The 288,358-nt window shown below is 37.3% G+C and overlaps 1 protein-coding gene across 1 annotated transcript; it reads right to left on the reverse strand.

Annotated features, from left to right (window-relative positions):
- Positions 1-6,024: 6,024 nt before the first annotated feature.
- eag (ether a go-go) lies at positions 6,025-173,998 on the reverse strand. Its single transcript, XM_069832133.1, has 10 exons — positions 173,933-173,998; positions 160,300-160,471; positions 143,477-143,598; positions 138,723-139,118; positions 107,015-107,438; positions 81,268-81,467; positions 48,727-48,979; positions 40,076-40,272; positions 35,037-35,223; positions 6,025-7,765 (listed from the first exon to the last, which is right to left on the reverse strand). The coding sequence occupies exons 1-10, from the start codon at positions 173,996-173,998 to the stop codon at positions 6,549-6,551; spliced, it is 3,234 nt and encodes a 1,077-aa protein (XP_069688234.1). The 3' UTR covers positions 6,025-6,548.
- Between the last annotated feature and the right edge of the window lie 114,360 nt (positions 173,999-288,358).

Consider the following 288,358-nt stretch of genomic DNA (forward strand, 5'->3'; position numbering starts at 1 on the left):
GAAACTAAATTTTTTTATTCATCAAACAAAACAACTTTAACGGCATTCATGATAATGAAACATGTTTATTTTCCTCAGTCTTCAATTTTATTCTAAAATAAATGCAATATAACTTAGACGTTTGGAAATGATCATTATACTATTATTTCAAAATGGAATGTTTTAAAACACTTATGATGAACAATAAATGAAGGAAGGATCGCGAACTTTTATATAACAGTAGAACTTCAAATAAATCTACTGACATTTTTATTCAGTTTATACCGGTATGTAGCCTAATTAAGAACAATGCAACCTGTCAGGCAAACGAGTTAATTTAATTTTTCCTAATACCTATACCATAGATATGTCTTTATCTTTTATACAGTAAAGAATGTCGTAGACATAAGATTAATTAATATGGCCATCGATTCACTGTTGCATTAAGAAAAATATAGTTAAATTCCTTATATAGCCTACATTGTTATGTCATGTACGAAGAGAGCTTCGGAAAAAAATTACAGTTTTTACTATGAAAACATAGTTTTCCTAGTAAAAAAAAAAACTCATAATTTGTTTTCACAAATTCAAATGAAGTTTTTGGAAATCAACATATACTATCAAAACATTGATTCGTTTTAATCTAATCTAAATGTATTCGTATCTTATCTTCATGGAAAGTGGGAATCCTAATATTGACCTCATTTCTTCCTCTCGTATTAGGATAATCGAAGTCTTATTTCTCCACCTCGTTATGTTCATAACGATAAATCCGCATAGCCAGAAAAATGATGATTCTGAATTAAGTTCTTCACAACACATTTACCGCAGCAAAATGGATCCTATTTGAAACATGAAGCAAGCCACGATTACATCAGAACACAGGGTCAAAAGAGTTTTGGAGTTTCGTTGTTCCATGTTTCTGTTAATAGGGAGAGTGTTACAGTAATTATTATCATTATTATTATTATTCTAAGTATTCCATCTCTGCTGACTATTTTATCGTAGACTCTTATCACATAACTTATTGTTTTGTTGTCTTACACATACCTGTAGAGCCTTGATTTAACGCCAGTTTATTGACATACGAATTTTTTTACTTTAATATCTTTCATTGTGGCGAATTTTTGTGTACATGAGAATATTAGGAAGCCTTTAAGAAAATAATCACGAACCTATATTATCTTGAGATGATAATCCAGTGATTAGGCCAGCAATTCACAAAACTGGAGGAATATATTTCTTACTAGCGGGGTGGTTCAAGATCATGAAACTTTTCATTGTCCACATTAATAAAAAAACACTACACAAATACTTCCAAAATTAATCAATCTAAATGTACTTCCAACTCCACTTCAATAAGCAATAATTATGTTACGATTTTAACCTCAAGAGGCAACAGATTTGAAATTAATTACGATGAAAATATTTCACTTAAGTTAAATGTTCCAAGAAAACATACCGTACATGAAATGCGAGGAAGTTATTTACAGCCATGGGACTGAAGCCGGATGGTCTATGGCGAATCCTTGGCATCAACTCCTTTGATTAGATTACCCCCCTTTGATTTAATTACCTGGTTGGGTTTTTCCGAGGTTTTCCCCAAACCAAAAGCCAAAGGCCGGGTAATATTTTGGCGAATACTCGGACCTCACCTCATCTCACTACATCTCGCCAAAATATTGTAAAAAATTGCACGAAATTGTAAAAATTGTAGAAAATTACTAAATTGTAAAACTATAAAAATTTGTAAAAATTTTAATTGTAATATTGTAAAATTTTGACTTGTTCCACATCTTAAAGCTTTATTGCTCATGTAAGATCTATGGAATAAAATAAATGAATGAATGAATGAATAATGTTTTTGGAGCATTATTTCGCTGATAAAATAATGATTTGTACTTGATAAATGACTGTACTTTTATTTAAGCCATTTTATATGCATAAGTAAATAAATGAAAATAATTGTGGACAAATTATAATTAAATGAGAGAATAAACAAATAAATAGGCCTAATTATATATCGTCGCCTGAATGCAAGAACTAGGTAACTCGAAATTTGCGTTTTTTAGTTATATCTTTTATAGCATAGCAAAAATCGCACAAAATGTAATGCAAGCACTTGGTAACTGATCAAACGATACCAGCGACATCTATTTTCCAATATAACAAATAGGTACAAGAAAACGAGGCATTTTCCTTAGCGCAATAAATAAGTAAATAGGCAATGTCACAAAATATGAAAAATCAAGTTACCAAGTTCTTGCATTCAGGTGACGATATGTACTGGTATATATATTACCAGTATATATAATCCACAGAAACTACTGCATAACCTGAAGATTTTTTTTTTCAATTGTGTATTATAATTCAGAACTACTTAACAGGTTACATATTCAATACAGTACCTATTATTCAAGAACTAAAAGGTAGTATAATCTGTGTTGATTGTTGAATTTTGCTAGCCCAAATAACTGGATCCTGAGAATTGAGATTGTAAGTACGAGGCGTGTTCTTAAAGTAAGTTCCGTTTTCAATTATAGCCGTCACATCGCTGCAATCGTTATTTTGCGCATGCATATTTTCTTCTTCAATCTTCAGACAAGCTGTGCATGCAGTTTCAGAGCTTCAGTCCGTGTGTGGGGTTAGTTATGATCAGTTGAAATGTTTAAAGTGATTGAGCACCCCACCGACTGTGAGATGCGCTCTGTTATCCATTTCTTGAATGCGAGAAACATCAAACCAGCTGACATTCATCGTCAACTTTGTGACGTGTATGGTGATGATGCCATTAGTGATGGAATGGTCAGGAGATGGGTTAGGAAGTTCAAAGAGGGCCGCGTCTCTGTGCATGACGAGCAGCATACCGGTCGGCCATCTTTGGTCAATGATAATTTGGTGCGTGCTGTCGATGAAAAAAATCATGAAGACAGGAACAAATTGACCATCCCTCCTACAGTCCGGATTTGGTTCCGAGTGACTTTCATCTCTTCCAGCACCTCAAGAAGTTCCTCGGTGGTCAACATTTTGATGGTGATGACACCCAAAATCTCATCTCGAAATTTGGCTGGGAACAAATTAACCACCCCCCCTACAGCCCGGATTTGGTTCCGAGTGACTTTTATCTCTTCCTGCACCTCAAGAAGTTCCTCGGTGGTCAATGTTTTGATGGCGACGACACCCAAAATCTCATCTCGAAATTTGGCTGGGAACAAATTGACCATCCCCCCTACAGCCCGGATTTGGCTCCGAGTGACTTTCATCTCTTCCTGCACCTCAAGAAGTTCCTCGGTGGTCAACGTTTTGATGGCGACGACACCCAAAATCTCATCTCGAAATTTGGCTGGGAACAAATTGACCATCCCCCCTACAGCCCGGATTTGGCTCTGAGTGACTTTCATCTCTTCCTGCACCTCAAGAAGTTCCTCGGTGGTCAACGTTTTGATGGCGACGACACCCAAAATCTCATCTCGAAATTTGGCTGGGAACAAATTGACCATCCCCCCTACAGCCCGGATTTGGCTCCGAGTGACTTTCATCTCTTCCTGCACCTCAAGAAGTTCTTCTGTGGTCAACGTTTTGATGGCGACGAAGTGAAAACAGCAGTGCGGGAGTGGTTCGCATTGCAGGTGGGCGAATTCTACAATGAGGGGATAGAAAGACTTGTGCCACGACTCGATAAATGCCTCAATAATGGTGGAGATTATGTTGAGAAGTAATTGAAGTGTGGGGAATACAATGCAACAAAAATAATTTGTAAATATCTCCCCGTTTACTTACTACACCCTTTTGGAACTTACTTTAAGAACACGCCTCGTATTAGTACCAGTATTTTCGAAACTTGTAAGTATTAGTACCAGTATTTCCGAAACGACAGAGAAATTAAATCTGAAGGTACAGTTAAAAGACTCAAAATCTTCTTCACAATGCAATCATTGTGAAAGCTCGAAATCTCAAATGGTCTCGAACAATTTCCTTGTGTAGAATGAAGACTAATTAACAAGTTATGAGATTTAATTTTCAGTTGTATAATTTTTCTGCAAGGGAATTTGAAAGTCTTCGGAGTTAACAGAGCTGCCGTAATCATTAGTCTTCAAATATGAAGCAGAATTACATTTTCAGTCAGAGGAAGATGCACAAAAAATTAAATAAATGAATCACTTTTGGAAAAGTGACACAGTCAGATTGTGCAGTAAAATTTTTAATTTTAATGGACGCATTGTTAATATATTTGCCTAAGGGATTACTCTCAAACTTTGATTACAATGATCTCATGGAAGTGACAATAAGTTCGATATCTCGACATTGATATTCTTGCAAATGATAGAAATTACATTTTAATTTTACTTCAAGATTCTCACTGAGCTATGTTGAATCATACTTAATACATTCATTAGTGTATGGAACAATATTCTAGACTGGTTATATCTGCAGCTGCTAAACAGCGACAAACTTTAACTCAAAGGAAAATCAGAACAAACTACAGAACTTTTGTTTAAAGGAATGCACCCAAGACGTGTTGGGGTATATAATTTTCTCTATTCTCCCCAGTGGCATATCATAACCAACGGAATTTATAGAAACCCTTAGACGTCTTATATATTTTTATCCCACTCTTCTATAAGTGTAATAACATTCTTTACTAATAATTCATTATATTTATAATGTTCTGGAAGCAGTTGTATCTGCCTACAATGCCACTAGAAAGAAATTTCATTTTCATGTCATTATCTAAAGCAGTTTCCAGAAATGTTTCTCTGTCATTGGAATGCATTACATACATTTTTATATTTCTCTTCTTTCATATTATTTTCTTTTCGAAAATTTGAAGTAAATTAATTTTCGATACTCAGTATACACATCAGTCCATTCTTCTTTTCTTTCCATAATACCTTCGACCAATTAAAGAATGTGGTACAGGTTTTATAAACTTCTAAGTTTCTTCATTTTTAAATCTAATAGTTTTCTTTTTCTTTTTTTGCACCACTTACATATTATCATTTTTTTATTCTGAAAGAAACATGGAACATCATCATCTTCTTCTTCTTCTTCTTCTTCCGCCCCGTTTTGCCGTTAGGCATTGGGTTCGCCTCGCTCCAGCCAGACTCTCCAGGATTCCTGGTCCCTGCTCATTTTCTTCATTTCTGATCATGTCTTGCCTTTCGTTCTTTCTATTCTTACCACTGTATCTTCCCAGTTTATCCTTGGCCGTCCCCTACCTCTTCTTCCCTCCACTCTCATTTCCATTACTTGCTTAACCTTCCTTTCTTCCGTCATTCTGTTTGAATGTCCAAACCATTTTAGTTGTTTTTAACATGGAACACCATAAGAAAAAATCCCAACAATCACAATGCTACTGAGCACTTAGTGATGTGTTGCTGTAAAAGATACCTCATGTGAAATGAAGCTGTACAAGATACCTCATATAAAGATCTTTTTAACAAATATATAGTTTTCTAAACCCATTTTTTTAAATAATAGGTACTGGTATTTAAAGTATGTTTTCAGCCACAATAAAGCCTAAACATTTGGCATTTCTTCGCACGCATGATTACAAAGACAGACACACGACTTGATACTGTATGGATGTAGATGTGAATTAAGTGAATTTCTTTCTTAGCATCCTTAGTTTCTTCCTTAGACGTGACAGGACGTCTAATTTTCCTCAATTTTGGTTATAGGTATGTAATTCTTGGTTTATTGAAATTACTTACTTCATTACCCTACTATTCTAAATCCCTTACGCTCAATGTTATAATTACAGCGAGGTTGAGGGTGAATTTTGACATCAGTGAGAAATATCAATAAATTCTAACTACCAATTGTTCTCTCAGTTTTTTAACAAGTCATAAATATACGAAAACGGGCCTTCAACTTTACTTTTCCAAATGAGGTAAAAATAGAATTTGTATTCCTTTAAAATGAGTCTGAATACGCGAACATGAGATAAACTGTTTTTTTAATCTACTTTGTTGAAATATGCAATTTATGATATCTTGCTAATGAATTTTGCAAAAAATAAACATATTTAAACTATGGTAGTTTTAAAATAATTTTAAAATAGTATTTATGTTTTGAAACTCTTCCTCTGTTGGAATTATTATGTGTGATATAGACACAGCATGATAAGAAGAGGAGCTGCTAGTTTTATTTTACATTCCTGTCTAAATGAATATTGAAAGAGTGTTGGTCTGGAAAGTTACACGATGTGAACCACCAATTATTAGTAAATGAAATCATAATGCACCATGTGCTGTGAGAAAACACAATGAATGAATTGCACAGATTTCAGTATCGTACAGACACTCGGCTACACAACTGCCAATCCCTGCCAGTCATCATCATGATACTCTGATCCTATCATCACCAAAATATAAAATAAAAACATATGTAGGCATCCCTTCCAGTCTTCGAAGAAGAGCCTTTTCTGGTGTTTTGAGAGTTTGTTACAGATTGGATAATGGTGACCCTTTGTGTATATCACAAGCTCTAAAATCAGTGGCAGGCACAGAACAGTCACTTCCATTGCTGCGCTAGTACCTTTGCCTTTACTATTAAAACAAGAAACGCTAGAGGAACTCCCGGGACCTGCGGAACTGTCTTTTCTCATCGTCGCCTTTTGATGTGGATGGAAGCGGAGATGCTGCAGTGGCGGGGGCGGCGCTTTGGTCCTGGTCGTCCAACATTCTCGTCGTTTCCGTGGGGGACGTCCTTGGGGAGGTACCGCTTGTGGTGGACGTGGTGGTGGGGACGCCTGGTGCTGCTGCCTTCGTCCTCGACTTGCTACGACGCTTTCTTAGGATGATACTTCCCACTCCAGTACCTGGGGCGCTCGCCCCTTCGCTTGTCCCTGCCACAGTCGAACTCGACGCCGAGGGGAGGGCCGGTGTCGTCATTGAAGCGATCCGTAATTTCTTCTGGTCATCAGCGGCAGCAGTGGCGGAATCTTGGGGTGGGGACTGGGAGGTGGCCGAAGACGTAGAGGAGGCTGGCCCTAACCGCGATACCAGTTCCGCCAGCAACTCCTCCATGCGCCCCACCTTCTGGTTGAGCCGCTGTACCTCCAACTTCACGTCCACCTTGAAGTCCATAATGTTGGAGATGATCTCCTTGTATTCGGCGGCGGCAATGCTGGACGCCGGAGCTGCTGCTGGCGTGGGAGCGGGCGCGGGTGAGGGCTGCTGGTACGCCTCATTGAGGCGCTGGTCGCAGCTGCGCAGGATGCCGCTGTCGTACGACTCCACCTTGCGTAGATTACGACGGTCCTCCAGCTCCACGATCTCCTCGATGGTGTCCTGGCGCGTGATTTGGGGCGGAGCTACGGCGGGCGGCGTGGTGGCCGAAGTCGTGGTCGTTGTCACCTTGGGCAGCTTCGGGAACACCTTGTTGCCTGTCCCGTTTGTGGACGTCGATCCCGACGACGACGATGTCGCCTTGTCCTTGCCATTGCCTCCGGCATGGTCACGTGCTGACATGGAGCGCTGGATGCCGATGCCTGTTGCTGCCACGCCACTGTTGTTGGCAGACTCGCTTCCCGAGTCCAGACTACTGCTACCCAGCAGACGTCCCCACTTGCTGGTGCGGATTGTGGTGGGACGCTGCCCTCGTGTCGTCACTGCCACCAAAGCCCCCGCACCACTGCCTCCGCCAGTGTGGTCAGTCTCTGCCACACTCGACAGCTTCGTAGTGGACAGCACCCGAACCACAGACTTCCCCGCACCTGCTGCACCATCCCCTGCTGTCTCACTGGCTGTTGAATCACCTCGTTCCAGGTCCGGCTGTTGGCCTGCAGTATGACACAGTATTATTGATTACCAGTGTTTTTTAAAACCTATTTCTTGATTTTTAAGGAACGCATACTCATAGGCAAGTAACTTGCAAATACGAGGGGGATCCAGGAAATAAAGACCGTTTTGTTGTAATAATTAAAAAATATATATTTATTTGAAAAAACAAAATCTGTTACATAACTGAAGCTTCCTTTACTTCTCTACATAATCACCACCTACATTTAAACATTTGTCGTATCTGTTCACTAGCTTTAGAATTCCCGTGTTATACTCCTCTGCCGCCAGTTCATTAAGCCAGGTGCTCACTGTCTTCTTCAACTCTTCATCACTTCCAAAACGCGTACCACCCAGAAAAGGTGAAAATTGCTAGGAGCAAGGTCTGGACTATAGGGCGCATGATCAAAGATTTCCCAACCGAATTGATCCAGCAATTCTCGAGTTGAAGCAGCAGTGTGCGGGCGGGCGTTGTCGTGAAGAAGCACAACTTCTCTCGAAAGCATTCCTCGCCTCTTGTTTTGGATGGCTCACCGTAGTTTTTGTAAAGTCTCACAATAACGATTTGCATTGATCGTAGTGCCTTTTGGCATGAAATCCAGCAAAAGAACACCTTTGCGATCCCAAAAGACAGTAGCCATGACTTTTTGTGTTGAGAGAGTCTGTTTGAATTTTCTCGGTTTCTTGGGTGATGAGGGATGATGCCACTGACGTGATTGGCGCTTGGTCTCTGGGGTGTTGTGAGACACCCAGGTCTCATCACCAGTCACAATTTGATCAAGAAAGGCGTCTCCATCTGTGTGATATCGCATCAAGAATGTCAATGCTGAGGCCATTCTCTGAGTTTTGTGTTGGTCACTCAGTTGCCGTGGAACCCATCGTGCACAAATTTTGTGGTAGCCAAGATGTTGCGACACAGTTTCACCAAGCAAAGAACGAGAAATGTCAGGAAAGGCAATATGCAATTCGTCGAGTGATGTGCGCCTGTCTTGCAAGATTCTGTCGTTCACTTTAGTCTTCAGGTCTTCTGTGATGAGTGATGGGCGTCCTGGTCGAGTTTCATCGTGGACATTTGTTCTTCCATTGTTGAACATTTCGCACCATTTTCTCACATTTCTTTCATTCATTACAGTATCACCATACACTTCTTTCAATTGCCGGTAAATTTCTGCAGGTTTCAAATGTCGAGCATTCAAAAATCGAATCACACTCCTCACCTCACAGTTGGCGGGATTATCAATCACGTCGTTCATTTTGAAGTAACACAAAATGCACAATGGCGACCAGTTGCAACCAGTACTCACAACATTATGAGAACACATGTTAAGGAAGCCAGTTGACCTTCAAACAAGGAAGGGGAGTCAGCTGCGCGGCGGGTATGCGCGAACGGTCGTTATTTCCTGGATCCCCCTCGTATGTTACAAATATTAGTTACCGATTGCGAAGTATGACATATAAACATAATACGATGAAAGAGTAATGGAACGGAGAAAAATTCTCTCTGGCGCCGGAATTTGAACCCAGGTTTTCAGCTCTACGTGCTGATGCTTTATCCACTAAGTCACACCGGATACCACTCCGGCGTCGGACAGAATTGTCTCTGATTAAGTTCCAATTCTGTCCGACGCTGGGGTGGTATCCGGTGTGGCTTAGTGGATAAAGCATCAGCACATAGAGCTGAAAATCCGGGTTGAAATCCCGGCGCCGGAGAGAATTTTTCTCCGTTCCATTACTCTTTCATCGTATGATAACGCAGAATATCTGCATGGAAATATCATATGTACTTCGGTACATTAAAATAATATATATATATATATATATATATATATATAAACCAAGGTAGGGAGAGAGAAAGAAAGAGAGATGGAGGGGACAGGGAGAGAGTGGAGGGAGAAAGTAAAGAGAGCGGGGATAGAGAGACGAGGAAGGGGGAAGGGGAAAGGAGGGGGGGAGAGAGAGAGATGTAGGAAGATTGAAGAAATGTTGGATCAACCAAGATACAGTATGTGAAAATGGAACAAATCTATTTCACTTACATCTTCCATCATGATGATGATGATGATGACGAAGACGACGATATATATGTTCACAAAGTGAATGTTTTAGTCCTTCTAGAGCTTTATTCTTGAGAAAGTTATGTCTAGTAGTCTCTTCAGACTGTGCACATAGGGGACAAATTTAGTTTTCCCAAAAATGTTCGATAATTTGTAGATATTTCCTGAACGGTTCACGATCATTACAGTGCAATCCACTCTGAGCTACGGATGCACTTGTGCAGTAACTGAAATTCTCCAGTGCATACTGAATAGTTGCTGCAAAGCTGCAATTTTGTTTTGAAAACACAGCCAGTACCAATTTTATATTGCCACCCAACCGAAAGGTTTTGTAAAAACATTCTCTTCAGAGATGTATTGGGTTCATTCGGCTGTTAAAAACAGAAGAAACATCAGGAAATTGGCTCTTAACATTTTTGTGAGAAATAACCAAGAAACATTAGTAAGTACCATGTGTGACGGTAGAAAGTTGCATACTGCCTAGTCTTATTTCTAAGACGCAGTTAAACGAACTAGACTGCACTATGTTATATGATAGGCTTACTTAGTGCATCATAATCAGGGTGCGAATTAACGGGGGGGGGGGATTCCCTCCCCCCTGTTGGAAAGTTATCCCCTCTCATAAATTCGTATTAACATCCCTGCCAGGGATAACTTCTAACCCCATCACAAAATATAATTCTTTTAATACGAGTATATGTAGGGTACTTTATAAAGTATAAAGTATACAAAGAAAATAACATTGATGTAGTATCATCACAGGCAGGCTGACAACAATCAATGGGTTATTTTACGACGCTTTATCAACAGCTTAGGTTATTTAGCGTCTGAATGAGATGAAGGTGATAATGCCGGTGAAATGAGTCCGGGGTCCAGCACCGAAAATTACCCAGCATTTGCTCATATTGGGTTGAGGGAAAACCCCGGAAAAAAACCTCAACCAGGTAACTTGCCCTGACCGGGAATTGAACCCGAGCCACTTGGTTTCGCGGCCAGACGTGCTAACCATTACTCCACAGGTGTGGACACAACAATCAATAACTTAGGAATTACACATCTTATCTTAAACCTGCTCATGGATATAATTATTATTATGATCAAGATGCAAGACAAGCAACTCAGTGCGACCAAACATTGAGTCGTATCGAATGAGGATAATAATAATAATTTAATAATTTGTATGGTATTCTCTATCTAGGATTCTGCGCCCCCCCCAACCAGAAATCTTAATTCACCCTGATCATAATGGTCTATCACACAGCTCTGTCTGATATCATCTAAGCACAAACACCATACTGTACCATATTTTTTTTAATGAACTGAAGTGGTACGAATTGAGTGGAATAATTTTTTTTTGAATTAAGGGAAATGCGAAAAACTCGGAAACAACTCCCAATCTCCGATTTTGCCCATCACAAGTAAAATTAATTCCAGTCAATGCCAAGGGCCGAAACCATTTGCAAACATTGCGTTCTAGCTACTGAAGCAATAAGATTGTAAGCTTAATATAAATCTAAATCTGTGTAGATAAATGTGGAACTCTATATCTAGATATCATTTATGACTGTCCCCAATCCTAATAGCTTGTATTTAGATAACTCAGAAACTATGTAGGATAGTGAAACAAGGCCTATATTCATGAATTTCCTGAACATTTTTAACGCAGAATGTTTAAGTGGACCAGGGGTGTATTTCAGGCCTGGTGGGGCATGTGGTGCCAAAGTACCTATTTTTCGATGTCGGGTGGCGCCAGGGCACTTTTCTGATATTCGTATTGTCGTCAAATTTTGCAATTATGATAAAAAGTCATATTTTATTTAGGCTATATTTGAAGAATTTCATAGCTAAGTCTACTAAGTCTTCATCTAGATTCGAACCCATGTATTTTTGTCTGGCATTCTACGAGTATTCCTGTGGAAATGGTGGTAGTAGTGGTGGTGATGGTGATGATGGTGGTGGTGATGATGAAGACGACGACGACGACAATGAAGACAATTACTGCCAGTACTGCCGAAATCCTAGACTACTGCACGACATAAATTCGAGCCATTTTGGAGAAAGAACTGCGGGGAATTGCTGTACTGTACAGTGGCGTAGCATGAAATTTTGAGCAGGGGAAGCTAACTCAAGTTGTCTTTCATGCAATATGAGAAAACGTATTACAAAAATACAGTCTTAAAATAAATAGTCAATTTCAAGTCAGCAGGCGAAGATTGGTTGGAACATCATAACACCAATAAGGCATGACCTCAAATGATACGTAGTAAAATATGATTTCGCGGTTTATAGATATCTCTTAACAAATAGACACGTATAGGTATAACATTAGCTCACTCCCTGTCATACTTAGAGAAATCACAATATTAACGGTCAATAGATACAGTATTAGTATCATTACGTAAGTACCGGTATGCGTCTGTCTTTTGGTTGTGTCCTTCATTGACAGCAAGGGAGTCGGTCATTTGTTTTTTAAATCACACTTTTGTTAGTAAGTCAGTCTTGATAATACAATTGTCCTAAAAAAATTCAAGTAAATTAGTGTCAGGAACTGTTATTTCGCTCATTATTTATTATATCAGCCACAATGCACACTAACACTTCAACTGAGCACAACTGACGAAAAGGGATAACTCAGAAACTACTTATTTCAAACGTTAAAGCTAGCTTCTTGCGAGCCTTGCGATTAGGGTAGTTTAGTTAGAAAGGGATGGAAAATCTGCGGGGTGGATTACACAGAAGAAACCAGTCTGCTTGGAAGCTGGTGTGTGCAGGCTTCTTGTTTACTGCTGCATCACAAATCATTCTGAGCTGCCGCATCACAATATTTAACGCGTAAATATAAATTCTATTAAAATTAATATACAATTTTCTCCATAAACTGCAGGTTTCTTATGAAATTATTATTAACTGGGGAAGCTAAGCTTTTTAGCTTACATTGACGCTATGCCACTGGTTCTGTACATGTCTTCAGGAGATGTGGAGCCTGCCATATATCACAAAGACATCATTCCGAACATGAATTGTGAATTCAGTAAGTATATCATTATGCAATACTAATAGCAAAAGCATGGAACGAATCCGCCGCATATGGTAGCATTGTTATGTATGAATCAGCCGCCGTTAGTTTCGGTTAGGAGTCTAATCCTGGCTGGTACACCCTGTATTATGTATTGGTCTACAGTGGCTTGAGCAGCGAATGTTGAATTTATTTTCTTGCAATGGTTACGATATTCATTATAAGTTCAAGTTCTTTGTTTTCTGACCTTTATGATCATAGTAAGATGATAGAGCCTACTCGTCAAGATTATTTTAAAACACACAATCACCAATCACTTAAGGGGAGATGTAGATCAAAATGGAAGATTTCAGAAAGTCATTAATATCTTCTAAAGTTCTGCACATAGAACTATTAAATTTTGCATATTAATTTGTTAATTTGTGTTAATGGTCTGTGATTTTTTCATATTTTTTTTACGCATCCAGTTTTTAATTAAAAAAAAATCATGCATTACTATGCATATGTACCTTTTTTATATAAACTGGTTAATGAAACAACCTGAAAAAAATCTTGCATTCTAAGCATATCTTTTCTATAGAAACTAGTTAATGAAACAACTTGATTTTTTTTTTCTACTTAATAAGAGAACACAAATATAAAATATTATGTAGAGACATTTCCATATTCTTCTCTTTTATAAAATTTTAAATTTTGATTTAAAAAATTGGATTACAAATCAATTTTCATTGTAATGTAAAAAATAAAAGAGAGCATATTTCACATTTCTTTTGCAAGATAAAGTGAATCTACTCAATGAAAGCTTGCATGCAAAGTTTTATCCAATTACCTCAAATGGCTCCTGAGAAAACAATACATGAAGACTGAAAAATGTAAGTTACAGTATGGAAAAATGAGGACGAAGTTAAACATTGTCTTCAGTAGGTACCTTGCATGTATGCTTCTTGTATGTCTTAAAATTGTCCAGATCCATAATCAGGGCCATAATTTTGAGGAAAGGATCTTGAATCAATGTATTATTAAATGTGACAATAAAATTTGTGATTTTTTACCATTTTGACCGATGTCTCTCCTTAAGCATTTCATGAAATTATATCCTTTTATCTTGAAGCAAGTCTGGTACTCTACTGTTCTCCCATTTTAAGAAATGCACATCCTACACACAGGAATATGCCTCTTACACATCAAGCACTATATAATATTAATATGCAGAGCACACTAAGAGGGACGTGTTACCTACATTTTACTTTAAAAGTTTCTTCAAGGTTCTAAGAAATGTTAAATGTAAACATAAAATACATAAAAAAATTATTTCGGTTTCTATATGAGCCATTCAGAGCAGATGTGGTGTAAGTCAAAAATCGGTAATGAAGGTTAAAGTAAACATTCTGTAAAATACAGCGCAAAGTAGCAATTCATATTCAATTCATTTAAACTATTAGTAGTCAGTGGATAGCACGAAGGGCATATTAATTGCTACTTTGTGCTGTATTTTACAGAATTTTTACTTTAAACCTCTTTACCCAATTCTGACTTACACCACTTCTGGCCTGAACGGCTCATATCAGTTTCTACAATTCGTAGTGCTGGTATTAAAACATATGTTTCTAATTAGAAGCGATGTGCATGATTTTGACATTCTAACAATATGAAAAAAAAATGTTGTCAGTGCCTGAAATTTTCCATTTTCATAATAGGATTATCAGAAGCAATTTCTATTGTTTAAGTTTTTAAAATAATGTAAGCTGTCATGGCTAGTCTTGAGATACATAAATAAAATAATGATAATGGTTGCTGTCTTATACAGTGCGTTCCACTCGCTACCAAACCCGGAATTTATATTAATAATTCCAATACTAATGAAGATATTGCAATGAATTTTGATTATTTATGTATCCTAACATTCTGCGAGAAATTTGGTGACATCATAACAGATGCTGGAAGTGCCCGTCATTTGCATCTAGGTAAGACTGAATTCGCCGAACCATTTTATTAGATGTCTTTGCTAGGATGTCCGCATTTATGGCCTGGATCTCTGTGATGAAGTTTTCTTTCAAAGCACCTATGGTTCGTGGTTTATTCTTATGAACTGTCCCTTTCAGATGTCTCCACAAAAAAAAAAAAAATCAGGCAATGTCAGGTTGGGCGAGTGTGGCAGCCAAAGCCCTTTCGAAATGATGCAGTCGCCAAAAAAGGATTGATTTTCGGCCATGCTGGCGATTGATATGTGGCATGTCGCACTGTTTTGTTGGAAATGTCCCATAGTGAGTTCCTGGTCGACCAGTTGATTTGCAAACCTATTGAATATTTCAAGGCATTCATTTGTTGTGATGGTTGTATTGAAGAAGATGGAACCAATTATTCGCTGCCAAGATATTGCACATCAAACACCAATCTTTTCTGAATGAAGGGGCTCTTCGTGTATCATATGAGGGTTTTCAGTTGCCCAAATACGGGAATTTTGATTACCGTATTTATGTTTTCCGACAGGTGAAACCACACCTCAACCGTGAACCAAGTGTAGGCCAGAATTATTATGACGTACCGAAGTACCGGTACATATAATATTTCCGTGCAGGAATTCTGCATTACCATATGGTGAAGAATGGATAGAACGGAGAAAAATTCTCTCTGGCAAAGGGACCCGAACCCGGGTTTTCAGCTCTACGTGCTGACGTTTTATCCTCTAAGTCACACCAGATTCTAGTTCCGATACCGGATTGAATCCTTCTCAGTTTAAGTTCTACCTCTCTGGTCTCCATTTAGCGGCCCATCCTCATGTACTGTGTCACAGAATATGTGGCAGTGGCACAATGTTCAACATTGTGTACAGAGGTGCACTCATTACAAGTGACTATCAGTGGCTGGGGTCCGACGGAACAGGTGCTGTCATGACCCGGGTTCAGGTCCCAGTGTCAGAGAGAATTTTTCTCCGTTCTACCCATTCTTCACCATGTAGTCCAGAATGGTCAGATTATTTTGAAGAAATGTTTGAAACATTTGACAGTAATGTACTCGTTTCACTTTGTCAGTTTCTTTTAATTCGTGCAGCACAGTGGAACAGTAAATGTGAAGCTTCGTTTTTTTGCAGCATGCTGACAAGTGCTTTTGGACCTTTCTGTTTCTCGCGAAAGTCGGCGGAATGATTTAGAAGGAGATGCCAGTAGCTTATCCTTCACATTCTCGATTGTGGATGCAAAAGGATATCTGTCGGATACAGGGGGGAAAGCCATTAATCCTTCCCATTGAAGGCTTTAAGGAACGAACTGGTTCCTAATGTCCCATCCCTACCTTCCCGTGGTGCAGCTGTTAGTAAGCATAATTTTACAAGCTGAACTAAAGGGAGGGGTTACTCATCAACTAGCACTGGTCAGCTTGATGAGTTAATGACTGAATTTGGTATAATTTTCCTCTATTCAATACCTAATTCCCTCTTTACCCTTTCCTATCCAGTCCTCTGACTAAACTCTTACTTTCTTCGACCCCGACAGCATTAGAGCATTCGAGGCCTTTCCTTCCTCCTCTTTCTACTTTTCTGTTCCTAGTGCTGACCTGCTATGGCACTAAAATCGTCCTCCAGTGGCTTAAGGAGGGAATGCTGGTGATCAACAAGATCTCCCAGCTAGGTCCAATGGACCCGTCGACTAACAGCAGGTGTGGTCCTCCAGACATTCTGGGGGTTGTGTGTGAATGAAGTAGCCACCAAAACGTTAAAATATGGTGTTCACTTAAATCGGCTACAACTTGCCATTTTCTCAAACCAAGAAATGGATTCGGAACACCTCAAAATCTGTGCTTCAGTGGCTGACCATGATAATATCTTTGAAAAATATTGGAGTGCAAGAGGTCAAATGACTTTATTATCAAACACCTGGCATTAGAAAACAACAACAACATTCTCGATCGTTTCCTGTGTCAACTGTTCTCTACTTCCTGCATGTCTGTCCAATTAAGTTCCACGTGTTTCAAGTTTCTTCGATAAGGCCCAAATGGTGGACTTACTTGGTGGATGTCGGTTGTCTTCAAATCTCTGTACGAACCGCTCTTGACATGCCTGTATTGAGTCTGTCTTCCAATACACTTCAATAATAAACACATGCTCTTCTAGAGTATAATGATTCATTTCAACTGCACTACTTGTCTTTCTACGAACTGAACTGTATTGAGTCTGTCTCCCAATACACTCGAATTACAAATAACCACAATCAACAATCAATGATTACACACGCAACGCAACAATCACAAATAAGCCAGCAGACAACAATCAATGATTACACACGCAACAAACACAAATAAGCCAGCGGACAAGCGCATTGTTGCTACTCCAAGTTGCACGACACAACAGTGATCAATATCTTCATTAGTATTGGAATTATTAAAATAAATTCCAGGTTTGACAGCGAGTGGGACACACTGTAGAAAGTGCATGCTGTTTTCTGCTGAAGTTAGAATTGTGAAAATTTTTCATTTGACTCCATGTCATGAGGTTGGAATTAGTCTATCCTTATAAATATTTAAGGCAATACACGTATACCGGTACATAACTCGCACTATGCTATCAATCTGCAACATATGCATGCCACTAATAATTTTCTTGGTTATTACCATTTTATTATTCCTTTTTGTAATATCACTATGTTACTCGTAATTGTCTCCGTGTTATGCGCAGGTGTCAGTGCCCAGGATTACATGTTTCATGGTATTACTGTAGTGTAAATGTAAAAAGAAGTACCGGTAGTGATTATTATGGATTCTACACAATTAATGGAAAGATGACGGGAAAAGGAAGTACTTCGGGAAAGCCTGCCACAATAGTATCTTTTCTATAACATAATCCAGTTGGACTTACTACGATTTGAATCTTGATTTCTGGCATGGATTTTTTTTTATTGGGTTATTTTACGACGCTGTTTCAACATCTAGGTTATTTAGCGTCTGAATGATATGAAAGTGATAATGCCGGTGAAATGAGTCCGGGGTCCAGCACCGAAAGTTACCCAGCATTTGCTCGTATTGGGTTGAGGGAAAACCCCGGAAAAAACCTCAACCAGGTAACTTGCCCCGACCAGGATTCGAACCCGGGCCACCTGGTTTCGCAGCCAGACGCGCTGACCGTTACTCCACAGGTGTGGACTCTGGCATGGAAGGCCAATGCTTTAGTTATTTAACTAATGGAGTTAGAGTACTCAGTTGTCCAAAAGTCTGAATCCATTTTCATGAAAAGAAACAGTATTGTTGATTTGATTAATAACCGAGAAAGAATTGTATAGTGTGTAGAAGAAATGGTAGCTATTCTTGTAAAGAAATAACTAAATCACAAACTTTTCCAACATGTTAATGTTATTCTGATTTGACACCTCTAGATTTCTTTCTTCGAGTTCATGAATTCTAGGAAGTATAAAAGAAATAAGTGTCAACCCATTAATGCCCAGAATATTTTTTGTGGATTTTAGAATTTATATTCATATTCTACCATCACAATGATATGAAATGAACATCTGAATATTTTTCCAGAAAATTCGGACATTATTGGGCTTTTATAGGCCTATTATTGAAGTGGCAGGAAATCCTACCACTGGGAAATAAAGATATCAAAAATATATATTTATTAAGTTATCATATTCAAAACCTCGAAATATGTTTGCAAATCATACATGTTATGAACTTTTCACTTCTTTCACATAATTTATACATCGCACAAAGGCTACAGATGTTGAAGTAATTGTTTACATAGGAAAAATATATTTAAAAAACAATACATTTTACAATGTGCTGCTCAATTTTCAGTCTGATAGATTTTCTGGCATTCTGGATGCAGTGGTTCACTACATTTTTCACATACGAATGTTGTGCGACGTCCACACTGCTTGCATCGTGCATTAGAATGTTCACTACAGATGATCCAGTGATCAATCCTGTCGAAACGAACATTATTATGAGCTACTTCTCGAATTTGAAGTGCTGAGCGAGGAGAATTTCTAGGTTTCCCGTACTGGACTAGGAGTTGCGGATTGCATTGCTGTTAGAAAGTTAGTAGTAATGTCCCAGGGTGCGATAAAGCCTCCACGCATTTAGACCCCATGCAAACAGGGTCCACCACCATTTCTGTAGGTTGCTACATATTGATCATTGGAATGCACATCACCCATATATCTATTATACAGTGCAACTGAAGTTATTGACTTATTTGAATCGTCCTCTTTGTCTCGGAACTCCAACGTTTAGCTTCTCAAATCCAAGTCGTTTTACCAACATTTCTGGCGACTGTAACTACACTATTGTCATTCCATTGCACTAAAATTACATCATCTCCAACAACATTCTCCATAGCTCCTCTCTCTTTCTTTGGAATTTTCAATTTATTTGTAGGAGGAGCCTTATGCACCCTGTTGCGAATTGTTCCTGTAGCTCCAATGCCCTTAGCAGAAAGGACATGCATAAGATCAATGGACGTGAAATAGTTACCAAAAAATACATGACTGCCCTTTTGGATATCAGTCTTTTTTAGAAGTCCAAAAACAACATCAAACCCCAGTCCTTTCCCTGAAGTTCGTAGGTTCGTACTATTGTCATATGCTCTGCATGCAGCATATAGCCATCTGCAGTACAAAGAGACCAGAGCTTGAAACCAAACCTTATTGGTTTCGCTCAAATGAACTGTCTGGTTCCATGTCTGCCATAATACGGGACAATTGTTTCATCACAATTGTTTCATCAGTATTCAGGTGTTCTGGAATGTCACAGACTTTGAATGACTTATTTAGTACCGGTATATCGAAAATTGGTCCAACTTAGCGATCATTTGAAATTGCCATATTATCCGCAACATGCAGTCGTCTCATATCGTCAAAAGTATTCCACATCATTCAATCAGAAATCAAAACGCTTTGTAAATCTGGTAATGTACTCCAATAAAGTCGCCTGTGTGGAAGTTTATTATAGCCAGAAATCAAAAGAATGCCAAGAAAAACTAAAATATTATCTTTTGTTGTAGAGTCAGTAGAATGAGTAGATAGCTTTTCTGAATACAGTAGAACCTACTTTGATCCAAGATCAAGTCTATGATCTCGGTGGTGGTGGTGGTGACGGTGGCGGCGGCGGCGGCGGTGGTGGTGATGGTGGCGGCGGCGGTGGTGGTGGTGATGGTGGCGGCGGCGGTGGTGGTGGTGATGGTGGAGGCGGCGGTGGTGGCGGTGATGGTGGCGACGGCGGCGGTGGTGGTGGTGATGGTGGCAGCGGTGGTGGTGGTGGTGATGGTGGCGGCGGCGGTGGTGGTGATGGTGGCGGCGGCGGCGGTGGTGGTGGTGGTGGTGGCGGCGGTGGTGGTGATGGTAGCGGCGGTGGTGGTGGTGGCGGCGGCGGTGGTGGTGATGGTGGCGGCGGCGGCGGTGGTGGTGATGGTGGCGGCGGTGGTGGTGATGGTAGCGGCGGTGGTGGTGGTGATGGTGGCGGTGGTGGTGGTGATGGTGGCGGCGGAGGTGGTGGTGGCGGCGGTGGTGCTGGGGGTGGTGGTGGTGATGGTGGCGGCGGCGGTGGTGATGGTGACGGCGGCGACGGTGGTGGTGGTGGTGGGGTGGTGGTGATGGTGGCGGCGGTGGTGGTGGTGGCGGCGACGGTGGTGGTGGTGATGGTGGCGGCGGCGGTGGTGGTGGTGGTGGTGGCGGCGTTGGTGGTGGTGGTGGTGATGGTGGCGGCGGCGGTGGTGGTGGTGATGGTGGCGGCGGCGGTGGTGGTAATGGTGGCGGCGGCGGTGGTGGTGATGGTGGCGGCGGAGTTGGTGGTGATGGTGGCGGCGGCGGTGGTGGTGGTGATGGTGGCGGCGTTGGTGGTGGTGGTGGTGATGGTGGCGGCGGCGGTGGTGGTGGTGATGGTGGCGGCGGCGGTGGTGGTAATGGTGGCGGCGGTGGTGGTGATGGTGGCGGCGGCGGTGGTGGTGATGGTGGCGGCGGAGTTGGTGGTGATGGTGGCGGCGGCGGTGGTGGTGGTGGTGGCGGCGGTGGTGATGGTGGCGGCGGCGGTGGTGGTGGGGTGGTGGTGGTGGTGGCGATGGTGGCGGGGTGGTGGTGATGGTGGCGGCGGCGGTGGTGGTGGTGGTGATGGTGGCGGCGGAGGTGGTGGTGGTGGGTTGGTGGTGATGGTGGCGGCGGCGGTGGTGGTGGTGCGGTGGTGGTGATGGTGGCGGCGGTGATGGTGGTGGGGTGGTGGTGATGGTGGCGGCGGCGGTGGTGGTGATGGTGACGGCGGTGGTGGAGGTGGTGATGGTGGGGGCGGCGGTGGTGGTGGTGGCGGCGGTGGTGATGATGGTGGCGGTGGTGGTGATGGTAGCGGCGGTGGTGGTGGTGATGGTGGCGGTGGTGATGGTGGCGGCAGCGCTGGTGGTGGTGGCGGCGGCGGTGGTGGTGGTGATTGTGGCGGCGGCGGTGGTGGTGGTGTGGTGGTGGTGATAGTGGCGGCGGCGGTGGTGGTGGGGGTGGTGATGGTGGCGGCGGCGGTGGTGGTGGTGATCGTGGCGGCGGCGGTGGTGGTGATGGTGGCGGCGGCGGCAGTGGTGGTGGTGATGGTGGCGGCGGTAGTGGTGATGGTAGCGGCGGTGGTGATGGTGATGGTGGTGGTGATGGTGGTGGTGGTGATGGTGGTGGCGGCGGTGGTGGTGGTGGCGGCGGCGGTGGTGGTGGTGATGGTGGCGGCGGCAGTGGTGGTGGTGGGGTGGTGATGGTGGCGGTGGTGGTGGGGGTGGTGATGGTGGCGGCGGCGGTGGTGGTGGTGATGGTGGCGGCGGTGGTGGTGGTGGTGGGGTGGTTGTGATGGTGGCGGCGGCGGTGATGGTGGTGGTGATGGTGGCGGCGGCGGTGGTGGTGGTGGCGGCGGTGGTAGTGGTGCGGCGGCCGTGGTGTTGGTGATGGTAGCGGCGGCGGTGGTGGTGATGGTGGCGACGGTGGTGGTGGTGGTGGTGATGGTGGCGGCGGCGGTGGTGGTGGTGATGGTGGCGGCGGCGGTGGTGGTAATGGTGGCGGCGGTGGTGGTGATGGTGGCGGCGGCGGTGATGGTGATGGTGGCGGCGGAGTTGGTGGTGATGGTGGCGGCGGCGGTGGTGGTGGTGGTGGCGGCGGTGGTGCTGATGGTGGCGGCGGCGGTGGTGGTGTTGGTGGGATGGTGGCGGCGGCGGTGGTGGTGGTGGGGTGGTGGTGATGGTTGCGGCGGCGGTGGTGGTGGTGATGGTGGCGGCGGTGGTGGTGGTGATGGTGGCGGCGGCGGTGGTGGTGATGGTGGCGGCGGTGGTGGTGATGGTGGCGGCGGCGGTGGTGGTGGTTATGGTGGCGGCGGTGGTGGTGATAGTGGCGGCGGCGGTGGTGGTGGTGATGGTGGCGGCGGCGGCTGTGGTGGTGATGGTGGCGGCGGCGGTGGTGGTGGTGGGGTGGTGGTGATGGTGGCGGCGGCGGTGGTGGTGATGGTGGCGGCGGTGGTGGGGTGGATGTGATGGTGGCGGCGGTGGTGGTTGTGGTGGTGATGGTGGCGGCGGCGGTGGTGGTGTGGTCGTGATGGTGGCGACGGCGGCGGTGGTGATGGTGGCGGCGGCGGTGGTGATGGTGGCGGTGGTGGTTGTGGCGGCGGCGGTGGTGGTGGTGGTGGTGAGTTGGTGGTGATGGTGGTGGTGGCGGCGGTGGTGGCGGCGGTGGTGGTGATGGTAGCGGCGGTGGTGGTGGTGATGGTGGCGGTGGTGGTGGTGATGGTGGCAGCGGTGGTGGTGGTGGTGATGGTGGCGGCGGCGGTGGTGGTGGTGATGGTGGAGGCGGCGGTGGTGGTGGTGATGGTGGCGAAGGCGGCGGTGGTGGTGGTGATGGTGGCGGCGGCGGTGGTGGTGATGGTGGCGGCGGCGGTGGTGGTGGTGGTGGTGGTGGCGGCGGTGGTGGTGATGGTAGCGGCGGTGGTGGTGGTGGCGGCGGCGGTGGTGGTGATGGTGGCGGCGGCGGTGGTGGTGGTGATGGTGGCGGCGGTGGTGGTGATGGTAGCGGCGGTGGTGGTGGTGATGGTGGCGGTGGTGGTGGTGATGGTGGCGGCGGAGGTGGTGGTGGCGGCGGTGGTGCTGGGGGTGGTGGTGGTGATGGTGGCGGCGGCGGTGGTGATGGTGGCGGCGGCGACGGTGGTGGTGGTGGTGGGGTGGTGGTGATGGTGGCAGCGGTGGTGGTGGTGGTGATGGTGGCGAAGGCGGCGGTGGTGGTGGTGATGGTGGCGGCGGCGGTGGTGGTGATGGTGGCGGCGGCGGTGGTGGTGGTGGTGGTGGTGGCGGCGGTGGTGGTGATGGTAGCGGCGGTGGTGGTGGTGGCGGCGGCGGTGGTGGTGATGGTGGCGGCGGCGGTGGTGGTGGTGATGGTGGCGGCGGTGGTGGTGATGGTAGCGGCGGTGGTGGTGGTGATGGTGGCGGTGGTGGTGGTGATGGTGGCGGCGGAGGTGGTGGTGGCGGCGGTGGTGCTGGGGGTGGTGGTGGTGATGGTGGCGGCGGCGGTGGTGATGGTGGCGGCGGCGACGGTGGTGGTGGTGGTGGGGTGGTGGTGATGGTGGCGGCGGTGGTGGTGGTGGCGGCGACGGTGGTGGTGGTGATGGTGGCGGCGGCGGTGGTGGTGGTGATGGTGGCGGCGTTGGTGGTGGTGGTGGTGATGGTGGCGGCGGTGGTGGTGGTGTGGGCGACGGTGGTGGTGGTGATGGTGGCGGCGGCGGTGGTGGTGGTGATGGTGGCGAAGTTGGTGGTGGTGGTGGTGATGGTGGCGGCGGCGGTGGTGGTGGTGATGGTGGCGGCGGCGGTGGTGGTAATGGTGGCGGCGGTGGTGGTGATGGTGGCGGCGGCGGTGGTGGTGATGGTGGCGGCGGCGGTGGTGGTGATGGTGGCGGCGGAGTTGGTGGTGATGGTGGCGGCGGCGGTGGTGATGGTGGCGGCGTTGGTGGTGGTGGTGGTGATGGTGGCGGCGGAGGTGGTGGTGGTGGGTTGGTGGTGATGGTGGCGGCGGCGGTGGTGGTGGTGCGGAGGTGGTGATGGTGGCGGCGGCGGTGTTGGTGGTGGTGGGGTGGTGGTGGTGGCGATGGAGGCGGGGTGGTGGTGATGGTGGCGGCGGCGGTGGTGGTGGTGGTGATGGTGGCGGCGGAGGTGGTGGTGGTGGGTTGGTGGTGATGGTGGCTGCGGCGGTGGTGGTGGTGCGGTGGTGGTGATGGTGGCGGCGGTGATGGTGGTGGGGTGGTGGTGATGGTGGCGGCGGCGGTGGTGGTGATGGTGGGGGCGGCGGTGGTGGTGGTGGCGGCGGTGGTGATGATGGTGGCGGTGGTGGTGATGGTGGCGGCGGTGGTGGTGATGGTAGCGGCGGTGGTGGTGGTGATGGTGGCGGTGGTGGTGGTGGTGATGGTGGCGGCAGCGGTGGTGGTGGTGGCGGCGGCGGCGGTGGTGGTGGTGATTGTGGCGGCGGCGGTGGTGGTGGTGGTGGTGTGGTGGTGGTGATGGTGGCGGCGGCGGTGGTGGTGGGGGTGGTGATGGTGGCGGCGGCGGTGGTGGTGGTGATCGTGGCGGCGGCGGTGGTGGTGATGGTGGCGGCGGCGGCAGTGGTGGTGGTGATGGTGGCGGCGGTGGTGGTGATGGTAGCGGCGGTGGTGATGGTGATGGTGGTGGTGGTGATGGTGGTGGCGGCGGTGGTGGTGGTGGCGGCGGCGGTGGTGGTGGTGATGGTGGCGGCGGCAGTGGTGGTGGTGGTGGGGTGGTTTTGATGGTGGCGGCGGCGGTGATGGTGGTGGTGATGGTGGCGGCGGCGGTGGTGGTGGTGGCGGCGGCGGTGGTAGTGGTGCGGCGTCCGTGGTGTTGGTGATGGTAGCGGCGGCGGTGGTGGTGATGGTGGCGGCGGTGGTGGTGGTGGTGGTGATGGTGGCGGCGGCGGTGGTGGTGGTGATGGTGGCGGCGGCGGTGGTGGTAATGGTGGCGGCGGTGGTGGTGATGGTGGCGGTGATGGTGATGGTGGCGGCGGAGTTGGTGGTGATGGTGGCGGCGGCGGTGGTGGTGATGGTGGCGGCGGCGGTAGTGGTGGTGGTGGTGGTGGCGGCGGTGGTGGTGATGGTAGCGGCGGTGGTGGTGGTGGCGGCGGCGGTGGTGGTGATGGTGGCGGCGGCGGTGGTGGTGGTGATGGTGGCGGCTGTGGTGGTGATGGTAGCGGCGGTGGTGGTGGTGATGGTGGCGGTGGTGGTGGTGATGGTGGCGGCGGAGGTGGTGGTGGCGGCGGTGGTGCTGGGGGTGGTGGTGGTGATGGTGGCGGCGGCGGTGGTGATGGTGGCGGCGGCGACGGTGGTGGTGTAGGTGGGGTGGTGGTGTTGGTGGCGGCGGTGGTGGTGGTGGCGGCGACGGTGGTGGTGGTGATGGTGGCGGCGGCGGTGGTGGTGGTGATGGTGGCGGTGTTGGTGGTGGTGGTGGTGATGGTGTCGGCGGTGGTGGTGGTGGCGGCGACGGTGGTGGTGATGGTGGCGGCGGCGGTGATGGTCGTGATGGTGGCGGCGTTGGTGGTGGTGGTGGTGATGGTGGCGGCGGCGGTGGTGGTGGTGATGGTGGCGGCGGCGGTGGTAATGGTGGCGGCGGTGGTGGTGATGGTGGCGGCGGCGGTGGTGGTGATGGTGGCGGCGGAGTTGGTGGTGATGGTGGCGGCGGCGGTGGTGGTGGTGATGGTGGCGGCGTTGGTGGTGGTGGTGGTGATGGTGGCGGCGGCGGTGGTGGTGGTGATGGTGGCGGCGGCGGTGGTAATGGTGGCGGCGGTGGTGGTGATGGTGGCGGCGGCGGTGGTGGTGATGGTGGCGGCGGCGGTGGTGGTGATGGTGGCGGCGGCGGTGGTGGTGATGGTGGCGGCGGCGGTGGTGGTGGTGGTGATGGTGGCGGCGGCGGTGGTGGTGGTGGTGGGGTGGTGGTGGTGGTGGCGATGGTGGCGGGGTGGTGGTGGTGATTGTGGCGGCGGCGGTGGTGGTGGTGGTGGTGTGGTGGTGGTGATGGTGGCGGCGGCGGTGGTGGTGGGGGTGGTGATGGTGGCGGCGGCGGTGGTGGTGGTGATCGTGGCGGCGGCGGTGGTGGTGATGTTGGCGGCGGCGGCAGTGGTGGTGGTGGTGGTGATGGTGGCGGTGATTGTGGCGGCGGCGGTGGTGGTGGTGATGGTGGCGGTGGTGGTGGGGTGGTGGTGATGGTGGTGGCGGCGGTGGTTGTGGTGGTGGTGGTGATGGTGGCGGCGGCGGTGGTGGTGGTGGCGGCGGTGGTGGCGGCGGGGGTGGTGATGGTGGCGGCGGCGGCGGTGGTGGTGGTGGTGGTGGTTTGGTGGTGATGGTGGCGGCGGCGGTGGTGGTGATGGTGACGGCGGTGGTGGTGGTGGTGATGGTGGGGGCGGCGGTGGTGGTGGTGGCGGCGGTGGTGATGATGGTGGTGGTGGTGATGGTGGCGGCGGTGGTGGTGATGGTAGCGGCGGTGGTGGTGGTGATGGTGGCGGTGGTGGTGGTGGCGGCAGCGGTGGTGGTGGTGGCGGCGGCGGCGGTGGTGGTGGTGATTGTGGCGGCGGCGGTGGTGGTGGTGGTGTGGTGGTGGTGATGGTGGCGGCGGCGGTGGCGGTGGGGATGGTGATGGTGGCGGCGGCGGTGGTGGTGTTGATCGTGGCGGCGGCGGTGGTGGTGATGGTGGCGGCGGCGGCAGTGGTGGTGGTGATGGTGGCGGCGGTGGTGGTGATGGTAGCGGCGGTGGTGATGGTGATGGTGGTGGTGGTGATGGTGGTGGCGGCGGTGGTGGTGGTGGCGGCGGCGGTGGTGGTGGTGATGGTGGCGGCGGCAGTGGTGATGGTGGCGGTGGTGGTGGGGGTGGTGATGGTGGCGGCGGCGGTGGTGGTGGTGATGGTGGCGGCGGCGGTGGTGGTGGTGGTGGGGTGGTTGTGATGGTGGCGGCGGTGGTGATGGTGGTGGTGATGGTGGCGGCGGCGGTGGTGGTGGTGGCGGCGGCGGTGGTAGTGGTGCGGCTGCCGTGGTGTTGGTGATGGTAGCGGCGGCGGTGGTGGTGATGGTGGCGGCGGTGGTGGTGGTGGTGATGGTGGCGGCGGCGGTGGTGGTGGTGATGGTGGCGGCGGCGGTGGTGGTAATGGTGGCGGCGGTGGTGGTGATGGTGGCGGCGGCGGTGATGGTGATGGTGGCGGCGGAGTTGGTGGTGATGGTGGCGGCGGCGGTGGTGGTGGTGGTGGCGGCGGTGGTGCTGATGGTGGCGGCGGCGGTGGTGGTGTTGGTGGGATGGTGGAGGCGGCGGTGGTGGTGGTGGGGTGGTGGTGATGGTTGCGGCGGCGGTGGTGGTGGTGATGGTGGCGGCGGTGGTGGTGGTGATGGTGGCGGCGGTGGTGGTGGTGATGGTGGCGGCGGTGGTGGTGATGGTGGCGGCGGCGGTGGTGGTGGTGATGGTGGCGGCGGTGGTGGTGATAGTGGCGGCGGCGGTGGTCGTGGTGATGGTGGCGGCGGCTGTGGTGGTGGTGGTGGGGTGGTGGTGATGGTGGCGGCGGCGGTGGTGGTGGTGGGGTGGTGGTGATGGTGGCGGCGGCGGTGGTGGTGATGGTGGCGGCGGTGGTGGGGTGGATGTGATGGTGGCAGCGGTGGTGGGGTGGATGTGATGGTGGCGGCGGTGGTGGTTGTGGTGGTGATGGTGGCGGCGGCGGTGGTGGTGTGGTCGTGATGGTGGCGACGGCGGCGGTGGTGATGGTGGCGGCGGCGGTGGTGGTGATGGTGGCGGCGGCGGTGGTGGTGGTGGCGGCGGCGGTGGTGGTGGTGGTGGCGGTGGTGGTGAGTTGGTGGTGATGGTGGTGGTGGCGGCGGTGGTGGTGATGGTGGTGATGGTGGCGGCGGTGGTGGAGATGGTAGCGGCGGTGGTGGTGGTGATGGTGGCGGTGGTGATGGTGGCAGCGGTGGTGGTGGTGGTGATGGTGGCGGCGGCGGTGGTGGTGGTGATGGTGGAGGCGGCGGTGGTGGTGGTGATGGTGGCAGCGGTGGTGGTGGTGGTGATGGTGGCGGCGGCGGTAGTGGTGGTGGTGGTGGTGGCGGCGGTGGTGGTGATGGTAGCGGCGGTGGTGGTGGTGGCGGCGGCGGTGGTGATGGTGGCGGCGGCGGTGGTGGTGGTGATGGTGGCGGCGGTGGTGGTGATGGTAGCGGCGGTGGTGGTGGTGATGGTGGCGGTGGTGGTGGTGATGGTGGCGGCGGAGGTGGTGGTGGCGGCGGTGGTGCTGGGGGTGGTGGTGGTGATGGTGGCGGCGGCGGTGGTGATGGTGGCGGCGGCGACGGTGGTGGTGGTGGTGGGGTGGTGGTGATGGTGGCGGCGGAGGTGGTGGTGGCGGCGACGGTGGTGGTGGTGATGGTGGCGGCGGCGGTGGTGGTGATGGTGGCGGCGTTGGTGGTGGTGGTGGTGATGGTGGCGGCGGTGGTGGTGGTGGCGGCGACGGTGGTGGTGGTGATGGTGGCGGCGGCGGTGGTGGTCGTGATGGTGGCGGCGTTGGTGGTGGTGGTGGTGATGGTGGCGGCGGCGGTGGTGGTGGTGATGGTGGCGGCGGCGGTGGTAATGGTGGCGGCGGTGGTGGTGATGGTGGCGGCGGCGGAGGTGGTGATGGTGGCGGCGGCGGTGGTGGTGATGGTGGCGGCGGAGTTGGTGGTGATGGTGGCGGCGGCGGTGGTGGTGGTGATGGTGGCGGCGTTGGTGGTGGTGGTGGTGATGGTGGCGGCGGCGGTGGTGGTGGCGATGGTGGCGGCGGCGGTGGTGGTAATGGTGGCGGCGGTGGTGGTGATGGTGGCGGCGGCGGTGGTGGTGATGGTGGCGGCGGCGGTGGTGGTGGTGGTGATGGTGGCGGCGGCGGTGGTGGTGGTGGTGGGGTGGTGGTGGTGGGGTGGTGGTGGTGGTGGCGATGGTGGCGGCGGCGGTGGTGGTGGTGGCGGCGGTGGTAGTGGTGATGGTGTCGGCGGCTGTGGTGGTGGTGGTGGTGGGGTGGTGGTGATGGTGGCGGCGGCGGTGGTGGTGGTGGGGTGGTGGTGATGGTGGCGGCGGCGGTGGTGGTGATGGTGGCGGCGGTGGTGGGGTGGATGTGATGGTGGCGGCGGTGGTGGGGTGGATGTGATGGTGGCGGCGGTGGTGGTTGTGGTGGTGATGGTGGCGGCGGCGGTGGTGGTGTGGTCGTGATGGTGGCGACGGCGGCGGTGGTGATGGTGGCGGCGGCGGTGGTGGTGATGGTGGCGGCGGCGGTGGTGGTGTTGGTGGGATGGTGGAGGCGGCGGTGGTGGTGGTGGGGTGGTGGTGATGGTTGCGGCGGCGGTGGTGGTGGTGATGGTGGCGGCGGTGGTGGTGGTGATGGTGGCGGCGGTGGTGGTGGTGATGGTGGCGGCGGTGGTGGTGATGGTGGCGGCGGCGGTGGTGGTGGTGATGGTGGCGGCGGTGGTGGTGATAGTGGCGGCGGCGGTGGTCGTGGTGATGGTGGCGGCGGCTGTGGTGGTGGTGGTGGTGGGGTGGTGGTGATGGTGGCGGCGGCGGTGGTGGTGGTGGGGTGGTGGTGATGGTGGCGGCGGCGGTGGTGGTGGCGGCGGTGGTGGGGTGGATGTGATGGTGGCGGCGGTGGTGGGGTGGATGTGATGGTGGCGGCGGTGGTGGTTGTGGTGGTGATGGTGGCGGCGGCGGTGGTGGTGTGGTCGTGATGGTGGCGACGGCGGCGGTGGTGATGGTGGCGGCGGCGGTGGTGGTGATGGTGGCGGCGGCGGTGGTGGTGGTGGCGGCGGCGGTGGTGGTGGTGGTGGCGGTGGTGGTGAGTTGGTGGTGATGGTGGTGGTGGCGGCGGTGGTGGTGATGGTGGTGATGGTGGCGGCGGTGGTGGAGATGGTAGCGGCGGTGGTGGTGGTGATGGTGGCGGTGGTGATGGTGGCAGCGGTGGTGGTGGTGGTGATGGTGGCGGCGGCGGTGGTGGTGGTGATGGTGGAGGCGGCGGTGGTGGTGGTGATGGTGGCGAAGGCGGCGGTGGTGGTGGTGATGGTGGCAGCGGTGGTGTAGGTGGTGATGGTGGCGGCGGCGGTGGTGGTGATGGTGGCGGCGGCGGTAGTGGTGGTGGTGGTGGTGGCGGCGGTGGTGGTGATGGTAGCGGCGGTGGTGGTGGTGGCGGCGGCGGTGGTGATGGTGGCGGCGGCGGTGGTGGTGGTGATGGTGGCGGCGGTGGTGGTGATGGTAGCGGCGGTGGTGGTGGTGATGGTGGCGGTGGTGGTGGTGATGGTGGCGGCGGAGGTGGTGGTGGCGGCGGTGGTGCTGGGGGTGGTGGTGGTGATGGTGGCGGCGGCGGTGGTGATGGTGGCGGCGGCGACGGTGGTGGTGGTGGTGGGGTGGTGGTGATGGTGGCGGCGGAGGTGGTGGTGGCGGCGACGGTGGTGGTGGTGATGGTGGCGGCGGCGGTGGTGGTGGTGATGGTGGCGGCGTTGGTGGTGGTGGTGGTGATGGTGGCGGCGGTGGTGGTGGTGGCGGCGACGGTGGTGGTGGTGATGGTGGCGGCGGCGGTGGTGGTCGTGATGGTGGCGGCGTTGGTGGTGGTGGTGGTGATGGTGGCGGCGGCGGTGGTGGTGGTGATGGTGGCGGCGGCGGTGGTAATGGTGGCGGCGGTGGTGGTGATGGTGGCGGCGGCGGAGGTGGTGATGGTGGCGGCGGCGGTGGTGGTGATGGTGGCGGCGGAGTTGGTGGTGATGGTGGCGGCGGCGGTGGTGGTGGTGATGGTGGCGGCGTTGGTGGTGGTGGTGGTGATGGTGGCGGCGGCGGTGGTGGTGGCGATGGTGGCGGCGGCGGTGGTGGTAATGGTGGCGGCGGTGGTGGTGATGGTGGCGGCGGCGGTGGTGGTGATGGTGGCGGCGGCGGTGGTGGTGGTGGTGATGGTGGCGGCGGCGGTGGTGGTGGTGGTGGGGTGGTGGTGGTGGGGTGGTGGTGGTGGTGGCGATGGTGGCGGCGGCGGTGGTGGTGGTGGCGGCGGTGGTAGTGGTGCGGCGGCCGTGGTGTTGGTGATGGTAGCGGCGGCGGTGGTGGTGATGGTGGCGGCGGTGGTGGTGGTGGTGGTGATGGTGGCGGCGGCGGTGGTGGTGGTGATGGTGGCGGCGGCGGTGGTGGTAATGGTGGCGGCGGTGGTGGTGATGGTGGCGGCGGCGGTGATGGTGATGGTGGCGGCGGAGTTGGTGGTGATGGTGGCGGCGGCGGTGGTGGTGGTGGTGGCGGCGGTGGTGCTGATGGTGGCGGCGGCGGTGGTGGTGTTGGTGGATGGTGGCGGCGGCGGTGGTGGTGGTGGGGTGGTGGTGATGGTTGCGGCGGCGGTGGTGGTGGTGATGGTGGCGGCGGTGGTGGTGGTGATGGTGGCGGCGGCGGTGGTGGTGATGGTGGCGGCGGTGGTGGTGATGGTGGCGGCGGCGGTGGTGGTGGTGATGGTGGCGGCGGTGGTGGTGATAGTGGCGGCGGCGGTGGTGGTGGTGATGGTGGCGGCGGCGGCTGTGGTGGTGATGGTGGTGGGGTGGTGGTGATGGTGGCGGCGGCGGTGGTGGTGGTGGGGTGGTGGTGATGGTGGCGGCGGCGGTGGTGGTGATGGTGGCGGCGGTGGTGGGGTGGATGTGATGGTGGCGGCGGTGGTGGTTGTGGTGGTGATGGTGGCGGCGGCGGTGGTGGTGTGGTCGTGATGGTGGCGACGGCGGCGGTGGTGATGGTGGCGGCGGCGGTGGTGGTGATGGTGGCGGTGGTGGTTGTGGCGGCGGCGGTGGTGGTGGTGGTGGTGAGTTGGTGGTGATGGTGGTGGTGGCGGCGGTGGTGGCGGCGGTGGTGGTGATGGTAGCGGCGGTGGTGGTGGTGATGGTGGCGGTGGTGGTGGTGATGGTGGCAGCGGTGGTGGTGGTGGTGATGGTGGCGGCGGCGGTGGTGGTGGTGATGGTGGAGGCGGCGGTGGTGGTGGTGATGGTGGCGAAGGCGGCGGTGGTGGTGGTGATGGTGGCGGCGGCGGTGGTGGTGATGGTGGCGGCGGCGGTGGTGGTGGTGGTGGTGGTGGCGGCGGTGGTGGTGATGGTAGCGGCGGTGGTGGTGGTGGCGGCGGCGGTGGTGGTGATGGTGGCGGCGGCGGTGGTGGTGGTGATGGTGGCGGCGGTGGTGGTGATGGTAGCGGCGGTGGTGGTGGTGATGGTGGCGGTGGTGGTGGTGATGGTGGCGGCGGAGGTGGTGGTGGCGGCGGTGGTGCTGGGGGTGGTGGTGGTGATGGTGGCGGCGGCGGTGGTGATGGTGGCGGCGGCGACGGTGGTGGTGGTGGTGGGGTGGTGGTGATGGTGGCGGCGGTGGTGATGATGGTGGTGGTGGTGGTGATGGTGGCGGCGGTGGTGGTGATGGTAGCGGCGGTGGTGGTGGTGATGGTGGCGGTGGTGGTGGTGGCGGCAGCGGTGGTGGTGGTGGCGGCGGCGGCGGTGGTGGTGATTGTGGCGGCGGCGGTGGTGGTGGTGGTGGTGGTGGTGATGGTGGCGGCGGCGGTGGTGGTGGGGATGGTGATGGTGGCGGCGGCGGTGGTGGTGTTGATCGTGGCGGCGGCGGTGGTGGTGATGGTGGCGGCGGCGGCATTGGTGGTGGTGATGGTGGCGGCGGTGGTGGTGATGGTAGCGGCGGTGGTGATGGTGATGGTGGTGGTGGTGATGGTGGTGGCGGCGGTGGTGGTGGTGGCGGCGGCGGTGGTGGTGGTGATGGTGGCGGCGGCAGTGGTGATGGTGGTGGTGGTGGTGGGGGTGGTGATGGTGGCGGCGGCGGTGGTGGTGGTGATGGTGGCGGCGGCGGTGGTGGTGGTGGTGGGGTGGTTGTGATGGTGGCGGCGGTGGTGATGGTGGTGGTGATGGTGGCGGCGGCGGTGGTGGTGGCGGCGGCGGTGGTAGTGGTGCGGCGGCCGTGGTGTTGGTGATGGTAGCGGCGGCGGTGGTGGTGATGGTGGCGGCGGTGGTGGTGGTGGTGGTGATGGTGGCGGCGGCGGTGGTGGTGGTGATGGTGGCGGCGGCGGTGGTGGTAATGGTGGCGGCGGTGGTGGTGATCGTGGCGGCGGCGGTGATGGTGATGGTGGCGGCGGAGTTGGTGGTGATGGTGGCGGCGGCGGTGGTGGTGGTGGTGGCGGCGGTGGTGCTGATGGTGGCGGCGGCGGTGGTGGTGTTGGTGGGATGGTGGAGGCGGCGGTGGTGGTGGTGGGGTGGTGGTGATGGTTGCGGCGGCGGTGGTGGTGGTGATGGTGGCGGCGGTGGTGGTGGTGATGGTGGCGGCGGTGGTGGTGGTGATGGTGGCGGCGGTGGTGGTGATGGTGGCGGCGGCGGTGGTGGTGGTGATGGTGGCGGCGGTGGTGGTGATAGTGGCGGCGGCGGTGGTCGTGGTGATGGTGGCGGCGGCGGCTGTGGTGGTGGTGGTGGTGGGGTGGTGGTGATGGTGGCGGCGGCGGTGGTGGTGGTGGGGTGGTGGTGATGGTGGCGGTGGTGGTGATGATGGTGGCGGCGGTCGTGGTGGTGATGGTGGCGGCGGCAGTAGTGGTGGTGGTGGTGGTGGTGGTGGCGGCGGCGGTGGTGGTGGCGGTAGTGATTGTGGTTGTGGCGGCGGTGGTGATGGTGGCGGCGGCGGCGGTGGTGGTGGCGGCGGCGGTGGTGGTGATGGTGGCGGCGGCGGTGGTGGTGTTGGTGGTGGCGGCGGCGGCGGTGGTGGTGGTGATGGTGGCGTCGGCGGCGGTGGTGGTGGTGGCGGTGGTGGTGATGGTGGCGGCGGCGGTGGTGGTGGTGGCCAAGGTAAATGACAGTCCTCATTTGTTTCGATCTCAGGTTGCTCCCGTGGAGGAAGAATTGCTACATTCAGTCGTCTGCGATTCTCATTACTCCATATTTGCATCATATAACATATTTCATTGACAGTGTACAGCGTGAACTGCAAAAATATTCGAATCAGTATAGGTACAATATAAATGACTAAGTTATATGCCAGTGGTAGGAAAACCTGCCATCAATGTTTAGGCTACAATAAAGTACGTTACAAATTATGAATTGATGTCAGTCACAAATTATTCAAGTGGTATGGTTTAATGTATTTTCATAATCAAGTGTCATTTGTTACTTTAAAAATGTGTACTACTTACAAACTTTCTCCCTCATTGCAAGCCATCTTTTGAAGAGAAGTTGAATCGTGACATCGAACCAATGTACCGATGGAGTCAATTAACTAATGTTGTTAAAATTCGAGAATACCATGCGGAGTATATCTTAGAATCCATTGTTGCAGTACTCATAACAAAATAATTTATTTATACATTGTTAAAAATTTAAAACTTGATTGGTAGGAAAACCTGCCATGGGCATTAATGGGTAATCAACATTGACAGAATTGTGACCATTACAGTATATGTACTTAGTGCAACATTGTAGAAACTGGTAACTATGAAACTCTGAGAACAGTGTTCTGTCATGGAAGGTCGTCAACACTGAAATGAACTCAAAATAATAACAGATAAAACATTAAAAGAAGAAGAAAAAGACTGGGAGGATAGAAAAGAATGGCGGAAAAGAATTTGGGCTTGAGCATTTGAAAACATGTCCTTATATTATGAAATTAACATATGTGTTAGTCATTAAATTATTATACTTCTTTCTTCAAAACATATGAGAAGAGTGCTCTTGCCCACTCTACATATCTTTTTTAAAATTAAGGATATTCTGCAGAAATAAGCTTCTTATAACTTGAATTTGATTATCGTGTTACTTATCATTTTAATTGTAATATCTATGTGTGCATGCATGCGAACATGTAACAGGGAACCGTGTGACATGGTGTAGTACGAGAAAACATAATAATGGCGATAAGTTTCCTAGTAATATTAAGGTTGTAAACATAAAAAATTGTATAACGTATATTTCATTTCCTAGTACTCTGGCGTTACAATTACGAAAACTAGAAGATAACACTGACAATGGACTGACGTGTCCCAGATAGGTTTTGATTTCAGGACTATGATTTACACGCAAAACTAGAGATGTGCACCTTAGCAATTGTGTCCCCTGCAGTGGAATATACAATTATGTAAATACTTTAAACCTAATTAACAACGAAAACATGTATATCCATGCAGAATAATTATTCTTTGAGACAAATGTTACAAGCCCCATTTAATTTGTAAGCTTTCCTCCAACCTGCAGGTGATTGTGCAGGCTGGGCTGGTGGCTGCTGCTGCTGCTGCGATTGAGCACGGTCCCGACGGAATTTCGAGAAGATTTTTCGCACCAGGTGGTCCTGTGTCTGATCCAGTTGGGGCTCGTTCTTCCTCCTCTCTGCCAACTCTTTCTCACGGCGTACGTCGGCTACTTTCCGGAATATTAGCTGTAATATGCGTTGCAATAACTCATTATAACACTCTCATTACAAAAGAAAGAAATGTAATCACTGATTAGATTTTCTCTCCCCTACAGTGAAAATAAAGTTGTTCTGAAGATAATGTAAATAATCAATATGGAATATGCATTTTTACGCCGAAAAATGATGTATTATTATTTACATGTATCAACAATCACTATATGATTCAATTACAGCGTATTCCGAATCTCACCGGACCGGTGGGCAACAATGACGTCACGCTGCAGTGGAATAGGAACAAAATTGCTGGAAGGATCGATGGCTGTCATGGCGACTGTGTAAGTTGTTATCTGTGCTATGCTAGCAAAATTTTACGAAATTTCCGTACTGCCATCTCGTTCAAAGAAAAGAGATCATAAACAACTTATTTCTTGAACCAGTAGTAATAACTGGTCCTTTGACATGTTCGCTCATAAGCCATTAACATATTAATATCATATAAATTAGTTTTTTATTTTTCAGTCAATCACTTATCATGTCAAAATGGCAGAAATGGATTCTGTTACATCAAGATACAATGTTAATATACGTCACGAATATTTTCGACTTACTTTCACGTCATCTTCAGGTGATAGTTTTCTAACAAACATGTTCAGACTATTTACTATTTACTAGTGTTTTATAAATATGTTAAATAATATTTTAACCTAGTTCAAATGTTTGTTTGTTAGAAAACTATCACCTGAAGATGACTTGAAAGTAAGTCGAAAATATTTGTGACGTATATTAACATTGTATCTTGATGTAACAGAATCCATTTCTGCCATCTTAACATGATAAGTGATTGACTGAAAAATAAAAAAACCAATTTATATGATATTATTTCACAAACTTATCTGAACTCAACATGACTTTTAAATTCATTAACATATTGTTTTTACGTTGTGCTCATTACAAACAATACACCAGAACTAAAGCAGAACACACTGCCATGACACAACAGTGCACGATGTCATTCGTCTGCTAATTCCCGCCCTATACAAGAACCAATCAAATTCACTGATGGATACTGCCACCACCTCTGCAAGCTGATGGCACCGGTGCGACACCAGTGGAGCATCAATGACGTCATCGGTGGAATTCGGAACACTGTGATGCCATTGGATTGCTCACCGGTGAGATTCGGAATACGCTCATAGTAAACTGCAATGGTGGGGTGTGATTTGAAAATCTGTGATTTTGTCACTGTGACAGGTTTGTCGCTAGTTTCGACTGTGACCACAGTTCCAAAATCACATTTAATAAATAACCCTACTGCAGGATGTTATTAATGAGTTTTTTTATTCTTTCATAATGCAATAGGGAGCAGCAGGGCCTGATTAGCCGAGGGGTGGCAAAGAGGTAAATCCGGCCCCGGTTGCTGGACTTTAATAAATTTGCTTCCCTTATATATCTGTAACCTAAATTTTGCAGCTAAGTTCCTCCTTTTTTTAAAATTAAATTGTGTTTTAATCCTACAACCAACTGACAATAACAAAAATTCAGGTTGCCAAATGACGATAGAAAATAAAAGTTTTTTTTTTAAGTCATTCCATCTCTATCAATATTAATCCATTTTTAAGGGTGCTGCTGTTTTCTTAGTTTGTTTGGAGAGTGTAGTTACTCTTGTTGGTTAGCCATACTGTTTCCATCACATATACCGTGCGTTTTTTTTCAAGCGCTCCATGCCTTTGCTGTAGCAAAATGAGGGTCGAAAAAAAAAACGTAAGTAGGTCAACTGACTGCAAAATGGTGGACAATTAATATTGGCTTCTATTACTGCAGTAATAAATTTAACCTTAAAAGAACCGAACATGTTAAATAGTTTCAACTTCCATGATAATGACATAGAATTATTATTACTAGACGATTTTAACAATAATAAACATTGCAAAAGACCAAAACATGCATTCCGCCATGATGGATCGTGCAGCAAGCTCGTAAAGAGAAGTTTTGATTTGCTGCACGCTTGCTGCAGCGACGGTGAAGAAAATGTAATAAAAGTACAGTCTTGCTGCAGCGCTTTACGTCTTGCTTAAAAAAAAAACGCACGAGATCTCTCTTCTAACTCGTTGCATATATCAGTCTAAATCAGTGGTGCCAACTTTTGGAAAACATTGGGTGGACTCAAACACTCGAGTTATAAGTTAAAATAAATAAATCTCATAAATAATAATAATAATAATAATAATAATAATAATAATAATAACAACAATAACACGACAAAGTTTAAATAATGAAGTTATTGGATGAATTAATGTAGATTTTTGGATACCGAACAGAGATTGATTAGACATCATTTCAACAATAATAAATTGACAATAAATTTAAGGAACTGTTTTTAAACAATCAAATCCCTACATTTATTCTATAAACAGTTACAGCCCCTTCAGATGAGGCCACTTTTAGAAGCGCTGCTGCTTGTGAATAGTGGATTTTAATGGAGGCCTTCAGACACAGCCACAGCCACAGAATAGTGGCGCTGCAGACGCTCTGAGTGGAAGTTCTTAATTTTAGCATTCATCTTTATAATAAAAGTGGCGCTTCCCGTCGCGATACATACTAGAATTAAGTCGTAGGTTTCAGACGGGGCCACAGCCTGACCACTATTTGAGTGGCGCATCTGTGGTGCTGCTAACGGACGACTGTTGGGCCACCAATTCCTTACACTACCATGACAGTATACGGACTAACTATTGTGCGACAGTGACTTTTTTCGAATTTCATTGGTAATTCCTGCTAGAAGCTCTTGAAATGATTTCTTAAACATGCCAAGAAAAAAAAAACTTTTTATCACCCTGATGTAAATCATCAAAGTATGAAATATTCCTTGATTCTGTCTTTCCAAAACCAATTGGTGGACCCACTCTCTTTTTCTATTTTTACGTCTATTCTTTACCCATATGAGCAAACTTTCCAAAAGTATATCTCCTTCTATGTCCATATTCACTGGAAGACTGTAAAATGATCTACAAAAATTTAGTGTATTGAGCAGTGCCACTAAATCGCCAGTCCTCGTCTGAAGGGCCCTTAGTGTCCGAATTTTCGAGACTGCATAAACTTGGATACCATATTATGAGAACTTCAAGTGATATTTTTCTTTTGAAAATCCTTACTTTTTCATATTTTGTAATAAAAATGTACCATTAAAACAGCGTTATTTAGGATTTGTCAGTGGATTATCAGTAATAAATATGGAATCACGTGAAGTAATGCTCTAGAACAGCGTTTCTCAAACTATGGTCTGCAGACCACCTGTGGTCCTCGACGTCTGCCCTTGTGGTCCTTTAAAAAGTCAGAAGAAAAAATAAAATTCAGACGAAATGCATATCACATTATAGCTGAAAACCTCAGAGTTTGGAATTAACACATGGCAATCGCCTTTCGCTTTTCTTCCCAGTACTGACATTTAATGAAATTTATTACCCTACCTGTCTACCGACTTCCCACTCTACTCTAAACAACAAAAGAGGGATTTGAAGCACTATGAACGTGTTGTTTCTCGCCATCTTTTCCCTGCACGTTTGGACCACCCGAATTTATAACAGAGGACCAAAGTACCGAATATTTTCATGTATTTATGACTTTCTTAATAGTTTTGCCGACACCCAGTCTGCACATTGAAATGGTCACGTACTGTACGTCGTACACCAATAATACAACTCTGAGGTCACAATTTGAAACTTATTTGCCAAGTAAATGTGACGAATTTTCATGGGTTCGTGATCACTTTCATTGCGATATTGAAAATAAACTTTCATAGTGTGAAAGAGAACAGTTAATTGAACTCTTGAATGAGACCGGACTTAAAATGAAATTCCAAGCGAAAGGTATGGTTAATTTCTGGATCTCATTACAAGTGAAAAGAGAATATAGTGAACTCTACAATGGTGCTTCAGAGATTATAAATCAGTTTGCTTCTACGTATGTGTGTGAGAAAGGGTTTTCATCAGTAACTCTAATAAAAACAAAGTACCGAAATCGACTTGATGTATGTGACGATCTCCGACTTAAGCTTACTAGCATACATCCAAATAAAGAACAACTGTGCAAGAATGTCATTAATGCGAGTACCAACATTTATTTATTTTTTTTAGTTAATTAGTTAAAGATTATCTAAACTCTAATACCTTGAATTATTAAAAAAAAAAAATGAATTTTCTTCTATTAATATTAGCTTAATTAGTTAATACTAATATAAAATTAATTGACTTAAATGAATTTTAATTAATTCATTCTATTTTAAAATATAAGTATACTGATATTAAAATATGCCACAAAAATTATGAATTTGCTTTCGAAGGGAACAAGAGTAAGGTGGTCCGCGGAACTGTTCTGACTTAAAAAATTGGTCCCCACTTCAAAAACGTTTGAGAAACGCTGCTCTAGAAGCACTGATCCATATCTTCATTAAGATTACAGAAAGGACACATAGGATATTCTGCCATACCAATTCTGTGTAAATGTTTATTGAGGAAATTATGGTCTATAAGTACTAATCTGAATGTGGCCACTGCATATCGATGGCTAAGAGCACAGAAAATTGGAAAAAAAAAAAGAGTTATTGGTACTGGTTGATTTGTCTTGGTGTAATCTTCATTGTGGACAGAGATAGAATGTCATTCTGGGAAGGAAATGCCATAAAAATGATTGCAACAACAAGGTAAAATCTCATGATTAACTACTCCCAAAAACTTATTTTGTCATTTCCCACTAAGTGTATTTTATGGACATATACAACCTTTGTATTCTTACCCATCGATATTTTCTTGGAAGTTCTTAATTTTAACATCCATCTTTATAGGCACTGTTTCAAATTTTTAATACTCTTTACACTTACCCGGTGACGCAAATTGTATGTTAGGATGAGGTTACGTGCAAATGAGTTGGCAAAAGCCTGGTAGAAATCGAGAACCTCTAGAAGTTTATCACGCTTGATTGTGTGAAGGTCACAGTACGTCAGTGCACGCACATTTGCAGCTGACTGCCCAATTGCGTTGTCCTTCCAGAATGAATCTCCAAACACATCTCCTTTCCCTGAAATCAAAGAAGACACAACACAATGATAAATTATGTACAAATAAATTATGTGCCGTACTAAGTTCTACATCAAATATTTCGTATCACTTCAACTAACATAATTACTTCGCTACATTTTTATGGGATAAAATTCAAGTAGCGGCATTTTTCCTATAACTAAAGCATTCGGTGCCATGCTCAGTGCCACTGCCGAAAAGCAAGGCATGGTCTGCAATAAACTCAACAGGTGTCTTTACGATAAATTAGAGAGTATCTTAGGATTTTTCCTCTATTTATAAAATGTCGTTCAAACATAGATTTAGATTAATGGGTGAATATTCTGAAATGGGCAAATATGAATAACAAAACTGGAAAAAATATATTACATTAAATTGTGTACTTTTTTCCTCACATTGGTTACATTTGCTCCTATTATTGAAGATTCTGGTATCAGTTGAGCTTAAAAAAATTTTTATGTGAGATTTTCTAATTAAAAAAGAACCAAGGGATTGTTGTTATGTTTCCCTTACAACCCATTGTTTAAGGTATTTTCTAATCTTTTGTACTTCAGATTTCACTTGTCTTCGAATATTTCTTTTTTTACGATCAGTCATATCTGCTATTATCTTTCTTTTTTTTAACATTCTTTGCCATAGTCCCTTTTTTTCTGCAACTCCTCTTCAGTCATATTTGCCCTCTGCCTACGTATCTTCTCCCTTTCATATTTTCTACTTCCATCATCAGACTTTTTTTCTTTCCTATAAACAATCACATGAAATAATATTCGAAGTTACTTTATCCACCAGTATTTTAATAATTGCATGTTAAATGAAACCTCGGTTCCACAATAAAGGGACTGAGGTTACAGGGACCGTTGTTACAAATTAGTATAATTTCCGCAATAGCTCTGACAAAATAAATCGTTAAAAATATCATGGAGGTTAGATTTTTTAGTCGACAAACATTGTAATGTTTTGCATATACTACGAAAGTTTAATATATACAAACTGTATTTAACGCCACCTGGGACCCGTGTTACCAATAGAAAACATAACATTCAGTCATCAGTGATGATTTTTGTATTTTTCAATAAAATAAATTACGACAATGGACGAAAATGTTGACCTCTCATCACTACAAATCGTTAAAATTTACCACATGAAGCAAAATTGTCTTTTGTGTAGCTCTTTTATTTCGAGGGACCGGTGTTACGAAATTTTTGGGGGCAAACTTTACGTTAAAGTTGTGTCCTTTTAGAATTAAACAAACAACAATTCCTGTCTTTCATAAGTATTTTAACTATTTATTTTTATAATCGTGGCCGAGGAAATCAAATCAAATCGAAACATTCCGAGAAAAACTTAGTAAAACAGAGTAAAATGTAGTTGGGGACATAGGGACCATAGTCACATTTTGACGTTTGGACGTTATTTTTTAATTATAAATTTTAAAATTAATCCTTTTATGCTTTGGTTAGTTAATTAAACGCAAAAGTAATCAGTTAACATTTTAAAGAAACTCCTTAAATCAGCCGGGACATACATTTACCCATTTCAGAATATTCACCCTAATATCGTACAGTGACAAAGCTATGGTGTAAATACTGGGTAGGCTGAAAAAATCTACTTACCTTGTACCTTTTTATAAAGCAGATGTTTATCGGCTTTTCTATCAAAATTTTTGTTTCACAGACCCCACAAGAAGATGATGACCACTCATTTTCATCCCCAAACAGAATATAGGTAAAACAATGTAACTTATTGTCTCAGAGCAACCTGCTAGGAAAGGATATTTCTTATACCATGAAAATTGAAAATTTCTATTTTGGCTTCCTCCAACCGCTATTTTAATACATAAAAGTGGTGTTGATCTCCTATTTCAGTAAGCACATTTTGTTTCATACATCCAACTTGAAAACGGTTTATCTGTTTTTATTTGGTTATTTAATGACGCTGTATCAACTACTGGGTCATTTATCGTTGATAGCGAGATGGAAGATGGTATTTGGTGAAATGAGGCCAAGAATGTCAAAGATTACCTGACATTCGCCTTATGATTGAGGAAAACCTCGGAAAAAACCAAACCAAGTAATCAGCCCAAGCACAACTCCGGATTAGCAGGCAAATGCGCTACTGCCTGAGCTATGTCTGTGTTTCTCTTTTAATTTTGCAAATAATGACCTCAATGTTCTCTCAGTATGAGCCATTTTACACAAAATTAATATGTAACATACACACGCATGCACTTCTGATTAAACTAAACTCAACAAAGCAGCACTTTCAGAGAACACCAATATAGCGCAATGTAATATTGTGATGGAAAGCTAGCCTCGTTTTATTTGGAGATGAATCAAGGTCGTAGCCATGTCTTTAGAGTTTACAATTCATGTTGGAAAATATTCAGCTAAGCCTCGTGTTAATAGCAAATATCAAAATATGATTAATTATTATTCAGTCAATATGGCTTAAGCATTGCATTACATATGAAATAAAAACATATGAGAAAATATATTGATGTGTTACATCCTATTTAATCTTGATACAAACGTTTTCGCCTCTAATGGGGCATCTTCAGGTGCAAATATAAGTATCATCTAAAATCAATTACAATACAAGCTTACATTTAAAACTACCTTGACTAGACTAAAGTATGACATGGTGACTATGTTATCTAATCAACATGTTTTAAAATGAATTCGTTTTTAATTTTGACAGGACAATTAATGTTGATTAGATAACCTAGCCACCATGTCATACTTTAGTCTAGTCAAGGTAGTTTTAAATATAAGCTTGTATTGTAATTGATTTTAGATGATACTTATATCTGTACCTGAAGATGCCCCATTAGAGGCGAAAACGTTTGTATCAAGATTAAATAGGATGTAACACATCAATATATTTTCTCATATGTTTTTATTTCATATGTAATGCAATGCTTAAGCCATATTGACTGAATAATAATTAATCATATTTTGATATTTGTTATGCCTTTAGAAGCTTTTGCCACAAGCCTCGCACTGCTCCCTCCATACTGTAATGACTGCCAACAGTGAACTTAATAATGTTTACACTTTTTGAACCTTAATAACAGAGAAAGTATTCAAGATAACTTGATCAAACTGTTAGTATTTGGTGCTGTCATGACTAGTGTATGTAGCCATTAATTTTTTTTTTTTATTTTTTATTTTCAATTTGGTTCCCAGTAGCGACAGGTAATTAACAAGATGGCTCAGAGATTTTCTTTTGAGCAACGTAAATGGATTTGAAAGTCTTTTTGGAAATGTGAGAACATGACTGAGATGCAGAGACGATGGCAAACAGAATTTGATATTGTGCCAACGTCACATGTAACAGTTACGAAATTACACGACAAGTCTGAGAGGGAAGAAACTGTGAGTGATCTGAAGAAGGGACGGTGTGGCAGGAAGAAAACAGTAACGGACGAAATTGGGATGGAAGCAGTGTTAGAAACTTTCACAAGATCCTCTAAGAACTCCATACAGCAAGCTTTGCGTGAGTCAGGTGTAAGCAAATCAAGCGTTCATTGCATTTTAAAGCAAGCAAAGTGGAAACCCTACATTCCCAGGTTGCTTCAATGAATGAGGACGATCCAGATAGGCGCCTCCAATTTTGTGAATGGATTTGTGATAATGAACAGTTTACTGATTTGATTTTGTGGTCTGATGAGGCGACTTTTAAATTGAATGGAACCATCAATCTCTACAACTGTGTGTATTGGGCAAGAGATAATTCCCATGTTATGGAAGAACGAGCTGTTAATTTTCCTGGGTTATCAGTGTGGTGTGGTATGTCTGTTAGAGGACTTGCAGAACCATTCTTTTTTGAAGGAACACTGACGGGTGAAAGATACCTTAACATGTTGCGGGAAACAATTGTGCCAGCTGTTCACCAACTCTAACCAGATGAAGATTGTTTGTTTTTTTTTTCAACAAGACAGCTCACCGTCACGTTACCATCGAAACGTGAGGGAATTCCTGGATGAAACATTTATTGAGAGGTGGATAGGCAGACGAAGTGCCGAGTATCCACTCAGATCTTCCGACTTAATGCCCTTAGATTTCTACTTGTGCGGGAAATCTGAAGGACAGTATCTATGCCACAAAACCACGTACGCTGGTTGCCATGAGAGAGGCTGTTGTGACTGCGTGTGAAACCATTCATATTGAAACCATATAATATGTTTGTCGATTTGTTCCAGAGTGCTGCAGACGATGTATTGCTGCCAATGGAGGTCATTTTGAACATCTTCAATATTAAAGTTTAGTGACATAAAAACTCATAGTTCCTATTATTTTTGTTCTAGTTATTAACGTTCAAAAAGTGTAAACATTATTGTGGGACACTCTGTATATGGAAGAATCGGAGTGCAACCAAGTGTTACAACACATCGTTATTACGAACTTATACGCCTACTGTTACTAGGAATCAGGGGCGATTTCTCAGGGCATGCTATGCTTGCTGCGCAAGCCCAATATTTTCGTAGAATGTGTATTTCTCAAAATGGCGTTACGTACATTAAAATTTATTTTGATTTTTGGAATACTGTATAGGCGTAATACCATCTGCAGGTTGCACACCACAAGTATCGCAACGCTTGCTCTTTTCTTGGAGCTACAGGAAAGACGTAGAAATAGCGAGAATATGATGTGCGCGCAAGTGCCTTCTTCCTTGGTCCGTCCTAGGCGCACATGCTTCTGTTATGTGTTGTTTGAAGCTCTGGTCCGAGAGCTACACCAACGACTATTTAACGTTACACAGAGCAGTATTGACAGCGGGAATGTGCTGTGATTTTCGAGTGCAATGTAATTGTATGAGCGGAATGCATGTGTTAGCTGCTGCATGCATTATTAATTCTTAAACATTAATTTGAAATATTGCAATGAGTTCGGAATTGTGTGTCATTGAAACCTTATTATTTAATCCATTTTCCCGAAGGACTATTCAAGAGAAGACAGACATTATAGATAATACGTGTGCTCGTTCAGTGCAGCTCAATACAACAATGTGCATTGGTTGGCAGGGTCGAAAAAACTAAACTGTTTTGTTGGTCATTACTTTTCCACATGCCTTTTACTGTCAATGAGTATCTTAGTTTAGCACTCCAAATTTAACTTACAGGAGTTAGTATCTCCTTTTTGTGTTTACTGCTCTTCTTTTCTATCTGATTCATGTCTGGGGTGAGACTGCCCAAGAAGATAAGGAAACCAAGAACTTTGTACAAATAAACTTGAAGAAAACTGTGGAGAATTGACTTCATTACAGAATGTGTTGATTGTATATTATTTGTATATTATTGTAGACATCTTGTATGTCGGAATAACATGTATGTAACCGCATATTTATTATGTATTCACTCTGACGATGCCATGAAATCATTGTATTTCCTAAGGCTAATATCTATCTATCTATCTATCTATCTATCTATCTATCTATCTATCTATCTATCTATCTATCTATCTATCTATCTATCTATCTATCTATCTATCTATCTATCTATCTATCTATCTATCTATCTATCTATCTATCTATCTATCTATCTATCTATCTATCTATCTATCTATCTATCTATCTATCTATCTATCTATCTATCTATCTATCTATCTATCTATCTATCTATCTATCTATCTATCTATCTATCTATCTATCTATCTATCTATCTATCTATCTATCTATCTATCTATCTATCTATCTATCTATCTATCTATCTATCTATCTATCTATCTATCTATCTATCTATCTATCTATCTATCTATCTATCTATCTATCTATCTATCTATCTATCTATCTATCTATCTATCTATCTATCTATCTATCTATCTATCTATCTATCTATCTATCTATCTATCTATCTATCTATCTATCTATCTATCTATCTATCTATCTATCTATCTATCTATCTATCTATCTATCTATCTATCTATCTATCTATCTATCTATCTATCTATCTATCTATCTATCTATCTATCTATCTATCTATCTATCTATCTATCTATCTATCTATCTATCTATCTATCTATCTATCTATCTATCTATCTATCTATCTATCTATCTATCTATCTATCTATCTATCTATCTATCTATCTATCTATCTATCTATCTATCTATCTATCTATCTATCTATCTATCTATCTATCTATCTATCTATCTATCTATCTATCTATCTATCTATCTATCTATCTATCTATCTATCTATCTATCTATCTATCTATCTATCTATCTATCTATCTATCTATCTATCTATCTATCTATCTATCTATCTATCTATCTATCTATCTATCTATCTATCTATCTATCTATCTATCTATCTATCTATCTATCTATCTATCTATCTATCTATCTATCTATCTATCTATCTATCTATCTATCTATCTATCTATCTATCTATCTATCTATCTATCTATCTATCTATCTATCTATCTATCTATCTATCTATCTATCTATCTATCTATCTATCTATCTATCTATCTATCTATCTATCTATCTATCTATCTATCTATCTATCTATCTATCTATCTATCTATCTATCTATCTATCTATCTATCTATCTATCTATCTATCTATCTATCTATCTATCTATCTATCTATCTATCTATCTATCTATCTATCTATCTATCTATCTATCTATCTATCTATCTATCTATCTATCTATCTATCTATCTATCTATCTATCTATCTATCTATCTATCTATCTATCTATCTATCTATCTATCTATCTATCTATCTATCTATCTATCTATCTATCTATCTATCTATCTATCTATCTATCTATCTATCTATCTATCTATCTATCTATCTATCTATCTATCTATCTATCTATCTATCTATCTATCTATCTATCTATCTATCTATCTATCTATCTATCTATCTATCTATCTATCTATCTATCTATCTATCTATCTATCTATCTATCTATCTATCTATCTATCTATCTATCTATCTATCTATCTATCTATCTATCTATCTATCTATCTATCTATCTATCTATCTATCTATCTATCTATCTATCTATCTATCTATCTATCTATCTATCTATCTATCTATCTATCTATCTATCTATCTATCTATCTATCTATCTATCTATCTATCTATCTATCTATCTATCTATCTATCTATCTATCTATCTATCTATCTATCTATCTATCTATCTATCTATCTATCTATCTATCTATCTATCTATCTATCTATCTATCTATCTATCTATCTATCTATCTATCTATCTATCTATCTATCTATCTATCTATCTATCTATCTATCTATCTATCTATCTATCTATCTATCTATCTATCTATCTATCTATCTATCTATCTATCTATCTATCTATCTATCTATCTATCTATCTATCTATCTATCTATCTATCTATCTATCTATCTATCTATCTATCTATCTATCTATCTATCTATCTATCTATCTATCTATCTATCTATCTATCTATCTATCTATCTATCTATCTATCTATCTATCTATCTATCTATCTATCTATCTATCTATCTATCTATCTATCTATCTATCTATCTATCTATCTATCTATCTATCTATCTATCTATCTATCTATCTATCTATCTATCTATCTATCTATCTATCTATCTATCTATCTATCTATCTATCTATCTATCTATCTATCTATCTATCTATCTATCTATCTATCTATCTATCTATCTATCTACATACCTACCTACATAGCTATTTATCTATCCATCTATCCACCCATCCATCCATCCATCCATCCATCCGACTGACTGACTGACTGTCTGTCTGTCTGTCTATCATGTTTGTAATATTATATCGAACTTCTCCATCTGATAAGCGAATATGATCCATGACTCATAATGATTTCATAATTATAAAATAAATTATTTATGTGGGTCTGATTATTTTTATTAATTATGAATTATTATATCCTCCCATCTTCCCCTATGAATAAAAGAGCAAGCCTAACTTTCGTGACTAGCATTCGCCCCTGCTAGGAATAACTCAATTTTTTTGGGTAGACTAAGCCTCAAAAGCTCTTAAGAGCTCCGTCATACCAAGATGTTCCTTAATTACGGTAAGTTGCTGTTCTTCTTGCTATTCAACTTTGTTTCCACTACTAGAACTGTTAGATAGAATGTCAATTGTTGAAGATTCAGCGTTAATATCACTAATACTAGGAGGAGAGGAAACACTCGTTTGTTTCTTCTTCAGATTTCACAAAAAATGTATCCATCTGCCTAGTTTTCAGACACTTCTTGTATCATTCCTGGAAGAAAACAATTCTAGTGGATTTAGTAAGATAGCAAAAATGTTTTTGGAGAAAAGTTGAACAAGTAGTCGGACACAAAGTCGAATTGCAGAAGTTACCAGAAGATGGTATAGAAACGAAAGAAGAGCAAAATACAATATTTAATTTCTAGTGATTTATGTGCGACGATCAGCAGTTCACATATCAGCCATTTTATAATATTAATTTCTCACCTAAAATGGCCACTACTTCATCATCTTGGATGACCTCCAATGAACCGGTGACGATGAAGCACAGACTGTCGATGGATTCCCCTGTGTGGTACAGCAGATCCCCAGGTGCTGAGTGACTCATGGTAAAGTGCATGGCCAGTGCTCGTAGGCAGCCATCGCTAGCAAGACGGAATGCCGGGTGTTCATTGAATACTTTTCGGTTCAAGTGCACACAGATGTCTGCCTTCATGTCCTTTGGACAGTAGTTGAGAACCTGTAAGAAGTTTCACAATGACAGGTCACGCCCACACCTCAAGTGAGTACTGGTACTGTACATTCTGGATATGTGCAGCTGCATTCAGTCACTGATTTACAGGTAAACCTGAAACAGTTAAATGTTTAAATATTACCTTCATTAAATTTAATCATAGCCAATTGGTTCCATTTAATATGTACTGTTATGCTCTAAAATCTTACTGATATAAAAGTAAATTAGGAAAGGGAGTTTTAATTTGATAATAACATTCGCAGCCGCATTCCATACAAATTATTACAGTAAAGTCTTTATCATTTAACAAACCCGATTATCCATGCCAGTTTTTATCTTTGTTTCTCTTCTTTGAAAAAGTGATACGCTAATTGAGTGACACGGTATCAGTATAACTCACAACTTTCATTCAGGAATGCTAGAGTCGACGGCAATTCGGAAGACGGTAGTCTGCTAGCGTTTGCGTCGAGAGAGACAGATAGAGAGGGCAAGGCAGCGTACAATATTGCCACATCGTACTTCACACGCATGTGCGATGCAAATAGCGCAGGAGAGAATTTCAATTATCAAAAGACAATAATGACCTTAGCCGTTGATTACTGTAAGCATGACCCTCTTTCCTTCACTAAAAATATTCTTTGCACGGTTCTCAATCCCACACCACATGCTTCTGCAGTCGTTTCTTGCATGTTGGCAACGTTGCAGCCAGCATCAAGACGGCCGGCAGCGTTGTACTCGTCAACATTTTAAAAATAATTATACACCTTAAACAATATTTTCCGCACCTGCCTATGCAATACTTGTCTTTTTACAGTCTCTTCTTCCATTTATTTATCTTACACACACAGAGTAAATGAATCCTCTAGATTCAAAACCCCCTAAAGACCATTTTGTTCATAATTTAGTTATGCCCACATATTACTTGCTAAGAATGAATTCTAATTATTTATATAGTTTTAATTCGAAAAGTAACTAAATTTAAAGAAAAGGGTTCGTTAAAAGTCACTGTTAAGTTGAAAATTCTCTCTATTTGGAACCAATTACTGTCAAAATTCTTCAATTTGTGAAAGTGGATATAGGGGATTTTTGAATCTATAGGATTCAAATGTTAGTTTTACTTATTCAGTGTATTGAAACACTCACACGTGAAGAAACGAACTTGGGAAGTTCTAATTGGTTCTGCTGTATAAACTTGTGACGTCACATGCCAGAAATGCTACGGTGCATATAGGAGCCGACCACCTTCCGAACTGCCGTCTAGTCTAGCAGATTTTTATGTCAACAGGGACAAAACACTTCCTAGATATCTATAGAATTAAGTTGTATTTATAACATTCTGTGCTGATTATGTGTCCCTCAATGTGTGTCTATACTTTAAATAAATCAAGGCACTTGGAAAATATATCTAGTAGTCAACACAATTTATTAAAAAAAAAAAAAAAAAACTGACTTCTGCCTCCCCTGTGGATGCTTCTCCTTCCACTTAAGGCAACACAGAATATTACACTGATTGGAAAAGCAGTCATAATCTAGGCGGAATTCAAGTTGAAACTGCGCACTACCTATGTATGTGTCAGTGGCGGTTCCTCGGGGGAGGGAAGGGAGGAACGTCCTCCTCACATTTTTCTTCTTTTGAAAATAAATACCAAATGAAATATATGCCTTGAAATTCGAGGAAGATTTGTTAATTTTTAAGTTCACAACTATAAGAAAACCTCGGTTGATCGAGTTTTAAACCACGCGCACTCATGTGCTGCTAGAAAACTGTGAGAAGAATGCGAGATTGTTTGTGTGGAGAAAAGTCAATCCATTCCTCCTTTACTGCAGTTAACACACATAGACAACAGCGTGCTAGCGGCCAGATAAAGAAGCAGAGTTTTAAAGCAAGTAAATGAATGGATAGGGAGGAGATCCTCCTCTGAATCAGAGCATGGGCGGAAAATAGAAACCGACTGGTCGTGCAGCAAGCTTGCTACCGCTGCCATCTAACGATGCTGGATTCAACCAGACTATAACACGTCATCTAGGAGGAGACACAATAAAAACAGTTTTAACGCAAAGCTATGAAAGACACCATATAAACTTTTTTTTTAAAATTATAAATCAAAATATATTCATTGCACTTTATATAAGCTATATTCATGGTTTGAAACTTTCGAGGATATCTGAAAGTTGAAGTTGCATTTATATAAAACAAAGAGGAAGTAGTTCTAAGTTAGTATCGCAGACCTTTTTGGCCTCTGAAATTCACTTCCATTCATTGTCTACTAGACAGGACAACAACCAAGTTGTCAGTTTTGTACAAATATATTCGAAATTGAAGGTACTGCAAACTACATTATTTTTAACATAAAAAAATTAATCGGCCACCTGCAGTTTTGAACAATAATGGTAGTATGACTTTACAAGAACTGATATTCTTCAAAAGCATGTGATACTGAACTTGTAAAATGTACATGTGGCAACACAGACCACGTGGGTGGGTGCAGTGTTCTCGCTTTCCTAACAGATTATTTCTTTCCTCCTCTTAAGAAATATGCAGGAGCCGCCACTGGTATGTGTTCTATCTAGCATGGTAGGCAGTGAATTTCCTCTTTCTGATATTACTCTTCTTTCTCCGCCATTTTCTTTATATCTTACTACACATTATTCAGTCCTATTTCCCTGCATATTCCCGTGTTATCTTACTCTCAAGCTTATACAAAAAGTCATATCTAGTTGGTTAGAGTATTCTAATGACTGATACCGGCATTCTTTCAATATGGCCAATAGTAGAAATTAAGCTCAGTTTCTACTTCGGAGTATGTATTATATGTCTTTCTCGTGTTAAATTTTACTGTACCTGGTTAACATGTTTCGGCCTGCTATTGGCCTTCTTCAGGCCAAAACATGTTAACCAGGTACAGTAAAATTTAACACGAGAAAGACATATAATACCGGTACATATTCCGAAGTGACATAGTGTTAAAAGTTGTGTAATCAAGATGTATATACTCAGTTTTTAATTTATCTAATCTAGTTGGTATGGTACTAGTAGGCCTACTGCTAACCCCATGTACTTCGTCAATTGTTTTCTCATCCTCATATTCCACATATTCGCCACTGTTAGGAGTTATAATTATTCTTATTAAATGTTCCAAGCTGTGATAAATAAGGTTTCTATAGCTCAGGAATTGCGTAGGCCCAGTGCTTTTCTTCTAGAGAAAAAGGTGATGGAACTCGATGTAGATTGAGTAGAATTTATAATAACAGAAGGGGAGATGACTATTGTCCAGTGCACGGGAATTTTGTCGTTTTTAATCTCCTTTTCGTCAACTACAAGACTTTCAAGGCCTAAGCGGAATTCAAAGAAAAATTATGTTAAAAACATAATTATTAACACATTTCTCGGTTCCACGAAAACCCCAACAAAAAGGTGCCGAAACACTGTTCCAGTGCGTTCCGCCAGAAAAAAAAAAAGTACTGCATAGGCCTAACTATAAATGTAGGCTAGGTACATATAGATAGCTGCCATTCAGATTTCAATAGCTGAAAATAAAAGTATACATGGTGTTTCAGGTGTATCAATGAATTAATATTGTAATTATTGTAGAATATACAGAGATTCCACAACGTCCCTATACATTATTTCACAGAAAGAATAAGTGTGGATCATTTCTGTTGTAGGTCCAGTGAAGACACGTCCAAATGTTTACCGTTGCTGAATGAAACACGGTAGTGGAATGCTGTTTAGGTGGCAAAAGCTATGCTGAACTCCAGAAGGTATTTCAGAAAAAGTACAAAAAAGAAGCACCTACGAAACTTGCTGACCAGGAGATTGTGAACAAATTCAGGTGTACAGGGTCTGTAGGCAATAAGCAGCACAGTGAATGATCTGTGGTCGGCCCACAACGAATACAGAGGATAAGGGACAGCATAGCCAGAAGTCCAAAGGCAGGCTGAGTTGGGGGCTGAACATTCCTCCAAAGTCCACACGATGAGAACTATGCGACACGCCAAGCCATGCATTATGACCTGCGTCAAGCTGCAGACCAGTGGTGTATGCTGAACCTGGAGTTTGGATGTTCTGTTAAAAATATATAGTTGATCTATCTCGCACAATTATTATAGGCCTAAGTGAAATATCGGGTCAATATTAACTGCCATTTTAATATATAATTTAGTATTATTTATAAATAATAACTATGGGGCGGATGTTGATGACCTAAAAATCTACTTAAAATTATCATTAAAATGCCCTTAAACTAAAGGAAAAATGACTTAAAATTAAAAGAAAATGACATTTAAATATTATTCAAAGTACTCGCACCACAACTTCTTAAAAATTAATCACCTTGTTTCAATGACTGTCCTGCAAACGCCGGAGAAAGGAGGCAACTACAAATAACGTTATTCAAAATTGCATTATTTATGATCAAACACTAAGCATGGCCAGCAAAATAACCTGTTTGAAGTTCCACAACTCGCTAACTATTCTACAATTTCATATTGTGAAATAGAAAAATGTCTAGTGTATTGTTCGCTTTTTGTTTTATATTGTTGCACTAAATTCGGAAGTGGCGGGGTAGGTCTACCCTTATTCACTATACTGGGTGTTCAGTTCAAAATGTGTCATGGCTCGCTGTATGCCGTCATGTGGCTAGCTGATGAGCCTAGAGAATTCAATCTTCCTACACTTCCGCAGAGGTGTATAACCTAAGAGGCAGAGAAGTTGCCTAGCAAGTACAGCGTTCATTCTGAAGAGTACGTACCGATATGTACGGTAATGCCGGTAGTGGCAGGAATGTGAACTGTTTGGAAATACGTACTGTCGGGATATGGGGAGAGGGTTAAGAAGATTACTTACGTATTTGTTGACATTAACTTCGATGGTCAACATGGACACGGAGCATTTGATTTGTGGAATGTTACCGTACGCAACCGATGATAACAAATACCCTGCGTACGGCTTGCCGGCACAAAACACAGTTCGAAAGAGGTTATGGTAGCACACAGAGCGTACAGACCGCCATCTGTTGCTACGACGTTCAAGTTATACCGTACACGTTCTCAAGTTCAGATTGAAGAACGCCTTAAATAATAGGCAACTTCTCTAACATATAAGCTGAAACTCGCTTCAAATCGGTGACCCAACAACAATGACGTCATGACACACTTTGAAATGAACACCCAGTATGTAATTTCTCTCCTAGTGGGCGAGAAGAGAATGGCTCTTGCAAAAGATCTTTTACAGTGTACATTTGCAAATGCTATTATCATTAAATAAGTAATTTAAATTGTTCACCTGCGCTGGCACACAACTATGAACCCTAGTAAAACCTAAACACAGTAAATTCACGTAAACACACACGTCAAACACAATATTTTGTAACACTATTGACAAGTTGAGCTGCCTGTATACAGGACGCCATGCGAGCTTGAGAGAAGTGAGTATCCCCACCATGCCACCTTGCGCGCACAGAGAATTATAGCAGTAACTCTTAGCAGGGGATGTTCTTTTGTACGGACAGGACAACCAGACCAGAACTCATCCCACTTCGTCAGGCAGAGCGTACGATATAAAACGAAAGCCGTTCTGGGGATGGTGTGCACATTCAACCAGCAGGCATTTAAAATATTTAAATGGTAATAAATTAAAATTAGTCTTGAACTATATACGTCAACTTCCAATGAGATTACCACGCATTTAAATTGTGATAAATTAAAATTATTGTTGCATTATATGAAAAAATTTAAAATAAAAAATGAGATTACCGAATTTACAGGGTGTCCAGCGCACACCTTGAACACCCGCAATATACGCCCCTGCTGTAGACGAGAAAGGACCTGAAGGATCATGTCCTGTTCAGTGATGAAGGATATTTCAGCTGTGTTGTGTCGTTAACTGACACAATTGCTGAATCTGGGCAGATGAGCAACCCCAATGAAGTCACCGAGTGTCAAAGGAACTCTCCTAAAATCAATGTTTGGATTTGATCTCATGAAGGACAGAATTTTTGGCGAACATATTTGTCGAACAGACAATAACCGGGGGAAGCTGCCTGGATATGCTAACACAGTTCTTGGAGCCACAGTTGCAGCAGGATGGTATTCTCTGCTCAGTGGTTTTCCAACAAGATGGGGCACTACCCCACTTTGCAATATTGTGCGAGAGTACCTGAATGAGATCTTTCCTGGCGGGTGGATTGAAAGAGGTTCGAATCACATGTGGGCTCCCCACTCCCCCAAACTGACACCCCTCGATTTTTTTGCATGGGGCTTTATCAAGAGCGAAGTTTACAAAACCAGGGTGCCTGATATGAATGAGCTACAGTGGCGCATTAGAGAGGTATGCCTGCTGATAACACCAGCTATGTTATGACGTATGTTTCATGCAACCATAAGATGATGGGAGTGGTGTGTTGAGAAGGAAGGACATGTGGAACTCCACTAGCCTGGATTCTTGTTAGGTTCTACTCTATTCAAATATCATATTTATTATGCTGCTGTAGGTCAGTAGGCCTATCATGGAAATATATAGGGATTTTATGGCCACTCTGTATATTCCACATTACAATTTTATCTGTATTTTATATAAATAAACTTGCATAATATTCTCTTTTCTGTTACGTAACTCTCTAATCAACTTACTTTCATTCTTGGATTGGTGAACTCTCTTCAAGGTGAAGATAATTCTGGCAACTATCCTCTGTATTTTAATAAAAATGTATCGACTAATTGTTCTATATCATGTAATTTAAATGAGATAAATAGCAAGAGAAAATTAATAAACTATAAAGAATTATTTTATTATAACAATAATCTTTTGTTCTTCATATAGGCATAAAATACAATAAATACTTAACACAAAGACATTATGAAAAACAATGGAATCTCACAGATTAATTTTTAACTCAATATTAAGTTTTTAACCAACTCCCCAAAAAGAGAAGAAACGTTTACATGAAAGGAAATTCAACAAGTCATGCACAGAGTTCCATTTCAGCGGAATAGGTACCGGTATTAAATCAGATAACATACACAAGTGAAATTGCATTTAATATTGATTCTCAAACGAAATTTAACAATACAATAAACATAATAAATACTGCTGCAACAATATTCTGAAAATAGAATACAATACATATTATAAGTTTGTGTACTGATGATTTGTTAATTGTGACGACTTACAGGATGAAAACTTCTGTTTGTTTTCAGCCTATTTACCGTATTTAAAATATGTTTTGCTACCTTCTGTTCTGAGCATTCCTCCGCTTTAACCCTAATCAAAAGAAAGCCCTGATTGACCATTACTCCAACTGCGGGTATATGGAGTACGATAATTTCTTGCTTTAGTTAGGTATATTTCAACAACAATAAGTAAGAACTTATTATTAAATGAAAGTTTCTAATTAAACATATTCAACAATGACTCAATTTCTTTCTTCTTCCACCATGTCCTCTTGCAATCAGCTGTAAAAATGTTTGCGTGACGTCATTGAGCCGATAGTCCAGGTCTGTCATTATTGCTTGTATAGCATATGCACATGCACCAGTGTAGTAAATTCAGAATTTTTTGTTACTATGAGTTTAATTTCATTCAGTTGGAATTATTATCGATTTAAAATGTCTTCTTGTGTGCTTTTGGTTGTTCTAATAATATCAACAACCCTTATAACAAAAAGCTGGGAATATTTCTTCATAGATTTGCTAACCGTAATTCCTCACTAACATGGTTTAGAAAATGGAGGGAATACTGAAAAAGGAAAATTTTTAAACCTGGATCGGGAGTTAGATTATGTTCGTTACATTTCACTGAAAACGTTTGATCAGTCCCAATGATTAAACATGAAATTCATGAAAGACAAAACCGTACAGTCCTAGTCTAAAGCTCGGGTCTTTACCTAATGTGAAATTTGAAAATCATAATTTCAAATCAAGTATTAATGACAGTATTTCAAATCACTGTTATGGACTGTCACCGACAAAACAAATGCGATCTGAGAAATATAAAATAAAGCAGAGAATGGAGTTAGTCCAACATATTTTAGATAACAAAGAAGAAACTATAGAAGACAGATGCATGTGTCGAACCTTCCCAACATCATGAAGGAATACAGTGTGAAATGGGTTCCGAAATGTTTTGCTATTATGCAGAATTTCCATCCTCAGTGACTGACAGTGATTCAGATACAAACGAGACGAATTTAGATGACGATTTATATATGCCAAATAATAATGAGTGATTGTGTGTTTATTAGTACCAATAACGATGTGAGAAATAAAACTGTGAGGGATTATATGATTATTTTATCGTGGCTTGGAGTAGTCTGATACTACTGTTCCAGATTTGTGTTGTACTGCAGCACTATAGAGGGGTACAATGCTGCATGTTAAAACTTTATGTGAATATGGTAATATGTACGTTTTGACATCTCACAAGCAAACCTTCTGATGGGGGGCAGATAAAAAAGTTAAATTTGTTTCTTCCACCATGTTAATAATGTCAAAAGAAGTGGTTATACAAATTTTGGCCACTCGACCGCAATTATGAGGGCTCTAAAAAAAATAAGTTTGCCAGGCGCCGTTAACAGAAAAAAAAACACAATTTAATTGGACAAATTTATTGAAACAAACACAGCAATTGTTGAGCTATTTTTTAACATATTTTCCATCGGAATTGAGACATTTCTCGTATCATGGGATCGACAGAGAGAGGTGCAGACGGCTGTCAAACGCTGGTTTCGATCTGAGGTGGCTGACTTCTATGACACAAAAAATGATCCTATGGTATGACAAATGTCTTAATTCCAGTGGGGGGGGGGTATGTTGACAAATAGCACAACAATTGCTGTATCGGTTTCAATAAATAATTCCAAGCAACTGTGCTTTTTTCTATAAACGGCCCCAGGGAAAATCACTTTCTGGATGGCCTCGTAATTGCGGTCGAGTGGCCAAAATTTGTATAAGCACTTCTTTTGACATTATTAACATGGCGAAAGAAAAAAATTTAACTTTTTTATCTGCCCGCATCAGAACGTTTGCTTGTCAGCCCATGAAGGACAAACGACTGGAAGGAAATGTACTGATTGCATCTGCATTGCTGCTGCTTTCTAGTATTCCTTTTGCACCATTTCTATCTTTCTGTAGATTTATTCTAGAACAGTATTTGATCAGATTTGTAAATAAGTTCACTGACAGTTTAATGTTTACAACAGAACTCTGGAGATAGCAGTCTCGTGTGCACAACTCGCTGACACAGTATAAAGGCTATTGGCCTGAGGAAGAAGCGAAGATGAAACAGTGGGTACAGAAAGAGACTTCAGGAAAGGATAAAGTAAGTGAATTAAGTAGTCAGGAAAGAAATCATAATGAAGGATTGAATCAAAAAGAAATAGAAATGAAGAATCAGGCTTTAGAAAATTAAGACTAAAGGTAGAAAACAACAGTGAGAAGATAGAAGAGTTGATAGCAGATAATAACAAATTAAAGAAGAAAATTAGTGACTGCGATCTCAAGATGAGAAAAAAAAACTTAATAATTTTCGGGGTCGAAGAAATGGACCGGGAAAAAGAAATGGATACCTTTGAGAAAGTGAGAGACATATGTGAAGTGATCTTTAATATAGAGTTGAGAGAAGAACATGTCGACCATATGTACAGGTTAGGGAGAGGGACTAAAAGGCCTATCTTCTTGAGCTTTAAGTAAGGGAAGGTATTCTGAATAATCTAGGACACCTCTGTGGTTCAGGAGTGAGAGTGGAAACAGATATGCCATTTGAAGTAAGAAATAGAAGAAAACGGCTACTAGGTACCTTATATGAAAGCAGCGAGGTCAAAAGGTAACTTTACTAAAATGTATAAGGATAAACTGAAAGTGAACGGAAAATGGTATGAAACAAGGAGAAGAAAACAGTAACGTGATCATGCATCATAAGCGGAATTCAAGTCTACATACGATGGCGGTAAGGTTAACGCACTCCAGAAGAAATGCAGACAATACCAGTAATGGAACAAGGAACAAGGCGAGTGGAGATAAAAGGAGAAACCAACAGTCGGGAAGTGATAGGGAAGAAAGTAGTGAGAAAAGTAAGGGTGCGAGTATAAGTAGAAATCTAGTATATGAAAGTGAAAGCATGGGGGAGGGGGAAATAGAAGAGGAATAGAAAAAACCGTTCAAATCAGTACCAGCATAGTTAACCCATTTATATACCGGTAGTGAGTGAGTGTTAGAGATAATGAAATTGAAAGGAAAGGAGAAATAAATAGAAAGAAAGACAGAGATAGAAATAAGGCTGAGACGAACAGTAAAGAAAGGTCAGAACCTGCGACAGCTAAGGATATGGATATTATAGTGTCGGAGGTAATAGATGCTGTTAAAAAATGTAGGGATGTGGTCAAAAATGCAAGTAAAGTAGAACTGTAAAAAGTTCGAGAAATATAGGAGAGAGAGGAAGTGTAGCTATAATCAGAGATGTAGATATAAAATAATTATTTATAGGAAGTGAGAATGTGGGAAATGCCTGTTATTACTCGGTTGAGAAGCTTTTGTCATCTAGTCTGCTGTCAAAAAATCTGAAAGTTAGAATTTACAAAACAGTTATATTACCGGTTCTGTATGATTGTGGAACTTGGACTCTCACTTTGAGAGAGGAACAGAGATTAAGGGTGTTTGAGAATAAGGATCTTAGGAAAATATTTGGGGCTAAGAGGGATGAAGTTACAGGAGAATGGAGAAAGTTACACAATGCAGAGCTGCACGCATCGTATTCTTCAACTGACATAATTAGGAACATTAAATCCAGACGTTTGAAATGGGCAGGGCATGTAGCATGTATGGGCGAATCCAGAAATGTATATAGAGTGTTAGTTGGGAGATTGGAGGGAAAGAGACCTTTGGGGAGGCCGAGACGTAGATTGTAGGATAATATTACAATGGATTTGAGGAAGGTGGGATATGTTGATAGAGACTGGATTAATCTTGCACAGGATAGGGACTGATGGTGGGCTTATGTGAGGGTGACAATGAACCTACGGGTTCCATAAAAGCCATTTGTAAGTAACAAAGTTTCTTAGTGTTTCTGCATTTCATTCAAATGCAATATTTACTATGAAAAACCATATAACATATCTTTACTACAACAGAAATACGTTTAGAATAATAAAATTACATGTTTTGGTGATGAATACATGTAGGTACCTCAATTAGTTCCTTCTTAATTTTTATAGAATGGCCATTATGCTCATTTCATGTGGAATGGGTCAGATAGATACAGAGGTGTTAGAAGTTTAATCAGGACTCAGTATCCCAGTATAGAACACGCCTTTGATATATGAAATGTCGAAAAACTTAATGAAGAAAATTAAAAGTGTAGAGAAAAAGTACCCTGAAAGTCAAGGATGGAAGAATAGCATTAATAATCACTAATGGTGGGCAGCAGAGTCGTAATGGAAATGATTCCTTACCGGTACTGATTGATAAATTCACGTCACTGCTACACCTCATCAAAAACCAGCACGAGTGGATGGAAGATGGAGGAGTTATGTGCTGTGGACACGATTCACTTACCAAAGAAGAGAAAGCAAAGGAAGCATGGCTCAAAGGATGCTCTGACGCTTATTCAGTATTGAAAAAAATCATTCTCAACAAAACATTTCTAAATCCTTTATCGAAAATTAACTTAGTAAGGGTTCCGAGTCACGCGAAAATAAGCATCACTCTTCACAGTTCTCACGTTATTTACTTCCACACAACAAAACACTCTCCATCGGAATCAATTTCACTTCAGTGTGAACATTTACATCAGGATTTTTTTTATCTGCCCTATCTGTTACTATGATTAGAAAATCATTTTCACTCTCATCAGTATTAGAACTGTCTTTCTTAGATTCAAACTGATAAGGTTTGATGCCACCCGAAGCCATAATTTTACTATGACCTTCCAGAACAACAATCACCTGTATCAGTCATTAATAACTAGCAGGCAGGCTCAATGACGTCATCACCACTGTGGTTTTCTTTTGTTTATGAGCATATTTTTTATCTGAACGGGACTGTGTTTTCACTGAAGTCTCGTAATTATTACAATCATTGGAATATATGATTGATTCAATTTATATTTTTGTGTTGTGTTCCCTTTAAGTAACGCGAAAAGAAAAATGGCTTAAGAAATTCATAAAAATAATGAGGACAGAGTACAAGACAAAATTTCTTATAGTTTATGAAGGATTAATTTCTACTATCCGAATTTCGGAAATCACTGACCTAAATGATTTATAAAATCGTATTTTTTACAGGCATTTGAAAATTCTAAGTATTTTATTAAACAAGAAAAATAATTTGAAATAAGTATGAAATATAAATGTAATATAGGTATTTATATCATAACCCATGCTAGAAACTCATGCAAGTGCCATTTTGTGCTTTTCATTACAAACATTGCATCACAAAACAAGACAATTTATGTGTACAAGAAGTTGAAAAGTGTCAGTTTGCACCTGTACCCCTTAAATTAAAAGAAGTTCATAATAGCAAACAATATTTTGTCACTTTAATTTTAAGATGTTTTGAACATGGATAGCATTGACTATCAGAAATAGTTTTAAGGCTGAAATCAGAATTAACATTACGTCATCACACATCAAAATGTTACTCATATTGTCAATAAAATCTTAATTTCAAAACTGGATTGTTTTGTTCTGGAAATATTTCAAAACTTAAAAGCACTATTTTTTCCCTTTAATTTTTATTGTGGTTCTGACCAATTAATCGTAATTTAAGATACCAATACTGAAAGTTTTCAGATCACGAAATTGTGATTCTGGTAATGACGATAAGAAAATCACGTGTTGTGATAGTTTTACGAAGATACAGTAAGAAGAAGCATGTCTTGTATCATGAATTTAGTCATTTCGTCATCTGATATGTGAACATGTAAATTGAATGGGAAATAAATAACAAATTAATTTTAGTATTATTTTTAACCCAACATTACGTCATAGTTTCTCTATTTATACCACAACGAACCGAATTCTAAAAATTATACTGAGCGTATTTTGGGAGGGGGGGAAACTGTAGTCTCTATGCTGCATAACATTAATTCTAATTTTCATTCTTGCAATCACTAAACTTATTATATACACAACTCCGTACACTTCTACAGCCGATCTGTATTTAAGAAGTACCATGCTCATCAGCAGTATGCTTGTGCAATTATCGCAATGCTACAGTAATGTTTGTATTTAAGTTCTCTTCTGCATTAGTCCGTTTACTTAAAAGCTTCTTCATGAACGGTCTCAGTGAACAAGATATTTGTACATGAGGTTTCCAATGGATTTTTTTCATGCAAATATTGTAGCCTTATGCATGCACCATGCCCAGCCGAGATGAGGTAAAGAAGCAGATTGTTGCGTAATCGTTTAGTTATCCTTAATTGCAAAATACGAGTATATTCTCCATTAACACTTCTTGTTATATTTTATGGACCAGTACCGGTAACATAAATGAGTACGTCAATTTTTGTGAAATTCACTGTTTTCGTATCTTTCTCAATTTGGCTTTTTTTTTCTTCTTTTACTCACTTACACATCATCTTCAATTTTATTTCTTATCAATTTTTGTCATTTGCCAATCTTAAGTTTATTATTAAAAATCTCTCCTTTTAATTCAGATGACACTATTACAATTTATTATATGTATCAGAATAGCACGTATTTTTCTACTATACTTCATGAAAAGCACTGTGAAAAATTCGTTCCTCTATCTTGAATTTTGTGATGAATAGGCCTACTTTTCCTTGAGTATATTGCTAACAGTATTTTAGGTCTATGGCTATAAATGAAAGATGGAGATAAGGTTAAAGTGGAATTACCGGTACTCACAGAAATATACTGTACTACTCTTAAATAAGCTTAAGGTACACTTAAAATATCATTTCTCTTGATATCCATTCACTTTATAACATATTTACTTAATTAATAAAAGTTTAAAACTTCATATCGTTAAAATACTGTATTTGACTATGCCATACAGCCGTTTCGAAGTATGTTTGCTTCATTGTCAGCGGTCTTACTGTTGCTTTATGCTTCTGTCTTCCGGATTAACTGTCTTCTGAGTGTGGGAGTATATGTATATGGTGGTGGGAGGTGGAGGGGATGCCTATATATTGTTTATTATGATATCGAAAAGTGTGTGAGAGTTTAAATTTAAGTTGGTTGCGTTTTAAGTACCGTATATTTTGTATATGTAGTCTTATGTGTTTATATACCACTGACTGGCAAAGAAATTGGAACACTTCACATTTTTATAAAAATCTCAATTTATTACAATAAAAAATATTTCTCTTCAAATATTTATGATAATTTTATGAAAACAATATATTTTATTATAGAAAATACTGAAACATTATTATCAATATGCATGTAACTCACAATTTTCTGTAAATTTCGCAGATCTTGAAATTTTGAAATTACCTCGTATCAATTTAAGGCCAATTATAACAAAGCTAATGTTTACACTTCACCTCTTGAGGTCACTAATCACTAAAAACTAAAAACGGGTACTTCCACCCCTGGTGCCTATGACAGCTCATAAGCATTGAGGCATACTGCCCAGTAGGGGAGAGTCGGGTGGTATCGGACATCGGGTAGCATCGGATAATGCGTTTCTTTCATCTACCACCATATGGCAGTACCTGAATTACATGGTTACGTTTCTCTATGCGACATCACAGAAACGTAACCATGTCAATCCGGTACTATCATCGTGTGGTAGATGAAAGAAACTCACTGTCCGATATTACCTGATGTCCGATACTACCCGATTCTCCCCCAACTGTTCGAGGGCCTCTTGGGGGATGAGATACCACTCCTCCAGTAATGATGCCCTCAACTGCGTCAAGGTGTTGATGTCACGCTGTTGGACATTCCTTCCGAGCATATCTCACACATGCTTAATAGGATTTATGTCGGGACTACGAGCTGCCAGTCTAGGGTTCGTATCCCAGCTTCCTGTAGGTTGTCTTGATAATCCATGTTGAATCTTTCGTACACTACTTTTAACACTTGAATATAAATAATTGATTAAATAGCTATCTTACTTGTGTTAATTATGTAAGCATGTGTGGCTTACAGGTGTTTCGGTGCTACTTGACACCATCCTCAGAGTCTACTAGATCTTGACGCTATCTCAACTTCACTGCCTGTTGTGTGGGTGCGTTCTTTGACAAAACTCTTCATCACACGAATGCACTCACACAACAGGCAGCGAAGTTGAGATAACGCTGAGATCTAGTAGGTTCTGAGGATGGTGTCAAGTAGCACCGAAACAGCTATAAGCCACACATGCTTACATAATTAACACAAGTAAGATCGCCATTTAATCAATTATTCCTTTAGGTACTGCAAACACAACGAGCGCTATGTGGACGGGCATTATCGTGCATGATTATAAAGTTGTGGCCAATGAAAGGTGCAAAGGACATCACATGATCCTCCAGGATCTCTTTGATGAACCTTTGTGCATTGAGGGTCCCTTGATTGACGATCATGAGCTCAGTGCGGGCTACAGCGGTGATGCCAGCCACACCATTATTGAGCTGCCCCCAAACAGAGTCCTCGAGGAGAAAGCAACGGATGAGTACTACCTCTCTTCAGCCTTTGCCACACCCTTACTTGTCCATCAGCAGACCTTAAGTTAAAGCGGCTCTATCAGTGAAGATGAGCAGGCCCACTGCTCATTGGTGCTGCCTCGCGAAACAAAGGCATGTTTCCCTGTGCCATATGCAGGTCTTCTGGACAGAAGATTAGCTTCTGCAAACCTCCTCCACACTGTCCGCTCACTCACTTTCACATGCCTGACATTTTCCAGTCGATTTCTTGCCTGTACTTCTGTGATATGGCGATCACGCAGAACTTGCAGGGTGAGAAACCTGTCATTTCTAGCACTTGTACTCCTCCTACGGCCTGATCCCCATCTCCTGTCGTATGTTCCAAGTTCTCTATAGCGTTGCATTGCAATGTGAATGGTACTGAGCGATGCTCTGATGACCTGAGCCACATAACGAAGGCTGTGTCCATCCTCCACCAAAGCAACATGGCTAAGAGGCATGTTTTACTCACAACAGCACATGAATAACTGGCTAAATTTTTAGTGAATGTTTCAAGGTGTTTTCTGATATCCATAAATTTTCAATAATGGTTCCAGAAGTTTGTAAACCTTAAAAGCTTGAAGATAAGTACTTCGGAGATTGGGGTGCAATAAACTGCCATGAAGATGGTCACTTCTTCAATTTATTTTCACAAACAGTTCGAAGGAATGTTCTAATGTGTTAAATATCTTTAAACTGTGAACAGAATTCTTTGGTTCCTAATTATATATAAAAAAAATGTAATTTATTTTAAGTGTTCCACTTTTTTTTGCCGGTCATTGTATTTCGTATTGTTCCAGAATATTAAATGTATCTCTGTTTCTATGTTATTATAACTATAGTTGGTGCTGATATGTTCTGCATAATTCGATTTTGTGTATGATTAAATTTAAACGTCATACTGAAGTTAAAGTTCAGATAAGTTGAATAATATATGATAAGGAAAATTATATTACAATTTCAGTCAACAACTTATCAGATTGGTACAAAAACAAGTTATGTTACAATATTCACATTATAATTCTTGGTTGTATCCACGAATATTTTCGATTTTACAGAAAATCTTCATCGGGTGGAAAAGCAATAAATTAGACAAATTGAACACAAGTGAAATATAAAAATATAAAGCATACTGTACATAATGAATAAAACAGTATAGGAACATTATCATATGTCAAAATATTAAAACAAATTATAAAATTCAATGATAACATGCATTCAAGAGGTGATGCATATGCATATATATCTTTTGGATTTTAATGATTGCAAGAATTTTATTAAAGTTAAAATTTAATGATGCCATATTTTGATGCTGGTTGAAAAGTGAAGTTCTGTGGAATATTTTGTCACTCGGGTCGATGAGGTAATTAAGACATCTGAAATTAATCAATAGGGATTTTACGAACAATAGTTAGAAAAGAGAATTAATTGGGAAGCAACAATACTGCTTTTCTGTTAATATTTACGATGTTGAAGGTGGAGCAGAGTCAGATGCTGAAGTCAACTCTTCGACACATTACATGGCTTGTGACTGATCGTACGTACTAATGTAGAATGTGGGTGGAAAGGAGGAGGGGAGTTTTATTGAAACACCAGGCGGAACATCTCGATAAATAGTTAAATGGTGATACGATATAAAGGATTCTGGGGATTCGGGACTTGTTCGTTTAACAATTGTGCATTTTGATTATAATTTATGGCAATGAAATATTCTTCAGCTGAATTGATTAGATATGGATCATTTATTGTTTTTAAGATCTGTAATGTATTATGAATACTATTTAGTTCATGGTCAGTGTTGATTAAGTGTGATGCAAATTTTGATTTATTTCTGTTGTTAATGAAATCGGATTTATGTTCTTTGTACCTAGTGTGATAGTTCCTTTTTGTTTGACCATTGTATTTAATATTGCAATTAGTGCAGTTTATTTATAAACTCCACTATATGAATATTTGTTAGTGTTTCTAATTTTGTTAGGGATTATGCTATTTAATTTATTGTTGGTTTTGTAGGTGATATTTATATTTTCTTTTTTGAAAAATGTGGAAAGTTGAGTATTAATTTTACCAATATAAGTCATCGACTTCCATTTTTTTTTTTTTTTTTTTTTTTTTTTTTTTTTTTTTTTTTTTTTTTGTTCTGAAGGTTGTAAAGTAATAGGGACTGTCTTATTTTTTAATTTTCGAATTCTATTGTGAATGAAATTCTGAATCATCTTTTTATTGAAGCCGTTTTTGGTAGCTAGTTGTATGATAAATTTGAATCATTTAGGTACCGGGAAGCTTGCTTATTGAGAGGAATGTTGATCAAGCGATGAACTAAAAACCTAAATTTGCTAATTTTATGGGAATATAGGTGATTAGAGGTTTGATGTATAGTATAATTACTGGAAGTGGGTTTCCGATAGATATTGTAGACAAATTTGAATTTTTTAATTTTTATGTTCAGATCAAGAAAATTAATGCTTCTGTTATGTACTATTTCATGGGTAAAGGTATTTTCGGGATGTAAATTATTTAAAGAATTGACTATATGTTCTGGTTGTCAAGTTCCATTGCATATTATAAACGCATCATCAACATACCGAAAATATGCCTTAATATGCCTGCAACAGTAAGTTAGGAATATATTGATTTTCAAGGCATTGAAGAAAAATTTCAGCTATGAAGCCATTTAAGAGGTCTCCCATACCTAAGTATTTTGATTCTTTATATACAGGGTGCGTCAGAAAGAACGGATGGATTTCACATGGCAAGAAAATTGTAAAGATTCATCAAATCAAAAATTTATTGTTATCAACATATTCACCAATACATGCAGTTTATTTATGGAAAACAACATTATCCATATGATGTCCTTGGCTTTAAATACAGGCATAGAAGCGTTTTCTGATGTTCGCATCACTTTCACAGTCATAGCTGGTGCAATTGCCACGATTTCTTCACGAATCGCTGTCTTCAGTTCGTCCAGTGTATGTGATCGATGTTTACAAACTTACGCCTTCAAATGGTCCCAAAGAAAGAAGTCGCAGGGCGCGAGATCTTACCGTAGCCTCGGACAATCTCAGTGCAATAGAATTTCGTCCAGGTGATTTCTTCATTAATGTTGAACCTGTGATACGAAATGAAGCCACCCACCGCAAAATTGTATTCCGAGTTGGAATCCTAGCGTGACATCCGATGTCGAAATGAGTCCTGAGTGGCGATCACAGACTCTTCATTTTTCAAAAATGTCTCTACGATGAAAGCACGTTGTACACCAGACCAACACCATATTCTCAACTGAAACTGCATTCTATGGCTGACCCAACAGTCGTGGTCCCCCTCACTATATCTCTCTCCTCGTTGCGTATTGATAGTTTGAAATCCATCCGTTCTTTCTGACGCACTCTTTATTTTACTGTCAAATGTGAAGTAAAGTATATTTTAAATTTATTTTATTAGGTTGGGGTTGAGATTTAATTCTTGCAATTTTGTGATTACTATTTGAATAGTTTCTTCAATAGGGATGTTTGTATAAACGTTTTCATGTCCAGAGAAATTATTTTATCATGTTTATTAATTTTTAGATTACCTAATTATTGAATAAGTTGTTGTGAATTCAAAAGAGTATATTTATTTTCTATTGACAGTGTTTTTTTTTTTTTTTTAAATTGTAACGAGAATTTATTAATTTTGTGGTTTGGAGCCTACATACTATTAACAACAGGTCTCATAGTTAAATTTGCTTTATGAGTTTTAGGCAGAGTTCTCAAATTAGGGATAGTGGGGTTTTGATTAGTATATTTGTAGGATTTTATGGGAGGAATTAAATCAACTGCTGATTTTATAGCCAGTTTTATGTGCTTTTCATAGAGATCAGTGGGGTCCGTTTTGAGTTCAGTTATATGATTTTTGGTGATGAAGTCCAGTGTTTTATTTATATAATCCTTTTTTTTCCATCAAAACAATAGAATCAGTTTTATCAGCTTTAATATGAATGATGTTGTTGCGATGAAGTTTTTTTTCCCTAGTTTGATAACCTTCTTATGTTCGGATTCAGCTTTTTGTATTTGGTGTTTTGTTTTAGGATCTTTAATGTACTGTGAAATTATTTTTGAAGCTTAATATCTAAGGTGTTCTTTATTTTCATGCGAACTATTTTGAATAATATGTTCAGTTTCTATGATTAAGTTATCAAAGATTTTACTTTCATTACATGGTTCATAATTATGTTTGTAGACTTTGTTAATGATCTCTAGTTCTGGTTAACATTAAGGCATATTTTCGGTACGTTGATGATACATTTATAATATACAATGGAACTTCACAAGCAGAACATATAGTCAATTCTTTCAATAATTTACATCCCGAAATTACCTTTACCCATGAAATAGTACATAACAGAAGCATTAATTTTTTTCATCTGAACATAAAAATTAAAAAATCCAAATTTGTCTACAATATCTATCGGAAACCCACTTCCATTAATTACACTATACATCAAACCTCTAATCACTCATATTCCCACAAAATTAACAAATTTAGGTTTTTAGTTGATCGCTTGATCAACATTCCTCTCAATAAACAAGCTTACCTAAAGGATTAAAATATATCATACAACTAGCTACCGAAAACGGCTTAATAAAAAGATGATTCAGAATTTCATTCACAATAGAATTCGAAAATTAAAAAAATAAGACAGTCCCTACTACTCTACAACCTTCAGAACCCCAAAAAAAAATAAAAAAATTGGAACTCGATTACTTATATTGGTAAAATTAATATTCATCTTTCCACATTTTTCAAAAAAGAAAATATAAATATCACCTACAAAACCAACAATAAATTAAATAGCATAATCCCTAACAAATATTCACATAGTGGAGTTTATCAAATAAACTGCACTAATTACAATATTAAATACAATGGTCAAACAAAAAGGAACTATCACACTAGGTACAAAGAACATAAATCCGATTTCATTAACAACAGAAATAAATCAAAATTTGCATCACACTTAATCAACACTGGCTATGAACTAAATAGTATTCATAATACATTACAGATATTAAGAACAATAAATGATCCATATCTAATCAATTCAACTGAAGAATATTTCATTGCCATAAATTATAATCAAAATGCATAATTGTTAAACGAACAAGTCCTGAGTCCCCAAAATCCTTTATATTGTATCACCATTTAACTATTTATCGAGATGTTCCACCTGGTGTTTCAATAAAACTCCCCTCCTCCTTTCCACCCACATTCTACATAGTACATATGATCAGTCACAAGCCATGTAACGTGTCGAAGAGTTGACTTCAGCATCTGACTCTGCTCCACTTTCAACATCGCAAGTATTAACAGAAAAGCAGTATTGTTGCTTCCCAATTAATTCTCTTTTCTAACTATTGTTCGTAAAATCCCTATTGATTAATTTCAGATGTCTTAATTACCTCATCGACCCGAGTGACAAAATATTCCACAGAACTTCACTTTTCAACCAGCATCAAAATATGGCATCATTAAATTTTAACTTTCAACATACATATATCTGACATTTATATTCTTGCAATCATTAAAATCCAAAAGATATATATGCGTATGCATCACCTCTTGAATGCATGTTATTGAATTTTATAAGTTGTTTTAATATTTTGACATATGATAATGTTTCTATACTGTTTTATTCATTATATCTGCCTTATATTTCTATATTTCACTTGTGTTTAATTTGTCTAATTTATTGCTCTTCCACCTGATGATAATTTTCTGTAAAATCGAAGAATTTTCTGTAAAATCGAAGAATTTTAATGTGAAAATGCTAACAAAACTTGTTTTTGTGCCAATCTGATAAGTCGTTGACTGAAATTGTAATATAATTTTCCTTATCATTTATTGTATGATTGTCGAGCTCAGTTGGTAGAGCAGCTGGCTATGGACTGGAAGGTCTGGGGTTCGATCCCAGGTGGTGACAGGATTTTTTCTCGTTACCAAACTTTCAGAACGGCCCCGAGGTTCACTCAGCCTCCTATAAAATTGAGTACAGGGTCTTTCCCGGGGGTAATGGGCGTTCAGAACGTGGTGCCGACCACACCACCTCATTCTAGTGCCGAGGTCATGGAAAGCATGGGGCTCTACTCCATGCCCCCCCAAGTGCCTTCCTGGCATGTTAAGGGGATACCTTTACCTTTTTTACCTTTTTTGTTGCATTGCTTTAATGTGTTCCTTGTTTCAGTTTAAAATAATGTGAAAAAAATGGGAGCAATTATTACATTTGATTTTATGTATGCCTGTTAAATTGTATTTGTTTGTTTGTTTCTCTCTATTGTTCAGAAATTCCTATAATCTGTTTTGTGGTTTGTAAGTTACATCATATTTCTATTTTCTGAAAGAGAACGTAATTTTGTGAGTTATGTTATTGTAATCAATTTATTTCCTTTTTGTGTTTGTACATCGTTGTTTGTTTTAAACTTTTATCACTTAAAATATTTTAGAAATTAAAGAGAAATGATTTAATTTTTTACTGAAATCATACACATTAATTATGTTTATTTAGCTCATTACAGCGTATTTAAACTATGATGCAGCAAGAACAGCAAACCATTCACAAGTTATTATTTTCGTAACGGTTTGATTTAGTTTAAGTTTACGATGTGGTATATCAGTCTAGAATGGCTCAAGGAATACACCCCAGCAACATTACACATTAAGTTACGATCACCCTATGTAGCCTATTTGTGTGTGTGTGTGTGTGTGTGTGTGTGTGTTATTAGGCAAATATTGTATACCGGTAACTCAACAGATATTCATAATAAATTTAAAGTACAATAGTGGCAAAAAAACCGGACTGACGGAATAATCAAAGTCCCCGAAATGAGCCACTGTGCATGACACGCCTGCATTCACAAGATAGCGAGTAATCTATTGAAACTGTTGTAGTTTCGACTGCTGACGTTGCCCATTTCGAAAGCCATTAGAAAATAAGCAGGTAAATTCATGTTCTGGGAATAATAAGTTAAATAAGTAGTAAAATATCGCTGGAATCGAAAAGTATTGGAAATAAATTTGAATAAGGAACAAAAAGAAGTTTCCTTCTCAGTCAGGATTCGAACCACGAAAGTCTTAGTTACCAGTCTATCACTGTGAACAAGGCTCTGAAAACAGCTACAAGGATCAGTCCGGTTCTTTTTGCCACTACTGTACAAACTGCAGAGGGTCAGGTGAATCTCATATTTTTTTCTGAACTTTCTGCTACAATTTTTTTATTTATGCAGTACTGTTAAATTAAAAGCATTGAAATCTAAATTGTATCATAAAAATTGACAATTTAAGTTAGGTTATATGCCAAATATTGTATTTAATTTGTTAGCAGTTAAGATATTTCTGTCTTGCGTTCTGTGATAAATAAGAAATTGATCTCTCTTCTATTTTATTGTATCCTTTTTAAAAGTGCGTCCAGTCATGCTTTCTAACACCGCTAAAAAAATACCTACTGTAATAGTGTGATCAAATTATGAGGATGACATAAGAGTTGATTTAATGTTTGAATGTCTTGCATGGTACCGGTACCCTTTATGTTAACTCATTACAGCAGATATTTTATTTCTTCATAACACACTGTAGCAGTAATAGTATGAAAATTAGCATACAAATTTTTCCTGGAGCCCTCTATCAGAAACAAGATTCTTTTGTGTTATACATCTGTAACATGGGCCTTCAGATTTACTTCACTCCCAGGGGAAGCCATGCTGAGGATTTTATCGCCTTTGGCAAGGTTTGAACCCATGAACCTCGGATCCAATGGCCACTATGGTAAGTGCAAGACTACAGAGGATAGGGTTGCTATACAGCCTAAATTTTCTGGGACAGTCTCGGAAATCTGTCATCTGTCCTGGGGTTCCAAAAAAAAAGTTCGGAAGTTGTGGAAATGTCCCTAATTTTGGTGAAAAAGGAACTAATAAATAAATTTTTTAATTATTACGAGAATGTAAAAAAATTAATTCTATTTTTCCTTATTTTTACACTATTACTCCAGCAGCACTCAGCAAAGTCCATTACTCTTATTGTTGGCCTGCTGCTGCAGCAGGTGGGTAAAACTTTTCAAAAAGTTTGAGAATGAGGGATAGATATGTCAACATTTTCATGTGTAGTAGAATTTCCTTTTGTTCTTCTCGGTACCAATGCCTCAGATGAAATTGTGTTTTCCTTGGTTAATTAAATGTAGATGGATGAAAGAAACAGATTGGACATTGACACAATGGAAACAATTGAAAACTTCTTTTCTAAGGCGTCGTATAGGCCTACTCAGTTTTACTACAGAATACTAAAAGACAAAAAAATCACTTTAACAAATTCACAGGTACAGCAAATTTTCCTACTGCATGAACCAAGTTAAGTGTTAAAAGAGCAGGAACATTTCATAACGTGAGTTTATTTATTTACTTGTAATGATATTTGCTTTACTGAATATATTTTATTATACAGGTGAGGTAAAACTCTCATACAAATGTTGATACATAAGTTTCAGCCAATTTAACCCTTCGTTACTCGCGTTAAATTTCGTAACGCCAGTACTCACCTGGATTACAATGGTAATCCACATTTGTTTTTGTTTGCAGACATGGTTTAAACATTGCAATTAGATTTAAATGTTAAGAAATATATTGTTTTCAGTTATTACAGTAATGAGAATGGATATGTTGCGCATAACGGAACGTATTAAATATAAATATTAATAATGAAACGTATTATAGTACACAAATTGCATTCAAGTGATATGTTTACATAATGTTTCCACACTGGACGTGTCTATGAGTCATAATTTATTGTTGCACCATAGTTATGAGTTAGTTCACTATCATCATAATTATGTAGGTTATCTAGAATTGTTGCTCATTCGCTGTTTGAAGGTCACCCGATCTCTTGATGTAAACTCTCCCACAGGAAACGCAAGTTCACTACTGCTGACCTTTGTTACGTCATATTTGATAACTAAATACCTCACTCAGGGGTGTAGCAATGAAAAAATTCAGGGATGTAACAATCATTCACACTTAACATATAATATTTTACAGATGTTTTTGCAGTTCAGTTTTAACGCACATGATAGCCTAATCTACATCTGATTTAATTATCTAAGTAGGCCTACGCATTTCTTCCATACAGTTCAAACAAATTACATGTTTAGTAAGTCAAAGAAAATAAAGGCCAGCGTCGTGAATTTCTGCTTACATCATAGGCTGAGCATAACTGTTCCAGGACATTCACAGCACATTTAGTTCTATTATAAAATGATATTATTTCATGTTTCTAGCTGCCTCCCGTTTCCTCATCCATTGCCTTATCATAATGCATGGTTGATATTGCTAACAGTGTTTTTTTTCTTTGGTACATACGAAATAATTGTGCAGCATTCATTGAATCCAAACAATGTACTGTTAACTTTCTGTCTTAGTAGTTGTGAAATGAGGAGGGATTTCTCTTTTGTTTTCTGTCTATGTTCCTACAAGTGTAATTTTGTCATTTTCTAGAAGATCTAAACACAGAGGTATGCTCATGAAACAGTTATCGGTGGTCACATTTCTTCCTGTTCCTTTGATGGGATGAACCAGCCTCTTCACCACTGCATGTGCACTGTTACTTCGGTGAAATGGACAGTCTGGTTGAATACCAGCATAAATTTCCAAGTTATGAGTGTAATATGTTTTCACATCCACCTTAGCAAAAATTTTGATCCAACATTTTGTTGGTTTAGTAGGTATATACTCTTCATGGGACATCGTCCTCTGAATGCAACCAACTGCTCGTCTATAGTTACATATTCGCTTAGACTACAGCACTTTTGTGAGTTCTGAACAAATAACTCTAATACTTCACGTATAGCAGCCAATTCATAAATTTCTTTCCTTTCCTTTTGTCATAAATGTTATCAAAGAGTAGACATCGTAACAAAAATTAGAATCTATTGTAGGTCATTGTCAGGTAAATTGACTCTATTCCTGTGCTATTTTTATCCCATAGTTCTCTTACGTTCAGTCTTCCCGATTTCAAGGCGTCAGCAAAATACAAAATACCCAAGAGTGCCTCAATTTCTACGTCATTTGTTAATTTGCAATCTCTGTCACGTCCGTAATTACGCTTCACTTTTTCAATACAAATATTAGTACCCTTACAATTACATTGATTATTATCTGATCAATAAAGCAGTCAAAACTCTCTGTGTGGGTCCGCGCAATTCTTGCAGCCCTTTTAGGGCTCGATAAATGAATCACTATATTTTGTGCTCGTCTTCTCCCTCGTTGAGCTACTGGTTCTTCCTGCGAAATTGTAGTCTTTTTTCTATCCGTATAGCAGTTTCCATCATTTATAGACATTAGTCTTTCATCATCACCACCACCATGATCATCATCATCATCATCATCATCATCATCATCATCGTCTTGTTCTGAATTAGAATCGTGAACTTCATTCTAAAGATCTCCCCTGTTGCTTTCATCATCACTTTCATTTCCAATGCCATCATCCATATCTTCATCCAGCCATTTGCAAATGTTGTTTGTAGTTTCCGTACCCATTGGAGCAAACTGCGAAGAGGATGGAACGATGTCACACATTTTTTCATAAACTTACTGCATTGCATCACTTATAACCATATTAAAAACTATTTCACTTACCTGAACAAAAAACTGACGTCAGTACTCGCGTGGATTACAATGGTAATCCACTCGGAAAAATTGTGCATCACTTTATAAAACTTCGTATAACTTTCCAAAGGGTTGCGACAAATACGTCTAAACACCAGTAATGCCTCACTTAGACTGTGACGAGAAATTGCATTGACGCTCAACTACGCAGTGCTGCAGGCAGTGACATAATAGAGGATTAAATATCAGTGGATTACTATTGTAATCCACGCGAGTACTGAAGGGTTATAGCAGATACATTACAATATAATGTTCGATATGTCTGGGATTCCCACAAAGATTAGAAGAAAATACAAGACATTCAGCAATGATCTTAACAATTGAGCTTCGATGTATATTTTTCATTGTGTTTATCCATGTTGTCTTTTAAGAGATTAAAACAGTACAACTAAATTAATAGTAATATACGTTACAAGAGCGGTATGTTGACGTTTTCATGGTCGAGGAAAAGATTGAAAAAACAAAACGTAGTTGAGCTTTTTTAATTTCCGAGAACATGAAAACAAACATACTGCTCGTGTATCGTACATTATTTTGTGCGAAGATCGTTTATTACATGCCTGAAAGACGAATTTCTAATTAGTTGCAATGAAATCTCCATGTTGGTTTCTGTTTAATGACGGCAACTTCGGAAAACCAAAATATCTTTCTTCAACATTGTTGCTATAAAATGTTTCCTATGTTTACTATACTCCCGCAGGCCATGATATACGTCTGCCTTTTTTTCCCCCAGTCCATAAATGCGAACTTAAAACAAACGGTAAGGTTATGTAATGATTTATTTTTCATTTTAATATTTTAACAATATTATTTTTATAACATATTACAGTAATAACATCGGCATCTGGAATCTTGTTGATTTTTTCACGGCGTCCTTAATGTTACTTGTATCAGGAATGCAATAAGTTTCGTGGAGTAGTAGACTTTACTTAATTTTTGCAAATATTTAAAAAAAAAATAATTAACATTGCAATTTAGGTGAAATTGCAGTGGTAAGTTTCCAATTTATAATTATTACTATGTTAAACGTCTCTAAAAATAATATGTTAAAAGCCTAAAGCAGTAAAATGAATGTCGCGCTTAAGCGATAAGAAGAGGGAAATTGTTATGTGTGTTACGTTGGGAATACTGAATGTGGTATTTCATACTTCTGTGCGGAAAACAAGCAAATAAGCACGATCTCGCACAAATTAATACTACAGAGTGTCCCAGCGAGGTTTGTGCCAGCCACATGCCAAGTGAAGGAATTCTGCTCAAGGCCAAGGTGGGGGAACCTCCTACGCCATGTGGCTGGCACAAACCTCGTTGGGACACTTTGTATTATTGAAAATAAAGTACTTAAAGAATAAATTCAACAAAATTAAGTGAAAATGCATTCCTTACAAAATAGGTTCACCTCTGAATACACTGTTGTAATTTAGAGTTAGTACAGGTATAATATTTCTGTGAAGAATGAATTTCTTGCAACAGTTGTTTGTCCTGAAGCATTAAGTCATGAAATTCAACACAATCCTCACTGAAAAATAATTTCACAATAAGCATTGATTTTACTGTCTTTATGTGCAACTTGTATTTCTCATCAGTGCTCAGTGAGTTCATGCAGGAGAACTATCTTTCAACATTTGCATTTGTACGAGGATACACGTAATGAACTGTGTTTTGATTTAAGAATTTTCTTCAATCCACTGTCTTCTTTGGAATTAGAACATTTTTTTACAATTATGATCTCATCAAACAAGAGAGACTGAACAATGCTTGATGATTTGAAAGGCTTAATAATAACATTTCGTTACTCAATGAACAATTACCTAATTCTAATAACTCTTTATTCAGATTGGCCAATGGGAACTCTTCTCGCTGCAACATGTACCCCCCTCCACTTGTGTCATGACGTGATTCTTTTATACTGTATGTCATTGCACCAGTCACCACCACGTAACCAGCCAGATAACATCGTCTCTTCCCACTACTTCAAAAATCTCGTAAGTGTTTTATCACTACATAATCTTTTTGATCCGCATAGGTTCCTCTATTAAAACTTTTCTTATTGATTCTTGCTGATTAACTACACGCTGCCATTCTATATGTAGTGATGACTGTTGCAACTTTTTACTCTTTTAACCGTCTCTGTTATATTTTATAAGCTGCACACATGTCTTGCAGACTTTTATCTCAAGGCATAGTTTTTATAATTTTAATATCTAGACCTTATAGAGGTTTTAATTATTACAACCATTTGTTTTTCAAGTCATTATTTTACTTTGCCTTTTGTTTGCACAGTTATCTTAATATTGTAATTTTTTCTCACGTCGTGTACTTTATTACATTTCATTATGTTGCATTCCGTCTATGTCTTTATGTAAAAAGCTTCATAATATGCTAACCAGAACTGAAGATGCTATCTTAATAGCGAAAGCGTTAGTCATATATGTGTTTTATGTGTATAACCTAATGTAATCTTTTGTAATATGCATTAGGTTAAAAATAGACAGTTATTGAAGGACCTATGATATTTATCTTCATTTAATGCTTGCTGAGGTAACAGTTTCTTCAAACGTAGCATGAACTGTTGAAAACAATGATGGAGACTGACATTTATGACAAAATAGCAGATGTAGTATTCTGTCTACATTAGAGTTTCGGATACACTGGACTCTTTTATGTTTTCGAAGAAGACTTCAGAAATATTCAAGATGTACGTATAAACCATATCTTCAAAAACCTCGTGTAGCCTACTTGCTCCTAGATAAAATGCAAGCAAAATTGTGCCTCATCATTATCAGAAATAATCATTCTGCTGAGTGAATTATTCCTAGTTTTGTTTTTTTCAGGCACTAATATTTAAATACTAGACAGAAACATGTCCTGAAGACCTCTTTCGGGACAATGGGACACATCGAAAAAACGGACGTTCTCGTATTTCCTGGGATATGTTCCCTCTGCAAGTCTTCACAAAGTGACAACACAGTTCCTAATATCTGATTGCAAGTTTCTGTGATTCTTTCCTTTAGATGGTCAACATCACAAATCATCTCCTTATACACCAGGGCTTTCAAGTGCTATTGGATTGGCAGGCATAGCCCAGTGAAGTGACTGCTGTCAACAGATTTCACCCCCATGGATTTTTATCTCTGGGAGCACCCAAAACCCAGGTGTATCGAGAGAAAATTCGCGATGTCGACCACTGAAGGAAAGAATCATAGAAGCTAGCAATCAGATACCAAGAAATGTGTTGTCACCTGCTATCCATGAGTGGCAAAACCACGTGTCACTTTGCTATGGTTTGCAGGGGGGCCATATCGTGCATATGATGTACTGTATTGTAATGTAGGGTAAAGTTGCCTAATTCCGTGATACATTCTTTTCACTGAATGTTACGGGATTGGGTATATTGCTAGGAAGTTCATTGATGTCTCAAAAGTAGGTGAAAGATGCACTGTTTCGAGAAATATGTCTGGCGCTATGGTCGGCAGCAAAACTTTGACTGACATTAAATTTAAGAAAAGTATCACGGGATTAGGGATATCACGGAATTAGGCAACTTTACCCTGTCTGCTGCAGAGTAACTGAAATTTGTGTATCACCATTTGTATGAAGACTTTTGCCTCACCTTGTGCAGTATTTCTAAGCTCAGTCTGTATTTAGGCCTAAGGAGTTAAGAATCAAATTTACCCAATGGGAAATATGGGTCTGCTTGTACAAGATCTGTTAATTTGTAGACCTACTATACATTTTTCTTTTGCAGAATAACGTAAGTTGAGGGAGGCCTGTAATTTCTCCTCCTTGATATAGATGTGCATTGACAACAATTCTCGCAAGGTCATTTGGGTGATTTTCCCCCTCCCCTTAAACTTGTCCCGGATTTTCATTTGTGACATGTAACAACCCTAACCGAGGATGACAACACTCTTAGCAATTAAACTGAACTGATAGCTTAGGTTTTAAAAGTAGACTTGTAGTTCTCATACTGCAATGGAACAGATTTACTTACAGAGATACACGATGAATTGCAAATAATACGGATTTTATTCGCACAATTATACAGGGCATATCAAAAGTCCGGTAACACTTTCAATATGTTATTACACAAAAACTACTAATGATAGCACTTTCAAACACACGTCAGTTTAAAGTCAAACTCTCAAAGTTCGTTTCACACCTTACAGAGATTCAATGTGTGAACCACGAGTGACTCAGCAGATGTCCAAACGATAATCAAACTCTTCCCATTCCCTTTTCAACATACGAGTATCCTCTGTGACCGTGGTGGCAGCCTCTCGAATTCTGGTTTTTAGTTCCTCTAAATCACGTGGCACAGGCAGTACAAACACACGGTCCTTTAGGTACCCCCATAGAAAAAAGTCACATGCAGTCATATCGGGTTACCTTGGTGGCCATGTCATGAAACATCTGTCCCTTACTCCAGCACATCCTATCCAACGATCAGACATCTCCGTATTCAGGTAAGTACGAACTGCATTGTGAACTTATTCAGCAGCTTAATTTTCAGCGATGAAGCGACATTCCATACGAGTGGGAAAATTAACAAGCACAAATGTCGTGTTTGAGGTACACAGAAACCTTACAGAATCATTGAACAAGAGCGTGATTCACCAAAGGTGAATGTTTTCTGCACATTGTCACAACAAAAACTGTACGGACCTTTCTTCTTCATTGAGGCTACTGTGACTGGACATTCATATCTGGACATGTTGGAGCAATGGTTGGTGCCTCAACTTAGACAAGATCTCGATGACGATTTCATCTTTCAGCAAAATGGGGCTCTGCCACATTTCCACAATGCAGTTCGTGCTTACCTGAATACGGAGATGTCTGATCATTGGATAGGACCTGCTGGAGTAAGGGGCAGATGTTTCATGACATGGCCACCAAGGTCACCCGATATGACTGCATGTGACTTTTTTCTATGGGGATATCTAAAGGACCGTGTGTTTGTATTGCCTTTACCACGTGATTTAGAAGAAATAAAAACCAGAATTCGAGAAGCTGCCGCCACGGTCACAGAGGATATGTTGAAAAGGGTATGGGAAGAGTTTGATTATCGTTTGGACATCTGCCGAGTCACTCGTGGTTCACACATTGAATCTCTGTAAGGTGTAAACAGAACTTTGAGAGTTTTACTTTAAACTGATGTGTGTTTGAAAGTGCTATCATTAGTAGTTTTTGTGTAATAAAATATTGAAAGTGTTACCGGACTTTTGATATGCCCTGTATAATGACATTGTGTTACATCCTACTAGTCAGATTCACTTGAGCAACAAAACTTATAGAATAAGAAATATTGCTTCAATTTTAGATAAGTCCCGGTAATGAGAATTTCATTGTCAAAATTTTCTTAAAATTAAGGCTAGTGTAAAAAATTATTTAAATACTGGTATCTCTGTGAATATTGTAACAAATGCACAGTTTTAAGTGGGAAAAACTGAAATAGATTGTGTTAAACAGAATGTAAATTAATTATCTCTGTATCCGAAGGCGTTTATAAGCAAGAGCAATTCAAAGGTCAAGAGACAGTTTTCATCTGATTGTCTATCACTTTCATCAGCAGAGTTAAAGGATATTGGCGTGTATTGGACTGTAGCGCTCAAGGGGATGCATGGCCAGAGAGTTTGGACAAACTATGCTTAATTCGCTTATGGTAAAGTCATCATCAGTTGAGGATCACACTTTGTTTTAAAGGAAACAAGTCCCAAACATAGGTGCAGTTAGAGTGCCACAGCAGGTGAGATGCACCTATGTTTCAAGTCCTGAAATGTGCAAAAAATAGTTCGAATATATGATAAAATGAAGATCTGAAATAAGTAACATGGTTGGAGCGCTGTTTAAATATAAGCAGCAAAAACTAAAACTAACCTAATTGATGCCAGGAGCGAGACGAAAGTGAGACAGTAGAAGAGAGAGAGCAACTCCAACCAATGTCAATTTGTTTCAGAGAGAACTTGCCTGACCTGATTTACCTTGTCCGTGTCTAGGCCCTTGGTCATGGCCCACGTGGACACCACGTAGTCCATCACCCTCTCTGATAGTGCCTTGGGGACCTCGTGCAGCTTCATGAATTCTCGGACATTGTTCAGCATGTCATGGTACTTGGCTGTTGCTGATGTCATCTGTTGAATGATGGTAGTCACATGCCCAAAGATGGTGGCATATAACAGTGCTTTGTAACAGAAAGTATTGTTATAAATTAACAAATATTTCGAGAAGGAAACTATCAGAAATTCACGTATGCATTTCGATTTAGCCAAGATAATTTTCTTAACACGTTTGTATATTAAATATGTAAGTTTTACATTGAACATCCTAATTACTTAAAAAAATATCCAATATGTACAAAGTGGAAGGTGTTCAATGACAGTCCTTTTAAGGAACAAATATGTAGCATAGTATGAATGAAAAATTCCTCTACCATTTTGTTCCTTTGTGCTTAGATTTCCTAGAAATAATTATTTTTCATTATCATTTTTGGGCCCATTATCTTTTAAACCATTTAAAAATACGTAGGCACATTTTATAAACGTCTTTACATTAGAGTTCTCAGTTCCAATAAATATTTTGCATACCATAATGTTTCTGTCAGGCATTTGAATACTTTTATTATTAAGGTAGTACTAAATAACTTTAGGTACCGGTACTGGTAATGTATGTTTGTCAACGCTGATACCGAAATATAGATGAGTGTTCATGCTTTGAGCCCCAAGTAGAGGGCAGTGACCTCTTCGTGTTAGTTCATTTGACAAGTACAAATAGCTTACTACCTTACAAAACAGATTTTAACATTTTTTTTTTTTGTAGAATTATCTTGCGTTTGTTGTCCTTATTTAAATTTAGTTTCCAAGAACTGATGTATTTGGTAAATGAAATCATTAATGAGTTTGTAATAACTATAAATAATTTAGCCTATTTCGAACAATTTAACATAAAATCTATTCTTTCTGCTGAACTTCTCATGAATTGGTTTACGAATTTGTTGTGATTGGTTATTTGAAATTTAGACTACTGGTACTCATATGATTGCGTATTTTTTGTAACCTGAATGCTCCCTATCAATAAACTGAAAGATTCTTAAGATGGTGTTCTTACAGGAACAGTGAATTTTAATTCTTCACAAATCTATTTTTAGCTCCACATTTAGCCTAAATTTTACTCCTGTGACACACACTCACACACGTGCACACACACACACACACACATACATACATACAAACAAAAAATGTACATAATATGTTTAAACTAGTATATCATATCGAGGGTGTTTAGGTAAAAGGGCTTAACACTAATTATTTAAATGTGACTGTTTTTCTGCAATTAGAGTACCTAATTAGTCATACTGTTGATACCTATTATTGGAGAAAAATTCGTTCCGGCACCGGGAATCGAACCCAGGACTCTCAGCTCTAAGTGCTGAGCGCTCTTTCCATCTGAGCTATACCGGGACCCAGCTCACAGCACCGGCCTAACTCTCCTCCTTTGTATCATCAATTTTTCTCCAATAATAGGTATCTACAGTATGACCTCAGTCTAGTACATACAGTCACGAAGCTCAATACGTAGGGAATATGCATCCAATGACAGTTGAACTTTAGTTGTTAGCGACTAGGATCGTTACTATCGCACAGTTTATTGTTCCTAGTACCCTCAGTTGCTAACTGTTTGGAGCATTGTATCGCGAGAAATGCAAAAAATCATCTCAAGCTTCATGACTGTATGTACTAGACTGTGGTATGACTACCTACTCATAGTCATTGATTATTCAATAAGGACGGCAATGCCTCATATATGACTATAAGTACTGTATATAGAGTAATTAATTAAAATATAATTATAAAACGTGATGATATGTTTTTTGATAATTATGTTTACGTTCCGTCATATAAAGTAACTCATAATAATGCATTAACATTTAATTACAGCTTTGTAATAGAGCGAGCTGTAAATACAGTAAATGGTTGTAAAAACGCACGCACGCGCAAAAATAAACACACACACGCACGCATGCACACACACACACACCTACAAAAGAACACGACTGTGTATGTGTGTGTGTTATGTGATCTGCAGTGCGACAGATACCACATCACGAAGTGGAGAAATTGTACAAGATCTCTGAAAGACTATAGCAGTTTTCTCTCATAAAAAACACACACACGTATACACACACAAAAAGTAGGCAACTTAGTTCGTTGCTTGAATACAGTGCAGGATGAGGGTGATGTTAGACAAATTTTGAAATTAACTATTTTTTTAACTATCTTCTGAACTGTCTACACAATCACGTTATATTTTATACTTCTTCTTTGCTGTTAATATGTATTTAAATCACTGATATTATTAAATACTGGTACTGTACTTGAATGCTTCACAATAAAGTTCGTGAATTGTCGTATATGATAATCAAATGTAAAATACGTTTCCAAAAATCACATAAAAATGAAACACGTTTCGTGGTTACTTACCAAGATCAGTCCCTCGTGAAACAGGTCTGATGTTGACAATTACAACATAGCTGCCCTCACTGCTGTGGAGACGTGGTGTTTTCATGAAATGGCAATTGCTACTAAAATTACTGTGATGTCTGAATTTTTTTTCCGCTGAATGAAAAGAAATAATGCAAAATGGCAAAGGAAATTTCTGTTTCTTTTATCTTAAGGATTTACTGTATGAAATTACTGTCACTGAGCATCTTCCACTTTGTATAATTTAGACACTGATACATGTTCTACGGCCCCAATATATTCATTGCATTGAGTCAGTTTATTCAGGGAATAAGAGGATGATTTATGGAACAAATTTTAAATGGGCTGAAAAAAGTATAAACATCACACTTTTTATTCCTACATGGAAATGTGGGTTGAATGGCGATATTTTTACTACTATCTGAATATGAATGAGTTGGGGACGCAGATTTCAGAATTGAAGACTTATCAACAGTGATTATATTTATGATTCAATTACAGAATTTTTAAATCTTAGATCTAAACAGCTTTTAAGAACTTCATTAACTGTGATTCTTATGTAGCTAGCAGATATATGTGCCACGTACTGTACATACAGTAGAAGATATGTTTTCTTAAAACTGATTACGTAAAAGTTACTGTAATAGAAGAGATATGCACTTTACTTTGTCTAATGATTTTGTATTTCATTCTTAAAATATGTACAAATTTTCAGATAGTGAATTGCCAGAGGCGGCTCTACCATAAGGCGAAGAAAGTGTCCAGGAGCTCCATCTCAATTGAGGTCCTGTGCAATATATGCAATGATATTTCATTTGCATGTAAGCAATATATTTGTACAAAACTAAGTAAAATTGTAAATTTAGAAGATACATAATAAGAAAGTCTGTAGCTTACCAATGTGTGTGTGTTTTTTTTTTTTTTTTTTTTTTTTCTGTAATGTTAAATTTGTACCCACAACACTTACAGTAGCACTCAAAAGTATTTTGTAATAAGAATTTTGGTTGCCAGCACTGTTTATCTACTGCAATAACAAAGTGAGTCCTACTGTTGTGTCAGTTACTAAAGTGCTTCACATTGTTGTGGCCATGCTGTCTGAATACTCGTAAGTTTTGTTTACACCAATAACACTTTCAATTTCTCTGGCTCATAAGTATTTGGTAATACATGCTACAGATATAAATGTAACATTTTTAGCGTCCTGTATGTAATTACTTGTTCTTATAGATTGAAGGCATGCCGAAACAAAAGGAATATCCAGTGGAATTAAGGGACGGAAGCTGCATTAAATGCCCTTCGACAAAGCAAAACACAATATTCTGTTGCCAAGTATTTTGGTATACCACAACTATTAAGTGTGTGGTATCAGCGTTATAAACAAACAGGCAATGTAAATATTAAGCCCCGATCAGGTCGTCCTCGGAAAACTTCAAACAGAGTAAATTGAATCATAAAAAAGCAGTCTTCTGCTAACCCACTGAAGTCGGAAATGGCAATACGGAGCGATTTTGAAACAAATTATGGATCAAAACTTCATGTTTCAACAGTAAAACGTCGCCTAAATACTCAAGGTTTATATGCTAGGCAGCCTAGCCGAAAGCCACTGATATCTGAAAAAAAATCGAAAGGCCAGAATGAAGTTCGCAGAAACATATTCCAAGTGGACCTCTCAAGACTGGTCTCGCATCTTATGGAATGATGAGAGTAAATTTAATCTATTATCCTCTGATAGTATTACATATGTACGACGTCCTATAAATGAAAGAAACAATAACAAGTATCAGGTTCCTACAATAAAGCATTGAGGTGGTAGCGTCATGATCTGGGGTTGTTTCTCCAGAAGTGGTGTTGGATCTCTGACTGAAATCGAGGGCAAAATGGATCGTTTCGTGTATTGGAATATTCTGAAAGAATATATGGTATCAGATGAAAGGAGATGCATGCCACGACAATGGATTTTCCAACAAGACAACGATCCAAAACATGTATCAGCCCATGTCAAAAATATGTTTACAGAGAAAAAATAGGATTTTGGAATGGCCAAGTCAAATATCCGACTTAAATCCAATAGAACATCTCTGGGAGTAATTGGATCGACGTGTTCGTTACAGGCAGTATTCCAATAAACATAAATTTTTGGAGATTTTAAGGAAAAAGTGGATGAACATTTTAAAGGAGCGTCTGGAAAATCTAGTGGTTTCTATGCCGAGAAGATGTAATGCTGTCATCAAAGCAAGAGGTTATGTTACAAAATACTTTTGAGCTTTTGCCATTCGAAAAATAATTTTTGTTTACATCAGTTTTCATCTCATTATGTACACATTAGTGTTACTTGTAAGAGAAATACATGCTTTTCATTGCAACAGTGGAGAAGTTCTTTTGAATCCTTTTATGCCCACATAGTTTCGAAGTTGTCATCCTACAAAATACTTTTGAGCGCTACTGTACCTATCACCCACTCTGAGTCAAGAGTTCATCACCATTTGCGATTCTATCTATTAAACATAGCTTGGCTTCAGAATAAAGTTATTTCTGTCACAGATGACTTTAGTATCGCCAAATGTAAGAAAAAAGTAGATACAATGATTATGGATTTTTAAAATCTTTATCTCAGTCTTTTCATTTGTAGTGTCAATGTTATTTCGTGACTGTCGCTGTCTGGAGTGCACATGGGATTGCAGCCATCTAAAGGCCAATCCGCTCGTCCCCATGCCATCTAGTGCTCATATCGACAGAGAAGTTCACCATGTACTGTACAATCAGTAGGGATTGAGCCCTTGCGAAATATTATCTATAATTACTTTTGTAGTGGAACTGGCAACCAATCCGGAATTTCCATTTAAATAACTAGATTTCTAGTTTTTTCATGATTGTTAAAACCACTAAAAATCCCAATTAGATTGACTTATCCTGGGACCTCCCGAATGCAAGTTCAATGTTTTACCACTGAACTACCTCACTCAGTACATGTATTATATTTTCCATAGAAAGTGAATTTGTGCAATGAGAAAATATGTTAAACAGAGTGGTCCATGGGAATCTGACGATTTTTAACATACAATAAGTTTTTAACAATGATATATAAGTGAGTAAGTGAGTTATTATGTGCAATGTATGCCATTGTTGCAAAAATTGCGCTAAGGAATGCTGAACATCGTGCTTTTGTGGTGGAAACATTTTTTAAAAATGCTGACTCAGTTGTCATTACACAAATAAGTTATTATTTTGTCGAATTTTAATATTCCACGTCATGGTGCCATTTCTAGCAGGAACACTATGAAGTTATGGATACAGAACTTCAGATCAACTGCTTCTGCAACGAAGAAGAAATCACCAGGTTCTGTACACACTTGAGAACACCACGAAACATCGAAAGAGTCAGTCAGGCAATAGTAAGGAGTCTTCGTTGCTCAACCAAAAAACAGGCTGTTGCCTTAGGTTTATCACCTACCAGTTTGAGAAGAATTCTGCATCTCTACAAGATGGTTGTGGTTCAAGAGTTAAATGATAGTGATAAAGCAAATTGAATGACATTTTGTGAAAAACTTTCTCAACGTCTTTACCGATGAAATGGTCCTGTTAATATGACTACTTCCTTTGGGGTTAATTAAGTCTAAAGTGTACATTAGAAAACCAAGGGACATTAATGGACTCAAAGAGGCTATGCAGGAGGAAATCACAGCCATATCAAACAACATGCTGCAAGCAACGATACAGAATCTGCGTGACAGACTGCAGGAATGTATCTTAAGTGGTGGGGGCAACTTAGAAAATAAGGTCATGTTCCCAAATGGGATTCAATAACCTATTGTTATATATATATAACAGCATTAAAATGTTAATTTATATCTTAGTTTGTTAATTTTGTATGTTAAAATAGTCAGGTTTCCATGGCCCACCCTGCATAATCTTATATATTTAAAAAAAACCTAAACCTTGATCTTTTTTTATTAAAATATGACAAAAAAATTCCATTTCTTTCATGTAAAGTCATGTAATACATTTTGTATGTGAGAATGTGAGTGTGTGTGAGTGTATGAAGAGAACAGATGAATGTCCATTTTGCGTACAACTCTTGGTAGGTAGAGATAAGTGAATGCCCTCGAAGCTGATTAGATACCACAGGAAACGCCCTGAACTGTAGCAAAGTGCCATCTAGCCAGCCCACATCTGGCACGGCACCACAAGTATCCCTTATTGAGGATCACCACCAAGCATCCCTTTGTGAGGGACTCCACTAAGTTTATAAGCATCTCGAGCTAGCATCAGGACCCATCAGCTGGTACCACTATATTGTATAGAGAAGCAGTACTGGTAACTGGCTTCATTCAACATCACTGAAACTCGTGAACCTTAGTGCGAAATCATTATAATATGAAATGAAGGGAAGAGTAGAATGAAAAGTGTTGGCGGAATGAAATGGAAAGAACCAGAAAAAAAATCTTCATCCTCTGATCTGATCTGTTTACCACAAGTATCACTCTAGTCAGCACTGGGGATCGAACCCAAGTTGCAGAATAATAGGCCAAACTCTATCACGAGCAACTGGAGAGATGGAAAGTATAGCAAATGTTACTCCAACAATATTTATCTGATTCGGATGAAGTGAAGACTTTCTAGGCTTCCTTGCTTCTTCATGTAATTTTACTGTAGAATGGAAAACATGCATACTAAGAAGATATCATGTCTGATGTATTGTTTTTCAATGTGCCCGGGTTCAAATCCTGGTTGAAACAAGTTACCTGTTTGGAATTTTTTCCTAGGTTTTCTCCCCTCAACCAATTCAAGCAGAATTGCTCAGTAACCACCAGCATTGGACCTCTGTCTCAATTTTGCTCCATTAAATTCAACTTCATCTATCATCTTTAATAATCAGGTTGACCACGAGATGCAGCAGACATAGTAACGTAATTTACACACAGATGGCATCTGTCTGAGGAAGCTGTATAGATATCAATAATCAAGAATATCAAAGCCGGAGTTCCACAGGGTTCCATCTTAGCACCACATTTATTTTCAGTTTATGTACACGATATTCCATTGATTGCTAAATGCAATATGGGATTATACGCAGATGACACCACCTACTTCACCAGTGACATTTCAATCAAGATCGCACAACGTACTATGCAAAAACAACTCAAAATATTGGAAATCTGGCTAAGAAACTGGAGAATAAAAGTCAATATAAGTAAAAATCAAGCCATCATTTTTACCAGAAGAAAGCCAAAAATACCAGATCACCTCAATCTCTTCTCCGAAGATATCTACTATAAACAATCTGTAAAATACCTCGGCATTACACTTGATAAACAACTTCGATTTCATCTTCATGTTGAAGCAGCTTGTAACAAAGCATTAGCCAGATTCATTCATCTATATCCACTGTTGAAGTCACCTTACATCAGACTTCCCTTGAAAAAAATCCTTTACACTTCTGTTATAAGATCTCAAATGGCCTATGGCTGCGAAATCTGGACCAATGCAAAATTCCAAATTATCAGACGTCTTCATGCTATACAGAGAAAAGTAACCCTAACTATCACTGGTGCAGACTTAGAACCACCAATAAACAACTACAAGACATGCTTGAAATAGAATCACAACGACTTGCTGTACCACCCCAATCCTCTGATAAGAGCCCTGGCAACAAGAGTGTAAAATAACAACTACCGTCAAGATCGGTCACCTCAATTAAAATATAAATGTTCCTGCTTGTTAACCATCTCTGTTAAAGTAAAAGCCTTTTCAGGTTGACACTTATGTGCCATACATGTTCCTGTTAAAAATAAATAAATAAAAAAAAAATACCATGGGGACAGAGAGGCTTTCACAGAGAACTGCATCAGACCTAGGAGTTGTGAAGCAGAATCAACAGATGGTACCATGGTGAATCACGATATCTAGAGTAATGCGATCTTCAAGTCAATAGAGGATATAGTAGGACGCAGTACGTGATTTTAGAACAGATGGCATCGATTTGAGGAGACTGCAAAATATTGACAGGAATACGGAGGGGTATTCCTGTTCACGTGGATTCTGTCAGACTTGGATGCCGTAGCTGAATCAATAAGATGGCACCAAGCAGTGAATCACGTATTCACAAGAATGCAATCCTAAGGATTTCAACAATCATCTCATATTGAAGTCGGCACAATAATTCTCAGGCTGTAGTGCTAGCCTTCGGGCCCCCCTCAGAAAAGGAAAAAAAAATGGTATTAAAGATGAGATCTTACGTTTGTTTACATCTCACTTAGCCTAAATAGAAAACAAGAAATAGAAATAAATATATCAAATAGTCACAAAATTGTTTACTTAAGATTTATAAATGGACAGCAATATGCATCAACCGGCTAAGTACCACTTTTTTAAAAATTGAAATTTTGATGTCACCTGTCACACTGGAGGATAAACTAAGTGTATACACACTTTTGTCGCCCTTCCTTGAAATATAACCTACCTTATTATTAAAGAAAAATGTACGCGCCATTGCTCGAATCTGAGATTGCATGTTTAGCATCAAATGGCTATGCGCCTAAATCTTTGTAAATGCTGCATCAAGCAGTTAAGCAGTACGTTCCTGGTGCTTGCATTGTTGATGCATCTGACATACTTTCAGTTGTGGAGTTCGTCACTTGAATAAGGTCGTCTAGAAGATCATCAATACTTTGTTAATTTTATAAGTCTTGAAGTGTAATGGAGTCAATGCTGGATTTAGGCCTACGCAACCTAGACAGTTGCCTAGGGTGGCAATTTCCAGGGGGCAGCATTTTCTCTCTCTCTTCCTTTTTTCTTTCCTTTTATTTCCATTTTCATTTTACAGTGAAATTTGTTTTTAAAACACTTGTTGGTAAATCTTTTCATAAGTTCGTTCTTGAACATCTTGTGGAAGTTGGATATTGTTTTGTTATCGCATTGTCGTGGTCAGGGCGAGAGTAAAAGGAAATGTGCAGCTGTATAATTACACTGTAATACCAGTATCACGTTATTATACTATGAAACTGTTTCAATTTAACTACTTGTATAAATAAGAATGCATTGTTCAAAATCAAATTGGATGTGTGTTTGGCATTTATCGCTATGAATAGTGACCACAACTCTCACTTACATTTCCAATTATACAGAGTGTAAGGAGTATAAGTGCCGTCCTTTTCACAGTCGTCAGGGATGGTCTACAGGATCAAAAAATGTCCACATAGTATAGGGTCAAAACTTGATAGTTTTCCCAGAAAAAAAATTTCTTTTCTTATTTTATTTGCGTTATACTGCTTATATCATTAGTAAAATTACGAAAACAACTACATCAGTGGGTATATCTAGCAAAGAGTTAATATTAGTTTAAATAAATATTTGTGTGTTCTATTACGTTTTCGTGAAATTAAATAATAATGCATGCTTAAATTCTGTTAATATTCTGGCGTGAAAGACGTGGCAACATGTTTAAAGTGTATTTGGATAAAATATGTCTAAGTATGCATCAAGAATACACACGCCCTTTCTCGGCGCTTAAATGACTGATGTACCGGTAATATATCAAAATGTGCCACAGTAATATGCATCAACAATGTAAGCACTGTAACTTGGCTCTTAACCGATTGATGCATATCTATAATGTGATCGTTTCTATTTCGGCTAAGTGCAATATTGAAATACCGTGTATAACTCATTTTTATACACATAGTAGGAATCAGTACATGAAATATTATTATACGTGTGGTTATCAAGTTCGCAAGAATTAAATAGCCTATATGCCTCCAGGGTTAAAAATGTTTCAAAATCTTCTAACGTGTTTTTCTCGAAACTAACAGAATGTCGCATAGCCTGTTGATGCATAATGCCATCTAAATATGAAACATATCGAGTTCCCCAGTGTAAGTTTAGGTCCATTATAGTTTCTAGTTTATATTAATGATTCAAGCCTCAACTGTAAATAATTAATTTATCACAGATGATACAGTATAAATGCAATTATCTCAAGTAAATAATATGATCACTTTATAAACACTTCTAATGCAGCGTTAGGGGACGTGCTAATGAATTTTGATCATTTCTTCATTTTATTAAATATGATGCCAAAAAATCCACGATTTCTTGAGGAATATTGTAGTGAAGATTTCATCATCATATCTTTATTTTAAGTTAGAAATTCAGTTTGTCCCATATATGTACTTAGTATATTCAGAATGCATATTATAAAAATTAAAGTGATTTTACCGCAAATCAGAGTTCTTACATTTTAATTTACTAGAACTAAGATGTCTCCTGAATGGCTAAACCTAGAGTAATGAAACTTTGCATACATACTGACAACAGGTCTGTGCATGAAATGCTACATTCATAGGCACATAATTATGAATATTATAAAAAAAACTGATTTTTTATGGCAGGTAGTGAAATTGAAAAGCCCCTTACGCCAAAAAATCTCAAACGTTCGAAGTATTTTTTTTACGAATGAAGTATATTGACCAAAAAAAAAAAAAAAAAAAAAAAAAAAAAAGGAATTCAACATTACATTATAGGGAATCTTAGCTTCATTTTAAAGTTTTAGGAAATTGATACTTTTTATGTGAGGTCAGACAAAAATGTTTACTAAAATAGAAATTATTTTTCAATAAAAGAATGTAAAAAAATTTTAGGCACATTTTTCAATATAACAATTAAAAAAAATTGTACACACACGTTTTAGCAATATTTATGATGTAAAATGTTCAGGAAAAGACAATGAAAATTGTATAAATTACACAAACTAAGTAGTGCATCACCTTAACTATAATGAATTAATAGTTCAGTGCAAATAAACTAGCATTTAATATCGATAAAACCAATGTAATCAAATTTAGTACACATAATAGGCTAGTGCTCAGTTTTTCTACAATATTAGATTAAATGGAAGTGATCTCAAAGAAGTTATAAACACACAGTTTCTTTGTTTGGAATTGGATAACCACCTGAACTGGAAGAGAGAGAATGTATTATTCCTAAATTGAGTTCTGCAGCAAGATTCTTTTCTTTTATTGGTGATACAAACATCCTTAAAAAGGCATATTTTGCACACCGGTACTTTCATTCTACGATGAAATATGGATTAATATCAGTAGCGTAGGGTGATTTCAACTAGTTGATAATTTCTTATAAAGAAATATAACTTCAAATCGTTAACTATTCGCATGTAGTTAAAAATTTTCATACAGTATGTTTTTATACTTAAGTATTACATTCTTATTTTTATGTATTTATTTACTTAATTTTATTCATTTATTCAGGTATTGTAATAAACGGGAGCTCAGAAAATAACGAGGAATTATTTTATTTTATCATACTAATGTATATTTAAAATCGTAAAATCATATAATACCTGTACCGTAATAATGCAAGATTTGATAAAAATGTTTTGTATTATATTTTAGAATCTACTTTAAGTTATTTCGTGAAACCTATGACAATTATTTAAATTTAAGTCCATTCTTCTAGTATGTGCACAAAATTCCTCTATAACAGTCTCGGTAAATTTGTATTTTGACTCCTGATTCAGCTTAAGTAAAAGGCCCTTTTCTGCTGAAGAAGAGCAAGTCCAGTAAGTCCCACTTGTCCCTGGGTAGAGCTGTTGGTCTTCTTCAAAGTTGAGAATGAATGTTCTACTGTCACTGTAATTCCAGCTATTGTTAGAATAAGCAGTAAAATCTTGTACGTTCCTGGTATAAGTATATTTATTTAATCTCTTTTCTTTCATATACGTGTACTTTACCACACAATGGAGTGGCTTGCTAAAAAATCTCACTGTCAGGTGCTTAATACAACACAGTGAGTTCATTCCGTACTCTCAGAGTCAAAGTGTCCATTATAGCTCTGTAATAAGGAAGCAAATGTTGTCGCCAGAAAATGTTCAATCTCTACAAACCTACTATGAGTATCATGAAGAGTAATAAATTCAAGAGCTTTATGATTTCCAAATTGGTCTCTTAGTTGAATATACAAATTGTCCATTCTTTCATAAAACAAATTCTATGAACAGTTTCTGGTCTTCATTACTTCGTTACCTAGGCTGCTCACTTGATTCCTCCATTGCATTCTTCCAGACGTTATTGAAACCATTCTGACGCATTTCTTTAAATTACATATCTGACGACTTCATTCCTTTTCCAGAAATATGCTACATCCATACTTTTATTCTGCAGCACATCAAACATCAGTATACCATGAGAAAATGAAGGAAAATACTTCCAACAGGAAACATGTCTGAAAACAGTTAAACTTTTTCTTTGTAAAGCATCTTTGCCATCTCACTCACCAGAGTCACTATCAACAATACTTTCAAAAAAGTCAATCAAATTCTCCCTTGTTGCTTAACAGTATTCACAAGACGAAACGAAAATTCCACCTACTAGGAGCGAAACTGAGTAATTTTTTCTTCAATAACAGGGTTAGTGCATATACTCTTAAATTATTTGGAAAAAAACACACTAATACCCGATAATGTTGTAAACAATCCTCAATGTTGCTGATAGATTCTTGTAGAGGTAAATTCAAAATGTGGCTACAGCAATGAACAAACAGAGCTTCAGGATATTTCTTTTAACTGAAGTCTGTAGCCCCAACAATGTTGGACATAACAGGAGCTTCATCATAAATCTGCCCTGTAATTTTATTCGAAACCTCATGTTTTCTCAAATCATTGTCAACAAGCTGGAAAAGTGTCACAGCTGTCTGATCAGCACTCACAGCAGCACATTTTACAATAATTCTCTCCTACGCATTACTATTTTAATCAACGGAAATAGATCGACAACTGAGATTTATTTGACATGTTAGTGGTTTCATCTAGCAAAACAGAAACAAACTCAGCTTTTTCACTTGCACCAATCAGCTCGTCTTTTATTTGTGGAGATGTTCTTAGGAACACACTAGTTGTTTTTAAATGTTGTTCTACAGGGGCTTCATACATGGCTGTGTAATTCAAAAGTTCTATGTAATTTTCCTTGTTGAGGGAATCTTCAGTCTGAATTTAAATACTATTATAGTCACAATCATGCCATGGTATGAAAGAAAAATTTCACAACCTCGAACGGGAATCGAACCTGCGACTTCCTGTTCTCCGGTCAGGCGCTCTACTACTGAGCTATCGAGTTCGTCTCACGCCAAAGGCTTGGAATTATCCTTTCATACTGGCGACTCTGTTATAGAGTACTGTCCATAGCGTCTGATCTAGTCAGCACTGCTTATGGGTTGAAAGAAACTTTACAAATGTAATCTTCATCTTACGATGTTTGGTGACGTATACATGTCCGTTGATGTGACATATTAATGAATTTAAATACTATTATAGTCACAATCATGCCATGGTATGAAAGAAAAATTTCACAACCTCGAGCGGGAATCGAACCTGCGACTTCCTGTTCTCCGGTCAGGTGCTCTACCACTGAGCTATCGAGTTTGTCTCACGCCTCTTCAGTCTCGTCATGTGCACGAAAAGCCAGTTCTTGTTTTGTCAAAAAAAAAAAAAAAAAAACCTGCATTTATTAACCAAGATAACAAATATGTCAATTTTTCCACACCTGTTCATTATGTCTGGTGATTTCTGAAGCTCTCTGTTGATCCAGGTGGAAGTCAATCCTGTTATTGGAGTCTCCAAATGTTTGAAGTTTATAAAAGCATATTAAGTGATTTCTAGTTTTCTCGTGCTTTCCTACAGTCTTGTACAAATTGTTCAAGTCAGTAAATTCACCACTTGATCACAGACTTGTCCGTACTAAACAATACAGTAAAATAGTTTGTTTAATTAATTGATTAACTAGTGGACTTACTAGTGTTAATCATGTAAGATTTGTCTGGCTTACAGCTGTTTCAGTGCTTCACGCACCATCCTCAGAGCCTACTAGATCACGGCGTCATCTCGAACTTCTCTGCCTGTTATGTGGTGTGGGTGTGTTTGATTGTTGAAAGGTGTTGAAGAGTGGAGTCAAATAGTGTGTGTGTGTACTGAAATTGATTTGTGTGTTGAGAATTTGATCGGGGTGTGTTTTAGTGTGTTTCTATATTTCGTATTGTTCTAGTGTGTTGAGTTTTGGTTCTTGGGTTGTATATGTAGGATTTCCATATCCGTATTTATGTTATTATATGTATGGTTAGCATTGGTTATGTGATCGGCGTATGTAGATGTATTGTGTCCTCTGGTTATTGCTTTAATGTGTTCTTTGTAGCGTGTTTGGAATGATCTGCCTGTCTGTCCTATGTAGAACTTATCGCAACTATTACATGTGAGTTTGTATACACCTGTATGGTCGTATTTATTTGTTTGTGTTTTTTGTGTGTTGAGATGTCTTTGTAGTGTGTTTTCTGTTCTGTATGTTATGTTGTATTTCTGCTTTCTGAATGAAGATGGGATCTTGTGTGTGCTTTTGTTTTCTTAAGTTAGTGTGATGTATTTCTTGTGTTCTTGTGTTTGTGTTGTGTTTTGCGTGTTTTTGTGTTTGTTAAGTTTTTGTTTTGTCTTTCATATGATGTTGTCTATTATGTTTGGATTGTACAGACCCTCTATTACTGCAGTCTCAGCAGTTATAAAAAGGCGTTCACCAAACATGTACTATGGTCTTCAATATACTAATTATAATTATCTTAGCAACCTGAAGAACAAAGAGAAAAGATTCAAAAGAGAATTAACAAAATTTCACCATATCTACTGAAACTTTCTATTCAGCTGATGAATTTTTGTTTATTGTTATAAATTGAATTAATTGATTTGCTATGTATTGTATATTTTGTACAATTTTCGACTTGTTCCCCATCTCAAAGCTACAATGCAGATGTAAGAGCTATGAAATAAATGAATAAAATTAGAAATGAAATGGAATGAAAGCAGCACTTTGTAAGTTATGCACACATTGAAAAATAAATGAAATTATTGTTCTAGAGTTCCTTACTGTCATGTTACAACATTCATTTTATGTACTTTGTAACTTACAAAATAGTAATATTTAGATACTGTGGAAAGGAAAGGTGGTTTTTATGTTCTTTTATGAGCATAGGAATCCTTGTGCCCACATGAACAATACTGATTGTTTTTAATGTTGACTATTAGGAAAGCCTCTCCCTCTCAATTGTCAATCCTCACGTTCTCATGGTGGACCCTGTTATCACTAACGAGGATAGGCGACCGAGTATTGGCGGTATAGCCATATTAACCGTTCATGTCAGGGGGAAATACCTGACATGGCCTTTTGCAGAAGATCTACGCAAGCGGGCAGGTACTCAGGCCTTGAGTACCCACCAGGGTACTCGGAGGTTGAGGGCTAATCACCCACAATTTCTTAAATAAATTTGATTAAAGAAACTAAAGTGAGAAATAGCCGGACGGATGCACAGTTGACATTTGGAATGAAAAAGGTTACGAAAATAGGTTTTTGGAACATAAGAACAATGAACGAAACTGGGAAACTAAAACAAATTATAAAAGACATGAAAAGATATAAATTAGATATACTAGGAGTAAGTGAGATTAGATGGAAGGATTTTGGCATGTTGAACACAAAAAATGAGAATGTGTTTTTATATTCTGGTGTTTCAGAAGAAAATACACATAGGGATGGTGTACGTCTGTTGATGACTAAAGCTTCTTATAAATGCCTAATTGATTGACATCCGGTATCCAAGAGGATTATGACGGCTCGTTCTAAGGCCAAGATCAGAAATATTACCATAGCCCAGTGCTATGCACCAATCGAAAATTCGGAATTGAGAAAGAAAATTGAATTTTATAGCTCGTTGAGAGATACTATTAAACAGATCAGCCAAAAAGATATTGTAATACTCATGGGAGACTTCAACGCCAAAGTGGGAGATGAAAACGAAGGAGTGAAACATATTGTAGGTATACATGGAGTAGGAGAGAGAAACGATAATGGAAATATGTTTGTAGAGTTGTATGCAGATCGTGATTTGATAATTGGTGGTACTTGGTTCCCACATAAACGTCATCACAAAGTCACCTGGGTATCTTCTGATCAACAAACAGAAAATCAAATAGATCATTTTGCAATAAAAAGAAGCTGGCGAAAATCTCTTCTTGATGTAAGGAGCAAAAGAGGTGCTGATGCAGGAAGTGACCATCACTTGGTAGTCGCACAGCTAAGGATCAAGATTCTTGCTGCAAAGAAAAAAATTTGAAACAAGAAGAAAGACTTTTGATACTCAAAGAATCAAGGAAAGGATGATTAAAAATAAAATCAAGTTAGAGTTGAGAAATAAATTCCAGGTATTAGCAGATCAAGAGACAAAGGATATCGATTTTATTTATTTACTTGGTTATTTGACGACGCTGTATCAACTATTAGGTTATTTAGCGTCGATGGAATTTGTGATAGTGAGATGGTATTTGGCGAGATGAGGCCGAGGATTCACCATAGATTACCTGACATTTGCCTTACGATTGGGGAAAACCTCGGAAAAGAACCAACCAGTTAATCAGCCCAAGCTGGAATCGAACCCGCGCCCGAGAAAAACTCCGGATCGGCAGACAAGCAGCTTAACCGATAGAGCTACGCCGGTGGCTGGGATATCGAAACTAGCTGAAATGAAATAAAAGAAGAAAGTCTACTGGAGATCAGTGAACAAACTCTTGGTTACAAACATAAGCGGAAAAAAGATTGGATTACAACAGGAACTTGGGAAGCTACTGAACGCAGAGGGAAATTGAAACAACAAATAAATGCATCTAAAACAAGAAATCAAATAAGTATCTTGGCAAATGAGTATAATGCTGTAAACAAGGAAGTTAAGAGACTTGCCAGAAGGGACAAGCGTAAATGGATTGATGAAATGGCAAATAAAGTGGAGGAAGCTGCAAATAAAGGATATTTGAAAACTTTGTATCAGACTACGAAAATATTGTCAAAAAAGATGAGTATTCTGAATTACTCAATAAGAAATAAAGATGATGTTCTGTTAACGAGAGAAGAGGATCAAATAACTAGATGGAAGCAATATTTTGAGGAAATATTAACAAAAGAAAATAATGAAACGAATAATCTTGACCAAGAAACAGAGGAAATGAATTATATGGATGCTGGAATAAATGTAGATCCACCGAACTTAAATGAAGTTAAAACAGCATTAAAACAAATAAGGAATGGGAAAGCACCCGGAAAAGATCAAATTTGTCCAGAAATCCTTACTTGTGATATTGAAATAACTGCACTTACATTATTACCCCTCTTTAGAGAAATATGGAAGAATGAGACAGTCCCCCTTGATTGGAAGTGTGGTATAATAATTAAAATACCAAAAAAGGGAGATAAAACAAAATGCGAAAACTGGAGGGGGATATCGCTGTTATCAATACCAGGCAAAGTCTTCAGCAGAACAATTCTCAATAGAGTAGAAAGCACTATAGAACTGAGACTGGGAAGAGAACAAGCAGGCTTCAGAAAGAACCGCAGTTGTATCGACCAAATCCACACACTTCGACCAATAATAGAACAGAGTTCAGAATGAAATGCAACCCTGTATGCAACTTTTATTGATTTTAAACAGGCTTTCGATTCCCTGAATCATCAGAAAATCTGGAATGTAATGAAGAAATATGGATTGCCAAAGGAAATAATCAAAATTATTCAAAATATATATGATGGATATGGGTACCAAGTTCTACTTAATGGCCAACTCTCACAATCTTTTCCAGTTACGAATGGCATTCGACAAGGGTGTATTTTATCTCCAGTGATATTTATAATGGTGTTGGATGATATAATGAGGGCAGCAACAAAGGATGTAGCATGAGGTATCAGGTGGAACCTGATGAAAAGACTGGAAGATCTGGACTATGCAGATGACATCTGCTTCCTTTCCCAGTGTTTTGTAGATATGCAGAATAAAATACATGATTTACATAGGGAAGCTAAACCTGCAGGTTTAACAGTAAATATAAAGAAAACCAAAGAATTGCGCATAGATTCTAAAACACTGAGATCTCTGATGATGGAAAATCAAATTACATAACAAGTTGAATCTCATAACTATCTGGGAAGTATAGTCTTCACAACTGGAGGAGCCATTGATGATATCAGATCCAGGATTAAGAAAGCAAATTCGATATTCACTCAATTGTATCCGGTTTGGAGAAATAAAAACATTTCTAACCATACAAAATTGAAAATCTTCAGGAGTAATGTTAAAGCTGTCCTGTTATAGGGATCTGAAACTGGCTATCAAACAATATAATTATAATAAAGTTGCAATCCTTTATGAATAGGTGTCTGAGGAAGATTTTAAATATCTACTGGCTGATGATAATAAGTAACGAAAATTTATGGAGAATAACAGAAGAAGAAACAATAGAGATTCAAATTAAAAGACGGAAATGGAGGTGGATAGGACATCCTCTGAGAAAACCTAATGAAGCTATAGAAAGACAAGCATTGGAATGGAATCCCCAAGGAGCTAGGAAGGTGGAGCGACCAAGAGGGACATGGAGAAGAACGGTTAATGAAGAGGTGGGAAAGTGTGGGAAAGTCTGGAGAGAAGTGAAGGCTACGGCAGCAAATCGTGTCCGTTGGAAGGTTCTCACCGAGGTCCTATGCTCCACATATGGAGCGAAAGGATATACATACACATACATACATACTTACTTACAAATGACTTTTAAGGAACCCGCAGGTTCATTGCTGTCCTCACATAAGTCCGCCATCGGTCCCTATCCTGTGCAAGATTAATCCAGTCTCTATCATCATATCCCACCTCCCTCAAATCCATTTTAATATTATCTTCCCATCTACGTCTCGGCCTCCCCAAAGGTCTTTTTCCCTCCGGCCTCCCAATTGATGCTCTACATATATGTATTTCTGGATTCGCCCATATGTGCTAATAATAGCCTAATAATAATAATAATAATAATAATAATAATAATAATAATAATAATAATAATAATAATAATAATAATAATAATAATAATAATAATAATAATAATAATAATAATAATAATAATAATAATAATATTTTCTTTAAATTTTGTGCTTCAGCGAAATGAAGTCACAAAATAGAGTTCTTTAGTCTACTACCGTACGTTTGATGTAACTTATATCCCTCTCGACTGCAGAAAAGATTTGTGAACAGCTGAAACGGCTTTAATAAGAATCTGCAATTGAATTCAAATCTGGTTAACGTTCAATAAGGGGTTCCTTCAGGGCATTATAGGTCCCCGGACAAAGCAGTGCACTGGGCCCTGCCTATACAACCACTCAGAAGAGTAAAAATATAAATTATGTATAAAATGAACTTATGTTTATTAGTACTCAGGGACGTCGCTAGGGGGATGCGAAAGGGTGCGCGAGCACCCCATAAAAAATCGGAGCACCCCTTTCCGCACCCCAAAGGGAAATTAATTAACAAAATACTAGGCATAAGTTATTTTGAAGAACAAAAATAAACAATTTCTTGGATGTGAAAAAACTACGTCCCTTAGTGTATCGTTATAGATGTGGTGAACAATAATAATAATAATAATAATAATAATAATAATAATAATAATAATAAACAGATGTATAGTATGCGCACAAGTGCATGAGAGAACATTTTGGATTTTTTATGTACCACATTTTTACAGCTCGCACCCCATTTTTAAATCTCGCACCCCATCCGCACCCCCCTTGCTCTGATCTGGCGACGTCACTGGTAGTACCTCCAACAAAATCAGTGTTTTGATATTAAAAAAACATGATGCACAGCAGGGGCGTATTTTGCGGGCTACCGGCGGTAGCCCAAGGAAATTACAAAAGAAAAAGTTTATAATATAACATAATGTAATAATTTTGTATTATTAGTTTTACCATAGTAATTAAAATTAAAGTAATTGTTAGATATATTTTGTGTAATAATAGGGTCAGCGGTAGCCCAAACCCTTTAACCAGTATACGCCTCTGATGCACAGTCTTAGTAAAAAGTTTTGTCGCACAGATATTTTATAAGTCTCAGAAAGGAGACAGTGCACATGATCAGAGGACGTGGAACCTGGGTCACAAGAGAAGGTCTAGTTGAGGTAATAAAATTAGTTTTGTTTCGTTGTATGTCTGATCATGCGCACTGCCTCCTTTCTGGGACTTATGAAGTATCTGTGCGGCAAAACTTTTTTCTAAGACTGTACAGCAAAGATTAATCATTACAAAGATTTGGACAATATAACATGAGCCTTGAACTTGAAAACAAAAAATTTCAACAATGTATTGACGAACATAACACAGCTGCACTTTATGAAATGACCATGAATTATTTTTTATTCATCAAGTGTTCAACATAACATGTGCGAAATTTCTTTACAGAGAATTTCTTTATAATTGGCTTGAAGTCATTGGTCTTCAGGATGTCAGACATGCCAAGTGTATGCTACAAGTCGTAATTTTTCTCCTTGTATCGAGTTATTAATAAGTATTTAATGAATTTCATGTACCACATATATTGTTCTCTATTTTCCTTGTTATTTGCATAATATGTTATCATAGGTCCAGATAATATGTTTTGTTATATCTGAAGATGCCCTAAACGGCGAAAACGTTCATATATTGTTATTAAATAGCAAATAAACATTTGCAAGTTTATATGCCTTAAGACTGAAATTCATTAAATACTTATTAATAATTTACCAGGCATATTGATATATTAAAATGAATTGTAAATTGTATCGAGTTAGCAGGAGATTTTAATGTTGAAGCGAGTGATTGGTCTATGCGTAAATTAGCAAGGGGTCTGTGTGCTTGTAGGGCCACCGGACAACTGCCCACTATGCCCATGCATTGAAACGACACTGGGCCCCTTAAATGAATGTCAAAATTGGCAGACATTTCACAGCACGTAAAGCATCACGTTTGAAATATTGCGGAGATTGTAATTTCTGTGAAATTATAAATGAATGAAGGCAAAAAAAGTCGCATATGGACCATTTTCTGAATAAAACAAATGAAATTAAACAATGAAACAGTGACGTCATTAGAATTATTTCAGATAGAACAGTTTTGGAGAAAATATTTCCGAGCATTGTCGTAGCATATTATGGCTGAAAAGTAGACATGTTGTTCATGATGATGATGAAGAAATGTCATGTTTCTAAAATGATATGTTTTATTTAACGACGCTCGCAAATGCAGAGGTTATATCAGCATTGCCGGATGTGCCAGAATTTTGTCCCGCAGGAGTTCTTTTACATGCCAGTAAATCTACTGACATGAGCCTGTGCTTAAATGCCATCGACCTGGTCCGGGATCGAACCCGCAACTTTGGGCATAGAAGGCCAGCGCTATACAAACTCGCCAACCAGGTCGACGATGATGAAGATGATAATGATTGTGGTGATGGTGATGACAGGGATTTACTTGGATACTAAAAATAACCGGTATTAACACTTTAAAATTTCCACGTGGGCACTTGGAATTGAGCTTTTGTTGTCATTTTTTTACGGGTGTTAAGATCTTCTACTGATCGTCTACCAGAGCTCAACCAAGATTTTACGTACAGCAATACATTGAATTGAAACACGAGATCAATTTAAATTCATAAACATTGTCCGCAAAATGTTTCGCCAAAAGATCACTTCTAATTGAGTCACAATATGTTTGTTAAGCTAAAGACGTACAGTGACTACTATCGTTATAATGAAAGATAATGAATGAACGCAGTGGCATACGCAAGATTTTGGCATGGGGGGGAGTTGTTATTAAAATTGTTTACAATTTACATTATCGGTATTTTAAATTTTATGTACCGATATTATTATTATTATTATTATTATTATTATTATTATTATTATTATTACCAGTATTATTTTACGATATATTTATTAATATTATATTCATGAATACCTTTATAAAATCTTTGATTCGTAATATTTTCACAGCCATCCAATTTTTAACAAATTTTAACTTCTGTTTAACTTTCTACAATAAAAAATGCTTGTGCCATTATTACACTTACACAATAATCATTTATGTATATTTGTATATGATAGGTAAGTTACTTTACTTTACATAAGAAGAAAATACATGGAAACAATAAAATATATTGAAATAAATTTAATTAAATACAATAATGAAACACGAAACTCACCAAGGATGATGAATGAAACTGGCATGATGAATATATTGAAGGAGGGGTAGGAGGATTATGCCTTATGTCGATGTAGATTTTGTTACTCTGACAGTGAAAAATTAGAGAAGGGAAAACTATTATGGATTAAAAAACTCAAATGTAAGTATGGCATTTTTTTAAGCTCAAGAGGGGAGGGATTCTAACCCTGTAACCCCCACCCCTTGCATACACCCCTGAATGAATTACTCAACCTGTTTATTTTAAAAATGTCTACTGGTAACCATTATGCTAGCTGTAAAGTTTTCAGAGTTTTCACAATCCAAGGCATAAACAATAAGGCAAGAGAAAAGGTCTTTCTTACATATAACTGCGATAAACTGTTACCTAAACAATTCAAATTAATTACATTTTAAAATATCTTTATTATTTAAAGAAAACGAGTATTTATAACAGTCTGAATCACATTTAGCAAAGCTGAAAACTTCCGATACTCTTCTCAAAAAATTTTACGAATTACTGGTACTGAGATTGAATACTGGCGGGTAACTGACCAACTACAACTCTGGATGATGACGACGACGATGATAACAAAAATGAACATACATAAGCATACGTAATTCACTGTAGGCGCAATCTATCAATTCAGCCACACAATACACAACACCTAGGTCCAACAGAGTCTGCAATGACACCCATTTTCCAAGATCACCCCTTCCTCTTTCTGAGAACTTTACAGCTTCCTCAATTGATGCCATCTGTATGAAATTCACGGTACTACATCCTGCTGCATCCTGTATAAACTTTGATTCATGATTCGTTATTTAGTACCATCTATCAATTCAGCTCCACGTCACACACCAGATTTGACAAAAAACTCTCTGTTCTCCTGAGACTGCTGCAGCTTCCTCAGATAGATGTCACCTGTATGCAGATCACAGTACTATATACCGCTGCATCCCTGGTCGACCTGAAACTATTGAAAGATGATAGATGAAATTGAAATTAATGAAGGCGAGATGAGTTCGAGGTCAAAAGGTGAAAGTTACCCAACAATTCTGCTTCAATTGGTTGAGGAGAAAACTTCGGAAAAACCCCAACCAGGATTTGAACCTATGATCTCTCATGCCACGGTCAGACATACTAACCATTACTCCACAGCGGTGAACACTAAAGCTACCTACTGGTAGCTTCAAAATTTAGAAGAGAGCTGAAAAACTCTCTGTTCTTAATTTTACTATAGTTATTTTGTATAATTTTGTCTATTGCCAGTTCAGTGTAATCATTATTCTTGGTCATTTTGTACAACGTCAATCAATGTGTTGTTCAATGTACTGACAGCTAATAAATACTGTTATCATTATTGCCTCTCTATAGATGATTCAACAATATGGGCAGGTATTGTTGCCATTAATACAAAGCGCAATCTAAAATTGATACTAGATCTCACCATCTGGTTGAAGAGAGATACAATGCAGTCCCATACTACTGCCAATGAAAAGCAGCTGATTTATGAACCTTGCATTTCATACTTCAGTCACCAATCAAATGTTATGTTCAAGGCGTTTCTTTTGGTGCATGAGACTCTATCAAAATATACCTATGACATACTGAAATCTTTAGGTTTCAATCATTTTATTTTCAGAAGATGTTAATCAACATTTTTATGAGACTCACTGGAAATTCTACAATTTAATTTATTTTAAAAATAATTTTGAATAAGCTAATATTTAAATATTTAATATTTGTCAAATTAATTTGTCTTTGTATACGTATCGGTACACTACATTAATCGTCTTCATGACTGTAAACATTTTAACATTGTTGTGGATCCTTGTGAACACCCTGATTATAAAATCGATGATTTTAATAAATCTTTCATTAGTATTATTATTATTATTATTATTATTATTATTGATCCATTGGCAGATCTCAAAAGAGACGGACAGAAAACAAGACTGTAACAGGTCACTTGGCTTAATACTTGTCAGGATGATGATGATGATGATGATGACGATGATTATTATGATTATTATTATTATGATTATGATTATGATTATTATTATTATTATTATTATTATAGTTTTTTAGTAATTTTAGTTTTAGTTTTATAATTAAGAGTATTATAACTTACGGTACGTAGCAGAACTTTAGCCATTAAAAGTAACAACAATGCAATACATTCAAGCAATTGAAATGGTTTTTTTAAGACGAGCAGCAAGAATTTCAAGAAGAGATTAAATTATAAACTCAATTACACGAGAAAAGATGAAATTTCAGGATACAATTTTAGATTACATAAAAACACAGCAGTTAAAATGGTACAGTCACATTCAGCGGATGGAGGAAGAACAACTGCCAAAACGAACATTGGAGTGGAAACCTGAGGAAGAAGTTGCAGGAGAAGACCATGATGCCATGAAGAAAAGAGCTGCAGATTGGAGATTGGATGGATAGAAAGCTATGGCTACTAGGAATCAGAAGATGTCATTGACATTAGATAACCGATATATTATTATTATTATTATTATTATTATTATTATTATTATTATTATTATTATTATTACTTAACTCTGGCTACTAGCAACAGGCATCTAGAATGAACACCGATCAAAATACCCCTCATTTCTCGTGAAAAACAACAACTGAATATACTACAGTGGACTATAGTGGACTTCATGTTGTTGGCAAACAGCTGGATACATTAAGAAGATTGATTGATTGATTGATTATTATTACTTACTTACTTACTAATGGCTTTTAAGGAACCCGGAGGTTCATTGCCACCCTAACATATTATTATTATTATTATTATTATTACTATTATTATTATTATTATTACTATTATTATTATTATTGTTACTATGACGGTGATTGGTATTAATCACAGTAATGACAATAATATGTTATTTCTAAACATCTGATAATTTAACACATAGGGGTGAAAAAGTTAAGAAATATGTGTAGGAAAATAATAAATAGAAAGTGTGATTTTACACTAATATTGTGCATAATATAGAAAAACAATGTTATATTCAAAGTGAAGGAAATTCATAAATAGGTATCAGTAACAAAATATACAAACAACGAATAGTAGTGTATACATAGGGTTCTATGTATGACTTACGCCAAAGGCTCTCTAAGCTTTAGAGCCGCCTCTGTGCATCACCAATTGAAATGGCTATCTCACCTGCAATAATCATCATGCAGATTGTGAAGATCTTCTCGTTGTCAGTCTCTGCAGCCACATTCCCGAAGCCGACACTGGTCATGCAGGTCATGGTGAAGTAGAGAGCTGTGACGTACATGGTCTTGCGGGATGGTCCGTGTACCAGCTCTGGCGAATTGGTCTCGTTGGACCAGATATATGAGTAAGGTGACTGCGTCACATTGGCTAACTTCCACAGCCACGAGTACTGGACCCCGTTATCGGCATCAGAGCGGCCTATTGAGTACCAGATGCACGCAAGCCAATGCGCGACAAGCATATAGAAGCAGAGCAGCAATATCAACATGGCGGCACCGTATTCCAGATAGCGGTCCAGCTTGCGAACCACGCGCCCCAGGCGTAGTAGCCGGACCACTTTCAACGCACTGAATAGGCTTCCGATCCCCTGCAACAGCCGAGGAGGCCCATCCAATACTTCTCCGTCGTGCGGGAGCCACTTAACATCTCACCAGAGCATGACCCTCAACAATATCATTAGCCTTAATAATTAAAATTATTATTTACATGTTATGTTATGGACCTCTAATACCTGTAAGTCTTAACTAGTTCCTAAACACCGATGAGTCAATAGTAGGCTATCTTATGAATACAGAGTTTCAAGTAAGGCTTGACCTGTCAAAAAAAAAAAAAAAAAAAAAAAAGTAAAATAAAATAAAATGAAGTGTGCAATTTAGGATTACACATTTTTAAATTAAACATTTTACACAGCAGGGTATCTTAAAATTAGCTTTTAAATAAACTCTCCATACCCACGTTAGAGAAATAGCAGTGCTTATATAGGGAATTTAGGTAAGACAGGAAATAACGTGATTATCGTGTATCTGAATATACTTCTAAACTGAACGAGTGTGCATGAATGACCATGTATTACCGGTATGCATTTGTTTAAAGTCACAGCTATTTCGTGTTTCAAACATGAGCTACGAGTATGTTCTTCGTTGACTTTAGAGGAAATTAATCAACTATTGCAGACAAAATTTGTTCAATGCAAAGACTAGCATTAGCAGTTGATTAGTTCAGTTGGTAGAACAACTAATTATTGACTGGAAAGTCTCGGGTTCGATCCCAGGTGGTGGTGGGATTTTTCTCAATGTCAGAATTTACAGAACAGCCCGAGGAACCATTCAGTCTCCAAATTGAATATCAGATTTTTCCCGGAAGTCAGATCAGAACCTTTACCTCCATGCTCCTGTGCGTCTTTATTGCGTGTAAAGGTGATACTTTCACCTTTTCAGAGACTTCAGACAAACATTGGTTCAGAAACTAACTTTCTTTAGATGGAGAGGATACCAATAGCAATAGCAGCAAAAAAATTACTACTTGCTCCTAAGAAATTTTGAACCATACTATATATATTCAACATCAACATAATAAATACATCGAGTTATGGGTACGGTAATGACAAAATTCTGCTTCCAGAAAAACATTACCGGTACATAATAAAAAAAAAAGAACAAAATTGTGTATATTTACTTACTTATAAATGGCTTTTAAGGAACCCGCAGGTTCATTGCTGCCCCCACATAAGCCTGCCATCAGTCCCTATCCTGTGCAAGATTAATCCAGTCTCTATCATCATATCCCACCTTCCTCAAATCCATTTGAATATTATCCTCCCATCTACGTCTCGGCCTCCCCAAAGGTCTTTTTCCCTCCTGTCTCCCAACTAATTTCTAGATTCGTCCATAAGTGTTACATGCCCTGCCCATCTCAAACGTCTGGATTTAATGTTCCTAATTATGTCAGGTGAAGAATACAATGCGTGCAATTCTGCATTGTGTAACTTTCTCCATTCTCCTGTAACTTCATCCCTCTTAGCCCCAAATATTTTCCTAAGAACCTTATTCTCAAATACTCTTAATCTCTGTTTCTCTCTCAAAGTGAGAGTCCAAGTTTCACAACCATAAAGAACAACCGGTATAATAACTGTTTTATAAATCCTAACTTTCAGATTTTTTGACAGCAGACTAGATGACAAAAGCTTCTCAACCGAATAGTAACAGGCATTTCCCATATTTATTCTGAGTTTAATTTCCTCCCGAGTGCCATTTATATTTGTTACTGTTGCTCCAAGATATTTGAATTTTTTCACCTTCACTCCAATTTTTATGTTTCCATTTCGTACAATATTCTGGTCACGAGATATAATCATATACAGTACTTTGTCTTTTCGGGATTTACTTCCAAACCTATCGCTTTACTTGCTTCAAGTAAAATTGCCGTGTTTCCCTAATCGTCTGTGGATTTTCTCCTAACATATTCACGTCATCCTCATAGACAAGAAGCTGATATAACCTGTTCAATTCTAAACCCTCTCTGTTATCCTAAACTTTCCTAATGGCATATTCTAGAGCGAAGTTAAAAAGTAATGGTGGTAGTGCATCTCCTTGCTTTAGACCGCAGTGAATTGGAAAAGCATCAGATAGAAACTGGCCTATACGGACTCTGCTGTAAAATTGTACATATAAACGTAGAAAATAAAGTAAATGAAAAACCGGAAAAAAAAAAAAAAAAAAAAAAAAAAAAATGAGACTGTGATACGGTATGTAGTCGTAGACCCATCTTCACAGAACAAATTATCCATTTACCAAAGTTTATCAAACTGAAATTGAAACTCTCGAATATGTAGCATTAATCCCCTCACATAGAACTAACGAGCTGATATCTGTGTTGAAGAATCCAGCTTCATGAACACCTTAACCAACTCAAGATTCAGACAATAGCAACAGGAATATATGGATGACAATGTGCTATCGTTTCAATGCTTGGAAATGGAAATACACATCAAGAAGCAAGACGAAGAAAAAAGAACTATTATGACATTATTGGTCATTTATTTTTGCAAACTGTTATTGCTGTAGCAAACATTAAAGCTATTTATTTTGAAACAACTGAACTCTTATTGTTAGTATGCAGTATATAATTAAAATGTGAAGGTTACTTAACACTGATTATTTATTGTTCAAAGTGTCACTATCTTACATGAACGACCTAAATATTTTGTTGAGACAACCAACCAATGTTATAAATTAACGTTTTAACATATCTACATTTAAATTAAAATATTTGAATAGACCTATGATTCTTTTCTTGTAATTTGTATAAATTTGTTCTGAGTATCATCGAATGTACAAATAATGTATGTATAAACTACATTTATAACCTAAGTTGATTATATTTTACAGTTTACACGATCAACACATGTACTGGTATCTAGGGTCGAGTGAGCATTATAGCCTGTTACATATTTTATATTAAAATACTTGAAATTGTGAACTTTTGGAAATGTTATACAATATATACTGTACCGTTGACCGGGTATACTTTACACAAGGGGGATAACTTTACACATTTCTAGAAAAATGGTGTATAACAGCTTTAATAATGGCACATACTTCAGTCTACTACACATATGTGCTGTTGTCACATAGAATCAGTTCCATGGAGTTGCTACACATTGTCTGTATGTGCTGCCTTCTAAACATTTTTTTCTAGAAATGTGTAAAGTTACCCCCCTTGTGTAAAGTATACCCGGTTGATGGTAACGATGTAAAGTCAGATATTTAAAAGATAGGCTACCATTCTCTGATCAAGGGCACACTGAGGTGAAATTTTAATTATCTTAGCCGTTTGAGCTAGATTGTTTAAAGTTTGTATACATATCCTGTTGCATATAGCCTAAATAGTCTCTGTACAAAGTTTCATCTTATTTGGTAGAAAATTATATGAATTCTTTAAATAAATTGTACTGTATTTCGAAAATTCACTACTCCTCCAACAAATTTCAAAATATTTGCCTAAAATTTGCTCCACATGCCTTTCAAATTCCCTGAAATATAACTTGCTATCGGTATTTACTTTTTTTTATCAGATTATTATTTAAGCGCTAAGAAAACATTATTTTATAAGTAGTCAAATATAAAAATGGGTAAAAATTATGATGCCTAGCAGAAAAAAAATATTTTCCCCAAAAATCATGAGGTTTAAGGAAAATTCTGATAGCAAGTTTTGTTACTCACGCTTTTAAGACGACCTACAAAAAATTACGCATATAGTGCAAAATTTGGAGAAGTAGTAGCATTTTTAGTAGAGCAATATACACCTACCTAAGAAAAAATGCAAATGGAGAAAACTGAATTTAAAAGTTTAAACAACCACTTAAAGTGTGCAACCTTTTAATTAAATGTTGGTCGAAACAGCTAAATGAAGAGTCCTATCTGCGTGAAAATTTGTGTAGAGGTTCTCTGAACCATATAAAGTTAAAAATGAAAAATTGGATTTTTCTACAATATTCACAAAATATCACGTAACTTAAGTGTATCCTTAATTTAACTTCCAACAGTAAATAACTACTTTTGTTTTATATTTATGGAAATATTCTAGCGTAGAACCAAGTTACAGTAGTATTTTTATTTGCAAACTTGGACATGATGTAGTGAGTGGACTTTGTTGCTGGGGTTCGAGTGGTTGTTTAGATTTACATACATCTATGCATGTAATTAACACATGACAAAATATTTTTACATTTCCACAAACAGGAAATTTGTATTATAAATGAGGACATGGACACAGACCTCCATGAGATAAATGTTAAATTTCGAAATAATTAGCATCAGATCAACTTGACTGTTTCACTTTCCAACACGAAATTCGAACCAGTTAATAGATAAAAACAGAGAGTATCTCTAGTAGGTATATGAATTCTTGTATAAAAATACACGGTTTAACGTTTCAGGCAATTGAAAAAAAAAAGTTATTGTACTAATGTAGATTACACCTGTTAACTATTACTTCAGAAACGAAATCATAATTTGAAGGCTCAAAAGAAATAGATCAACATTTCTACATTACAGCAGAATAGAACAGACAGTTGCTTGAGTGGTTTTATATTGACAATTGATTGAATGGCGATCTTACACGTGTTAATATGTAAGCATGTGTGGCTTACAGCTGTTTCGGTGTTACTTGACACCATCCTCAAAGCCAAATAGATCTCGGCGCTATCTCAACTTCACTGCCTGTTGTGTGGGTGCGTTCGTGTGATGAAGAGTTGTGTTAAATAGTGTGTGTGTTCTGAAATTGATCTGTGTGTTGAGAATTTGATTAGGGTGTGTTTTAGTGTGTGTCTGTATATTTCATACTGTTCTTGTGTACACACTAGCGTTTTAATAGTATGAATTAAGGTGAATAGAGCAGTGATTCCCAAACTGTTTCGACTCACGATCCCCTTTCAGAATGATCTGAATTTGGCGAACCGCTTATTAATAGATATAATAATATATTAATACATGTAATAGATATATTACCGGTAATAGATGTTATATATATATATATATATATATATATTTGGGTTTGGGTTTCATACTATTAAAACACTAGTGTGTACACAAGAACAGTATGACAGGGGCGTATTTTGCGGACTACCCGGGCTACCGGCGGTAGCCCAAGGAAATTACAAAAGAAAAAGTTTATAATATAACATAATGTAATAATTTTGTATTATTAGTTTTACCATAGTAATTAAAATTAAAGTAATTGTTAGATATATTTTGTGTAATAATAGGGTCAGTGGTAGCCCAAACCCTTTAACCAGTATACGCCACTGCAGTATGAAATATACAGACACACACTAAAACACACCCTAATCAAATTCTCAACACACAGATCAATTTCAGAACACACACACTATTTGACACAACTCTTCATCACACGAACGCACCCACACAATAGGCAGTGAAGTTGAGATAGCGCCGAGATCTATTAGGCTCTGAGGATGGTGTCAAGTAACACCGAAACAGCTGTAAGCCACACATGCTTACATATTAACACGAGTAAGATCGCCATTAAAACCCAAATTAAATATATAATGAATTTAAATACTATTATAGTCACAATCATGCCATGGTATGAAAGAAAAACTTCACAACCTCGAGCGGGAATCGAACCTGCGACTTCCTGTTTTCCGGTCAGGCGCTCTACCACTGAGCTATCGAGTTCGTCTCACGCCAAAGGCGACTCTGTTATAGAGTACTGTCCATAGCGTCTGATCTAGTCAGCACTGCTTATGGCTTGAAAGAAACTTTACAAATGTAATCTTCATCTTACGATGTTTTGGTGACGTATACACGTCCGTTGATGTGACATATTAATGAATTTAAATACTATTATAGTCACAATCATGCCATGGTATGAAAGAAAAATTTCACAACCTCGAGCGGGAATCCAACCTGCGACTTCCTGTTCTCCGGTCAGGCGCTCTACCACTGAGCTATCGAGTTCGTCTCACGCCAAAGGCTTGGAATTATCCTTTCATACTGGCGACTCTGTTATAGAGTACTGTCCATAGCGTCTGATATATAAGCTCGTAATACAATAACGCATTTTGCTAAGTCACATAATTGGAGTTCACACATTTTAAAGTCAGCATATACTGTACTGAGAATTTACTTTATTGATACTATGGAAATATTTTATGAACTGACAGAATTTCATGGCGGCTTATGTTGCAGGGTAGCTTCAATATTTTAAACTTCTCTCTTAAGCTAAACGTTTTTATTATAGAATTACTCACCTCTTCATTTGAAATTCAATGAGAAGGCCGTGTTTAGTTTTGATAACACAGAGCTTTGAAGTCAGGAACTAAAGTTACAGGAAATCTCACATCACTTTCAGCACGAAGTCTATTTCTGAACTTATTTTTTCAATAGGGTTATGAAGAAAGAAACTTCTCGCAAAAATATGCGAATGAAAAAGATAACAAATGTTATGGTTTTATTCGCTAACACTGGGAACTCCTTAAGACTAATTAATGACAAAGATTTATAATTTTCCTGTAATTGAAAATCAGTGGATCTGGGGTTCAAGTAGAGAAAGTTTCAGACTACTGTTAGCAAGAACGTCATCACAAACAACACACTATGGTCTTGGACAGTCCTTGTCATTAAAATCCAAGAACCTCTGAATTCGCCATTAGGGAAACATTTTGGCGAACCTCTTGCAAAATTTCGGAAACCACAGTTTGGAAAACGCTGTGTAGATGAAATGAGAGGAAGGTGGACAGTGTTGATGGAATGAAAAAGCTGAACAGGAGAATCCCGAAAAGAACCATCTGCAACGTCTGTTTTGTCAATAACAATTTCCATCTTGACCAAGCTGGAGATCGAATCTGGACCACTTGAATGAAAGACCAGCACTCTAATGCCGAGACTTAGACACTAGTAAAAAAAGTTTTAAAAATAGAAAAGCACCAGGTTTAGGTACGATGAATATAGAATTAGGCCTAATTAAATATTGTTCACTCTCTTTTCATAATGAATTCTTACAGATTTTAAATAATATTGGAAAACAGAGAGTAGGCCTAATCCTGAAGATGGAAAAGAAGTAATTTTAATTCTAATATTTAAAAGAGGGACAAAAATAAGGTACCATAGTATATTCAGAGATGAGCGGAACTTTCCTTTTCGAGGTTAGTACAGCACAACATAGCTTAAGAAAGGATAGATAGTGCTGTAATTGTACCTGTACTATGGTACAATTGCTTGAAAAATGAAAAGAATTTAACCTTCCACATTATACAGCATTTATTGATTATGTCACGGCACTTTATGAAGAAAATCAAAATAAGTTGTGGCATATAATGAAATACAGAGGCTTTCTCAACCATATTATAAGAGAAATTCAAAGTATTTATGCAGGATGGTTCACTTGTCAGTATCGGATTCATGAAAGCCATCCAGATAACTTGTCGGATTTGGACACTCATCACATATTTAGGACACACAATGATCCTAATCAAGCCTGAGTACAAAGATCCGTCCTGCGTCAGACCTCAAAGAGTCAGGCCAAGCTAAGATGCTACGAATTTCGTAGACAAGTCAAATGGAAATGTTAGAATATATAAATTAAAATTTTGGAAAATATGCGTTCATTGAATCTGTCCCACTCTAAGGTACCCCCAATTTTCTCCATCTAATTATGGTAAAATTTGGAGGACTGCATTGACATTTTAACACTCAGTAATCCAAGAAACAGGAAATATGGCAACACCACGGGATTAAATGATGAAGGGAATGGTGGGGAGACAGACAACTATGACAGTGGTATGGCCGCTGCCTGTATGTAGGGTCAGTCATCTGAAGTGACTAATTGTGCAGAGGTGAGTATTGAACATGTATTAGTGTCTGTAGAAGAGCATGTGTTTCTTGTAAAGACGTATTGGGTTAGAGAATCCATAAAGAATTATCAGAGAAAGTTTGTGGAGAGGTTTGGTGGTCGTCACCCATCATCAAAACATTGTATTCAAAAGTTGATGAAAAAGCTTGAAATCACACAGACATTGTTGGACTGTGACCGACAATGTTTAAAGAAACAGTGTGTGAGGTTGCAAACAGACTACAGGCTTCTTCAGGACTACAGTCCTTATGGGGACTAACGCAAGAAACTGAAGTATTCAGAAGCACGTACCAAAGAGCTGCAAAAAAGAAAATAAACAACTACAAGCATACTAGTTTACGTTTTTCACGAATTGAAAGCGACCAGGTCGAGAAAAATGCATGATGTATTGGCATTGTCTCTTCCAGACATTCATTGCTCATAATTCACGGATATTGGACTTGACTACACATGGTTCACCAACGAGGAAGAAGCGTGGTTTCATTTGCCTGGCTACGTAAATTCCCGGAACATGAGTATATAGGGTAGTGAAAACTTGTACACACTGCACTATGCATGAGGAGCCCCTCATTCCCAGAAAGTTAGCAGTATCCCAGTGGCGCATAATCGGATCTATATTTTTCAACATTACTCTGACGAGTACTGTCTACATTGAAATGTTCCAAGTTTTTGTGAATCAATCAGTTTTCAACATTATTGTGACGGGTACTGTCTACATTGAAATGTTCCAGGTTTTTTTGGTCAATCAGTTATTCACATTACTGTGACGAGTATTGTCTACATTGAAATGTTCCAAGTTTTTGTGAATCAATAAGTTTTTCAACATTACTGTGGCGAGTACTGTCTACATTGAAGTGTTCCAGGTTTTTTTGAATCAATCAGTTATTCACATTACTGTGACGAGTACTGTCTACATTGAAATGTTCCAGGTTTTTGTGAATCAATCAGTTTTTCACATTACTGTGACGACTACTGTCTACGTTGAAATATTCCAGGTTTTTGTGAATCAATCAGTTTTTCAACATTACTGTGGCGAGTACTGTCTACATTGAAATGTTCCAGGTTTTTTTAATCAATCAGTTATTCACATTACTGTGACGAGTACTGTCTACATTGAAATGTTCTAAGTTTCTGTGAATCAATCAGTTTTTCAACATTACTGTGACGAGTACTGTTTACATTGAAATGTTCCAAGTTTTCGTGGATCGATCCGTTTTCAACATTACTCTGACGAGTATTGTTTACATTGAAATGTTCCAAGTTTTTGTGGATCAATCCGTTTTCAACATTACTGTGACGAGTACTGTCTACATTGAAATGTTCCAAGTTTTTGTGGATCAATCCGTTTTCAACATTACTGTGGCGAGTACTGTCTACATTGAAATGTTCCAGGTTTTTTTTGAATCAATCAGTTATTCACATTACTGTGACGAGTACTGTCTACGTTGAAATGTTCCAGGTTTTTGTGAATCAATCAGTTTTTCACATTACTGTGACGAGTACTGTCTACATTGAAATGTTCCAAGTTTTTGTGAATCAATCAGTTTTCAACATTATTGTGACGGGTACTGTCTACATTGAAATGTTCCAGGTTTTTTTGGTCAATCAGTTATTCACATTACTGTGACGAGTACTGTCTACATTGAAATGTTCCAAGTTTTTGTGAATCAATCAGTTTTCAACATTATTGTGACGGGTACTGTCTACATTGAAATGTTCCAGGTTTTTTTGGTCAATCAGTTATTCACATTACTGTGACGAGTATTGTCTACATTGAAATGTTCCAAGTTTTTGTGAATCAATCAGTTTTTCAACATTACTGTGGCGAGTACTGTCTACATTGAAGTGTTCCAGGTTTTTTTGAAGCAATCAGTTATTCACATTACTGTGACGAGTACTGTCTACATTGAAATGTTCCAGGTTTTTGTGAATCAATCAGTTTTTCACATTACTGTGACGACTACTGTCTACGTTGAAATATTCCAGGTTTTTGTGAATCAATCAGTTTTTCAACATTACTGTGGCGAGTACTGTCTACATTGAAATGTTCCAGGTTTTTTTAATCAATCAGTTATTCACATTACTGTGACGAGTACTGTCTACATTGAAATGTTCTAAGTTTCTGTGAATCAATCAGTTTTTCAACATTACTGTGACGAGTACTGTTTACATTGAAATGTTCCAAGTTTTCGTGGATCGATCCGTTTTCAACATTACTCTGACGAGTACTGTTTACATTGAAATGTTCCAAGTTTTTGTGGATCAATCCGTTTTCAACATTACTGTGACGAGTACTGTCTACATTGAAATGTTCCAAGTTTTTGTGGATCAATCCGTTTTCAACATTACTGTGGCGAGTACTGTCTACATTGAAATGTTCCAGGTTTTTTTTGAATCAATCAGTTATTCACATTACTGTGACGAGTACTGTCTACGTTGAAATGTTCCAGGTTTTTGTGAATCAATCAGTTTTTCACATTACTGTGACGAGTACTGTCTACATTGAAATGTTCCAAGTTTCTGTGAATCAATCAGTTTTTCAACATTACTGTGACGAGTACTGTTTACATTGAAATGTTCCAAGTTTTTGTTGATCAATCCGTTTTCAACATTACTGTGACGAGTACTGTCTACATTGAAATGTTCCAAGTTTTTGTGAATCAATCAGTTTTTCAACATTATTGTGACGAGTACTGTCTACATTGAAATGTTCCAGGTTTTTTTGAATCAATCAGTTATTCACATTACTGTGACGAGTACTGTCTACGTTGAAATGTTCCAGGTTTTTGTGAATCAATCAGTTTTTCACATTACTGTGACGAGTACTGTCTACATTGAAATGTTCCAGGTTTTTTTGAATCAATCAGTTATTCACATTACTGTGACGAGTACTGTCTAAGTTGAAATGTTCCAGGTCTTTTTGAATCAATCAGTTATTCACATTACTGTGACGAGTACTGTCTACGTTGAAATGTTCCAGGTTTTTGTGAATCAATCAGTTTTTCACATTACTGTGACGAGTACTGTCTACATTGAAATGTTCTAAGTTTCTGTGAATCAATCAGTTTTTCAACATTATTGTGACGAGTACTGTTTACATTGAAATGTTCCAAGTTTTTGTGGATCAATCCGTTTTTAACATTACTGTGACGAGTACTGTCTACATTGAAATGTTCCAAGTTTTTTGTGAATCAACCAGTTTTTCAACATTACTGTGGCGAGTACTGTCTACATTGAAATGTTCCAGGTTTTTTTGAATCAATCAGTTATTCACATTACTGTGACGAGTACTGTCTAAGTTGAAATGTTCCAGGTTTTTTTGAATCAATCAGTTATTCACATTACTGTGACGAGTACTGTCTACGTTGAAATGTTCCAGGTTTTTGTGAATCAATCAGTTTTTCACATTACTGTGACGAGTACTGTCTACATTGAAATGTTCCAAGTTTTTGTGGATCAATCCGTTTTCAACATTACTGTGACGAGTACTGTCTACATTGAAATGTTCCAAGTTTTTGTGAATCAATCAGTTTTTCAACATTACTGTGACGATTAATGTCTACATTGAAATGTTCCAGGTTTTTGTAATCAGTCAGACGAAGGGGAACTTAATCTCCATTTTTTTTAGCAGCGTGATGCGAGTATGGCTGAGATTAAATAATTTTTTGCTGGCAAAGTCATTTCGAAAGGGGTATGGCCTCCAAAGTTACCCCATTTGACCCCACCAGATTTTTACTGTGTACATCTCAAAGAGCGTGTGTACATGATTATGCTCGAGGTTTACAGGACAACATATGGAACGAAATTCAGGCAGTGCCTCCTCAAGTTCTGGCTGCCACTTTCTGGAATATGAAGCACTGTGTTCACTTGCGTTTGGACGCCCAAACATATGTTGTGATAATCTCCTATTTCTCATGCACACAAGTAGAACATAAGAAAGTTTCTTTTCACTTCTGTCTTGTTAATTTAAACTGACACTTTTCGGGGCTATCTGCTACCTGCGAGTAGCACACTTTCTGTATAAACATTCAATTTAAAACTATGGATATGACAATCAGAAAAGTATTTCTTGTTATTGAAAATTGTAATAGAAGATAATTTATGCACGCTGTATCAGAATTTCCTCGATACAGTTTTCCAGAAAGAAATATTTCGAATGTATTTCACAGTAGGTACTGTATGATTATTATTTTACATTGTAAAGTATATGATATATCGTCTTTTTATTTTTTTACTTATTACTTTTCCTTAAATGGATTCCATAACTTGAGTTTCTTGCACCTCTCTTTCCCAATCAATTCAGTCAATTTTTACGAAGTATTGAGAGCTACAGTGCCTCACAGATTTCATAATGGATTTTAATGCTAAAGGTAAGATATGCACCAATCGAAAACCAAAAGAAGCCGAAAACTATACTTTTGTAGTGTCAGTACCCGTACCCTAACCTGTAATTTATTATACATCTTGATTACACAACTTTTAACACTATAATTCGGAATATGTATTATATGTCTTTCTCGTGTTAAATTTTATCCTACCTGGTTAACATGTTTCGGCCTGTTAACCAGGTACGATAAAATGTAAAACGAGAAAGACATATAATACATATTCCGAATGTAATTTATTCTTCAGCCTATCATACATTCTGCATAGGGTAATTCATATCTTGACTCAGAACTTTGAACATATTTTGAGAAATTTAGGTACAGTATATGAAATGCGAATCAAGCTTTCAGGTATAACTCCCTGTAAAGTTGATTTGAATAATTTAGAGGAAAAATTGTTCCGGGGCCGGGTATCGAACCCGGGACCTTTGGTTAAACGTACCAACGCTCTCCCAACTGAGCAATATGTTACTCATGAAACCTGAAAGCTTGATTTGTATAATACACGTCACTGTTCGTTAACAGAAAACCACAATTTAAGTCACACTGAGTTAGTGTGCACTCAATGTTGGTTGCTTGACGGTTGTCAGCCCACTTTGAGGTCTGTGGATATGGAGGGAAAAATTGGATCGGTGTCTGGTAGAGTTCCCGGGTAGCTCAGTTGGGAGAGCGTTGGTACGTTTAACCAAAGGTCCCGGGTTCGATACTCGGCCCCGGAACAATTTTTCCTCTAAATTATTCAGTATATGAAATGTTTATGACATTCGAATAGATATTAAAACTATATTTAATGAATGTTTTTTCTTATTTTTCTTATATTTATTGAAATTTTTACTATAATAATACAAATTAATAATACACTGATTTAATTCAGATCCGAAATTATACTTCTCCTTTGAGGATTTTTTAAATATCAGAACTGTATTTGACCGTAAGTAAGGTGACCATAAAATAGTTCAACCAAATCAAAAAAATCTGAACAGGCTGATTTTTAAATATGTTACTCATGAAGGAAGGGATAATTGAAAAATGAGACATTAGGTCTATCACATTTTTCTGAACATATTTTTGTATTTGGTTACATCCTTAATAATTAGATATTCCGGTTCAAATACAAACATCTACAGATTATTTTTATACGATAATATAGAAAAGTCAAGCATTTTGCTCTTTAGGCTACTAAATCATAAAGATATTAAGATTTGCTACTGAAAGTTAATATGTATATATTCTAAAACGTAAATATGCAATGATAAAATTTCTTCATGCTTAATTTATATGTACTTATATGATAAAACATTAAAATTTGTTAAAGTAACAACCTTTTAACTATGTACAGTGTTAATTATTGAAAATTCAGAAGATACATATATCGTACCTTTGCGAATAATTTCGGCGTGGTGTTTGCCATCTTCAAACTGACTAGTGAGGTTTTATACGTCGTTATGTTCATGACAGAAGACGTGTGTTTCTAGTGGAGAATGTTTTTAAAGACAGGTAATACACAGCGAAAGTTAAACGACAATTTATAAAGCAGTTTCAAAATACCAACTTACCGTATTGGGATACTGTCTATGATTTGTTTAATACAGCGTTTCTCAAACTTTTTTGAAGTGGGGACCACTTTTTAAAGTCAGAACAGTTCTGCGGACCACCTTACTCTTGTTCCCTTTGAAAGCAAATTTATCACTTTCGTAGCATATTTTAATACCAGTATACTTATATTTTAAAATTGAATTAAGGTTCGGTACTTTGTTCCTCTGTTATGAATTCTGCTGGTCCTTGACTGGGTTACAGGCACGGCGCCAGATGTCGAGAAGCACCACGTATACAGTGCTTTAAATCCCTCTTTTGTTGCTGAGAGTAGACTGGGAAGTCGACAGACGGGTAGGGTTAATAAATTTCATAAAATGTCTGTACTGGGAGAAAGAGAGAAATTTGATTGCCATGTGTCATTTCCAAACTCTGAGATTTTAAGCTATAGTGTGATACGCAATTCGTTCGAATTTTATTTTTTCTTCTGTCTTTTTTGAAGGATCACAGGTGGTCCGCAGACCATAGTTTGAGAAACGCTGCAGGCAATGCGACTAGGAATGAAGTATCTATTTCCATAGTACCGGTATCAATGTAAAATGATAAAATTTACTCATCAGCATTAACTGCCCATGATTGTACGAGATTTCGAAGAGAACGACAGTTACGTAGACCTTCGGCCCCCCCTACTACCAATAATGCATAGCACAATGTCAATACAGTGGTTGCTGTCGTCTGCGATACATCGAACTTTTCTGTTGATTTTCGAGTTCATTTTTTTTCTGGTTATTATATGCTTATTTAAGTTGTATTAACTCTCGCTAGTGGTTTTATATTTTATTTTATCCGTGTTAGTATTTATTTTATTATTGTAAATATTTTTGTATTATTATTATTATTATTATTATTATTATTATTATTATTATTATTATTATTATTATTATTATTATTAATGAATTAATTTGTATTACTATCTTTGTATCATCTCCGTGACGGATATTCTATTATTATTATTATTATTATTATTATTATTATTATTATTATTTCTAACATCAACATTATTATTGATCTCTTTAAAATTTGTGTCGACTACTGGACTGTACCCGAGCACGAGCATATGCTCATTTCGGGTATATATTCACACGTATTATTTCAAATGTAAATTGTGAATAAATTTGAATTTGAATTTGAATTTGAATATTGATAAACAGTCTTCTGATAAATATTTCACAATATTGTGAAAAACGTAGCTGAACAATTGAGTGTTTGACGAATATTTGCCATCCTGCTGGATGAGTCAATGGAAATCAATAAAAAAATATCATCATTGAGATATACTACATTTTTGATGATGATAAAATTACTAAAAATCTTGTTGCATATAGAATTACTCAACGCGTCCATGGGATTAAATGTTTTTCACTCCATTGGAAACAATGAATTCTGCTAGAAAATTTGTGTTTATGTTTATGCCAATGATGTGTCAGTTGTAACTGGAAGATTCAAAGGTTTCATTGCAACAGTGAAACAAGAATTTTCAAACGTACATTTCACTGATTGCTTCATGCATCGTGGGGCTCTAGTGGCAAACTTAGAGCTATTTTGAGATGATCACCTATGCCAAATCACGAGTTTTAGAAACACGAATTCTCCAAAAAATATATAAATGTAAACTCTCGCATAATACTTTAGTTCTTGACATCGATATTGGTTGGCTGTCAAATTAAACATTTTTTACTTAACTTCTCTGCTTCTGAGAACCTGTATTTCCATTCCCAGTTAAATTATATGTATTGGTGTGCATAGGTAATGGCTGATTTTTTAGTCACTTAAATTAACCTGAATGTAAGTATGTAAGGCAAAGAAAAAAATGTTATACTACTGGTACTTCAAATGACAAACTTAATGGTTTTTTTAAAAAAGCACCTATAGAAACTGCAAATGGACCAGAATCAGCTATAATGTTTCCCCCTTCATCAGAAATAGATCTGTAATAAGAAATTACAGTCGAAGTGACCCTGAAAATCTCTCAGTTCTTAAAAATAAAGTGAAGCAAATAAATCACTATCAAGGAAGAAGACTGGTGGCACAATCTGTTACAGTACCATATTACGTAAGGTAATAACTCACCTCATGCTGGATAAAGTAAACAACTCACTGAAATGTAGGCAGATCACACACCACCGTTGAAATATGAAGAACTATCATTTTGCCAAGTTTTGGATATTGGCTGAGGAGGAATATCCAGAAACAGCAGTAAGTAAGACGACATTTGCATTAGGTTTGTTTCTGCAGCGAGTTTGTGATGGTTTGACAACTGTTTGAAAACTGTTCCAACCTCAATTATTGCGCATGATCAGCAAAGATCGATTTGAAATTAACTACGACTCGTATACCTGCAAGAACACTAATGTACTGTAAAATAATTTACTAATCCGGTATATAATTTTTTAATTGGTTATATGACAATGCTTTATTAACTGGTAAGGTTATCTAGCATCTGAGTGAGATGTAGGTGATAATACTGATAATGCTAGCGAAATGAGTCCAGGGTCCAGCATTTGCTCTTAATAGATTGAGGGAAAACCTCGGAAAAACCTCAAACAGTTAATTTGTCCTAACCGAGTTTTGAACCCGGGCCATCTCGTTCACGGTCAGACAGGATAATCATTACTCCACAATTATTGTGGACATTCTGTATATTGAAGACGTAATTAAATCATATACTATATTTTAATAACCAAGATAGAAAAGCATGGAAATATAAAATATTATTACAAGAAGTACGTGTTTGCTAGTTCTGTGGATAAAGGTGAAGTACAACTACTATAGTCCAGTCGCTCTAATTTCCGGCAGCCAATCGCGTTGCAGGTCGGCTACATTTAAACATGTGCGTCTTTTGATTTGCTGATGAAGACGTTATTCATTTCTTAAGGCTCGATAAATACTTAATATAATCGCCAGCCATTTTGGCTCTTTCGTTGGCGTTCGCAGAAAGCACACGAAGACGTTATTTGCCGCTCAATTATTTGCTGAATCACAGTGTGTTTGATTTATTATCATAGGAGCTATGACATGATAATGTTTAACGGTATGGCAAATAGATTCCTCGTATGGTAGCTCGGCAATGAAAGAACAAAAATGGCGAACGATACTACCTACCTAGACTTTATAGAGCCTTCACTTCCTAAGACGTAAGCAAAGAGGAGGAGTCAAGCCGGGAATAATAGCGTCGTGACTATATATCTTAATGCATATGCATCAGTGGATTTGAGATTGATCTGTGCTTGATCTGCAAATCTTCGTGACCGTCAGGAAATGGGTTGGTGACGCTTTGACATGCTGCAAGAATGCGTGACTTTTAATCAGCAAGTACCGGTAGTCAGAGTCTAAAGTTATGCTGCATGAACAGTAAAGTCGATGTGCGCATGCTCATGACGGTTGAAAATGTTGGAGATTACTGCAGAAACACACCTATTACCTACATCCACGAGGTTAATTTTTTGCTCTCACAAACATAAAGAATATGAATCAAGAACAGTTTATTACAATTGAACAGGTGGTACCGACATGTTTATGGTCAATGAATTCCCAAATAGAGGTGTTGTAAAAAATCCATATGTCATATGAACTATTCAACTGAAGACAGTCAGATACTCGTACATACAATGTAACCAAATTATACTTCTCAACAATAATAGTTTCTTGACTAAATACGAATTTTAATATTTACTTCTTATTATAAATAAGAATCATTGTTTTCCTTCCTTCCCACGCACTACCCAATGTTTACTGCATTAATAAAATACAAGGTCTAGTAAAAATCTCAATGTTGAGGTAAATTTTGTTTACAACTTGACACTAGATAATCGTAGCCTGCTTAAGTATAAAAGTGAAATATTAGTAATAATGTGACAATAAAATTAAATTTCTGTATTAATTAGCTGTATGCTGTCTTTGCATTGCAAAATTTACATTCGTGAAGGAAAATTTTGAATAAACTATAAAAGCAGAATGTATATTTAACATACGTCCATATTAACACATTAGTACACAGGCCTATGCAATATACAATCTGTTGTTATTCTCAGAAATGTGAAAAACTGCAGCAGGTTACAAATATTGTAATAAATATACTCTAAATATTTATATTTTTAATAATAAATATTTAGTTTAACATAATTTTTTAAATTTCGCTTTCACTAAAATAATGACCAACATTTTGTAGTACTTCGAGAATGACTGCTCTGTACAGACAATATACTGCATTGTTACGAAACATATACAAACCATTTTAAAAATCACGTCAAAAATTCGATTTAAATTACCTGGAAATAATACAATGTACTATCATTTCTGAATAAACTAATTTCCTATGTTTTTTTTATTTCGAACATACCGCCACTTGAAGGCTTATTGTGCTTCTTGATGGAATTAATAATAGCAAAATGGTATTTTACGAGATAAGTCCGATGGTACGCCACGAGATTACATGACATTCGCCTTACAGTTGTGGAAAACTTCGGGGGTGGGGGGGAACCAAACCTGGTAAATCAACTCAAACGAGATCCTAACCTACGCCCAAGCGCAGCCTTAGATCTGAAGTCCAACTCACTATAGTCTGAGATACGCCAGTCTTCCCTTAGCTTTTCCTTAATATATTAGCACTTTATATACTTCATAATATACCCTGCAGTAAATTTAAATATAGTATAATGCTATAATGTTCCATTGTAAGAAATATTAAATATCATTTTAAACATGAAGGTTTTCATTGAATATTAACAATGAAAATTCTTGAATCTGTGCAGGCTATTAAAAATTTGGAAAATTTTAAGGATACTGTACCTTTGGTAAAAAAAAGTTTGACAAAGAACGGCATAGAAAGTTAACATTTTAAGATTATTTGTTCATGGAACAACATATAGTATCTGTGGGACATAATTGATGGTTCAAAAAATATTTAACTTCCAATTAAATGTGCTAAGTAAAATATTAATGTTGTTAAACTCACAAAAAAATTTCACCTGACCTCATCTCGCCAAAAAATTGTATAACTCATGACTTTTTCCACATGTTAAAGCTTCACAATGCTGATGTAAGATCTATGGAATAAAATAAATGAAATGAAAAAAAAAAAAAAAGAAAAAAAAAAAGAAAAGAAAATGAAAAACCACTCTACTAATTTTTAATTCGATAATGGTAGTATTAAGTGTCAACATCACAGGTCAATAATATTGTATTAAAATATTGTAGTTTTCAGATGAGCTGTATTCATTGTAAAAAGAAAATTAATTTCTAAATTGAACACTACATTCTATACCTATATCAGACACTATTTTTATTTATTCTTCTACACAAATATTTCCTACTTCCTCTTCTATTTTCATTTTCCATATTCCAAAATGTAAATATATAACTGAACTACAAAGTATTAATAAATAATCTTAACATGCTACTGAGCTACGAACACAATATTACTTAAACTAGATACAGTATTCTAAAACTCCAGTCAGATGGCACGACATGCCCATATCCTGCATGTGTGGTACTAGCTTACATCTATGGTATTCATATATTAAGGAAAAAACAAAATACAGTCCTCTCAGTTACAGACTACAGTATCTCACTAGTAATTAATGCAGTTGGTCATGCTCAGATGAGATGTTGGTATGCTCACAATGGCACAAATGACCCCTAAGTTTGTCTTGCTGTTTAGTCACATCTCACATCTCAGTGCTCTTTCAAGTGCATACATGTGTAAATGACTGTGTTGAAGTGGAGTGAGATAAATGGCATGGAATGGTATGAAATAATTATGAATGAACTCTTCAGAATAGACGTGAGATCAGAAGTTGCATCAAATATTGAATTCTATCAATCATTAAATTCTACTCATTCTAGAGAACATACCGATACTATGGTGGTTGGTGCGGCAGTCATACAATTCTACGTAACAGTGATATGTTTGAGGGGACTGGGTAGTCTGAGCATATGACTATTGTGTGTGAGTGAAGAAATTTTTGATATTCTCTTCAACTTTTGAATCTATCAATTTATAATTTTTACAGCATGCATACAATATTTGCAGGTATATTTTGGGTTTCAGATTAATCTTCTACTTCATATACTTGGTTTTATAAAAATTTTTAAACCTGAAAAACATTAATTAAATTTAAGTTAAAAACATAGGTATTTTAGAAACTTCTGTTTTTTTGTAAACTGATAGATTCAAAAGTTGAAGAGTAATAGCAAAATTTCTGCCATACCCTCAGACTACCCAGTCCCCTTAATTTTGAGACACGGTATAGTGTTTCTATTTTAAATTTTATCTTAATTGTGTTTATCCTCATATAGGGTCTGTTGAACAGACATTATAATAAATTAAACACTCTGTATAAAATGAGTTCATCCTCAGAATAATTCATACATAACCTACAACTGCCTTCAGTAAATACGAAATATTCTTAGCTGAACATTTACACAAAGGCAATCTTAAATATTAAACACTCAGCTCTTCTATGACGAAGAGAAGAGTAAAACAAGTAACTTAGTGCTTTACAAAAGTGCTAAATACTTCGAACATTCTGTGTCACAAATGAGGTGTAATATCAATGTAACTGATCGAACTACACATCTCTACAATTATGAATACGCGAAAAGTTTAATCTCAAGTAGCCTAAACAACACTAGTACAAATATTTAATATTTCAAGCTTTTATTGTACTGTAATCAAATTATGTGATTTTCTTGAACACCAATACCGGTACCATATCACAAAGGAATAAGAATTCATAATATTGGAGGATATTTGTACTGGTATATGGTACCTGCTGGTACTTAGTATTTTGTTAATGACATTTTTAATTATGGCTGTAACTTCGCTCTATTGAGATAAAAGGAAGACTAAAACTCGTGAACACAGAGTAACGTTAGAGAAGATTTATTTCCAAAGTTGAGCAATAAAAGTTTTGCCATTTTGCTTTTCTCGAGATATTAACTTAAATGGTACCCATTTTCAATTTGTTCTAATTCGTGTGCAAATATTTTAATGGGTTTCATTACAAATAGAGATCGTGGACCAGTAAGATTTTGAAACAGTATATCCCACACTTTTCTACTACAGGACTCCACAATTGTTTTCGTGATGACATCTGTTACAAAGAAATGTGACTCAAATACAACATTGTGTGAACATGATCAGAATTTTTCTTATTCATCTTGAGTGCTGATACTTTTATACAGTGTCAATATATTAACCACCATTCGTTTGTGTTGCTTTCTTTCGTTTGTGTTGTTTTGTTTTTCCACTATTATGTATGTTGTATATAAATTGTATTAAAGTAAGCCACCTATAATTGGAAGCTTGCTTCTGTTGGTGGTGAAGTTTAAATAAACAAATAAATAAATATTACTGAGAGCGATGACATTAAAAAAATGGTCACAAAGAGTTTGGTACCTAGTATCTCAACAGAATAACCTGTTTTGAGAACCGATTCTCGAACCTTCCATCTTCTGTGTGCTGTCTGTAACTAGTCCAATCGACGTTTTAGAGAAAATTATTTGCCATATGGATATCCAGAACATACGTACAAATTTACAGACAAGCAAAAAGACAATAAATGTAGCTAGAACTGAAATATCTCTTTACGTGAAAGGTGTTGAAGATCCCTAACTTTGTGTGGGGTCCACTTATTCATGACGTTCTTTCGAATATCTGTACATTACCGCTAAATTTACTATTGTAATGATGTACAAGAAATGTTCCTGCAAAATACAAAAATTCTTTTTGTGTAATGTTGTGCAGATATTTCTAAAAATTATTTCACAATTACAGTAGCTACAAACTGTAGTGAAACGAAATTTCTTAGTTTGGATTCACAACAAAAATGGCTCACAGTTCTGAACACTCTCATCTGCAGCATGCTCGAAATATAAAGTACCGGTATTAGAATCTCTCGCATTCTACAGCGCGGTATAAATTAATTTTAATTCTTTACTACGTAGACTTATTGTATATATCAATTTTGATGCAACATGCAACAATTTCAAAGAACGGATTGAAAATGAGATCACTATTTCGTATCAACAGAAATGTAAGGGAATTTACCAAATGCAACCGAAAGTCTATATAAAAAGATTACGAATAATCTGTTTCATATCTTCAGGCATTTTTACTGTCATTGCCTATACTTAAATCTGCTTCAATTTTAATTTGACCAGCATTAATTTGACCTCATTTTGAAATATACAGCCAATTGCACATCTGTTCTAAAGTTTACCGTAATTTATTTCAAACCATTCACATCTAATTTGATTCAGTTCCTTCATCATTGCGATAATACTTATAATATTAATAACACTAACGTATTTTAATGTGTTCAGGTGTTATTTCGGCTGTTTTGATAAAGCTGCGGTGATTGGTACAAGTGCAACAACATCAATCTGTACATACCAAGCCAAGACTCACTGGTTTCGCAGGAAATCTTGGTTTTATTTCAACCAATAATATTTTCACACCAGAACACGTCTCAAAACACAGATCATCTACACGGTTGGGGTTGTGAGGGTCAGTCAAGCACAACATAAACACACTGAAGTACAACATCTATGTTACAACACTCAGCAGTCAATGGGTGCAGTCAACATCCAACAAAACAAGGAACCATATTTATGCTTCTGTTTTTTTTTTTAATTTCAAACAGGGTGTGATGCAAATAAAATACTGGGAAAAATAAGCTATTCTGCTCTTCAAAATCAGTGAGAATTAAAATCTGCTCTGCAAAGAGGACTTATGTAAATGACTTCAATTTTTATATTTATTATTTATAAATATATTACCGGTAATACTTTTCTGAAAGCCCCAATATATTTATTTTAAAGTAAATCTGTATTAAGTAGGATAAGATAGGGCTTACCTCCTTTTGTACTCAATAGCTGACCAATATTGTTTAATAGAGTAGACTAATGTGATAACTGATAATGTGCTGATTTAAGCAATTTCTGAAATTTACACTCACCGAGTAAGTAAAAGTGAAAACTGGAGTCAGAATAAATATCTGTCTGCAACTTCAACTCTCAAAATGTGAAAGCAGGGGAGTTTATCTACAATAGTGAATGGAGTTTGTAACATATTCATGGAGGTTCTTGAAAAATTTAAAAATAAGTTCCAAAAATTTAGCTATGGTTATTTGATATCTAGTAATTCTCTGGATTTTTAAAAGATACGTAAGCTCTTATTTTTGGTTTGCAAGGCCAATAATTTTATTACATTTTAAAACTGAGAGTGTATGATCTAATTTGATACAATCCACCCGCCTATACACACAAGCACAAACGAATAAAAAATTGATATTACAAAATTAGTGTAACTTTAAGAAAAGGGAAATGAGTTAAGATTTGAAAATAATTCTGTGGCGGGGAGGAAAATGGTCTTAAGTCAATTTTTTGTGAAAATGAGATTTTTATATATTCCGAAAGTGGAAACAATTCTCTAAAATCTGGTAAAACGGCTAAAGTCAAATAAGACTCCTGACTGGATTTATTGAGCGTTACCAAATGTCCTAAGTACTTTTGAATCGAGCCTACACAGAATAAAGGACTTACGTATATTTAATACTTTATTCCTTACAAACCATCACATGTTTACTTTCCATGCTTCTCTATTAAAAAGGTCTAACTTGTATTTTAGCCATTTTATCACATACTGATGCCCTTTCCTTTTAAAACTTTGAGCACCAGGGTAAACAGTCCTATAATTGTTTAAGATCCACTTTGCTTTCCTAATAATTTACATTTCTCATTTATTTTGACAAGAAAAAAGTCTTATGTTTAACAGTCCCTTCTACTCAGTTTGGCTTCTAGTCTTAAAAGGGCTTATGTGCGGCTATTTTTGGAAATAATCAAGAAAATTGTTAGATGAGCAACATTATCTATAATTAATTGATTAACTAGCGGACTTACTCGTGTTAATTATGTAAGATTTGTGAGGCTTCAGTGATTTTGAATCTTGCGTACACTACTGTTAACACTTGAATATAATTAATTGATTAACTAGTGGACTTACTCTTGTCACTGAAACAGCTGTAAGCAGCACAAATCTTACATAATTAACACGAGTAAGTCCGCTAGTTAATCAATTAATTATATTCAAGTGTTAAAAGTAGTGTATGCAAGATTCAAAATGGAACATTATCTATTTTAGAAGAAATATAAACAAATAATATCCAGGAAAAACCTCTTCATTAAAAAACTCTATAATTGACACCAATTTCAATCTTTCTACTGCTCTCCCGAAAAGTATAAAATTTTTACTTAAGACCTTTTTCCTCCCGGCCACAGAATTTATGTAGGCCTAAAAAATATTAAAACTTCAGGTTAAAAACTATGAACTGAATGAAGTATTTATTTTCTGTTTCTCTCATTCAGATAAACGTATGTGGTTTAAGATAAAATGTTCCTTCAAGTTGACCAATCTTGCCTGTCTTTAAAATTATTTATTTGTGATGATGGATGAATTCTGATTGTATAGATTCTAACCAAAACCATGACAGGCCTATGCACTACTTCTCACCGATTCCCTAATACCCAAGTTCCTTTTTGTGTCATTTCAGATTTTTAACTCAACTCTATTTCGGAAAGGGCTAACGTTATGTTGACTTGGCTTTACAAGGGCTAGACCTAGAATGGGTCCGTACACTTAGGCTTTGGCCCATTGTGTGCCCTATAAATTCGATGATTGTCCAAGTTCGACAGGTGGCCTGAATGGCATTCGTGAATCCGACGCTGACAAGTGGGCCATCCTGCCACAGCCCCTGAGAGGACCAGGTCCCATTTTGTGAACGAGTAGCCTGACAAGTCCCAGGGGCCGGTAGACCCAAGCCCTATATTAATATCAGAAACCCTTACTGTCCCCAAAACTTTACCCCAGTCTGTTTTTACTATTGCAGATGATAGATGAAATGAAGGGGCGGTAGAGAGTGTTGGTGGAATTATAAAAGGGAAACGGAAGTAACCCAAGAAAAAACCCTCTGCAACATCTGCTTTGTTCACTACAAATTCCATCAGGACCTGGCCAGGGATCGAATTCGGGCTACCTGGATGGAAGACCAGCGAACTAGCACTTGATTCACAGTAGGGTTATGTTTATGTTAGTTTTTTTATTAATTCGTGTAGATATTCTTAAAAGGAACCTAAAATCTTTGTCTTAAATTTTCAGTTGAAGATACAATTTTGTAGACATTTATTATAATTATTCTGAGAAACTGAATACCTTGCACTAGTTTCGTAATGACAAGGTTTACGTTAATTTTATAGAGAAATCGGTATAGATATTTTAACTCTATTTTTTATTATATGAAGTTTTCCATTGGAGATGTAATTTATAACAAAAATTGATATTTTCGACAAAAGTGTTTCTGGAGACTTGTTGTCTATACCATTTTATGTATCCCTATTTTATGAGAGAACAACATTTTGAAAGAAAAAAGTTTACAGCCGTTTTCGAGTAAATCACGCATTTTGTGTTATTTTATTATTGTATTTCATATGCAATAATCCGGTTGAACTGGCTCGAAGATAATGAACACAAGAAAAATCCATTCTATAATGAGGAAGAATAACTACTGTAAACAGAAAGATTGACAGAGATGTCGAAAAAGTGTATTTGTGTGAAAACCTCAGAATCGATATTTTGCATCATTATTCTTTGTATAAGGACAGAATAGAAAGTTGCAGGTTTTCAGATTACGATTATGCATATGTACGAGAAACTTACACGCAAAAGAAAAGCTCTCATAGCCATTCATCATAATAGAAGACAAAAAGTGAGATTCATTTTTATAAGAATACATTATTCCTTAATAAAATGGAGTAATGTAAATCTATATATAATTACGATATTTTTTAAGGTAAAGTAATAATTATTGTACGTGTCCCTGAGATGGTGGATATTGGAGTGTTCCAAACAGAGAAAGAAATTTCCGAAATCCAGAAAAGATCCCAGTTTCTGTAGACTTAAAAGTACATTTAACATTTTTTTATCCAGGGGATGGATTGGATGGCCAATTTCTGTGAATAAGGGTGAAATCTTAAACGGATTAATAATGCTTTGGGAAATGAGACAACCATAAATTATGGTTAGTATAATTTGGCAGCAGATCTTGATACAGAGAAGAGGTAACCCATTTTTTTACTTATGCACAGATGAACTGGCTACCGTACCTAATTACCCAAGATGATGATGAAACTGGCCAAAATATCATCATATTTCACCTACAAAATGTGCTCCATTTACAAAGTCCTCTTTTTTTTTAATTATTATTATTATTTTTTTTTGCAGATTTTAAGTCTTAGAAATCAAAGAACAGACATCTATGTATTTTTTTTTCTCCAGAAAGAGTGCATTTTAGTCGATGTTGCAGTCTGTTAGTGCATGTTAGTGGTGGTGCTTCCTCCCAAATTATCACACATTAATCTGGACATGATGGAGATGTTATTCCTTTCCTTGTATTATTGCAATTCAATAATTAATTAAATATATGCTATGTATGTACATAGTCACAAGTTACACTGTCCTCGACTGTGCATACTAGCAGTAGAAGACACAAGTTTCTTGCACATGTGAATGTTTGTGCACGTTTTAACAACAACTAATTAAGTTTTCACATCTACAATTTTAAAGAAGTTAAGCCAGTTTATTTTAAGTATGGATTGATTTGATCTATAAAAGCTGTGCTCTACATTCTTATCCTTTATCACTAGCTGTCATTGTTATTTGAGGGTAACATGCGTTGAATACAGAAAATGCACAATTGTTCACGTGTCTGCAAGAATCATGTGGCTTCGCACTGAAATAAATTTGTTGTTCCAGTCGCCATACGATGCTCGCCTTGTTGATATCGATGCAAGTAAGTCACTTACATTAAAAATGATTACTGTAATGTTAATTTTCTATCTTAAACTGTGTGCCGGAAAAGTTCAAGTACTTAAGATAAGTCAAGGAATTTAATTATATTAAGTTACGTAATGAATCTGAATGATTCTCGAAGAATATGCACAACAGCATTGTGATAAGTTGGTGGCTTTGTTTAATCATATTTTATATTGCTGTAATTGTTTCATAGGATGAAATGATTTTGTAATAGCATGGAAAGCTAAATTATTGTACATCTAAGATTATAGAATAAAGTAATTTTATGAAACAAATACCGGTATGTCATTAAAAGGTAATACATTTTTCAGTTCTAAGTAATGTATATTTAAATTCAGAAGCTGTTACAGTATTTTCTGTATCATTTCATCCTAATATTAATAAAAAAAAACATGAGGATAAAATACATCTGAGTTTTTAGAATGTTTTAACATGTCTGTAACTCTCACATTCCAACGTATCAACAGTAACTGTAAATGCACTACGAATACACTAGCAAATCCAACATGCACTGCACGTAAATAGTCTGATGGTATGGGTATATCGAGCAATTAACAATGCAAGACAGGCCCTTCACTTACGATTCCAGTACAGGCAATTCTATGGGCATGCAACTGGCTTACGGTACACAAGCCATTGGTTTCAAAATGCTCAGTCTTTCTGTTGTCACATTCATGACTATTAGAAGCAAACAACACACTCATTTGTTTTATAATATCTGGTGCAATGTGGATGGATTCTTAGTATGCTTAATGTTTAAATGAGAGTATTTATTAAAATTACAATGACATTTTAACCATTTTGTCATTAACTAATTTTAAAATAATCATTATTATTTTTATTTTTTAAACTATTCTAGATATCTATTTTTCTTATGGTATGAAAATTTGTCAAACTGTTACTATTAGATTAGATACAATTTGATAAAAAGCCACGAAACAATATAGTAAAAATTCTTGAACAATTTTTAAAGTACTGTATTAAATGAAATCAGGAAGAAGATGAAATTTTACTTTAAAATATTACGAGATTAATACAGTACTTGATTTGAATAAAATTTTTTTTCCAATCACGGCAAAACAATTGCATACATTCCCTTCCCTTTCAATTTCGTTTCATATTATTAGAAATGAACCAACCATAATCATATTCCTATTTTAAATGTATTTTTTTTATATTGGTTTGTCTGAAGTAGGCTACAGTACTCTGTCTCGAAAATTCATTTGTATACACACAGTGACATTTTTATTCTTACCTTGAATGAAAATTATCTATTATTCTTCAAACATCAGCAGCCGATATGGTACCGGTACTAATAATGGGATAAAGTGTGTAAGTTAATAATCTTGTTATTACAAGATGAAAGTAACAAAGAGTTACCTATTACTGTGCTTTTAATTCATAAAGAGAAAACAAATATTTTTCCGAAGTTGTACTTCTTAAAAAAAAGAAATGCATTTGAACCAAGCCAACTTAGAAATTTTATCTAATAACTTAATAATTAAATAAAATTGTTTTGTTTTTGTCTTGCATCCAAATATAATGGTCACTATAAATTAGTAATCCTTCAAATGTAACAAAACATTTATTTTAGGAAGAAAATTAAATTTTTAACATTATAGTAAGTTACTGTACGAAGTTAAGCAAATACTTCAATTTAATGCCAATATTGTTCTCAAAAGTAATAATAATTTCATGGTTCTTCATATAATGTACACGGGTTTGAATACAATGAATGAGTCATACCGGTAATAATAATAACTACGGTATGTCATTAAGTTGTTATGCAATCAATATGAAGAAAATTTTTTCTTTAGACCTAATTATTCACGAATGAATTACCGGCAATTAAAGAACACTAATGAAATAATATTTACTTTTAATTCACATAGCATAATAGCAAAGCTGACAATTAAATAAATAACAGGATGTTCAGGAACCCATTCTATTAAAGATCATTCTCTCTTCTAAACACATCTGATTTTTCCCAAGAGAGTGTTAGACGTTTCTAATATATTTCTGTCATATTTTCGTGAGTAGACCTATATTTGCGAGAACATTTGCAACATTTTTTTACAGTATATAAATTGCGTAACTTCATTTGCTTATGTACTGATTCCAGATCCTCGCCAACAGAAGAATCTGTCATTATAGTATCGGTATTAAATATCTTTGTGAAACAGTACCGATACTACCGGTGCCTTAGCAATTAAAACAAAACCTAAATTCAAGAAATGTAAATTGGTACTGGTAGGCCTATATAGGCTTAAAAGTTAATCTGTATGAACAAATTAAAATATAAAAGCTCAAGGAAAGGAATGTAAATTATGTCATATTGTTGTGAACACTTTGAGCCACACATACAGTGCAGTAAATTGTTCCCAGATATGATAAAGTACCAATAATCATTCATAAAGTTGATTTGAGATTTTGATTGAAAGAAAAATGCTACAGGAACTTTTTTCAGTTAAAACTGGATAACCACTGAAAGATGTTTTATTAAGAGATTAGATACTATCTCATTTATTCTTTTACTTTACTAATATATTCCATTTTAAAAGAATAAGTTTATCATTAACAATGTTATGGCCATATAACACCAAAAATTATTTCATCAATATTTTTTAAATATATTTTAATACAAGTAAAGAATATAGCAACAGTAAATAGCATGCAAGAGCTTGAAGTCTGAAGGAAAAAAAAAATATATATATATTAAAAATAAGATAGGCCCACTTACAGACTAGCTACTAAGGTAATGCAATAGGTAGGAGATTAATACAACAAGGAGAGTGTCATCACAACAGATTAAGGAGATCATAAACGATCTCTTTAAAAAGATGCTTAATTAACAGTAGAAAGTAAATGCAAAAAGAGGGCACAGAAAAACATCTGCCCATGTGAAAAAGTATAATGCATATACCTGACAAGAGCTGATTTCCATTGATGTGTTCCTTTCTTCCTACTCTCTGTTCTAGAAAATGCTGCAGTCATTTCTTTCATATGACATTAATTTATTTCATGAAAAATATCCGATTCAAATATATATATATATATCAGAATATAAAAATATAATATGTACTATATAAAATCTACATTATTTATGTACATTATTTATATATTTACTTATTTACAAAGAGTTATGTTAAGTATTTTGTAACAATTCTCATTGAAGCAGTGCATGGTTAATATGCATTCCAAATTACCACTATATTTTTCTGAAGACTAATTGTTTTAAATAGTGCCAGGAAAAAAAGTGTAAAAAGCCACAATCTAACAGCAACCAATGATACTTTGAAGTACATTAAATTTTCAAATCAGGAAGATTTTATGCTGGTCAATAATTTACTAAAACAGAGAGTGGATTAATGATTCCTAGTTTTGTGTGTTTAAAAGTATGATGTCACTTCCATCTTCGATTTAGTTGCCTTTCTTTCGTTACGTCTGTTCTTTGTGTATGTTTTCGCAAGTTTGATTACAGTCACTTTATTATATCAATTTGTAAAAAATATGTAACTTTACAAAGTTATTTTAGCCCTAACAAAAATGATACGGTATACATTGAAACACGAAAGCATATAAAATCATATTTATATTTATTATAAGATGGACTCTACAGTATGTTTATCGCAATTTTATTTCTTATTGTATATAATGATACACGTATTCATCTATAATTAAATAGGCACATTGATTTCATGTTTAAAGATGTTTGTTAAGAAACACCAAAGGGATATATTTATTCAGGAACACATTTCTTATATAATTTAATGAGAGTTTAAGGGGTTTTGCTTCTGTCCTGTACATTCACACGATTCTTCAAATTCTGATTACTATATGTAACTCAAACATTACTTTATCTTCTTTTAAATCATGCAGTAAATGCTTTTGTATTAAATATCACATAACAAAGAAAGAATTGTTATGCTAATGTAATGCATTATTTTATATTACAAGAAACAGTAATGCAACAACTATATGAGAAGAAGCTTCTTCTATTATTCAACTGTTAAAAATATCATCCGAGTTTTCAATTACTATTATGGTAGAAGAAAGTTAAATTACAGCAATCCAGATGCAAAATCCACTACAGGGAGAAAGATAATGACAAACTAAGAGATAGAAAGATAGGTAGATAGATAGATAGAGAGAGATAGATATATGTCTATATTCATCCAGTATCAATTAATTTATGTCTGAAGCAAAAAAATTGTGATGGGTAATAGAAACATGTTATTGAAGTAAAATAAATAGTAAATAAATGCATTGATGTTTCTAAGTAAACAAAAATATTTAGGAAGTGACATCATTATTTTAAATACAAGCTGAGACATAAACATTTAATATGTTTTAGCCATTTCTCTGGTAACCGGGTTTGTATGAGAGGAAGTGGTGAATATTATGAAAATAGGAGAAAATTTGTAAGGAAAGCAGTGAATATGAATAATGGCAGTTCAATTTGCGAGAATATAAACATATTAAACATCTTATGTCTCTTTCTCAAGGTAAAAGTGAAAGATTGTAGCAGTCACCTCGTAGAACGAGAGTGATTTCTACTTACGTCCTGGCCGAATGCATCAGCAGACGAAGCAGCTTCGCTCACCAAGTTTCCACAATCAACACCATCAGAAGACATGGTACTACTTACATCTTCATCGTGATCAAAAGCGTTGAACACATCATAAGGCAGACACGAAAGCAGATCGATTATGAACCACGACTTGAGATAGTTCATTCGTATCACTTTAGGGTCCGACACCACCTCCCCTCCAGGTCCCACGAATGTTGTGTGAAAATTCAACACGATATCGATAAAAAAGATGACGTCTACTATTGAGTCCACCACGAGTAACGACACATCCTCAGAAGTCTTGTTCTTGAAGGCGACGTTGTAGGGCACCATGATTGCGGTGTAGAACGTAAGGCAGAGAATGATCCAGTCCCAGATAGCCTTAAATGCACAGTAATGCAGTAGAATATGGGGCGGAGTTTTCGGTGCCTCTTGGCGGTACTGGGGCATCACATCGGCATTCAGGCTCATCATCTGCAGGAAGCAGCAGTGAAATGGAAAAAAGTAAACACTATGAGCAAAACAAAAACACATAAAAGTGATAGCAGTGACAACCATAACCAAGAGTATGACGATTATGATGATGATGATGATGATGATGATGATGATGATGATATCAGTGGTACTGTTCTCCAACCAGGAGATCAAGCGTGAAAGGAATGTGCTTACTATTGCATCATCTATTGGAGCGAAGTAGATAATATTATCGTTATAACGTCAGTTTAAAAACCATGCGCTCTCCTGCATATGTTATTTCCTGTATGGAGAGATTAAAACACCAGGAGATTAACAGTGATCTAATTTTGTAACTAGGGTAGTATAAATATGTGTGTATCAAGGTTATTGTTTGTGCTGTGAGAGCTAGCCAATAGAGATACGAGTACCCACGTGTGTGACCTTATGACATCTTATGACATCAACATCATTCACAGCATCACCCCCCTTCGTCTCATTCCACAGAGACTTTCTCGTGGTTGGAGTACAGTAGTCATATTGATGGTGGTGATAATAATACTGGTATGACAAAAAATTGAGGAGCGTTTTTGCAAAAGTCGATACATGCAGAAATTTTCGAAAGTGAGTTACATATGAATATCGTATGTTTTTTACCTCCGGAATCGATCTATGAAATCAGATTTACCAAAACTTGATTCATACCGTATGTAGAGACTACCAAACCTTCCAGGTTTTTTTCAAAACTCGATAGATCCTGTCACTTAGTGTAATTTCTGTAAAATCTTGATTTCTGCATCTATTGACTTTTGCAAAAACGCTCCTCAATTGTTTTTCTTGAAAAAATGTAACAATTTTTATAAACAGCATTTGTATAGTTACAGTACCTTGTAAGTTTCCTATAATACTAGTGACCAATAATTTTACCAAAATATTACAGTTAAACAGTATTATTCTATTTAATTACATATGTACTTCCAGTTACGTATTTAAGAGAAAATCTACCTAATTTGAGTTCTTATTTAATGTTGCGAATACAATTGAAGAGTCCACTGCAAGAATGATGGATGTCATTTGGAACACATTTTGCAGGAGACGCAATTGAAAGTTTGAAATGCTTAGCGCTCAAAGCTTAACTGAGATTTTCCGATCATTACTGGACAATGACTATCAGTGTTAATGCCATATAATTCTCTATGTACATTCTATATGTCTTAAGCTATGCATTGACAGTCTGGTTCATTTTCGACGAGAAAGTGACATCCATCATTCTTGCAGTAGAGTCTTCAATTATTATTCTTTAGGTATTATATAAAAATAGTCATATTTTCAGAATTGTTATCGTTGCAATAATACAAAAAATTTTAGATGAAGTTTATTCAGGAAAACGTTTCAATAGTGACTCTTCAAAGTAGTCAAATACAGCACCAAGCATAATCACATTTGAAGATTCCACTGCACTTTCTTGTCGAAAATGAACCAAGACTGTCAATGCATAGCTTAAGACATATAGAATGTACATAGAGAGTTATGTGGCATTAATACTGATAGTCATTGTCCAGTAATGATTGGAAAATCTCAGTTAAGCTTTGAGCGCTAAGCATGTCAAACTTTCAATTGCTTCTCCTGCAAAATGTATTCCAAATGACATCCATCATTCTTGCAGTGGACTCTTCATTTCTTGTTGATCACTGAAGTACCTAGTTCTTGGTAGTAAAGAAATTATAAGCACCATGTGCATGTGTGTGCGCGCGCGCGCAACAAATTTAATTGGAATTCTAAGTGCGCCATTGTCCATTGGCTTGACAGTTTTAAGGTGTCTTTCAATGAGACTTTTAGATGTTTTCGTCAGTATTCTTTAGAAAAATATTGAGGTATAGTAATGCCTTTAAACGTACCATAACAGCATCCTTTCAAATACCCTACTCCTTGGGGATATATATGGGTTGATTTTTTTAGTAGTGGTCACTATGCTGCAGTGATGCCGAGGAAAGGAGCCAGACAATATCGTTTATACTACAGGTTGCTTACATGCCTCCCCTCCCTCAGAGCTAATGAACTCGCCATCTCCCTCCATGTCCGTTCACAGCGACAACAATAAGACGAGCAATTGTGAGCAAGCAGTCGCAGAATACAGTCGCAATGTTTTCGAAGGAGGAACAGAGAAGCTGGTTAAAAATTCAATGTGCTAGAGGTCGCATGGCATGACAATGCCATCAAGGACTGCAAGAGTCTTGCAGTGTGGCTGGGTTACCTTACCGAATGGTAGCAAGGTGGGTTAGAGCCTTCAGGCAAGGACGTGAAAATGTGTTGGACATGCCTTGATCTGGTCACCCACCAGTACGTGACGAACATGTACGGACTGTGTCTGCATTAGTGGAGATGGATCGGAACTTAACAAATTGTGAGTTAGCAAATGGAGCCTTCGACTATGCTTCACATCCTGAAGGACCGCCTGAAAAATGCGGAAAATTGCCTCAATGGGTTCCGCATGATTTAACGGACATACAGAAATGACAGCGATATGACGCTTCTCGTACTCTCTTGCAGCAGTATGAGCGCGAAGGAAAGATCTTCTTACGGCATATCATTACAATTGATGAGATCTGGGCCAGATCTTATGAACCTCAGCTGAAACACCAATCGGACGAGTGGCATCATCACAAGTCACCACGAAAAACAACAGTTCAGCAGACCCCCACCAATGTGAAAGCTATTCTGATTCTTACCTATGATTGGGATGGTGTGATCTTAAAGCATACCTTTCCCCCAAAGCAGAATGTTAATGCGGAGTACTACTGTTCGTTTTTGCGACACAATCTGCGAGCAGCTTTGAGAATAAAACAGCGACACTTTATGGATAACCCACCAATCGTTCTGCATGAAAATGCTAGGGCATATACAGCAGGAGTTATGTCCGCCATATTGTCCGGATTTAAGGCCCTGCGACTTCGATCTATTCCCTAAGATGAAGGACCCAATTCGCGGGATACACTTTCAAACAGTTGAAGACATTTTACAGGCAACCAACCACTCTATTTGCACCATCAACAGGATCCAATGGCTTCTGCATCGCTGGGAACACGTTGTACGCAACGCTGGTGACTACATCAAAGGCTTGTAAAACTTAGAACCATACAAGTATGCTATGTATTGAGAAAAAAAATAGTTGCCAGAACTAAAAAATCAACCTATGTATCCTACATCTCATCAACAATAACCTGCAGCTGTAAGTGCAGTGAGTGACGCAATCAAAAAGTGATAAAAAGAAGGGAAATTTTGTTTTCCAAGATGAGTCATTTTCCATTCTGGAAACATGTGTATTCAACTGTAGTCAATTATTAACTTTTCTCGCAACGAGAAAATGTAATATTATGGTTAGGAAACAATAATTACTCCATTCATACAATAAATGGTAAATTTTGACATACAATATTTAAATGTTGGTTCATTTCTTGCATGCATGCGTTAATCTTGTTGCTGTCAAAAATGTATATCTTGAATTTATGTAAAAGGGGGAAGAAACAATGGTTCATTGTAAAGAACAGGTAGATTGGACTTTTTCCATTGTTTATTTTTAGCTGAATTCACAGCATTTTGAAAACTGGTTCTATCTTCGTCTTCAGGTGAAAACGGGGTGTGAGAAGGATAGTCTAGTTGTTGGAGTCGTTACAAACAGTAACCCCAACAAGTTGGCTGCCGTTCTCACTTAGCCATTTTTCACATGGAAACGAAGATAGATCCAATCTTCAAAACGCTGTGAATTCATTTAAAAATAAGTAGTGAAAAAAGTCGAATCTTCACCTCTTCTTTACTATCTTGAATGTATAGTACGACAACCTGAAAATGACAGTTCCAAGTTAAATGAAGATGAATGTCTTCAGTTTTTTACTCTCTTTATTTCAACATTTTTTGTACTTCTATTGTCATTTCGTGTAGCAATTTTTAAATTTAACTGAATATATAAATGCTAGTTTTAACTGTCCATTTTAACCTGCAAAATTAAGTTGATATACAAGTCAATTAATTAACTTATACGTGAACACGGCAATCGAAATTATAATCGTCACTGTAGAGCATGCTCTTTATTTCTGGTTTAAAGATAGTACGAGTACATTACACGTACATAGTTGGAAATGATATAAGTATTGTTCTATTGAAATGATTGCGTTATTTTCCAATAAATGCATTTCAATTGCTTTCCTTATTCACCTGTGGATTTAGGTTTGCACAATGAAAAGTGTTAAGAGAAGAGAGATATTAAAAATATTTATATACAAATACCATAACACACAGGTGTTCATTTCATAAATATATTGGCTTCGGATTGAGTGAAGTTTCATGATTCGGAAATGGGAAACTTAATTGCAATTACTGACATGTGCGAGGTGAGATTGCTTCGTGGTGTCCTTGAGGTTGGGCAGATGGGACGAGAACTGCGAGACGAGCACCGATCGACTCCGGGTCACCGAACGGGCCAGTTTCGCAAATTTGCTCAAACCTACAATAAAAAGAAAGGTATGAAGTTTATTTTTCATATAGTCTAAATAACTCAGATTAAATCACTCATAACATATCAACTAAAATAAAATTAAATTACTCGTAAAATTAACTTTAGGCCTACTCTATTAAATCAAACGAGAATTGACACTAGTGGAGTTAATGGAGTAAAGCCAATTAGAGTTAACGTCAGATCAATTAAAATCAAGCGCTATACTGGAGAATTCCCACGGTATCATTGAACCGTGCCGTTACGTTTAGCGCCAAATTTTACTAAATACACAATCTCGCCAACATAAGAACACGATGTTGGTGTGTGGCGTCATTAGAGAGAGAAATTTGTTTATTTTCTTTCTGTGCCTCCTTCGTTCTGAACATTACTGAGAGATAGCACCACTGTTAGCTACAAGGTATATTTGCGCAAATATATTGCAAGTAGATTACGTGACTTAAGCACAGGAACGCCATTTCGTAATTTCATTTAAGAAACAAGCCAAACGAATTATCTTTGCATCAAAAACGGATGCTCCCTGGACCAAATTATCGTATTTTATAATTGTTTGAAACTTATTACATGACTTAGATGAGGGTTTCGAGACAAAACAGTTTTGCTATATTTGTTTTTTTTTTATTAAATGTTAAGCACCACTGTTAGGTACAAGGTGTATTTGCGCAAATATTGCGGGTAAATTATGACGAGTGGCTTAGATGAGAGGCTCGCGACAGAAACAGTTTTGCTGTAGCGCATGCGCGGACCTCTCATGCAGTGGAAGCGTGATCCTTGAAATTATTTTCGCGTGTACATTGAAGATTAAATGATTGAGATCCCTTCTTGTTCCGGTTACAGACCTTGGATATACGAAGGTTAGGTTTGGTTAGTTTAGGTTTTTATTAGCCAAGTCCGCGCATGCGCAGACAGGCAATATCCTGTCGCGAGCCGCATGTGATAAGTGATATGAGGTCGAGGAATGGGAGAAGGTTAGGTTAGGTTGGGTTAGGTTAAGTTTGGTTGGGTTGGGTAAGGTTAGGTTGGGTTAGGATAGGATAGGTTAGGTTGGGTTAGGTTAGGTTGGGTTAGGATAGGTTAGGTTAGGATAGATTAGGTTAGGATAGGATAGGTTAGGATAGGATAGGTTAGGATAGGATAGGTTGGGTTAGATTAGGATAGGTTAGGTTAGGATAGGTTAGGTTAGGATAGGTTAGGTTGGGTTAGGTTAGTTTAGAATAAATTAGGTTGGGTTAGGATAGGTTAGGTTAGGATAGGTTAAGTTAGGTTAGGTTAGATTAGCTTTGGTTAAAAAATAATAGGCCTATAATGAAAGCGGTGAATAATTTCATGGTCCTTAAATTTTTTTTCGTAAAAGGCTAAGTATTTTTCTATAGGCCAGAAATAAAACAGCAACGCCGTCATAATTACGTACTTTACGCTTTGGCGAACATTAACCGGAAATTTACTTTCCTTCATTTTAATTGTATTCCGTGAAACACACCTTTATCCTGTTAATTTCCTTGTGATAACCTAGTTTATTATCTTATTACATCTTCATTTTCTTTTAATGCATTCAAAAAACCGCCGTTGTACTACATAAAACCTTGAACATGACTAATGGAGTGAATTATTTAAGAATATAGTCGCGAATTTGACTACCACCATTTCGATTATATTTTGTTTGATACGGCTCGGTACGGCCCGGTGACTAGTGGCCAGCGAGTAGAGTCGACTATCGATATTGGTCTGCCGTGCGTATTATCCAGTTGTTCCAAATCAAGTCAAGTTAACTAAAGTCAAATCAAGTTAATCCGTCTCAAGTCATTCTATACATTATTCGTTATCTCGTGAAACCAAATGATTGTGTGCGCCATAGCATGTAGTAAGAACTTTATGGTGGGGTTAAGCAGGCTCGCTTGCTACAGCTAAGAGCATAGCTAGGATGGGTAGCTTCTTAGTCCACATTCTTCTTCCCCTGACGCGCAGGGGAGTTTCACGAGATACCGGATTCATCCTTGAAAGTTACTATTAAGTTGATATAGGTATTTTTTTTTCTGAAGAAAGTAGGCCTACCAACCATGTAAACCAATGGTGCTTCTTTCTTATATATGTTCTTGCCAATCGTTTTTCAATAGTCAGAACGATTTGTGCATTATTCATTGTAAAATTGTTTATTGCTGACTCCCATCAATACTAAGAAGTGAAAATATATGAAAATTAAAAGTACTTTACAAAGACTGAGCCGTGTACGGCCGGCTCAACGGTGCTGCCACCTATTGTAGCACCCCATTTGTTCGCAGAGTCGCCATAGATGTACAGAGGCATCTATTCCGATGCAGTTTTCCTATCAACATTCCTAATGGCCAGCGATTATATGATGTAATGCATAGAGAGGGGGACAGAGTTTTCTTGGCAGGTGCCGATGGACAGCACAGTCACTTATACTTGTTTTTTTGAAAGATGGGACATGACAGTTAAGCGGCCGAACTTGGAACTACAGTGCTATGTTGCCAATATGGACTACCACGCTGCTAGCTGATGGAAGGTATCAATTGACGTTAAGATGGCTTACGTTAAAACATTAATTGACAATTGACGCGAAGGTAAGAAAACAATACAAAAATCAACAGAGAATCAAAGACGAAACGTACCAATGCTAACATTGTGTGCACAATAAATGTCGCCAAGAGAGCTATTAAGCATTCGCCACGCGGGAACGGTAAGTTTGGCAACTCAACCATTGTTACCATAGCAACAGGCCTACCACGCTATATGACATTCAGTTGTTTTTCCGATCGCAACGCTCCTGTCATGTCCCATCATTAAAAAAAAAACAAGTATAGGTTGCTAAGCTCACGCAGTACAGGTAACAGACTCAGGTCGGCAAGCTCAGGCAGTACAGATAACGGACTCAGGTCGGAAAGCTTAGGCAGTACAGATAACGGACTCAGGTCGGAAAGCTCAGGCAGTACAGGTAACGGACTCAGGTCGGCAAGCTCAGGCAGTACAGGTAACGGACTCAGGTCGGCAAGCTCAGGCAGTACAGGTAACGGACTCAGGTCGGAGAGCTCAGGCAGTACAGATAACGGACTCAGGTCGGCAAGCTCAGGCAGTACAGGTAACGGACTCAGGTCGGAAAGCTCAGGCAGTACAGGTAACGGACTTAGGTCGGAAAGCTCAGGCAGTACAGATAACGGACTCAGGTCGGCAAGCTCAGGCAGTACAGGTAACGGACTCAGGTCGGAAAGCTCAGGCAGTACAGGTAACGGACTCAGGTCGGCAAGCTCATGCAGTACAGGTAACGGACTCAGGTCGGAAAGCTCAGGCAGTACAGATAACGGACTCAGGTCGGCAAGCTCAGGCAGTACAGGTAACGGACTCAGGTCGGCAAGCTCAGGCAATACAGGTAACGGACTCAGGTCAGCAAGCTCACGTAGTACAGGTAACGGACTCAGTTCGGCAAGCTCACGCAGTACAGGTAACGGACTCAGGTCGGGAAGCTCAGGCAGTACAGGTAACGGGCTCAGGTCAGCAAGCTCACGCAGTACAGGTAACGGACTCAGGTCGGCAAGCTCACGCAGTACAGGTAACGGACTCAGGTCGGGAAGCTCAGGCAGTACAGGTAACGGACTCAGGTCGGCAAGCTCATGCAGTACAGGTAACGGACTCAGGTAGGCAAGCTCACGCAATAGAGGTAACGGACTCAGGTCGGCAAGCTCAGGCAGTACAGGTAACGGACTCAGATCCATAAGTTCGCGTGGTATAGGTAACAGGCTCAAGATTGTTCCTAAATCCATTTCTGATATTAAATACGTAAATTGGAGATTATAGATTCTATGAGAGTGTAATGCTAGTCGTTACCTGAAGGTTATATGCAGGGAACGGATTTATATGGACTAAAAATATATGAAATATGTAAATATATATGTAGTTATTTTTACCAAAATATGGAATTAAATATGGATTTTTACCAAAATATGGAATTAAATATGGACTTAAAATTATAAAAAAATGACTATGTACGTTAAATATTGGTACATTTTAATCAAACTAAACAAAAAATATAATGGACGTACCTTATCTTCCAATGTAGTTTCAACAAAACACAATTTTTATTGTCTGTTACCATAACAATAGGTTACAAACATTTCTTTCAAGTGCTGAAAAGTGAATCTTCTTCTATTGTCTCTGAGGATAGATTTATACTGACTAAAAGAGCGTTCGACGTCACAAGAAGTAACTGGTACATAATTCAATTTCACAATGTCTGCTGGGGATAAGTCCAAGTTAATCTTCACTGTTGATTCACCACTCATCACAGCAACAACCTTTTGTAGTTCTTCATATCCAGGGTTTTTTGAAAGTACAGTGTCCACCTTAGCTCTTACTGCATCTGCAACTTTACCTCTACCACGATTCAGTTGTTCCACAGTACTATTTATAATTTCAAAACTTTCAGATAGTGAAAGGTGCCTATTTTGGAGACTTTTGAGCGTTTTTATGATGCATGAAAATGTATGCTGAATGTGAGCTAAGTCATTCTTCACACTTATGTCACAGGTAACTGTTTTCGCAGTATCAATTGAGACTGCATCTTCAGAGTCCAATGCAAGGAGAACATTGTTAATAGAGTCTATATGTTCGGCATAATATTCAACTGCTTCTAGCCATGTACCCCATCTAGTTAAAATTGGCTTTGGTGGCAATGGAATTTCAGGGTACATTTCTTTCAACACGTTAACTCTACTGGGAGCTTTGAGAAATACTTTTTTCACTGATGAAATCAACAAATCTACTTTAGGGAAATTGTCTCTGACCACTTCTGCCACACGATGAAATGCATGCGCCACACAAGTAAAATGAGTCAATTTAGGATATACAACAGATAATGCTTGTCCAGCTTTGACCATATAAGGGGCAGCATCGCTAATAAAGAATAACACATTATCGTACATAATACCCTTTGGCCACAGGATACCCATAGCTTCGTTGAACAGTTTAACTATAGTTTTGTTATTGCACTTTTCTAGAACATCACAATGTAAAAGAATTCGTTCAGAATATTGTTCACTTAACAAACCGATAACTACATTACCAACAAGTCTACCTTCTTTGTCGGGAGTCTCATCAATGGAAACCCAAATTGAACTATCTTTAATTTCATCTCTTATCTTCTGTATTGTCTCATCGTAGATGGATGGAGCATACGTCTTCCTAAGTGTTGACTCATCCGGGATTGTATGTTGAGTATATTTTTCAAGGAATTCCCTGAAGACCTTATTCTTTAGTTTGTAGAGAGGAATATCAGCAGAGATGAGAGAACGGCACAGGTCGATGTTAAACTCAGATCTTACATTCGATGTTGTTGGTTGTGTTAAAAACAATTGTCTCTGCTTGGAATTTAGTTGTTTGTTGGCCTGATGTTTACTAGTTGTAATGTGTTGTTGCACCAGGAACTTTTGTGTAGATGATACTGCACACTGACACAAATTACAAAATAATATTTTATTGTCAGTTGATAAACCATCTTCTTTAAATTCTGAAATGTAACTTGTTACTTTTGATTTTAAATTGACTGAATGACGTACTTTTGGCATATTTACCGTCTTTATAGTATGATTTACAAAACTGAACCTATGTGTACTCTGACTGGCATTTAACTGTTGAGCTGCACAACTGAAGTCTGTTAAAAATTTTAAATTAAATTAATACAGTTTTGTAACTTACTTTCCCATTGTTGATAGGACTGCTAATTTTCAAATAACTCTGATGTTAAAGGGATTACTGAACATGTGTTTAAATCTCTATTGTTGAAATGTATTTTTAAAAGTTAATGGAATTTTGTTTTGTTTTATTGTTAAACCTAATATAATATGGACTGTTTTATATGAAATATGGAAAATATATGGAAATTAACGAAAATATGTACTAAACTCTAAAATATGGAAAAATATGGAAAATAAAAGTAGGATTTTTCAACCCTACACATTGTGAAACATAAAGATAATGCAAAATATAAATTATATTAGCTTTATAAGTAAATATGTATTTACATATAAATCCTTTCCCTGGTTATATGTATTGATTTTGTATGGGTGTAGATTACGGCAAATTACTGGTTATTTTTCTACTTAGTTTTGAAGTATATTGGACTCGCGTATAGAGTACGCGAGGTTTTGTGGTAAATACACTGTTGTATTTGGGGAAATTATATTTATGAGATACATACATATATTTGCTTGCGCGTGGATAGGATATGCGAGGTTAGAAAGAGATAATTTACACCGTATTGGGACTTCGAGTACCGGTACACATATTCACGTCATCTGCGTTAAGACCTTCGTCTGACTCATTCCACAGAAAAAATATCCATCTTTTGAGTGTAGGTCAAACATGGTAAAGTTGTAACTTTAAACTTCGTCTTGTAATACCGTACAAGGCTGACGTCTTCAGGAAAGGAGACAGAAAAACGGCTTGAAGATCCATAGTACACACTTTCGAAGATCCATTCTTGTTAGTCTCTTTCTCCTTATGTGCCTGATATTTTCGAAGAATATGTTGTGAATATTCTTCCTGTGTAATGTTTCCAGCCTTGTATGCACAACAGAGATCGCATCGATCTTTTCTGGAGAGAAAAGGCTAAGATTTTCTTCCTCGAATTCCATTAAAAAATTTCATTGATGCTTCTTGTAACTAATTTAGGGCACAGTATTTCTTAAACTCTTTAAAGAGACCAATTTTTGACTGCCAATTTGTCTCAAGATAGCTATAGTTTCTGTGATGTGGAGTTACGTTAAGTTTTGTAGAAACTGTTTTGCACTGTTGCATCCTGCCTGGTTATGAGAACCACGAGGAGAAACTTCAGATAATGGGAGTTTCTCGTAGCCTTTTTTGCACCCAGTTCCTTACACTACATTCTCCAATGCAAAGTGTATTAATAAACGTGGTTTCACAAATCTCAATCCTTTTACCATTAATTAATAAATGAAAATGCAATGTGTAAGATATATGGGGTGCTTCTGCTGTAGTATCTCTGCGATGTTTAACATTCACATACTCAACATCCTTGTTCGTTGTAACCATCTACTAACATTTTGGTTGTACCGGGCAAAACCTCGCGTCAGAAATTAATGCTAATTGTTGAATAAAAATAGAATACCGCTGAACACCTCCTGGAGTTACGAGCTTTTGAAGGTTTAATTTTCATGCGCTGGTAATACGAGTTTTTGAAATTACATGGTAGATGCTTGTAGGAATGACTTAGACGTTCGAGTCTTCGCCAAGAGATGTACTGTCTTCGCGCTACGAGTTGGCGCGGGGAGTAGATAGGCGGGACGGGGGAACTTTACTCTACACTCTGACCTGAAAACTTCAGCCCACTTACTTGGCTACAAGGGAACGAAGTCAGACATAAAAGACTCCGCATCTTCGGTGTTGTCGCTATGACTATCATCACATTTTTCAAAATTGCTGGAGTATGATCTGTCCATGATAATCATCTATGTTCCAGCCGTGTATATTAACTCGAATCTCTACAAACCCATTAGCCCCACCGCCCTCACCCTGATGGACAACAATGAGTCTTCTGGACACATTTATGGTAATCAAAACTTCCCTAACATTTTCATCCTCCCAGCACTTGGGAAAAGTTAAATTGGTAGGCCTATCTATCCGCATCTCGTCCAGGTACAAAATCGGTTTTCCCACTTCCCTAAACATTCTTATTTTCTGTAGATATCTTCACATATTCTAATGTACAGTGTTTTCCTCTTCAATTATTTTTTTTTCGATGCACACTTCTTCCACCTGAAATCCTTTTCCTTCAGTGTTCGTGTTAATGTTGTCTTTCATCTCAAATCAGTTCTCTCTTGTAGCAGAGATAAAAGTTTGTTGCAGTTTGGTACTACTTTTTTTTTACTTGGTTATGAAACGACACTGTAATAACTATTAGCTTCTTCAGTGTCGATTGAATTGATGATGGGGAGATGATATTTTGGGAAATGAAATCAAGGATTCGCCATAGATTACCTGACATTCGCCTTCTGCTTGGGAAAACCTCGGAAAAACCCCAACCATGCAGTCAACTCAAGCGGGAATCGAACTCACGCCCGAGCTCAACTGCAGATCAGCAGGCAAACGCGCTACCTCCTGAGCTACGTCGGTGGGCCTTTTTCTTTTTTCAAATCAAAATTCTCAATTGTATCTTTTTTGTCAATCTCCGGTCAAAGGGGTCTACATTTGCGTTTCGGTAGTGTGGACGTTTCCGTCTTTTTTTTCTCCCCAGGTGTCGACAAAGTACTTTCTTCTGTGCAGTCTTTCATTTCATTCCTTATACGCTGTATTCCTCTTGTGGATAGATTAGACCACTTTTCTGCCTTTGGTGTAGGTTTCGTAAGAGAAATGCAAAGACACTGTTGTTTTTCTTCATCACAGAATTATTTTACACTTGCAATAATATTTCTCTCTTCGCTATAGATTGTCAATCCTGGTTTCCTCTTTGTCGACATATTCACAATAAACAAAAAACTGCTATAAACCTAAACTAACAGTATACAATAACAAATTCAATTAACTATATTATTATTAACACTATTAACACTAAAAGCAAATAATAATTAAAGCAATGCAAAGACTTGTGGTATATTGAAAACAATCGTCCTGTTGAAACCAATAAAACACTACAATAAAAACGCCACTATTATTTCACAAAGTCGCAAAGACTCTTATACTGTAGTGTAGTGTAGGAATATTGCAGTGATCAGCGCGGTACGCATGCGCGACTGTTTCCCCTCCGCCCCGTCTAAGTACTGCAGGCGATTTCTCCTGGCGTGACAACAGTAGTGGTATTGCAAACGCCTGATCATGAAGAAAACGCATTTTTGAGCCAGAGCGGAGTTACGAGGTTTTATTCGCCATGCGGCATTTGATAATAATTTTATTAAGGTAAGATCAGTAGGGGAGACTGTTGTACCTTTAAACACTTTTCACATTTTATTATTTTTAATTTTGAAATAAAAAAATGTTATGTTTTATTTAACAATGCTCGCAACTGCAGAGGTTATATCAGCGTCGCCGGATGTGCCGGAATTTTGTCCTGCAGGAGTTCTTTTACATACCAGTAAATCTACTGACACGAGCCTGTCGCATTTAAGCACACTTAAATCCCATCGACCAGGCCTGGGATCGAACCCACAACCTTGGGCATAAAAGGCCAGCTTTAATTTTGAGAAATGATATTTTTGAAATGAAAAATGCTTGAAATAATTATTGAAGATTCCCTTACAACTTCCTGTATGCATTTTTCTGTTTTACAGATCTAGTAAGGATGGAAAAAATAAAATGAAAGGTTATGTAATGTGTTCAAAGATACAACAGGTTCATGTACCTTGGAATATACCATCTTTTAAGTTGGAACACATGGAATATAGGTGGGAATATAGCTGTAGAAACTGACAATCATATTTAAAATGTATTTGCCATCATAAACCAGAGCAGGCTTCTCTGATTTAGATTTTATTTCCTGGAGGAGCAATAACTGCTTCAACAGCTTTCTTCAAGGCATCCGGATCAATTGGGGGCCTCTTAACTCCAGACTTACTTTGTGACATGATCTTAAAATAAAACAAAAACCGATAGTGTCGTGTACTTTGGAACATGTTTCATGATACAAGATGTTTTGTGTTCAAAGGTACAAGAGGTGCACTTTTAAACAAATATGGCTCCCAAAACTAAAGATTCGAATAAATCATGGAAATTGAAATATGTTATTACTCACCAGATGATAGGGAACACACCGTACTTGAAAGATATTAATAAATACAATATGGTTTTGTGTTAGAAAACATATATCAATGAACGAAATGTTTACTTTTGGTACTAAAAAAAACTTTTGTCCACGGAACTCACACTTTGCAGTAAATCGAACCGAAACTACGACCAGAGCTACTTAGTGGCTTTCTCTACAATCTACTTCAGTTTGAGTCCTCTGGGTAACAGAAAAAATTAAAAAAACAAAAAATGTTCAAAGATACACTATGCTATAGGTACAACAGTCTCTCCTAATAGTAAAACTGCCGAGTATATAGAAGCTGGTTTGCTGCATGTTGTATGACCTTCGTTCTGGTCACGCACTACTTAGTCGACATACATTATATAAGCAAATGCTCTATTAGAAGGAACTGAAATAAGCAAATAATGAATAGGAACTCCTCCGGAAACATTTTTTTTGAAGATATGCAGTTGAGTACTGTAAGAGATCTCACTGAAGATATTTTGGCGTCTTAATTTGGTACTTTCACTCGAATATATATGAACGACAGGAAATAGTAACAATATTTTATTTAATGGTACTTTCAACTATGGAGGTTATTCAACATCAAAATCCAATGTGATAAGAAAAATAAAAATATTTATCATGGAACCTTCTATCAGGGAAATATTTCTTAGCAAACCATAAATTCATGACAAACAATCCACAGCTTTACTTCTCTCTCTCTCTCTCTCTCTCTCTCTCTCTCTCTCTCTCTCTCTCTCTCTCTCTCTCTCTCTCTCTCAGGAAGTCATCTAAGATTTTATCGCCCTTTGAAATCCATTTCTCTCAGCCAGATATATATATATATATATATATATATATATATATATATACACCCCATTTATAGAGAAGAGAGGGTTTCCTCCATAAATGGGGTATGAACCCATTAGCTTATTTAGCTTACTTTTCTAATATAATGTATGGTTTATCATACATTTTGGTGTATAGTGCACAAACTTTTTGATATTTTAGGTAATAGTTTAATTCTATTAAATGTAATAAAGGTAATTTTAGATTACTTTATTTATCCTATCACGATAACCCTTTATTCAGGCACTTTATTTTTGTTACTTTAAGAAAATGTTTTTTTTTTGTTGGTCCTGTATTCATGATTTATAATGGATACTTTATTAATTGCTGGTAATTCAATTTTTTATTAACATAAGATATTATTCAAATAAAATAACCTATTTTACTAAAAAATAGGTTTATTTATATTATAATAATTAATTTATATATAATACAGATTATCTATGAAAAATAGAGGTGTATATATATATATATATATATGATTTATATTAATATAAATCTAAATTATTGATATATATTACTTATATAAAAATATATAATTGTTAAATTTATTTATCAATAATTAATTATTTAAAATAGGACCTTATATATATGCTTATATAAAATAATTAATGGTACATAAATATTATTGATAGTAATATTAAACCTTTAATATATAAATAATAGTAACAGTATAACTACAGATCCCATTTTTTTTAACTATTAAAATGGGATCTGTAGTTATAGTTATATATATATATATATATATATATATATATATATATATATATATATAAAGGAGGAAATATTATTCAATTCAAAAGAGTTATAATTTTTTTCTTTTCCGTAGTCTAATTTAAATTTTTGTTTCATAACCATGTAATTGAAGAAAAGTATTTATTGATTCTTGATTTACCGGTACGTTGTATAACATCAACGTTCTTCATATAACATCATCTTTTAGACAGCAGTATGCAAAGCAAATATTATGGAATTCTATACTTATCACAGTACTTGACTATTTATCTTGAATACCAGACATTTTGAACATCAGTTCTTATTCAGTAATTACTTATCTCGTTCCCTCTTCCTCAACTCCAATCTCAAAAAGTTCTTCGAATGTTTTACATACATCCTGCGTAATTGAAATTCAAGTAGCCTATAATAAAGTAGCAATCTTACTTTAGTATGACAAAGTTACAATTACTATGATGTACCTAAGTACATATGGAGTTTCTGTGCAGTATTTCTGCGTTTCCATATGGTGAAGAATCGATAGAAGGGAAACAAATTCCCGCCTTTCCAGCTTTACGTGCTGGCGCTTTATCCACCAGATTCAACTTCCAATGCCGGATTGAATCCCTCTCATTTTTAAGTTCTACCTATTGTGTTCACCTTTGTTGGCCTACCCTCGTGTATACCGTGTCACAGTATGTGTGACTTTAGACAAAATGTCCAACCACAAGTACAGAGGTGCACTCATTACCGGTGACTTAAGTGGTCAGGGTCAGACGGAACATAGCGCTTTCTTGAATCACAAAGTGATTACTTCAGTAGCGGCTGGTGGTCAAAATAATGAGTGTGCCTACTGTATACAGTTATATGTATTTATCTTAATTTGAGACTCGCCTAGTGACGAAATATGGAGTTCCTTCCTACTGTAGAACTTGTCAATTACCCTGGTGTTAAACGTTAAATCCCTCCATCCTGGACATTATACTCTTTTCTATTGACAGTATTGCAAGAGCAGTGAGGCGATCCTGGGACATAGTGTTCCTTAAAAACGTTTTTATGCCTTTCAAGCAAGAAAAACATCTTTCTGGCTCAGCAGTGGTCATTGGTGTTGTAACCAAAATATTTAACAACTTCGTTACTTCACAGAATGGATCCCGTGAATTGTTGGAGACTATGTTTTGTAACAATTGAACAGCCATCTATATTTCGGAAGTCGGATCTTCCGTATAGAACTCCAAGTTGTGTCTTTAACATTCTTTTGTTCAGTACAGTATAGCTGTTGACGGCAACTTCAAGTTCGCGTTCACGAAAATTATGCAAAAAATTGTCAAAAAATTCGCTGTTTAACAATTTTGTTGCGTCTAGGTAGCTTAAAGATTGGAAACGATGAGTAGTTTCCTGAATTATACGGTCACATACCTCCTTGGCATCAATTTTCTGGGATTCAATTTTCCGTCGCTTGCTGACTGATTCAGGAGGAACCTCAAAAAACTGGTAGATGGCAGCAGCAGTCGAACATTTGAATTACCAAATACCAACGAGTTAGAAAGAGAAGACTATCTTTCTCTTTCTAACTCGTTGCCAAATATATTGTACATAGTTCCGAGTTCCTCCACAAACAAGCATTCTTTCCTTACGCTTTACTTTTGCAATCTCTAAGCTGTGTTGTGCTGAAGCTGACTACAGCACTTCCCCGCGTAAAAATAGCCAATCAGAGCAGTGATTTCAGCTTCGCACATGCGCATTAATTGTCTACATTCTCATATGAAGTTCAGAGTAGCACAACGAACCCCCTGAGGCACCAAAGAGCGAAGAGCGAAGACTAAACACTCTATAACGCGTCATGAACATAACCACGGGAAATTGTCAAATGGCAGATCAAATACTATGGTATACCAACACTTTATTTGAGCAAAAATTATCATTGTACTGTAGCACATAAGGACGGGCCGCCCCTGGATTACTTACGCTTTATCAAATAACTGTGATGTATCGAAGTACATATGGAGTTTCAGTGTAGTAATTCTGCAGTGTGGCTTAGTGGAAAAAGCGCCAGCATGTAAAGCTGGAAACCCGGGTTCGAGTTTCGGTTCCAGAGAGAATTTTTATCCTTTCTACCGATTCTTCACCATAGAGTTATAATTAATAAAATGATGGGTGCTAATAGGTTACCAAAGAGGAGTTTAGAATGGGTCCCAACTGAGAAGAAAAGGAGCGAAAGATCTAAGAAAACATGGCTTAAGGGTGTTACTGGCATAAGGGAAGCGAGAGAATTACAAGATGGTGACTAGGAAGATAGAAATGAAGGACGAAAATTTAAATTACCGTATTTTCTCGAATACCCTGTTCCAGGGTCGGGTTTTGGCCGAGCGCGCCCTGGAACAATTTTTCCCTTGAAATTATTCAATATTAATTAACATTGTTAAATTATGTTTCAATTAGCAGTATGTGTGTCAGACTCAAGCTCAAATGTGGTGTTTAGTTTGTGCATCTTATATTTTCTAGTACTGTTGATCAATCAAGATATTTAATTGATTACCTATTTGAATTTAATCGATTAATGGACAGATTAATCGAGTTTTGATCGAGTTGAAAAAATGTTTTAATATACTGTAATACACAATTATTGTTAAATTTTGAATTTGTGTTCGGTGATAAGATAAGTATTAAATGTTGTACATCTGTATATATTGTATAGTTATATTACAAAACAACTATTTTAATTATTTACTAACATATTTATTATGAGGCTTATAATTTATTATGTCAATTTCTCCGGGAATTTTTGAGACAAACATAAATAACAAAAAGTATGAAGACTCACCTAGTTAATACTGCTTTATCCATGATTTTAAACATGGGAGTGCATTCACATGCTCCGAATTAAGTGGCACTCTACGTTCAGTAACAATGTTTCCTGCGTCACTAAACACACAAAAAAAAACTTTTTTTTCTGTTAAGCACTTCTCCACGATTGTTCAATTTAAATCCAAACGTTTCATCGAGTTTACCTCTCAAATTCTCATACGACATAATGGAGTTTACAGTTTTCACAAACCACATAAAACTGATTTTTTTTCTTTATCAGACTAAACACACAACCTTCATATACAAACTCAGTACAGAAACTGCAAAAGTACAGCGATCGAAACAAAAGAGTGGCCCCTACAGTAATCGAATTACCAGATTTTAGAAAGAGAAGATGGTAGTTACGCTCTCACTTGCACACAGTGTAGACATGGCTATTTTATAAGGAATAATTATCAGAAAAGTATGTATTTCATATGCTAGGAAGATGAGCTGACAACAAGGTGAAAGTTTTCTTGGAAAACCATAAAACTTAATAAGGGTTTCGTATTGTGTTTCAAGTTTCAATAGAGGTAGACTAGGTCAATGTCCTCATATCTCCATCTCTTTCTGAAGTGTTTGTGCAAAGATTTTCCCTATGCTATCTGGTTTACAGTTAGAAAATAACAGTACTATTGTTCTTTTAAGTAAGCACTTTCCGAGAGAGAAATATTGTCGGAATTTTTAGTATGAGTTTGTATTAAGAAATAATAATTAGTAACAACTCCAACCGATTAATTTTAATCGACTCGATTATTCGATTAAATATTTTTTATCGATTAATCTTACAACAGAAATTGATCGATTAATCGATTAAATCTCACAACACTAATATTTTCAGTTCTGAAAATGAGAAGACCTACCATTAAAGGCAACATGGAAATAGTGCTACAACTGTAAATTTAATATAAGTGAAAGTTACATCAGAAACTGGAGGATCCTATTCCAGTATAAAATTTATTGTTAATCGAACTGTATTTTGTGTTTAATAATCATAAGTTTATCTCTTGATTACCACTTCAGAATTGTATATTATATGTCTTTCTCGTGTTAAATTTTACCGTACCTGGTAACATGTTTCCGTCTGTTATGGGCCATCTTCAGAACTGGTTGGTGCTGGTCTTGGCACTTTTTGTTTGTGTTTCCTGTGGGGGTGTGTTTGTGTAATGTAATGTGGATTCAAAGAGTGTGTATGTTCTGAAATTAAGTTGTGTGTTGAGAATTTCATTTGGATGTGTTTTTATGTGTCTATATATTTCGTATTGTTCTAGTGTGTTTAGTTTCTGGCTTTTTGGTTGACACACAGACATGGAAATTTTACATATTCAACCAAAAAGCCAGAAAGTAAACACACTAGAACAATACGAAATATATAGACACACAAAAACACATCCAAATGAAATTCTCAACACACAACTCAATTTCAGAATACACAGACTCTTTGACTCCACATTACACTACACAAACACACCACCACAGGAAACACAAACAAAAGGCGCAAAGACCAGCACCAACCAATTCTGAAGGTGGCCCATAACAGGCTGAAACATGTTAACAAGGTACTGTAAAATTTAACACAATGAAGATATACAGAGTGTTTCAAAAATACGGGGCATAATTTCAGGTATGTATTTCCCACATGTAGACAATCAAAATAGTTCATTACAACATGTGTCCGGAAATGCTTCATTTCCGAGTTATGGCCTTCACAACTTTGAAATTCACCGGAACGTTTTTCTTTCCGCAGGTCGTTGTCATTACAGAAGATGTTCAAAATGTCCACCTCCTGCTTGAATACAGACCTCACATCGATATCTCATTGACTTGCGAACACGATCCCAAACTCCAGGAGTATTGCGTATGTCCTCAGAACATGTCACAATTCTATTCCGAAGGGATTCCAAATCAGGCACCGGAGACGAATAAACCAATGATTTTAAATGGCCCCACAAGTAGAAATCGAGAGGGTTCAGATCAGGTGAGCGTGGAGGCCAAGCAATTGGGCCACCTCTACCTATCCATCGATCAGGAAACCTTCGATCCAAATACCGGCGAGCCGTACGACTGAAGTGTGCAGGAGCGCCATTATGCAAGAAGTGAATGTGTTGACGATTGATCAGTGGAGTGTCTTCTAAAACATGAGGTATGGTTCCGGTGAATTCCAATGTTGTGAAGGCCATAACTTGGAAATAAAGCATTTCAGGACACATGTTGTAATGAACTATTTTGATTGTCTACATGTGGGAAATACATACCTGAAATTATGCCCCGTATTTTTTAAACACCCTGTATAATACACATTCCGAAATGTAATAATTGTTTTTAATTTGTTCTGAATACATTTGTTGAAATTTTTATTTATTTATTTTTTTAACCTTTCGAAAGTGAGGTGTGCGGCTTATTCGAGGGCGCGGAGTATTTGAGAATATACGGTATATAGCAATGAGACACAGAAAAATGTATCTATATTTAAAACCCATTATGCTATGCTATAACTTTTACTGCACGAGGAAATGGACGCTTTCACTTACCTCCTTTGCTGTCGTCGGACTCGATGGGTTGCTTGAGTGCGGTGATGTCCCGGAAGGTGAGCAGGAACAACACCACGAGGTCCCTCTCGTTCTTGATAGGAGCTATCTGCAGCAGTAGCCATAGTGGCGTCTCTGTAAGTGAAATAGATACAATATCAGCCGACAGAAACTTCTACACCACAAATGATTTTCTCTATCTCTCTCTCTCTTTTTAATGGAAGAATTAATGAAAAGAATAAAGCAAGAAGGGAGAAAACATGCATGATAACAGCTTTGTCACCTAAAATTTTACACAATCTTCAGAGGAACAATTTTGTTGATTGCGAATAATAATCTTCTGGGAAACTGTTTTATTCAACACAAATCTCACAATTTTCTAAGGAAGAATGTAAACCAGTCCACAAGATGCATGACAGAGTTTGGTAAAGTAAAAGTTTATAGAATTCTACCACGAACAGTTAAGGCCAATACAAATCTTAGAGAATCTTTTGATGAACAGCTATCACCACTATAAATCATACGGGATATTCAGAAAAAAACATTATTAGGTACTTCAAAACATTGAGAAACAGCTTTGATCATTATAATTTAGATACTATTTTCAGATATAAATTTAACCATTACAAATCTTACAGAATCTTCCTTGGAATACCTACAAATACTGCAAGAAGTTACTTTTTCCATTCTAGATCTTGGAGAACCTCTTTGAGAACTACTTTCCACTGAACTTTGTAGAATTTTTCGGAGAACAGTTCAATCCACTACGAACCCAATAAAGTCTTTCAAGAGGCAGCTTTGTTCAATACATTTCTTATGGAATCTTTCTTAAAATAAATTAGTCTACTAAAATCCCACAGAATTTTCCAGGGAACTGTCTTAACCATTACAAAACTTACATCAGGAGAACAGTATTTACATAACACAGCTTATAAGCCCTTTTAGGAAAGAACACTGTGTACAACAAATAATACAGGAACTTCCGGGAATCTAAATCCGTCTAATTCAGGCTACCATATATAAAATTCTTTCTTTCTTTTTTTTTTTTTTGAAATGTCAATTCATCCATAGCCCAGTCTGTCAGGTTTTTCATCAACGGTTCGATCCCTTCTAGACTAATTTAGATACAGACATGATGTTACAATAATAATAATAATAATAATAATAATAATAATAATAATAATAATAATAATAACAATAACAATAATAACAATAATAATAATAATTTTTACAAGATACCGTATTACATGGACAACGTCACAATCCACAATGCTTTGATTAAAAATAGTCTTACATATTATATCCACTCACTGAATAAAAGCATGAAAGCATCTTGGGAAGCTTATGTACAACACATAAATATCTGTAATACTCTTCTTCGTGTTGATGACTGCCATCTTCACAATGTTAGGGACCTTTATGCCCTTATATAAATTTCTAAATTTTTTATTTTTACTATTTGTTTCTACCTCATTCAGGATCATATACCTAATATTAAAAATATAAAACAAAACAACGAAATATAGCCTATACCATGAGATAAATGAAGTCCAACAAATTAAAATTCATACACCATAAGTACGAAATATGTCGGAGGAAGAACAATTATTATTTGTATAGTCTATATCTTAGGTCTGATTAGTGAAATATGTTATTAATAAGCGATATATGCAATGAAGAAGGAAAAGAACTGGTCACCATACTTCATTATCTCCTGGCTTAGTTGCCTCATGAGTGATGCCTTATTAGAATCACATAATATGTGGTTCCAAACTGTCTTCGAATAGTTGAGTAAACAACAACAAGTAGGGTACACCACAAATTAAAAAACCTGTATCTGAAACTCCTACTGTTCTTCCGTTTGTTGGACACTTTTGTCAGCAAATGTATAGCGTATATATCAGCAAACTGTATCAAAACACATACATGACTGTTGAAGAGAGCGCAGAAATATGTTCCTAAACAGCGTCAAATCTGTTCAAATCTGTAATCTGTATGTACATTGCATTTTCTTGGTAGTAAATGCATTTCAATTGAAAAATTTGGGCTGACTAGGTGACACATACATTCCTATAGAAAGGAGAAAAGATACCTCTCCCGACAAACCAGATCATCTCTTAGTTTCATCCTATGCTCGAAAATTTACTTTCTTAGTTCCAGTGAAGGTAAATAAATAATTCGAAGTGTGACAAAACTTTACTTGAAACTGAAGCTTTTCAAACTGGTTAAATATTTCTCACGCATTTCATTTCTAGATTCCCGATGGGGTCATGTATTTTCTCCACTGATCGAATCTGAAGAAAACATGCTTGCATCTGATATTTTTAAATGGAGGATTTCTGCACTGATCATGTATCTAGATGTGCTTATGAATTTCTCAACAATACTAACAGAAATTTGCTTAAGCTTTTTCATAAAAAGTCAATGTGTGTAGGGTAGAGTAGCATAAATCGCACCGCTTCCTAAATCGCACCACTGCTAGTTTAAAACAAGTTACTATAGTAGTGTGGCATCTAGTGGTATTGTTACAATCTACCATACGAACTTCCACCGTGTCACTTGATTTCTGCCACTTCTTTGTGTCAGCAGCGTGGTGATAGTGTATCTAATATAATCGCTCAGGTGCATGTATATTTAGCTAACATTTTGTAACTAAATAACGGATTTGTATGCAAAGGAATCCATAATCTTAAGATGTTATTCGTTTAAAGAGGTATTAAAGAACATTTAACTTAGTAGGATTTTCGAACATGTGGTGATTATAGGCTAGAATGAAGGAAATAATAACTTATGGCGTAGTTTCTCAATTCGCACCACTTTGTAGGTGCCTAATTCGCACCGGTGCGATATGAGCAACTGTAGCAATTCTAACCGTACAAAAGAAGGCCCCAAAAATTTTAACTGAACTAGGAATGCATTAGGTGGGTGCAATATCAAGTGGTGAAAAGGGCTTTAATACAACAAGTGTGTGTTGTACAAGCCACCTGTGATAATTTTTAAACGTCAAACAGTGCATCCTTCATTATCAGCTGGTGCTCCTCCAAGATCGTTATTTGTTTGCTCTGAGTCAGGTTACATCAACTGTGAACTATTTGTCGAATAGCTCAAACATTTTATTTGCCACTCAAACCTGCCATAGAAAAAAGTGCTGCTTCTGTATGTCCACCTATACGAACAATTCCAAAAATTTAGAAGCTAGATTATCTCGGGAAAATGGTGTGCTCCTCTTTCAGCTTCCTCGTCATAATACTCATAGGTCCAGCCTTTAGATGTTTCTATCTTCAAATCATTTCAGACAGCTATATCATGAAGCAGTTCTTAGGTGAATACGAGATAATCGTGGAGAAAAGGTGACGCAGTTTACAGTCTGAACAGCCTGGTGAAGCACATGGCAAATGTATAACAATAAAAAACGTATTCAGAAAGTTTAAATGTTACTGTACGTAATTTATGCTTTATTTTTTCAATTTCATTTGAAGATCCGTTACTCTCTTTCATTAATTTCAATAAACTTGTAATTTGCATTTACTACATTATTCATTCAAATACTCTTCAATATGTTCAATATTAAAGGCTTTCCTTCATCCTGTTCCCTGCAGTTAAAGAGGTGCGATTTAAGAAACCGCAGGTGCTATTTAGGAAACTAGTTGCCTAAATGGCACCACTGACATGTGTTTCAAAAATGTCATTTTAATTAAAAAATATTAAATCAAATTCAAGGATTCTTTTTAATATCAAAGGTAAATGTTCTGGGAATGTATCTCTGTAAAGGAATGCGAAAATAAAAAATGTATTGTTCAATAAAAATATAAATGCTAAAGTGGTGCGATATAGGCAACCTTACCCTATATACGTAATTTTCTTAATACCAAATACACCGAAAAATATTTCTCTGTTACGTAGGTACAGGTTAATGGAGCTATTATGGTGTCATTTCCTCCATTTCTGGAAGTTAATCAATAATAACCGGCATGTAGCTTAATATTATAAAATTTAATTGAAGTCAAAATTTGATCTTGCTTCTACATACGAACCCTTGTGTAAACCCTTGTACACGAATACTTTTCCGTCTCTTAAGCGAGTATTAATGTCTCTGGAGGTGGCAGATGGCTCTGAAAGGTACTTAGAGAGGCTTATCGACAATATAATGTGCACAAGAATACCGCTATTGAAAATCGTCTCTTCAAGTAAATATTAAGTCATGTTAGGCGCATTCCATCTGATACCAACCGAGATCAATAATCCCCTCACCTAGCCTACATATAGAGACGTGATTATTGACAAAGAAGAAATACGTCGCACGTTCTGATAACCTTGAGAACCTCAACTGGGGTCGAGGAAATAGGAGTACGATCTGCGCTAATTAATAAGTACGTCATAATCTACCTTCATGAAGCTGCTTTGATTTCAGCACTATGCTCTCTCTTCTTAGTTCTTAGGTCTGTCTACGTCTTCCTATTGATTGATAGTGTATCATTTTATTGGTGTCGCTTAAAGAAACAGAAAAAGAAAAGTAACATTTAGGCTTCAGCTAAAGGACATGCCAAATCTCTTCTGGTAGAATCCATGTAAGTTAGGCTAGTTTCTGTCTGATGCTTTTCCGGTTCACTGCGGACTGAAGCAAGAAGATGCATTATCACCAAAGCTCGGAACTTGGGGACTTGTGTCGTGTGCATGAGTAAGGTTACAGGTACAACGTACACAAAGCTCACGCTGCAAGTGCTCAGGGACAGTCGTATGTACTAAGAAAGTGGCCACAACTAATGACAGGAAGACGGACGAAGAAACTGTTATGTCGAACCCAATGACATTCAGAGAATTAAAGGTAAATGGTCTGTTTGAGGAAATAGAAAATACGTGTTATTTCGAACGAGTATTATAGGAGTTTGAAAATACATTTTGCTTTAAATTTAAGATACAGAATTTCGTGGAGAAATTCGGAGGAGATGGAGAGTTTATATTTTGTAAGTTGTGCCACACACAAACTAGAGGCTAGAAACGGAATTCATTGAAAGGCATTGCAGTCCCTCAAATTGGAGAAAAATCTGTTCATAGCCATGGATCAAGTCGTAGAGGGATCTGCCCTAGTAGTGACACACAAATTGAAAACTATTTTCAAGAAAAATTTAGGATATACTTATCTTTCTCAGACACGAGATCAGCTAGCAACTGCTGAAAATCGAACAGAAAACAGTAACAGTGAAAAAATTCAGTATTTTAAGTCTAATACCGAAAAATCTTCGAATGTAGGTAGTCATACACTGTAATAAAATGTACACAGCAGAACAGTAAATTTGATATATTTTTCATGTTTATTTCTATTATATATATGCTATGAAATTACTTGTAAATTTGATATATTTTTCATGTTTATTTTTATTATATATATGCTATGAAATTACGTGTTTCAACCTACCATAATATTATCAATATGTTGTCGGAGCCAGAAACCAATTTTGTAGCAGAACTGACAGTACTTCCGTGCTGGAAGCGGGAGTTTGTTGACATTGAAGTCCGGTCGCTTAGTCACGTGCAAAGACACAAGTCCCCAAGTTCCCAGCTTTGATTATCACCTTTGCTTTTTAACTTTGCTCTAAAATATACCATTAGTAAAGTCCAGGACAACAGAGAGGATTTGGAATTGAACGGGTTACATCAGCTGCTTGTTTATGCGGATGAAGTGAATATGTTAGGAGAAAATCCACTAACTATTAGGGAAAACACGGGAATTTTACTTGAAGCAAATACAGTAAAACCCCGATTATTCGTCAACGTATTAACCGATTAGTGGATTATCCGACTATCTTTCTCTCTTGCTCTTTTTCTTCTGCAGAAAAAATATGAAGTACTGTACATCATATTAGTACGATTTTTTTTTCTACAGAATATTTTTACAAACCTTTACACTTACGCAGTATGATCTACTTTTCGAGCGGCCGTACTAACTTCTATGCAAAATGTCTTCCACAGGTGTCAAAAGAAAACGTGTTTGGTAGGAAAAAAAATGCAAGTAATTGAGTGGTTCTGGAAAAGAGAAACTGTCTTATCACAATACGAGATAGGAATTACAACTGTGCTCAATCTAATGAAAAACAAAATATAAATTGCACCAAGTTTGTTAATCTACAACATGAGACCTCTACTATTCCTATCTTTCCACAGTAAACTGTCACAAGGAGATTCCTTGGCCATTAAAAAGCCGTCGTTGAAAACCAGACTTAAATTAGTGAATCTATGATCCAATATCTAGCGTGTTAAAAGAAAGATCACGGGGAAAATTACGAAACTGTATTATGCACTTAGTTTACTAACATATTTTATAGAGCGGATTATCCGATTTTTCGATTCACCGTTCACTCCACCCCCTTTATTACCACGGATAATAGATGTTCTACTGTAATGAGATTGGTTTGAAAGTAAATTCCGAAAAGACAAAGTATATGATTATGTCTCGTGACCAGAACGCAGTACGAAATGGAAATATAAAAATTGGAAATTTATACTTTGAAAAGGTGGAAAAATTAAACTATCTTCAAGCAACAGGAACAAATATAAACGACACTCGGGAGGAAATTAAACGCAGAATAAATATAGGAAATGCCTGCTATTATTCGGTTAAGAAGCTTTTGTTATCTAGTATGCTTTAAAAATACTGAAAGTTGGAAATTATAAAACAGTTACCGGTATATTACCGATTGTTCTGTATGGTTGTGAAACTCTGAGAGAGGAAGAGAGGTTAAGGGTGTTTGAGAATAATTTGCTTAGGAAAATATTTGGGGCTAAGAGGGATGAAGTTACAGGAGAATGGAGCAAGTTACACAACGCAGAACTGCGCGCATTGTATTCTTTCCTTGACATAATTATGAACATTAAATCCAGATGTTTCAGATGGGCAGGATATTTAGCACGTATGGGCGAACCCAGAAATGCATATAAAGTGTTGGTTTGGAGGCCGGAAGGAAAAAAAAAAACCTTTGAGGAGGCCAAGACGTAGATGGAGGATAACAATAAAATGGATTTGAGGGAGGTGGAATATGATGATAGTGAGTGGATTAATCTTGCACAGGATAGGGACCGATGGCGGACTTATGTGAGGACGGCAATGAACCTCCGGATTTTCTAAAAGCCATAAGTAGGCCTAAGTAAGTAAGGAATTAATAATAATAATAATTATGATGATGATAATAATAATAATAATAATAATAATAATAATAATAATCAGATATACAATGTAAATACATCTTCCTAGGCCTATGTCTAAAGTTTATTCCACTTTTATTTTCTTCGCCAGTTCTGTTCTGTCTTCCCTGTCCATCTCTTTTAAACCTTTCTCTCTCATCCATCCAGGTGCTTCTGAGACGATATTCGCCAAGCAGGTCCATACCATTCTAGCGGCTTATATTTCACAAAATCTAAAATCGAATTTTGAACTTTCATTTCGATAATAATAATAATAATAATAATAATAATAATAATAATAATAATAATATAATAAAATAATAATAGCAATAATAATAATAATAATAATAACAATAACAACAATAATAATAATAACAATAACAACAATAATAATAATAATAATAATAATAATAATAATAATAATAATAATAATAATAGTAATAATAATCACAGACTGCCCTTTAGGCCTAATCAAAATGTATCCTTTCCCGCATTTCTATGGGTCTCTGCATTTTTCACAGAGATGGAGCGATTAAAAAAGCACCCGCGGGTTTAAATGACAGCTATACCTTTATCTGTTACCATTCCAGAGAGATATTCTACCCTTCAATATTTAAGGCCATTGGCGATGCGATATCAGCCACGATTCTGCAAATCACCTCGCACTGATATTATCATGTGATGAATGTCCGTATTTTCTTTTTTTTTTTTTTACTGCACCAGTAAAACTTTGTACTGTTTAAAGAAAGTGTTTTGTTTGCTTTGTCGTAGAAATATAATTACTTTTACCCTTAGACGTGATTTGCTTAGAACTGATCTTGTTTAGAAATTAGCCTACATCCAAAACAGAGAGGAAGTATGTTAAATTGAATTAAGTTTTCGTTTTAAAACATAAATTATTATTTATTTCGTAAAACTCCAATTTTAGTAATAATTATATGAAATAAAATTTTCTTCGAAAATACTGTGTAATAATGACGTTAAAATTTTAAAAATAATTATGTTATGTTATTTTCATTCTTAACGCATGAAGCGAAATTAGAATCGAATATGGATTAAAATGAAATTTATCAAGGCAGTGTTACGTCTATAAAAAGGTGACTGTTATGCAGAAAATAACAACAAAACTAATTCTATTTACAGTAGTGTAAAAAAAACCGGACTGACCCTTGTAGTTGATTTTAGTGCCTTGTTCACTCCAGAGCGTCGGTGCAAATTCCTTGGACCCGAAACCACCTGTGCAGTTGAACAACAGTGACGCACGCTAGAATATTTCTAAGCCCATTATCTCCTGGTTTAGTTGCCTCAAGATAGATGGCTTATTGGTGTCGCTTCCCAGGTTCCAACTTGTCTTCGTACAGTTGACTAAACAAAAATGGTAGGCCTAGGCGAAAGATTGCGCGATTAGAATATTTCTTAGTCGAAGAATTAAACATTTCGCATGCCCAACGTTAGAAGCGTCTGTTCATAACACTCGCGACCGTGTCAGTTTCAGTGTAAAGACTTGGATTCGAGTCTTTCTTAAACTAATTCAGTTATTTTTTCAGTGTTTTCGAGTATCTTAATCCAGTGGTTCCCAACTTTTTTTGACTGACGAGGTCAACCTGGTTGGCGAGTTGGTATAGCGCTGGCCTTCTATGCCCAAGGTTGCGGATTCGATCCCGGGCCAGGTCGATGGCATTTAAGTGTGCTTAAATGCGACAGGCTCATGTCAGTAGATTTACTGGCATGTAAAAGAACTCCTGCGGGACAAAATTCCGGCACATCTGGCGACGCTGATATAACCTCTGCAGTTGCGAGCGTCGTTAAATAAAACATAACATTTGACTGACGACACACTTTACTGAACGACCACGATATCGCGACATACTTATTTGTTTTTATTAATAATATATTAGAATATTTTGTGGCGGACGAGGGACAACTGTTCATTGCACGGGAATTTTGTCGTTTTTAACCTTCGTTTCGTCCTACTAAGACTTCCAAGGCCTAAGTGGAATTCAAAGAAAAATTACATTAAAAACATAATTATTCACACATATTCCGTTTTTATGACGAAAAATGCAATAAAAAAGTACCGGAACGCCGTTCCAGCGCATTCCTCCAGAAAAAAGCACGGATAACTTCTATGTAGTGTGTGACATCCAATGTTGTAGATAGGTCGATATTAACATGCAATCGAAAATTCTAAGAAAGAAGCAGCAACTTGAGTGGCATTAGGAAAAAAGCAAAGGTATGTGTAAAAAATCCCAACCTCTCTACACTAGATGTCCGATAAAAGATTTTTATTATCGTTTTTGAAAACTCACCTAGTAAAAATTAATGTGAAGTCTGAGCGTGGTGGCTTACACAAAGTTTCTCTATCCTACGTGGCGTGTCTTTATGATTGATAGGACAACATGTAGGCCTAAATAATCTTCAAGATGCAGGAGTCTATTTATTTGTTTAGATTTCACTATTTGCATTGTAGAAAATGCTGATTCACACAAGTATACATTGAAAACAGGAGTTCTAAATGTCTTTTTAGTTTATTCGCCACCATCAACGGATTTGACAAAACACATTCGCATATAAGACAGTCGGGATTTTGTTTATATTCATTTCCACGTCACATAAAACCATATTCCAAGTATTCATCATTATGTTTACGAAACGCAGTACGTTTTAGTGAAACCTGAATGGAATTTGCGCTCACGTTTTTGAATCAGCACTGCTGTCATCTAACTCAGGGCATGATTCAGATTGTCTTTTCGAATTAAAAATTTGTCCATGGTAAAATCTAAATAAACCACTTTTGATAAAATAGTCACACTATCACCCGTTCATACGTAGCCTACTGAAACTGACTAATATGTTCTGACGATTCTAAACTCTGTTACTATAAAAAAAAAGCGGGAAGAGTAAACGAATTACAAAGCATTGTTGCAGATGTTCACTTTCATTCGAATTATCGCCAAGCAGAAAAATTAAACTGAGCATTGTCGTGTTCACGTTTCATTGGTAAAGTCTGTCTCAAAATGAAATTTACTATAACAAAGACTTCGTTGTAAATAAAAAATGCGTTACAAAGGGACTTTCTGGATGGCATAGAATTTATTTTTCAATTCCAAAATTTCGCGACACACTTCATGGGGCTGCGGTTGGGAACCGCTAATACTTCCAATATTACGAAAAAACGCAATCACGCGTTTTATAGCAGACGTAGAGCAATTCCTTACTCAATATTTCCAATATTATGATAGTCAATACGCGATTTATAGCATACGTATAAGAGATGTATGAATCGATTTAATGTAAACTAACAATTAAATTATATATTATACTGTCGTCTAACATGCAATGCTGTAGCTCATTTGAATCGTGTGTTAGGATTTAATAATTCAACGCGAACAGTGCAATCTTATTGCCCACTACTGTAAAATACAGAAATACTAAATACAGGGACATCCTTTTATTTTTACTTGCATTTTTATTGTACCTGCATTTCTGAATGTACTACACTCTCACCCCTTCACTAATGTCCTTGCTCCCGTCAGACACACAAACTTACGGCCGCTGTTGCATTCGAAGTAGTGAAGTAAACACTGCAGTGTATAGTGTGTTTCATAAATGTGATTGCGTTTTCTATAGAAGAAAGAACCTATATTAATAATATCGTACTAAAAAATTATATTCAAGAAACGATAAATTCAATTTCATAGAATATGCTTCAAAATGTTTTTAATAATATGCGTACTGAATTGAAGCCTGCATTGTAATGAACGGCAACCATTTCAGCAACTTGCTTAAAAATTCAGATTAGCTTTTTTTGAATTGAGGTGGCTAGAAGCAAAGGAATGCTAGTGACATTTGTAATAACATGAGTTAAGTGCACCCAGTGTAAGAAAAAGTATCTAAAATTTTAGTGGCAAAGGGATATTTTAATCGCATCACACATTAAAATTTAAACAAAAATTTCACCGATTTTACGAAAGCTTAAATATTTAAACCCCATTTTCTCAAAAGTAACTTAAGTGCACTTACAGCCCTTTACTTATGAGCCCCTCAATTTAAATGCACTCTCTATATTGTATTTTTTTATTTTATTGGGTTATTTTGCGACGCTGTATCAACATCTAGGTTATTTAGCGTCTGAATGAAATGAAGGTGATAATGCCGGTGAAATGAGTCCAGGGTTCAGCACCGAAAGTTATCCAGCATTTGCTCGTATTGGGTTGAGGGAAAACCCCGGAAAAAAACCTCAATCACGTAACTTGCCTCGACCGGGAATCGAACCCGGGCCACCTGGTTTCGCGGCCAGACGCGCTGACCGTTACTCCACAGGTGTGGACTCTCTATATTGTACGTTAACACCAATAATTAATATGCTAAATAAAGTAGACATTACATAACGAACATAGCCGCCTGAAAAGTTGAGTTTTTGAAAAAAAAATGTTACTACTCTACTGTATTTTGATAAATTCCGTAAAAGTGATGATCAAACTGAAAATCGTAATATCGTATTTCCCTACAACATAAATGGATACACTACTTTTCTCTCCTCCTATACCCAGTAAAATGATTTGTTTACATATTGCACTAGTAACATCAAGCTCCTGTAATGGAAGGGGGCAACAGTGTTTCCGAGTATAGCCAGGTTAATGTTAAAAATGTTGGTAAAAATAAACTGATGTCTCTGTATTTAAGAACAGTAGTTAGTATGGCATGGATTAAGAATAGAGTGTGGGATCCATCTACGCGCACTTGGACTGCTGGTATGAGCCCATTGTGACAGGTCCGAATTTCTACGTGGACGAGAAATATGTGACAATTTTCTTGGGGCCATATACTTGCCATTGGAATCAACACTGTCTCCGTAAAATCTTCAGGTCATTCGCCTTTCTCATACATTTCGTTGCATAATGACAGAATTTGCTTCTTGTCTTCACTCAATCATTTCATTAATTCAATGGGAATTTCATCAACTTTTTGTTTTATTGTAGTAGATTATTTTACGACGCTTTATCAACATCCTAGTTATTTAGCGTCTGAATGAGTTGAAGGTGATAATGCCGGTGAAATGAGTCCGGAGTCCATTACCCAAAGTTGCCTAGCATTTGCTCATATTGGGTTGAGGGAAAACCTCGGAAAAAACCGAAACCAGGTGGCCCGGGTTCGATTCCCGGTCGGGACAAGTTACCTGGTGTGGACTCCATCAACTTCTATTGCTTTCCCATTCTTCATTTCCTTAAGTGCTAGTTCAACTTCTTCGCTTAAAATAAAAAATCCTTTTTCGTCTTTTGATACAGCTTCTTCGCCTTCTATATCTAAGTCATCTGAACTATTTTGTGTCTTATAACTCTTCTACATATTTCGTTCATCTGTTTAGTATTTCTTGTTTGTCTGTTATTTCATTTCCAATGGCATCCCATATCAATCACATGGATTTCCTGTTCTCATTTATGTAGTCCAAACATTTTACTTCGCGGTATATTAAATCATTTCTCTCTAGATCCTCCAATTCTTCACATTTCTCTTTCATCCAGTCTTCTTTTGTTTTATCAGTTTCTCTTCTTAGTTCGTTGTTTAGTTTCCTGTAGTTTCTTCTGTGTTGATGTTTTCCCATTTTCTCCTCTCCATCTTCTCCAACATTTTCCCTGTGACCCAAGGTTTCGTAATTCTCACACCTTCTGTGTATCATATTATTTCTTTTGGTGTTGTCTGTATACAACGTTTTAAATGAGTCCAGTTCTCATTATTATTCTCAGGTGTGGATTCTAATGTAGCGGCTTTCTCTTGAAAATTTTCTTCAAATTTTCTTCTGTCTTCTTCGTTCTTCAGTTTTTCCATGTTAAATTTCGTCACCTGTCTTCCTCTTATCTTCTTCGACGAATATCTACTTCACCTATCACCAGGGCATGATCTGAGTTAATATCCGCTCCTGGTAAAGTTTTTGCATTTTTTAAGCAATTTCGGAATCTTTTCTGTACCAGCATATAGTCTATCTGATATCTGCTTTCGTCCCTTGGGCATGCCCATGTATATCTTCATCGTTTATGTAGTTGAAATAATGTATTTCCAACAATCATTGAATTTATTTTATAGAAATTTACCAAAGATTCTCCTCTGTAATTTCTTTTTCCCGTATTTTCCAAATGTTCTTCCATCTTGACCTTCTCCTACAACTGCGTTCCAGTCATTCATTATGATTACGCATGCTCCTTTCTTCTCCTCTCAACTATCTCTTCTATCTTGTCATAGCTTTCTTCCACTTCCTCGTCTGCTAATCCACTATGTGGCATATAAACTTGCACTAGCACTAAGTTCATTTTCTTCCCTTGTAGTCTCACCATCATCATCCGGTCATCTACATGACGCACTGATATCTCTTAATCTTTCACACGTGGTCCAGTAATACACCAACACGACTTCCTTTGCATTCACCATTTGAATAAAACAACGTAAAGTCATCACTCACCAACTCACCACTATTTTCCCACCTCACTTCTGATATTCCCATCACATCCACTTTGTTCCTTCTCATTTCTTCCTTCAAGTTTTCCAACTTACCTATTTGCAGAAGAGTCCTTACATTCCACGTTCCAATTCTCAATCTTCTTTTCTTCTCTCTTTTGGGTTGCTTCATAATGTGTCCTTCCCCAGCATCCTCCTCCCGAATGGGGGGATAGTTTACGTCCGGAATCTTTTACCGTGGGAAGACTTTTCATGCCATGTTTGCAGTTTTTCTTGGGAAAGATAAATGTGGTAGCTTTCCGTTGCTTTCCGCACACCACTCTCTCTTTTGCATCTTGAAAATATCCCAGAGGTCCCTGCGTGGAGGTGAAGAGAGTGAATTTGATTGATTAGGCCCTCCGGACTTAACACCGAAATTCACCACAAGGGTTAAATATCAGTTATAACAGGGCTTTTGACCCGATAAGAGATCAGGAAATCCCAATTAGCCTTTGCCAATCTACACATTATTCACAAATAAAACTAACACATATTTTGGAGTTTTTATTTGAAGTTTGTGATAGAAATGTAAAAATTTAATGATACAAGTTATTACTATGCAATATTAGTGTTATAATTATGGTATTATGCATATTTTCTTAATTTTTTATTTAGTAAATATGAAAACGTAATATAATATTATTACATGTTTTGCCAAGGTATTGATTTAATGTACGAAATTTTTTTCATGAAGACAAATAAAATACGATATTTTTTAAGGTCGGTACGTTATTCTAACTTTACTGATTTGGCAACCCTGACTGCGCGTCAGTCATTCTCTGCTCTGTTCTCGCACACCTACACTAATGTTGACTTGTGCCGCGTTCGCTGAAAGTTCACTTTTGTGGACTCACTTTTTTCTGGTGCTGTAAGAGACTTGCGGGTAAGAGACTCTAGCCCGAGAGTGCACTGTGCTGATGACCGCTGACCTATATGCTTATAAAGATTCCTTCTTCGACTGATATCCCAATATGCAAGCGTGCGAGACGGTTTACCTGGCTTCCTGACATTTTTGTGACAGCTAATTTTGGGTTATTATTGTCAATCAGCGAGTTTCTGGATGCGGGTTTTTATTCTCAAATTGCTTTTTATGATCGATCTGGTAGTCGTATTTGTTCACGGTCACTGAAACACTTTGAATATAGCTCACTCACATGTAAATTCTTATTCTTTTCGGTCCTTGAGAGAGAACACTATGTAATACGTAACATTTCATGACTAAAAGTAATGTTTTAATATATGAGCGTATAGTCCGGTGATATATATGTTATTATTCGGTTGAGAAGCTTTTATCATCCAGTCTGCTGTCAAAAAATCTGAAAGTTCGAATTTATAAAACAGTTATATTACCGGTTGTTCTTTATGGTTGTGAAACTTGGACTCTCACTTTCAGAGAGGAACATAGGTTAAGGGTGTTTGAGAAGAAGGTCCTTAGGAAAATATTTGGGGCTAAGAGGGATGAAGTTAGAGGAGAATGGAGAAAGCTACACAACACAGAACTGCACGCGTTGTATTCTTCACCTGGCATAATTAGGAACATAAAATCCAGACGTTTGAGATGGGCAGGGCATATAGCACGTATGGGCGAATCCAGAAATGCATAGGCTATAGTGTTTTAGTTGGGAGGCCGGAGGGAAAAAGACCTTTGGGGAGGCCGAGACGTAGATGGGAAGATAATATTAAAATGGATTTGAGGGAGATGGGATATGATGATAGAGATTGGATTAATCTGGATCAGGATAGGGACCGATGACGGGCTTATGTTAGGGCGGCAATGAACCTCCGGGCCCCTTAAAAGCCAGTAAGTAAGTAAGTAAGTAATAAGCAAGTAAGTAAATATAGTCCAAGGATGCAGAACTGGGGAAGAGAGTGATGGAAACATGGAGAAAGAGTTTTTATTCGCCCGTCCACAATTCTTGTCCTTCAATGACGTATCTGTGACGTTTCGTAAGCACACTAAATACATCTCTCTTCTCCCCCTACCATGTCCAATGACGCGAGGGTTGAAAGGAAGGGATGAGCTACGTGTTCTGGCTTTTGAAGTCTGCCATAATTTTATTGTAGCACAGTTTTGCATCCCTGGTATAGTCAATCACTAATGTTCATTGGAAAGTTCTCAAATTATTTAATAAAATTGATTTTTCAGTTATTTATAATAGTAATATACGTTACAAGAGCGGTATGTTGACGTTTTCATGTTCGACGAAAAATTGAAAAAGCGAAACGTAGTTGAGCTTTTTCAATTTCCGAGAACATGAAAACAAACATACCGCTCGTGTATCGTACATTATTTTGTGCGAAGATCGTTTATTACATACCTGAAAGACGAATTTCTAATTAGTTGCAACGAAATCTCCATGTTGGTTTCTGTTTAATGACGGCAACTTCGGAAAACCAAAATATCTTTCTTCAACATTGTTGCTATAAAATGTTTTCTGTGTTTACTATACTCCAGCAGGCCGTGATATACGTCTGTCCTTTTTTTCCCCCAGTCTATAAATGCGAACTTAAAACAAACGGTAAGGTTATGTAATGATTTATTTTTCATTTTAATATTTTAACAATATTATTTATATAACATATTGCAGTAATAACATCGGCATCTGGAATCTTGTTGATTTTTTCACGGCTTCCTTAATGTTACTTGTATCAGGAATGCAATAAGTTTCGTGGTGTAGTAGACTTTACTTAATTTTTGCAAATATTTAAAAACAATTTAGGTGAAATTGCAGTGGTAAGTTTCCAATTTATAATTATTACTATGTTAAACGTCTCTAAAAATAATATGTTAAAAGCCTAAAGCAGTAAAATGAATGTCGCGCTTAAGCGGTAAGTAGAGGGAAATTGTTATGTGTGTTACGTTGGGAATACTGAATGTGGTATTTCACACTTACCGCGTATTGGTTCTGTGCGGAAAACAAGCAAATACGCACGTTCTCGCACAAAATGTTTTTGAGTTTCATTGAAACTGAAGGTAGTACCTGATACAGTTTAAAGTTTGGCAGATGCAAATCTTTATTGTATCCTCCTCATGATGATCTTGAGTGTGATTTCAGTGCTTAATCGATGCAAGTTTGTCATTAGGAAATCATGAAATTAGTGTTTTACTGCTCTCTGTGACATTGGTTCCGTAACTTATTCAGGTTCATTATTGCAACTTCCGCCGTTATCGATTGACTGAACTCATGAATTAATACAGCCACCGCTCTTGTGCTAAGTTTGATCACAAGGCAATGTAGGAGGCTCCAGGAACATTTCTATTAACTTGAAAGCATGCTGTGGCGAGAGGCACAGAAGAACAACAAAATGGGCTACGAAATAGACTTCATTCTCTTGTTTTTCTAGACAATTGTTATCCGCAGAAGATTAAATGCTTTTTTAACAGAAAGCATATTTTTGTGCGAGATCGTGCGTATTTGCTTGTTTTCCGCACAGAACCAATACGCGGTAAGTGTGAAATACCACATTCAGTATTCCCAACGTAACACGCATAACAATTTCCCTCTTCTTACCGCTTAAGCGCGACATTCATTTTACTGCTTTAGGCTTTTAACATATTATTTTTAGAGACGTTTAACATAGTAATAATTATAAATTGGAAACTTACCACTGCAATTTCACCTAAATTGCAATGTTAATTATTGTTTTTAAATATTTGCAAAAATTAAGTAAAGTCTACTACTCCACGAAACTTATTGCATTCCTGATACAAGTAACATTAAGGAAGCCGTGAAAAAATCAACAAGATTCCAGATGCCGATGTTATTACTGCAATATGTTATATAAATAATATTATTAAAATATTAAAATGAAAAATAAATCATTACATAACCTTACCGTTTGTTTTAAGTTCGCATTTATAGACTGGGGAAAAAAAAAGACTGAAGTATATCACGGCCTGCTGGAGTATAGTAAAGACAGAAAACATTTTATAGCAACAATGTTGAAGAAAGATATTTTGGTTTTCCGAAGTTGCCGTCATTAAACAGAAACCAACATGGAGATTTCATTGCAACTAATTAGAAATTCGTCTTTCAGGTATATAATAAACGATCTTCGCACAAAATAATGTAGATACACGAGCGGTATGTTTGTTTTCATGTTCTCGGAAATTAAAAAAGCTCAACTACGTTTCGCTTTTTCAATCGTTTCCTCGAACATGAAAACGTCAACATACCGCTCTTGTAACGTATATTACTATTGTGAGGCAGTTACAAAGATAAATGTTACCGGGTACTGATAAAGAAACAAGTGTCATATGAAATGCCACAAACTTTCTCATCTCATATTTTTTACAGTAACTTAGACGTTTTTTTAAGTACCTACGTATAGATATGACAAACGAATTGTTCACAATTTATTGTCTTTATTAAATTCGCCCTCTTTCTTACTTACAGTACGGATTGTGCAAAAGTACAGGAATTTGCACGAGCAGTGTTATGGTTTCTTGCCTTGTATTGTGAAGGTTTGGGGTTCGATTTCAAGGGACGACTATCTTGATTTGGATATTTTTCATGCTGTCCCATGTCTCTCCAGACAAATGTCGATCTAGTGCCAATTGCAAAGGGCCGCGACCCCTTTCTGTCCCATTTTATAAACATTCACTACCACGGCTCGACATAGCCTATCATCAGCCATCTTCCGCAACGAAATAGTCATCTGTCCGGAAAGTACACAGGGTTCCTGAACAGACCGGTTCCACTTCAACCTCTAACCTGTACCTAACAAAATCAGTTGTCGGGTGGCGAGTGGTCGTACGGATAGGTCCGTGCACGCTTCCCTACGCAGACCGGCACCATTCCACTCCTTACCGCTTGGCTTCCTCGTTACAGGTACTACAGTCATTATGCCGACGGAACATTACTATCTGGGAACGGCCTGCATAGGAACTCTTTGTAGAGTATTACACTGGCTGACAACACTGCCCTTTGCCGGAAGAGAAGATAAGTAGGTATAAAACAGCCGTGTCGAAAATGTGACTCGCGAGTATATTGTGGCTCGCAATGATTGCTACGCATTTCCCTTGCTTCCTACTTCCCCCAACCCCCACCCTCTCACTCACTGGAGTTAAACTCCGTTCCATTTGTGTTTGTCTCTGACCTGTGAGTGGCGTATCGTCGCAATGTCTCTCTCGAAACCATGTACCTCTACAAAAACGAAAGTTTCAAGTAGGATGGGAGGACGCATTTTTTTGCTGTCAATATGATGAGAATATTAAATGTATGATTTGTTCACAAGTATTACGAAGAAAACGGTTGTATAACATAAAACAGCATTATACTTCATGTCACCTATGAAACATTAAAAGGTTAAGTGTTATTATTATTATTATTATTATTATTATTATTATTATTATTATCTCTATAGGTCGATCATTTTTCAGCAGATGTACGAATAATGCGGTTAGATCTTCAATTTAAACTCACAGATTTACAATGTGAGGTTAAATGAAAGCTAGATGTAAGGACTTGACAAATGTTGAACTTTTCAAATCTTCGCCAAAAAATAAATATCCGAAGCTTCGTTCTTTCGCTTGCTCTGTTGGAGCCATGTTCGCTACAACTTACGTTTGTGAAACAATATTTTCAACAATGAAAATAGCAAAAACCAAATTTAGATCACGACTGACAGACAAATACTTTTCGTTATCAACTACGACTGGCAGTTAGTGACATAATTCCTGGTTTTGAAACTCTGTCGCAGAGACATTCTGAAGACAGTTAATTTTAGGTTGTGATAATGTGGCCTATGTTTTCTTATTCATTTCTTTCTTCGTTACACGCACTAAACATTAGTCTGTAGCCTTGTACTGTATAAAATTATATTTCAGTGCTTGACGTAAGGAAAATTAAAATCCGTTAATAAGTGAGACAGTTGCTTCACTTCCCCTTCGGGTGTCCGCCTCCCTCCATAGGTGCTATGCACGTTGCAGGTTACACAGTGGCTCGGCGCATGATTATATTTTTGCCACGGCTGGTATAAAGTTAAACCGCTGAGAACGCGCAAGTTGCCCCAGGGAAAAGAAATGAAACTTCCAAAATTTATCTGTTGAAAAATATAACAGGTTAAACTCTGTATATGTCGCGTACTTGAATATGCAGATTGTGAAAGTAGAAGAGAAAGCGGAACACGTCAATACACTATTGCTATCTAGTGAGTAGTGTGACAGTTAAAAGTCACTATTATTTTACATTCAAATATAATTATATAGTCTACATTCTTAATAAAAAAAATATTTAGTATCCATGTTAGACATGCTTTTTTAATTTGGGCAATATAATCTTACTTCTTCCTTATTTCCAAACCATGCTTCAACTGTTTATATATTTAATATGGTGGAGTTAAGGTCATGAGGCCTTCTCTACCACACAACGAGAAATAGAAATATACAAAACAAATGTAGAGAAAATAAATAAACGAGAAAAAGATATAAAAATACAAATAACAAATATGAAATATAAATATTGAGATAAACTCATCATAACAGATACAATTGCAGTAAATATAATATCTGTTTATGAATGCATTAATAACGGTATGTAAGTAGGGCTAAATGTTGGCCTAATATTTACTATGAAATTAAAACCAATGATTATATTGTCATTTCTCGTTTTATTTTCTGTATTATCCAACCGAAAGCAGTTATAGTCCTTCCAGCACTAGCAAATATTTACGTCTAATTATGCTACCGCTTGTTCACTTTACGTAATGGGTTGGCTTATATTTATTTATTAAATTCGTTTACTTTTACAGGCAGAGTTAACGCCTTAAGGCTTTCTCTTCCACTCAACCAGTACAAAAATATATAACGAATACAAATAACAGTAGCACCAACAATGGAGTAATAATAATAATAATAATAATAATAATAATAATAATAATAATAATAATATCTTGTAAAAAGTAATTGGGCACTGTTTTTGCCCATTTAGAACCTCGTGGTACCAACTCTTGTTGCTATAACAGCAGCCACCCTGTCAGGCATGCTCTCCACTAGTTTGTGTAGGATATCCACTGGAATGCGTCGCCATTCCTCTTGCAACATGGCACTCAGTTGGACAATGGAGTTGGCCGCATCTCCCGAGATCTCAATCGCCGGTACAATTCGCTCCAGAGGTACTCAATGGGATTGAGATAGGACTCTGTGCAGGGCAGTCCAACCAGTGAACATTATTGTCTGCATACCACTGCATAGTAGCCGCCGAAACATGGGGCCAACTTCCATTGTCCAACTGAGTGTCATGTTGCAAGAGGAATGGCGACGCATTCCAGTGGATATCCTATACCGGGATGTCGAACAGCGCTCTCAAACTGTGAAACGATTAATACCGTTTCCTATCATAGCTGAGCTGAAACGACAGTCAGCAAGGTCAATCTGAGCTCGCTGTAGCAGTGTTCTGTACGTAGTGTGTTTGTCAACTCCGGCGGCTGGTATGAATATGGAACAACGATTCAGTAGTGAGTAAACAGATACATATTTATTTATCTTAAAGGACGGAAAAGCACATTGCTTAATATACAGAAAGGGACTTGGATAACTAAGCCAACATAATATTAAAAGTTATTTTAATTCAACACATGCTGAAGCTTATAGATCAGAAAAGTTATCCGGTTTCACTCGTGAAAAGGCTGTAGAAGTATTAAAATCAAGATTGAATTCAGAAAACCTTCCATCATCATTAGGTGTTAGTAGAATAAGCTTGGTTCGTGCTAGCTATAAAATTTGTGAAATTATTACAACAGCTTCAAAGCTATTTACTGGGGGAGAATTTATGAAAGACTGTCTCATAGGTGTTGCAAAAGAGATATGTCCGGATTACGTTAATGATTTTACATCTATAAGTTTATCTCGTAATATTGTTGCAGAGCTCATAACAGAAATTGGAGAAAACTTAGAGGGACAACTGATAGCAAGAATGAAAACTTTTACTGATTCTCACTAGCTCACTAGCGCAAAGATACGACGCAGCTAGCTATATTCATAAGGAGTGTCGATCCAGATTTCAATGTTCATGGAGATCTCGTACATGTCATTTCACTAAAAGATCGAACTCGAGGAGAAGATATTTTTTGAATCTGTAACAAAAACTATGAAAAAATTTCAAGTCACGCTAAAAGCAATTAATTTTATACATCAAAACAGTTTATGTTTCTGAACTTGAAGTTGCACTGCTACAACACATACACACTAAGTTGATATTAGCAACATTATAATTATGATTTATTTCCGTCACTAACGAACAACATTCATGAAATGACCCAGTAGATAAAGCGCTATCATCATCATCATCATCATCATCATCATCATCATCATCATCATCATCATCATCATCATCATCACCAACACCATCATCATCATCATCATCATCATCATGTAGGCCTACATTCTTTGTTCATCAGTGTTCATGAAGAGAAAATCTACAATGAAATCCTAATCAATTAGTAAGATGAAGATGTAGTAAGATGTATAAAAGTTATCAAAGTACCAGCCGCCGCAATAGCAGTTTCGCTTTTGTTTACTATCATTCGGCCGGACTGCCTGCTACCTGTGTTCAACCGTTGCACGGTAAGGGAGGAGTGAAGGCTCTGCAGTTCACATCTCGAGAGCGCTGTTCGACATCCCTGTCCTACACAAACTAGTGGAGAGCATGTCTGACAGGGTGGCTGCTGTTATAGCAACAAGAGGTGGTACTACGAGGTTCTAAAGGGGCAAAAACAATGCCCAATTACTTTTTGGTAGATAGTGTAGTAGTAGTAGTAGTAGTAGTAGTAGTAGTAGTAGTAGTAGTAGTAGTAGTAGTAGTAGTAGTAGTAGTAGTAGTAGTAGTAGTAGTACTACTTACTTACTGGCTTTTAAGGAACCCGGAAGTTCATTGCCGCCCTCACATAAGCCCGCCATTGGTCCCTATCCTGAGCAAGATTAATCCAGTCTCTACCATCATATCCCACGTCCCTCAAATCCATTTTAATATTATCTTCCCATCTACGTCTCGGCCTCCCTAAAGGTCTTTTTCCCTCCGGCCTCCCAACTAACACTCTATATGTATTTCTGGATTCGCCCATACGTGCTACATGTCCTGCCCATCTCAAACGTCTGGATTTTATGAGTAGTAGTAGTAGTAGTAGTAGTAGTAGTAGTAGTAATAATAATAATAATAATAGATAATAGTAATATCTCTGCTTTCTTTCTTTCTTTCTCTCTTTCTTTCTTTCTTTCTTATTGATATCTCTAATTTTATTCCTTTTAACTCAATTTCTATACTCGACTTCTCTTTTCCCTATCATATTTGAAGTTGTGCCTGATTCGGTGTGGTGAAAGTTCCAAGGACTACCATTCATTATTTGCATTTACGAATACCATAGTACAGAGTTGTAAGCTCCGAAACCGGTTGTGGTGCTAGAGACGTCCAGTCGGAGCGTGAACTTGCTTATGTCTGTGGAAGCATCGGAGCACGCAACGAGTTATAGTGGAGCGCTCCGCTCTGTTTAGGCTATGTCTGCCATAGTATCTCTGACTGAGGTTCTGCCTGATATGTACATCTATTATCAGGTTATACGTCTTATTTGACGTCCACATCTGTGGAGTAACGGTTAGCGAGTCTAGCCGCTAAACTAGGTGGCCCGGGTTCGATCCCCGCTCGGGCAAGTTACCTGGTTGAGGTTTTTTCCGGGGTTTTCCCTCAACCCAATATGGTAAAATGCTGGGTAACTTTCGGTGTTGGACCCCGGACTCATTTCACCGGCATTATCACCTTCATCTCATTCAGACGCTAAATAACTTAAGCTGTTGATAAAGCGTCGTAAAAACCTACTAAAATTTAAAAGAATCTTATTTGACGATATGTGCCAGAAGGAGAACAATTATTTGTATACATCTGGAGTTTGATTAGTGTAATAAGTTACTATTCTGCGATGTAAGAAATGGAGGGAGGAAGGAACTGGCCACCCTACCTCATTATCTCCTGGTTTAGTTGCCTAATGAGTGATAGTTTATTGGTGTCAGTTGAGAGGTTCAAATCTGTATTCTGACAGTTGACAGTTCTGACAAATACAGTAAGGGTCGATTGTATAAACCATTTACTCTTAAATCAGAGGTTAAATTGATCCTTGTTCTAGTTGAACTTGGAATTTTGTGTTGTATAAAGTCTAATCTGAGATTAATTTGTCTCAAACTAAAGTCAACTTTGACTGAAGAAATTTCTCCGATTAAGTTAGATGACCCAAGTGCAGTTAGCTATTTCTTTTCTGTTTGAAATATACGAGTGGCAGACTGTGCAAATAGAATAACCATTGTTATTAATATTAATAGATATGGTAGTTACACTTATATATATATATTTTTTTTTTTCCAATTTTTTGCCTTAATACACAAACACAATCTTATATTTTATATGGCTCTATCGTGTACAGCAGTATCAAATAACATAACCTATAATTATATTATGTTTTTAACGACCATTAATTATTTATTAACGGATGTGATAGGTACATTCATAAATTTTTAATTTGTCGTTTTATAAAGCTTTATTATGTTTAGCAGTGTCAAACACCGTAACATGATAACAATTTGGAGAACAGTTAACCTTCTTCTTATTGTCCGCCATTATTTACATTGCACAAATAAACCAGTGTCTCCAACAGAGTGTAATACGGAAAGTCGCCAAAAAGTAGTTGTAAAGTCGCTAGATTTCTCATTATCAACAAAGAAAGATTAAATTTTGTCACTATGGGGTGCTAAAAAGTTCGCTAAACCCCCATTTAAGCAATACAAAAGTTAAAAGAAATTGTTATTGAAAAAGAGTTAAAGTCGCTAGATTGGCAACACTGAACAAACTTGTACAACATGGTCCGCGCATAACATATTTCACCTGTTTATGCGATGTTGTCAAATCCTTTTCACGTGAACTTAGATTGCGTTCGTTTTATAAAGCTTTATTATGTTTAGCAGTGTCAAACACCATAACATGATAACAATTTGGAGAACAGTTAACCTTCTTCTTATTGTCCACCATTATTTACATTGCACAAATAAACCAGTGTCTCCAACAGTGTGTACGGAAAGTCGCCAAAAAGTAGTTGTAAAGTCGCTAGATTTCTCATTATCAACAAAGAAAGATTAAATTTTGTCACTATGCGGTGCTAAAAAGTTCGCAATACAAAAGTTAAAAGAAATTGTTATTGAAAAAGAGTTAAAGTCGCTAGATTGGCAAAACTGAACAAACTTGTACAACATGGTCCGCGCATCACATATTTCACCTGTTTATGCGATGTTGCCAAATCCTTTTCACATGAACTTAGACTGCGTTTGAACCAAGGTAATTTGACCGCAGAAAAATTTTATACAATAGAAGAAGTGTCTGAACTCGGTTCACTTTTCGATCTCCGATCAAAGTTGATCTTTCGTCAGGGAGTTTTATACAATTGGGCCTTAGTAGAGTCAAAGAATAGAAGAAGTGTCTGAACTCGGTTCACTTTTCGATCTCCGATCAAATTTGATCTTTCGTCAGGGAGTTTTATACAATTGGGCCTTAGTAGAGTCAAAGAATAGAAGAAGTGTCTGAACTCGGTTCACTTTTCGATCTCCGATCAAAGTTGATCTTTCGTCAGGGAGTTTTATACAATTGGGCCTTAGTAGAGTCAAAGAATAGAAGAAGTGTCTGAACTCGGTTCACTTTTCGATCTCCGATCAAAGTTGATCTTTCGTCAGGGAGTTTTATACAATTGGGCCTTAGTAGAGTCAAAGAATAGAAGAAGTGTCTGAACTCGGTTCACTTTTCGATCTCCGATCAAAGCTGATCTTTCGTCAGGGAGTTTTATACAATTGGGCCTTAGTAGAGTCAAAGAATAGAAGAAGTGTCTGAACTCGGTTCACTTTTCGATCTCCGATCAAAGTTGATCTTTCGTCAGGGAGTTTTATACAATTGGGCCTTAGTAGAGTCAAAGAATAGAAGAGGTGTCTGAACTCGGTTCACTTTTCGATCTCCGATCAAAGTTGATCTTTCGTCAGGGAGTTTTATACAATTGGGCCTTAGTAGAGTCAAAGAATAGAAGAAGTGTCTGAACTCGGTTCACTTTTCGATCTCCGATCAAAGTTGATCTTTCGTCAGGGAGTTTTATACAATTGGGCCTAAGTATCTTGGGAATATAACTCTGCAGTTGGTTTCTTAAGATTGTGAAGTAATGTTGGGGCGATGACTGAGGAAACGGGAGCGCCATATGAAAATAAACCCGATGCTCCGGCGTGACCTACTGTTCGTTAGCCTGGCGGTGTGGAAGAATAATCTGATATTCGGTTTCGAAAGAAGCTAATCAACCTGACAAAGGCGACCCGGCCTTGACACGTTGCACTTGACTGCTTCACCTGCCACATGCCACCGACAGACGTGACCAATTCTCTGGAGAAATTACACAACGACAGGAAAGAGCGACATTTTGAAAGTCTCCGACAGAAATAGCTCTTGAATCGAGTTGTGGCGTGCCTAGCACAAAGACGACCTGAATACTGCCAAACAAAACAGTAAGCCGAAGCGAAGCTGTTGCGTGCACGACTGAACTTCAAGCTCGGGATACTCTTGACCTCCAGTTCACAAAACCAGCAAACTCCTTGTGATACACCAGGGAAGTGGATTTTATATCACTCCCTGACTTACGCGGATGTGTTTTTCTTGTCTGGCTATGTTAATCGGCGGCCTTGTGCCGGGCTAACCCGATGGCCTAGAATACATCACTAGTACCTTCTACTCTTGCATTCCAGTCGGCCACAGAACTTTTAATCCATCATTCACAAATATCGCAATAGTTGAGTGATTTGTATAGTCCAGCTCTTTACAGTAGATCAAACACGGTTTTGAGAAATTGTCAGGTTCTAGCTTCCCCACCACAAGATTCGCAATAAATCGACCCTTAGCATCCGTTGTTTCATCAACAGCAACCCATATGAAAGCATTTCCTATGTACTCTCTTATGTTTTTTTTTATTGGATTATTTACGACGCTGTATTTAGCGTCTGAATGATATGAAGGTGATAATGCCGGTGAAATTAGTCCGGGGTCCAACACCGATAGTTACCTAGCGTTTGCTCGTATTGGGTTGAGGGAAAACCCCGGAAAAAAACCTCAACCAGATAACTTGTCCCGACCGGGAATCGAACCCGGGCCACCTGGTTTCGCGACCAGACGCGCTGACCGTTACTCCACAGGTGTGGACTCTTATGTTGTGCATTACCTTGTCATAGCAGACTTGAAGATAATTCTTACGTAGTGTTGATTGATGAGGAACATGTTGCTTTCAATATTTTTCCAGGAAAGATGTGAATTCAGGATCTTCAAGTTTATATTGGCTGCAATCGGCGCACTGCACAAGTCTTTATAAAAAGGGTTACTTGAAGGTGAAGGATTCTTCATCTGGGTTAATTATTTGTTTCTTCTGTAGACCTAATCGTTGGATTTTTCTATGCTGAGCACATCGTATATGTTGTTCAAGCTGGGATTTGATAGAATATTACCTACATGCTTGGCAAATCACTACTTTACCATCACTTGTGAAAGACTCGTCAACTGCAATACACGATTTTAACTTTGAAGCCAACGAGGACGCAACTGGTGCCATATTGACACTAGAGAAGACTGATGTTTAAACGAAACTAAAATTTATTTGTGATATTTCAAAAGTACAAAGCCTTTAAGAACAGAGTTGGAAATTCCAAAGTAACAAAAAGGTCACATAAATTTGTTTCGGAAATTATTTCTAGAAACTTCAATATGCACGTGGCTTGTCTAATAGGGATGAACGATGTAAAGATTGGCACATACAGTAATGTATAGTATTAAAGAAAGATATGAGAGTGTTTTCTGCGGTAAGTGTAACAACAGATAACAAAATCCAAGTTAAGCTTTTCTAAATGCTCCAATTTATTTAATGTGAAATGTGTAAATTTGAATGAAGAAGATCTAGATATCGAAAGTGCCTTTGATACATGGAACTACAATAATTGTACTTATTTTATTTAGTGGGTTATTTTACAACGCTGTATCAACATCTCAAGTTATTTAGCGTCTGAATGAAATGAAGGTGATAATGTCGGTGAAATAAGACTGGGATCCAGCACCAGTAGTTACCCATCATTTGCCCATATTGCGTTGAGGGAAAACTCCGGAAAAAACGTCAACCAGGTAATTTGTCCCGATCGGGATTTCTAACCCGGGCCACCTGGTTTTGCAGTCTGACGCGCGCTGACCGATACTCCACAGGTGTGGACCACAATGGTACTCAGGGGTTCAGGGAAAGAAGAAATAATGTCCTTGTTTTTTTTTCCGGTTATTGTTGATGGTCCTATTGCTGAATTTGTAGGGATAACCATTGGATACAAAGGTGTTGGTGAGAAACTGTACTTCATCTTGAAGGTCAGATTCTTTACTACAGATGGAGGTAACTCTGTTGTGAAGGGTGAATATGATCCCTCTTTTTATGTGTGTAGGATGAATGGACTCAAAATGAAGGTACCTCTCCGTGTGTGTGGTTTTTCGGTAGACTGTGGTAACCAATTTCTCTTGGTCCTTCGTGACCAGTACATCTAGAAATGGAATGCACTTGTTCTGTTCCACTTCCATCGTGAACTGGCTAGAAGGGCGGAGCGAGTTCAGATGTTTTAAGAACCCATATAGTACCTGGGCACCATGAGACCAGATTATGAAAGTGTCATCCACATATCGGAGCCACAGTGTAGGTTTATGGCTAGCAGTAGATAAAGACATTTCCTCGAAATGTAGATGTTGCTGATGAGAGGGGAGAACTCATGACCATGCCCTCATTATGTTGGAAAATCCTGTTGTTGAATGTAAAATAGATCGTCTTAAGACAAATTTCTAATAGTTCTATTGTAGATTCTATAGAGAGTTGTGTGGAAGAAGAGATGTTGTTGTCAGATTCTAGTTTTGTTCTTACAATGGAGAGTGCTTCATGTACTGGAATATTTATGAATAAGCTTACTACTCAAAGCTGACGAGGGTGTCGTTGCTGCCTACGCAGATATTCCTTATGATGTCAACAAAATGTCTGGAATTCAAGAATATTTCTAAGAAATATAATATCAGAATGGTCTTGAAATCAGAGAAGACACTCCGCCAAGTCCTGTCCAACAACAAACCGAAGTCATCTCGCGAACACCAGAGACTTCATTTACAACATTCTTTATGAATGTGGTAGTGTGTACGTAGGGAAGACTAGCAGACTCCTGTCCACAAGAATCAAAGAACATAAGTACCGGTATAACTTTAAATAATGCCTCATAGACAAATCCAGAATAGCCCAGAATAGCCTAAAGTGGGAAAACACCTCCATCTTACAAACCGAGCGTTCTCTGGTTCAGAGGAAGTACAATGAAGCCGCACATACAGTATGAGTTTTTCGGATAACACTATTAGCCAACCCAGTCTCATTCTTCCCGACATATGACTACCTATAGTCGAACAGGACATCAAGAAAATTAAAGAAAATTGCACGAAGTAACACCACACAGTAGTATATACGGTCACGAAGCTCAATACGTAGTAAATATGCATCCATAGATAGGATCGCTAATATCGCCTCATTACAGACAATGCGAAATACAGGGACATCATTTTATTTTTACTAACATTTTTAATATTAACCTGTCTATACCTTTAGAGAACCGGAAACACCGCTTGCTCCCCCCTCCAAGACTGGAGTTCGATGATACTGGCGTAAAACACAAATCACTCTACTAGGTATAGGAAGGAAGAAAAGTAGTTCATCCACTTATGTAAACTAGGAAATATCGCGATTTTGAGTTTGATAATTTTCATTAGGTTTTTCTTTAATCAAAGTACAGTACTGTATTAAGAATAAGTGTTTTTACTCACGAAGTGAGTTATCCATGCGAACGTATTCATTATGCAGTGTATATTATACTGTCTACAGCACATTAGCGTACACTATAGAGAAAGAAGTTAAATTGAAAAATAATCATAATATGAATATTTAAACACGATTTTGAAAATGGTGGCCGTTCATTTCGATACAGGCTTCAGTTCTTTTGTGCATATTATCGCACTATAGACTATTGCATCTAATTCCAATTGCCAGTTTCGTCCTTCGTACTAGTAACTCATGTTGAAATAATTCTGTACCTACTCTACGTACTGTAAATTCAATCTTCACTTCTGCCCGACCCGAAAATATAAAATTACTCAGACATGCTATCTACTGTCCGTCCAAGTGGTTATGCCGCAGGATTGTAAAAAGGGAGGAAATCACGTGACAGTTAATTACTTAACGAGGCCCTTTTATTTAAGTTAAACTAAACAGCTGTATAATATTACGTAAACTTCCAATTCCTAAGAGAAATTAATGTTTTCAGAAAAGAGCTAAGACAGCCCAGCTATTACAGAGGGGCGAGCAGAAGCAGGGGGGAAATCGGGATGCGACGTAGGCAAACGGACAGTACCTGTGCGAAAATATGATTCAATATTGAAAGCTCTTTCGTCACTGGAAAACGCGAACATATTTCTGGAACGTACTATACTCAGTAACTCAGTACTGCTTACTATCTGCGGTCTTGGTTCTGTGTGGAGTTGGAACTTCCTTAGTAGAAGGAGTGGGAGTGAAGTACATTCAAAAACTCAGGTACAATAAAAATTGAAGTAAAAATAAAATGATGTCCCTGTAGTACTGGCACAGTCTATTGTTCCTAGCACCCTCACAACTCAAGCTTCGTAACTGGTTACCACTAGAAAGGAGTAGTAGTTTATTTCCCTGCACCACTAAATGGCAATAGCAGTTTAATTGGTCCCACTTCCTCTCTTCCACCACTAGATGACAGTATTAGTTTTTTGCCCAATCATTTATTTATTTCCTATTGTTTCGTTATTTTACTATTTCCACTCTTGATTATTAGTGTCTATTATTCCTTGTTGTTGATGTTATTGTTCCATATGATTAGTTTAGTTGCAATTACGGAATTCTTTTTATTCTTCTTTTCATTCTATATATATCACGTGACAACAGCTTATGAAATCGTATGTTCCGTCTTTATATTTCGCACCGACCTGACGGTCGTCGATCAGTCAGACAGGCTACCCAGCGTATAGGTAATTAAGTATGGACACTTCGCGTCGGTACCTTTGATGTAGCCGGACTGATTTCAATGACCTTCAAGCCAGCTAGAGCGTGAGATTCTGCTTTCTCCCTATAGTTGGCGCTGACTTCACACCAGCTAGCAGTCGACACAGCGGAAATATAACATATATAATTAATAATCTGTACATTATGTACTCAAATAAAAAAATTGGATCCATAAAATAATAAATCCGCCATTAACTGTAATGTCTAGAGTGTAGAGTTCCTTTATAATGAGAGTTGGGACCTTGACACCAACAACAAAAAATATGTAATGATTTGATAGCATTGAAAATGGAAAAACAAAACTCTTATGAAAAGTAAAACCATATACCTATATTATATTACATACAAATATTAAACGAATTTTATACTTAATTCTATAATGTATTATATTATTTTATAATATAATTTATTATATCTGAAATATAAAAAATTATTATTACAACTAGTTTGCCACGAGAAATAAGGAAAAGCTGTTAACTTGAATTTATTTGAAGCAAAGCGTCACTGGATTATGCAAAAAGGTAAGCGATGTTTGGATCCTATGTCTCAACTCTATTCTCAATTATTATCTTAGCGTATGCTTGATTACACTAACCTCTAGCGCTTGAAAGTGGAACTAAACGCCGGCGCACAGAGAAACCAAACACAGGAAAATTCGCTCAGTGTCCAATCTTTATAATTCCTATTCGCTGGGCTAGCTGTTTGTAACGATCCCCAAAGTAGATTTTCACCTGACGACGAAGAGAGATCCACTCTCTGAAACGTTTTGTATTTTGAAAATCAGCGAAGGGAAAAGTCCAAACAGCTCAACCATTGAACGATTTCTTTACTTAACGTTACTGCAAATAACAATGTAGTGAATGAATATTGTATAAAATAAATAAACAATAAACAAAACTGCAACAGAGCAAAGCGCAGCAAATTCAAACCTGACAGTTATGGGACTATACATATTTGCGGACTTGCATATCGATATAAAAGGCTGAGCTCTTGATGGAAGCACGCCGTCGGCGTCAGCGCTGAACTGCCGTGTAAGAAGCGTGGCAGATCGATAGCCTGAAGCGGGGATTTGCACAATGCGCGTCGCAGATAGAGTATACAGCACCCGTTGTTGAGGTAATTGGATTCTGCAGGAGACACGTGTGTTGTAAGCAGGCCGTGCATCCGGTTACTTGGAGAAAACACGAATTCTTACGAGACCAAGTCCTCTGATAATTAATGTTTCGCTCGGGGACACTCTCAGGAATGACTCCTAAATATTATAGAAATTAATGACAAATAAATAAGTTCTTATACGAGTATGTGAACACAATGAAAACAGCGAAATAAATGAGTAAAATAAGTAGCTATACTTCGTTCCATAATGTCTGACAGGAGAAGTAAACAATTTCCGTCAGAGGAGAAGACAAGTACAGGGACATCATTTTATTTTTACTAACATTTTTAATATTAACTTGCCTATACCTCTGGATCAACGCCGTTTGCTACCCCCTTCCACGACTGGAGTTCGACGATAAACAAATCACTTTACTAAAGTCCTGATGCTGTTATTTCCGGGGTGACTCCGCCTCTTTGCTTACGTCTTAGAAAGTGAAGGCTCTATAAAGTCTAGGTAGGTAGTATCGTTCGCCATTTTTGTTCTTACGTTGCCGAGCTACCATACGAGGAATCTATTTGCCACACCGTTAAACATTATCATGTCGTAGCTCCTATGATAATAAATCAAACGCAATGTAATTCAGCAAATAATTGAGCGGCAAATGTCTTCGTGTGCTTTCTGCGAACGCCAACGAAAGAGCTAAAATGGCGGGCGATTATATTAAGTATTTATCCAGCCTTAAGGAATGAATCAGCGAATCACAAGACGCACACGTTTAAATGCAGCCGACCTGCAACGCGATTGGCTGCCGGAAATTAGAGCGACGGGACTATAGGTATAGGAGGGAAGAAAAGTAGTTCATCCATTTACGTAAACTAGGAAATATTGCGCTTTTGAGTTTAATCATTCTCATTATGTTTTTGTTTAATCAAAATACAGTACAGTATTAACAATGAGTGTTTTTACTCACGAACTGACGTATTCATTATGCAGTGTATATTATACTGTCTACAGCACATTAGCGTACAATATAGAGAATGAAGTTAAATTGAAAAATAATCATAATAATTATGGATATTTAAACACATTTTTGAAAATGGTGGCCGTTCATTTCGATACAGGCTTCAGTTCTAATGTGCATATAATAGCACTATAGACTATTGTACCTAATCCCAATTACCAGTTTCGTTCTTCGTACTAGTAACTCATGTTAAAATAATTCTGTACCTACTCTATAAAAGAGTACCTTACGTACTGTAAATTCACTCTTCACTTCTGTCCGATCCGAAAAGATAAAATTACTCAGACATGCTATCTACTGTCCGTCCAAGTGGTTATGTCGTAGGGTCGTAGAAAGGGGGGAAATCACGTGACAGTTAATTACTTAACGAGGTCCTTTTATTGAAGTTATTTTAAACAGTTGTATAATATTACGTAGACGTCAAATTCCTAACAGAAATTAATGTTCTCAGAAAAGAGCTAAGACAGCCCAGCCACTAGCTGGCGAATAAAATCTGGTGGGGGAAACCGGGATACGACGTAGGCAATTGGACGACTGTACCTGTGCGAAAATCATTCAATATTGAAAGCTCTTTCGTCACTAGAAAACGCGAACATATTTTTGGAACATACTGTTTACTATGACCGTAAGGCTACTATGACTATATATGCGGTTTGGATCTGTGTGGAGGACGGTTGAACTTCATTAGTAGAAGGGGTGGGAGTGAAGTAAATTAAAAAACTCAGGTACAATAAAAATTGAAGTAAAAATGAAATGATGTCCCTGTAGAAATAATGACAAATAAATAAGTTCTTATACGAGTATGTAAACATAATGAAAACAGCGAAATAAATGAGTAAAATAAGTAGCTATACTTCGTTTCATAATGTCTGACAGGAGGAGTAAACAATTGCCGTCAGAGGAGGAGAGAAGTATAATTGCTATTCAACCAATGAGAGAGGTTTCATTCCACGTTTGACTTCAAGTTGGGCAGTCTGAAGCGTTCTACCCCCCACCTAACTTCTAGACAAGCGTGGCGTGAGACCTCTGCCATTGGTTGAATAGCAATTATAGGCCTACTTCTCTCCTCCTCTGCCGGCAATGTTTACTTCATTAAATAAGTATATAATACATTTTCAATCTTAAGACATATCAACATGCAAATGTTTATTTGCTATTTAATAAGATATATGAACGTTTTCGCCGTTTGGGGCATCATCAGATATTTCTCCATCTCAATTTTCAGATGAAATACATACATAACACACGAACATCAGCTACGCAAATTATCGTATACCCTACGACAATCCTCAACTAATGATTATTCTTAAAATATCTATTTTATCAATCATCATCATACATTTTAACATTATTGACAAATTTTAATTACAATTGTATATTTTATTTGTAACATGAGCTATATGTATAAAATATCCGTCCAATTCAATTTCAAATCTGAAGATTATACCAACAATTATCCTGTATTATTTCAAATTTTACATAAAGCTCATGAATCTCATGCATTGCATACATACATTGTTCTTTATTCTTGTTATTTGCATAATTTATTATTATTATAGGTTCAGATTATATGTTTTCGTTATATCTGATGATGCCCCAAACGGCGAAAACGATCATATATCTTATTAAATAGCAAATAAACATTTGCATGTTGATATGTCTTAAGATTGAAAATTTATTATATACTTATTTAATAATTCACTAGGCATATCGAAATAAAAATGAATTGTAAATGTTTACTTCTCCTACCAGATATTATGGAACGAAGTATAGTTAAAACAAAAAAATACAAGTAAAATAGAAGTTTTTTAAATAGATTGAATAAATAAAGCAAAACAAGCACAGAATAACATGGACGGAGAAAGTAAATAAGTAGCAAAAATGTCGTGCCATCATCATCATCATCATCATCATCATCATCATCATCATCATCAACGTGTTGATTATAACTTTTTCACTCAAAATAATCCCAGGAACACGTAGGTAAGCTATGGACATCCCGCTGCGGGATACCCTGTATTAAAAACACTATCATGAAAATATTTTAAAAGTGAAACAATCGTTTTACAAGAATTACTAATATTGTGATGCCGTCCTGTATATTGCCAACACCATGACTAATTTTACTATAAATGCTATAAGCTTAATCAATTGCATCCCTTTAGAGATTGTGCTGTTGTCAATGAAGGGTTTTAAAAATAGTGTACATAGATTTCTTATTAATAACAAATTTTATTCAGTTGAGCTCTTCGAGACAAATTTTAATGACTGAGAATATTTTATTTTAATCTTATTTAATGAATATTTTTTTTAATTCTTGTTCCATACTGTATAATTGACTGTGGCTATTGTACAACTTAATGACCAAATAAACTGACCGCTTTATTTACTGACTGATACTTCGCCCATTGAATGTTTTTACGGTGTGAAGCTCTTTTAACGACCGTGTAAAAGTGCAATCGAGATAGAGTGCACTATTTCTGCACATTGTTCAAGTAACAGTAAATTTACTCAATGGAATGCTTTCTATCTAGATTGCTCTTTATAACTTTTGAACTTTTTCATAGAAACTCATATTCTTATGGTAGGTACCTGTTTAATTAATTTCTTGTATATTGATGTTTATATAATGTAATCATTTTGCCTTCAGATATGGAGAGTACCTGTGAATGTATTGAATAAGCAGTCGCGGACAGCCGATGAGGGGTGGTCCTCCAGCTTGGGAGTTGGGCGAAGGGCTAACAACCCATCACCGTAAAAAACACCTTGTTCCGAATCCTTCAAATAAGCCTCGGAATAGGACTGATTCTCTGGCACGATCACAGCAAAGGAATAAGGTTTTGAGAGCAAGTAAAGAGATAGGTTTGGAAGTAAATCCCGAAAAGACAAAGTATATGATTATGTCTCGTGACGAGAATATTGTACGAAATGGAAATACAAAAATTGGAAATTTATCTTTTGAAGATGTGGAGAAGTTCAAATATCTTGGAGAAACAGTAAGAAATATAAATTATATTCGGGAGGAAATTAAACACAGAATAAATATGAGAAATGCCTGTTATTATTCGGTTGAGAAGCTTTTATCATCCAGTTTGCTGTTAAAAAATCTGAAAGTTAGAATTTATAAAACAGTTATATTACCGATTGTTCTTTATGGTTGTGAAACTTGGACTCTCACTTTGAGAGAGGAACAGAGATTAAGGGTGTTTGAGTATAAGGTTCTTAGGAAAATATTTGGGGCTAAGAGGGATGAAGTTACAGGAAAATGGAAAAAGTTACACAACGTAGAACTGCACGCATTGTATTCTTCACCTGACATAATTAGGAACATCAAATCCAGACGTTTGAGATAGGCAGGGCATGTAGCACGTATGGGCGAATCCAGAAATGCATATAGAGTGTTAGTTGGGAGGCCGGAGGGAAAAATACCTTTAGAGAGGCTGAGACGTAGATGGGAAGATATTATTAAAATGGATTTGAGGGCGGTGAGATATGGTGATAGAGAATGGATTAATCTTGCTCAGGATAGAGCCCAATGGCGGGCTTATGTGAGTGCGGCAATGAACCTCCGAGTTTCTTAAAAGTGAATAAGTAAGTAAGTAAGTAATCATTTACATCCTTTTACTACATAAGAAATTTAATTTCTAGGCCTATTTCTTTTATTTCTGTCCAAATAACGCTAGGCCTACATGAACAGTCATTACTTTATACAACTCCAATTATGTCGTGTTTGTGTGGACAGTTTTTACGCTTGTGCTTAAGGAAAAGCTGTCGTAAGGAAGTAGGTCAAGTCGATCGGGGTCAAAACCAGCTATAACTGCTGTGCCAGGCGCAGGGGCGGTTAATGATGTAGGATTCATTTCCATCGATCGATATATGGAGTTCTTAGACAACCACGAAAGTTGTGTAAGACATACGTTTACTTCAGCTAAATCCTGGCCGAATAAACTAAATATTATATAATAATAATAATAATAATAATAATAATAATAATAATAATAATAATAATAATGGTGTCTTTATTTAACCTGGCAGAGTTAAGGGCGTAAGGCCTTCTCTTGCATTCAACCAGGATTAAAACTTGCTTACATAGTTGAACATAAAACTGAATCGGAATTAATTAATTACATATTATTACAATTTAGGTACATAATGAGATCAAAAGAGGTAGTTGCATAAAATTTACCTCATAAAATAAAAATAAACATAGTGGAATACATATTAATGTTGTTAGAATCAAATACGAATCACATAAAAACAGAAGCCGGTAATTCAATAAAAAAATGTACACAGTAAAAATAAAAATAAACACATTAGTATACATATTAGTATTAGATTACAATTAAGTAGGATTCACATAATTAAACCAGAAACCGACAATTGAATAAAATGTACACAAAAAATAGATTAATAATAAAAAAACAACACAGTGGGATACATATTGGCGTTAAGTGATAAATAAACATGATTTAGATAATAAAAATAAGAAAAAAATAAATAAATATACTGGAACACATTCCATTAAATATTTGCAACGCGTTAGGTCTGGCAACTCATCATAAGGTATTTTTCTAATTTACATTTAAAGGAAATTAAAGTTCGGCAGCCCTTGACTTCAGGCGGCAGAGAATTCCAGTGACGAGAAGTAGCAACAGTGAAAGATGAAGAATAAAGAGATGTTGTGTGCAGTGGTATTTCTAGCGTGTTATCATATTGTGACGAGTATTTAAGTTATGATACCGAGAAAGACTGTGGAATCGGACAGATAAGTAATCAAGCAATGTAGACATAAGAATTCAAAGATTTCGGTTGCAGGTCCGTTGGATGTATAGTCTAGTAGTTCAGTAGTTAAGAAGCGTAAAAATAAATAAGGAGGGGTAGAATACATAACAACAATATTCGTGAATGTTGTTCTAACAATTAGGCCTACTCATTGTGCAACTCTAATGCTTCAATTTCTCCAACGTGACTCGCGTGATAACATGTCCAACTACAAAAATTCAATCTGAGTTCGATCCCCAGCATGCAAATGGAGATTTATTCCCATTATTAGGGACTGGGAGCGCGGTTAAGGCGTAACCGGAAGGTCGCGGGTTCGATTCCCGATTGGGTCATGGATTTTTCCATTGACCTAATCCTTCCAGCCTCACTGTGGCCCTAGGGTCTTCTCAGCCTCTAACAGAAATGAGTACCAGGGGCATTTCCTTGAGGTTAAGGCGCCAGGCACGTTGGATTGACATTCTTACTGACATTAATGCCGATTGTCTGTAAAGTTGGGAGCCTTAACCTCTGGGCTGTCCTGGCCTGTCATGGGATTGCCTTTACCCTTACCTTTCTTATTAGGGACTCTTTGTGTGTTCCTAATCCTGTATTTGTTTCGTATTGTCTTTAGTTTTACACCAGGCTGGCAACATGAACGGGGTTCCAGCTACTTGTGGACTCATGGCGTGGATTCAAAATCCTAACAAGAAAATGGAACGGACGCTTTGGAAGATGTACGCCATTTCACGGTAGGCAGGGATTTAGAGTTCACATGCCTTCTTGACATCGGAATCAGAAGCTAATGCGATTAACACCTCCAGCTGTCTTTTCGCCGCAAAAAAAAAAAAAAAAAAAAAAAAAAAAAAAAAAAAAAAAAAAAAAAAAAAAAACTGAATGCTCAGGAGGCTGAGTGGAATGGAATGGACTGGAATTTTGGGAAAGGGTACTATGACCCAGAACTGCGACCTTTTACGATCTATTGCGCTTACCCTCAAGTTAGGCGCATTTTCAAAGTCACACCGGCTGACTAAACTAAGGTTCGATGTGTCAGAAAGCTGCAGAACAGCGCTTAGAACCAGTTTATATTCGACAGGTCGCAGAATAACCGGCGCGGTTGAGCATCCAACCAAATATCCGACCTTCAACGGTTGCGCCTGATGTCTTGCTGGCTAGACAGAACCACATATATAATACAGAACAGAATACTAAGTGCACTTCACGATACATGAATTCTCATGACATTTTCTAACTACACAAATGGAGTAACAATTGAAGGAAATTTACTTTTCCTAATTAAAAAATAGAATTATAATATTGATTGGATACTTTGGTATATTTATCTTCATAATTAACATATAAATCAACTAATGGACACCGGTAACTACAAAGAAAATAAGCGTAATGCATAGATGAAATCTGACATGTAAACAAATACAAGAATAAAATAAATTACAATTACTTACAAAATAGAAGAGCAAGTAAGTACACACTCTTGTAACGTTCATACTTTCAACTCAAAATGCATAGGCTGCCTCTGAAAGAGTAGTTGTTAATAAAGCCTATATCTTTTAATTATTCTAAGTGGATGTATTATTATTTCAGTAATAAGTCACTTTTAAGGAGTTGAATTTATTAAGGGGAGGCAGAGGTGAATATTTCGAAATCCACAAAATTTATCCGATTTGTTTGAAATTGATCATGGATACTAAGTATGTTATTAGTAATGGACATCCCAAGTTTTAACTTTCTAAGTACAATAGTTCTGTAAATATTAATAATTTTATAAAACTTTATATCGTTTGATATAAAATGCTCCATGCACCATATTGTAAGAAATTTTCAATATTTCTTTTTATTTATATGTTCAGAGAAGGTATATAAATAATGATAATTATTAGTTTATTATGGGAATAATATAGTAATACAGTTATCTTGGTTTTAATTTCATACTTTTAAAGGGCACAAAATCAAAAACAAACATCGGAATATGAAAATAAAGATAATAAAAATGGAAAAGACCAAATTTTCATTTTTTCTTCAGTTTTTGTTCAAAATTTCACCTCTGTCTCCCTTTACCAAAACTAAAAGCACTCTCAAGCTCTAATGATTGTAACTTCATTATGCGTGCTGTTGCAATACCTGAATCAGTCAGTCAGTCAGCCAGTCAGTCAGTGGGGAGAGAAGAGGAAATATCAACTGAAAGGTACACGATGATAATCGCGTCCTTGCAACGATTGTTGGAACTCCTGGATGGCTCAATATTATCTATCCTTCATGATCCAGAGCCGTCCAACCGAGTGAGACTCGGACATTCGTTAAACAGAACATTGGACCACTTCGCATACTGTCTATAGTGCCAGGCGTTCAGTGGCAATATATCATTTCTGTTTTTCGTAACCGGTTGTGAGTACCCAGGTTTCGAGCAGGCAAGGCCTCTCCTTGTCCCTAAACCAGCCCTCTCCGTGCGTCGCCAGCCGCCGATCGGGGTATGCTATGGAATGATAACGAAATTAAGAAATTTTGACGGCATGATGTAAATGCCTAATTTAGGGAAACGGGAGAATCACGAGAAAAACCTCAACTGCGATCTTGTCCGCCACAAGTGGTACTATGGATTTTTCCCCAGGCCTGACCGAAATTCGAACCGGGACCGAGGCTGAGTGGACTCCGAAGTCAATCTGGAAGTTGTGGTTAGATGAGAAATAGCGCGTTCACCTAGACGTGAACCCGAACCTTCCAATCCGCAGTAAGTTGCCCTACTGACAGATACCAACTCTGCTTTTACAGTCCTTCAAGGTAGGTAGGTAGTAGTAGTGGTAGTGGTGGTAGTAGTAGTAGTAGTAGTAGTAGTAGTAGTAGCAGTAGTAGCAGTAGTAGTAGTAGTAGTAGTAGTAGTAGTAGTAGTAGTAGTAGTAGTAGTAGTATTTATTGGTGTGTCATAATTAGAAACAAATTAGAAAAGGAATACAATCAAGAGATTAGGCCCATAACATACTACAACGAGAAATGTGTAATGCGTTTGTCTATCTATGGAAGATGTTTTCCTTTAGCATGGAGTAACGATCGAAGTAAGGTATAGCTGACATTGGTCGGCTAGCAATTTTTTTAACATAGCTATGGAAGCTACCCCCGCCACCTGTATTTTCTACTCTCACAAGTAACCTATTCGAATTGTAGCCTATAAAATTTATATTAGATGAATAAAATTGAATAATTAACAGAAAGTGAGCTGTTCAAATTTACGTAACATTATTTCTATCAGCTCATGTCAAACTGCCTTCCTTATCGCATAATAAAATTCGTGTTTTAATTATCTATATAGGGCATTGTATAGCAACATATTTCTCGCTTTAATGTGAAGACCACGTATTGCTGTCTCCAAACATATTATATAGTCCATAGTTCTCGGCGTAGTGTGTGCCTTAGATATTTACCAGCAGTCTTGAAGTAAGATGAAATTTGGTAAATCATTTATACAGACTGAGCGTGATACTTAAATTGCAAGCATAATAGTAATTTGCATGTTTAATAAATAGCAAATTACCAGCTAACAAAAATGATTAAGAACAACAGTACATACGAATGTAGGTGATAACTAGACACCGGAACTTTGGCAGAATGCCTTTTTAAATGTGTTAAATCTATCTTCATTTTGAAAGCAAATCTGTACGAATTATACCTTCGTGATTGAAACGTCACAGTTTTATGTTACCCTTTTCTGCCTTTTTTAATATAAATGCCTAATTTACAAAATAAATGCTTTTTTGCCTTTATTCGATTATTTATCTATTATTTAATGATTTATTACTAAAAATTGTCTACAGGTACATTTTAATTTATTTCTATAACCGTTACAATGAAAGTGACTTCACCGAATGTATATTTTTGTCTTTCAGTCAGTTCATATTCTCTTTGCAACAATGAGTGCTGCCGTGCAAAAATGTATAACAGTAAGCGTTTTAATTATCGCTTGTGTTTATTTGACAAGGCAACAATGAGTGCGGGTCTAACGTTATTTTTCTTTCAGTTTTCATTGCGACATTGTTGTAAGCAGCTAAATATTCCATATCGCAACATATCAGTATAACCAAACATAAAAATGCACTTTCCAAGACTACTGGGAAGAAGATTTGTTTGCTGCCAACAGTAATTGCAACATCGAGTCGAAAATCTCAATTTGCATTTGACTTATGTAAAGCTTTTCTTGCTGCCGAAATCCCTTTGTGGAAAGTACAAGGTTGTGGGTCTAGTGCAACGTTTTTGTAATTGCCTTTTATTGCGTATTTTAGATACTTATAATGCCTTTTTTTCCTGTGTATTTTAGCTATTTATGATGCCTTTTTCCTGCCTATTTTAATGATTAATAATGCCTAAACTTCCGGTCTCTGGTGATAAGGATCTGTAAGACAATGGCGTTTAATAAATTAAAGCTTTAATTAACCTGCTTCTCAAGTGAGACACTATTCAGAGGCAGTGCCATAGTTATTTGGAAATACAGAATGAGAACGTTGGAAGAAACTGAAGTACACTTTATGAAACTCGTCTGAAAACAAGAAAAAGACAATGCAATGCTTCAATGAATAAGAAATAAATTAAATTCCGGTATGGAATTACTGAAAACAGACAGGAATGCAATTTTCTTTCAGTAATTTTGGAAGTTACACATTAAAGAGTACTCAGAGCAGGAGTCGCAAGCTAGCGCACTTCCAGGAATTCGCTGGCTCCTAATTCGGCGGCTAGCAGCATGTTTATAGCGTGGGGCTTAATATTTAACGATTTGGGGCTCGTGGCCAGGATGTGGGCTCTAGTGTGTAGCAATTTGCGGATCGTAATGAGTTTTGCCGAGAAAAAAGAGTGTGTGCATCGAGAAACAAAAATATTTAGAAGGCAGTGGGTAACGTTACCAACTAAACAATGGAGTTGTATCACATCTGTAGGAAATTTTTATACAGGCAACACCAGAAGAAACAGTTGGATACACAGAAGGTGTGAGAATTACGAAACCTTGAGTCACAGGGAAAATGTTGGAGAACACAGAGGAGAGGAGAAAATACAAAAACATCAACACAGAAGAAGGTAGAAGAAACTACAGGAAACTTAACAACGAACTAAGAAGAGAAACTGATAAAGCAAAAGAAAACTGGATGAAGGAATAGAAGAAATAGAGAATCTAGAAAGAAAAGAAAGATATGATTTGTACAGCGAAGTAAAATATTTGGACTTCACAAATAAGAATAGGAAATCCATGTGATTGATAGAGGACGAAATCGGATATGAAATAACAAACAAACAAGAAATACTAAACTGATGAAGGAAATATGTAGAAGAGTTATATGAGACAAAAAATAGTCCAGATGACTTGCTATAGAAGACCAAGAAGCAGTATCAAAAAACGAAAAAGGATTTTTTAGCGCTTAAGGAAATGAAGAATGAGAAAGCAATAGGAGTTGATGGAATCCCATTGAATTAGTGAAATGTTTGGGTGAAGACAAGACGCAAATTATATCACTGAGCAACGAAATATATGAGAAAGGCGAATGGCTTGAAGACAGTGTTGAGACAGTGTTGATTCCAATACCGAAGAAAAATAATGCCGAGAAATGTAAGGAGGTCAGGACTATCAGTCTAATATCGCATTCGGCGAAGATTCTCTTACGAATACTGAATTGACGTTTAAATTCTAAGATGGAAGAACAGTTGGAAGAATAGCAGTTTGGTTTCAGGAGGGGAAAAGGTCCGAGAGATGCAATTGGAATGCTACGAACAATCGGCGAAAGATACCTAGAGAAGAATTAAGAAGTGTATGTAGTATTTGTAGACCTAGAAAAGGCTTTTGACAGAGTGGGTTGGAATAAACTGATGGGGATTCTAAAGAAAATTGGTGTGGATTGGAAAGAGAGAAGACTGTTCAGTGATCTTTATATGGAACAACGAGTCAAAGTCAGGATAGGAGAAGAAATGTCAGAAGAAAATGAAATTGGGAGAGGAGTCAAGTATGTCCTTTATCACCTACCCTGTTCAACATCTACTTGGAGGATTTAGTAAAGAACTGTTTTTGAGATCATGGGAGGAGTGATAGTAGGAAAAAGAAGAATAAATGGTGTAAGATTTTCTGATGATACGGCGTTGTTAGCGGAAGGAGAAATGATATATCAGATCACAGACGACATTAATATATATGGATATTATACTGGAGCTAAAAGATATTGTGAGCAGTATGGGTTGAAGATAAATGCAAATAAGACAAAGAGCATGGTAATAGGAAAAAATACAGAAAATAAACTTGGGAATTCTAAATGAGGTAGTAGAGCAAGTGAACAGCTTCAAATACTTGGAGTGTACTATAAGTAGTAACATGAGCTGCTGCCAGGAAGTCAGGAAGATGATAGCAATGGCCAAGGAAGTTTTTAATATAAAAAAGAGCATCTTCTGCGGGCCTCTGGAAAAAGAACTAAGGAAGAGACTAGTGAAGTGGTTTGTATGGAGTGTGGCATTGTATGGGGCAGAAACATGGACATTACGACGAACTGAAGAGAAGCGTATAGAAGTATCTGGAATGTGGATATGGAGAAGAATGGAACGTGTGAAGTGAACAGACAGAATAAGAAATGAAGCCGGTGTTGGAAAGAGTGGGTGAAGAAAGAACGATGCTGAAACTGATCAGGAAGAAGAAAAGGAATTGGTTGGGTCACTGGCTGAGAAGAAACTGCCTACTGAAAGATGGTGAACAGGAGAAGAGTTCGGGGTAGAAGAATATATCAGATCATAGACGACATTAAGATATATGGATCATATGAGGAATCAAAGCGGAAGGCAGAAAATAGGAAAGACTGTAGAATGCTGGGTTTGTAGTGAAAGACCTACCCTTGGGCAGAACACTAAATGAATGAATATACTGTATATATTACAAAAATGGCCAAATGGACTGAGAGAGTTTTGGGATAAGACTCTTCAATTTATTCACAGTTCTCCAGCCATGATAACTGTTCTGAACAGAACTAGAGGTGAGCTGTGACGTCATAATAAACTGCTATGCAGTCAGAAAGGAAGAATCTACATCACTACAGATCACACAGGGTAGTTAGTATACGTTGTGGTTTCAGTTTGGATGAAATAGGCTTGTATTTTCGCCATACAATCACAATGTCAGCATCCACCTCCTCACCGCAACATTTGTGAGAGATAGAGGAGTTCTCGTTGTTGGAGAACTACAGCGGTACATTGTAGAGTGACGGTTAGCATGTCTGACCTTGAGGAAACGCGGGGATGCCTACGTGGATTTGTAGACCTTAGGAGAATTTGAAGGCAGCCCTCAGAGTAATCTGAAGCGCTGGGAGGTTTAGGGCATGCATTCCATTCTGAGTCCACCATAGCGGCCTACGTGTGAGGGCAGTTCCCAGTCCGCGCTCCTCTTTTCAAGAAGGACTAACAGATAGATACTGTAGACACCTATACATCTACAGTAGGACCTCTATTATCCGTGTTAATGAAGGGTGTGGAGTAAACGGTTAATCGAAAAAATCGGATGATCCGTAGACTATCGTATAAAGTTTTCATAAATTTAGTGCATAATACAGTTTCCTAATTTCCTCTGTGCTTTTGTGTTTTTATCATGCCAGGTAGTGGCTCAGAAGTTCACTAATTTAAGTCTGGTTTTCAATGACGGGTTTTTAAGAGCCAAGGAAACTCCTTATGCCGACTGTCTGTTGAAAGATAGGAATAGTACAGGTCTCATGTTGTAGATTTACATACTTATCACACTTTATATTTGTTTTCAATTAAATCGTAAACAGTTGTAATATTTCTATATCGTATTCTGATGCGAGATGGACCGCAGTTTCTCTTTTCTCAAACCACTCAATTACTTGCACTGTTTTTCGTTGCAGAACTCCTTTTATTTGACACATGTGGAGGGTATTTTGCATAAAATTTAGACCGTAGAATTAAGAGTAGACCATACTGTATAAGAGTAAGAGTTGTATAAAAAACACTGTTTACAAGAAATTCGTACTAATATAATGTACAGTACTTTACATTTTTTCTACAGCAAAAAAAAAAAAGCTAGAGCGAAAAACAGTCGGATAAACCACCAATCGGTTAATAGGGTGACGGAAAATCGGGGTTCTACTGTATAGCCAACTTTCAAATATAATCTCATTACTAACCGCAGCCATGTCCACCGCTATGGAGTAATGGTTACCACATCTGGGCACGAAACGAGCGGGCCCGGGTTCAAATCCTGGTTGACTGGATTTTTTTTTCCGGGATTTTTCCTCAACCCATCAAAGCAGAATTGCTGGGTAACTTTCGGCGTTGGACCTAGGAACCATTTCGCCATCATTAATTCACATATCATCATCATCATCATCATTATCCTTACAATAGCCCGGGTTAAGTACACGGTGTGGCGTGCTGTACTTATCTGTACAAGAGCGCCACCGTACGGCCACTCAATCATTCACAGAATAGGAGTGGTAAGCACTATAAGCCTCAGGCTGCAGTGTAAGCCTTCAGGCCCTCCTCCGTACAAGAGAAAAATCAGCCACATTAACCCAGACGCAGTGCTGGGATTAAATCTTGTCGTAATAGTATCGAGTAAATAACAATTGGCAAGGCAGTACATTTCAACCACTCAGATGCTGTATTATAAGCAGGCTTCGGTCCTGGGCACAGAAACGCATGAAGTTCAGAACGCACGGGCGATAGTGTTGTGTTGGTCGAGTGGAGTGGGAGATGAAGAGCACCGTTACTCCGTGTCTCAACATGTAAACAGTCCGTCACAGTACGGCACAAAATATACTTCACCCTGTACAGATGCAGTATATACAGTACATTCCTAGTGTAGACAATAAATGTGTACCATTAAAGTATTAACGTGAGTTGTAACCTTCAATCAGGTGTCCCTACGCCGAAGCCTGTTACACGTACCGCAGCCAAGCAGCAATAGGCCTACACACAACGGTAATGCACATTACGGACCCACCTGTGCTGTTGCACTCGGGTGACTGCACACGTGTCATGACGTCATTTATACTCCGTGTACTGTAAACTTCATACTGGTTACTCTGTGTCCCTAGGCCGAAGCCTCGTCATAAGTAGGGATCGGATTTTTATGTAATATCAAGGTGTGAAATATGTACATATTTATGTAAGAAAAATAAGCTGAATATGTACCAAAATATGTAAAAACATGAAAATATTTAATATCAATATCTGGCAGGTATAGGATAGGTAAGACTGCGCATAAAGCAGCGATGAGCAATATGTAGGCCTAATTACATAATAAATATTAATTACTAATTACATTGACACTCCAGCTCATTGATTTAAATATACTCACACGTTTTATACATTTTTAATGTTATGCAATTGCTGTTAAGTGCAATAAAATAAGCATTTTACTGACTTTATTGCGCTCATGTCAGATTTGACACGGGTTTTCCCTGAAAGGATTAGGAAGAGGGTGGGTAAGGTTACAAATTGCATGGGAACGGCTTGTTAGACGTGTGCAGAACAATTATAGTTCGAGACAAATCATGTCGTCCTCGTCCCACTCCACCGCATGAAGGCAAAGATACTTTCTGAGTGATTTTTACTATACAAGGTAGTTGTATGAGAAAGTTTGCCTTTTCTTCACTCTTATTTACAGTGGGCGGTATGGGGTGATTGCCTCTATTACTTCCTGGAACTAAGAACGTTATGTTTCGTACCGATATATGAGCCGTTCTGAGCAGAAGTGGTGTAAGTCAAAATTGGGTAATGAGGTTTAAAGTAAAAATTCTGTAAAATACAGCGGAAAGTAGCAATTAATATGTCCTTCGTGCTATGACTACTAAGAGATCAAATAAATTAAATACTAATTGCTACTTTGTGCTGTATTTTACAGAATGTTTACTTTAACCCTCATTACCCATTTTTGACTTATACCACTTTTGCTCTGAACGGCTCTATATCCTTTCTTGGGTAGGTAAAAAGGCTTTTTAAATCGGTGTATTTCAAATTGTAAACTTCCCCAGCAGAAGTTCCCCCCCCACCCCGCTTTTAGAGAAGTAGAAATGAATAAAACCTCTAAATATGTAGATTTATTTAGTACCAAGCCATAATATGTAATGTGGGGTATTTTTATTTTTTTTTATTGGGTTATTTTACGACGCTGTATCAACATCTAGGTTATTTAGCGTCTGAATGATATGAAGGTGATAATGCCGGTGAAATGAGTCCGGGGTCCAACACCGAAAGTTACCCAGCATTTGCTCTTATTGGGTTGAGGGAAAACCCCGGGAAAAACCTCAACCAGATAACTTGTCCCGACCGGGATTCGAACCCGGGCCACCTGGTTTCGCAGCCAGACGCGCTGACCGTTACTCCACATATGTGGACTGTAATGTGGGGTAAATATGTAAAAATATGTAGTATAAAATTTTAATATATTAATGGTAATTACAAGATTCGCAAAGATTTGTTATTTATACTATGTAATTACATAAAAATCCGGTCTCTAGTTAAGGTAAGGTACTATTTCTGGCCACAATAGTGGATGCTGAAATTTGCTCATCGGAAAATTTAACAAAAAAATAAATTCATGTACTATAACAATTTGTTATATGAATATGTGGAAATTTTAATCATGTAAACAGATACAGTTCATACCAGCAGAAAGAATAGTCTCTCGTATTCATTAACACCTGCAAGAAACTGAACTTATAAAATGATATTTTATGCGAATAATCCAAGTATGCCATTGGGTGAGCAACATGGAGTTATTTTCTTTGAGGGTTTGTACTTAAGGAGCATTTCTGGAATTCTATAATCTGGTCGTCTACCTACGTTGTACACTCTAACCACTATATGACTGCAGAACCACCTTGTACATCATACTAATTTCTTATTCCATTTTCATTTTTGAAAGTGGACCGTACAATAGCAATAATATACAATATACTTTGCATACTTCCACTCGGTAATGAGTTTTGGAATAATATTCTGGGGAAATTCCACAGATAGTAACTATATTTCTATCACAAAAAAGAGTAATTAGAATAATAGTTGGTGTCAAATCTAGGGAATCGTGTAGGACTATTTAAAAAAAAACTACAAATAATGCCCATGGCTTGTCAGTATATCTTTTCATTAATAATCTTCCTCGTATGTAATCGTGAAAACTTTGTAAATAATTCAACAGTTCATAGCATAAATATACGTCAAAAAATGACTTTCATACTCCATCGGCAAGTCTATTGTGCTATCAAAAAGGAGTGCGTTATATGGCAGTAAACATTTTTAATAGCCTCCCTATCGATATAAAAAATGAAACTCAAAACATAAAATTATTTAGGGCCAAATTAAAGAAGTACCTAATTTCTCACGCCTTCTATTCTGTAGGTGAATTCATGACATTCAATAACACTTCATGAAATTGATACTAAAACTATGTGTTGTACTAGTAGACTATATTGTAAATCTCGTCTGTATATATTTCATCTAGACTGTGACGATAAATTAAGATTTTATTTATAACAGTATTAAGTTTTTTTCACTTGTTCCATATTCTAGCTGTAAGCAATGTATAAATACCATGGAATGTTAATAAATACAATACAATTTAATTATGGGAACACCTTTTACTGACAGCACAGTTAGTATTCTGCTCACTATTCTCGTTGGAAATTACTCTCGTCTTAGAGTGACAGATCATGTTACGAGCTGTCCGATCCTCAGGGTTCTTTGGGACTAGTTCTGCAATAACCCCTGGCCGTGGGGATCGACCGGCCGCCTCTTGTAAGGACGCAAATTAATTAGCGCGGCATTCAGAGGTGACGTCATCATGTGACGTCACGTCACTGCAGCGCCCGCACGGATTAGGGCCTTGCAACAGAGGGAAGAGCGAAGAAACTCTTTAAGATGCCTATGCAACACAAAACTTGACAGTATTTTACCAGTGTGTTAGGGTGGATAACACTGATGACATATTTTACTTTATTATTATTATTATTATTATTATTATTATTATTATTATTATTATTATTATCATTATCATTATCATAAACAACACGGTTTAGGCCATGAGGCCTGTTCCGTCTCCATACGTATTCTAAATGTTAAAATTAAAATTGGTCACTCCATCTCTTCCTAGGTCGACCGTTGTCTCTTCTATCTCTTGGTTGATATTGATATATTATTTGTGGAATACGGTTTTGTCCCGTTCTGGTAATATGGTCATGCCATCTATTTATATATTCATGTGTTGTTGTTACACTTGTCATATTTAGTTCTTCACGTATTTCTATATTTCTTTTAAGGTGGAGTAGACTGTAACCTGCCAATGGTCTGAGCAGTCTCATTTCCGCTGCTTCCATTCTTTTCTTTTGTTTCTCAAAGTCCAGATCTCAGATCCATAGATTAATGATGGCATGTCAAGTACTTTATAAAATTTTAAAACTGTTTCCTTTCTGACCTTGTTGCAGAGTGTTCTTTTGATGGTTCCTACTAGCTGTTGGAATTTAGGAAGTTTTATTTCTACATCAGATGTTTTATGGTATGATATATTACAGCCAAGGTAGTTAAAATTGTTAACTTGTTCAATGGGCTCATTATTTATTACAATTTTCGTTCTTAGAGGCATTTTTCCCTGAAAACCAATTACTTAGTTTTCTTCGTTGAGATCTTCAAGTCATAATTGCAGGCTATCTGATTTAGTTGAAATAGTGCCCGTTGCAGATCATCCTCTGAATTAGGAAATGCAACCTGATCATCTGCGAGTAAGATCGTATTTATAGGTGTATTGTTTATTATAAAATGTGAGCTTAGTTCTCTTTGCCAAATTCTGGCAATTTCGTCAATACATAAATTAAAGAGAGTGGGTTTACAATGGGCACCCTTGTCGTACACCTCTTGTTATTTCTCTTTTCTCCTTACTTATTCCGCTATTAGTTTTTATTGTGATCGTTGTATTTACATATAAGCTTTTTATGGCACATGTTAAATGTTGTGGGATACCTCTATTCAATAATATTTTCCAAAGTTTTGTACGATTTACAGTGTCAAAAGCTTTTTCATAATCTATTATTATTATTATTATTATTATTATTATTATTATTATTATTATTATTAATGTACGAAACAAATATTAATATGATGAAAATATTGTCATAATTTTTCGGCATACTTCATACCGAAAATTTGGCTCACAGCATACATTATATTTATTTTGTAAGTGTAGAAAATTTCTCCTATCCTCTTGGTCACATAATGTCCACATTATTACCTAGAGAAATTGATTGTAAGTTCAATGATGTGATTTATTGACTACAAATTTTACATCTTCCGGGTAACTAAAATGTTACTAGACTAACAGAGTAATAGGCCCTAAGTGATACGAATCATTTTTTTTTTCTTAAAATCTGATTGCATTTTAATTTCTCTCTTGAATATTTAGTATTCACGTATTCCTATTCCTTGTAGAGATACTGTTTTTTTTTTTGTCCAATGACAAGGTCCTTCCAATTGTATTCAATTAGAATTTATTAGAGTCTGGCTGGGCGGAAGAGAAGGCCTACTGGCCTTAGTTCTGCCAGATTAAATAAATAAATTATTAAATTATGAAGGTCCTTTGCAGTTTTTCGCCTTGACTCTACGAGCGTGCTAATATATATTGCTAGTGCAGAGAAGTGTAGACTAATCAGTTCGTCAGAGACTATCCAGAGTGCACCGCAGGCGTTGGGTTTACGTTGCACTCGAAATAAATGATGATTGATGATGGTGGTGGTGGTGGTGGTGGTGGTGTAGTTGCGAATTGTCGGGATGTCACAGGGGAACCGGAGTACCAGGAGAAAACTCCCATTTTGCCTGGCCCATGGGCTTGCTCGACACAGGTTATAAATTTAGGGTAGATGAAACGAGATTTGAAAGCGGGGGCCCTGGATTATAAGTCCAGTGTGCTAATACGCCTACTGAGCTAACATGCGGCCTGTAGGAGTATTATTGTACGGTGGATTATTTCAGAATTTCAAATGAAACGTACAGTAGTTACGCTCGATTAATAAACTATTTTTCGTTATCCTTCATTGAGTCACGCATGTTACTTATGTACGTATTATATATCACTGAATAAAAAAAATCATATTTTCCCTGGACCAGAAATACAGTAGGCCTACAATACAAATGGAATAAACATTAGTAGGCCTACTCATATTTTACCGTGGGCCAAAAAGATTTAAGTACAAATTGCCATGGCTCTCTGAATCAGTTCCATATATTATTTTTTATTCCTTTAGCATACCTATTGTTAGACTATATAGGGTGCTATGCATAGACATTTCGCTAGCCCGCGCTACGAGCGTGCTACACTAGCCCCGGCTATCGACTGATTACTTGTACAGGATTCATATCATATCATATCATATCATATCATATCATATCATATCATATCATATCATATCATATCATATCATATCATATCATATCATATCATATCATATCATATCATATCATATCACATCATATCATATCATATCATATCATATCATATCATATCATATCATATCATATCATATCATATCGTTAATACTGGTTTATGAATACGAAAAACGGTAGTTCGCTGATCATCCACCGGAAGCCCACGCTAAGAATGTCTATGAATATGGCCCTATATCTTCAGGAAAGAAAGGAAATTGTAGTGGGAGAAAATTAAAAAAAAAATGTTAAATGCTATAGAACAGAAAATATTTGTCAGGGGCTCCATTTTGTCATGCTATGGCACTGAATACAACATAATGAAATAATACCGATATATCCTATGTTTGTTCATTATCATTCACAACTTTGTCTTTTCCAAAATATAACAATGTTCTCTAAATTAGCTCCTTTAACACTGAATCAGTGGAATCTCTTTACGTTGTGTTGGCTAAAGAAGCCAACAATTTATCGGTAAAGAAAACGACACAACGCAGTCACACAATTCCAGTCTCCGCTGTATCTTTCGCGATGAAGCTGATACGGGGGGGGGGCTGTATTTATGTCCTTGGAGAGATGCGGTGGGGTCGAACAGATAATTTCCATTCACGTCACGCCGGGACAATAACCTCCATCTTAATTTTAAGGCTCGTTCCCGTTCCCGTATTTCTTCATTCCCGTCCATGCTCTTTGTGATGCGGACTTGATAATCTCTGGCTTCCTGCCAGCACTGCGGTACGGAGAAGATGCTCTACTCCTTTTTATCTCTAGTGGCCCCCGTTATCTTTGATTTCTTTGTACAGGCGAGTGCTTTCCGTTAATGTGACTGATATCCCTGTTGCATACTATTTACTGTTCCTTGCAGCGTTGATGTAATTATAAAGATTATCTTAATACATGTATGTATGTGTGTATATGTATATGTATGGATGTATGTATGTATGTATGTCCACACCTGTAGAGTAACGGCTAGCGCATCTGGCCGCGTTTCCCGGGTTCGAATCCCGGTCGGGGAACCACCAACGCGATTAACAATTGCACGCATTCGTGACAAATTTGAGACTCATGGTACCGTATGCGATGTTTATTGTCGGACCATCGGATCTGTGCCCCCGTAAGATATGCGAACTGAACCCTAATTCCTTCTCAGCCTCGGTAATCCATTCCTCTCCCTGCATTCCTATCTCTCTCTTTTCTAACTTTCTCCCTTTCTCTCTCTCCCACTACTCACAATTTTGAGCCTTCTTGCGGGACAGTTTATTTGCACTTGCAGTCCAGTGTTGTCAACTCAACATGAACACTGTAGCACTGAATGACGAAAGAAATATTATTAAGCAGGTACGTAATAGCATTTTGCGATGAAGAGGAACAAACAGGTCAATATCTGTTTCCTGTAAATCAGGCAACGAAAAGAGCGGCTGCGATCGCAGGCGGGGCTTATTTTATTTCAATTGATTACGTATTAAAATTACTTACTTAACTAATGCTGATAATACAACATTTTTATGTAATTTATAATTTATATAGGCAGATCAGAGCGCCTAACAAAGAAAATCAGGAGAGAGTGAGGCTGTGCAGGAGATGAAAAGCTAGAATCACCAGGGAAGAACAGACCAAGGGAACCTTTAATTCTTGTAGATGATATGAACCGATGTGTTTTAAGAAGAAAGATACAAGAATTTTATACCGTGTAGAATGAAGTTCCTACATTGAAGAAATTACTGAAGGTTGCGAGAGACAATATTTTCCAAGGTTGGAGAGAAACGCTGCGGAAAGTGATTCGAGACATGGGATTTAGGTTTAAAAAATGTAGAAATACAAGATGTATTTTGATTGAAAGAAATGATATTGTAGCATGGAGGACCAGTTATTTATGACACCGTTTGACGGAAGTTTGGCAACATCCCTATTCGGCAAGGTTCGTGGCTTGCTGTTTAACATGGTGGGAGGAAAGCGGTTGGAATGGAGTGAGTACAGGCGTTAACTTTTTCAAGAACGACAGCGCTGAAGGGGCACAGATCCGATGGTCCGACAATACAAGGGCAGATCTGGGAGACCTCGCACATCAACAAGCCCCGCGTCCTCGGCTATGGTTTTAGAACGTTTTGAGCACTCACCGCAGAAATCTACAAAGCAATGTGCACGTGAGACTGGGATTAGCAGAACCAGTGTATGTCGTATTATTAAAACAGCAAAGTTGAAAGTTTTCATCCAAAGACTTTGGCATGGATTTAATGAAGATGACCCTGATCGGAGAATGCAGTACTGTTAGTGGTTTCGGAACATGGCGGAAGACGATGAGGCCTTCGTAGGGAAAGTTGTTTGGTCCATTGAAGCACAATTTAAGTTGAACGGAACTGTTAACCGGCATAACTGAGTCTACTAGTGTGCAAACAATCCACATGTTTTTGTGGAAAAGGCTGTTAATTTACCTGGAATTAATGTTTGGTGTGGGTTGTCATCTAGGGGTCTAATTGGACCATTCTTTTTTGATGGAACAGTAACTGGCCAAGTGTACCTGAACATGTTACGCACATCCGTCTTACCCGCCATTCGTACATTCTATGGAAATGAGGAATTTTACTTCCAACAGGATGGTGCACCACCACATTACCACCGAGATGTACGTGCGTACCTTGATGACAATCTTCCAGGGCACTGGATAGGACGAAGAGGTCCGATTGAGTTTCCACCGCGTTCTACGGATCTAACTCCGTAGGACTTCTACCTATGGGGGACTCTTAAGAATGTTGTATACCGTAGAAAACCAGCTATACTGGCAGCATTTCGGGAATAAATTGAAACGGCAAGTGCTGCAATCGCTGAGGACACTTTCGCAAACGTTGCTCGAACAGTAGTTCAACGTACTCATGGCCCATGGTGGCCATTTTGAGCAACTGTTGTAACTGTAAAAGTCTAAGATGATTAGTGCTCATCATTTTCTGTTTGTTTGAATTCAGCTTTGTTATGTTAACATAGTTTTTTTCTTTGCTTGAAGTGTGTATACATTTTTGATACTGTCTGTGTATAGGGTGGTCCTCTTAACAGACTGTTTGAATGTCACCGGTAAGAGTAAACATAAACAATGTCTGACGCACCCTTCCTTATGTTGACTTAATTGATGATCGAACACCCCCATAGTACTGTACGTGTACACTACCCAATACAACCCTTATTTCTTCAGTTATGTACTGGACAATTGAACTATAAGAGTCGGCGAGAAATCTGATTGCACACAGGAGATTTTATATTTTGCTTTTCTGAGAATAATTGTTTTTTTTTTTGTACACTACTTTTATGTCTCACTTCACAATGTGCAACATTTCCATAATATTAAAATGTACAGTACATTGTGATTGTTATTTAATTGACGCACAAATCTAACCAGAATTGCCCTCCTTCTGTTCGTTCCTTGGTCAGACATTGCTTGTGTTTACTCTTACCGGTGATATTCAAACAGTCAGTAAAGTAGCTAGTTGTTATTAGACAGAGCTAACGCATCATTTGCAATAAAAACATAATTGGTTCTCATTTAAAATTATTTAATGTACAAAAATGCATTAGGCCTACTTGTATCAGATGTCCCCTTCGATGTAATTTAACTTGTAATTGTCGGTTTGTGTATATCTGAAATATTTCAGACGCTATTGGAGGTGAAAGAGTTAAGTGGGCCACAGTAGCGGCTGGTGGTCAAAATAATGAGTGTGCTACAAACTCTATATCGGCCTACTGTAGAGGCCTACACTTACGTATTTATCTTAATTTGGAGTCTCGTCTAGTGATGAAATATGAAGTCCATACGACGTTCTTTCGTACTGCAGAACTTGTCATTTGGCGTTAAACCCCTCCATCTTGGACATCATACTCTTTTCTACTGACAGTATTGCAAAAGCAGAGAGACGATCCTGGGACATAGTGTTCCTTAAAAACGTTTTTATGCGTTTCAAGGAAGAAAAACATATTTCTGGCTCAGCAGTGGTCATTGATGTTGTAACCAAAATATTTAACAACTTCGATACTTCACAGAATGGATCCTGTAAATTGTTGGATACTATGTATTGTGACAATTGAACAGCCATCTATATTTCGGAAGTCAGGTCTTCCGTATAGAAATCCAACTTGTATCTGGAACACTCTTTTGTTCAGTATAGTATAGCTGTTGACAGCAACTTCAACAGGTAGATGGCAGCAGCAGTCGGACACTTGAATTACCAAATTACATTGTACATAGTTCCGAATTCTTCCACAAACCATCATTCTTTCGTTACGCTTTACTTTTGCAATCTCCAAGCTGTGTTGTGCTGAAGCTGATTACAGCACTTTCCCGCGTAAAAATAGCCAATCAGAGCAGTGATTTCAGCTTCGCATATGCGCATAACTGTCTACATTTTTCATGTGGAGCTTTGAGTAGCACAACGAACCCCCTGAGGCACCAAAGAAGGCACGAAGTCTAAACACTTTATAACGCGTCATGAACATAACCACGGGAAATTGTCAAGTGGCAGATCAAATACTATGGTGGTATTACAAATACATTATTTGAGCCAAAATTATCATTGTGCTGTAGCACATAAGGACGGGCCGCCCCTGGTGGGCCACCCTGTATAATGTACGGTAAATATGTGTGTATATAGGCTATGCGAAAGTACTTAAGAATGTATGAATGCATACAATTTATGGGTGTGTAATGTGTATATAACTGACTGCTTGTGAACGTATGAAACAACATTAAACCACCAGTCTCTTAGAAAATGATGGCATGATGACAGTAATGAAATGCTAGTCAATTCTCGCACCTGATGGTGACGTAACATTGCTCCCCTTAATACTTTGCACCGCTTTTTCCTAACCTTATTAAGTCGGGGTAATTTCTCGGCGCGGTAGCCCTAGAGCGCGTATCGATTAGCAATAGAAGGCATTCCAGAGGTTCATTGTGTGAGGTTAGGATAATTCATTAGCGAAATACGCCCGATTTAATACAACGAAAGCAACAACTGCTCTCATTTACACGAGTAAGCATGGTCTGTCTTGATTCGCATCAGGATATTACTGGACGCAAGCAATTAATAATAATAATAACAATAATAATAATTTATTTATTTAATCTGGCACAGCTAAGGCCAGTAGGCCTTCTCTTCAGCCCAGCCAGACTCTAATTCTAATTAAATACATTTGCTTACATAGTTATTACATTAATATCTAGATCATAAAACAACATGAAAGTAAATAATGAAAATTGGATAACTAATGTTAGTGTGACAATAATAAACACTGGTAAGAAATAGTTATAATAATAATGATAATAATAATAATGGTAATAATAATAATAATGAGATAATTTAGATATTTATCTGTGATATATATATATATATATATATATATATATATATATATAACCATTAAACATTGAGAAACCTGAAACAGCTATTATTGTTGACAATAATTGTTAGAAAAATATCTCCTTAGCCTATTCTTAAATTGATTTGATGTCTGACAGTCCCTGACATTACTCGGTAGGGAATTCCAAAGTCGAGGAACAGCCACAGTGAAAGAAGATGAATATGAGGATGTTCGGTGGGAGGGAATGGATAATATTGAGGAGTGTTGTGATCGTGTGTCTAGGTGGATACATTTTGAAAACGAGACGCAAGATAGACAGGAGTGGAGTAATGCAATATGTGAAAGAGAAGGGAAAGACAGTGGATTTTCCTACGATCTTCTAGACGGAGCCAGGAGAGATTAAGTTTCTCCCATTCTCCGAGTCGCGATTCTATACAATAACATTTGAATCTATGTGACAAGAAACGTACATATATTTAATTTGGACAGTCTAAAGCAGGGATGCAAAACTGTGCTACAATTGAAGAGTTCAGAGCCATAGTGGGCCAAGCGTCATTTATTAAAAACGGAGAAAGCAAGGATTAAAGTTAAGTGAATACCATAGCTTAATGAAAATTGACGTACTATTTAGTTTTAATGTGTATACTTTATATTACTTGCTATATGTTTTCATTGAATTATGGTAATAACTTCATTTTAACCCTTGTTTTCTCCGGTTTTAGTAAATGGTGCTTGGCCCACTATGGTTCTGAACCCTTCAATTGCGGCAGAGTCATAAGCCGGAACACGTAACTCATCCCCTCCCTTAAACCCTCGCGTCATTGAATGTCAATTTATTTTTATTTATTTAATATATTTATTTATACTAGCAGAGTTACGCCCATATGGCCTTCTGTTCTACTCAACTAGTATAAGAACATTAGCAAATATAAAAATGAAAGAAATACAGGAACAATATATAATAATAAATAATAATGATAATAATAATAATAATAATAATAATAATAATAATAATAATAATAATAATAATAATAATAAGAGCAATATGAAGACAAGTTTAGTTACATGTACTTCTAAGAATGAAACAATTACAGCAATGTGAATTGAAGTAATTGTTAAAATAACAGAAAAATTTACATATTAAAAATATAAATCATATATTAATATGTTTGAAGAGTGAGGAAAGAATAGGGAACGTTACAGAACAGCATTATTGAGAAAATCGAGTTTTAGTACCCGTGAAATTCACGGCTTTAACCAGTGAACCAAATATTGAACGTTATCTTATACGAATATTTTCACATTTAAGCCCTTTGTGATTGAACAGTTCTGTAGTCCTAGTTGCCATCAATAGTATGAGTTATATTACAGCATAAATTGCTAAAAATGTACATTATCCTTTTATTTTCCTTATCCTTCATTTATGGTATAGAACCAAGAAGACTGGATTCATTTATGTTGTACAGGGACATCATTTTATTTTTACTTCAATTTTTATTGTACCTCAGTTTTTGAATGTACTTCTACTAATGAAGTTCAACCGTCCTCCACACAGATCCAAGACCGCATATACAGTCATAGTAGCCTTACGGTCATAGTAAACAGTACGTTCCAAAAATATGTTCGCATTTTCCAGTGACGGAAGAGCTTTCAATATTGCATCATTTTCCATTTGCCTACGTCGCATCCCGGTTTCCCCCACCTGCTTCTATTCGCCTGTCTGTAAATGCTACTGGCTGGGCTGTCTTAGCTCCTTTCTGAGAACATTAATTTCTGTTAGGAATTGGACGTCTACGTAATATTATACCCATACAATTGTTTAAAATAACTTAAATGGAAGGACCTCGTTAAGTAATTAACTGTCACGTGATTTCCTCCTTTTCTACGACGCTGCGACGTAACCAGTGGGACGGATAGTAGGTAGCATGTCCGAGTAATTTTATCTTTTCGGATCGGGCAGAAGTGAAGATTGAATTTACAGTACGTAAGGTCTCTTTTATAGAGTAGGTACAGAATTATTTCAACATGAGTTACTGATACGAAGTACGAACCTGGTAATTGGAATTACGTACAATGGTCTATAGTGCAATAATATGCACATTAGAATTGAAGCCTATATCGAAATGAACGGCCACCATTTTTAAAAATGTGTTTAAATATCCATATTATGATTATTTTCAATTTAATTTCATTCTCTATAGTGTACGGCAATGTGCTGTAGACAGTATAATATACTCGTACATTGCATAATGAATACCTCCGCATGGAAAGCTCAGTTCGTGAGTAAAAACACTCACCGTTAATACTGCACTGCATTTTGATTAAACAAAATCCTAATGAAAATTATCAAACTCAAAAACGTGATATTTCCTAGTTTACGTAAATGGATTAACTACTTTTCTTCCCTCGTATACCTAGTAAAGTGATTTGTTTGTATATTACGCCAGTATAATCGAACTCCAGTCTTGGTTCTTGAACGTTGATCCAAAGGTATAGCCAGGTTAATATTAGAAATGTTAGTAAAAATAAAATGATGTCCCTTGTAGGCTACAACCAAATACTGCTAAATTTATGTTAAAGGCCAAATTATTGCATTTATTCATAACAAAATGAGGCAATTTATTGAAGTTAATAGGAAAAAAGGATCATATCCAATATCTGAACTGAACACGGGTTGAGAAGTTTGTGGGATGTCGTGTAACAAAGATGAACGTTCTTCCCTTTGTTTCATCTGGTCCCTGGAGGGTTCGGGGCTCTGCAGACTGACATTTCACCTGGCGCAATTGATCTGACATTGATTATACCGCACCACGTGACCTCCAGAGTGTCCATTAATGCTACACATCGCGGAGCCTTCGCGAGGCAATTATTGAAACAATTCTAATCAAGCCTGAAGCGATGTATACCGTCTGCACACACAAAATGGCATCTCAGCGTTTGATCGCACACCGTTTCATTCTGAGTATGAAGAAATTAATTAATTTTACTGCCTTTGGTAGGTTAAACATTTTCCGAGTACTTTGATTTCCCCCGAGAATATGAAATCACTTTTCAATTCTTCTTATTACGCCACTCATCGGTCCTCATTATTTCTAACCACTTCTTTCTCTTCATTTCGCCGTTTTAGTGTTCTGTTCTTCTAAGAAATATAAAATAATACTGACATTTACAAATAATAGAATAATAAAGTGAAATCTTGTTCCAGTTTCAGCCTATTTCAATATTAAAAAAAGCAAACGGAGCTTGGTCACGTGCGTAGCTTCTTTGGGAATTTTCATTTACAGTGAGAGCTATCTCTGAACAGAATGAGTTGTATACTGAAAGAGTTCTCCGGCTAGTGATATTGTTACGCATTTCTAGGAAACCTATGACAATTTTTGAGTAGGTTATACATAGAGGAGTAAGCATACATATATTTTTCTGTGAAAGGTCTGACGATAGGACTCGAAACTAACTCGACTGGAAAGGGAGGTGACGTTGCTCTTTGTTCTCCTATAACACTGGCCAACACATATTTTGGTGCCTCCAATGTTAGACCTGTTCCTGGGTATATTCAACTTGCTGATTCCAAAAATGGCACCAGTTTTTCCCCTGTCAGCTCTTGTTCTTGAGATACAGCATAAATGCCATATACCTCTATTCACTCTGGTCGTCGTCAAAATTCAAGATAGTTTATTGTACAGTTTTAATTAATCTCTTTGTAGCATGAAAGAAACACATTAAAATTACAATAAACGTGAAATACACTAAATATACTTATTTGAAACCAAAAGCACGAGTTTATAATACAAATATTCCAGCCATTCGACACAGAAGAGGCTCCTTTTCTAGTAAGACTTCCGAGTGTGGGATCTGCCAGGACAATCCCGCATAATGTTCCAACAGTAATCTGCCATCATGTTGCATTCCATCTTTCTTGGTATCTGCCTTCTATTGTTTTTATGTATTGGTGAAATCTTTCACCTTGTTCTTCGCTTAAGTCACCAAGGTTCTCTGCAAACGATCTAAGTGAATGTGCAGAAAATTGACTTCAATGCTCATTTTACATCGAAGCTTGTTGAAATGAAAGAGCATATCCTCTACAATTTAGTATAGTTGCCTGCTTTCTTGTTGCCAAGGAAGTTTTCACAAGAAGAACAAATGAAGATCAGGCACAAGATTATATTTAATTAACTAGCCGTACCCGTGCGCTCCGCTGCACCCGTTAGAAATAAATATAAAGTAATTACATAATTAAAATAGGACATTTGATCCAGGGAACATTCGTGTTTGATAGAAGGATAAATCGTTTAATATGTTACTTAATTTAAATTGCATCCAAATAATTAAAATGCGATCATTTTGGTCCAGAGACACTCATTTGGTGCAATGACAATTCCTCTAACATGTTTCTTAATTTTTATTACATGCAACCATAGTTTAATGAAGATTGACATCATTTAGATTTAATGTGTATATTTTATTTTACTTGTTATAGGTTTCCATTGAATTATGGTAATAACTTAATTTTAACACTTGTTTTCTACGTATTCAGTAAATGGCGCTTGGCCCACTATGGTTCTGAACCCTTCAAATGACTTAAATTATATTATATTATATTATATTATATTATATTATATTATATTATATTATATTATATCAGAAGTTACTGTAATAACATTAAAACATTATGTCCATCTAGAGAAACTACACTTTCCAATGGTGAAATAATAATTAATTATACAATTCGGTTAATTTAGCTTCCGATATTACTTCATACAAACACAGAAACATTCTCTGTAGGCTATCTTTCATAGCTTTCGATTGTTGATGTCCAAGGCCCCTTATAGACGAAGTCATTTGTTTTTTAATTCATTACACGGCCTTAGATGGCAGTTATTTTAATTTTAAAACTCATTTATCTCATTAAATATCAGTCCTATGAAAATTTTTCAAGGAATGCAACTTATCGCAAATTATGTTTAAAGAAACTTTTGTTATGTAACATGTTTCATAAAAATCAATAATAAGCGAGATATTTCGATTTATTTAATTCAGGCTCCCTTATAACCCCCCTTTTAAATAATGTATTTTGAATGCCATATAGCCTAAAATCTAAGTTACAACGAACTTAATTTATATTCCAATTTTCATCGAAATCCGTTCAGCCATTATCGCGTGAAAAGGTAACAAACATACATACAGACAGACAGACAGACAGACAGACAAACAAAAATGTCAAAAAAAGCGATTTTCGGTTTCAGGGTGGTTAATTATATATGTTAGGACCAATTATTTTTGGAAAATCGAAAATTACCAGAAAAATTTCGGCTACAGATTTATTATTAGTATAGATTATGAAATGTGGATCATTTATGAGCTGCCTGATCGTGGACCATCGAAACTTTCTGCTTCAGTTTTTGCGTGGTAAGTCCAGGCAATTTATGCTCTATGTATTCAAAACACGGACCATTTTTATTCACAGGCTTTAAATTATATTTTATGTGTAATGGTAACAATGATTCTGTCTCGCGCTGTCAAAGGTGCATTTATTACAATGTGTTCTCCAACCACAATATCTTCCCTTGGAGGCCAATCATTTCTTATCCAATGCACATGTTTGGCCCTACTATCCCAAAGGCATAGAAAGTAAGGATATTCTGTCTAGCAACTTTATTGATTAAGAAGAAAATGAACCATCTTCAAGTCTACACAAATGCTCTTGGTATTTCATCTTTTCCAATACTAAACAGAAGCGTTTTACTCTTCTTTCATCGTGATGGAGGGACCGACTGGAATGGATGCATATTTGTTGCCATTGCTTGAAAGAACACATTTCAAACTACGTTTTGAACTGTTGATTAAAAGGATCAATTCATTTGGGGTATATTTTTATACACCCATTTTCTTCAGAAGACCTCTGAAGTCGCTGTAGAATACTATGTTTTTGTCTAAAAACCAGATCTAAAAACCAAGGCACCAAGAAAAAAGTTATTTTTTTGTTGGCCTGTGTTATTCATCTGCTTAACATAATATGAGTGAAAATGAAACATTATCACTAACAAACCTCTCAACACTGTCGGAAGAAAAAGCCTACTACGAGGGCTGATCAAGAAAGACTGAGACAGTTTTTGTTTTCACAGATGTTTATTAAACTACTTCAATGTTTACTTGAAGTTTTTCAAAGAAGTCCCTTTCTTCTTGTATATACTTGTTATAGCGTTTCTTTCAGTCTTCCAACACACGATGCACATGTGAGAATCGCCTCACAATTCTGGAATCATTTACCATTGACGATGAATCATGGCTCCATCATTACGATCCTGAAGGAAAATAAGCCAGCACAGTGTGGAAATCGCCAGGTTCGTCAACACAAAAAAGGAGAAAGATGTTCCATGTGGAGGGAAAGTGATGCTGATCACGTTTTTTGGACACTGAGGAAGCACATTGCAAGAAAACGACCGCAACTTCATCGGAATGGGTGGAGACTGCATCATGACAACGCACGATCTCACAGCGCGAATCAAGTTATTCAATTTCTTGCTAAATTCAACATAACCTGAGTACCACATCCGCCTTGTAACCCCGATATCCTTCCCTGTTACTTTTTTTATTCTCGTCACTAAAGGAAAAGCTCCAAGGCATTCGGTTTGAGAACTCTGAAGCAATGCTCAAGAAATGTGAGGCGATTCTCAAGGACCTGACAAAGAGACAAGTGTTTTAGGACTGGAAGAAAAGCTATAATAAGTGCATTCATGTAGAAGGGGACTACTTAGAAAAATTAAAGTCTCTGAAAAAAAAAAAAAAAAAAGTATCAGTCTTTCTTGATCAGCACTCGTATATTTGAGTGTTTCATAGCAGATCAACATCTACAGACCTCTTAGCAGTTGAAGTCGAGAAAGTCTGTAAGTAGAACTGGAGAAAACTATGACGCATGCGCCCCGAGTGTGGTGAAAAGAATTCCTGCTTGACAGATATTTGCCTGTAATGAGTAAAATGTAACGGTATGCTGATTTCAAAACAGTTTATACAGGGTGATTCAGGACCTCTGCAAAAAAATTCTGGGGATCGATAGATCTCGCAATGAGGATCATTTTTAGTGTAACAACCCATATTCTTCGTTGTCTCGTTTAGGAGCTTTGTGACATTGAAAAAAAAGACAGATTTTAGTGACATTTACAATTAATTATGAAATTAATTATTCATTTATTTTTTCAAGCACCCTTGCGGACAGGTTACAACAGTCCTGTCATTTTGCTACCCCTTTGAATGCAGCGCCCTTCGGAACATGCTTCCGCTACTCATGAGGATGTACACTGCACGATGTGAGGGGAGACGTGATTTAACATAACGTCACAGTCTACTATATACAGTCACGAAGCTTGGCATGATTTTTTGCATTTCTCGCGATAGTTGCTAGCCGCTTGGAGCGCTATGAGTAGTGGGAACAAAGATTAAGCCACAGCCATCGTGATCTAATACAGGCCGTAAGGCATACCATGTAACTCGCTTAACCCGATCACGAAGGGCAGCGTTTCAACCACATAAATTAGTTGGAATGCATAAAGAGTAACATTTATTTCTCTAAAATGTAGTGTAATTGCATTAATAAAATTTAAAACAATGATTATGAGACACTTCAGATATAATTCACTTGCGAGTTAAGGTGTAATATTATTTTTGGTGTGAAAATTACTTTGTTCGTATGTCTAATACCTGCCTTTATTTCGATTAAATATTGCGAAATTCATGTACATTCATTTATGCAGAATTCAATAATTTTGAGTTGCAACGCACGGATATTTTGATATGTTGAAATTATAGGTTATGTTTACTGTAGCAGTTGACCCTTTCTAATTTCATTGGTCTCCAATGCCTTGCCATTAGATATGTTATGTCATATGGAAATTATAGGTTATGTTTACTATATTTAACTTAGTATATTATTTTTTATTAAACCTTAAAATAGCTTCCATTCTAAACTTAAAATGTTGATGCGAAAAGATTATGTTAACATGTAAAATTCTCTTCACATTAAAATAACACAGTTTTGTAATTATTTCTGCAACATATGCAACAAGAAGTATACGGAACTTATGGACACATTACACTAAATAAAGCTTAGCAATGATACGCAATAAAGTTATAATATAATATTTCACTGAGCTCCATACACTGAAATAGAAAACCCGAACATACATTACGGCCTGGGCTAGATCGAAAAGACCGTGCCGTATTTCGCACAAGTTGTGTAAACTGTGAAATGTTCGTTATCGGTTGTAATAACTGTAATTAACTAAAATACAATAATTTGAATAATAATAATATGGGACAAGGAGACGTTTGTAGTACCTACTATAAATTGTAAGAAAAGGAGGTTAAAGTTATCCTTCTTCGGAAAGATCCACGAAGGTGAGTTTATAGAATATAATATATAAATAATAATAATCCGTGGCGCTACAGCCCATGAAGGGCCAAGACCTACCAGCCGGCTGCTGGCCTCACGGGCACATGCCGAAGCAGAGGTGGACGATCATCCAACCAGAATGGAGGTATCGTATGGTTAGCACGATGAGCTCCCCAGCCGTTATAGCTGGTTTGCGTAACCGGATTTCGCTACCTATCGTAGCTCCCCAAGTGCATCACGATGCTGGGTGGGCACCGGTCCCATACACTGGCCGAAATTTCATGAGAAAATTTCTTCCCCCATGAGGACTCGAACCAGCGCGCATTCCGTAACGCGAGTCCTAGGCAGGATGCCTTAGACCGCGACGCCACGGCGCGGGACGAATATAATATATATTTTATGAAAATAATATATAAACCTTATGTATTTCACATTTCAATAGTGGAAGGAAGGTGTTAATTTTTTCAAAAGAACACGATATCGAAAGTACAATACATTTTATTGTCTGCTAGGGAAAGGGTCTGTGATGAGGCGATAATAGCGATCCTGGTGGTGAGCAACTATCTATGTTTGCATATTTAGTAAGTATTGAGCTTCGTGACTGTATATATTAGACTGTGATAACGTCCCAACGTACTTCAGCCTGGTTGTACGAACACAACTGAGCAACATGTACAGGGAACAATAGATAGGGAGAGCGGGATCTATTGCGTTGCCGGCGTGATCACCGACTTCACGCCCTTAATCTTTTTTTATTTAGGGACATGTGAAGTATACACCACTCGAACTGACACCAGAGAGGAACTGACTATGAGAGTATTAGCTGCTTTTGATGAAATTCGACACAGGGCAGTAATGTTCGACCGAGTTCGGTAATCACTGTTACGACGGTGTAATGAATGTAATCAGGTTCAAGGTAGACATTTTGAACACTTGTAACTTGTCAACAGACATACTTGAAAAATAATTCATTTAATAATTCTTAATGCCATTAAAACCTGTCTTTTTTTCGATGTTGCTTAGTTCCTAAACGAAGCATAGGAAAACATGGGTTGTTTCACGAAAAATGATCCTCACTGCGAGATCTATTGATCCTCAGAGTTTTTCGCAGAGGTCCTGAATCACCCTGTATAGTTGAGGCCATAGTGATTTCTGAATTGTCAGTAGTATTTATAGTTAGTGAATTTAACTTGCTGAGATTAGAACAGTAGGCCTATGTAGTGATATTCTTCCCTTCCCACATAAATATTACTGGCTATACTTGCTGTTGCAATTTATATATTAACGTCCAAATGATCATTTTCTTACTTTTTCAACATTTTAAGTAAAGGTTACTCCACAATAAACCGGAAACGGAAACAACAAAAAAGAAGACGGAAATATAGTTTAAATACGTTTATTTTATCATTATTTCCGTTCTCGTTGTCGTTTCCGTTCCCGGTTTATTGCGAACCAGCCTTAACGTACAACACTATGCAATTGGCACACATGTTTTCATTAGTCTACACTTTTTACGGAATGAAATACTACTATTCAAAATAGAGTTGTGCCAAGTGAATTTCTTGCGTTCATTCTTAGTCCTAATTCGGCAATTTAGTGAAGAAATTTTTGTTATACATATTAAATTATGTTTAATTTATTTTTATGAAAAGTGAAAGGCATTTGTGGAGCACTCTGCCTATACAAAATTAAAGAAATTAAGGTGGGTGTCCCTGATATGGCCGTGCTAAAGTTTGAGAATTTTTCTAGCCGCCGTTTTGAAAAAAAGTAAACCACTTTTTTCTTACTCGTTCTCAGTCTAATGGACTTTCATAAAACAATTTCTTTTCCCCATAAAATAGCTTTAATTGTCCAAAAAGTCCCAAATTCCAAAAGTCTACCCTTGTTCCATGTTCTACAAATCGTGATTGTTTTCAGTTTGATAGCGCAGTTGTGTTAAAATTAAATACTTTTGGTATAAAATGAATAAAAATGACACTTAATAATCTTTTTTATAATTCAAAAGTGTAGTCAAAACAGGTTTTTCCATAAAAAATTAAGATGTTTTTCTTAAAATACAAAATTTTTGCGTAATCCCAGCTATAAGGTATGTAAATTTGTCAGGTGAAAAAATAAAAAAATTAACTTCATATGGCCATGGTGCATTTGATATGGCCATATGAGGAGCAGGTAAGCTTTCATGAAAATCGTTTGATTATGAACAACTCGTAAAAAATACGCCATCAACTATAACACCAATCAACAGAACATTAAAAACTGAGTGGAGTACGATGGTTTTCATGAAACAAGTCTTTGAAAAACATGCATAAAACAAAGGAGACTTACCAGAGAAAAATAAGAAGAGGTCACATGAAAACCGCAAAACAGGCAACTGACGCCATATTGCTCAACCTAACTGGATGGAAAACGATCAAGTGACATACCAGGATGCCCTTTCACTGGATGCTGCTGCAATTTAGCGGATTTTTTGGTTAACTAACTCACAATAGGGGGGTGGCTATATCAGGAACATGGCCATAACAGGAGCACCCACCTTACTTCAATTCTATTTTTTATGTTAATATCACTTTTAAAGGTAGTTTGGATGACCTACTTAAATATATTCAAATAAATACTAACATTTTTAACGAAATAAATTTTGGTGGATAACATTACTTTGTTAAATTCTTTGTAAGTTCATGCATATGTATATACACTTTTTGCTGGTTGAGTGGAAGAGAAGGCCTTACGGCCTTAATTCTGCCAGCTAAAATAAATCATTATTATTATTATTATTATTATTATTATTATTACTACAAACAAATCTATATCATAGCCTAAACATCAGGCAATACATCTCACTTGATGATATACTGTAATACGTCAGAGGAAGAACAATAATTGTTTGCATGCAACTGAAGTCCGATTAGTTTAATATGTAGCTAATCGGCAATGTATGCAATGAAGGGAGAAAGCAACTGGCCATTCTACCCATTATCTCCTGGCCTAGTTGCCTCATAAGTGGTGTCTTTTTGGTATCATTTGTGAGGTTCAGACCTGCCTTCGGACAGGTTACTAAACAACAAACAATAATAAAGATGATGATGATGATATAATAATAATAATAATAATAATAATAATAATAACAGTCCTATGTAATATAGAGATGGGCGATAGCCACTTGCAATATTATTGATTGTACTAACGACTGTAATTCATACTATCGATAGTTATAATGAAAACTACCGATACTATTGACAGTGATTACAAACGTTTCTGTTAATTTGTTGTAAAATGAATATATTTATGAATTAATGTCTAAACGCGTACTGAACTATTAATTTAATAATAGGCCTATATACTGAATGGAATTAGAATTACATACCAATAACACACAATACTATAATCTGTCCTTAACTTTCCAATATTAGCCATCATTATAATATAATTTTTAAACATGTGACAATTGCTCCAAGGATGAATTTCCCATTAAAATAAACATTTCCACTTTGTTAGGGTGCAGACGGTTTCGCCTTTCATTGATCAAATTTCCAGTTTTAGAAAACAGTCTTTCCGAAGGAACTGAAGATCCCAGTGAATACAGGTACTTCATGGCCAAATTACTTAGTAATTTGTTGTGGGTGTATGGTGTATGATGAAAGAAACGGATGAGTGGAAATAATTGGATTTGTTTTGTTACACATGATAATATTTTTACAATTGTACTGAGCGAAAGCAAGATAGGTTTTTGCGTCAAGTATTAAGGGAATATTCGTGGACATGTTTCTGCACAAAGCCAGTCCTTCTCTCGTTCAGTAAAATTGTAAAACATTCTCAAAAGTACTATCATATTATTAGTAGCACAATATTACCAACCTTTACCCTATAGCCTATAATTTTTAAATTGTGTAATAATAATGACAATAACAACAATAATAATAATAATAATAATAATAATAATAATAATAATAATACAGTACATTGGAATAATACGAAGTGATCTAATATGACCATCAGACTCCGTATTCTATGGAACACTCATTTTCGAGAGAAGGAATATCGGAGGAAGAGACTATTCCCATCATCGGTAACCCAATTCGGGCACATCAGCGTATAGATAATTATACAGCATGGACACTTCGCGTCGGTACCTTTGATGTAGCAGGATTGATTTCAATGACCTTCACACCAGTTTGAGCGTGAGATTCTGCTTTCTCCCAGGAGTTGGCACTGACATCACACCAGCTATCATTCGACACAGCGGAAATATAACACATACAATTAATACATCTAGGTACCTTATGTACTCAAAATAAACTGGACCGATGAAATAATAAATCCGTCATTAACTGTAATGTGTAGACTCTAGAGTTCCTTTATAAAGAGAGTTGAGACGTTGACCCCAACAACAAATAAAATACGTAATGATCTGATAGCGCTGAAAATGGAAAAACAAAACTCTTATGAGAAGTAAAACCATATACAGCTCGACCAAGTTAAGTCTGCGAGCCGAGAGGGGAAGTTGGAGGCAGTTCTGTAGTGAAAGGAGGCGGTAACGAGAGGAGACCAGTACAGTCTCATATGACAGCAAAGTTTTTCTACTGTGCTTCAGTTCATAGAGCGGTAACAATTTAAGACGCTTTGAAATAGACTGTACTTCTACTTCTGCTTGACAGTGAGGTTTGGCGTTCTGATTGGCAAGCGTGGGCGTAGGAGAGAAAGTTGCTGAGAGACAGCGTAACTGTTGCCTTTATCTAAAGACAAGGACAAAAAATGCGTGCGCTCCGTAGTGTATTTTAAACGATGTGCACACGTTGAAATCTGAGCGTCAAGTGACCTATGTGGCAACTTTGTTTTGCCTCTACATTCCATCCCGATATACCCACTCGCAGACTTGACTTGGACAAGCTGTACCTATATTATATTATATACAAATATTAAACGAATTCGATACTTAATTTTATAATGTATTATATTATTTTATAATATAATTTATTATATCTGAAATATAAAAAAAGAAATATTATTACAACTAGTTTGCCACTGAGAAATAAGGAAAAGCTTTTAACTTGAATTTATTTGAAGCAAGGCGTTACTGGATTATGCAATAAGGTAGGCGATATTTGGATCCTGTGTCTCAACTCTATACTCAATATTATCTTAGCGTAGGCTCGATTACACTAACCTCTAGCGCTTGAAAGTGGAACTAAACGCCAGCGCACAGAGAAACAAAACACAGGAAAATTCGCTCAGTGTCCATTCTTTATAATCCCTATTCGTTGATTCTACCCTTCGCAAAATAGCAGAGTAGGCCCTACATCTCGGCATGCTTCCTTACAGTTGGAGCACGCTGATGTGGCGTCATGTACTGTAGGTATACTGAGGATAATGAACGGCCGCCGGTACCAGCTCCTCCAGTATCTATCCTAAGATAGATCCTCGAGGAGTTGGTACCGGCCGTTCATTATTATCAGGTATTTAAGTACTTGTCCCGGACTGTCAAGGAAACACTACATACAATGATTTTAAACAGTCTTGAACAGTGTGCATTCCTCAATCAACGGATGTATAAAGTTACTAGTGGCTTGTGCAGCAAATGCTGCAAACTAAAAGTTCAAATTAAAATTATTCAAATTTATTTCCAACTAGCCGTACCCGTGCGCTCCGCTGCACCTGTTAGAAATAAATATAAAGTAATTACATAAATAAAATAGGACGTTTGATCCAGGGAACAACTTTTACAACAGCGCAAGATAATCTGCTTCGCTCATTACCCATTTTTTTTTTGCATTGCATTTATTGCATATATATTTTATGTATTTTAACACGATTCAATTGAGCATAGTTAAAATTTGAATTATAAAATAATGGATTGCTAAGCTAACGTACTATTACTGCTTACTAAATCAATACACTCTCGTTGTTCGTTAATTCTATGAGATTAAAATGAGTGTACATAAATATTGTTTTAAGAAATGCAGAAAACGAATGTACAAAATAGCCTATCAAATTTTCTGTGCATAAGAAGCTATTTTAATCCTACCTGTTCTCGATTTACTCAGACGTTACTGTAATAACATTATAGCATTATCTCCATCTAGAGAAACTACACTTTCCAATGGTGAAATAATAATTAATTATACAAATCGGTTAATTTAGCTTCTGATATTACTTCATACAAACACAGAAACATTCTCTGTAGGCTATGTTTAATAGCTTTCGATTGTTGATGTCCAAGGCCCCTGTTTCGATTGTTGTTGTCCAAGGCCCCTTATAGACGAAGTCATTTGTTCTTAATTCATTGCACAGTCTTAGATGGCGTTATTTTAATTTTAAAACTCATTTATCTCATTAAATATTAGTCCTATCAAAATTTTGTGAAGAATGAAACTTATCGGAAATCATTTTTAAAGAAACGTTTGTTATGTAACATTTTTCACAAAAATCAATAATAAGCGAGATATTTCGATTTATTTAATTCGGGCCCCCTTATAACCCCCCTTTTAAATAATGTATTTTGAATACCATATAGCCTAAAATCTAAGTTACAACGAACTTAATTTATATTCCAATTTTCATCGAAATCCGTTCAGCCATTATCGCGTGAAAAGGTAACAAACATACAGACAGACTGACAGACATACAAACAAAAATGTCAAAAAAGCGATTTTTGGTTTCAGGGTGGTTAATTATATATGTTAGGACCAATTATTTTTGGAAAATCGAAAATTACCAGAAAAATTTCGGTTACAGATTTATTATTAGTATAGATGAATACCAGACATTTTGGAAGTTATTTGCTTCCATAATTATGAAACACACCCCTCTGAATGGTTTTCTTTATGTTAATACTTTTTATTGAACCTATATAATATCTTCAGCTTTTGAGTTTCAATTCGAAAACGCAAGTAACAATGTCAGGACGATCAGTCGGTTTTTCATGTGGGCGTGAAGCAGTAGCTATTTCATATCATTGCGGATTGTAGGTGAGTTAAGAAAATATCAGGTTTGCCATGCTTCCCAACAATAGACATAGCGTCTTGGTATAGCTGCTGCATGTTTCGTGAACTACCTTGAAATGTAGAGGGTAGAATCATTATATCCTGCTAAGAGACCTTGCTAAAGTGATCGGGACACTATAACATTTTGTAGGCCTCTTATTTTATTAGTAAGTAATACCTTTTGATCTTTCCTTAGGCATTATAATATTTGCGCTTCCTCCAGATAATACTGAAGAGAATCACACATATAAATATCTGTATCACTTACTTACAAATATGGCTTTTAAGGAACCCAAAGGTTCATTGCAGCCCTCATATAAGCCCACTATCGGTCCCTATCCTGAGCAAAATTAATCCAGTCTCTACCATCATATCCCACTTCTCTTAAAAATCCATTTTAATATTATCCTCCCATCTACGTCTGCCTCCCTCAAGGTCTTTTCCCTTCAGATCTTCCAACTAACACTCTATATACATTTCTAGGTTAACCCATACGTGCTACATGCGCTGCCATCTCAAACGTCTGGATTTATTGTTCCTAATTATGTTAGGTGAAGAATGCAATGCGTGTAGTTCTGCGTTGTGTAAATTTCTCCATTTTCATATAATTTCATCTCTCTTAGCCCCAAATATTTTCCTAAGCATCTTATTTTCGAACACCCTTAATCTCTCTTCCTCTCTCAAAGTGAGAGTCCAAGTTTCACAACCATAAAGAACAACCGGTAGCATAACTGTTTTATAAATTCTAACTTCAAGCTTTAAATATCTACACCACACCGCCATTAAATATATGGAAAAGACCCATAGAACTTGATTAATAACTATAAAAATATTTCATTTTTAATAACAATATTGTTATCTTACGTAAGTTTTATATAGACTACTATATAGCCGTTACTCAGTAAATATTATAGAAATGAAGATATAACTTCAGATATTCTCTACGCCTACTTATATAACCCCAAAAGGTTTCACTTTCATATCAGCATTAATCTGTATAATTAGTGACAATACTCACATCATGGCATTCACTATAATAATATTTCATTTTTAATGGTAATAATGTCATCAAACATTCTTAAGTTTTGTAGATTTAATATCCAATACACAGACAGTTGCATCAGAGAATTACACACTAGAAAATCTGACCTGTAAATTCTTTTTAGTAAGTCTTGAAGTTTTTAATAACCAATATTACAGAAACATTCTGACCGACATATTGGCATTACGATGTCAGAGAATCTGAGCCATCTGAACTCTAAATATGTCAGTAATCCTACAGGTCATGGCCTTCGTATGATATTGTTTGTTGTGGTGTGTTTGTGTTTTGTTTTATTCTGAAAAGCCTTTATTTATCAAAATTGACGACAGATGGATTTTGGAAAATAGGAAAATGATGTAGGAAAATTGACATTTCACTGAAAACTACTATTTTTCTGAAAAACTTTGGGTTCCAAGCTTCAAAATGAAGGGTCATTTATTAAAATTTGTTCAGTCGTTTTCCCGTAATTTCCATTACCAGTTCAAATTATATATATACGAGGGGAATCCAGGAAATAACGACCGTTCGCGCATACCCGCCGCGTAGCTGACGCCCCTTCCTTGTTTGAAGGTCAACTGGCTCCCTTAACATGTGTTCTCATAATGTTGTGAGTACTAGTTGCAACAAGTCGCCATTGTGCATTTTGTGTTACTTCAAAATGAACGACGTGATTGATAATCCCGCCGACTGTGAGGAGAGGAGTGTGATTCGATTTTTGAATGCCCGACATTTGAAACCTGCAGAAATTTACCGGCAATTGAAAGAAGTGTATGGTGATACTGTAATGAATGAAAGAAATGTGAGAAAATGGTGCGAAATATTCAACAATGGGCGAACAAATGTCCACGATGAAACTCGACCCGGACGCCCATCACTCATCATCACAGAAGACATGAAGACTAAAGTGAACGACAGAATCTTGCAAGACAAGCGCACATCACTCGACGAATAGCATATTGCCTTTCCCGACATTTCTCGTTCTTTGCTTGGTGAAATTGTGTCGCAACATCTTGGCTACCACAAAATCTGTGCACGATGGGTTCCACGGCAACTGAGTGACCAACACAAAACTCAGAGAATGGCCTCAGCATTGACATTCTTGATGCGATATCACACAGATGGAGACGCCTTTCTTGATCAAATTGTGACTGGTGATGAGACCTGGGTGTCTCACAACACCCCAGAGACCAAGCGCCAATCACGTCAGTGGCATCATCCCTCATCACCCAAGAAACCGAGAAAATTCAAACAGACTCTCTCAACACAAAAAGTCATGGCTACTGTCTTTTGGGATCGCAAAGGTGTTCTTTTGCTGGATTTCATGCCAAAAGGCACTACGATCAATGCAAATCGTTATTTTGAGACTTTACGAAAACTACGGCGAGCCATCCAAAACAAAAGGCGAGGAATGCTTTCGAGAGGAGTTGTGCTTCTTCACGACAACGCCCACCCGTACACTGCTGCTTCAACTCGAGAATTGCTGGATCAATTCGGTTGGGAAATCTTTGATCATCCGCCCTATAGTCCAGACCTTGCTCCTAGCGATTTTCACCTTTTCACTAAGCTGAAAGACTTTCTGGGTGGCACGCGTTTTGGAAGTGATGAAGAGTTGAAGAAGACAGTGAACACCTGGCTTAATGAACTGGCGGCAGAGGAGTATAACACGGGAATTCTAAAGCTAGTGAACAGATACGACAAATGTTTAAATGTAGGTGGTGATTATGTAGAGAAGTAAAGGAAGCTTCAGTTATGTAACAGACTTTGTTTTTTTCAAATAAATATTTTTTTTAATTATTACAACAAAACGGTCGTTATTTCCTGGATCCTCCTCGTATATAGTTAATTAGGGAACACTATCTTGCATGAAAACTGGTTCCAGCCAACCCTCATTGTAACGAAAGGGACTCTATCCTTCCTGGACCTACCCTGTCATCTATGCGAGACGCAGAACGTTTCTGTTCTAGCCTTGGTTGCAAAAGGAAGTGTCGTAATGTCCGACTGAACCGTTGGAATCGGCTCCTGGAAAAGAATCGTGTTGCTCAACTCCAGTTTGAAGTCCTTATAATATTACGTTCTTCCCTTTTTTCGATACTATCAATCGTCTGAACTATCGATAGTATTGGAAACAATTTGACTATCGATAGTTTCGATAGTTTAAGTCATAACTATCAATAGTATAGATAGTACTATTTACTATCGCCCATCACTAATGCAACAGCGCAGTGGAAAATTTCCCAACCAACCAGTCCGTGGTTTGATTTCCAGATTTGCTGACCACACGATCAGGGATTTGCCATATAAGAGAGTGTAATGTTCATGCAAAAGAGAGCTAAACGTCTAGGTGATATTGTAGGAGTATAATAATAATAATAATAATAATAATAATAATAATAATAATAATACATCTTCAGAAGATGAATTACAACGTTCAATTTTTAATTTTAACAAAACTGGAATTAAATATGATATGAAAATCAATAAAGAAAAAACTAAAATTATGGTCTTCTGCGGAAAATACCCTGTGCCTAGCAAAATATGTTTAGATTAAAAAATATTAGAAATGATAAATTATTTTACATATCTCGGATAGACATTATCTTTTTTCGATGACGTAGACATTTAATTTCTAAATACCGGTACGCCAAAACAATGGGAATAATTAACACCATTATGAAACCTTCCCTAGTACAAGGCCATACTCGAATTCGCCTTTACAGGACCTTGGCGAGACTTGTACTTTGTTACGGCAGTGAGGCATGGACATTGAGGAAGAAAGACTAAAGCAGAATAACGGCTAATGAAATGAAATTTATGAGATATACAGCGGGATATACGAAATGGGATCACAAACGCAATGAAGATGTAATGGAAGAATTACAATTAGAACCTGTAATTAATCACGTAAAACATTATCAGAACAACTAGATAAATCATCTGCATCGCATGCATAGAGATAGAATCCCAAAAGTCATGCTCCACTATCGTCCAAACGGGAAGAGATCTCTCGGTGGTCCAAAGAAGCGCTGGATTGGAAATTCAACTGTGAGATCGTAACAGGCCATTTGGCCTAATACTTGAAGGGAGGAAGAAGAGAAGATAATAATAATAATAATAATAATAATAATAATAATAATAATAATAGGCATGCAATCGATCAAGTAAAAGGAACGTATCGACAACTCCACAAAAATGTGGCCCAGCTGACAGGTTTCTAGGTTTCTCCCTAGAGCATGGACCAATTAAACAATCCGACTACCATACGGGGGTGGGGGCCGTGTTCCTCTAATAATTCGGTTCAGTATGATGAAATGGCCCCCCTGAGAGATGGGTAGACACAAAGAAAAAAATGATTCTGTGGTAACACCCCCGCCCACCCCTTTCAGTGCGAGTGACCGCGGTAATTTACACCCTGTCCCAGTTGACATCCGCTCTACACAGCGGCGGTGGCGCCGCCACGCAGTGGCTAGTGAGTGGGTGAACGAGTCGTAAACCCGTTCAAGTCGTTAATTACATAATGGGTTGACTCTTTTGTGAAGAGATCTTCATCAAACGCGTCGACTGTTATCTTCGAGCAGGCTCATAAATTTCATACCGAAGCCAACACTTCATTGCGAACAGATATAAAAATTGATTTTACTTGCAAAAACCGCTGTATGGTATGGTACGGGCGTTAAGTTATGGGATTAATGAAACAGAAAAAAATTATAAATATTCGTATAAAACTGTAGTAGTATAACCAGCTTAGGTATGTCCGTAATACATCCAGTACTCGATTCTGTATGTTGAAGTAGTTAGAACTGTGAAATAGGCCTAAAGAGAGTGCCTATTAATTTGATACGGTTAGACGAACTGCATTGTGAATAGTACACTTATTCTTAGTTGTGAGACACGTAACTTATTGTTGTAATTCATATCACGTCTTTCTATTTATTTTTTTAAAGAATATATGAAGTTTGTTTTCAAGTCTTGCTCAAAATTAACCCACTCCATCTGTTAAAATTTTTTTCTGGGAGATACGTTAACTTCAAAGATCTCTCTAATTACACCTTCCCATAGCCCGATTTTTTTACTTACTTACAAATGGCTTTTAAGGAACCCGCAGGTTCATTGCCGCCCTCACATAAGCCCGTCATCGGTCCCTATCCTGAGTAAGATTAATCCAGTCTCTATCATCATATCCCCCTCCCCCAAATCCATTTTAATATTATCCTCTCATCTACGTCTCGGCCTCCCCAAAGGTCTTTTTCCCTCCGGCCTCCCAACTAACATTCTATATGCATTTCTGGATCCGCCCGTACGTGCTACATGCCCTGCCCATCTCAAACGTCTGGATTTAATGTTCCTAATTATGTCAGGTGAAGAATACAATGCGTGCAGTTCTGCGTTAGGTAACTTTCTCCATTCTCCTGTAACTTCATATCTTTCAGCCCCAAATATTTTCCTATCTAGCATATAAAATCTGGTGTTCCTGATTGACCCGTTTCTTTAAAAAAAGAATCATCTAATCTAACCTTAGTTTTCCTTCCTACATGTTTCAATCAAAAGAGAGTTATTATATATATATATATATATATATATATATATATATATATATATATATATATATTTTCTCTAAAGCTTTAAAAGGTATTTCTTGTTTTGGTTTTAAAAACCATAACTTTTATTGAATTATTTAAACAACTTTAAGCAGCAACAGCAACAGTAGCAATAATGATAGGCCTAATAATAATAATAATAATAATAATAATAATAATAATAATAATACAATTTTTTTAGCCTACTTGTCGAGTAACCAACAGAAATGAAACCGTCGAAAAATAAGTTCTGAATACTTATTGAAATAACCAGGAAAGAAAGTGATACTTCTGTGTATCAGTGAGACGTTTACGGACAAGGCGTTAGCTGAGTCCGGAATTTCGAAACGAGTGCGCGAAAGACATTTTCGTACTAGTTACATACAATATTTTTTGCACAACTACATGGAAATTGTATGTGAATTAGGCCTAATTAACTCATTAATTAAGCACAGACTATTTTTGTACGCTAGGTGTCACGGCTACATAGTCTTTATAGTACGTCTGATTTGTATATTACGTTACTATAAAAACTTTGCGGTATTCGTATGGAAAAATGAATCTAACAATGTTTTTGCCGTAAGCGTATAGCAAAGAAGAACTTTGTAACCCATAAAGTGTTATGAAAAACAGCAGTTTCCATGTAGGTATGTCAAAAACTGTATTCTGTTATGTGAATAATCACTCTCGTGTACAAGGAAGGCTTTCACAAAATGGATCGATAGTGTTAGAAATTGAGTTAATACCCTGAGTTTTAGGATTTCACGGCGAATGTATCCATAAATAAATATTTCGTTATTCCACCGTATGCTAGAACTTAAACATTTCCAACGTTCAATCAACAAGGCAAATAGATGCGACACGAAGAACACCCGTTATGCTAGACTACCCTTTTAACAAAGCGACCCTGATGATCTCACGGTCCTATCTCGCATTTATATTATTAGCGGCAGAAAAACGTTCTGAGAAAAGTAAGTTTTCGAACTTCTTAGCGGCTAGGGTTACAGCCAAATTTTAAGGGTAGAAGATGGTATTTTTTGGTGAAAAATGGGTAAATTAAAAAAAAATTCTTTAAAATACTTTGTGATATGTGTGGAAGGCATAGCATAACATTTTATGGGTATTTGTGCCCTTATGGGATGTTGAGTCGCCATTTTTAAACTTCCTGCGTTATGGATTTTAAATCACTCGCCCACTTGTGTTGTTGTTTCCGGTAAATTAAATTTCCAAAAACATTTTTTTTTCTTTAAAATACTCTTTGATATGTGCGGAATGCATAGCATAACATTTTGTGGGTATTTGTGCCCTTATGGGATGCTGAGTCGCCATTTTTAAACTTCCTGCGTTATGGATTTTTAAATAACTCGCCCACTTTTGTTGTTGTTTCCGGTAAATTAAATTTCCAAATTTTTTTTTTCTTTAAAATACTCTTTGATATGTGTGGAATGCATTGCATAACATTTTGTGGGTATTTGTGCCCTTATCGGATGTTGAGACGTTATTTTTAAACTTCTTGCGCTATGGATTTTTAAATCACACGTCCACTTTTATCGGTTTCCAGTAACTTCATTTTTTTTTTGATACATTGCCTGACAAAAATGGATATAATTTCTGAAGTATTGAAGATATATGCATGAAATTTAGAACACACATTCTTTGGACTTGAAATTTTTCCCTGTAACAGGATTTTGTTAAATGATTTTATTTTAAAAATACGTCCGTTTGTTTGCAAGAAAGGAAATCAGAAAATTGTTATTAAATTTTAATTGTTTATTTTACAAACGTAGGGACTAATATCAAAATTCTGTTACAGATAGTTTGTAGAGCATGCTTTTGCAAATACATTGCAAAAAAAGTTTGAATCTATCTTTAAAAACGGTTTAGATATATTGGTTTTAGTACAATCTTGCAGTGGTTATATTTTTGTCAAATTTGGGCCCCCAAATAATTTTTTTTTAAATATTTATGTTTGGTTAAGTTCCTACAGCTATGAGCTCTCTACATACAAACAATTAATATTTTACACCAAATAGGAAAAAAGTTTAAAAAAAAATACCATCCTATCCCCTTAAACTAATTCGTAAAGATAATTTTAAAGCAAGGAAGTTTCTTTTGTCCTAATTTCCTTAAAGGATAGGGATAAGCTAACAACGGGATTCATATACAGGGTGATTCACGAGGAGTTACCGCCACTTATGCAGCATATTCCCAAAGACAGTTTGAGCAAAAAATGTCATAAATATGGATTCTAATCTCAATATTTTCAGAGTTACACTAATTTGAGGGTGTTAGTAAAATACCATTATTCTTTAGTTTTAAGGGTAAAAGAATATTTCAGATAAAGAATGAACCATTGAGGAGTATCATTGATTTAATTATCTATTATTCTGAAGCTAAAAATATATTATGAATTCCATAGGTGCTTCGTACAGATTTTTTTTTTCGATTTTTAACTACAAAATTACATTTTTTACGCATTTATCCAACAAATGTTGCAAATCACACCACTCTTGTAAATTCTTTAATACTGTACATTAGGATGTAGAATTAAACTGTAAGGAATCATGTTCCTGAAGTCGTATGATTTGCAACAATTGTTATGACTATTTCGTTTATACGACGTCATTCCATTTTTGACCAATGAAGTGTAATGAAATTTTGAATTCCAACCAATCACAGTCAGACTTTGCGATAATTTCTGCAGCTAGATTTATCGCTATCAATTTATCGTATGGTCGTTCTTCTGTTTAGTCGTTGTCGCCAACTGTTTCCCCGTAAATTGATGATCATGAATACATTAAGATGCAACTACACGGTTAAACTTTTCTTTCAACTTTAAAGCAATGAATGCAAGATTGATATTTAATATTAATTAATATATTTACGCAGTGAAGACCACGTTCAAAACGGCGCACCATGTAGACACAAAGTATTTATGCATCTTAATTGAACGTACCTTTTAAACTTGATTCTATTCTTCCCAGATTGCACGCATACGCGATTGGAATATTGAACTGTGTAGATACAGCTTTAGTTCCGTTACACACTACAGCGAGAATGCGTTTGTCGAGCTATTAAAAATGCTTTCGTGTAGCACTCATTGTAAGTAACGGTCGAAACAAGGCACGGCTGACATTGGTCCTGCTTCCACAGGTAGGCCTAACGTAACCTATAAAATTGTAGCCTATAACATTTGTATTGAAATTAAACAATTAATAGACGTTCAAATTTATGTAACATCATCACATATTAAACTCGAAGACCTTGCATAGTAATAATGTCTTTGATCAAACTGCCTTTCGTATGGCGTAATAAAATTCGTGTTTTAATTAGGCCTATCTATACAGAGATGGCTTCACTGTGTAGCAACATGTCTCACTGTGAATACATAAGCATTGGTAAATAGCTGTCCCCACTGTTACTGTTAAATTAAATTATGATTTCAGCAGATAATGAAAATGTATTTGTTATAATAATAAGAGAAAAGTGCAGTACATGTAATTAACAATGTTAAACCTGTATTTCGCTTTTCGCAACTGGTATTACTAAATAATAACATCGAATTTCTTTATTGCAATAATCGATATTCATCTACGAGTATTTCAACTTCACAATGTCTGAATAGGTCAAGTATTCGTTAATATACAATTATTAACATTTTGTGATCGAATTTTAGGGATATATTATTTAAATTTTTATTTTATTCACGAAATAGTCCTAATAAATGTCACTCGAGGTCTGAGATTTCCCAGATAAATCCACTCGCTTCGCTCGTGGATTTATCGTCAGATCTCAGACCTCTCGTGACATTACTACAGATAAATGCGTAAGAATGATCACATTTTTAGCTTCAGAACACTAGCCAATTAAAGAAATGATACTTCAGAATAGTTCGTTTTCTATTTGTAATATTCTTTTACCCTTAAAATTATATATATATATATATATATATATATATATATATATATTTTACTAACAACTACAAATTAGTGTAACTCTGAAACTACTGAAATTAGGACACATGTTTGTATGACATCTTTTGCTCAGAATGTCTTCGGAAATAAGCTCCGCAAGTAGCGGCAAATCCTTGTGAATCACCCTGTACTTATACTTAAGACCCACATGTTTTTAATCTGAAATTCTTTTGAATTGAGATATAATTTTATAGGTAAATATTTCTAAGAAATAATCATTTTTGGGATAGTATTATCTATACATTTGTATTTGTCTTATGAAGAAAAAATGTCCAAGAAAAATTTTGTTAACATCGATTTGGAGAAATTTATTTTTCATATAAACACCTATTTTTGAGCCAATAAAATTACTAGATAGCTCATGTTTCATCCTTAAAATAGTATAAATTAAGTAGTAGGCATTGAATATGAACAAAATCCATCCAAATGGTTCAGAAGAAATAGTTATAAACAGATGAGCCAACAGAGGGCAAGTGTGTAAAGTATGAAAAGTACTTCTAGTACCAAGAATGCTGAAAACATATATTTACGCCAGGATCTCGAAAATAATACTTTGGGCATGTTTGTACTGTCTTATTATACTTTTAAAATGGAAAAGTAAAATAAAAGCAGATATAGTAGAAGTCTATAATTTATTAAAAACAAGACAGTAAGAGGGACAGTCAGTAAGTTACATTTTTAACGAGGCTAGATGACAGTATTATCGATGTGCATACAAGTGAAACAAAGAAGCAGCAGTTGTAAAATGGCGACACCTCTACCCAAGTATACCATTGACGATTTGATCCGAGCACTTATGTATGCCTTGTCTCGAGCTGGCAATAATGCATCGAAGATTCACCACCTGTGACTATCCGTGCTGGTATATCGTCTCTTCACACTGCCTGTTCGGATGAAGTCGCCAGCATGTTACACATTTATCTCCGTGATAATCTCATTGACCGACCAAGTTGGTGTTCGATATTTCTCCACCCTTCATAGAACTTCTGCAACCAATTGAAGACAGCTTGATGTGTCAGGCAATGCTCACCATATACGGGCAACATTTCTTTATGAATATCCTTTGCTGCCAGATCTTTCGCCCAGAAAATCGCATAACGAAAATCTGCTAGAGAATGACACAATTGTGGAGAGATGTCACCATCTTGCAACTGCTGCTTCTTTGTTTCGCTTATGCACATATCGATCGCATTGATGCTTTAAAACGACTGAAGCCCAAGAGGAGAGGGTAACTGAGAAAAGAGATCATTTGTCAACAGAATATTTGTAACTTAAGTGACATTGATAGAAAACAAGTTTCAATAGCTGTGTCAATCATCATAATTATTACGTTTCATCATACCACGAGTATTTTATGTGTCTAAACCTGGAAAAGAATGAATTTAGATTATAGTAATAATGATGTGATGGAAACAGTGAGTGACTGGTTTGACTGAAACGCTACAGAAGTTTATTTGAAGGGAAAATGAAACTTCTCAATCTTGAGAGTTTGTACTGGATTAATTAAGGATTATGCTGAACAATTTATAGTTGCCAATCAAATATAAGCGAAAAGGTACCTCAGTTGCAGAGTAACTAGCTACAGACTGGAAGGTCCGGGTTTAATCCCGGGTGGTGGCGGATTTTTTCTAGTTCCCAATACTTCCAGAAAGGTCTCAGTTTCTATGGAATATTCTGTCAAATTGAGCATCGGAGTTTTCCCGGAAATAAAAGGCGGTCGAAGGTCGTGAAATTAAGGAACATTACCCCCATGCCTCCATGAGCTTCATGGATTGCATTTTGCTGTTATGAATCAAATCTACCACTAAATATTATCAACCTCTTTCCCTTCGTGAAACTGCATTAAATGTTGCATTATCTACATTAAACTTTAAGGTGATGAAATGAGTGTGCCAATGATATAAATTCGACAATGAAATATGAATAATCTGTTTCGATGTAACTCAAGATTACAATTTTATTTGTTTCGGTTTTAAAAATAACTTTGAATAAAAATCATATTTGCCATGCAATACATCACTTGCATTTCGTTCTGCCAACGGAAAGTGAACTATAGTATTGCAATAGAATTTATTCTAGGACAACGTTTAGTTGCAGAACTATTGATAAATTCTAAGGGCCGTATTCAGAGACATTGTTAGCGCGAGTTTCCGATGGATGACAAGCGTTTTTCGTATTCATAAACCAGTGTTAGCGATAGGATATGATTTGAATTCTGTACAAGTAACCAGTGGATAGCCGGGGCTAGCTTAGCACGCTCGTAGCGCGGGCTGCGAAATGTCTATGAATAGCATCCTAAACGTTTAAAAGTACAACTCATAACAAAATTATAATTCTTAACAGTAAATTTAACACTTTCCTGAACAGTCGGTCCTACGAAGTTCTACGGCATAACTTAAGATAGTACAAATTCATGTGCTGTCCAGTTAAGCAATTCATAAGTCTAAGTCTGCTATTTTTGCACCAATGAAGCTATAAACGTACAGAAAATAGCTTTGGATATATCTGGTGGTCCAAAAGTCTCATACCATTTCATTGGAAGTTGATAATTTTTATTCTTCCTATAGTATTTGCGAAACTTTCGCAAACTTAGCCAATACACATACATGGAAATTCCTATTATTGCGGAGAAATGCCTAAGCTATATCTTCTTTAATTGATGAGCTGCCTAATTTTATGAGATCCATGGATTTGACACAATTATGTTTCTTTGTTTGAAGAATCTTCAGAAAGTCTATACAAACATTAATTTAATAGTATTAATCATCTAGATTCTTTGTTGACGACGTAGTTAAGATATTTATATTAAATATGGTGCAAAATATTTCCGGAGAAATGTGGGATCAGTGCTGGGATTCAAGGTGGTTATATTGGAGTGTACTAAAATATAACGAGAAAACATGAGGATTAACATGTCTGGAAGTGAAAAATTATTTTAGTTCTTTCTTCAAAATAAATGGAGACTTTTGGACAATTCAATATAATATAACGTAAGATCTGTACCGATTATCATTACGAAAACGATTAATTAAATTGCATTTTATCATAACTTATGAAGACCTGAATTGACAAACATCTCAAGTCCAAAATTTACCGAATTTGACCTTTTACCTGACATATGTTGTATTTTGAACAAGCTACCATCCTGTAAAAAAGAACAGACCTATTCCTAGTTCGACTCTAAGCCTGTGTTTTTTAATCATACAAATTTTAACTTAGAGAGCATGATGAAAATTGTTCAGATTGTCAATTAATATAGATGAATACAATATAATATTTGTTACTCAGTCAAATGACAAATCAATGTAAAATAATGACTTATATTATATGGTCATTAAGTTTTATACACATAAATTACATATTGCAAACGTTTTCGCCCATTCAGGCATCTTCAGGCATAATTATACAATATCTCAATATCAAACTGTATAGTCATTACATTGGTGGTGGATGAACTGTTTAAAATTAATGATGTACAACATCTCCATAATGAAAAATGTAATATTACAGATCATAAAATTAAAATAATATTAAAATTAGAAACAACGTAGTGTTATGATTTAAACTTCATAATATTCTGTGAAACACTTGTTCAGTAGAGTCCAATGATTGATGGGATATATCTGAAATATATAAATATGAAATAGAAATGGCAAATTATCAATTTTAAAAGTACGATTGGAATGGACAATGAAAATACTCGCATCGTTTGTACGTGGCAACTGTATAGGTCCCTATGAAACATCCTATGTTTGAAGTAGTTATCTGTAATGAAATAATGAATCAAAATTTTGAAGTATTTGAAAATAATTAAATATTAATTTATAGACGTACTTACGAAGATATGGGACGACCTGCTGCTATCAGACCTGTAGCTAATATGACGTGGGCGAAGTGAGTGTTCGTGTAAACAACTAAAGCGGAAGGATATTGCGTTGTGATGGGGTTAGAGGTTGTATAGGAGAGTCCGGATTTGAGTCAAATTTTCATTAAGAATTCTGTTCTCTATTTGAATCTGTTTTGCAATATAATATTCTTCTGCAGAGTTTATTAATTTTGTATCTATTCCTGATTTTAATATTTTTAAGGTTTTATGTATTGGGCCTAATTCATATCCAGTGTCATTACAGATAACTACTTCAAACATAGGATGTTTCATAGTGACCTATACAGTTGCCAAGTTCAAACGACGTGAGTACTTTCATTACAGTGTCTATCATCCTTATTCGTACATATCTAATTTAAACTAATAAGACAACATTATGTACAAAATAATTATACTCATATACTAATAGTAGTGTACCATGCTTTAAAACCATTTCTTAGAACGTTAATTTACAACCAGTTTTTATTTAAAGCTCTAATTAACAAAAATATTAATAAACGCATTACTTTGAAAGTAAAACTGTATGTCATTTATTTTCGTACACTTGAGTAATTTTGACTTATTCGGGGGTGCCGTGCCTTAATGGTAACAGCGAGTGTGCATTGCCGCGTGCTCTGGGGTTTGTTTTGCTTCAGCAGTCAGTTCTGTTCAAAATGGGCAAGTCGAAGGAACTCAGTGCCGAGCTACAGAATACGATAGTTAGACTGGCTCTTAAAGGTTATTCTTTACGGAAAATAGGCAATATAGTAAACAAAAGTCATTCCACGATACAATACGTGGTTAATAAATTCAAATACCGTGGATTTTCTGCAAATCAGAAGAGAAAACCAAAAGAAAAAATACTAAATGAGAGGAAAAAAAGGTTTAAAATAAGACAGATAAAATCAAATCCACGGTTAAGAGTGCCGAAACCACGTTCTCTCATGACAAAAACCACAAGGAAGACTGTTAGTGTAACAACGGTGCGGCGTGTCCTATATAAATATGGATTTCATGGTAGAAGGATAAGAAAAAGGCCCTTTGTAAGTAGAAAAAATCGAGCTTTAAGAATTAAATTTCCTAAAGTTCATGTAAATTAGGAGCAAGAATTTTGGGACAGTGATGAAACCAAGATAATCTTTTCGGATCCGATGGTGCCCATAGAGTGTGGAAAAAGAAGAATGAGGCCGATAAAGTGGATAACAATCTTCCCACTGTGAAACATGGAGGTGGCGTCATAATGATTTGGTGCTATAAGTCTTCGAAAGGCGTGAGTAACATCGACTTAATTGATGCAATTATGGACAATGTACTCTATAACAACATCTTGAAAAATAATGTCAAGGAAAGTGCAATAAAATGGATTTGCCGTCTGTCTACATTTTCCAACAAGACAACGACAGCAAACATACGGCCGAAATGAACAAACAGTGGTTGATATGGAATAATAATAATAATAATAATAATAATAATAATAGTAATAATAATAATAATAATAATAATAATAATAATAATGTTTTATTTTCGCTGGCAGAGTTAAGGCCATAAGGCCTTCTCTTCCACTCAATCAGCCTTAACCAATAAAATACATAAATTTAAATTACAAATATTTTCACTACACTTAAAAGGTTCTCCAGCAATAATCTTCACTACACATGTATTTAAATTTAGATAAATCTATAAGGTAAAGTAGTAACTTAATTTATGAGCTAATTTAATTCAATGAATTATAATTAATTTAATATTTGAGATAGCTAGTAAAATAATGAAAATTAATTTAATATAAGCTTACTAGGACTATGTTACAGGGAGAATATATATATTTCTATTTCTATAATGAGAATATTAATGTAATTGCCATTAGAGGTTTTGTAAATCTATTTAGAGAAATTAAAGATAATAATAATAAGAATGGACAGATGTTAGTTTCATTATAAGTAACAAATATTAATCAGCAATTCATCTGTTAAGTAAGAATTTATGTAATTTTGACCTAAATGAAGCTATTGTCCAACAACCCCTTATATCACTCGGAAGTGAGTTCCAATTTCTAGCAACTGAAACTGTATAGGATGAAGAATATAAAGATGTCTTGTGGTAGGGTATAATGAATAAATTGTTATAATGAGATCTTGTACTTAGCTGATGATATGCGGATAAATTTTGAAAACGAGAACGTCCCGAAACAACTCCATACTCCTCCTCACTCACCCGATCTGAATCCCATCAAGCATTTGTGGTCCAAACTTAAGGAAAATATACATAAAAATACAATTTCGTCCAAAAACACCTCAAAACTGTTGTGCTGGAAGAATGGCGAAATTTCACTCCGCAGCAATGTAAAACGTTGGTAAATTCCATGCAGAGAAGGTGTCAGGCAGTGATCAAAGGCAGAGGATATGCAACTAGGTATTAGAATGTAATTGTTTATGTTATTTATGTATAGTTGTTTAATTTTGTTACTAACTGTACGAATGCAAATGACAGGTAGAGAAATTATATATTTTGTTAAATTTAGTTTATTTACGTGTTTATGGTATATATGGAATTTACTTTTTGTTTTATTTGTACTCATAATACTACTGAACAGAGTTTCAAAGAGAAATGTAATAGTTTCATTTCATGTGTCTTTTATCACCAAAGTTGTTACATATTTTCACCTGTACGAATAAGACTGATAGACACTGTATCCATTCCAATCGTACTTTTACAATTGACAATTTGCCACTTCTATTTCATATTATATATTTCAGATATATCCCATCAATAATTGGACTCTACTGAACAAGTGTTTCACAGAATATTATGAAGTTTAAATCATAACACTACGTTGTTTCTAATTTTAATATTATTTTAATTTTATGACCTGTAATATTACATTTTTAATTATGGAGATGTTGTACATCATTAATTTTAAACAGTTCATCCACCACCAATGTAATGACTATACAGTTTGATATTGAGATATTGTATAATTGTGCCTGAAGATGCCTGAATGAGCGAAAACGTTTGCAATACGTAATTTATGTGTATAAAACTTATTTTACATTGATTTGTCATTTGACTGAGTAACAAATATTATATTGTATTCATCTATACAAATTTTAACTTCAATGTTCTTATATGGCAACCGTATGCAGTTTTCTTGCTCTCTTGAACAATTTATTTCAATGGACTTTGGAAGTTTGTCAATTCAGATCTTCATATTTGACGATAAAGTGACTGATTTTATTTAGAACTGGCGACGAAGCTTTGAAAAATTGTTTATTATCAAATTTAGTAGAAATATTTCCATTGTGAGTACATTTTTTTATGATTTTATAGTAACTAATCTCAGTGGTTAAATTTAATCGCTATGCATGGAGAGTGAACTACATAACATGAGGCAAAACGTCATATAAATAGGAATATACAAAGACTTTCTATTTAAGAATTAAGATGCAATAAAGATGTTTTTTAGCAGTCAGCTTACGTAGCTAATGGTTATTTCGGTAATACATTCAACATATTTGGCAGAATATTTGACAGTGAGGATAATACATTCTTCTTTCCCGACTGTTATATAATTTCAGTTGAGTAACAGAACTAATACTGGAATTCTATCCTGGAATTTTACTTCGAAAACAATTTTTCCTTCTGTTTGCGTAACGAATGTTATTTCAGTAAGGCATTAGGATTTATTTATTTATTTATTTATTTATTTGTTGTAATCCAGACGAAACATTTGATCACAAAGGAAAGTCTTCCTTCCTTTCTTCGACACCAAGAAACGATAGTGATTTTACCAGAGTACCGGTATAGATCTTTCTATTGGAAGTCTAAATTTAAATGTGATTACGAGGTTACTCCTTATCTCCGCGAGAAAAGAAAGAAAGCTTCCGCTTGTAGTTAATTATCGATTTCTTTTGCCGATGAATTTTCTTTAAAATGGTTTCTATGAAGACAACAATTATTGTTGACAATTTCTTATAGCAGAAAATCTATAAAACTAGTGGCTTGTGCAGCAAATGCTGCAAACTAAGTTCATTAGACGTTCAAATAAACATTTTTTAGACTTATTTTCAATGAAGAATATCAGACATTCTGAAAGTTATTTGCTTCCATAATAATGAAAGATACTCTCTCTCGAGCCAATACTGAAGAAAACCACGCATATAAATATCTACACGACACCGCCATTAAATATATGAAAAAGATCCAACCCCACTTGATTAATAACTATAAAAATATTTGATTTTTAATAATATTATTATCTTACGTAAGTTTCATAGCTTTCAGTAACATATACTATATATACTACATAGCTGCCACTCAGTAAAATATAGAAATCAAAATCTAATTTAAGTTATTCTCTACATCTACTTATAAAGGGTGCGTCAGAAAGAACGGATGGATTTCAAACTATCGATACGCAACGAGGAGAGAGATATAGTGAGGGGGACCACGACTGTTGGGTCAGCCATAGAATGCAGTTTCAGTTGAGAATATGGTGTTGGTCTGGTGTACAACGTGCTTTCATCGTAGATACATTTTTTAAAAATGAAGAGTCTGTGATCGCCACTCAGGACTCATTTCGACATCGGACGTCACGCTAGGATTCCAACTCGGAATACAATTTTGCGGTGGGTGGCTTCATTTCGTATCACAGGTTCAACATTAAAGAAGAAATCACCTGGACGAAATTCTATTGCACTGAGATTGTCCGAGGCTACGGTAAGATCTCGCGCCCTGCGACTTCTTTCTTTGGGACCATTTGAAGGCGTAAGTTTGTAAACATCGATCACATACACTGGACGAACTGAAGACAGCGATTCGTGAAGAAATCGTGGCAATTGCACCAGCTATGACTGTGAAAGTGATGGCGAACATCAGAAAACGCCTCGATGCCTGTATTGAAAGCCAAGGACATCATATAGATAATGTTGTTTTCCATAAATAAACTGCATGTATTGGTGAATATGTTGATAACAATAAATTTTTGATTTGATGAATCTTTACAATTTTCTTGCCATGTGAAATCCATCCGTTCTTTCTGACGCACCCTGTATAACCCCAAAACGTTTCACTTTCATACCATCAATATAGCGTTAATATGTATAATTAATGAAAAATAGTCACATCATGGCATTAACTACAATAATATTTCATTTCTAATGGTAATAATGTCATCAAATCACTTCAAGTTTTGTAGTTTTTAATATCCAATACACAGCTGTACCCAGAAAATTACACACCACAGAATCGAACCTGTAAATTATTCTTAGTAAGTTAAGTTTTTAATTACCAATTTAATTTGAGCTCTAAATATGTCAGCATTCTTGCAGATTATGGACTTCGTGTAATATTGTTTACTGTAATGTGTGTTTTGTTTTATTCTGAAATGCAATTAGCTAGTTCTCAAAACTGACGACAGATAGATTTTGGAAAATAGGAAAATTATGTTGAAAAATTGACATTTCACTGAAAACTACTATTTTTCTGAAAAACTTTGAGTTCCAAGCTTCAAAATGAGGGGTCATTCATTAAAATCCGTTCAGCCGTTTTCCCGTAATTTTTATTACCAGTTCAAATTATATATATACACTGGTGGCCATAATTCTGGAAACTTTTTGTTTTTGTACTGAATTATCATAACATCTGCATTGATTCATAGATTTACACAATTGAAAATGTTACTCGTGACTGATTCGTTAATTATGGGGTTATAATAAAGGTATTATATTAAATCCTGAATATTTTAACAATAAATAACCATTTCTATGTGGGAAATTATGTTCTTGTCGTTTAGAAGAGTTCCTTTGATCTTTCAATGCTAATCGACAAATCTGCCTCACATCTCTTGGACTTACTTTAGGTTTTCTACCAGTCCTAAGTGTTCCTTTACAAGATTTTGTGGATTTCTACTTCTGCCATACCTTCTGGATGCCAGACACTGTAGCACCATTACCAAGTTTTCTTGCAATTTCCTTGAATGTGTAGCCTTCTTCTCGAAGTGTGACTGCCCTAGAAGGTATTCAGTCCTTTCGTGGATCCATTGTGATAAAATGATCAATAAAATTTGTTGTAAAGCATCAGATGTTAACCTAACGAAATCTTAAGTCAGACTAATGATAGAAACGCACTAATAATGTCCACATTTTATGCTAACAGTGCTCAACAATGCTTCTACCGATGAACAATAATCTTAAAATAAAAAGTGGACCAGTTTTTATTACAGTAAATAATGGGAAATTATAATGAAATCTGAAATTAATATTTAGATCTTAAACGACAAGAACATAATTTCCCACATAGTAATGATGATTTATTGTTAAAATATTTAGGATTTAATATAATACCTTTATTATAACCCCATAATTTACGAAACAGTCATGAGTAACATTTTCAATTGTATAAATCTGTGAATCAATGCAGATGTTATAATAATTCAGTACAAAAACAAAAAGTTTCCAGAATTATGGCCACCAGTGTAGATGTAGAGTTAATTATTATTTTATCTCTTTTACACGAAACAAAGTATTTTCCAAGTTCTTCAGAATTTGTTTCTAAGAAATGCTGTTTCAGTGAAGTTACAAATACGTCTTTCTTTAATATGATTGTCATTATATACGCCAAAATATATTACAGAAGACACATTTTCAAGTATGCAGTATTGAAATTAATTAATCAATCAATGAATCAATAAAAAACTGTTACTCTGAAGCAAGAAAGAAAGATTAAAGTAATAAATATGAACGGAAGAAGAAACCTGTTGGTTTTGTAATTATATAGAATGTAGAGCATAAAGTAAGGAAGCATTCTGAATAAAATTCAAGCTCTAAGTATTATATCATTTACCTGTGTTTTCCAGATGCTGAATTTGTTAGATTTTATGGTTAAGCTTTACTAATATCTCACCTAGCGTGTACCAAACCTCTCTCATCACCTCCCTTACCTCGAGGAGTGCCTGCGGGAACAGAAACAAAACGTGGCAACAATGTAATTACTAGGTTATTCAGACAGACATATTTTATGTGCAAGTGATTAACACATTAATCGCATTTTGACTTGATTTCACTGGAACTTGAACCATGTTACTACTAAAACAAAAATTGTTATTATTAGTATTACAGTTCCTACCCCATTATCTCCTGGCCTAGTTGACTCATAAGTGGTGCCTTCTTGGTATCACTTATGAGGTTCAGACCTGTCTTCGGACAGTTGATTAAACAACAACAGTTTACAGAAAGGTTTAAAATATTACTCATTCTTAAAGTTCTACAGAACTAGGAAAATAGTAGATACAACAACACTGCATTATTGGGCTTTCAGTGATAACTAATGTACTAACATTCTTATCATAAGCTAGCAACAGCAGTGTAAAAATTTTTATTCAAGCCAATAAATTGTGAGATACAGAAAACAAACCAACATGAACTGCATGATGAGGGCGATGACGGTAATGATAGTAATATTTATCTTCACTATTACTACTGCTATTTTGTGAAGTACTATAATACTTAAAAGAATAATGCATCTTTTATTATTATTATTATTATCATCATCATCATCATCATCCTTCACGAATTAGGCCTCTGTAGACCTGTTTCGGCCCCATCTAGCAGTCTTCTTAACGGTCATTATTATTATTATTATTATTATTATTATTATTATTATTATTAATGTATTTTATAACATTATGATATACTAGTACACTATGCAACGAGCCTATAATGGTAGTAATTAAGACGCGAGTATGTTTGTTTATGAAACGAGCGCAAGCGAGTTTCATAATTTTCATACGAGCGTCTTAATTACCATTATAGGCAAGTTTCATACGACTTTTTATGCTCGACCATATTTCTAACTTTAAATTATTCATAAGTATTCATGTTATTGTTGATGACAGAGAATGGATTAATCTTGCTCAGGATAGGGACCAATGGCGGGCTTATGTGAGGGCGGCAATGAACCTCCGGGTTCCTTAAAAGCCAGTAAGTGAGTAAGTAAGTAAGTAAGTAAGTAAGTAAGTAAGTAAGTAAGTAAGTAAGTATTCATGTTATTGTTATGTGAGTGCAATAGCCTACCTCATAAATTGTGAGATATGCGCAGACGCGAAAGTATTGATTTTTTCCGGGAAAAGAATGTCGACGACCTTGATATAATCTAGAGAGTAAGATAAACATTAATCTTGATATAACCTTGGAATTGAATTCGACATTGAAAAACGAGATGACAAATTGAATTTATTTGAATATTATTTACAATTAACGCTAATTATTATAGTAACAGAACATAACCTTCTGCGAGTGTATTGGATTTCCAGCCTCCGTGACGTTTTTCTAGTTGTCTTTCGATTGCATATCCGAGAATAATCGAAACCCTGAACTTTAATGAATAGGTGTACTTTAATGACATGCATTAAAGGGCTGCTACCAGGTGTATAATTACTACATTTCGGCATGGTCGAGCATAAAATATATTAAGACATGATATCTGCGTATTATATCTTGTAAGTTTATTATTATTATTATTATTATCATCATCATCATTATCATCATCATCATTATTATTATTATTATTATTATTATTATTATTATTATTATTATTATTATTATTATTATTGATCAGAATTTAAAACACATAAACATACAATAACTAAAGTTCATGATGAATTAACAATAATATGTAGTATTTCATAAAAACAAAAGATGTTCGGAATACAGAAGGACCTAAGGTCAGTTACTTGGTGTAGTGGTTTGTGAGGCTGGGTACTAACCAGGAAGTTTTGGGTTGGATTCCCGACTCGGTCAAGATATTTTCCTCAGGATTTTTTTTTTCGGTAGGTATAGTTTAAATGTTTGTTGTCCTTAGGTATAAGTAAATATACCCTTGCGGGACTTATATCCACGTTGCACTACATGGAATTCTTGGATCTTTAATTATAAGATTTAAAAAGTGAAAAAAAAAAACAATGTTGTTATTACTATATCACTTTTTATTATTATTCTGTTACAATACAAAATTATATAGCAATTAAAGGGTTATAAAAATTCATAAAATTATTACTACAGTTATTGTTGTTATAATAATAATAATAATAATAATAATAATAATAATAATAACAATAATAATAATACTAATAATAATAATAATAATAATAATAATAATAATAATAATAATAAATTCTCAGACTCTTCGGTTCGAACCAATTACATTCCGATATAATTAACAGCTAAATATCAGCTTATTTTTTAATTTTAATTTCTGGTACAAAAAAATATAAGCTCTTTCTTTGTAAGCCTTGAAGAAACTTAGTTCGGAGGTTGGGCTCTAATAAATAAATATTATTACGAAGTATTATTTTTCTTTCTTTATTATTTTTTTTTTGCTAGTTTGTTCGACTATGCATTTACTTACAAAAATTATTGCAGTAATTAAGAGCACAAGTTTATTAATATTTAATGGAATTTTAACGGAAAACGAGTGCCCATCTGTGAAAGTAAATCTCTGAGTTCCTTTCGTTGTACTGTATCATCGCACAGGCGTGCAATAATTGGTTTTAATGTTGTCCTAAATGAAAATATTATAGATTTATTAATTTGTCCTACAGAATAATATCTGTAATATTGACAATATTTGAGGAGAAAAATTCGCTCCGGCGCCGGGGATCGAACCCGGGTCCTTGGTTCTACGTACCAAGCGCTCTGACCACTGAGCTACGCCGAATTAAATCCACAGTACCGGACCGAATCCTCCTCCTTCAATGTTTCCCTTTGTGGCCTGACTCCAAGTTAGGCATATATGTTGACGTATATGTCCAATTGTCAACTGCCATTATATTAGGAGCGCACTCAGTTGAGTGACTTGTTTGGTCGGGATTCCGCAGTTAAGTGCACAGTAATCTGTACAGACATATGCACTGCAGCTATGAGAATATTATAGATTTATTAATTTGTCCTACAGAAAAATATCTGTAATATTGACAATTAATATTTGAGGAGAAAAATTCGCTCCGGCGCCGGGGATCGAACCCGGGTCCTTGGTTCTACGTACCAAGCGCTCTGATCACTGAGCTACGCCGAATTCAATCCACAGCACCGGCGCCTTACAGTTGGGGAAAATCTTGGAAAATATTCCAGTCGGAAAATCAGCCCAAGCGGGATTACCTTGCACTGTGCTAGTGAGGCCCTGAAGTTGTCCTGGAATTTATGGCTCATTTGAAATACTAATTAATGTCTGTATGCACTGATATATGCAGTAAAAGAGAAAGTGTCTACATGAAAATTTCTCGAGAAGAATGTTTAGCCTTTTGTGAATTAACTTACGTAGACAGTTCCATTAAATTATTTGAGCATTTATAATAATTTAACAAAAGTGATATACACAATAAGACTAGAGACAGTTTAAAGATGTGATGGAAAACTGCTGTTCAATCTATGCTTAATAAAATATTTGCATGATAATTATTATCATTCCATTTTGTTGTAAATGTCAATTGTTACTCAGTAGAACAGAACAAATTTTCTGGAGTTCTATTCAATAAGCTCAGCGATAGAATGTTTAAAAGCAATTCAGTAACTATTCCTTATTAGCAAATCCAATTCATAAGTGATATTGATAACAGATGTAGCTCTCTAAAATTTTGTGTTCATCAACACGTGAGAAAATTTCTGATTATTATTTTCGGAAGTTCTGTCAGAGAAGGCCTATGAAATCAAAATGACAGGACAGTATCAAGTTGAATGTTTCTTGAAAATTTCTTTGAAAACTTATTTATAAACTGTGCAGATTATGTCCTTATCATCTTTTCTTTTTTACTTTACTATACGTGAATATAACTTGGATCAGACATTTTGTGAGCACTTGACAACGTAAAATAGGAAGAGGTTATCACTACATATTAATCCATCAAGAACAGCATTGGGACACAGTTCTGTCCTGTAGTGCAAGAATCATGTACCAGAATCATCGGTACTCAGAGATTTATATGGATTTATCATTCACGAATTGGTATCGGTATTGGAACTCTTCCGAATTCACACTTCTGCTCAATAAGGTCAAGGTGACGTCAGTTGAGAGAGATGAAATCCTAAATTTGCTCGAGGCATTAATTGGAGGATATGAAAGTCCAAGCCACATCTCTTTTGTGAAGCTCGTTCCGACTTTATCTTTGGGCCTCAAGATAAACAGAAGATATCAAGGCAATTTGCTCATTTTTATTCCATGAATGTTTGGTTATTTTCGACGTTAAGAACTATTTTTAGGGACATTATGGCAAGATTTGTCACAATAACAAATTTTTGTATTTCTTATTCCTTTATATTATTTCATGTACACGAAACATAACTATTTATCTTCAAGTGATTTCATTGCTTGCTCTGAACCCATACTTGGGGTATTCCTCGTTATACTCCAGACAATCAGTAGAACTAACATCACATGGAACCAGAAGAACTTCAGGACTCCACATAAAGTAAAACCGGAAAAAAAACACACACACACACTGACAAGAGACAAAAATCCATATTCTACGCTGGTTTCGAACCAACAATTTTGGGCTTCACATTGCGTCGAACTTCGTATTAGCGCAGGGCTGGGCACCAAGAGCGAATTCTACTATCTCACAGGGAGCCATATGACTTTTTCCCCGACGAACACCGCGCACCGTCGATGCCGTAATGGATGAATATTATACGTTCCTGTTTAGAGTGTGGATTCCCTCCCGTGCCCAGTCCTGTATTAGCGGTTGTGCATACATCGCTGGTGTATGTGAATGTTTTGCACTTCTTACGGAAAGTAGAAATTTTAAAACTTGTTTGTATTTTAATTTTAAAATAGTTTTAGGATGCTTTATCACATCTTCAGTAATTTCCATTCTTAGAGATTTCTCAACGCAACGCCTAAAATATTTTAGCATTCATAAGCCAAAAATATTGCGATATTACAAAAGACCTTCTACTGTTCCGTGTCAAGAGATATACGATATGTGTTTCAAAACCGAAGACACAGAAAATATAAAGATTCATTATTTCCATCCTTGCCATTATCGTCAAGACTCGCCATCATCAACCATCACGAAATGGCATTTTGAATCAACACTAAAAACTAAAAAGTTGTGGCATTTTTTGGTCATGTGGTCAGGAAGGTATAATTGTGATCACTGCTTAAGAAAATTTTGTCATGAAATCCGCCTAGTGTAAGTCGCGTTAAAGGCAACTCTGGTCAAGGGATCAGCAAAGTGTAAGTCACCGTTCAAGGGAACTGCGATCAAGGGATCATCATAGTGTAAGTTATCAGTTCAGGAAACTTTGGTCCAGGGGTGATCATAGTGTAAGTTATTGTTTAAGGCAACTGCGATCAAGCGATCAGTATGGTGTAAGTTACCGTTTAAAGCATTCAGTCAAGGGGGTCAGCATGGTGTAATACAGTTCAAGACAACTCTGGTCGAGGGGCCGTCAAGGTGTAAATTATCGTTTAAGACAACTCTGGTCAAGGGGCCATCATAGTATAAGTTATCATTTAAGACAACTCTGGTCAAGGTGTGATCATGGTGTAAGTTATTGTTTAAGGCAACTGTGGTCGAGGGATTAGTATGGTATAGATTAGGTTACGGGGGGGTTTTTAAGGAGTCTTAAATGCCTCCTGCATGTCAGCCTAAAAGGCTTATTGTGCATCCCATCACTATGGTATAAGTCACCGTTTAAGGCAGCTCGGTCAAGGGATCAGCATGGTGTAATTCAGTTCAAGACAACTCTGGTCAAGAGGCCGCCATAGTGTAAGTTATCTTTTAAGGCAACTCTGATCAAAGGGTCAGTATGGTGTAATTCAATTCAAGACAACTTTGGTCAAGAGACTGTTATAGCGTAAGTTAGTATTTTAAGGCAAGTTTGATCAAGGGGTCAGCATGGTGTAAATCAATTCAAGACAACTCTGGTCAAGAGGCCGTCATAGTGTAACTTATCTTTTAAGACAACTTTGATCAAGGGGTCATGTAATTCAATTCAAGACAACGCTGATCAAGAGGCCGTCATAGTGTATATTATCTTTTAAGGCAACTCTGATCACGGGGTCAGTATGGTGTAATTCAAATTTAAGAAAACTCTGGTGAAGAGGCCGCCATAGTGTAAGTTATCTTTTAAGGCAAGTCTAATCAAGGGGTCAGCATGGTGCAATTCAATTCAAGACAACTCTGGTCAAGAGGCCGTCATAGTGTATATTATCTTTTAACGCAAGTCTAATCACACGGTCAGTATGGTGTAATTCAAATTTAAGACAACTCTAGTCAAGAGGCCTTCATAGTGTAACTTATCTTTTAAGACAACTCTGATCAAGGGGTCAGCATGGTGTAATTCAATTCAAGACAACTCTGGTCAAGAGGCCGTCATAGTGTAAGTTGTCTTTTAAGACAAGTCTGATCAAGGGGTCAGCATGGTGTAATTCAATTCAAGACAACTCTGGTCAAGAGGCCGTCATAGTGTATATTATCTTTTAAGGCAACTCTGATCACGGGGTCAGTATGGTGTAATTCAATTTAAGATAACTCTGGTCAAGAGGCCGTCATAGTGTAAGTTATCTTTTAAGACAACTCTGATCAAGGGGTCAGTATGGTGTAATTCAATTCAAGACAACTCTGGTCAAAGGACCGTCATAGTGTAAGTTATCTTTTAAGACAACTCTGGTCAAGGGGTCAGTATGGTGTAATTCAATTTAAGACAACTCTGTTCAAGAGGCCGTCATAGTGTAAGTTATCTTTTAAGGCAAGTCTCGTCAAGGGGTCAGTATGGTGTAATTCAATTCAAGACAACTCTGGTCAAGAGGCCGTCATAGTGTAAGTTATTCTTTCAAGGCAAGTCTGATCAAGGGGTCAGCATGGTGTAATTCAGTTCAAGACAACTCTGGTTAAGAGGCCGTCATAGTGGAAGTTATTCTTTTAAGGCAAGTCTGATCAAGGGGTCAGCATGGTGTAATTCAATTCAAGACAATTCTGGTCAAGAGGCCGTCGTAGTGTAAGTTATTCTTTCAAGGCAAGTCTGATCAAGGGGTCAGTATGGTGTAATTCAATTCAAGACAACTCTGGTCAAAGGGCCGTCATAGTGTAAGTTACTCTTTTAAGGCAAGTCTGATCAAGGGGCCAGTATGGTGTAATTCAAATCAAGACAACTCTGGTCAAGAGGCCGTCATAGTGTACGTTATTCTTTGAAGGCAAGTCTGATCAAGGGGTCAGTATGGTGTAATTCAATTCAAGACAACTCTGGTCAAAGGGCCGTCATAGTGTAAGTTACTCTTTTAAGGAAAGTCTGATCAAGGGGTCAGCATGGTGTAATTCAATTCAAGACAACTCTGGTCAAAGGGCCGTCATAGTGTAAGTTACACTTTTAAGAAAGTCTGATCAAGGGGTCAGCATGGTGTAATTCAATTCAAGACAACTCTGGTCAAAGGGCCGTCATAGTGTAAGTTACTCTTTTAAGGAAAGTCTGATCAAGGTGTCAGCATGGCGTAATTCAATTCAAGACAAGTCTGGTCAAGAGGCCGTCATAGTGTAAGTTATTATTTTAAGGCAAGTCTGATCAAGGGGTCAGCATGGTGCAATTCAATTCAAGACAACTCTCGTCAAGAGGCCGTCATAGTGTAAGTTATTCTTTTATCTGTTAAGGCAACTCTGATAAATAGGATCAGCATGGTGTAAGTCATAGTTTAAAGCAACTCTGATCAAGTGGCTCTCATAGTGGAAGTCATCGTATAAAGCAACTCTGGTGAAAGAGTCAGCGTTTTATAAGTCATCATTTGAGACAACTCTGGTCAAGGGGCCAGCATAGTATGATTATAAGTCATTATTTAAGGCAACTCTGGTCAAAGGATCAGCACGGTTTAAGTCACCGTTTAAGGCAGCTCTGGTTAAGGGGTCAGCATGGTTTTCGTCACCGTTGAAGACAACTCTGGTCAATTGGCCATAATGGTGTAAGTTACCGTTTAAGGCTACTCTGGTCAAGGAGTCATCATGGTTTAAGTCACCGTTTGAGACAACTCTGGTCAAGGAGTCAGCATGGTGTAAGTCACCGTCCAAAGAAACTCCGATCAAGTAATCATCAGTGTAAGTTATCGTTTAAGACAACTCTAGTAAAAGGTGTTAATATGGTGCAAGTCAACGCTTAAGATATCTATAGTCCAGGGATTAGCATGGTATAAGTCACCGTTTAAGGCAGATCTGGTAAAGGGGCTAGCATAGTGCTGTCACCGTTTTAGGCAACTATGATCAAGGGAGAATCATGACATAAGTTACAGTTTAATGCATCTCTGGCCAAGAGGATATCATGGTATAAGTTACCGCTGAATGTAATTTTTATCAGAAGGTAATCATAATGTAAGTCACCATTTAAGGCAACACTAATCAAGGGGTCATCATAGTATAAGTAACCGTTTAAGGCAACTCTGATCACTGGAAAATCATGGTGTAAGTCACAGTCTAATGTATCTCTGGCCTGGCCAAGGGGACATCATGCTGTAAGTCACCGCTGAATTCAACTCTGGTCAAAAGGTAATCTTACTGTAAGTCACAATTTAAAGCAACACGAATCACGGAGTCATCATAGTTAAGTAACCGTTTAAGCCTACTCTGGTCAAGGGGTCATCATAACACTGTGTAAGGCAACTCTGGTCAAAGGGTCAACATGGAGTAAGTCACCGTTAAATGTCACACTGGTAAAAGTGATCTGCATGGTGTAAGTTACCTTTTAATGTAACTGTGATGAAGGGACTGTGAAACTGTGTGTAAGTCACCGTTTAAGGCAACTCTGGTCAAAGGGCGATATGGTGCAAATCACCGTTTGAGGTAACTCTGTCATGTAGTCAGCATGATGTAAGCCACCACTGAATGGAGCTTTGATCAAGATGTAAGCATTGTGTAAGTCATCGTTTAAAGTAACACTGGTCAAGGGGTCATCACAGTGTAAGTCACCGTTGAAGGACACTCTGGACAAGGGGTCTGAATGGTGTAAAACACCGTTTAATGCAACACTGGTCAGGGGCTCATTATTGTTTAAGTCACCGTTGTAATCAAATTTGATCAAAGGGTAATCATACTTTAAGTCATCGGTTAAGGCAACACTGATAAAGGGGTGAGTGTTGTATAAGTTACCGTTTAAGATAATCTGTCACGTAGCCATCATGGCGTAAGTCACCACTGCGGCAAGATTTGCCACGGGATAAGCATGTTATAAGTCAACATATAAAGCAAATCTTTCATGTAGTTGCATGATGTAAAGTAATCGCTTAAGGAAACTCTGATCATTTGGTCATAATAGTATAAGATCAGCGGTGCAAGTAATTGTAGTCATTTGGTCAGGATGGTGTAAGGCGACCGTTTGAGGAAACTTTGACCATGTGGTCAGTATGCTGAAAGAAATCTTTGTCTATGTGGCGAACATTGTATACGATTGGTGTTTAAAAAACTCTGGTCAAGTCATCAGCACGTCCCTTTTTAAGCAAACTCTGGCTGATGTGATCAGCATGGTATAAGGTCACCTATTAAAGAAACTCCGGTCATGTATTCTACATGGCACAATGTCACTTTTAAAGGAAACTTTGTTCAAGAGATGAGCATGGTGTAAGGTTACCATAACTCTGGTTATATAGTCAGCAGTACCTATATAGTTTAAAGAAACTTCGAAGATGTGATCAGCATGATGTAAGGTCACCGTTTAAGGAAATTTTGGTGAAGTGGTCAAATGGTAAAAGGTTGCCGTTTAAGGATATTTTGATCATGTATCAACATGATATCAGATCATCGTTTGTGGCTAGTCTGGTCAAATGATAGGATGGTGAAATGTCCCAGTTTATGGAAACTTTAGATATGTGGTCAGAAATATGTAAGATCATCGCTGAAGGCAGCTGTCATAAGGTGTAAAGTCACGGTATAAGGAACACTGGTAAAATGATTACCATGATATAAGAGCACATCTGAAGACAACTCTGTCATGTTTTAACATGTAACATGAGTCCTAAGCAGAAGAGTCCTAAGCAGAACAATCTTTGAGCACAATAAATTGCCCTCGGACACCTCGGCTCTTGAAACCGAATTTTTATCACTGAAAACTGTCGCTCTAGTCTCTTGGCTAACGTTAAAAATTACTTTAAATAACAAGTATTGTGTCTATAAATTTCAAGTTAAGAAAGTTTTTTTTTAATATAATGAACCAATTTTTATTTTATACCATGAAATGTTAAATACGTAGCAGATTTCTAGGTATATTAGGCGGTACAGCAGAAAAATAAGAGTATATATAAGACTTTACTACAGTATACGAGTATTAGAAATAACATGCATTTTAGAATTTCTATTTTAGAACAGTATTAAGGTGCCATTCCACTATGTTTAACACTATTTTGTGATGCTGAATAATTACATTAATATTAATTAACAAAGAGTGATTAATGAATTGCTTTGTTATGTTTTAAAGTGGTTCAGAAATAGTTCCAGAGAAATCACTAAACTATTTTTGATGCGCAGCTTACTGTGGATGAACATAAACGCTATATGTAGAGAATGAATTGTGAGAATTCTTAGAAACACTTGTGATCTAAAAGAACAATAAAGCCAACTTTTTATCTAATAATGAATTCGAACATGCCAAGAAGAGAAAGAAAAGTATTTACAATTCGCATTATTTTTCAAGTTCGCATGCTAATGAAGCAATTTACTCGAAAATAGTAGAAAAGTTTCAAGTAAGAAGAAGACAAAATAAACAAATTTCATTGCCTGAAAAAGTGAAAAATTTATAACATTAAATCTAATATTGAAAAAAGATAAGAATAAAGGATCATGCGAAAGGAAACACTAAGAGTTTACTAAAGGCAAAAGAGTGCTGATGAACATTCAGATTTACAAAATACCATTCTTCTGCTCTTCATTCCAATTGGGTATGTGCAACGTGATACAATTTAAATAGGTGCCATATGCGTTCATTGTGACTTCTTACCGAGTCTCCCTGTCTATGCCAATCTAACAGTAAATGTGCTTTCTACGTATCAGTACTTTGTGATTATCAGCTGTCAGTTCTTGTCAATATTTTGTTTAACGTCGCTTTCAACCTGAAGCTATGTTCAAGGTCTCACATCTAGAAAAGAACATTATGAGTCCTATCGGAATCTTTTAAGTTATCATGTATGTTGTATAAATCAGTTATATGGTGGTGCAGCAGAACTTTACTTTGGAAAACAGTTATGCAATTATATCATGTAACTAATATTCTATACCTTGTCCCAAATTAAACGATTCCGTAAGGTCAATGTTCTATTCTAAAGTGAAAAAATCCTATAGGCTATTACAATAAAATAATCAGGGTCACGAAGATGATGATTATGGTAATAATGATTGTGATGCTTATGATAATGGCGATGATAATGATAATGATGATGGTGAGAAAACAATAATGAAGCAATGTGGACATTGAGTAGTAAAAGCACATCAGTAGATGCTCAGAGAAAACTTTCTTTCTTCCAACGGTTTGGAAGGCACAGCTTACAGAATCTACTGAACACTTGATTCACATCTAATTTCCATAAAAACCATGAATCGAATAGTAAGGTTCTGTCTGATTTCACCAAAAAGTGCTAGGATTGTTTTCTTGAATGCTCTTTAAGTTGAGGATTACAGTGAAAAAAAAAAAAAAAGCGGATATGTGGTAGATATTTTTTTTTTGGAATAAACCGTTTTCTGATATATCGTTCCACATTGCTACATATAAGGATAATAGTGATGGTATTCATGTAGCAGCAATGTCATACTATTACTTTAAGGATAGTAAAGCACCAAAATACTTCGAGAAAGCCTAAGCACAACAGCTTTTATTGCTATAAATTTCACTGTATTTATCAACTATCGAACCCGATTCTTTTGAGAACATTCTACCAATTGAAGCGGTAATTCAAAGAAGGGCCTAACTCGTCATTTAAAAATTTTTATAGGAGGAACAAAAACTGAATATCTCAGTATCGAATACCGACACAAAAATCAATTATTTAATATAATATTTAAAGCAGTTCCAAGAACATACACTATCTACCAAAAAGTAATTGGGCACTGTTTTTGCCTCTTTAGAAACTCGTGGCACCACCTATTGTTGCTATAACAGCAGCATGTCAGGCATGCTGTTCACTTGTTTGTGTAGGATATCCATTGGAAAACGTCGCCATTCCTCTCGCAACATGGCACTCAGTTGGACAACGGAAGTTGGCCGCATCTCCCGAGACCTCAATTGCAGGTTCGATTCTACCCAAAGGTGCTCAATGGGATTGAGATCAGGACTCTGTGCAGGCCAGTCCAACCGGTGAAGATTATTGTCTGCATACCACTGCATAGTAGCCGCCGAAACATGGGGCCAACTTCCATTGTCTAACTGAGTGCCATGTTCCAAGAGGAATGGCGACGCATTCCAGTGGATATCCTACACAAACTAGTGGAGAGCATGCCTGACAGGGTGGCTGCTGTTATAGCAACAAGAGGTGGTACCACGAGGTTACAAAGGGGCAAAAACAGTGCCCAATTACTTTTTGGTAGATATGTATTATATAAATGTATACGATCTGTAACTGCTTCAAAAGGATTTAATTACATTTGAAAATAACAGAACTGGGCTTTTCTTCTACAATACTACTAGTTTATAAATACAATTCCTCTAAAATTGTTATTATTAATAACAATTTTAACACAAATCAAATTCTAATCTATTGCCTTAAGTAAATTCAAACAAATGGGACGCCATACTAAGAAAACTAGAACTCCAACTACAAAATATACTTCATAGTGAACTTAGTGAGTATATTAATGAAATAAAAATAATGGTGTTATGAACAGAAGCTAGTAGAAGAAGGGCCCAACTGTAGGCCTAAATGAAAAAGCCGTTTTATATACAAACTGAAATATGTTACAATAAGATCCCGAAAACAATTGGGCTCTTCTTCTTACGTGTTTTCTGCTAGAATTATAATTATGACTGGGCCCTTTTCATACAGACCAGATGTTCTTTCTGAAGATGTACAATAAAATGAAAAAAATCGACAAGAAATTGCTTGTTGGGCCCGATTTGAGCAGCCGCTTGAATTGACTGAGCTACATCTTGATCTCAAGCTGGTGGCGTGAAAATCCTCATGAATCCTAATATGTTTTTTTACTATAGATATTTGTATGGGCCTCAGTAGGTGACTTCTCGTGAGATAGATCTGTTTGAATCGTAATAGGTTCTTTTTATAGATATTTGTATAGGACAAGGCGGTTATGGTCAGGTTTCCTGCGGGTACTTGGGCTTCCCTATCTATCTCATTTAGCCATGCATATCGTCTCCATATAATGTCTATAAACCAAGAAGAAAGTCAGCTAATATAGTTACAACTATCTACTACGTAGTTTTGAGAATCATCGATATTGCAAATTTTTACTTGCAGCAATTGCAGTTCAGAAAATTCAATCACAAAAAAAAGGCCAAATAATTGTTTAAGATAGATAGGATTTAAGTTAGTTCCTTACAAATAAATATAGGCCTAAAGTAATTGTACAAGATAAAGAAATAATCTTTGAAGGTACTACAACTTAAAAAGACATTCTAGACCACAATTTTACGCTTAAAAGTGCTTTAAATAAGCTGTAATAAAATTCCATCAACAAATATTCAGAACGTGTTCTTGGGGGATGGGGGGGGGGAACTGAGTACAAGATTTAGAATGCAGCAGTTTCTCTGCCTGCTATTTCTTGAAACATATAAGGCTCCAATTCTTGCATTTTAGTGTGTCATATTAGCGTGCCAAACTCTGTATCAGCGAACACCATCAGTTCCAATCTTTTGCTTGCAAATTATATATCTACATTTCTTACTGGCAAATGGAATGTTGTAAATAATAAAATTACCTTACATATGTCTCATAAATGTTAAAAGATTTTGCTTTCAGTAGACAAAGGAGAGTGTTTTGAATCACATGTAGTATTTATCAGATACGACGTCAGAATTTGGTGTTTTTTTCCCTTCATTACCTCGTAAACGATGAAACCTAACGTACTATCAGTTATGATATTTAGACTCAGATCATTTTAGTAGAAAACAATTTGGAAATTTGTTGAGAGAATTTTGCGATATTCTAACAGTAAGACAAGAAACATTTTACACATTATCACAAATTGGGTACTAAACTTAGCACTCTATTGCCAATTATGACTGTCTACTTGAAATGTTGGAAGTTGTAGTTCATAACTGATGATATAATTCTAATCTTTAATGTTTGCTTTAAAGTTATGAATAGCCAACGTACTTTTCACATGCACATCAATCTTACTAAGCAGCCTTATCGTACTATCAAGCCCAATTCAATTTCATACATCGCGGCAGAATATATGAAGTTATTTATCTCAACCGAGTATCTAGGCGTGATGTAAAATGCTTTGTGTAATTGGTGAAATCCGCTGTATCAATAATAATGGTTCTAAGAGAGATGATTTCATTCACTCGTGAACACAGTTTCGATTCTGATGGATATGTTGGCTTTTTATTTTGCCCATTTACATACTAAGTATGATTTGGTGCCAAGGGTTATATTACGTTTCAGTAGACATTCTTAAATGCAATTATAGATGAAAGCTACATTAATTTTTAGTGCGTTGAAAAACTTTGTGAAAGCGCTGCATAAAAATGAAGCCTAACTCTGAAAGGAATTCGTAGAAATTCCGTAATTATGGAAATAAATTTCACTAGTACCATGATCTGAGACTTCCAATACGTTCAACGTGGTGCGAAATATTTATTTTCTACTGAGCTGTTTCATCAATACAGAAACACCCAAGTTTCGGATATACATATCAGCTCCAACATCGGAGAACAGGGGGTCTATCTATGACATTCCCCTTAACTTCCCTGGCGACAGATCTGAAATGTAGTCCCGAAACTTTGGATATTTCTAATCTATCACAGGACGCAAAAATCGATAGGTGTATAGCTTCACTATGCCGCGTCTCTTTACGTAGAACTTTGTGTGGGTGCGACCATGTCAACAGGTGTATAGATTCACTATGCTGCATCTCTTTACCTAGAACTTCGAGTTGGAGCGAATATGTCAACAGGTGTATAGCTTCTCTATGCTGCATCTCTTTACCTAGAAATTCCTGTTGGTGCGAATATGTCAACAGGTGCACAGTTTCACTATGCTGAATCTCTTTACCTAATACTTCGTGTTAGTGCGAAATTGTCAACAGGTGTATAGCTTCACTATGCTGCATCTCTTTACCTAGAACTTCTTGTTGGTGCGAACATGTCAACAGGTGTACAGTTTCACTATGCTGAATCTCTTTACCTAGGACTTCGTGTTATTGCGAACATGTCAACAGGTGTACAGTTTCACTATGCTGAATCTCTCTACCTAGAACTTCGTGTTATTGCGAACATGTCAACAGGTGTACAGTTTCACTATGCTGAATCTCTTTACCTAGGACTTCGTGTTAGTGCGAACATGTCAACAGGTGTATAGCTTCATTATGCTGCATCTCTTTTACCTAGAACTTCTTCTTGGTGCGAACATGTCAACAGGTGTATAGCTTCATTATGCTGCACCTCTTTACCTAGAACTTCGTATTGGTGCGAACATGTCAACAGGTGTACAGTTTCACTATGCTGAATCTCTTTACCTAGAACTTCGTGTTATTGCGAACATGTCAACAGGTGTACAGTTTCACAATGCTGAATCTCTTTACCTAGGACTTCGTGTTAGTGCGAACATGTCAACAGGTGTATAGCTTCATTATGCTGCATCTCTTTATCTAGAACTCCTTCTTGGTGCGAACATGTCAACAGGTGTACAGTTTCATTATGCTGAATCTCTTTACCTAGAACTTCTTCTTGGTGCGAACATGTCAACAGGTGTACAGTTTCATTATGCTGAATCTCTTTACCTAGAACTTCGTGTTAGTGCGAACATGTCAACAGGTGTATAGCTTCATTATACTGCATATGTTTACCTAGAACTTCGTGTTGGTGCGAACATGTCAACAGGTGTACAATTTCACTATGCTGAATCTCTTTACCTAGAACTTCGTGTTATTGCGAACATGTCAACAGGTGTACAGTTTCACTATGCTGAATCTCTTTACCTAGGACTTCTTGTTAGTGCGAACATGTCAACAGGTGTATAGCTTCACTATGCTGCATCTGTTTACGTAGAACTTCGTGTTGGTGCGACCATGTCAACAGATGTATAGTTTCACTATTCTGCATCTCTTTACGTAGAACTTCGTGTTGGTGCGAACATGTCAACAGATGTATAGTTTCACTATGCTGCATCTCTTTACGTAGAACTTCGTGTTGGTGCGAACATGTCAACAGATGTATAGTTTCACTATGCTGCGTCTCTTTACGTAGAACTTCGTGTTGGTGCGAACATGTCAACAGATATATAGTTTCACTATGCTGCGTCTCTTTATGTAGAACTTCGTGTTGGTGCGAACATGTCAACAGGTGTATAGCTTCACTATGCTGCGTCTCTTTACGTAGAACATGAGAAAACTAGTTGAATACAAGGAGAATAAGGTGAATATAAGGAGATTAAGGGCACGACAAGGAGAATAAGGTGAATATAAGGAGATTAAGGGTATGCCAAGGAGAACAAGAGGTTGACAAGATGAACAAAAATCAGGGAGAACAAAGGGAATACGACAAAAGTAATAAAGGAGAAAAGGAGGAAGACAAGAAGAACACGAGGACGAAAAAGGAAAACAAGGAGACTACAAAGGAGACCAAGAGGGATACCAATAGTAGTAGTACCGAGAGAAAAACATAGCTTTCCGTCAAAGTCTAAAAATTGGAGAAAGTTCAGGTGTAAAGGAGAAGTTAGCAGAAAGGGAAAAACAACTCAAGTTGAAATCCACATAAATTTTTTACTGATCATTTTTCCCTGCAATAACTTAAATTTATCTGCTATTTACATTAATTATTTTTATGCTCGACCATGCCGAAATGTAGTAATTATACACCTGGTAGCAGCCCTTCAATGGACCTCATTAAAGCATTAAAGTACACCTATTCATTAAAGTTCAGGTGCTCCACCAATCAGAAAATACCATTGCAGCAATATGAAAGCGCAAGTATTGATTATTCTCGGATATGCCACGGAGGCTGGAAATTCAATACTGTCGCAGAAGGTTATGTTGAAGAATCGATCCAAAATAAAATTGAAATCTCAAATACAATATTAAACTCAGTCGAAAAAAATAACACACAAATTAACATCAATTCACCGTCATCTTCCAGCCTTTCACAAAGCACATTCCCGCAAATTCATTTCACCAATTGCACAATAAATCACCTATATTTGAAATAAAGTCAGTTTTGTTACTATAATAATTAGCGTTAATTGTGAATAATATTCAAATAAATTAATTTGTCATCTCGTTTTTCAATGTCTAATTCAATTGCAAGGTTATATCAAGATTAATGTTTATTTTACTCTCTAGATTATATCAAGGTCAATGTCGACATTTGTTTCTCGGAAAAAAATCAATACTTTCGCGTCTGCGCACAACTCACAATTTACGAGGTACTGCACAAGATCAGTTCCGCTCCCCAGTCAGATAAGAATAATATGAATACTTACGAATAATTTCAAGTTAGAAATATGGTCGAGCATAAAAAGTCGTATGAAACTTGACTATAATGGTAATTAAGACGCTCGTATGAAAATTATGAAACTCGCTTGCGCTCATTTCATAAACATACTCGCGTCTTAATTACTACCATTATAGGCTCGATGCATAATGTATCAGCGGTGCAGAAATCAACTTGAAAGCTACTGTATATTTCTAATAATTGTAATTGTAATGAACATCGTTCTACGGAATACACGAACACGGTAAAATCAATTCGGTAGGTCAGTGTCAGAATGCGATCTTATCATTTCACAATCTGCCATTAACTGGAATAGTGCTTATGATGTACATGAGCTGGGAATTAGTGTTTTTCCGGAGTATTTCCGTTTTCTCAACTTTACACAATTTAATTACCTACAATCGCTATTAAATATATTTCCCTCATTACATGTCATATATCGCACCAAGGGTCTTAAGAGCTTCCGTGATAGGGACCGAAGATAATCAGTTGAATTACTCCTCTCCCTGTGAAACACACAAGATTAAGTGCAGTGCCAATCGGAGACGCTCAGTTGGCGAGATTTGCTGGTTGGTTTGTTGGGCTATCGGTGCCACATCTGTGGAATACCACTCACGGTCTGCATACATATCCGCAAAATATTTTCTCATCTCGTGTTTACCTCGCTGGGATTGTAAGCACATGAGATTAACTACGCTCCAAGTGCAGTATGGATTCTTTCCACCATCTCTGTTGGTGAATATATTAAAATAATACACAACAGGAAATCCCTAACATTTTCATCGACGTTTGAATTATAACGTACAGTGCAATGCAGATGGTCAAGGCTGGTGATGATTATTATTACGATGAAGAAGATGGTAAGCACCATAATTTAATTTTAACTAAATTAAGAGCTATATGCTCGCAACTAAAACGATATAATGATCTCGATACTGCGGTTATTCCAATAAAGTTTAAGTGAGATTTGAAGCTCGCTTAGTATGGAATGTGTAGAGAGATTTCTGAAATTCTAAACCAAGTCATAGGAGTAGAAACATAGCAAGAATTGTATATTTTGTTGGACCAAGTACATTAAGTCCTATGTGATGTCTATACGAAAATAATTGCTGCGAAAATAGAATGGTTTCACCAGCAACTTCTCATTCTTCTATCATGCTCCGTTCTCAAGACAAATAGTTTTTAAACTTTGCTCCAGATATACCAACACCTTTATGGTGCTTTCGGTTAATAATTTAGCACTATTTTTAAGTATATAGCATTCCAATCTTAATGTGTTTTCATATAACTTTCTCCAAGTAGGGTTCATAAGTATGGGTGCATTTGATATTGTTTTATCTCACCATAAATCATTATTTATTTTTCCAAATGCATTAAGGGGAGGCAGAGGTGAAATTTTCGAACAAAACTGAAGAAAAAATGAAAATTTGGTTTTTTTCCATTTTTATTATCTTTATTTTCATATTCCGATGTTAGTTTTTGATGTCGTGCCCTTAAAAGTATGAAATTAAAACCAAAATAACTGTATTACTATATTATTCCCATAATAAATTAATACAGAGTGAGTATAAATGATTTCCCTGATTACGAAAATTATTTGTGGACAAACGATTTCGTCTTTGTCGTTGCACTTTCCAAGTCCAAGGTATACGGCCCTTTCTTTTTTCTCGAACCCACCGTGTCAAGGCATGTTAGAAGAGTGGCTGATGCCACAGCTGGGGATTGATAGTGTTGATTTCATATATCAACAAAATGGCGCTACACCTCACTTCCACAACGAAGTCCGGACATTCCTGAACGACCGATTGCCAAAAAGATGGATTGATCGCGCGAGGGGAGACGACATGCAGCTCTTGTCCTGGCCTCCACGTTCCCCTGACTTAACACCGTGTGACTTGTACCTGTGGGGGTATGTTAAAGACTCTGTTTTTGTACCTCCGTTACTGGAAAATCTGCCAGAGCTACGCGCCCGCATCATCAACACCATCGTTGCAATCGATATGTATACACTTAGCCGTGTGTGGGACGAATTGAACTATCGGCTTGATGTCTGCAGGGTCACAAGTGGAGTCCATATCGAGCACCTATAAGGTATGTTTAAAAACTTGGAAAGTTTCTCCATACACTCGTATACTTAAACATTTTCTACGTTCAATCGTTTGTCCACAAATAATTTTCGTAATCAGGGAAATCATTTATACTCACTCTGTACTTATCATTATTTATATACCTTCTCTGAACATATAAATAAAAAGAAATATTGAAAATTTCTTAGAATATGGTGCATGGACCATTTTATATCAAACGATATAAAGTTTTATAAAATTATTAATATTTACAGAACCATTGTGCTTAGAATGTTGAAACTTGGTATGCCCATTACTAATAACATATAGTATCCATGATCAATTTCAAACAAATCGGATAAATGTTGTGGATTTTGAAATATTCACCTCTGCAAACAAGTTTCAACTTTCTAAGTATAATAGTTCTGTAAATATTAATAATTTTATAAAACTTTATATCGTTTGATATAAAATGCTCCATGCACCATATTGTAAGAAATTTTCAATATTTCTTTTTATTTATATGTTCAGAGAAGGTATATAAATAATGATAAATATTAGTTTATTATGGGAATAATATAGTATAGGGCGCGCCACCGATTTTGGCATGTGAAATAAGTAATGGGAAACTTAAGTGCGAGTGTCTAACTTTTGCAGCAATTTATAGGCGATAAAGTTGGCACTTGTGATTGGTAGACTGTTGATGTGACGCGTATTTAGGAGGAGGTACCGTTCTCAGCTGCAGTGACAACAGGAACTCACTGACTGGACACTGTACTCAAGGACACACCGCAGATAAGTTAAGTGCGAGTATCTTACTTTTGACGCAGTCTGGGCAGCAAGACTGACAGCTGTGACTGGCAGATTGCTAAAGTGACGCGTATAGGAGGTGGTACCATTTTCAGCTACACATCAATAGATGCTCGCAGACTGGGCATTGTACTCAAGGACACGCGCCAAAATTCCTGGCGTCAGCTATAATACAGTTATCTTGGTTTTAATTTCATACTTTTAAAGGACACAAAATTTAAAACTAACATCGGAATATGAAAATAAAGATAATTAAAATGGAAAAAACCAAATTTTCATTTTTTCTTCAGTTTTGTTCGAAAATTTCACCTCTGTCTCCCCTTAAGCTTTGTAGTTTATTTTCTATTTCAGTGATGATTAAAATGGCGGAGTTCGTGCAGTTTGATTTCTCCAAATTTACCGCTTTATGATATTTGAACACGGTGTAGGTGACATGGGTAATTTGAACACAAACACTTGAAGACAAAGTTTATTACAGGGCCTAAAGATTAAGGATTCGATCTTGTTTAAAACTATAGGATGACTATTGGTGATTCAGTTGCAAAACGTAGAAGAGAATTCACATACAGAGCGTTCAGAAAGTGTCTGTGCACTCGTTGGACCCAGAAAGATAAGATTTTTTTCATTTTGCATTTGATAATCGAAAAAAATCATGGCAATTATTTTCATCTTTATCAATTGGTAACTCTATGTGTCAACACTAACTGTCGCATTCGCTATGTTCTATCGGCTAGACAGCACTGATTATTTTCCGAGAAGAATGTACAGTAGTAGCAAAAAAACCGGACCGACGGAATAATCAAAGTCCCCGAAATGAGCCACTGCGCATGCCACGCCCGCATTCACAAGATAGCGAGTAATCTATTGAAATTGTTGTAGTTTTGACCTCCTGACGTAGCCCATTTCGCAAACCATTAGAAAATAAGCTTGTAAGATTCATGTTGTGGGAATAATAAGTTAATTAAGTAGTAAAATATCTCTGCAATCGAAAAGTATTGGGAATAAATTTGAATAAGGAACAAAAAGGTTTCCTTCCCAAGCAGGATTCGAACCACGAAAGTCTTACTTACCAGTCTATCGTGCTGTAAGTGAACAAGGCTCTGAAATAAGCTACAAGGGTCGGTCCGTTTCTTTTTTGCCACTACTGTACCTTATCGAATATTTGTTTCGGGAAGGTGATACCGGTAAGTAGACCGCGTGAGTCGGAGTCCTAATACGACGAAGCAAATTACCTGTGCTCTGGAGATGTTAGTATGACGTAAGCTCTCCCCTTTTCCGCTAGTACAGTACTAAGCATCGAACGCAAGACATTCAGAGTCAGCTGCCTTACATTACAATGAAGTCACACTAGTAGTTCATGCATTAAATGTTGAAGATTCAACTGTTATTAAAACGGGAAAATCGCTAATTTCAGAAAATATGTATGAAAATCTGCAATTCATAAGGAGCAATTTATTACGGAAAATTTGCACAAGTTATAACGCAACTGGAAACGTCTGGCCTACAAGTGAGGACCTAACATTCTAAATGTGCTAAGTGCCAAAAACAACTTTCTGAGATATTGATAAAAAAACACACTGCGAAATGCATGTTGAGATACCTACAACACCGTCTTTTGGCGCATGAAAGTGTCACTTACAGTTGAGCTACGACAAAGACAATTTTGTATGATATTCTCACATGGATGTTCCTCCATTAGATTGAATATTATTAAATTTGAAAAATGGGCACATAGCACACTTAGAATATTAAGTCTTCAAATGTCCGAAGGTATTAAATTGATTGAGAAAGTATCGGAAACGATTATGAAGGCACCAGAAGCACCATATTGATATCATTGTAGGACCAAAATTTAATCTTTACGTAGACCATATTGATGGTTCAGAAGTGTACTTCGTATAAACAAAAATGGTTATTTATTTACTCACTTACTTACAAGTGGCTTTTAAGGAACCCGAAGGTTCATTGCCGCCCTCACATAAGCCCGCCATCGGTCCCTATCCTGAGCAACATTCATCCAGTCTCTACCATCATATCCCACCTCCCTCAAATCTATTTTAATATTATCCTCCCATCTACGACTTGGCCTCCCCAAAGGTCTTTTACTCTCATGTTTTCCAACTAACACTCTATATGCATTTATACATTAACATATATGTGTTACAAGCGCTGTCTATCTAAAATGTCTGGATTTAATGTTCTTCATTATGTTGAAGGAAGAGTAAGATGCGAAAATAGTCATTTAGTTCAAATAAACGACTATTTAGATTAACATTATTATTATGTTCACAAAACTGGACAGTTAACTAATATTTTTATCTCGAGTAGAAAAGTTTGCAAAGCAGAAAAATATATACACATTTTGTCTATTCATTCATTCATAGTATTCTGTTCAAGACCACGTCTTTCACTGCAAACCCAGTTTTCTCCAATCTTTCCTATGGTTTGCCTTCATCTTTGTCTCAGCATATGATTCGTATATCTTAATGTCGTCTATCATCTGATATCTTCTGCTTCTAACTCTTTTTCCGTTCACCATTCCTTCAGTAAGTAGTTTCTTCTCAGCCAGTGACCCAACCATTCCTTTTTCTCTTCCTGATCAGTTTCAGCATCATTCTTTCTTCACCCCCTCTTTCCAACAAGGCTTCATTTCTTATTCTGTCTGTCCACTCCACACGTTCCATTCTTCTCCACATTCACATTTCAAATGCTTCTTTTCGCTTTTCTTCACTTCATCGTAATGCCCATGTTTCTGCCCCCATACAATGCCGAAGCACTTTACTGGTCTCTTCCTTAGTTCTTTCTCCAGAGTTCCGCGGAAGATGCTCCTTTTTCTATTAAAAACTACCTTTGCCATCGCTATCATTCTTTTTCTGTCTTTCTAAGAATTTTTTTTTCAAAACAACAGCCTGATTAAACTGCAGATTTACAAGTTCGAGGTATCACTTCTTAGCCGTCCATATACTGATAAGGTGCAAGAAAAAGTCCACAGTGTTATACAAAAAAACGGTGGCTATGCAGTATTGTACAATTTGGTGAAAAAAGAGAACAAAATCGCAAATGACGATGGGGGACTTTTCACTTACGCTCTATTGATCTCATGCGATGTCGAAAGAAACTTCTCGTAGTATAAAATTTGTCTAACTGATAAACGCACAAGTTTTTCTTTTGTCAATTTACGTAGGTAGCTTTATACATAGTTGTACATTGTAATTCCTTATTGTGAAGAAGATGACAGTGATACCACTAAGAAGTCGAGGATCGTATGAACTAGGTACGTAAGTACGAAATGTATGGCTTATTGTATCGAGGCATTTCTTATACCCACACTGTACGTCGGTCGGTTCGGTGGTCCGCCGAACGGAGTGGGAAACCATCTAAACTGACCGAAGATAAGCCAGTGAATATTTATGACTCTCTGATACAGAGCCCGGAAAAAAACATTAATTGAAGTTAGCACAACAAACAGATCGGTCTTGAATCAGCAGTCTTCGAAAATAATTTAAACTCTTCCCATATAAAGTAACAGCAATACAAGAACTGAAAGTAATTGACCGAAAGGAGATTAGATTACTGCGAATGACTTAAAAATTTTATTCGGCAGAGAAGTTTTAGTGTATTTGATGCTTTTTCTTACACTGACGAGAACTGGTTTCAGCTTTCCGGCTACATCTATTCATAGAACATTAGATCATGGTCGTCGGATAATCCTCACAGTTTACATGACATAGTATTAAATTACTCGTATTATCAATAACTTGGCATTTGTGTTGGCATTTCCAGAACTCACATTGTCGGTACTATTTTTTTTAATGAAACAATCAATAGTGAACGTTATTGCACTAGCATTTTGTACAATTTCACTGGCCAAGTTGAACATAAAATCAAGTACACGTGGCTCCAGCGTACAGCGTCACTTCATACATAGCTTTTGATTGAAATTTTTGGAGAACCCGTAATTTCTCTATGGTACGTAGAAAAAAAAAATGGTTGCATTAAGAGCGGAATTCAGATGAAGAAGTAAAACGTGGAGAAAAAAGGAATGTATGAACCTATCATAGATTAATTGAAACATAAATATAAATTTCAAGGAAACAAAGGTTGTGGGTTAATGTTTTTGGCAGACGATTTAGTATAACAAAATTCTTTAGGAATATGTATTATATGTATATGTCTTTCTCGTGTTAAATTTTACTGTACCTGGTTAACATGTTTCGGCCTGTTATTGGCCTTCTTCAGAACTGGTTGTTGCTGGTTTTGTTTTGTTTCCTGTGGGAGTGTGCTTGTGTAGTGTAATGTGGAGCCAAAGAGTGTGTGTGTTCTGAAATTGAGTTGTGTGTTGAGAATTTCGTTTGGATATGTTTTTGTGTGTCTGTATATTTCATATTGTTCTAGTCCTAGTGTGTTTAGTTTCTGGCTTTTTGGTTGGATGTGTAGAATTTTTCATGTCTGTGTTGATGTCTCCGTAGGTATGGCTGATATTTGTGATGTGTTCTGCATATGTGGAGGTGTTTTGTAATTTTGTTATAGCTGTGGTGTGTTCTTTGCAACGTCCTTGGAATGATCTGTCTGTCTGTCCTAAGTAGAAGTTGTTGCAGGTGTTACATTTGAGTTTGTATACGCCTGTGTGGTTGTATTTATTTGTTTATGTTGTTTGTGTGTTGAGATGTTTTTGTAGAGTATTATTTGTTCTGTATGCGATGTTGTAATTTAATTTCTTGAATGAGGTTGCAATCATGTGTGTGTTTTAGTTTTCGCATGTTAGTGTGATGTATTTTTTGTGTTCTTGTGTTAGTGTTGTATTCTTATGTTTTTTGTAATTATGTTTTCTCTTTCGTATTATGTTGTCTATTATGTTGGGTTACAATGGTTGTACAATTGAGACATGTCTCAAGAATCACTACATATCTATGTGTGCATACTAGGTAAGTCGACTGTAGCTGAGATTCAATTATGAAGTTACTATATTGGCCAAAAGTCAAATTGTATGGGAAGTATAATAATAAGAGATTCTGAGACCGGATTTTATTTTTATGTGAACTGTTTCAGTAACCTATGTTCAATTATCAGCTTCGTTCGTTCGTTACCTGCTAGCATCAGGGACTGTCGAAATAAAATTGAATTCAAACGCAAACTTACTAGGAACTTGATCAGTAATTGAGACTCTTTCCGACATGGTTTCTTGTAAATAGTTCTCTTAATCTATCACAAAATATTTCAATATCCGGTAATTTCATCACTATTGAATTTTGTTATTCTAGGTTTAATTTGTAATTCAGTAAATACAAAAATATTCTTAATTTCTATGATAAAATGTCTAGCTTCCATTATCAGGTAATCTTGTCGTACTTTAATTTTTATTGTAATTGTAATTGTAAATTTAATATTAATTGTAATTTTATTGTTCATATAATAGTTGTAATCCCCTGGTAGAGAGGCAGAGAAGGCCTGACGGCCTTATCTCTACCAGGTTAAATAAATAAATATTAATACTAATACTAATTATCTATCTTCGGTTGTCTAGACGAACTTGGTGTAACAGACCAAACAGAATAGATTACTCCTAATAGATGACGGGAAAATTGCAATAAGTAATTACGTTATGCTACTATGGCAGGCCTAGATTTTACGTTAAGGGGGTTCGGAATCGCCTATCTCCGCAATGTTAAATTTCACCAGTTTATGACCCACTTTCTCAGAAATCTTGACATATGGAAAGATGAAACTTTTACTACATATTACGGGAAGACTGTTGATGATTTAGACAGAAGTACGTATAGTTATTTTAAAATATCTACAAATTAAACAATTTTTATTATGAAACTGAATTTTGGAAAGAAACAAGGAGAGAATTTATTTTTTTATTTTTAAACTATCCAACATGGAAACATTTCCCTGTGTTAAAAATAGGAAATACTTATGGAGAACACGTGGTAAATATTTTAACTTTGTATCTTGGGTAGAAGCTGAGATAATGGGTCATATGTTTAAAAAAAATAATTTTTGGGAAAGTTCATTCAAAGTTGACAAGAAGCATCAATTGACAGGTGCAACATAAATAAAAAAGTTAAAGAAAGACTTTCCAATTTTCAAAATAATAATATGTGTTATATATCATTGTAATCCCTGAAGTCTGTAGAATACAATGAGACAATAAAATAAATGTTTATAATGTCGTCATTTTTGAGGTTCCGAACACCCTTAAGTCACCGTTTTATACAATTCAGGCATAATGATCTTAAAGTGTAAGTTGTTTTCGGCAGCGACAATGTCGCATTTTATCTGTATAGCCTACTTCACATATAAACTGACTCATAACCTCAGTATGAACAAAACTAGTCTAGTGAAGTCAATCCCATAACCAATCATGGGGGGCCAAATCGTCCCAGAGGATGGCGAGAGGTTAGGGCTCCCATCTTTACAGACAATCGGCATTTAATGGCAGTAGGGATGTCAGTTATACGTGCCCGCCGCCTTTACCCTGAAGGAAATGCCTCTGGTACTCATTCTTGTTAGAGGCTGAATAGATCCCAGGGCCATAGTGCGGCTGGAAAGATTAGATCAATGGAAAAATCCATGACCTCATCGGGAATGGAACCCGCGATCTTCCGGCTTGAAGCGTTTCGGACTAACTCGCGCCAAAAATTAATCTAGTAGTTGAGAGAAAAAGCCGTGTACGGGTGGAAAAGACGACAAACTGCAAGGAGTGGGCTTTCTATATGGGGGATTGTGAACACTTTTATCTCCATTAAATCTCGAAGTAGATATTTTGTATGACCACAGAATTATATTTTGCACAATGAGGAAATAAGAAAAGTCTAAATCCACATAGGCCTAATAAATTTAAATGCATGTTGAATGGCGGAACATGCGTAAAATTTCCAATGGAAAGATGGATTAATTGTATGTGAAGAGCTATAACAACGAGTTAGTTACTATAGAGAGGCAGTATACCTCTGATAAGCGGTCCCTGCGGAGGCTGACAGTACTATGGATCGTTCCCTACAAAACATGGCGGTCTATAGTACCGCCAGCCTCCGCAAGGAGGTATACTGCCTCTCAGCTGCCTCTCTATGAGCGTATTCCGAATCTCACCGGTGAGCAATCCGATAGCATCACGGTGTTCCGAATTCCACCGATGACGTCATTGATGCTCCACCGGTGTCGCACCGGTACCGTCAGCTTGCAGAGGTGGTGGCAGTCTCCATCAGCCGCCATCAGTGAATCTGATTGGTTCTTGTATAGGGCGGGAATTAGCAGACGAATAACATCGTGCACTGTTGTGTCATGGCGGTGTGTTCTGCTTTAGTTCTGCTGTATTGTTTGTAATGAGCACAACTTAAAAACAATATGTTAATGGCTTATGAGCGAACATGTCAACGGACCAGTTATTACTACCGGTTCAAGAAATAAATTGTTTATGCTATCTTTTCTTTGAACGAGATGGGAGTACGAAAATTTCGCAAAATTTTGCTAGCGTAGCACAGACAACAACTTGTACAGTCGCCATGACAGCATCGATCCTTCCAGCAGTTTTGTTCCTTATTTTCGCTGCAACGTGACGTCATTGATGCCACCGGACCGGTGAGATTCGGAATACGCTGTATACTAAACTGTGCAATGTACAGATGGACATGTCAGTATATTTAATTACAATGAAATTCTTGATGCGAATAAATATTATGAAAAGAAATAGTCCTTTAACACCACCTTAAACTTATTACAAATTTGAAATTATGTCAAGTAGTAATTTGGTTATAATATGGTAAACAGAAACAACGGGAGATTTTGAATAGTAATGTGTCCCGTAGTTTTCAATGAATACTTTATTTCATATTCTTGTATGATACAGTTTCATAATAATATTTCACAACATATCTATTATTATTATTATTATTATTATTATTATTATTATTATTATTATTATTATTATTATTATTATTATTATTATTATGTATTTGTATTAATTATAGACTTGGGTCACTGGAAGAGCAGGCCTTAACTCTACCAGGTAAAATAAAATTAATTATATTTTCGGATACATCAATATTTAATTTAAACATTTCGCTATTGGTTTTGTAAAAAGTTGATTTATAAATGAAAAAGTAATAATTAAGACTTTAAAATATCCAAAAATATCTCATTCCCTCGGATTTAAATGAAATGTACCGTAAATCATAATATTCGTTGCTGGATAATTAAGCCCTCTCAATACAGGTACCATTGCCCCAGAGAATTATAAAATAAGACGGACTGAGCATAAGCGAAATATCTGTATTAATAATTTTGTACCATCAAGAGTTTAGTATTTATTGTGTTTATAGGGCCTACTCCAATTTTCTTTTTATTAATGCGTAGGGCTCTTTTTGTTGACAAAGAGGAAAGTTAGCACTTGCATCACACACAATTTGTCATTATTGTGTCAAATGTAAGAACAGTTTTATTCAGCAAAAGACTCTGCCTAGTAGTGAGATCAATATTTGTTTCAAATTATATTAGACTACACGATGTCTCCATCACGCGAAAAGAAGTGTACCTAGCTGTGGCTCCTGTTGTTTCTGATAACAATGTTAATCGTAAGTATCTTATCGTTTCAATAAATGTGGTGAGTTATGATCAGGAGTAACATTCTATTAGTGTCATTCTTTAATTATTATGTTGCATGCTAAGAGGTTATTTGTAGTTTTAATAATTGCAGTTTTCAAAAGTTCTCTGTGTTAATTCCAATTTCAAATGAATTTTTCTCAATAATTATTGGATTTTTTTTTTTTTAATTTTCGCCACTACCTTTCCTATATTTTATCCTATTAGTTACATACGTCGTCTCTCTTGAAATCACCTGGTGAGCACTGAATTACATGATTTCATATTAGGTTAGATTAGCTGTAAGGTAATTAAATTTGTGACGAAGTCAAAAAATTATTTATTTTTCTTCTGCCGAATACATTCATCCGTTTTGCTTTGGTTGCATTGAGTATACTTGTTTAATATCTGGGCTATATTTAATGAAACTAATAAAACATAGGCCTACAGCTGTTATAAAATGTGAAGTTTTGTGTGTATTTTACATTTTACTTATTAACATAGGATTAATACGTAACTCAATTCACAATAATACTAACTTCATCATAGTCATTTCCTACAACATTCGAGCCACGTCCCTTTATTTTGACTAAACAAAACATGGCGGACTAATGTTCAATTGTCTTCAACTAGAAGGCGTTGTGGCCTCTCTATAGTATCTAACTTGTTGAGCTATAGCAAGAAAGTCTGGTGCTTAAAGAAAAAGGAGGGGAGCAGAAAGAAAGAGGGGGAAGTAGAAATGGAGATGAAGAAGTAGGTAGGAACAGATACAAGATGATGAATACAGAGGTAGGAGAAAGTGGAAGGGAAAGCACAGGAATGGAATTGAAAGATGGGAAAGAATAAAAGGAAGAAATAAAAATACTGAAGAGACAAGGAAAGAAGAAGAATGAAGAGAGAAAGTAGGGAGAGTGAATGGGAAGGAGATAATGAGGTAGAAAGGTGGAGAATAAAGGAAGAAGTAGGAACAATGGATAGAAGAAAAGAGTAAGAATATAAGGCATGAGGTAACGGAGGGTAAGTGTGCGCGGTTAGGTAAGAGTGTTCTCGTGAATTTTTCATAGTTGGTATGCCTACTGCAGAATTGGCTTGCATTACTCCATTGAGAATGGTTTATTGACAAGGTTGAGACATACGTTGGTCGAGTCGCAGAAGAATCTCTATTTAGAAAGGTATGTAAACGTTTTGTTTGAAATCACAAGTAATTTTTTCAACAAAAAAACTTGAGCTTTCTACAGAGTTATAAGTCATCAGCAGGCTTCGAGACTTCGGACCCAATAGAGCAGTTCAGTGGGAAATCAGCATAACGGCGTACTGAGTATAGTGGTAAAGCGTACAGTGGGTGGGGATACTGTAGAATAAACGCCAACAAATACGCAAAGGAAAACGCTCGGATTTGAAAGTTCTGACGAATAATTTGGTTTTCATACAAATCTATTTTCAAACTGTTTCTGAAACTATTACACGGTTAGAAAATTCAGAGCAAGATATGCCGGAAGTCCTCAAATTAGTTGAGGAAATGACACGGAGAATTACTGAGACACCAAGTACACCGGGTACTAAAGTGAAAAATAGAAGTGGAAATCAATTTTATGCAAAAATAACTGATATGGATCACTGTGTAATATAAACAGCAAATTAGTGGACATAGAGTCACCCGAGAATAAAGGACTGTCGCTTAGAGATTGCAATGATGTTAGGTTTTTTTTTCGTTTTGCTCCTATCACGTCATGCGACGTAGAGCACAGCTTTTCACTGTACAAACTGTGTTTGGCAGATAACCGAAAAAGATTTACGTTTGAGACACTGAAAATGTATCTTGTAGTAGGTACATTGCAATTCGGTACTGTAACTGTACTTCCTAAAGACGACCAATAGGATAAATAAAGAAATTAAAATTGCTACATGTTTATTTCCACTATTAACACTTTGTATAATTGAACACAAATGCTTATAAAAGACAGGAGAATAAATGCTTTTCACATTCTTTTGACATTGTCATTATGTAATGTATATTTACTTTCAGAATGTACATATGTGTGTGTTTCCCCATACTACCGTACTCTATTCTAAATAACAACGTTGTTACCTCAACACATCTCTACCTTTCACTACCTGCAGTGAGTCAACAACCTATAATACATGCACAGTAAACTTATTTTATCGGGTCCCAATTCTCGAAGCCTGGTCATCACAAGGAACATGTTGGCATTAAAATGAAGTCCTATTTGTAGCAATGAAGTGGCATAACTAATGTCCTATGACCGTATTGTGCTGCTCCTTAGTAACACATTCTTAAACTGACTCGCTGTCGACTAAGAGCCTGCACAGAATGAGCGGGTAAGAATGCGCGAGTTATGCTCAAGTTACGAAGGATAATAATAATAATAATAATAATAATAATAATAATAATGATTTATTTAACCTGGCAGAGTTAAGGCCATACGGCCTTCTCTAACACTCAACCAGGAGTAAAGACTGCGTTACAAAAACACTACAAATTTACAAATTACGCTACAATTTTACACACAAAATTGAATAAGATAATAATAATAATAAAAAATAAACAACAAATAAGAAGAAATCGGACATAATATATAACATACAGAAAGAAAGAAAAAAGCATAATAATATGTGAACAGCAGGTCAAAATAAATGAGGCATACAAAAAAAAAAGACAATTATTCATAATAATAATAATAATAATAATAATAATAATAAAATAAGAATAGTAATAATGATGATGATGATAATAATAATAACAATAATAATAATAATAATAATAATAATAATAATAATAATAGTAATATTAGTAATAAAATAGTGCAGTACAAAGTATACAGTGAATACAATATTTCTAAGTACACACAATAAGGAAAATTAAGATTATATATAGCTCAACTTATCACATTAGAGATATAACATTATCGGAAAATATGAAAACAAAAATATAAGATAAGTTGAATATCATTAGAACATAAAAAAAATGTGAAAACGTGGAAACATGCAACACAACACTTGTCATAATAGTAAGTTAGTTTGGCAACTCGTCATAAGATAATTTTGTAACTTGGATTTGAAAGAATTCAATGTTCGGCAGCCCTTGACTTCAGGCGGCAGAGAGTTCCAGTGACGAGAGGTAGCAACAGTGAAGGATGAGGAATACAGAGACGATGCGTGAAGTGGAATTTCTAGCTTGTTATCGCGTTGTGATCGAGTATTAATATTATGATAGCGAGAGAGAGTATGAAATCGAGCGAATAAATAATAGAGGGATGAAGAGTGCATAATTCGATATAAGAGAGAAAGTGAGTGCAGATTTCTCCTCTCATGTAACCTAAGCCATGATAACTTCTTGAAAGAAGGTGAGATATGATCATAGTATCGAACATTACAAATGAAGCGGACGCACGCGTTATGAACACGCTGTAGTTTCTGAGCGGAATCAATCCTGAGATCACTGAACAAAACGTCGCAATAATCGAAGTGAGGTAGAATGAGTGTCTGTACCAGCGTCTGTTTTAATTTAGATGGATAATGATACAATCTTTTTAGTGAATGGAGAATAGAGAATGCCTTCTTACATGTATATTTAATATGCGTATCCCAATTGAGATTAGATTCGAAATGTACTCCGAGATTTTTGACGGTAGAGCTAAACGGGATGATTGTTTTATTCAGTTTCACAGGCGGAATATTCAGGTCGTTGACTTCAGGATATGGAGCATTCGTATGCGACTATTGTTCTTGAGCCCTTTTTGTAATCATTGTCTATTATTTCTCGTTTCTACAGTTGTAGTTAAATTTATTACTAAATCTCATATTTCTGTTGTGGGCATTGTGTTCTAGAATAGTGTAATGAACTCAGTTATAAGTGTATTAAAAGCCTGGAAATTTCTATGTATGCCTCAAAAGTGTTCTCATATAAAACAAATTGTTTTGGCGTGAATTCAAATGTTTGTTTCATAACTTAATCACTGCAATCTCTTTATGCTTACTTTTACCCGCCTGTGCGGCTAAGAGCGTGCATTTTCCTCCTTTAAAAAAATCAAATTTCATTTGTTTACTATCTTCTCCTAAAGTCTATCTGCTGAATTTATCATCCGTATAATGCTGTCATTCATTAAACAAATTTTCAATATTTCATCTATAATACAATAGATTTCACAGACAATAATACACTAAAGTCGCGACGCTATTATTCCGGCGTGACTCCTCCTCTTTGCTTACGTCTTAGGAAGTGAAGGCTCTATAAAGTCTAGGTAGGTAGTATCATTCTTTCGTTGCCGAGCTACCAGACGAGGGATCTATTTGCCACACCGTTAAACATTATCATGTCGTAGCTCCTATGATAACAAATCAAACGACTGTAATTCAGTAAATAATTGAGCGGCAAATAACGTCCCCATGTGCTTTCTACGAACGTCAACGAAAGAGGGAAAATGGCGGGCGATTATATTAAGCATTTATCGAGCCTTAGGAAATGCATGTCATCATCAGCGAATCACAAGACGCACACGTTTAAATGTAGCTGACCTGCAATGTGATTGGTTGCCGAAAATAAGAGCGACGGGACTACAGGTGTAGGGGAGAAGGGGGTACAGTGAGACAGGGAGAACAGTGAGACATTTTTTATTAGATGATTAATTTTGATGTTGAAATGTTTGTAACAGTGGAGTTGTATGTTGCATGAGTAAAGTAACAGTATTTTCATATTCGATTTGATTCTAGTTATAAAGGTGAGTGATGAAAAAATAATTCGTAAATTTTCGCTCTAGAAGTAAAATTTTGGCTTGTGTTTAATGAAGGTTATATTGGATATACAAATTAAATAAAAATATGAATGTTTTGTTACCTAATACTATGGTATTTGACGTTATGTTTTGAAAAGTTTAGTCTTTCTTGTTTTGATTTTGAAGTGATGGTGCCATTTTAAACGAACTATGCGTAAAGGGAACAGTGAGACATGCCATTGAAGGGTACACTGAGACGTCTCACTGTTCCCATGTACCAATGATTTGCAAAAATAAACTGTAATTATATTACATTTACCGGTAACTAACATTAAAAATGAATATACTAGTAAGCAATTTAGGAACTATAGCCTAAAATAATGGATACATTATATTTTAATGGTTTCTTAAATAAAAAATTATTCACAAAATTTATAAAAAATATTTAAAAAATAACAAAGAATTAAATTAAATTCTTATAATTATAAGCTTTGTTGTCACCAAAAATTAATTTTATTTTTTAGCAAAAGTTTGAAAAGTCATGGAAAATTCACTTTTCCAAATGTTCCAGATGTTTCAATGGTTTCGAAGTCAGACATCAAAATGATTCTAAATAAGTCTACAGAACATGGCAAGATAAAGAGACAGCAAGCTTTCTTTTCCTTTGAAATAAATGTAAATCATTTCAATGTCCGTTAATAGACACTGGTGTCTCACTGTACCCTCCTGAATGTAACAGTGAGACTTTTAATTTTTTTGACAAACACCAATTGTATATTATGTCCTTTATCTATTAACATTTCTGTTTATGTATTATTGTACTCCATGTTTTAATGTATATTTCTGTTGCACCTGATTTTAAAAATACTTGAAATTTCACTTGCATACATATGTCTTAATATTTTGTCTCTCACTGTACCCACTACTCCCCTACACACTTACCCTCC

This window comes from Periplaneta americana, chromosome 8 (genome assembly GCF_040183065.1).
Source record: "Periplaneta americana isolate PAMFEO1 chromosome 8, P.americana_PAMFEO1_priV1, whole genome shotgun sequence".
Classification (NCBI taxonomy): Eukaryota; Metazoa; Arthropoda; class Insecta; order Blattodea; family Blattidae; genus Periplaneta; species Periplaneta americana.

Excerpts from the sequence above, each read along its gene's own strand:
- eag (XM_069832133.1), bottom strand. The coding sequence starts at position 173,998 with ATGAGAAGGAACAAAGTGGATGTGATGGGAATATCAGAAGTGAGGTGG. Across the intron at positions 160,472-173,932 it reads GGGAAAATAGTGGTGAGTTG|AAGTTTCTGTCGGCTGATAT; the intron begins GTGAGTGATGAC and ends TTTGTGGTGTAG. Across the intron at positions 35,224-40,075 it reads CATACAATTTGCGTCACCGG|CTAATATTCCGGAAAGTAGC; the intron begins GTAAGTGTAAAG and ends CGCATATTACAG.